Source organism: Amyelois transitella, chromosome 9 (genome assembly GCF_032362555.1).
Source record: "Amyelois transitella isolate CPQ chromosome 9, ilAmyTran1.1, whole genome shotgun sequence".
NCBI lineage: Eukaryota > Metazoa > Arthropoda > Insecta > Lepidoptera > Pyralidae > Amyelois > Amyelois transitella.
The window spans coordinates 2,078,278-2,366,635 of NC_083512.1; the positions used below are offsets into that span (position 1 = coordinate 2,078,278).

At 36.2% G+C, this 288,358-nt stretch overlaps 18 protein-coding genes across 33 annotated transcripts; 6 read left to right on the forward strand and 12 right to left on the reverse strand.

Moving 5' to 3' along the window:
• Positions 1–5,146: 5,146 nt before the first annotated feature.
• Positions 5,147–40,138, forward strand: LOC106130338 (V-type proton ATPase 116 kDa subunit a 1). The gene is made up of 14 exons (XM_013329158.2): positions 5,147–5,268; positions 9,519–9,645; positions 23,562–23,729; positions 24,326–24,649; positions 27,519–27,695; positions 28,698–28,910; positions 29,756–29,906; positions 30,429–30,802; positions 30,988–31,097; positions 31,504–31,631; positions 32,755–32,972; positions 33,302–33,473; positions 34,039–34,204; positions 34,603–40,138. Exons 2-14 carry the CDS (start codon positions 9,529–9,531, stop codon positions 34,736–34,738), a joined length of 2,454 nt encoding a protein of 817 aa, XP_013184612.2. The 5' UTR covers positions 5,147–5,268; positions 9,519–9,528; the 3' UTR covers positions 34,739–40,138.
• Positions 40,139–40,815: 677 nt separating this feature from the next.
• LOC106130347 (katanin p60 ATPase-containing subunit A1) lies at positions 40,816–51,564 on the reverse strand. Of its 2 annotated transcripts, none has more exons than XM_013329169.2 (8): positions 51,404–51,564; positions 46,799–47,022; positions 45,984–46,465; positions 44,380–44,559; positions 43,619–43,761; positions 42,564–42,673; positions 42,154–42,280; positions 40,816–41,612 (listed from the first exon to the last, which is right to left on the reverse strand). In XM_013329169.2, exons 1-8 carry the CDS (start codon positions 51,562–51,564, stop codon positions 41,414–41,416), a joined length of 1,626 nt encoding a protein of 541 aa, XP_013184623.1. In that variant the 3' UTR covers positions 40,816–41,413. The 2 variants fall into 2 exon arrangements, with proteins under 2 accessions (XP_013184623.1, XP_060801821.1); XM_060945838.1 differs by lacking the exon at positions 51,404–51,564 and adding an exon at positions 47,425–47,774.
• Positions 51,565–52,804: 1,240 nt separating this feature from the next.
• On the reverse strand, positions 52,805–59,537 carry LOC106130325 (uncharacterized). The gene is made up of 11 exons (XM_060945907.1): positions 59,415–59,537; positions 58,730–58,882; positions 57,543–57,639; positions 56,643–56,772; positions 56,042–56,132; positions 55,461–55,623; positions 54,827–55,234; positions 54,412–54,528; positions 54,134–54,331; positions 53,702–53,796; positions 52,805–53,177 (listed from the first exon to the last, which is right to left on the reverse strand). The coding sequence occupies exons 1-11, from the start codon at positions 59,535–59,537 to the stop codon at positions 52,908–52,910; spliced, it is 1,845 nt and encodes a 614-aa protein (XP_060801890.1). The 3' UTR covers positions 52,805–52,907.
• Positions 59,538–59,987: 450 nt separating this feature from the next.
• Positions 59,988–69,842, reverse strand: LOC106130375 (sphingosine-1-phosphate lyase). Of its 2 annotated transcripts, none has more exons than XM_013329209.2 (11): positions 69,633–69,842; positions 69,102–69,239; positions 68,354–68,569; positions 67,852–68,060; positions 66,512–66,745; positions 65,576–65,785; positions 64,334–64,454; positions 63,004–63,121; positions 62,122–62,268; positions 61,564–61,684; positions 59,988–61,184 (listed from the first exon to the last, which is right to left on the reverse strand). In XM_013329209.2, exons 2-11 carry the CDS (start codon positions 69,235–69,237, stop codon positions 61,068–61,070), a joined length of 1,629 nt encoding a protein of 542 aa, XP_013184663.2. In that variant the 5' UTR covers positions 69,238–69,239; positions 69,633–69,842; the 3' UTR covers positions 59,988–61,067. The 2 variants fall into 2 exon arrangements, with proteins under 2 accessions (XP_013184663.2, XP_013184662.2); XM_013329208.2 differs by having other exon boundaries at positions 69,504–69,841.
• Positions 69,843–70,381: 539 nt separating this feature from the next.
• LOC106130339 (ras suppressor protein 1) lies at positions 70,382–73,719 on the forward strand. Its single transcript, XM_013329160.2, has 6 exons — positions 70,382–70,572; positions 70,883–71,173; positions 71,522–71,604; positions 72,070–72,184; positions 72,766–72,898; positions 73,117–73,719. The coding sequence occupies exons 1-6, from the start codon at positions 70,422–70,424 to the stop codon at positions 73,202–73,204; spliced, it is 861 nt and encodes a 286-aa protein (XP_013184614.1). The 5' UTR covers positions 70,382–70,421; the 3' UTR covers positions 73,205–73,719.
• A 191-nt stretch (positions 73,720–73,910) lies between these two features.
• Positions 73,911–82,438, reverse strand: LOC106130350 (nuclear envelope integral membrane protein). The gene is made up of 9 exons (XM_060945710.1): positions 81,204–82,438; positions 80,824–80,945; positions 80,443–80,653; positions 79,768–79,937; positions 79,236–79,451; positions 78,095–78,219; positions 77,319–77,480; positions 75,631–75,781; positions 73,911–75,262 (listed from the first exon to the last, which is right to left on the reverse strand). Exons 1-8 carry the CDS (start codon positions 81,280–81,282, stop codon positions 75,634–75,636), a joined length of 1,233 nt encoding a protein of 410 aa, XP_060801693.1. The 5' UTR covers positions 81,283–82,438; the 3' UTR covers positions 73,911–75,262; positions 75,631–75,633.
• A 2,501-nt stretch (positions 82,439–84,939) lies between these two features.
• On the reverse strand, positions 84,940–135,041 carry LOC106130354 (myosin heavy chain 95F). 4 transcript variants are annotated; one of them, XM_060945756.1, is made up of 26 exons: positions 134,785–135,041; positions 114,985–115,177; positions 114,388–114,461; positions 112,066–112,195; positions 111,789–111,953; positions 110,370–110,632; positions 109,426–109,575; positions 108,517–108,773; positions 107,332–107,489; positions 106,587–106,751; positions 105,636–105,753; positions 105,011–105,113; positions 104,060–104,257; positions 96,601–96,825; positions 95,002–95,209; positions 94,425–94,666; positions 94,081–94,193; positions 93,657–93,764; positions 92,843–92,980; positions 92,238–92,330; positions 90,886–90,927; positions 89,031–89,151; positions 88,624–88,741; positions 88,015–88,233; positions 87,240–87,407; positions 84,940–86,758 (listed from the first exon to the last, which is right to left on the reverse strand). In XM_060945756.1, exons 2-25 carry the CDS (start codon positions 115,169–115,171, stop codon positions 87,256–87,258), a joined length of 3,747 nt encoding a protein of 1,248 aa, XP_060801739.1. In that variant the 5' UTR covers positions 115,172–115,177; positions 134,785–135,041; the 3' UTR covers positions 84,940–86,758; positions 87,240–87,255. The 4 variants fall into 4 exon arrangements, with proteins under 4 accessions (XP_060801739.1, XP_060801737.1, XP_060801738.1 ...); XM_060945754.1 differs by having other exon boundaries at positions 87,236–87,407; XM_060945755.1 differs by lacking the exon at positions 134,785–135,041 and adding an exon at positions 121,887–122,010 and having other exon boundaries at positions 87,236–87,407.
• On the reverse strand, positions 99,215–104,040 carry LOC132902064 (piggyBac transposable element-derived protein 4-like). 3 transcript variants are annotated; one of them, XM_060945761.1, is made up of 4 exons: positions 103,712–104,040; positions 102,217–102,351; positions 102,051–102,137; positions 99,215–101,858 (listed from the first exon to the last, which is right to left on the reverse strand). In XM_060945761.1, the coding sequence occupies exon 4, from the start codon at positions 101,242–101,244 to the stop codon at positions 99,658–99,660; it is 1,587 nt and encodes a 528-aa protein (XP_060801744.1). In that variant the 5' UTR covers positions 101,245–101,858; positions 102,051–102,137; positions 102,217–102,351; positions 103,712–104,040; the 3' UTR covers positions 99,215–99,657. The 3 variants fall into 3 exon arrangements, with proteins under 3 accessions (XP_060801744.1, XP_060801743.1, XP_060801745.1); XM_060945760.1 differs by lacking the exon at positions 103,712–104,040 and having other exon boundaries at positions 102,217–102,556; XM_060945762.1 differs by lacking the exon at positions 103,712–104,040 and having other exon boundaries at positions 99,215–102,137; positions 102,217–102,557.
• On the reverse strand, positions 130,522–131,258 carry LOC106130351 (myophilin-like). The gene has a single exon (XM_013329173.2). The coding sequence runs from the start codon at positions 131,241–131,243 to the stop codon at positions 130,566–130,568; it is 678 nt and encodes a 225-aa protein (XP_013184627.2). The 5' UTR covers positions 131,244–131,258; the 3' UTR covers positions 130,522–130,565.
• A 3,164-nt stretch (positions 135,042–138,205) lies between the features above and the next one.
• Positions 138,206–158,586, forward strand: LOC106130366 (uncharacterized). Of its 3 annotated transcripts, XM_060945881.1 has the most exons (26): positions 138,206–138,405; positions 142,920–143,102; positions 143,999–144,139; positions 144,385–144,417; positions 145,764–145,946; positions 146,265–146,408; positions 146,656–146,838; positions 146,930–147,061; positions 147,145–147,459; positions 147,645–147,959; positions 148,045–148,359; positions 148,444–148,632; positions 148,722–148,862; positions 148,971–149,291; positions 149,595–149,777; positions 153,342–153,473; positions 153,545–153,868; positions 154,237–154,425; positions 154,507–154,644; positions 154,904–155,005; positions 155,379–155,708; positions 155,801–155,957; positions 156,035–156,201; positions 156,282–156,608; positions 156,794–156,973; positions 157,069–158,586. In XM_060945881.1, exons 1-26 carry the CDS (start codon positions 138,240–138,242, stop codon positions 157,254–157,256), a joined length of 5,178 nt encoding a protein of 1,725 aa, XP_060801864.1. In that variant the 5' UTR covers positions 138,206–138,239; the 3' UTR covers positions 157,257–158,586. The 3 variants fall into 3 exon arrangements, with proteins under 3 accessions (XP_060801864.1, XP_060801863.1, XP_013184648.2); XM_060945880.1 differs by lacking the exon at positions 154,904–155,005; XM_013329194.2 differs by lacking the exon at positions 154,904–155,005 and having other exon boundaries at positions 155,394–155,708.
• Positions 150,116–151,784, forward strand: LOC132902083 (protein starmaker-like). Its single transcript, XM_060945882.1, has one exon. It carries the CDS (start codon positions 150,311–150,313, stop codon positions 151,502–151,504), a length of 1,194 nt encoding a protein of 397 aa, XP_060801865.1. The 5' UTR covers positions 150,116–150,310; the 3' UTR covers positions 151,505–151,784.
• A 420-nt stretch (positions 158,587–159,006) lies between the features above and the next one.
• On the reverse strand, positions 159,007–162,055 carry LOC106130343 (2-acylglycerol O-acyltransferase 2-A). The gene is made up of 5 exons (XM_013329164.2): positions 161,874–162,055; positions 161,368–161,598; positions 160,673–161,116; positions 160,088–160,287; positions 159,007–159,217 (listed from the first exon to the last, which is right to left on the reverse strand). Exons 1-5 carry the CDS (start codon positions 161,885–161,887, stop codon positions 159,060–159,062), a joined length of 1,047 nt encoding a protein of 348 aa, XP_013184618.2. The 5' UTR covers positions 161,888–162,055; the 3' UTR covers positions 159,007–159,059.
• A 1,861-nt stretch (positions 162,056–163,916) lies between these two features.
• Positions 163,917–171,844, reverse strand: LOC106130371 (2-acylglycerol O-acyltransferase 1). The gene is made up of 6 exons (XM_013329200.2): positions 171,691–171,844; positions 167,523–167,750; positions 166,911–167,179; positions 165,488–165,662; positions 164,941–165,140; positions 163,917–164,434 (listed from the first exon to the last, which is right to left on the reverse strand). The coding sequence occupies exons 1-6, from the start codon at positions 171,735–171,737 to the stop codon at positions 164,277–164,279; spliced, it is 1,077 nt and encodes a 358-aa protein (XP_013184654.2). The 5' UTR covers positions 171,738–171,844; the 3' UTR covers positions 163,917–164,276.
• A 1,035-nt stretch (positions 171,845–172,879) lies between these two features.
• On the reverse strand, positions 172,880–179,087 carry LOC106130345 (uncharacterized). 2 transcript variants are annotated; one of them, XM_013329166.2, is made up of 4 exons: positions 178,974–179,087; positions 174,397–174,628; positions 173,908–174,247; positions 172,880–173,534 (listed from the first exon to the last, which is right to left on the reverse strand). In XM_013329166.2, exons 1-4 carry the CDS (start codon positions 179,085–179,087, stop codon positions 173,381–173,383), a joined length of 840 nt encoding a protein of 279 aa, XP_013184620.2. In that variant the 3' UTR covers positions 172,880–173,380. The 2 variants fall into 2 exon arrangements, with proteins under 2 accessions (XP_013184620.2, XP_060801725.1); XM_060945742.1 differs by lacking the exon at positions 178,974–179,087 and adding an exon at positions 175,222–175,353.
• On the forward strand, positions 175,265–191,932 carry LOC106130328 (set1/Ash2 histone methyltransferase complex subunit ASH2). 3 transcript variants are annotated; one of them, XM_060945739.1, is made up of 10 exons: positions 175,265–175,402; positions 175,491–175,669; positions 176,085–176,232; positions 177,344–177,540; positions 182,110–182,327; positions 183,013–183,190; positions 184,005–184,161; positions 186,232–186,355; positions 186,860–187,114; positions 187,587–191,932. In XM_060945739.1, exons 1-10 carry the CDS (start codon positions 175,314–175,316, stop codon positions 187,689–187,691), a joined length of 1,650 nt encoding a protein of 549 aa, XP_060801722.1. In that variant the 5' UTR covers positions 175,265–175,313; the 3' UTR covers positions 187,692–191,932. The 3 variants fall into 3 exon arrangements, with proteins under 3 accessions (XP_060801722.1, XP_060801723.1, XP_060801724.1); XM_060945740.1 differs by lacking the exons at positions 175,265–175,402; positions 175,491–175,669; positions 176,085–176,232; positions 177,344–177,540 and adding an exon at positions 179,101–179,239 and having other exon boundaries at positions 187,587–191,930; XM_060945741.1 differs by lacking the exons at positions 175,265–175,402; positions 175,491–175,669; positions 176,085–176,232; positions 177,344–177,540 and adding an exon at positions 179,275–179,392 and having other exon boundaries at positions 187,587–191,930.
• Positions 191,933–192,717: 785 nt separating this feature from the next.
• LOC106130365 (bolA-like protein DDB_G0274169) lies at positions 192,718–193,835 on the reverse strand. 2 transcript variants are annotated; one of them, XM_013329191.2, is made up of 3 exons: positions 193,666–193,835; positions 193,389–193,588; positions 192,718–192,966 (listed from the first exon to the last, which is right to left on the reverse strand). In XM_013329191.2, exons 1-3 carry the CDS (start codon positions 193,757–193,759, stop codon positions 192,817–192,819), a joined length of 444 nt encoding a protein of 147 aa, XP_013184645.2. In that variant the 5' UTR covers positions 193,760–193,835; the 3' UTR covers positions 192,718–192,816. The 2 variants fall into 2 exon arrangements, with proteins under 2 accessions (XP_013184645.2, XP_013184646.2); XM_013329192.2 differs by having other exon boundaries at positions 193,389–193,835.
• An 18,760-nt stretch (positions 193,836–212,595) lies between these two features.
• On the reverse strand, positions 212,596–218,554 carry LOC106131843 (uncharacterized). Its single transcript, XM_013331070.2, has one exon. The coding sequence runs from the start codon at positions 218,020–218,022 to the stop codon at positions 212,698–212,700; it is 5,325 nt and encodes a 1,774-aa protein (XP_013186524.1). The 5' UTR covers positions 218,023–218,554; the 3' UTR covers positions 212,596–212,697.
• Positions 218,555–241,454: 22,900 nt separating this feature from the next.
• LOC106129457 (uncharacterized) lies at positions 241,455–246,309 on the forward strand. Of its 3 annotated transcripts, none has more exons than XR_009656998.1 (2): positions 241,455–243,041; positions 243,133–243,256. XR_009656998.1 is itself a non-coding variant. In XM_060945833.1 (2 exons), the coding sequence occupies exons 1-2, from the start codon at positions 241,953–241,955 to the stop codon at positions 245,304–245,306; spliced, it is 2,283 nt and encodes a 760-aa protein (XP_060801816.1). In that variant the 5' UTR covers positions 241,455–241,952; the 3' UTR covers positions 245,307–246,309. The 3 variants fall into 3 exon arrangements, 2 of the variants coding, with proteins under 2 accessions (XP_060801816.1, XP_013183476.2); XM_060945833.1 differs by having other exon boundaries at positions 241,455–242,061; positions 243,133–246,309; XM_013328022.2 differs by having other exon boundaries at positions 241,455–242,061; positions 242,654–243,231.
• The last annotated feature ends 42,049 nt before the right edge of the window (positions 246,310–288,358 follow it).

The window sequence follows — 288,358 nt, forward strand, 5'->3', positions numbered from 1 at the left end:
TCGTGTAAAATTCCTGGCTTACTCCAATCCGGTCAAAAGGTGCACCGTGAGTTCTGTCCCAAAGAGGTAAGATGTAATGTTTACAAACATACATATAATCAGGTCTGTATCCTTGCGGGGTAGACAGAGCTGTCTTGGAAAGCCTGATAGGCCACGTTGAGCTGTTGTTTGGCTTAATGATAAAATTGAGATTCAAATAATGACAGGTTGCTAGCCCATCGCCTAAAACAAGAATCCTAAGTTTATATAAGCCTATCCCTTAGTCTATCTTAATTTTCTTTAAGATGAGTAAATAAAATAGATTCGCTATAAGACTCCCAAAAATATTTTTAGAGGGCCAAATGTATGTATGCACTTATACCTCATTTATATTGGAGATGCGCCAAATAACGTTAATTAAAATACTGAAGCATTATCCAATGAGCTCAATGCCGTGGTATTTGTATTCGTTCGATCGTGGAATGTAGCATTTTAGAAAAGATATCATTGATAGGTGCGATGAACATACATACATATGATCACGTCTTTATCCCTTACGGGGTAGACAGAGCCAACAGTCTTGAAAAGACCGTTCAGCTGTTTGGCTTAATGATAGAATTGAGATTCAAATAGTGACGGGTTGCTAGCCCATCGCCTAAAAGAAGAATCCCAAGTTTATAAGCCTATATATATATGCAAAAGTATGATTGTTTGTATTCTCTTCAGCCGTTATCTACTGGACCAATCTTCATGAAAATTTGCGTTTAATTAAAAGTCTGGATAAGTACATACATTCGAATCCTGATGAATACCAAAGTTCATCGAAACTTTTATTCTTTTGTAGGCGGCGCTAATTAAAATTCGCGCGGGCGAAGCTGCAGGTAAAAGCTAGTGATACATAAATAAAAATTAAGCGAAATAGGATAAGCAGAGTCTAACACCTGAATAGCAACCTACATCCTTCTATTCGTGTAAAGTCACGTACACATAGAATCAATCAGGCCGATAAAACGAATTACCACAGATTACCTCATAGAGCAAGAGCCCGTGAACGCCAGACATACCTTATTTTGTAAAAGCTGAAAGTTTCTGTAAATATGCCTCTAGTACAGGTAGGAACGATCCCCACCTATGGTACTCAGGCGGTGGTTGCTTTGGCAGGTAGCAGGTAATAAAGGTATACTTTTTTCAACCTGAAATTCGTTAATTTGTAAAGCTCAATTTTTTGATATTTTATCCGTAATAATACACAAACTCGCGTTACTCATTGCCAGACACGTACTATGGTTGCAACCCCTTGCCAGACACCCCTAAACTATAATATTTTGTAACTCTACTTACGTCATTTTGTAAAATCTGAATTTAATACATATTTTTCGGGGAATTATACAAATAAAGTTTCTGAAGTAGCCAGACATTTTTGAAGGTTCTATTATCCTGCCAGACGCATTGGAGTGAGCAAAAGATGCAAGAGTGCGGAGTATATGTAGTAACTGGAGCGAGTGGGACAGAGTGGGTATCGTTCAGCGGACGGTTATACACGCATAGTAAACGTTGTAATATTAATTTGTGCTCGTTGTAAAATAAATTTGATCCAGTTTTAATAAAGTGCTATCATGAGTGACTAAAAAGAAGACGGAGTTTGCTTTGTCTGTAAAAAAAAGTAGTGAAGATCTTATAATATTTTACGAGGAGACTTTAAAAAAATATCAGACTATTTTAAAATTATGAAAAATACATAACCTCAAATATAAAGAGATTATTTTATAAAATGAACTTCATATAACTTAAAAATAATATGAATTAATTGTTTCGTTTTTTCACAGTATTAATATTTTGTTATACAGGGTGACATTTAAAACAACTGCATCCTTTTAAACATACACTACACCCATGTTTCTGAGCTGTTTGAGATTTTTATTTAAATTAAACGTCATCATTTTCACATTTAAAAAGCCCTCAAAAACTACGTCACACGCTTTATTAAAGACCAATACTACAAAAATAAATTAAAACTAAACATGTAAATAAATGTCTGAAAAATAAATTATTTTTCTTGTATCAAGATCAAGTAAAATACAGAGTTGTCGAGATCGCTCAGTATCGTTGACCTTTGAATCTTACGCGTCGCTTTTCCCGGGGTGATATGACGTGTTTAGGATCGTGGATTTTGATACTTTTATTTTTTTTCGTACTTTCTGAAATATGAATCGATATTTTTCTTTTAACGTTTTTAAATATCCTATAGATGAGTACACTTAACAGTTAAATTTATGCAGTTGAATTAAAAGTCACCCTGTATAATTCTTAATGAACATTGTTTTCAAAATTTTGTATGTAATGCTTTTATTTAATAATTTTTTTTGATAAATTAGAAAAAGAGACCGCATAATAAACGACAGCTGATGCGCAATGAAACGTCGCAAGAAACCGAACGCTCTGTCCCACTCGCTCCAGTTACTACATATACTCCGCACTCTTGCATCTTTTGCTCACTCCAATGCGTCTGGCAGGATAATAGAACCTTCAAAAATGTCTGGCTAATACAGAAACGTTGTTTGAATAATTCCCCGAAAAATATGTATTAAATTCAGATTTTACAAAATGACGTAAGTAGAGTTACAAAATATTATAGTTTAGGGGTGTCTGGCAAGGGGTTGCAACCATAGTACGTGTCTGGCAATGAGTAACGCGAGTTTGTGTATTATTACGGATAAAATATCAAAAAATTGAGCTTTACAAATTAACGAATTTCAGGTTGAAAAAAGTATACCTTTATTACCTGCTACCTGCCAAAGCAACCACTGCCTGAGTACCATAGGTGGGGATCGTTCCTACCTGTACTAGAGGCATATTTACAGAAACTTTCAGCTTTTACAAAATAAGGTATGTCTGGCGTTCACGGGCTCTTGGGCTATCACAGTTCTTTGTCAATAACAATAAAATTGGGCCAAGTTCGCGTTAAAGATATGAACAAACGGACGGAGATATGCTATAAGTATTAGTTGATATTAGTGACCCGACCTATATAGGACCATCGGCTGGTGTAAGAAGACCCTCTGTCTGCATTGAAACGCAAAGAATCCTTGCTTACTTTAAACTGGTTTAAGTATAACATGCATACATATATACAAACAAGTATTTATCCCTCACGGGGTAGACAGAGCCAACAGTCTCGTAAAAACTGAAAGTCCAGGTTCAGCTGTATGACATGATGGAGTTGAGATTTAAATACTGACAAGTTTCACAAATAATTGAGCTAACGCTAACAATATGGTTTGCTGTCGAATTATTTCAAAAAAGTTTCAAAGTTAACTTTGTGACAAACGAACATACAGATCAAGTATTAGCTGATATTAGTGACCCGACCTATATCGGACCCTCGACTAGTGTAAGAAGACCTTCTACGGTATTCGTGCAGCGTATTTATAAGCGTATTATAATTTTCAAGACAATTGACGATCATTTTGATTTTCCAGTAATTTGTACAACAATTAGTCCTCAACACCTTGGTTTCAGGGAACATGGTGTTACTAGTAAAGTTAATCGTCTTTGTGACACAGGAACACAATGTTACTGACCATAGACAAATGAAAAAAAACTTCTGCGTGTTAACAATATTCTACTTAACAATCGTTTGAAATTATCTGAAATATTGACTTTGTTGGATTTTCCCATAGAATTTCAAACTATGTTTTTATTAAGTTTATATTATAAACTATTAAAAAGTATAAAAAAAATTCTTACATACGATAAGTTAACATTTTTCATTTGTACTTTTTACAGTGTGTAAATACCTGGCCTTAATCAATTCAGGGAGCGAATAAATGTAAAGGTCTTTTTATACTGGACGTAGTATTAGCCACGTGATACCTACGCAGTTACTCGTTCCTGTCTTTCGTTACGTTTAAAGGCATTTCAATGGAGTTCAATGACCTGTGCGTGGCAAACTGGAGTAATAGTGCTGGTCATAGGCTAAATTATTTATGTCCTGTGTGACCACAGACAATCTAGCCAGACCTCAGCTGCTAGACTTCGTGAGTTTTAATGTGATAGCTGGTGCGACAAATGAACCCTGTTTCGAAAATTACTTATTCAGGATTTTTTTTTCTAGCTGTGCCCGCGATTTCGTCCGCGTGGAATAGTTATTTTAGGCGTCATTGAAGCCCTCAAGGATTAATAATTTCCCCCGTTTATTTCCACATTTTCCATTATTTCTTCACTCCTAATAGTTGCAGCGTGATGTTATATAGCCTAAAGCCTTCCTCAATAAATGGTCTATTCAACTCAAAAATAATTTTTCAATTCGATCCAGTAGTTCCTGAGATTAGCGCGTTCAAACAAACAAACAAACTCTTCAGCTTTATAATATTAGTATAGATTTTCAATTGTATTTCTTCTTATTTGTGATTATAAAAGATATTCATAAAAAAAATCGAAAAAGAAATTTCCTCTAAAGCACCACCTAGAGGCAGCGGGCCCTATATGCTGGGAGCATTTCCCCGCTGAATAGCCAGACTTATTCTATGAGAAAAGAAGGCTCTCGGTTTATCGATTAAGACCCACTTTCAAAGAAAAAATCCCCATGGAAATTCCTCCAAAAAACACTTCATATTGAGATAATGATAATATAAGAGACCACAGTCAATGGCTTGATATTGCCAAAGTAGTTTTGATAAGTTAAAATATAAATTTGATTTTTTACTAATTTGTGCCGTGTGGTTCCCGGCACCAATACCAAAAATAATAGGACCACTCCATCTTTTTCCCATGAATGTCGCAAAAGGCGACTAAGGGATAGGCCTATAAAATTGGGATTCTTCTTTAAGCGACGGGCTAGAAATCTGACACTGTATGAATCTCAATTTTATCATTAAGCAAAACTGCTAAACGTGGTCTATCAGTCTTTCAAGACTGCTAGCTCTGTCTACCTCGCGAGGGATATAGACGTGATTATATGTATGTATGTATGTATGTAAATTTTTAATCCGCTACGTCAAACCCAAGGACGCCAAATTATACAGTCAATCAGTCACTCCATTCCATTGTTCAATGCTTACAATAACTCCTGCAGTAATAATAAACTCGCAAGTTATTTTGACAGACAGACAAACATTTTAATATCGTATTAATATAGATACGCGCGATGAATGTATGCAGTAAGCGCGGCGGGCGCGAGTCGAAAGCACGCGTGTGTCCTTAACTTTATAAAATCAGTGATGTAGTGTGAAACGAACTTTATAATTTCGAACGGAAAATTGGAATTCAATTGTGAGTTTAAAAAGACAGGTTTGTATTTTTTTGTTTTTTTTTTTTTAATTGCTTGACTGTTTTGTCTATACTTTATGGAACTTTTAAACTTCATTGATAATATCAAACAACAATCGATAACCGGGCCAAGTGTTTACGTTTCCGAAAATAAAACGGGATTCGTTTCAAAATAAATACGAATTGAGATTAAATAGACATTTAAATATGAAAATTACTGTCGCTTAAAAGCTATTTTAATTACATTTATATATGTTTGTGTGTATTGTGTAAATTCTAGAATTATCGTTTTGATCCTGATCACATTTAACGGTACGTTTAAATAAAATAATACACAATTCCCTCAAAAAAAGATAAAATGCACAATTTTTTTTATTATTTATTTACTTAAAATTTTATCAACTACGTACTTACAACAAATTTAACAAAAAAAAATTATAAATTTATCTATGACGTACAGTTAAGATCAATGGTGATTGAACCAGTTTTGATAAGAAATGCGCTATGGTTCTATTTGGAATGGGTCCAGGTATAAAAATACAATGCCTAGTGCCGTCCCGCTGCAAATCGCCGGGTGATAGTCACGCTGTTAGGTCCAATTCACACTGACTGCGTTTTGAATGCACGAAATCCGCATGCGCCATAGAAATCGAAAAATAATAAGTGATCAAATTAAACGTCTCACCATACTTTAATGAAATATTTGTTAAATTTTTAGCAAAGCTTCGAATTTATTGCAAAAAAAATTGAATTACATACGTTTTTCCTGTAAATGCGTAAGAATATTGGCAATATATAATATATTTTTATATATACATATTATATATTTTTATTATATATATAATTAGATTTTACAATAGAACGAAATCAACTATTTTTTACTTAGATTCAATATTGAACATTGGTCTAGACTGCATTTATTCGACCAAAAACTTTGGCAAATTTTTTATCACATAAGTACCTAATGACTTAAGCGAATACTGAGCTTTGAATCAAATATGTAGCTGTATGTGTATGTCTTCTTCCTGCGCGGTGCAACCCCTTCCGGTGCCGCCTGGATCCCAGCACCAAGAGAAAAAAGAATATGACTACTCCATCTGTCATCATCATCATCTAAGAGATAGGTTTATAAACTGGGGATATAGGCGATTAGCTAGCCTACCTCGATGGCGGAAGATGATACATACATATATTCAGGTCTATATCACTTGCGGGGTAGACAGAGCCAGCAGTCTTGAAATGGCTGTTTGTCTTAATGGTAGAATTGAGATTCAAAAAGTGACAGGTTGCTAGCCCATCGCCTAAAAGAAGAATCTCAAGTTTATAAGCCTACCCCTTAGTCGCCTTTTCTATTGGTGCCGAGAACCACACGGCAGCTATATTTTCAACATAAAATAAAAATATTTCACAATAAATACAATCTCTGACATTTTTACCTTACAAACAAAACCATGGCAACCGTTGCTATGACTTATATGAAGAGGGTTGCCTACATCTGTAAACTTTCTATCCACATCGCGTCCCCGTCTGTATAATTCGAGCCTTATCAGTCGACGGCGGGCTCAAATATTATTGTGATAACAATGATAGCTGGCGGATTGGTTCTGAATAGAAAATTGTGCCGCGTAATCTCAGGAGCATTGAGGATAGAGCAATGACCTCTTGAAACGCAAACTGCACAATTATACATACATATGGTCACGTCTATATCCCTTGCAGGGTAGACAGAGCTAACAGTCTTGAAAAGACTTAATGGCCACGTTTAGCTATTTGACTTAATGATAGAATTGAGATTCAAATAGTGACAGGTTGCTAGCCCATCGCCCAAAAAAAGAATCCCAAGTTTGTAAGCCTATCCCTTAGTCGCCTTTTACGACATCCATGGGAAAGAGATGGAGTGGTCCTATTATTTTTTGTATTGGTGCCGGGAACCACACGGCACACACAATTATATATCGCCCGAATATAAATACATACATAAATCTTAAAAAACTATAACTTAATAACTGACATTTCCTTCCGAAGGTAATCAAAAAATATAGGTAATACGCTTCTTGTACATGCCTTTGTATGTAGGCAAGTGTGTCAGAGAGCCAGGTAAAGTCAATTAAAGGTTATGCCACAAGAAAATCTGGATAAAAGTAGACCATAATCCTGTGACTGGTCGCTTGTCTACCGTGTGCTAATAGACTCCTGTCTTCTATAGGTATTAAAACCTTTGGTATTAACCCCCGACCTAATAAAAGTGTAATCTATACTAATATTATAAATGGCACAACTTGGTAATTCCTATGCATGTACAGCTGTTAGCAAAAAAAATTAATTGACAAGCGAGTACCTAAGGAGTTTCTAAAATTTCTACAATTTATAAGAGGGAGTTTTTAATTTAAAACATTTTTATATGAGCTTGACCGAATTTTATGTTAAATATTTTTTATGCATATTTTTTTTGTTGCTTGTTCTTCATTCCTTTCATGTTTGGTTTGTATTTGTACAAAAAAATTCTATTCTCTTAAAAGAGGTGGTTTTTCATTTTAGGCAAGATTTTTTAATGAGCTTAACCGGATTTTCTGTCGTATATTTTTTATGTATTTCTATTTTTCTTTTTGTCCCTTTTGTTTTTCATTTTTTTCATGTTTGGTTACCTAATATTCAATGTAGATTACAATCTCATCACAATAATAATGTATTAATGTGATACTGGCACTTGAAGACCACTTATAACGCCCATTGACTTTTAAGTAGGTTAAATGATAATAATGTGTTTGATGTACCTAAACTCACGTACTGCTGAACTGAGTGCAATGTCTGGTTATAAAAAAAACGGTAGAATTGAGAACCTCCTTCTTGAAGTCGGTTAAAAATACTAGCTTTTACCAACAGCTCCACTCGCGTGATTATAAAAATAAAGCGGAAAGAATAGAATAGATTTATTCATAACTACTACCGCTTCCAAAGCGCATGTGTAGAAGAAGCGGCGGAACAAACTACACTGCAACAAAGAGAAATGTGACTCCTATTTCACCTCAGGTCCTGAGGCATAGTTGCACAGGGCGTAACAGACATATGAGAGGAAATAGAGATATATTGATTGATGCCGTGTGGTTCCCGGCACCAATACAAAAAAGAATAGGACCACTAAATCACTTTCCCATGGATGTCCTAAAAGGCGACTAAGGGATAGGCTTAACTTATAAACTTGGGATTCTTTTTTAGGCGATGGGCTAGCAACCTATCACTATTTGAAACTCAATTCAATCATTAAGCCAAATAGCTGAACGTGGCCATTCAGTCTTTTCAAGACCATTGGCTCTGTCTAGCCCACAAGGGATATAGACGTGATTATGTATGTATAGCGAGATACGAGTATATTTACGTTCCTATGAAACAGCATCGGTTTGTCAGTCAAATCACGCGCCTGGTTCTGGCAGAGTTCAAAGTCTGCGATAAACACAAAATACATATATGTACAAAAACAAAACATTAAATATACTATTCCCGTTCCAGACTTGATCCAGTTTCAAGCCATTAAATAAATGGTATCTTTAATTGAAATAACGACAATCGTCGTTGGCCTCAATTGCAAAAGATGTCCATATCCTAACTCTAATGAATATGACTTTGAAATGGATGTAAGGATTTTTTTTATGAATAGGAAAAAAAGTACTTTATTTTTGTTATTATGTTGAATGTGTTTGACCTCTGTCCGCTTTATGGGAGATGATATCTTAATACCACACGTCATTTCTGTAATGTTTATGCGCTTTTTTTTTATTATAAGTACTTACTTTTGATAACACTTAAGATTTACATCTAACTATTTTTTAACTACTAGATTACAGCTAAAATGGCTTGGATAAAAGAATTTTACAAAATATAGACTTCTAAAACTTAAAAAAAAGGATGGGATCCTTCTCTTTCCCGTGGATGTCGTAAAAGGCGAGTAAGGGACAGGCTTATAAACTTGGGATTCTTCTTTTAGGCGATGGGCTAGCAACCTGTCACTATTTGAATATCAATTTTATCATTAAGCCAAACAACTGAACGTGGCCTATCAGTCTTTTTAAGACTGTTGGCTCTGTCTACCCCGCAAGGGTTAAAACGTGATTATATGTATGTATCCCTTAGTTGCCTTTTACGACATCCATGGGGTATATATTGAATGGTTCTATTCTAAAGTGCAGAAAACTACACGTCACTTTACAATATTAGTAAGTACCCATAAATAGTTATGGATAAATGGTGTTGCCAATGTTTTAACATTGTTGCAGGTCATCAACCATGGGTGGAATGTTTCGGAGCGAAGAGATGGTGCTGTGCCAGCTGTTCGTGCAGCCTGAAGCTGCTTACGTGTCAATGTATGAGCTCGGGGAAGCCGGTATAGCGCAGTTTAGAGATGTAAGTCTATCGCAGGATACGAAGATTGAATAAATATAAATAAATAAATATATACGGGACAAATTACACAGATTGAGTTAGCCTCGAAGTAAGTTCGAAACTTGTGTTACGAGATACTAACTCAACGATACTATATTTTATAATAAATACGTATATAGATAAACATATCCGCTAGAGGGCGCTAAATACCAAACATCTACAGTGTTACGCTCGTACGAAAAATAAACTTTAAAATTGTTTTGCCGACGCTTTTGTGACAGTACTAAGTTTACCCATATAGCTATACCTGAAACCTGGTGGACAGTGTGTGTAGGTGATCATAGAAACGGAAAACTGATGTAATAAGTGAAATGCAAATAACCTAACCTGTGAGTGACTGATACTGGTGTACTGTTGGGTGGCTCCCGTCGAGCTGACTTTGTGAACAAACATCAATAGTGATTAATTTTCACGCTTACGAAGCTTATGTGAACAGATTATTTGCGCATAATAGCGAATTATCCTTATCTGTTTTTGCAAGTCATATCGACTTTCTTAGAAAGGCCATTCGCACGAACTAGATGGCACCACCAGCTTTGTGCTTTAAGCATCCTACAATTTGATTCTTGCACTCGCACAGCTTCCCAATAATCCGATGCGCTTTCGCTGGGTGGCTCCACGGGTCTCTCACCAATAGATGTCACTACTTTATTGTTTCGTAATTGTAAACAATACTAAGTTCTTATCTAATTGAAAATACAATTATATATAAATATATATATTATTTTGTTGCTTCCTGTTATTTCTTACTATTCAGAATGGACTGTAAAGGCTGCTGCAGAATAATAGACCATAATGACAATCATCTGGCATGTTGCATATGTAAAGGAAAGTTTCATAGTGATTGTCTGAACATAAAAAAAGATCATTTTCTGTCTCTTTCTAATGATTGTCGCGACAGATGGAGCTGTCCTGAGTGCTCAAATGTAACGAGAAGAAAAGGGTCATATCTAAATACCCCAGTGAGACAACACCAAATCCCGTCGTCTGACAATACACTCATGGACGTCTCCTCTGAATTATTTGACCATGAAAAGTCTCCTACGAGTGACAAATTCAGTCAACTATTGGAAACAATTAACCAGTGGCGTACTGATATCAATGCCAACATGTCAGCCATTAGAGTCGAGTTACATACTAGTCTTGGTGAAATTAAAACCGAAATTATGACTCTCAGACAAGACTATATCTCACTTAAAACTACTGTCAACACCATGGATACCGAGTTGAAATCCTTGAAATATTCAGTCCAAGTACAATCTGAAGAGCATAGCAGCCTTGCAAGGCGGGTCGATGAACTATCAAAAACTGCTGACGAGCAGACCTGCCAAGTGGTTTCACAGTTCGAGCATAAGATCGACGCCTTGGAACAACAAGCCAGGCAGTGCAACATCGAAATATGCAACATACCAGAGCGTCGCAACGAGGACTTGATGGGCATCGTCAACGCCATAGGCGACGCTATTAAATCACAGGTCACTCAACGCGATATTGTGTCCGTCCACCGTGTCCCACACGCCCAGCAGGGAGGCAGGCAGCCTAAGAATATTATCGTGAAATTTTTAACACGTTTACAGCGAGATAATTTTCTGAGTAACTTCCGCAGGATTAAGTCGTTGAGTACAGACAAAGTTGGTATACCCGGAACTCCTTCTACAATATTTATCAACGAGCACCTCACTTTGCAAAGGAAGCAGTTATTTCGTAAATGCCGTGAGGCCGCCAGGGAGCATCACTTCAAGTATGTGTGGATTAAAAACGCCACAATACTTATGCGGGAGCGAGACGATAGCCCAGCCCTCGCGGTCCGAGGAGAAGTCGACCTCACTCGGATTTTATCAACAAAAAACGTCTAATCTACACCCAGTTGATGTTACTTTTTTCTCATTCCACCTAGCTTTATTTTATTTTGCATTTTTCTTATTTTTAAACAACTTTTTTTGCAACAGCCTGTTGACACGTCACGCAGTTGCATTTAATTTTTGTGTAGTTTCCTTAGTCGGTTTTTATTACAGATTTTTCCATTCCAACTATTTTTATAGTGCAACAGTATCGATGTGTAATTCGCCTTACTTTTATATCACCTCATTTTATCGCCTACATGGCACAAACTTGGGCGCCTCCCGTATGTTATCTTTACACTTTTATAACTGTACATCAATCATAAGCAATATTTCTATGGACATAGACTATAAATTTAACCTGACGGCACAGCATACGTACTTAATACTTTTAATTATATATGTAGATATTGTTTTACGGTTTGACTATGGATAACTCAGTTAACAAAAAGAATTTGTCTATCTATTATCAAAACTGTGGAGGTTTTCGAACTAAGCTTTATACTTTATATATGAATATTTTATTAAACGCTTACGATATCATAATACTGTCTGAAACTTGGTTAACACCCGATATTGACAGTACCGAATTCATAGACCCACGTTATGCGGTATTCCGATTGGACCGAGATCGTGTTGCTACAGGCAAGCAGGACGGTGGTGGAGTGTTGGTGGCTGTACTTCGGAGCCTTAGACCCACCTTAGCATATTCATCTGACCTAGACCCTTCCCAACTAAGTAGGATAGAACATATCATAGTGGAAATACCTAGTTTAAACAACAAAAATAAACATATGATTAGTGCAGCATATATTCCGCCTCAGACGCCAGCGGATATGTATGAGCTCCACTTTGACAAATTAGAGAATATTCTTACGTCATCGGACGTCGACAGCTATTTTATAGTTGGAGACTACAACATGCCCGAAATCAAATGGATGTCTGCTTCTTTGCCTATTTCTATTAATGGAGCCCCCGTTACTTTTAATCCTGAGGGCGCATCTACCAGGTGTTCCTTACTTGTTAATCTAATGTCAGTTCTCGAAGTCTCACAATACAACGGTTTCCTGAATGGACTTGGCAGGATTCTAGACTTATTTTTGTCTAATATTCCATCGTCACTGCACACTGTCAGCCCTCTACTATCTAGCCAATCTCACCACCCTCCATTTATAGCCTATTTTTCCGTCAGTCATGTAGAGGATACTATGAAAAAACGTCCTAATACCAAATACAATTTTCATAAGGCAGATTATAACCTAATCAACTCTGCTATTAAAAAAACGGACTGGAATGCTTTATTGGACGATCTTCCCTCAGAAATGGCCCTCGAAGTTTTTATGAACACTCTGGATAAACTAATAAAAGAGTATACCCCTTTATCAAATACCAGGTGCACTTCTTATCCCATATGGTTTACTCCCAAGTTGATCAGACTTTGCAAAAAGAAAGAAAAGGCCTGGGTGAAGTGGAAAAAATACAAAAATCAAATTGACTATGAAGTATTCTCTCAATACAGAAAAGAGTTCAAATTATTGTGTGATGAGTGTTATTTAAAATATATCAACTCAGTTGAGGACAATATTACGACTAATGTGAAATACTTTTGGACATATATAGCTAATCGTAAATCTAAATCTAATATACCTCCCAAGATGCATTATAAGGATGTAAAAACAAATGACCCTGAAACTGTATGCAATATGTTCTCAGATTTTTTTCAATCTGTCTTTGAACCCTCTTCACTCAGACCTAATCAACGGCTGGCTCTCAATAACCTGAGCAATGATGATACTCTTATAACTAATATTCGGCTAGGTGAATCTGATATCATGAAAGAACTGCAGTTACTTGATATTTCAAAGGGTCCTGGTCCTGATGGTCTTCCTCCCATTTTGTTCAAAAATACCGCCAAATATATATGCCGACCGCTTTGTATAATTTATAATAAATGTTTGGATGAAGGCGTGTTTCCTGAAATATGGAAACACGCTAACATAACTCCTATCCATAAAAGTGGTCCCAAACACGACTGCGAAAATTACAGACCCATCTCTATATTATGTACGCTGGCGAAATTATTTGAACGACTAGTTCACAACATAATCTATTCCATTCTACATAAAGCCATAATCCAAGAACAGCACGGTTTCGTCAAAAAAAGATCCACTGCATCAAATTTGATTGTTTTTGCCAACTTTTTATTTAAACATATGGATCGCGGTGTACAGGTTGACGTGGGTTACACGGATTTTAAGAAAGCTTTCGACAAAGTCGACCATGAACTGCTCCTAAACAGATTAGCCTTCAATGGAATCCGCGGAAATCTGCTGCGCTGGTTCGAGTCATACATCTCTAATAGATCTCAAAGAGTGGTTATCAATGGATATCAATCCAGAAGTGTCATTATCACTTCAGGAGTCCCTCAGGGATCTATATTGGGTCCTTTGCTATTTATAATTTTTATAAATGACATAGCACAATGTTTTCACCACTCTAAGTTTCTGCTCTATGCTGACGATCTCAAAGTTTACAAGGCAATTAGCAGTATAGATGACTGCATCCTTTTACAACAGGATCTTGATAGACTCTCGGCCTATTGTCATGACAGCAAATTGCAGCTGAGCGTTAGTAAATGTAGCACGATAACTTTTACTAAAAATAAAAATGTAATAAACTTTCATTATAAATTAAATAACACTAACCTAACTAAAGTGTCAGCCGTAAGAGACTTGGGTATTAATTTGGACTCAAAACTTTGCTTGGACACTCACATACAGAACATTGTTAATAATGCTTTTAAAATGTATGGCTTCGTTCTTCGCTCTTCCATTGAATTTAAAAGGACCTCCACATATCTCTACCTGTATAAAACTCTCATTCGCTCTCAACTTGAGTATGCTGTGCCCATTTGGAACCCATATTACAACGAGTATAATGATGCTATCGAAAGAGTACAGAAAAAATTCCTAAAGGCTATGCATTATAGGTTTTCAAACGGTACTTACCTTATCCTATACTACTTAAAAAATATAATATACTCTCACTCAGTAATAGACGTAAGTACCTTGAAGTATCTGCTCTACACAGAATTGTTAACAACCTTTTTGACTGCACTGATATTGTGAATGGATTGTACTACGCTGTGCCCAGGAGTGCTGTGATGAGGGAGACTCGTACTCGTTCCCGTCCCCTGTTTGCAACAAGTTTGTGTCGCACGAACAGTGGACGGAGAGCCCCTCTTCGCCGTATGATGGAAACATACAATGTTGAATTTGTGGACATCGATATTCTTGCATGTAATGTTGCTAAATTTAAAAATCTAATTCTTAAAAAGCTATAATTTAATTTATTTTAAGGCCAAAATTTCGTTATTTAATTAGTAAGTTTTTAAAGTAACTTCCTATTTAGTTTAAAATGTCTTAATGTAGTTAGTAGCCCCGATTTCTAGTGTAACTCTGTGAATAACGTTGTGGGCTACATTATTAGTAACACTTCTTATGTTTAAATTCTTATTTATCTGTATATAATGTAGCTGTTTGTTGTTCCAATAAATAAATAAAATAAAATAAAATAAAACATCCAAGACCCAGGCCAATCAGAGAAAGTTCGTTTCTCATCATGCCCTGGCAGGGATTCGAACCCGGGACCTCCGGTGATACAGACAAGCGCACTACCGCTGCGCCACAGAGGCCGTCAATAAATACCACTAGGTTTAACACCAATAATAAATGCAGTTTGTTACCGCTTCTTCTGCACTGACGCCTTGGAAGCGGCAGTAAACTTAGTTTTAAGTAATTTATTTCACGTCAACCAATGTTGTGAAACCAAAAGATTTGGCAATTATTAAGCTATATGAATTAGGTATCCTATGATAATAAATAAAAATTTTGAATTTGAATTGAAGTATAGCTAAACCATTAAGAGATGTGAGTACATCGCTGGATACAAAGATTGAGGATACAAACAACTAGGTTTCACACCAACGAATTGTCAAAATTACTTAATCACATTAACAGATTGTATCTACCTGAAAGAACTTTTAATACACGGAATCCGGAAGCCTGCAGTCTTGTGAAGGTGAGCCTGAAGCCTTAGTCGCCTTTTACAATATCCATGGGAAAGAGATGGAGTGGTCCTATTCTTTTTCTAATGGTGCCGGGAACCACAAGGCACCAATATTACTTTAATATTCTTATAATACATACATATGGTCACATCTATATCCCTCGCGGGGTAGACAGAGCGAACAGTCTGAAAAGACTTAATGGGCACGTTCAGCTATTTGACTTAATGATAGAATTGAGATTAAAATAGTGACAGGTTGCTAGCCCATCGCCCAAAAAAGAATCCCAAGTTTGTGAGCCTATCCCTTAGTCGCCTTTTACGATATCCGTAGGAACGAGATGGAGTGGACCCATTCTTTTTCTAATAGTGCCGGGAACCACATGGCACAAATATCACTATGATATTATTATAATGACGATTATTTATCACATAATTAAAATACCATTATGGTATTACTACTTTTTACTGAATTATCTAGTTCCTTTATTGCTTGCCGGTTGACTGGAAGAGATCCCTTGGGATAAGTCCGCCATTGCAAGTGATTTGTTTATTTTATAACTATGTACTATTTTATTGTTACTGTGTAAATTTCTATGCAATAAAAATATTACAAACAAACAAACAAACCATTCTTCTGTATAAAACGCCGACTAAAATGACTATTATTTACCATATAAATAATATATCTATCATTCTTCTGTCACCTAAACACTTCATGTAATCGTCAACAATAAATCTAGCTTTAAAATTCAGCCCCTGGTTTATCGACTACCTACCAGTAGCAATCAAGTCTATCTGGTCATTAAAAACTCGTTAAAACCTGCCTTTTTCATGTTCGTTTCGTTAATTCTAAATGAAAGCCTTCAGCAATGGTCATAACTTTAATCATATACCTTACATTATACATTTTTTTTCCATTTATTTCTGGGGCAGTTTGTCTATCTGCCACGATTTGACGGCTTAATAGCTGGACTGATTTTAATGATATTTTGTAAAAATTTACTTTTTTATTCGACGTCAAACATTGGCCCACATTTTCTGGGAGTGACCCCACGAAAAAAAGCTTGTACAATACAATTTAAAAGCATAAATTAACAGAAAATTTTAATGAACATGCATTATTATTAGTCTAGGTAGTCTCTGCCTACCCCTCCGGGAAAGAGGCGTGATTTTATGTCTATGTCTATTATTAGTCGTACATCATCCTGCAGAGATCGAACCCGGACCGTGTGACACTAAGGCAAAATATAACCACTACTTCACAGAGGTCGACATTCTAATTCCTACTAATATCTATTATAAATGCGAAAGTCTGTGAGTATGTCAGGATGTCAGTATGAATGTTTGTTACTCTTTCAAAAACTACTGGACCGATAACGATGAAATTTGGTATGTAGGTAGCTGAAGACCCAGAATAACATATTTACTTTTTATCCCGGAGTTCCTGCGGGATTGATAGAGTTTCCATGCGGACGAAGTCGCGGGCGGCCTCTAGTAAATCATGTAACTAATTTGATGGCAGTTTTAGTGCATCAGTTCTGTTATCAGTAATGGCGTTATCACTAGACAGTATAAACAAATAATTAACTGATCAATACTTGAACATACAATATGATATACTTGTTTTTATAACATTTGATGCCGTGTGGTTCCCGCCACTTCAGAGTACGACCACTCCATCTCTTTCCCATGGATAAGGTAAAAGGTGAATAAGGAAATAGACACAATTATCTACTGTAAGCTTCTGTTGGTCTAGGTATAGGGTATTATAGCGAAGAGAAACATATTTTGTGCCTACTGTTTCCCCTTCCCGTGCCAACCGGGGGAAAGCTTTACACACTTGGGATTCTTCTTTTTTGTGTAAAAATGAGCTTTAAATTAATTGAATTAATAAAGTTATTAAGTTTTAACCTTCCCCTGTAAAACTGGATCTATTGCAGATACGCACCTTTTACGTATGGTAGATTTGCGGATTTGCACTATCCCCGACGATATTTATTCATTTATCTATTACAACCTTATCCCAAAGAAACATAGCTTAAGTACTTATATGTAAATATACCTAGTTTGTGAATTTCAAAGCATATAATCACGTATATCCCTCGCGGGGTAGACAGAGCCAGCAGTCTTGAAAAGTCTGATATGCTACATTCAGCTGTTCGGCTTAAGGATAGAATTGAGATTCAAATAGTGACAGGTTGCTAGCCCATCGCTTTAAAGAAGAATCCCAAGTTGATAAGCCTATACCCTTAGTCGCGTTTTACGACATCCACGGGAACGAGATGGTGTGGTCCAATATTTTTTTTATAAGTGCCGGTAACCAGGTTTTACCAGGATAAAAATGAAATCATTAACAAGTTAGTAACATATATAATTGAGATTAAGTAAGTACTCAGTTAGATTAAGTAAAACAAATATTTTATTTTCTTCTACATCTTACAAACTTCAATTTCTTATTGACACTCCTTGACATTAAACGTCATTTTTTCTTCTAAAATAAAAGTTGCCAGTGCTAGCAATAACTAAAAATAACGAATAACTTAAATAAAAAAAACGTTCACAACCCACATTATATATCTATAAGAGTAATTGCATTGTCATTTTGTATCACCACTAAAAATGATATAATTTATCAAGTTGACTACCGGAGTCCATCAGTTGACTTGCCTCATTGCATAACTGATAAATTAATATTTGTACTGATAAGTTATCGGCGGGGTCAACTTTGTTCAAACTGGTATTGCTCAGGAGTCCAATGAATTATACATAATATCATGTCTTTCTTGTGCCGTGTGGTTCCCGGCAGCAATACAAAAAAGAATAGGACCACTCCATCTCTTTCCCATGGATGTCGTAAAAGGCGACTCAGGGATAGGCTTACAAACTTGGGTTTCTTTTTTAGGCGATGGGCTAGCAACCTGTCAATTTCAATCTCAATTCTATCATTAAGCCAAATGGCTCGTGGCCATTCAGTCTTTTCAAGACTATTGGCTCTGTCTACCCCGCAAGGGATATAGACGTGACCATATGTATGTATGTATGTATAATGTCTTAATTTCTGGACAGAGCTGACGGTCTCAAAAGACTGAAAGTCCACTTTCTTTCTTCTGGTGTTAGTACCGGTTGCATCCTCACCTCTCTGGAGAGGAGATCTGGATGCGCCATTTTCAATCGGGTAAGTCAGGTTTATACAATGCTACTCGGTTCTGACCTCTGCAATATTTGCAGTGTATCATGAAAAACTTAAGTATTAATACATAAAATTAAATAATAGTTAGTCAAGTTTAAGTATTTTTAACCTGAAAATTCAAGCGAATCTTAAACTAACACAGTCCTTAAACTGGCTTACTTAAACGGGCCTTTAACTGAAACTGCATTATTTAAAGTATTTAAAAAAATTGACAATATAGTGTGAAATAATTGTTATTTAAGTAAGTAACTGCCTTAAACTAAAACTACATAATTTAAAGTATTTAAAAAAAACTGAAAATGTAAAGTTAAAGTTACTTTTTACATAAAAAAAATTCCTAAAATGCGAAGCCAGCTAAAAATCTGAAGTATTTAGTAAATAAGCATGTATTACGTTAACCGCATTGCGGCCTCGGGGCAAAGAACTTCTATACAAAGTGCCCGTTGTCTTTACAATTAATATTGTATGAAGAAAACTATGCCACAGAACATAGACTCAGTGTTGCCAGACTAACAACGAAATAGTGTACGAGTTAAAGAAAATATTGATCCAATAATTCTTCTTGTAGGTGATGGGCTAGCAACCTGTCAATATTTCAGTCTCTAGTGACCGTTCAGCTTTTTCATCACTATTAGCTCTGTCTACCCCGCAAGGGATATAGACGTGATTTTATATATGTACGTTTTTGTACTCTATCTCGTTCCAATGTATGTCGTAAAAGCTGACCTAGCGATTATAAACTTGTGATTCTTTTTTTTTGGAGTTTATTCTTTTAAGACTGTTGGCTCTATCTACCCCGCAAGGGATGTAGACGTGATGTACGAATAAAATTCATCCGATGTCAAAAGTAGGTTACTAGTTTCTGGAAATTTTACAGGAGCCAAGTCTCCTACATACAGTTTGCATTTTCAATAAAAAATCTGCCTTTAAAAATAATTTCAATGTTTGTAAACACATATTCAAGGCGAAATGTCAAAATCTCTTTTATTCGGGACAAAGAGAACAAAACCAAATTATTCAAATCATTACCCAGACAGTTCGTGCCAACAAAATATAGGCCGCCCATAGAGTTGCTATAACTTTCCTGGCATTAGAGCGCGCAACGAGCTTAATCAAGCTTTGCTTAAGAAAAAGTCATCGTTTATATATTTTAAATTGTTTCTCTTACTTGTATGTATGTACTTGTATGTATGTATTTTGTTGTTTCCTCGGAAATGATTCTACGAATAACAATTTTACATGTTTCGTATCTTGCAATTAACTTACTCATGAGCCCTATCTCAGCAAAGGCCTGATTGGAAGAAGACGCACACTGATAAAAAAAAACCCAAACCTAATGACAAAATTAATTTGAATCTAATATAAATTATCCTTTAAAGAGTAAATTACTTTTTTTACATTCATTTTTTTAAACAAAGGTAGTAGAAGAGTGGGAAGGCCTAGACGAACGTACCTTGATCACATCGGAAACGTTCTAGCAAAATGTCAGGTCAAGAGTACCCGAAACCGACGAGCTTGCATGAAGATAGTTATGAATGTGGATGAAGAGAAAGAAGTGTGTAAAAATTGTTCGAAGTGGAAAGATGTTCTCTGCCTACCCCTCCGGGAAAGAGGTGTGATTTATGTATGTATGTTATTTATTTAATGCCGAAACAAAAAAAAATATTATGGGATCTCTCTACTTCAGATTTTTTAAGATTTACACGCTCTATAGATGTTACCTTTAAATGTTACTCTAATCTGTATAGGGCGAAGATTTCGCGTGCTATGCATCAAGGAGTGGTGATGTCGTGACCACAGACTATCGATTGTAGGGTCAGCAACGAAAATCACTATCACACAATCAATTTTAAACCCTATGTCAAGGATATAAGGTATTTTCATGCTGATCTCCTTATTAATGCAAGCTTCGTAAGGTCAGACGTTGGGGTGAAAACTAAATGTTAAGGGGTCATGATATCGCATAGCATAGCATATTTATAGAGGTTTACAAGAAAGTAGAAAAAACTGGTCTTACATCGCTACTTAATACTAAAGAACTACTACTTAATACTAAACTACATTAAAATTTTGCCATTAACCTTACTTACCATTAAGTTTTGTTAGTATCCACGCGGTTCCCAAAACTTAGACCAAGATAATTCAATCCATTCTAGATATTTTTATCATTCTATAACGCATAACATTGATTATGAGACTGATAGACAATACTATTAGCATTAAGTCCGCCTATTATACTTTACGAATTGTAAATGTTAAGATACAATACAATAAAGTATAAAAAAAATAAAATTAAAATATATTAGCATAAAATAGACTTTAAAAAAATAACACTCCCCGTTTTAAGCAGTCGTGCAATAAGTTATTCAGGAAAACAATATGCCGAATTGACGTGGGGCGCGCCGGCCAAGCCCCTCAAACAATATCGTTACAATAATATGTATGCAAGCCCAAACACTATATTATTTGATAATAAAAAAAAAAAAAAACATAACTAGCTGCAGCAAAGGCTGTCTATATGATAAAAATTTTACGAGGAAAAAAAGACTATTGTCAATCATACATATTTTCAATGGAAAACTCAGTAATATATAAATTTGAAAAAAAAGAACTACTTTTTGTAATATAGCACTTTAAAAATCGATTTTTAAAAAATGTCTCATTTTCGTGTTAGTTATGTATGGCTCATTTTTTTTAAATAAAAGTATGTAAGGAAGTTTTAAGCAAAACTAAAATACAATAACTTTTATTACATAATTATTCCATCACATGACATGTGTTATACAGTCACATCACTTAATTATTGCATGGGTTTTTATAATTATGTATTTTGACTTACCTACGGCGCAAAAAATGCAATTTAATTTATGAGACGTTTATTATTGGACACGTTCATGTAATAATTATTCAACCATTCTTTCAAACATTTATGTTAGCTTGTTAAGACTTTACTCATACATTACAAAACAAATGAAACTTAATCTTTAATTATTTACGTCACAATAGGATGAAGTCAACACGTTACAATAATAAACTAATTGGATTTTAGTAAGATACTAGCGACTCACTCCGGCTTCGCACGGGTGCAAAATTATAAATTATATTATACATAAAAACCTTCCTCTTGAATCACTCTACCTATTACAAAAAACCGCATCAAAATCCGTTGCGTAATTTTAAAGATTTAAGGATACAGACAAACCATACGAGGGTTGTAAAAGAAATGTTTGTAAAATTAATAGATAGTGTACCATAGATATACCAAAAAAAGAAATCAACAAACTGTATAACAAACAGACAAATAAAATAAGAAAACAAGAAAAAAACCAGCCATTTAACATGTAGACCAAACCTGTTATTTTAACAATCAGCTCCTGGGCGACCGAGCTGAACTCTTCTATTTTTTTTATTATCTTTTTCAAATGTCACCAGAAAGATCACAATTATCGTAGCCCAGCAACCATCTTGTACGGGTTGTTCGGTGGACCAAAAGCAAGGGAGACCAACGCGTTCAGTGCTCTGTGTTAGCGCTATTTATATCACGGAGTCATCTGAACAAATAGCGACAGGATGTGCCCATTGTGGAGTCATGTGAGGCGGGAAGCTGAAAGTGGCGGAACGTATAAAATTTATAGTGGACTAGATTTTTGCTCGCGACTTCACTCGTACTACTACTGCTAATTTTAATTTTGTACCATCGTACTTGTGGTTGTGGTTATAGTTACAGCTATGTTACAGCCTTTATATTATTATTTATAGCTGACATATAAATAGAAACACCCACCTGCTAACGACGTTGATATTTTTTATAGAGAAGGCATATTTTTATAAACAATCATTATTAGAACTTAGATTCCTGTTTGCATTAGACTTTCGCTCGCTACTTTACTCTCGTGGGAATGCAATAAGCGTGCAATCAATGATGACTATTTCCCACCAAAAAAGTCTTACCGTCTCAATATATGTCATTGTCAAACACTCGAGTCTATAAAAAAAAATCTTAGTTAAGTAAAATTGTATATTATAAATTTGTAGAGCACACTGGCCGGTAAGAAAAAATAAATAATTATTTTTTAGAGATGAAAAACGCGTGATCGTCATTTGTTTCTCAAAATATATATATACGCATAGGTATTGTTATCTCCCATGGTTAAACACGCCAATGATAGGTTTACTTTTATTATAATAAGTTTACAAGCTTTTATACGCAGCTTCGCCCACGCACATTAATCGCCACCTACAAAATTATACAAGGTGCTTATTTAAGATATATGTATATGATTCCGACGCCTTCAAAGGTAGAATGTGTGTTAACAGAAACTGTGTGTGTGTTGAATACTTGAGACCTTTGTATATTGTGAACATATTCAAGGAATAAATAAATGATTAAATGATAAAAGGATTTTCGCAAATACTTTGAGAACTATGGTTTTTACTGGAATGAAAGGTATCCTAATATGTCCTTCTCCAGACTCCTATAAATACGCGAATTTTTTTCAGAACATAACGCGTGAAGAAAACAAACAAAAAATACTTACTAATACTAACTTACTTTAGCATTCATAATTATAATAATAAACGAACTTAGGTATAGTTTTTTTTCTACTTAACCAATATATTTCCTGCTTTTGGAAATCGGAGTTATTTCATTATTCATAATTATAATAATAAACCAACTTAGGTACCTATAGTTTTTTTTTCTACTTAACCAATATATTTCCTGCTTTTGGAAATCGGAGTTATTTCATCATTTGACTCCACTCCTCGTTTTCTGACAGTTGAACCCCAACGTGAACGATTTCCAACGTCGCTACGTGACAGAAGTGAGGAGGTGCAGCGAGATGGAGCGCAAACTGAGATGGGTCGCCGGAGAGCTGCCGGAGCCGCCTCCCCCACCCAAGCCGGCGCAGAAGAGTTTGAGTCCTAGAGAAATAAATATGCTAGAGGTATGTTATTTTTTTTACTTTCCTTGAATCTATATCTTGCAATATTAAATAAACTGACTGACTGACGGAAATATCAACGCACTGTTGGCTCTGTCTACCCCGCAAGGGATATAGATATGATAATAAGTATGTATCTAGAAATTAAGTTTTGAACTAGAATTGAATTAGTCTACCGTGAGAATTGATCATACGAGCTACTGCCCAACAATATAGTAGCTCGTACACTGGCCTTAAGACCCATAGATATCAACACATGAAATCTAATCTAAGTGCCAAATACGTAAATATAAATATATATACGGAACAAAATACACAGATTAAGTTAGCCTCGAAGTAAGTTCGAAACCTGTGTTACGAGATACTAACTCAACGATACTATATTTTATATAAATACTTATACAGATAAACATCCAAGACCCAGGCCAATCAGAGAAAGTTCGTTTCTCATCATGCCTTCAGCAGGATTCGAACCCGGGACCCACTGTTTTACAGACAAGCGCACTACCGCTGCGCCACAGAGCTATTACAAAAAGTGGGCGTTATCACGAACACACTAGGTATAATAACATGCACTCAAATGCCACGTCTATTTCTAGGAAAGAATCGATTACATCGAATCTGAAATACAGGACATAAAACGGAACGCACAGAACTTGAAAAAGGATTACTTGTCACTGATAGAACTGAAACTGCTGCTGCAGAAGACGCAGGTTTTCTTTCAAGACAATAACGCGCAGAGGAAGATATCTGCGTCGGTGCAGACTTACAATAACGATGTGTTCGGACACCTTGGGTTCATCGCTGGGGTTGTGACCACGGCGAGGGTGCCGTCCTTCGAGAAGATGCTGTGGAGAATCTCACACGGAAACATTTTCTTTAAGCAGGCACAAATAGCGCAGCCGTTGCTGGATCCTATAACTGTAAGTCAGTTCTAATTTTTTTTGCTCGACTTGGCGAGGACACTGCCGTGCCCTCAGATTTTGCCCAGCAAATAATGCCGCGTTTTTTCCGCCACTTTGGTATAGAACCACTCTATTCCTTTGCCTTAGGTATCGTAAAATGCGACTAAGGAATAGGATGATTAACTTGGGATTCCTCTTGTAGACGATGGACTAGCAACCTGATACTATTTGAATCTCAATTTCATCATTAAACTAGCTGAACGTGGCCTTCCAGCATTTCCAGACTGTTGGCTCTGTCTACCCCGCAAGTGATATAGACGTGATTATATGTATGTATGCAATTAAGTTCACAAACGTGTAAGGTAATGTCTGATGTATCTGATGACGTCACGCCAGGATCTTTTCGTTTTTCCATTCAACTCAGGTCCTTGAAAATATGCTCTTAGTTACTTTTAATGTACAAGCTTAAATCAAAGCCGTTTTCAAGACATCCTTGGTAATACCTAGCCAGTACCTTGCTATTAGCTCTTTCAATATTTTTAGTATGCTTTTTATTAGTTAAGGTTTTTATTCAGACATTAACGGTCGACTTTAAAATTTTTACCACATAGTATTTTATTCGTCCTCGCATGAACAAAGTTGCGCTTTACCTCACGGTTTTGTGAAAAACTAGCTGTGCCCGCGACTTCGTCCGCGTGGAATAGTTATTTTAGTCATCATTGAAGCACTCAAGAATTAATAATATTGCCCGATTTTTTCGCATTCTCCATTATTTCTTCGCTCCTTATAGTTGCAGCGTGATGTTATATAGCCTAAAGCCTTCCTCGATAAATGGTCTATTCAACGCAAAAAGAATTTCAGCTTTATAATATAAGTATAGATATAGATTAAGTAATGGTCGACTTTTAAATTCCGTCCTCGCATGAACAAAGTTGCGTTTTCCCTCACGGTTTTATGAAAAAAATTTTTAATTATTATTCAACCGTTGTAAAAATCCTTTTAATTGTTGCGGTGTCACGCGAACCCGGGGCTAATGACATGGAGTTATTATTGAAGGCATGGGAAGGGACAAGTGGTGTAAGGCCGTTGACCTCACTATTATTGATTTCCTACCCGTTAAGTAGACTGCTTTTTATAGCTATTAGTGCAAAATGCTCGCCAGCTGAGATTTGTCACGAACATGGAATGGGTGTAAAAATTACATGTTAGTTTAGTATAAATTATGTTTAAAGTAGAACTTAACCGTCTCTTATTAACCCTGTTCTTAACAAAAAGCTGTTCTTCTCGTCATTGCATTTTTTTGATGCAATCGCTGGCTTCAGCGACCCGCCCCGGCTTAGCACGGGTAGCGTTTATACTATACATATAAACCTACTACTTGAATCGCTCTATAACAAAGAAAAAACTGCATCAAAATGCGTTAAGTAGTTTTGAAGATCTAAGCGTACATACGGACAGACGCGGGAGGCGACTTTGCTTTATACTATGAAGTGAAGCTTCAGAACACCAAAAACAGCATGCAAGTGACCTCGCATGCCAAAATGTTGTCGTTTCATGATTGGCTGTCTGGCTTCAACCCTTCAACCTATAGAATATGATGTGATTATAATCACATACATACATACATATGGTCACGTCTATATCCCTTGCGGGGTAAACAGAGCCAACAGTCTTGAAAAGACTGAATGGCCACGTTCAGCTATTTGGCTTAACGATAGAAATGAAATTCAACTAGTGACAGGTTGCTAGCCCATCGCCTAAAAAAGAATCCCAAGTTTGTAAGCCTATCCCTTAGTCGCCTTTTACGACATCCATGGGAAAGATATGGAGTGGTCCTATTCTTTTTTGTATTGGTGCCGGGAGCCAGACGGCACATTTATAATTACATATACATCAATGTAGTTTTCATGCACTTATGTTATTGCTGTTCTATTCAAAAAATGGAGTAAAATACCTGACTTGCATCTTATAGAATGCTCAATAGATTTGAGATTAAGATCATAATATATATTACCGTACTGCAAATAAATTCAGAAAAGTCGTGTCTGGTAATTGGTTTATGGTTGCAAACTTTTGATTATAATTAAGAGCCTCGTTAACGGCCGGCCTATTACCATCTAAACGTTAACAGATACCTAGGACTGTTGTCCGTAAATTGATAAATGTCTATCAGTGGTTCAAAACACGCAAGCTCTTGTAAAATATACGTACTATTTCTGAGATTTCCTCATAAAATTTTGCGCTAAATTTAGCTCCTGTAGGATTTTCCAGAAAAAATATTAAGTCCATATTAAATACTTCTTAAGATTGTATCAATTTCTATATCAACTGTCATCAAAATCGCCCAATTAGCGATTGAGTTTGTTCTTTAAAACGAAATCATACAAATCTTTTTACGCACATAAAATCGCCTATCATACGAAGATGCCTTTAAAAAAAATGCCTTCATACTTCTTTCGCTTCATACACATTAATATCTCCCTTAATGTAACCTCGTCTGTTGACGGTACCTGAACCTTATCTCACACCAGGACGTCCCCAATTATGTACAAATCCTTTCTCTTCATAATATTCGTATAGAATGGAATACATACATACATATGGCCACGTCTATATCCCTTGCGGAGTAGACAGAACCAACAGTCTTGAAAAGACTGAATGGCCACGTTCAGCTGTTTGGCTTAATGAAAGAATTGAGATTCAAATAGCGACAGGTTGCTAACCCAACGCCTTAAAAAAGAATCACAAGTTTGTAAGCCTATCCCTTAGTCGCCTTTTACGACATCCATGGGAAAGAGATGGAGTGGTCCTATTATTTTTTTTATTGGTGCCGGGAAGCACACGGCAAATGGAATGGAACTATGGATAAATTTGTTTCTTTGTCCAGGGTCATCAGCTACAAAAGACGGTGTTCGTCGTCTTCTTCCACGGAGAGCAGATCAAGCTTCGCGTGAAGAAGGTGTGCCACGGCTTCCAGGCAACCCTGTACCCCTGCCCGACCTCCTACAAGGAACGCCAGGAGATGTTGGCAGGAGTGGAGACAAGAATCAAAGACTTGGAATTGGTAAATATTTAGATCTTTCTGGAGCTGGGGACATTTTGGAATTGTACTATATTAGAATACTGAAATTTTCTTTTTTTCATCATGTCATAAAATTGAATCTCAATTTCATTATAAAGAAAAACAGCTGAATATGGCCTATCAGTATTTTCAAGACTGTTAGCTCTGTCTACCCCGCAAGGAATATAGACGTGATTATATGTATGTATGTCATAAAATTGATTAACTATCAAGAAAGTTCACTCGGAAAGCAGGCTAAGCATTTCCAGTTTCATACAATTATCTCTATTGACAAAATTTTCTTGCATACTGCAAATACTTAAAGAATTATTCTTCCTCTTTAATTGTATACAATAAGTAACGATAAGTTTATCAGAATATAAGGTTACATGTGCAGAAAATTTCTTTATTGGTCAATTGTTAGACCAATTTTTAATGATAAATGTTCTACCTGGAGCGAACATTGATTACGGATATAATATAATATCTTAACGCCACAATGGAAGCAAATAAAAAATGTAGCTAAACTGAGATATGCAGCCGTAATGGCTGGCTTATTGCATACATACATTTTTATGATTATTCACGTCTGAATCGAAAGTATCGAAAATACTGAAAGGCTAAATTCATCTGCATGGCTAAATGATAGGGAATTGAGATCCAAATATTGACAGGTTGCTAGCCTGCCTAAAAGATAATACCAAGTTCATTAAAATTTCTCTTAATTGACTTTTGCAATCAGCGCGAGACATGAAGTTATTAATTTAATTATTATTAATTATATTGTTTATCTATTGTAGTTTTTATGTATATGTATATTATAATTATTTTATTTTATATTTTGTTTAGGTATAAATATATTTATTTAGTTTAACCCCACATGAAGTTCTCTGTAAGACCCAATGATTTAGGTAGATAATGCTTCTAGCATTAAGTCCGCCAATTGTGCTATACATTTGTAATTTGTGCAATGAAGTTTAAATAAATAAATAAATATTTATCTAGGTACTGGAACAAACAGAACAACACAGGCTGCGAGTCTTGGCTAACATAGCGACATACATCAGCACGTGGATGGTAGCAGTACGACGGGAGAAAGCTATATACCACACGCTGAACATGTTTAGTATGGACATAGTGAAGAAATGCCTCATAGCGGAGTGCTGGGTGCCGAGGGTAGACCTGCCGACCTTACAGAAGGCTTTGAACGATGGTGTTGTAAGTATTTATACATACATACATACAATCACGCCTCTTTCCCGGAGGGGTAGGCAGAGACTACCACTTTCCACTTGCCACGATCTCTGCATACTTCCTTCGCTTCATCCAAATTCATACCTCTCTTCATGCAAGCTCGGCGGTTTCGGGTACTTTTGACCTGACCCTTTACCAGGACGTCCTTAATTTGATCAAGATACGTTCGTCTAGGTCTTCCCACTCCGACCTTTCCCTCCATACTCTCCATAGTATTCATGAAGATTCTTAAATGAAAAAGTACATCAAAAATGGTTGCAATGATCCGGTGTCTGAAGCCAAGCACAATCTTTTGTGCTCTGAAAATAATCTCAAGTCAACAACTGAAGTATAAAGCTTTCAAAATTAATATTGTTGAAAAAACCTGATGTTATTTCAATGATTTAATTTTATAGGGATAGTAGATAAAAGAGTGGAAAATAATCCCCTACAGAATAGAATAGAATAGATTTATTTTCAAAATTGGATACAAGGTATCACTTATCGACGTCACATAACTTAAATCTAATTATAACTACTATCGCTTCCAAAGCGTATGTGTAGAAGAAGCGGCGGAACAAACAACACTGCAGCATTTTCATCGGACGTCAATTTACAAATATAGATCTCTTAAATCTAAATCGTGGACGAATGCACATTGTCTACATTAAATACACATAAATAGAATAGCTTATCAAAATATAAAGCTATGATATGATTATAATTGGACGTAACACGGACTTAGTGATTGTAACTGTTTCAAATATATAAAGATTCTTAATAGATTTTTGTCTAAAGTTTGTTGGCATCTTTGCTCTTTTCCTTGGCAGCAAGCGAGTGGTAGTCCGATCCCGTCTTTCATGCACTGTGTGCCCACCAGAGAGATCCCGCCCACCTTCAACAGAACCAACAAGTTCACCAAGGGCTTCCAGAACCTTATTGATTCCTATGGAATCGCCAGCTATAGAGAAGTTAATCCAGGTAAATTTTACACCTACATATTTTGAGCCTCTTTTTCTTAACTTATTGCATAAAATTCATACCAAAGATAGACATTTATAAAATTAACATTAGAATTACATTTGTCGTTTAAAATTTCAAATGTGATATTTTTAAAAATGGCTATGTTCATAGCTTCTAATTTTATCTGAGCTTGTCATTTGTCTCAACTACGTATGTATGCATACATACATACATATGATCACGTCTTTATCCCTTACGGGGTAGACAGAGCCAACAGTCTTGAAAACACTGATAGGCCACGTTCAGCTGTTTGGCTTAATGATAGAATTGAGATTCAAATAGTGACAGGTTGCTAGCCCATCGCCTGAAAGAAGAATCCCAAGTTTATAAGCCTATCCCTTAGTCGCCTTTTACGACATCCATGGGAACGAGATGGAGTGTTCCTATTCTATTTTTTATTGGTGCCGGGAACCACACGGCACTTTTTTTTTTGTATGTTTATGTATGTTTTATTATAAATATGTTTTCTATTTATTTCAGCTTTGTATACGATCATAACATTCCCATTTCTCTTCGCCGTCATGTTCGGCGACGTCGGCCACGGTCTGATCATGGCGGCGTTCGCTTCCATCCTCGTCATCAAAGAGAAATCTTTGGCCAGAAAGAAAATTGACAACGAAATCTGGAACATTTTCTTTGGAGGCCGCTACATCATCCTGCTCATGGGAATATTCTCAATTTACACTGGACTGATATACAACGACATGTTTTCCAAATCACTGAATTTATTTGGTAGCAGTTGGAGGAATGTGTATGATAATAAGACGTTAATGGAAAATGCTGTGCTTCAACTGGATCCGGTAGATGCGTATTCGCAGACACCATACCCGTTCGGGCTGGATCCTGCTTGGCAGGTATATATATCGTTATTGTCATTGTATTAATCCACAAAAAATAGTTTCGATACATTCACAATAAACATTACATTTTGTAATAACGAACTTAAGTGTGCTATAAAATGTGATACTGAGTTTGTACGTTAAGGTAAAATTAATTAACCTCAAAAAAAATTATTTGATATCAGCATTTTTTCTTCCAGTTCGCCCAAAACAACATAATATTCTTGAACTCGTTCAAGATGAAGCTGTCTATAATATTTGGAGTGCTCCACATGGCCTTCGGGGTGACAATGAGTGTGGTAAACTTCAAGTAATTACTATATTCATAGAAATTAGATCTAGATACGTTTTTTTTACTTTTGACACAGCCGTGTTTTTTTGACGCAAATTCGAGGTTTTCGTGATAAACGTAAGGAAACTGCTGGTAAAAACAATGAGAAATCAAGTAAACATTTGTTCTTCTTCTGGGTACGCCGTGTTATTTTTTTGTAAGAGGTTTATCATATTGATCCTTAACTGATAAAAATACACAAATGATTTCGGATTCCTGATTTCTGAATAAAAATACTTTTTATGAAAATAAAAAATAAAAATTTTCAAAGAATAAGTACAGATTACTTGGCATTACAACTCAGAAACTAAATGAAAACATTGAGTTTGCGTCCAATACAGACACGGTTGATGAAGCTAAGACTAAAGTCGATGTATTCTTACAGCTACTTCAAGAAACCTGAGATGATATTCCTGCAATACATACCACAGGTGCTGTTCCTGTTGTTGCTGTTCTGGTATCTTTGTATACTCATGTTCATGAAGTGGACGATGTATTCGGCAACGTCTACAGGTAAAACATATTTCAGACAGAATTTGACTTTAGCGCTTATATTTTACGCGAATTCTATAATGGTACTAAATAAAGTAAAAACATACAAACATAAATAAATATGATCACGTCTATACACCTAGCGGGGTAGACAGAGCCACCAGTCTCGAAAAGACTGATAGGCTATGTTCAGCTATTTGGCTTTAAGATAGAATTGAGATTCAAATAGTGACGGGTTGCTAGCCCATCTCCTAAAAGAAGAATCCCAAGTTTATAAGCCTACCCCTCAGTCGCCTTTTACGACATCCATGGGAGCCAGATGGAGTAGTCCTATTCTTTTTCTATTGGTGCCGGGAACCGCACGGCACAAGCATTATTTTTTGATATTATTGTATAGAGTTTAATTCCATTTGCAAAATCACCTAGTACCTTTCAAACTAGCTCATACCAATATCAGCATGTATTAATGAAAAGAGGTAGAAGAGGTTTTACAAAACCAATATAGGTATTGTATACGTTTTATTTTTATTAATTATTAAATACTAAAAACTTCAGTTGTACAAAAACAAAAATATTCGTCCATATTTCAATTAACATTAACATCAATTAACATTCATACAAGAAAATTGTCGCTTCGGTCTCCCAAGAGGATCCTATTAACAATATGCACTCAGCCTAGAGGTCGAATGAATTAAAGTCGTTCGCTTCCTTTTGTTTGTTAATTGGCTATTTCGACACGTGTGTTATATGTCATATATTGTTCAAAGCATACTGAATATTTTTGTTTGAAATTATATTAGTATTGAGGTATTGACTCTCATTTTATTAATTTCTTAGAGGACGCGATTTTTTTTTAATTCTGATATGACCCAAAACACAGTCGAGCTGATAAAGACACAGAATAATGAGAAAAAATATGAATATGAATGCATAAAAAGAATGAACAATTTCTCGCTTTGGAAATGCCATTATAGATTTGGAGTAGTGGACTTAACAAAAAAAAACAAATCTGACATGTTATTCCAACACTCGATTTATCCATCAATAGTTTACTATTCAACATAATCTTTGACACATTTAATACAAAAAATCTTCAGACTCAACTCATGTATCATACTGATGATCCAATATTTTTCGCTTTCAGACGTCGCCTATGGCTCGTCCTGCGCCCCGTCAGTGCTCATCATCTTCATCAACATGATGCTGCTGAAGAAGGACCAGGACAACCCCCCGTGTCGCACGTTCATGTACGACGGGCAAGACATACTGCAGAGCACCTTCCTGGCGTTGGCGTACTTGTGTGTACCGGTCATGTTGTTTGGGAAGCCAGTGTATCAGATACTCTCGTCGAGAAAACGAAAGGTTAGTTATTAGAAGGATCTTCAGAAAATTATTAAAAGCACTAACCCTGGTCGCATCCTTATTCGAGAAGACTCTCAATCTCCATCATCCATGTATCCAAGAGTGCAATAGTTAAGTAAAACTTATTAAAACGACTGGCGCTTTAAAAATTCATCTTCACATAAAAACTTGGTGTTTTGATTACACCATTCTCAACCGAAACTCAGCCAAATTAGGCTGTTGACATCATTTTCAACAATGGTAAATGATACCACTATCTAATACACCTATTTATGGGTCTATAAACTGACATTCTTTATGAAATAAATTTATGAAATGCTTGATTTCAGCAATACCAACAAGGCGTAGAAAGCGGTGAAGTGGTAGAAGACAGCGAACATGATGGTGGTATCGGCGAAGTGCTGATAACCCAGGCCATTCACACTATAGAATATGTTCTAGGAACAGTTTCCCACACCGCCTCCTATCTGAGGCTGTGGGCTTTATCACTCGCACATGCACGTGAGTATACTTATGAATCTTCATTAGCTCTCATTGAAAACATCATCAGGATTCATCACGTATCGATTGGAGGTCAATGGAGGTTTAGTTGATTGAGTGAATGAGTTTGATATACTTACTGATGTTGAATGAAAATTATTTGATTGATTGTCACGAAATTTAATTTGTTGTTTCCAGAATAGATGTATTAAATAAGAACATATGTGTTTTTGTGAATGTCGTTATATTGTTTTTAGATGTCAACCATTCTCTGGATGGGTTGATTTTGTACCACAAAAATAAAACAAACATAGCAATGGTTCTAAAAATGGAAAAATCGCAATAGTTCTAAAAATGGTATAGTTTTAAAAATGGAAAACCTAATAGATCTAAAAATGGAAAAGTCCCCATAGTTGTAAAAAAAAGAAACATCCCAATAGAATACACAATAGACTTGAAAGACTGTAGTGGGTGTGTAGTGGGTGGGGTAGTCTTGCCAGTAGAACTATTAGGATTTTCTTCCCAATTAAACTTACTAGGAAAATTGAACTTAATACGCGTATATAATGTCCATTTCAAATTCCAGAACTATCAGCCGTGCTGTGGCAGCGGGTGCTGCGCATGGGCATGGGCGCTCCCTCCCGCGCCCTCTTCCTGTACGTGATCTTCGCCGTGTGGGCGTTCTTCACGCTCGCCATCCTGGTCCTGATGGAGGGGCTGTCGGCCTTCTTACACACCTTGAGGCTGCATTGGTAAGGCTTCATCATTTTCTGTGTCTAATTTATTTGCTTGAATAATCCAAAGCATTTCAGAAAGACAATAGGTACGTTTTGCCTTATATTTTAAAGATTACATTTTAAAACGTTTTTGCAATAAGAATTATGAATCGACTACTCAAATTGTTACTGACGTCTAAGAAAAAAATCTAACAAACATTATTTCAAAAAGAATATAATCTTGCGTGCGTTTTTGCTTTCTTTTTATGTGTTCTAAGCCAAAACATCATCATTTATCTTATCTTATTGATTCTCAACAACCACAGAAGCTCCTTTTTGCGCATCACCAAATTTTAAATTTACTATTTATAATTTAATAAGTAGTCTTAGCACGCTCAATGAAGCATATCTCATTCAACATAAACCTATTTCAGGGTGGAATTCATGAGTAAATTCTACGAAGGTCACGGCTACGGATTCACGCCGTTCTCCTTCTCAGCTATCATGGAGAATGACTTCGACGAGGTCCTCCCTCCCAACGAGGAAGTCAACGGGAGACCACCAGAGTGACCCAACAACCAATGGTACAACTCTAGCAATAATATCCAGTATATTTTTTAAATCGACTATAGAATTAATGGGTGTAAATGAAATTTTGAAGTATAATAACAGTAAACTGGATGAATCTTTTCTCATTAGAAGACTTTAACGGTAGTTATAGATTTTCCAAGGTATTGCTCCGCTTTGAATTATTATCAAGTGATCCATTTAGAGCCAGTTGAGTGATGATTATTTGAAATAGTGGATTGAAATCATAATATAAGCCCTTGTTGCTAATTCTTTTCTATTATGGATTCGCTGACCTTCTGACACTACCAACTTTTCACACAGCAGTATTTCATTCCATTCTACGCAAAAATCAAATTCGCCTTAAGTTATCCTCCGATATACATATGTAGTTTTTAGATCCTTAGAGTCGATTCAATAAAAAACCTAACTTACAACATTGAGAATTGTGGTCCCATGAGCTTGAGAGAGATTGGTCCTTTATTATTAAAGGCATCTATACTTATAATAAATCTGTAGAGAGGTCAATTCTGTACATGGAATATATTTTCAAAACAACTATCAGGGGGTGATTAGTGATCGATACTGATGCGAAAAATGCAATCAGTAAAATTTTTGTCTGTCTGTCTGTCTGTATGTTCTTTATGGAAACAAAAACTACTTGACAGATTTAAACGAAACTTGGTACAGTTATTCTTCATACTCCTGTGCAGGTTATAGTATACTTTTCATTACGCTACAATCACTAGGAGCAGAGCAGTGAAAGGAAATGTTGGGAAAACGGGAGAAGTTACTTGATTTTTTAAGCTTCCGTCGCGTGTGCAGCCTTAATGGTTAAAGATAAAGCGAAACCATGTATAACGGAAATATTCTACATAAAATAATTAAAAAAATATTCCGACAGCATAAGTCTATCTTTTATAGTTGACTCACAATAACACGTGTAATTCCTAATAGCTTAGCAGTTCGGATATTTCTGATTATATTTCTTTACTCTGATGTTTATAATACCAATAACACTCACACTCATTCGTAATTCTTAAAAGTTAATATAAGTATTGTCATATACTTACTCTTAGGTGACAAACTCCATGGTGTAGTCATATTTACTTTTTATGATTGACACCATGGTAACCGTTGCTATGTACTTATTGACATAAAATAATTAAAAATGTGCAACACATTGAAATGTTTTATTTAACAAATTGGCGACGATAATGCCCACAAATAAAGAAAAATATGTTAAAGTACGCTCGTGCCTTCGAGGCACGCTCACAAGAACGATTACATACATAAGTTCGCGTGAAAATTTTTCAAACGAAGAAATCGAATCAAGACTTGAAGAGGATCACTAGCTGACAAATTAATGAAAATCATTTGTCGTCTACGACGAACCCCCAACAGTAACGGACAATCACCATACGAATTAATATTCAACCGGCAAGTAAGAACCCACCTTGATGTTATGCTTTACAAACCGCCACAAAATTCAAACAGAGAAATTCGAGACATTAGAGACCACCCCGAAATCAGACAATTTACTGCTGGTGAAAGAGTACAAGCCCGCAGCTATTCAAACCCTCACATCAGGTGGGAATTTGGAGTGATTGTACGTCGCATTGGCCATTTACATTATGAGATCCAAACTGATGATGGCTTAACATGGATCCGTCACATAGATCAGATTCTGGCAGCACCTTTTGTACCTCGGTCTTAAATCGTCGGGGAGGCGTGTCATATACTTACTCTTAGGTGACAAACTCCATGGTGTAGTCATATTTACTTTTTATGATTGACACCATGGTAACCGTTGCTATGTACTTATTGACATAAAATAATTAAAAATGTGCAACACATTGAAATGTTTTATTTAACAAGTATCTATTCAATAAAAAAAGAATCATCGAAATCGGTATAGAAACACCAAACTTATACATGAAATGAAATACGCTAGCAAGCCATCGCGCGTAAATACTGAATCATGCTATAAGGATTATTTTTGCGTAACGGTTACCGCGCTCGACGCGGCTAACGGCGGCAGGGTAGAAAAGGGGCGCGAGGCGAGCGCAAGCTTCATGACCAAGGCAGCCAGGGGGAGACTTCACGCAGTTCTCTCCTCCAGCCTCCCCCTGAGGATGAAACTCGGGATCTACCAAACGTACGTCAGATCCCGCCTCACGTACGCGGCCCCGGCGTGGTACGCATTCTGCCCAACAGGAGAAGACTTAGAGCCCAAGAGAACCAAAGTCTCAGAGCAGTCGTCGGAGCCCCGCGCTGCGTGAGGAACTCGACGATCCGCAGGGACCTGAAGTGGGAGAACCTAGATATTCGAGAGGGTGGACGCGTCATCACACAGCCACCTGCGCGGCATCGCGCCGCTCCACGCCCGCCCTCCGGGCCGTCGGGTGAAACTCTCCCCTCGCTGCCTTGCGGCAGACGTCGTCGACCAGTGACGACGCCGCCGCCGATGGGATGGGAACTCCCAGTGTATGAAGTCGTGAAGACCCAGGCCGTCACGGCCGCCCCATCGACCTGCCTACAGTCGTAGGCAGCGATGATGCCATTGAAGAGGGCTAAAAGCCCTCACCAATCTACTCCGACTCCCCTAAGGGAGTATGGGAAGACCCGACGACGGCAAGATAGTATTGCACAGGCGTTTCAACTTTATTTTCATTTCTTTTTCTTTTGTAAGTTGTAGGTACATATTTCTGGTTATAAATCAATTACAATATTTTTTTTAGTTTAAATAGACACTTAGATTTATCTATACTAATATTATAAAACAGAAGAGTTTGTTTGAATGTGCTAATATCAAGAACTACTGGTTCGATTTGAAAGATTATTTTTGGGTTGAATAGACCATTTATCGAGGAAGGCTTTAGGCTATACTAGCTGTGCCCGCGACTCCGTTCGCGTGGAATAGTTATTTTGGGCATCATTGCAGCCCTCAAGGGTGAATAATTTTCGCCGTGTTTTTTTCACATTTTCCATTATTTCTTCGCTCCTTACAGTTGCAGCGTGATACGTTATATAGCCTAAAGCCTTCCTCGATAATTGGTCTATTCAACACAAAAAGATTATTTGAATTCGAACCAGCACTTCCTGAGATTAGCGCGTTCAAACAAACAAACTCTTCAGCTTTATAATATGATGAGTATAGATTTTGACTACAGTTTTGTCTATCAGTCTATGTATTGTAATTATTAATAGCTTTTTATATCGATTTAAAAATGACGAAGTTCCATACAAACTTGCATCCCCTATTTCATCCCCTTGGAATAGAATTTCAGGATAAAAAGTAGCCTATATTCTAATCCAGGTTACTAACTATATCTGTGCCGAATTTCGTTCAGATCCGTTCGGAAGATTTTGCGTGATGCGCGTACAAACATGCAGACAGACAAACGAACAGACACAAAAATTCTAAAAAAAATTGTTTTGGCTTCTATTGACCATAAAAAGACCCCTTATATTTTTTTTTTCTTAAATATCTTCAATGTACAGACAAAGTTCAGTTACAGTTTTATTATATGTTTGGATAACGTCTAGCTGCAACTATTAGGAGCGAAGAAATAATGGAAAATGTGAAAAAAATCGGGGAAGGAGCATCCTTGAGGGCTTCAATGATGCCCAAAATAACTATTCCACGCGGACGAAGTCGCAGGCACAGCTAGTCAAATAATAAACGTTAAATTTCGAAGAATACCTAATCAAAAATTAATAAACATTTTTTCTTTCTTTCCATCAATAATCTTGACCACAAGGGCTTTAATTTAGATAAGCGAATATTTTAAAATGCAATATGATTTTGATCAATTATTTAAAATAATAGTAAACAATAATTTTATAACGTGATTGAAATTTGATTTAAGATATTGTTTAATTAGATTTGTGGTAATATCCAAAATGAATATTTAGATATTGTACTTTATATGAAAAAAGACAAAACTTGGTGTTATTTGTATTGTTTATTTGGTGAAATAAACTAAAATATGCCTTTTATAAGTTGATTTAAGGATAGTTTTATTGAAATTGGAAGTTTTTCTTAAATGCATGACAAAATCCTAATAAACTCGATGTGTTATTATGATGGTAGAAGGTTTCAGGAATGTTGGACTTATAACAAAATGTTTAGCAGAATTTCCATTAATTCCTAATTTTATTATAAATCTAGTTACTTATCATGTAAGTATAGTTTATTTTTTGTTGCAATTATTTTTACCAAAGATTATATTTTATCAACTGTTGAAATCTTTAGTGTTTATAAATATTTATGTTATTTTTACGAGATATTTGAATTTACTTTTCATACTGTAATTTATTACCGAATACATAAAACAGTTAATAAAGACTGTACGTACTGCAGAAATCCAAATAATATAAATATATAAATACGGGACAAATTACACAGATTGAGTTGGCCTCGAAGTAAGTTCGAGACTTGTGTTACGAGATACTAACTCAACGATACTATATTTGATAATAAATATTTATAAAAATAATTCATTCATATGCGGGATAGACAGAGCCAGCAGTCTTGAAAGACTGATAGGCTCGTTTAGCTGTTAGGCTTTAATTGAGGTTCAATAGTGACAGGTTGCTGGCCTCTCACCTAAAAGAAAAACGCCAAGTTTATAAGCCTATCTATGTTTTAGTCGCCTTTTAAGACATCCATGGGAAAGAGATGGAGTGGTCCTTTACTTTTTAAATTGGTGCCGGGCACCACACGGCACCAATTTAAAAAATAAAATTTTATAAAGATAATAATATATTCGGATTTCTGTGACCTACATACATTTTTTTCTTCTTATAATTTTGGTCACAGCTTATGCCCTTAACCGTAAAACTTGGTACCCTAAAAATAGACCGAAATTGGATTGTTAAAAAAAATTTTAGTAACCTGATTTTATTTATACATGAATGCCTTATACTGAAAAAGTGCCTGATTATTTTTAAGATTGGAAGTGATAAATAATTCGAAAACAAAAATGGAGTTTTAAGTGTACCTATTTTCATACATAGATTCAAAAGTTTAGTTTGTAAAATCATGATTAAAATTTTGATTTAAATGTAGGTATGTGTAAATCTATTTTTTATCTCACACACGCCTTTTGGACCAAAATTGTGGCCTTGACATACATATCTCCGCCCTACGACTATTTTCTAAGAGTATAATAAGTAAGTTTGTCAAATATATTTATTTTAAAATGTGTTCAGAGTTTTGCTATAAAAATATATACGAGCATTTGTTTTATTATTTCAACTATTTGTACCTTTGTTTAGCCGAATAAGTGTTATTAAGTTTAAAAATATACCTTTAATGTAATCAAATTAAACAGGCTTCATAATTCTTCAGAAAACATAATTAAAAAAAAACAGGTTGACAGTATATTATCACGATACCTTGTTGTTTCTTTATTATATCATGATGTTAGTAATAAAATAATATGTCAAATCTTTGAGCTTTATTAAAATTTGTCTACATTTGATTAAACATTTCACAACACATTAAACTTTTCACTGAAATTCACAAGGAGACAGACAAAATCTTATAAAAAACATGCAATTTCAAATCTTTCCCTGTTAATAAACATTTACACCTGGTACAACCTATTCATAGGTTTACCTACCACCCTACTCTACTCCATTATATTATACATTTAAAATTTAGATTTTAAAGAAAGATTGAACAATCAATACAGAAAAATGACTGATCATTCCTCATCTCACAAAATTTATCATAAGTCTAGTTCTAAAAAGCGTTTAAAAATTTCTAATAATAATAATTTAGTAAGTTTTAATACAATATTTCGTAAAATTGTTTTTGTTTGTAATTTCTTTACAATTGTCTTAATTTAACATACCTCTCGAATTAATCATAGGTTAACTAGCTAAACTACGCTTTACAAATTGAACAAACCAAGAGTCGTTTAATAAATATACCTATGATAAGTTATTTTATCGATATTAATAATGTATCAGTACAAAGTTAAACGCTATATATATGAGAAGCATACACTTGAAATAATTTCCAAAATTTTGATGAATACAATAAATGAATAAATATTATGTACTTTTATATTTCTTAGGTAACGCTAATTCTATAAAACGATACCTTATAGGTATCTTTTATGGCTTTATATAGTTTCTTATCCAAAAGGAGTATTTAATGTTAAAAATACATAAACATGGTCAATCTCACCTTGTCAGTTGCGGATTTAACACAAACAGAGTAAAACTTACGAAACTCAATATATAATATTTAAATACAAAATGTACACCAAAATTTTTGTTTCGTCCTTTCGAAATAGCAACACCATCACCGAATCATATCAAATGCACGGGTACCTAAATATTACTTCAAACACTGTTTATGTAAATCACAGTTGTCTGAAATCGCATAATCCTTTTGCCAAATTGGGGGACCTTTGGAGCAGCAATCTAGTCTTCTAAAGAAAACCAAACTTCTTCAGAACATTCCAGAACGTTTCAAATTTCAAAAATTCTTTCAACTACCCGCCCAATTCGTGCCTAAATTACCTCCTTTTGCTTTTCGAGCGCTTTTTAAAGCTACGTGTGCCAACGCATTTATCAACCATGATCTTCGGCAGTTTCTGGTGTTGCTTATTGGGAGTTTCGCAGCCTCCGCAACAGCGCTCGAAGCGCTTTAGCTCGTCGCTAGGAGCAGCCATGTTTCTGCATCCAATTCGTGTATCGGGCAACATCGGCTGGGGTCACAGTCCTTCTGGTCTTCTCCGCCGCTGCTTCAAGGTCGCTCTTGGTGACTGGTGCCTCCAATTCTGATCGTTTTAGCTTACGGATCTGCTCTGGAGTTTTGCCGGCTATCTTCCGCCGCATCGTCATCATTGATGCGTCTCTGAAACGTTATATGGATATTATAGCCTTTATGAAATAAAATCCCGGCACAGGTTCAAATATTATTTCGGCTAAGTACCCATGGCTATTTTTGAAGTTGTAAACATTAGTTTTATTACTAACCGAAGCTCTTAAGGTGAGGGAAAACATGGTAAGGAAACTTGCACACTCAGAGAACTGGATGTGTAACCATGATCGATCCAATACCCTGCAAAGCTTGTGGAGGTCAGATGGAAGTCATCACTTCGTATAGAAAACCTGACTCGTCCAATCCAGGATCCATGGTCAAAGACATACGTTGAGCTCTTCTCTAGATATGGATGTACTCGTAACCGGGACTAAAGCCAGGAGGAAGAAGATGAAATAATATCCAGGCCATAATTTAGGTAATGTTAAACTTTAAGTATATCAAAACTGATTTCATCAAATCAAAACAGATCTGGCAGTTTCTTTTAGAACAGTGAACACCTACCTACTCGAATAAAACGTTTGCTAGGATTATTTCTCACTCCATCGAACAAAATCTTGTAAGTAAATTTTACCGGCAAAGATTACAGATATCTGAACCGCTGTAGCCGTCCAGTTTGGAAGCCAAATCCACCAGATCCACATCAGTGGCCAATACCACCTCACGAAGACATAGCTTGAGCAGCTTTTCCCGGATTCCCTCTGAACACAAAGATTGTAGATAAATATACTTAAATTAATTTCAACAAAAAATATTAGTTGATTAATGTTAAAGTAGATATAATTATTACTGAGAATATGCGAAGATGATAAAGAAAAATAATTTTATTGCTATTGTGATATAAAATCAGTTTCTGCTAAGCTCAATTCCACCTCATACGTCCCGTCACATCATGATTCACAGATTGACATTAAATAGGAACTGACATAAAACTTTATAAGTTTAACTGTAAATAATTTAATTTCAAAATATTGGTAATACTACCGTCCGGCAAACCAATATAAATCCTCTTCTCGAATCTTCTCCTAAACGCTTCGTCAATGTCCCACGGATGATTAGTCGCCGCTAAGACCATGATGATCTTATCTTGATTACTAGAACCAAAATGCCTTGATATAAATAATATTACTTTTACATAATTCATAATCGCATGCCCAGATAAATAATGGTTTCACAATAAAGACAGACCGTCTATGACCGGTAACTAGTCAGTCACATATTCAATCTAATTAACACTTATTGATTCATATCACGTGCCGTGTGGTTCCCGGCACCAATAGAAAAAGAATAGGACCACTCCATCTCGCTCCCATGGATGTCGTAAAAGGCGACTGAGGGGTAGGCTTATAAACTTGGGATTCTTCTTTTAGGCGATGGACTAGCAACCTGTCACTATTTAAATCTCAATTCTATCTTAAAGCCAAATAGCTGAACGTAGCCTATCAGTCTTCTCGGGACTGTTGGCTCTGTCTACCCCGCAAGGGATATAGACGTGATTATATGTATGTATGTATGATTCATATTAAGATATCAGACACGAGGCTTCGTGTAATTACTTAATTAACTAACTCCTGGTCTGTGATCACAGACGGATCAGAGTTTCTTCTGAGATAGGGACGAAAGCAACCAGAACAAACACGAGTATGATTATTTCCGTAACTGTATTCAAATTCAAAAATTCAAAATTTTTTATTCATAATTATAGGATATTATTATATCGCTTAATAATTGTCGTATGGTTTAACAACTTGGTTGACGTCAAATATATTACTTAAAACTAAGTTTACTGCCGCTTCCAAGGCGTCAGTGCAGAAGAAGCGGTAACATTCATTCATTCATTCATTCATTCATTCATTCATTCACAAACTGCACTGCAGCATTTTCTTTAACAACGTCAACTTCACAATATTAAATTATACTTAGAATATAATATATTCTAAGTATAATTAGAATATAGAATTAGAATTAGAATAAGATATATATAAGAATATAGTATACTTAGAATATAGTATAATATATTCTTCACAACAGATACTCACAAAGCAGCTGCCAGTCCATCCATCTGTATGAGCAGTTCCGCTTTGAACCGCCGCGATGCCTCGTGTTCGGAGTCGGCGCCTCTCATCGCACATAGAGAATCCACTTCGTCGATGAATATCGTGCTTGGGGCGTAGAATGAAGCCTAAAAATTGGACAATTCATATAAATGTTAAGGCCTTTAGAGAGGGATATAAATATTTGAAGATTGCGACTTAACAATAGAGCCTTTCTTGAGCATTGGAAATAACGCGATATTACTTAAAGATAATAATGAAAAATTGATCCATAATGTCTAAGCCCAAACATACTGCAGTCGGTCTGGTAAAAGTATAACCACTGCTCTGATCTCGGTATTTTTCGCTCTTGTAGCAATATAGGGAAATCCCCGTTTTCATTTTATCGAAAGGATCTTACTTTTCACACACCATACCTTATTTTTGTGTCTCAAGTGACATGACCTTGATGTTGTAATTTTTTTTTGTACAGGACAAATTTCAAGTAACACCTATTGAGTAACTAGGTAGTAAATCAACAATACTTTAAAATACATAATTATAAAAATAAACATCAAAGACCTAAGCCAATCAAAAAAAAGCTCGTTTCTCATCATGCCCTTGCCTTAGATTTCAACCCGGGACTTCCGACGTCACAATCAAGTGATCATTGGACATTATGATTAAAACCGCTGCATCACAAAGGACGTCAAATACATGAATCTCAAAATCAAAATAATATCAATGAACAATGCTTCGCAACAAACCATGTCGAACAGTAACCGGACCAGCTTCTCGGAATCTCCCCTGTATTTCGACGTGAGGGTAGCTGAAGAAACGTTGAAGAAAGTCGTTCTACACTCTGTGGCGACGGCCCTGGCTAGCAGCGTCTTCCCTGTGCCCGGGGGACCAGTTAGCAATACGCCTTTCCAGGGTCTTCGAATTCCCTGAAATTAAAAACATACATACATAAAATCACGCCTCTTTCCCGGAGGGGTAGGCAGAGACTACTTCATTCCACTTGCCACGATATCTGCATACTTCCTTCGCTTCATCCACATTCATAACTCTCTTCATGCAAGCTCGGTGGTTTCGGGTACTTTTGACCTGATCACCTGACCCTTTACCAGGACGTCCTTAATTTGATCAAGATACGTTCGTCTAGGTCTTCCCACTCCGACCTTTCCCTCCTTTGAAATTAAATAATAGCAATTATTATACTAGAAATTAGAATATTTGATCGTATTGTCTTATAGATTAAGTGTAAAAAATAAACTACCCCAAATGGAAAACAATGAAACAAGTTGTATCAAAATTAAATATTTTTAGATGATGCTGAGAAGAGATTCAAATAACTAATAATTTCTGCTTTACAAAAACTTGGTCTTTTTATGATTTTCTATTTAACAAATAAAAGTTAATACTATTTACTGTCGGTGTAAGATTGTTATGCTTTTAAAGCCAAAAAGTATTTTTCATAATCGACAGTATGTTTAACAGATATAATCATCTTGGCAATAAATAAACTCTGTACGAAACATATAAGAAAGAAACAACACCTCACACATAGCAATTGTGCGACATTTAATAGCGAAACTTATGCAAATGAACACCTTAATAACAACTCGAAAAAGTGGAATTACAGCATTAAGATTACGAAACGATAGTATCGTCACGCGATTGCCCAATTTAATGTAGGCTAGACCATTCCGTAATTACAAGCAGCGTAGCCTCGCTTGCAGGCTTTGTCTACAAAACTAGCCAGACAATGTTATACGAGTATATCCTGATATAAACTTAGACCTATCCGATACAAAAAGTGTCAGATAAAAAGGGAAAATTCCTTGTTACCTAACACGTTTCGTCGGAGGTTTATCATTATTTGTATGCTAGATTGTAGAAAAGTTGATTGTCAGGATTAGTTACATAATTGCGCTCAAATCTTCAAAATTATATGCAGTTATATTCTAAGTAATCAGCTCGAGTGAAACTGGATTAGAGTGGTGACAATACCATCACGATAAAAAGATGGGGGAAGATATAAGTATGATATTTTTACGTTATATCTCACAACGTTTTCGGCAACGTTTTCACTTCGAACTTACTAACTAAACTAACTTTAAAAAAACCCACGTCCTTTAGAAATTTCGATATTGGAATGTTATTGCGGTTCAACTATTTTACTGTCCGAGGTAACCTTTGACATAGAAATCTTTGTTTGTCAATAACATTGCGACTATAGCCCTGCTGACTTGGAGTATTTGAAAAAACCATTGTTAACGGTCGAATTAATATCACATTGGTTTATTAAAGAAATAAAAGCTTTACTAAACTAAAAATATAACTACAAAAGTGTATCAGCAAATCTTACCTTGAAGTAATCAGGCATTACGAGCGGAAGAACAACTGCCTCCTGCAAAACTGCTTTAGCATCTTCCAATCCCACGACATCCTTCCAGCGAACATCTGGATTCTTCTGCAGAATATCCCTCTCCAGAGTTTCGACGAGATGTAGCTCATATCCAGTGGAATCAAAAACCTTTTCGTTCTTTTCCTCTATGGTCAGATCGATCCCCTCTGTTGGAACATCATTTTTTCTCATTGTAGGTTTAATTGGTACTATATTTCTTGATCTATGTCTGGGCATTCGTTCTACTGATCGACATTTCCTGCCGCTGCCTACTGTTGATGTTGTGGATGATGTCTTTCTGGTGATGATGGATGGAAGAACTGGTTGGATGTCGGGATCCCTACGGCGTAATGTTCCCGCCCATTTCTCTGTAGTTGGATCTGTCTGTTTGGCTTGGTCGAGTGGTGTCTCTTGGAAATTGTTAACGGGAGTTGGTCTAACAACTGTGAAACAGATAAGTACAAATCTCTTTATAATTTATCCCGAAAAAAACATATTTATGTTTTTAAAGGTGATGATTTATCAAAATTTTTAAGATAACTCTTTACTAGAAAATCCACGACAGGCCCGATTCTAAATCAATCTCCTTAATAAAATAAATATAACGAGAAAGCTGTTTTGGACATCTTCGCAGTTTTGAATTTGCAAAATCTACAAACCACTCGATAAGCAAGCAACACAGATTCTTAACAATTGCATTCCGTTAGTTGCAATTCCGATATAAATTTCGTTTTATTGATTGCTCGCAGAATAAGAGCAACTTCTTTTTAAATTACCTTGTGTTGGCGGATGTCTCGTGCCATTTGTCGAATGTGTGTTATTAGGGTTCTTGGCTCTTTCTCTTCTTGCATCGCTCCTCTCAGTTCTCAGACCGTCCCTGGGAGGCTCATTATTGTCTCCATTCCGTCTGGTCGACATCCGAGCGAAACCAAATGGCTGTAAACTCTCCACCATCATCCGGTCCATCATTCTAGCCATTTGGTGGAAGCCAGATGATGGACTGCAAGTAAAATTATGTGAATAAATAATTGGTCAGACAAAATGTCTTTACAATTTTAAGATTATAAATTTTAATAACGATTAGTTCATCTTGTATTTCCATCTGAAAAAGAGGCGACATTTTATGAAGGTATGTATTAATTTACACATAACATAGCCCACAAGTTCATTGTTTGAAATTACTAAAATTATAAAATTTCATTAGATTTATATAGGATTAAAAGTCGGCTACGGAATTTGCTGTTCCTGGTACTACCATTAATGAAGTCATTACAATGAATCTGTTTTATGAAACACCCTATCAATTATCGCTCTAAAAACTTGTGATTCAAGGAACTACACCGATATCTAGTAAAGGTTTACTATTCTTTTCTATTTTTACTTCAGAAGTATCAGAACATACCCGAATGGATCCTGAAAGTACTGCCTCAACCCTCCCACATTGGGGTACAGAAAATCTCCAAATCCAAAATCCATCCTTCTCAAAGCTTCTTTACGAGCATACCTCAGGAACATATGGGTTACTTATAACGACATGGAGTTAGATGATACGGGGCATAATTTCTTAGGGGCTATTGTTGAAAATGTATGTCATTACTTGTGTCGGTGTAAAATTTTGTGATATTTGACAATTTTGTTTTGAATGAGTTGCTATGGCAACTGTTGCGGAAACTGACCGCTTTAGTGCGTAACCCTTGACAAATTTATTGAAACGGTCGTGTAAAAATTATGTGTAGAAATATAGAACTTGTGTTGTTGTTAATAAGAGTGATGTTTTTATTGTTGGGGTTTCGTGTGATGTTGTTAGAGGCCCTTGACTGGTCTACTTTTGGTGAACCTCGTTAATCATTTTCAGGTTTAGAAATGCGTTGGTTTGTTCCTAATCTATCTACATGCTTATTTGGTGCTAGCTGTACTATAATCATTAAGTGGGTTATTAGGTAAAACATTTGGGAAAGCATTTTTGACTTTATACATACTACTATCACGTTTTCACCACGGGGTAGACAGAGCTAACAGTCCCAAAAAATCTGAACTATTTATATAAGTATTAATTATGAAATATTGTAACGTGTGACTTATTATCTCGTTACACAAGTCTCGAACTTACTGCGAGGCTAACTCAATCTGTGTAATCTGTCCCGTATATATTTATTAATTCATCTTGATGTATTGCATACTGAATGGAGGTCAGGTCGTTACCCTCACTGTCTAGTCGTTGCCCCCTGACACACATCCGCCTGTCAAGTTTACCCCCATTGCTTCCAGCGTAAACATTAAGGTCAGCCACCCCGGTGCATTGGTGGCCTGTAGACAGGTTGTATACTTTTGTTGAAAAGAGAGTGAAAAAAAGGTGTTTTTCTTTATACTAAACTAGTGACCCGCCCCTGCTTTGCACGGGTAGCATTTATGATAAACCTTTTTAAAAAAAAAACCAAAGAGGATGTTTTTGTTTATAACAAACTAGAGACCTTAGACCTAGATTTATAATAAACCTTCCTAAAAAACTTTTTTTCCAACATTTCAAACAGGCACAAAATCCGACCATAACTCTCTGAGATTAGCGCATACATACAGACGGAAAAAATGGGGGGACTATATAATAATTATGTAATGATTATAACTCACTAAAGAGTTATTAGTACATGGCCTAAGTAGGAATTGAATCTGAGCCTTTTTGCGCATCACACATTTTAATCGGGCACCTTAACAGTTTGACCGCCGACACACTTTTACTTTGAATCTTAATTCCGTTACCAGATAACAAGATCTTTATAAATTAATTTGACCTTACCCTAAACTGTGTTAAGTGCATCAAACATTATCTACATTCGTGGTAAGGACAGTGTCTCAATAAAATAAATTGATGGGTGGGCGGCACAGTTAGTTTCATTACATCTTATCATCCAATTTGTTCAAGAACATGACTTTAAGAGGTAAGACCTAAATATAGTTTTAATATTTCCAAAAATCACGAGGCAGTTCCATTCACGGGAACATCATCTGATTAAAACTTTAAGAAAGATATAAAAAGCGGTCAATTTTGTTAAATTTTATTTTAGTCACTTCAGAGGAAATTTTATGTCTATAAATGCTAGAAGCCCGTGGATTGCTAGTGAAAGTAAATTGAATTCAAACCGATACTCTTACGGTTAGAACAAACATCGTGAGGAATCCTGCACATCCAAAATATGGGTAAGATGCAATTGGTTACAATGGGTAAGATGAAAGTCACTTCGTGGAAAAAACCTAACAAACCCAATCCAAGATCATGGTCAAAAAGCGCATTATGAGCTCCTCTCCAGAGAAGTGAGGATACAACCGGAACTAAAGCCAGGAGGAACAAGTAATCCATACGTACTCATAACCATTACATAAGCCATTCATTCGTGTTTTTTAATGTAGACAATGTGCATTCGTCCACGATTTAGATTTAAGAGATCCATATTTGTAAATTGACGTCCGGTGAAAATGCTGCAGTGTAGTTTGTTCCACCGCTTCTTCTACACATGCGCTTTGGAAGCGATAGTAGTTATAATTAGATTTAAGTGATGTCAATAAGATAAGATACCTATATAAGATAATGATACCTTGTTTCTAATTTTGAAAATATCTAAATCTATTCTATTCTATTTTTTGTGTTCGTTGAGTTAGGACGCATTTCATCAGTCTAGACATTTCCATTGATCCATTAGTCTGTACTTGTGTCGTGCATACGTCATCTGCCATGAAAAACCCTTGTTGTGATACATAATTTTCTATAACATTCTAAACAAAACTTGAACCTATTGGTTTGGTTAAATTGTAAAAATATTACGGGCGAGATTAATAAACCTTCTGCTAGAATACATACGAAGAAAGTCACATAATTTTAGGGTTACTTTTAATTACTCATGCCTGGGAATTTCTAATGGATCTCGCTTGAATAACGTTTCATTTGAAGTATTAAGAGAAATGCTGATAAACTTTGGATTCTTCTACGGCGATGGGCTAGCAACCTGACACCATTTGAATATCTGTTCCATCAAGCTTATAAGCCATATATGTATATTTTTGCGATTGTTGTGATTGTGCCGTGTAGTTCCTGCCACTAAATAATAGGACCTCCTCTTTCCCATGGTTGTCATAAAAGACGACTAAGGGATAGGCTAATAAACTTGGTATACTTCTTGTACGCGATGGGCTATCAACCTATCACTATTTAAATATCAAAGCTGTTCGTGGCCTTTCGGTCTTTTTAAGACTGTTGGCTCTGTCTACCCCGCAAACGGTGACCTACGTGATAATATGTAGTATGTAGATTGTTGGCTATACCCCGTTGTCTATCCCCTCATGTCTACCTCGTAAAGGAAATACGTGTCTCGAATCGAATTTCAAATCTCGAATCGTGTATGTCAAAATTTGATTATCATGTTTGTCTTGCAATAAAAACTATGTCACGCCCACAAATATAAGAACAATATAATATCCGTGGTCACGCCATATCGTCCTTACCACAAAGGATCCAGACTTGCCAGCACAGAGCAATTCGCTGACCTCGTTGGTACACGCGATCGTGTTCAAGAAAATACTATTTTTTAATTGGCACCCTTTGGTTCCGGGAATGAAGTTTATGCTCGGTTCGTGTTGGGAAATCGATATAAGTCTGTGCGATATTATATCCATACATATTACAATCTAGATTTGACAAGTTTATAAGCCTATCCCTTGGTTGCCTTTTACAACATCTATGGGAACAATATGGAGTGACCTTTTTTTTATTGGTAAGCCACACAGAACTTGCTGGGTTTTTTTAACTTTCTCTCCACATAATATTAATTACTCACAGGTACAACAACTCTTACAGGGCTAAAACACATCATAACAAAAAACGTTCCCTGCTACTGAAGAGTCTATATGAAGCTTCTAATATATCCGTACCTTCATAATGAATTTGCAAGTATGGCCCTCATTTTTTTCCGCATGGGTATTTTTGCGACCCAAGTCTCGTTTATACTTTTCTACTCTTTTGTTTGTTACTTAAAACCAAAATTATTGATGTCAATCCACCACACATTATTGATGTCATCAGATCTCTAGGTTGCCCTTTTTTAAGGAGATAAATAAGTGCCGTGTGGTTCCCGGCACCAATACAAAAAAGAATAGGACCACTCCATCTCTTGCCCATGGATGTCGTATAAGGCGACTAAGGGATATACTTACAAACTTGGGATTATTTTCTAGGCAATGGGCTAGCAACCTGTCACTATTTGAATCTCAATTCTATCATTAAGCCAAATAACTGAACGTAGCCATTCAGTCTTTTCAAAACTGTTGGCTCTGTCTACCCCGCAAGGGATATAGACGTGACCATATGTATGTATGTATGTATAAATAATTACCATCCAAGATCCCAAGCCGAGTGGAAGGCGGGGTGGGCTCCCATCGCGCCGAGTGGCACTCCAAACCCAAACTCTATCTTGACAGCATCGCTAGGCTTCCTCTGCCAGGAACCCTTGGCTTCTTGGGCTTCGGCGGCACCAGAGGTCGCATCGTTCGTCATGATTCACATTAAAATTACACGTTAAAGTTTCTGATTTAAGTTGAAAGTCCATAAATGTCCGATAAACCGACGTTTGAATTTTACTTGTGTTATGATCATTAAGGCGTAAAATGTGTGAATATTTTATTTAAAACTCTGAGAAACAGTTTTTGCTATGAGCTATACTATGATACTACATAAATAGTTCAAAATGTAATTTGAAATTTTAGAAAGAATGTTAAAATGTTAGAAAAGAAACAAAAAATTGTAAACAGAATAATTTCAAAGTTGCGTGCAAAAATTCCCATTAACAAATCAATGTGTCGCGCCGGTCAATTTCTATGTTCACTTCTATAAAACTACCGAGTTAAACTTCCTAAGAATACAAGTTAGGTAACTAAAGATCCAACCGAATTGCAAAATTACTTCAACAAAAATCTCGTAGCAGTAATCTTCGTAGAGGGTCTACGACGCCTAGTATAAGCTACGCGCGCTACGCCCGCCCGTTGCGTGACCGGCGGACCAACTGACGCGTCGCCGGCCGATGACCGGAGCTGACTCATTACCATTTCATTGATGCCCTAAATCTTATACAAACAGGTGTCGGGGTTTCTTTATTAGTAGAATGATAAGGTGGTTATGGTACTTCTAAATTTGGCCGTGTGGTTCCGTCGGAGTGGAATTAGAGAAAGTAATTATAAAACTTTTTTACATTCCTACCAAATGAGTCTTTTGCAAGCCCACAACTTTGCTCTTATATATTTTGTAAACTGATATATGAACATATACTAAATTATTATCCAATACGGGTTAGGTTTACCGATAAACGTTGCGGAGGTCAAATGGGAGTTGCTTCGTGTAAAACCTGACTCACCCAATCTAGGATCCATGATCAGAGGCATACCCCGGGCTCCTCAGAGAGGTGAGGATACAACCGGGACTAAAAGCAGGAGGAAGAAGATTATATTTTTATCCAAAGGAAAAACCAACTCCAATATACTTACAAAATTATGATATAATTGAAACTCACGTAAAGGATATTTCATTTCATAATATTATCATAAATTTACTTATGTACCTTAATGATGAACTCATTCCACAACCTAGATGACTTCATATACCACATACATAAATAACACCCAACACATCACATAACTTTATGAAATGAAATGACGAAAACCGTTCGATTTAAATATGTATAAGACGATGATTACAGTAACCACCTTTGACATAATTTCAATTCCAATAAGTAGACCTAAATTCCTTAATTAACGATTCGTTAACCAACATCTAAAGAATAATAAAAATGCTTCAGACATTTTTAACAATAACATACTTATTTTATTCAACCCAAACCAAAAGACTTACAAACCATAAATAACAATAAACATACAAATAAATACGATAAACCTAACAATTAAAGGAGGTAGAACGATTTTAGCGCCGTTAGTGACTTTACCTAGCAATTCATTTTTGTAGGGTTTCAAATACGGCATGTATTTGAGAATCATGTTCAACATCGGCGCCTTGTCGGCCGTCATGTTTATCTCTTGTAAGATTGGTGAAATATTCCCATACTCCCTTGGTTTGCGGTCCATTGTATCCTTGGATACTTCACGGAGTTCACGCTTTACCTGAAATAATGTCCTGGATATTGAAACAACCGAATGAGAACAACATTAAATGGTATTTATGAGGAGAAACCATTATTCTCTCGGCGTTAGGTCCTGCCTAGGGAGGAGTTCTTGGTCTACTGCGATCCAGAAGGGTTAATAGATCATACAAAAAGACATATAGTCACCTCTATATCCCTTGCGGGGTAAACAGAGACAAGTCTTGAAAAGACTGAAAGGTCACGTTCAGCTGTATAGCTAAACTCACACATACATATAATCACTTCTTTATCCCTTGGGGGATAGATAGAGCAACAGTCTTGAACAGACTGAATGGGCACGTTCAGCTGCACGGCTAAATGATGAAATTGACACTAAGGTCGAGGAAGCAAAACTCCTTTCCCTATAGGTTCAAAGCCTTGATAGAGACCGCTTCATAACGGTCGCGTTGGAATTCTTTGAGGGAACTTTTTGTCCAGCAGTTGACATTCTGGAGATGAGGATAAAAATTACAAGTTCTTACCATAAGACCCCTAAATGCTTACCTTCTCTGCCCCGATCGATGCTGTTGTAATTGTTGAAGTTTCCATATTTTGTTCCATTTGTCTCAAAGCAAGCTCCAGATCTCGAACTACTTCAGCTTAAAACAATTTTTAAATTAATAATTAATATATATTGACAATAAATAATTTGTAATTAAATGTCCTCAACTACAGATAGCTTTAAAGTTTAAACACCCTCGTTCAGCAATACTCAGAAATGATAGGTATGTATATCGTTAAAGTCCATCCTTAAACTTCCGATGTCATTAATAACACAGTGACCATAATAAAATAACAACTGTTTTCAAATCATCCCATAAGAAATTTATTCCATTTCAGACCAATTTTTCCATAGATATCGAATAAAATTAACAGCAACACGAAATTTATGAATAAGTTGGTGGTGCCAGAGCATATTTTCATCGTTTTACTTACGATCTGAGAATAATTCTTCCTCCTTCTGTGTAACATAAGATATATTATAGTTTCGCATAGATTCATCGATTTTTAAACTTGTTTCGTTAATATCTTCTACGTAACCAAACGTCACATTCATTGTTGCAAGCGGATTACTAACTTCCGATGTAATCATAACATTTTCCGTAGTATTATGAGGTGTTATTGGAGAGATCTCTGGAATAATGTCAATCAAAGTTAGCATTTCATTTATATCTTCGTATTTATCCGTTCTTATTGTCGACCATAACACGTACCAGACACAACAACGATATTCTCTGTTGAAATCGATTTACCTTCATTTGTCTCAACATATTGGTAATCTACATAAAATTCATTTTTTTGCTGGGGTATATCAGCGGGAATTGGATAATCTGCAAACATAGGTTTGTTTTATAGTTGTAGTACGAATATAGTCTTATATATAAAATTCTCGTGTCACAATGTTCGTTCCCGTACTCCTCCAAAACGGCTTGACCGATTCTCATGAAATTTTGTGAGCAAATTGAGTAGGTCTGAGAATCGGCCAACATCTATTTTTCATACCCCTTAGTGACGTAAGGGTTGTCCACTTTAACAAATTTTTTTAATAGAAATTACTTTAACATTATTTATATGGCAAAACAACGTTTTCAGGGACAGCTAGTATTATTATATTTGTATGAAACTTACGCTCAGTTGTCTGGACACCACCAACAGCTATTAGGTCATCAGTTTTATATGATTTGTGCCTTCCAATCAATTTTACTTTAGCTTTAGTTTGCACTGGTTTTTGACTACTAGTTTCTTTAATTTGAACCAAATGTTCCTTATCTGGTTCTTTTACGTTGTTGTTAAATTCATTACTTATCATATTAGTATTCAAAAAATATATGTCTCGTTTCTGATTATTATTATATGCTTCAGTTTTTGCCTTATCTTCCAAAGTGGCTATAGCTATTTTAGTCAAATAAACCTCATCCATACTTCCTGGATAGTTTAATTCATCGTTTATTTCTATTTCAAATATTGTATTTAACAAGGTGATTTCTTCTATAGTTGTAATATTATTTAGATCATTAGGAACATCTATGTACGGCTCTGTAATCAAGGCCCATTTTGAAACAAGATTGTATATGTAGCTCAAATTGCTATAACGACTTATCGTGAAATGAATAACGAAAGGCGTCAATCTCATCATTCATCGTCAACCACTGAGGGATATAAACTAATCACCGTACATTAAAATACCACATCTTTTCACTCAAGAGATCAGATAATGAACGGAAATTTACTATTATTACAATTTTAATTAATCTTTACTCACGATAAGCACAAAGACCACGGAACTCCGAATCTGGTAATGATCTTACTGGGCACAACGACGCAGGTTCGTCCAGACTCCAGATGGGTTGACCAGACATGGGTCCCCGGGGAGCGAAGTTGCAGACCAATCTTTCTACAGAGCGCATTCGACCTTTGAGGTGAATCTAGAAAAACAGGTAAGGCATCCTTTTTCGTATTAGAATGTTACATACATACATACATATGGTCACGTCTATAACCCTTGCGGGGTAGACAGAGCCAACAGTCTTGAAAAGACTGAATGACCACGTTCAGTTATTTGCCTTAATGATAGAATTGACGTTCAATAGTGACAGGTTGCGAGCCCATCGCCTAGAAAAGAATTCCAAGTTTGTGCGCCTATCCCTTAGTCGCCTTTTACGACATCCATGGGAAAGAGATGGAGTGGTCCTATTCTTTTTTGTATTGGTGCCGGGAACCACACGCCAGAATGTTCTTTATGAAAACATCTATTGCTCAGATTTCCTGAAATCTGAATGAATAAATACCAGAGACCCATAAAATATTTGTGACCAAAAGCTTATTTAAAATACAATCGCTTACCATAAATCGGCTTCTTCCGCAACCAACCATGTAAGTGTACGACCACACTATCTGAGCAAAATCTCCATAATAATTAACAGTACTCATTGGCCTGAAAAAAGTAGTCAATTTACTTAGAATTGGCATTCCCATTAAAGGTGAACAGCATCTAGAAAAGAAACCCTTAAGAATTCGAGATAAAATTTCCAGAAGTAAGTAGGGACGTACACAAATCCTTTCTGGGAATTTTATCCCGAATTCTTACGGGTTTCTTTTCTAGATGCTGCTGCAGATCTCTGTGTTCTGTGTGTGGAATAATTTGACTAGGTTTTCGCAGTCGGCTGTCTCCCTAGACAGCCGACTGTCTCTGTGCTCTGTGGTAACCTCTGTGTTCTGTAATTCCACAGGGCGAAGTTGAGGTACCTACTCAAAAATTTTTAACCGACTGCTGAGAAGTTTGTATGTGTATTATTGTGTAGGTATATTATTATTTAATTCATTCAAACAATTTTACCAGGAATTAAACCAATTCTTTTACTACGTATTTTAGTATTTCAAGCTAATTAAACAAACACTTTTAAAATGCCTTATATGGACGAACTCGATAGAATTAGAAACTAACGGTTCGTAGTTAGTGACGTTTCCCTTGTAATGAATGCTTTGCATATACCACATGTCGACCATAGACTCCACTCGGAGGCCTGGAGCCTCGCCAACCACAGATGCAACGTTCTGGCCCACGGAGACGGAATCTGAAAAAAAAAAAAGTTAAAGTAAAGTAAGTAAAGTAAACACATTAGCTCTAAAAAAAAATAACTTAATTAAACACATTTAAACTCATTCTGTTTTACATGTTACCTACTTATTAAATGATCATTTTAGTTTTGTACGTATCGTCTTAGAGTTCGTCCCGGTAGCGTCACCTCTAGAAAGAAACCAGGTAGTAGTCTTTGGCGGACACTACTTACTTACAAACATAAAACACGCCTCTTTCCCAGATTGGTAGGCAGAAACTATATCTTTACACCACGATCCCTGCATACTTCTTACATTAAATCGACATTCATAACCAGAGATCGGATATTCGGATGCATATTTACCTAAAGTTGGGGTGTTGGGCTGTACCTCAAAAATTCCCTCAAAAATTAGTGACCCTTTGGTGAAATTTGTTCAGTTTGATGGTCTGAATAACCTCAGAAAGTTTTTGTACTAACTAAGAAATCACGCGGTATAATTCTGGAATCCCGGTAGGTAGGTAATTTTTTAATAAATATGATCATCCAACACTTATGTTTATAAAGGTGTTTATCATACCTAATATACGATAAGTTTCAATATCTTGTTTAATAAAATTTCCGGGATTCAAAATAATTCGAATCCCGAAAGCAAGAAGCCGCCTCCATACTTTCTTAGCCAAAATATTAGTTTAGGTAAATATGCGTCCGATTATCCGATCTCTAATGAACTTGTTCGTGCAGGCACGTCAATCTTAGCCTAGAAAAAAAATAAAAAATAAACTAACATAAGTCCCGACACGCGTCGTGTTCGTCCGGGGTGTTTGGCGGTCGGCACTGGTCAGCCCAGCGCTGGGCTTCGCGGGCCAACTCCTCCACCCAACGCTATAAGGAACCAACAATAAATTTTTAAAACCGAACCGCCTAAAAGAGCTACATACCTACATACATACATATGGTCACGTCTAATATCCCTTGCGGGGTAGACAGAGCCAACAGTCTTGAAAAGACTGAGTGGCCACGTTCAGCTATTTGGCCTAAAAGAGCTTCTAACGCAAAAAAAGAACAAATCTTTAAGGCTTAAATGTATTTAAAAAAGAATAGGATAACTCTTCTCATGTAAAAGTATAAAGCGACTAAGAGTGATAGGATATAAACTTGCCTCTTTTAGGGCGACGGGTTAGCAACCTGTCATTATTTTGAATCTCAACTCTATCATTAAGCCAAACATCTGAAGCCTATCAGTCTTTTCAAGACTATTGGCTCTGTCTGCCCCGGCAAGGGAAATAGACGTTATTATATGTATACATGTAGTATGTGTTTAACGTACTTAATTTTTCTCTCATCATACATCGTATTGCTGTTTAGCTACTGGCTACAAAATGTTTTCAGGAGGAAGAAAGGAGAAGTGGAGTCCTAGAGAATTTACTTACCATTTCTTTTGACTAGGTATTTGTCTGACACCAACCTTCTTTTGATGAGCAGTTCGTATTATCCGTTGGTCGCACCCTACGACATCAGAAACTAAGAACGGATTTTACTGAAAAACATAGTGTCACTGTGACTTACTCAAAAGTAAAGCCGCAGGCGAAAGTTAGTTCGTAATTAAATTATTTATAATAATTAATTAACATAAATAACGTACATAAATAATATTACTACATAAATAGCCAAATAGCTGAACGTGGCCAGTAAGTCTTTTCAAGACTGGTGCCGTGTGGCTCCCGTCACCAATACAAAAAAGAATAGGACCACTCCATATCTTTCCCATGGATGTTGTAAAAGGCGACTAAGGGATAGGCTTACAAACTTGGGATTCTTTTTTAGGCAATGGGCTAGCAACCTGTCACTAGTTGAATTCCAATTCTATCGTTAAGCCAAATAGCTGAACGTGGCCATTCAGTCTTTCCAAGACTGTTGGCTCTGTCTACCCCGCAAGGGATATAGACGTGACCATATGTATGTAATAACGTACCAGTTTAAGCATGTCCCCGGCAGTCGGGTAGTTACGCAGTCTTCCTGTCGCCACGTCGCTCCTTCGGCGGTTCAGACGAGTGAGGATGCGGACCTTCTCTTCTAGGGTCAATGGTGCCTCTACGTAGCCTGAACATGATGGACTGGGCCCTGCCTGTTATCATCAATCTTCGGGTATAATGGGCTTACGTACATTATAATAACATACATATGGTCACGTTTATAACCCTTGCGGGGTAGACAGAGCCAACAGTCTTGAAAAGACTGCATGGCCACGTTCAGCTATTTGGCTTTATGATAGAATTGAGATTCAAATAGTGACAGGTTGCTCCGGCACCAATACAAAAAGAATAGGACCATTCCATCTCTTTCCCATGGATGTCGTAAAACGCGACTAAGGGATAGGCTTACAAACTTGGGATTCTTTTTTAGGCGATGGGCTAGCAATCTGTCACTATTTGAATCCCAATTCTAACATTAAGCCAAATAGCTGAGCGTGGCCTATCAGTTTTTTCAAGATTGTTGGCTCTGTCTACCCCACAAGAGATGTGACCATATGTATGTATGTCCACAGCATAAAGGTATATCTACATTCAAACAATCCACACACATCTTACTCATCTTTGCGTGTTCCTAGTTGCACTCCAAGCTTGCATTTTCAATGGTTACAAAAGGTTGGTACTCACTGGATACTGGCAAAATGTGTGTGCATTAGTGTACCCGCACATTTTAGCTCCGCAGTAGTTGACTGCGCTGACACATCTCTGTACAATCGCGAACAACAGCGCAAGAGCTAATGTCCGGCGCATTGTACCATCAACTATTAATTTTGAACGGCATTTTGAATTTTTGCGCCTCCGCACGCAACTTTTCTGAGCAATTTATGCGTTTTATTATGACAGTGACATTTGAGTATTTCATTCAGAAGACTTCAAAGAGGTCGCATTATCATTGTCCATCACTCATTCTTGGAAGACAAAAGAAGAAAATAATGAAATAACTGTCGGTAATAAACACTATCAGAGTGTAACACTTTATTACTTGAGCTAGGTAACAGTAAGCCACAAAGAAAAGTATACAACCTATGATACATCGTGCAAAACAAAGATGGATTTTATATTCTATGATCCACTGTACATAAAATTAAATACTAATTAAATTTGTGAGACCCATTTTTTTTGTTTTTGCCAGACACTTACCCAACCATTAATAAATTCATATCAATAAGTAAACATACATTTCAAAATCAAAGTCATTAATGCATAAATGTGATTTTATTGTAACAACATTATATAGTTAAATACAAATTGACTTAATCGGTAAAACATATTATACACATTTCACATCTTTATTTGTGATCATGATCAAGATATACAAAAAAAAAACATCTCGTACCAGCTATTATTATACCATTTAGAAATTAGTAAAACAGTCATTAAATATTATTAAATAGTTAATTATTATGTGACCAGAAAAAAATTGTATGGAGTAACCTATAAAATATGTTCGAAACACTTCAATATCCATTTCAATAATATTTTTTTAAGTTTAACAACAGTTTGCGAGTGTTCTTGCTAACTTTTTGAACTTTTTTTGATAAACTACATTTAAAGCCTAAGGATTATTGGCACGCATAACTTTTAGACTAAGATACGTATCTTAAAATAATCTTGTGATTCAAAATCAACATTGAACAATTTGACCAGAAATATGGCATAATTCGCCATATTGCGAAAAATTAAAAAGATAGGGAAAGGGGGATCTTTATAGGACCAGCAGAAGCCAAAAATGTGATTTTAGATATTCAGTCTGTCTGTCTGTACGTTTGTACTCACAAAACGAGAAAACTATTGCTCTGAAATAAAAAATCAACACATCTGAGGAAACCGCGTTCATTTGAATGTGTTAGGTATAGTACTACTTAGAAACTGGTATAAAAAATCCCTTTAAGGGGAGAGAAGCCACTTTTTTTTTGTGAATTTTTACGGCGAGCCATATGACATAAGTATTTGGCATTGCTTTATGAAACAAAGAACTAGCGCCCTCATTAACAAATCTGCTATATTTCTGGTCAAACTTTAACAACAATAAGTATGTACTGTTGGAGACAAAAGTGCATGGATAGAACGCAATTTTATTGACAGACTATTTTTAGATTGTATTTGTTTTTTAAATACCTACTTTTAAATCTGAATCGGAAATCATTAAAACCCATATTAATATTATAAATGCGAAAATCTGCTACGCTAATGAGCGGCCCATCAAAGCAACCACTTTTGACATCGGTCCATATTTAGAATATTTAATGTCAAAATTCCCGCGGGAATAAACCAATAGCTTTATAAATTCTCGTCTCCCGGTTCGGGAAGATAGTACATTGAGTCAATGAAGTGTTTTGTGATGTCCGAGACTAGGCTCCTGTCTGGAATCTCTTGTGCTACCCCGTATATTGCCATCTGAAAAGTAAATCTATTTATTAAGTTTCATCGAATTATATATTTAATTGTTTCTAGAAAAAGACAATACTGAAACAACAATTGTAAATAACTAAACTGGTTTATTTATTTTGTTTCAAAATCAAAGCAAATATTCAGAAACTTGGGAATCAAATTTGTTCAGCTTATTATTGAAACTAACAAAAAAATGAAGTGTTAACGAACTACACTTTCAGTAGCATTTGTCTATTATTTTGATTCTTATATAGTATACCTTCCACTATTTGAATCTCAATTCTATCATTAAGCCATAAACAGCTGAACGTGGCCTATCAGTCTTTTCAAGACTGTTGTCTACCCCGTAGGGGATAAAGACGTGATCATATGTATGTATGTGTACCTTCCCGTGTACAGGCTCCCCCGCGTGCCGGCCGCAGTGCGCAGCGGCCGCCGACACGTCGGACACGAACCTCTCCGCCACGCCCGCCTGCGTGTGCGCATGAGTTATGCAGATGTGGACGCTGGAAACGATCAAAACATGTTGAAATAAGCAAATGTACACTAATATTATAAAACTGAAGAGTTTAGTTTGTTTGAACGCGCTAATCTCAGGAACTACCGGTTCGAATTGAAAAATTCTTTTTGTTTTGAATAGGCCATTTATGGAGGAAGGCTTTAGGCTATATAACATCATGCTGCAACTATAAGGAGCGAAGAAGTAATGGTAAATGTGACAAAAAAACGGAGAAAATTATTCACCCTTGATGACTTTAATGATGCCCAAAATAACTATTTCATGCGGACAGAGTCGCGGGCACAGCTATAACTAATATATTTACAAAATAAAATAGCCAAGTGGATTCAGGAATTTGTGTCATTTCTTTAACAAAACCTACATCCCTCTTCCACCATTTTTAATAAATAAATAAATGTACAACGTAAAATATTACAAACATACCCTGAAGGGAACTGCAAAGCGTTCAAACTCCATCCTTTCTTGTGCAACAAGTCGGCCATTTGGAAAATGTCGAACTTCTTAGAACCAAAAGCTATCACCGACGTAGCAGGTTTTCCGAACACGAAAATTCCATCAATTTTACGTAATCTGTAAAAAAATTAAAGATTAGTAAGTAGGTACATAGACATCAATACACAACAACTCATAAACAACGCTGTGAATTGGAATTCCATCCCCGCATCTCTCTTCCCCGATACAAACATACATACATACATACGGTCACGTCTATATCCCCTGCGGGGTAGACAGAGCCAACAGTCTTGAAAAGACTGAATGGCCACGCTTCAAGTACAAATTCAGGGAAAGGTACAAATATAATAAGAAAATGAAGCACTTTTTTATAATTTGCGTTTGTGTAACTGAAATATAAAATACAGGATATTATCTTTCAGATTTTAATTATATTGTTATTATGTTTTTTTTTTTCCTAATATTTGGTTTGAGAACGTTTGACCTCAATCCGCCTGGTGGTAAGCAAGATGAGTCTTAAGGTGCTCCACGCAAGCTCAAATGGTGCCTATTCAAAATCTGTCTTGAAAATCCCCAGTTGTATGTATCGGCAAAAAAGAATAGGACCACTCCATCTCTTTCCTTTTTTTTAGGCAATGGTCTAGCAACCTGTCACTATTTGAGTCTCAATTCTCGATTGTACATTGAGATATCATGAGTTATGTCAACCAAAAGCGGGGGGAGGCTGGTTATCTGAGATACAAGCATCTGCTTAGTTCTGACACCAGTCTTTCATATTCTTACCTATGTTATGTATTTACTACTTGATATTTGAGAGAAAAAATATATATATATATATATATATCAACTCACTCGTCCTCCACATATCTGGCGGTCCTGACTATCTCGTCAGTCATCCGGACGTATCTGTCTCGGCCCACGAACATCATGGTGGCCCAGCACGCCGCTATCAAGCCGCCGGCGCGGCTGCCTGATGCAACGGAACATTGTTCAGTAAATTTTTACGTTTCCGCGTGGAAATTTCCAGAAATTATAGGTACCTACAGTTCGTAAAATGTAGCTTGATCTCAGTGACAGCAGAATAGGAAGATGATGTACCTTTAGTTATGAATGTGGATGAAGCAAAGGAAGTATGCAATGATCGTGGCAAGTGGAAAGAGGTAGTCTCTGCCTACCCCTCCGGGAAAGAGGCGTGATTTTATGTATGTAGGTATGTAGTATAATGTAGGAGCGAAAAAGATACATACATATTATCACGTCTTTGTCACTTGCGGGGTAGACAAAGCCAACAGTCTTGGAAAGACTGAAAGGCCACGGTCAGCTAAGTAATAGAATTGAGCTCTACCTAAATAGTGACAGTTTGCTAGAACATCGGCTAAAATAGGTATCCCACAACAAGCAAACACACAAATTGCCGTGTGGATCCTGGCACCAAGAGAAAAAAGAATAGGACTACCCATTTCTTTCCCATGGATGTCGTAAAAGGCGACTTAGTGAAAAGCTTACCTCTTGGAATTTTATTTTTAGGCGATAGGCTAGTAACCTGTCACTATATGAATCCCAAATCTATCATAGAGCCAAACAGCTGAACGTGGCCTGTCAGTCTTTTCAAGACTGCCGGTTCCGTCTACCCCACAAGGGATATAGACGTGATTATACATACGTGTGATTATATTGACTAAGTCGGAGTGGGAAGACGAACGTGTCTTGATCAAATTAAGGACGTCCTGGTAAAGGGTCAGGTCAAGAGTACCCGAAACCGCCGAGCTTGCATGAAGAGAGTTATGAATGTGGATGAAGCGAAGGAAGTATCCAGAGATCGTGGCAAGTGGAAAGATGTGGTCTATGCCTACCCCTCCGGGAAAGAGGCGTGATTATAAAAACCACGCCTCTTTCCCGGAGGGGTATGTATGGACTACCCCATTTCTTTGCCATGGATTTCGTTAAAGGCGACTAAGATATAGGCTTATAAACTTGGGATTCTTCTTTTAGGCGATGGGCTAGCAACCTGTCTCTATTTGAATTCCAAATCTATCATAAATCCAAACAGCTAAACGTGACTTTTTCAAGACTGTTGGCTCTGTCTACACCGCAAGGGATATGTACGTATGTATATATGTAGGTATTCTTGATAATCACACTGGTGAACATTCTAGGGTATCGTGGAGAATATTGAACTTACCATTGACTGTGGGTGATCCATAAACGCCGCCTGGCCATTCAGTTGTCACCGTGTATTGGTGATGTCTGTATTCTGGCTTCCTGTACAGTATTACGGATGTACCTTTAGGCGCGTATCCGTACTAGAACAATATAGAACTATTTATTTATACATAGTACTAGAAAATTGCCAACAGATGGCGTATTACGCTTTGAAAGTGGTAGAAAGTTGTGTTTGGCGTCGCGAAACCTTGTATCATATTTTCAATCAACTCATTTGTCAATAGATGGCGTTAATCATAATTTAATAAATGCGTATCCGCGAAAATTAGCCATTAGCCACTCTTGGCAACCTGAAGTCGAACCCAGGCATTTGATGTCCAGCCTGAGTCATAAAAGTAGCCAGGTACCCGCCCTGACAAGCATATACATGTATTAGACCGTCGTACTCGAATACGATGTTTGGCCAATAGATGGCGCTAATTATAATTGTGATGTATCCATAAATAATAAGATTACTCTTGTATTTGTTTATGCACCAGAACATAAGCTGGCAACATTAAAAAAAGGACTCTTCCTTCCTTTTTACCTCTTCCACGTAAGAGTACATCTTTCCACTTTATAAAATTGTTTTATTATATTTATCGGTCACAATAAACGCAGTGCAGTATTTAAAGTTTTATTTTATTGTTTCGGACGGCCCGGGAGCACACCAATAATTTACCTTATGCGTATCAGCAGATATACTAGCGACTCCTGGCAACCTGAAGTTGAACACAGGCACTTGATGACCCGCCTGGGTCACAAAAGCTGCCAGGAAAGAGGCACCGTTGTATTCGATTGCAATGTCTTGTCAATAGATGGCGCTAATTTTAATTACCTTATGCGTATCCGCAGATATACTGGCGACTCCTGAGAACCTGAAGTCGAACACAGGCTTTTCTTGTCTAGCCTGGTTCACAAAAGCGGCCAGGAATCCGCCCAGACAAGCGTCTACATGTAGAAGACTTCTTTTCCGCGAGGACGACCTCAATTTGACCATCATACGTCATTTGTCAATAGATGGCGCTCATTACAATTTACCTTATGCGTATCCGCAGATATACTAGCGACTCCTGGCAACCTGAAGTCGAACACAGGCCCTTTTTGTCCAGCCTGGGTCACAAAAGCAGCCAGGAATCCGCCCAGACAAGCGTATACATGTAGGAGACCGACGTATTCGATTGCGATGTTTTGCCAATAGATGGCGCTATATACAATTTACCTTATGCGTATCCGCAGATATACTAGCGACTCCTGGCAACCTGAAGTCGAACACAGGCACTTGATGACCAGCCTGGGTCATGAAAGCGGCCAGGAATCCGCCCAGACAAGCGTCCACGTGGAGAGGAACGTCGTACTCTATCGCGATGTCTGATAAAGCGGCGATATTGTCCATGGTACCGTAGGGGAAGTTCGGCGCTGAGCCTACTATCTGCGAATGGAAAATAAATATCATTCGAGGTATTATTTGCTATATACTGGGGCTTTTGATCATGGAAATACGCCCGCTAGATTCTCCCTAATAACAACTAAAACAAACCAATTGAGAGAAAATGTTTAGCTAATGTCAAAAGTTCACATTCATTCGTTAAATTTTTTCGTGAAAAAGAAATCGTTCAAATTCTTTCGTGAAAAACGTTCATGATACTTCAAATGGTGATAACTGAAAATCAGCGTTTTTGTACTCTTTCAGTGCATAAATAACGCTGAATTATGACCATTTCGACTTGCTACAGCGCACCTGTGTTAGTTTTAAGAATTTGTTATTGTTATATTTGTTTTGTATTTGTAGCATTGTCGAATAAACGTTTTATCTATCTAATCTCAATTCCATTATGAAGCCATGCAGAAGAATATGGCCGTCAGTCGTTTCAAGACTGTTTGCTCTATTTACCCCGCAAAAGATATAGACGTGACTATATGTATGTAAATACGTAAAAAAAATATGGTATTCATACATACATACATATAATCACGTCTATATCCCTTGCGGGGTAGACAGAGCCAACAGTCTTGAAAAGACTGATAGGCCACGTTCAGCTATGTGGCTTTAAGATAGAATTGAAAGTCAAATAGTGGCAGGTGGCTAGCCCAAGTATTATGGTATTTATAAGTCAATGTAATAAAAAAATTAAAGCCCATAATTTAATTATGTTACCAAACAAGTCCTCCTGCCGACAGCCCTCCTCACAGCATCCACATCCACCTCCAAAGTGTCAGGATCCACTCGTACACTCTTCACAGACAAGCCCAAATATTGGGCGGCCTTATCAAAAGCGCAATGAACTGTCGTGGGTACCACAATCTGCGGGTTGGATATACCTTTGCTGTAAGCGAGGTCACGGAACGCTTTGCACGCCATTATTATGGACTCTGTACCGCCCGTTGTGATCTGGAAGAGGGTGTTCGGGTTATTGTAAGCAAGAACCGTTGTTATGTGAAATAGAATGGCTTATTTGAAGCCAATAAAAGGTACGGTAAGAAGTATACAGAGATCTTGGTAAGTCTCTGTCGACGTCTCCGGGTAAAAATTGTAAGTATCTAAAATGGTGCCGTGTGGTTCATGATACAGCTGAATGTGGCCTTTCTATTTTTTCAAGACTGTTGGCTCTGTCTACCGCAATTTTATGTCTGAGGGATTTTCGAAGTACCTTCTACTTTTATGATATAGGTACCCCATAGGACCGCTTAATTCTATTACATGACAATACATGCTTAATATTTGTTTTAGAAATAATTACTGAAGATTTTTTGCTACAAACACCCCTCAACGAAGTTAACTTATCGATGACGTTACTTCATAACTAAATTTGTGTATGAACAGATTTACAGATATTGTACATAGTTTTATTGTTTATCTATTTTTTTTATTTATCTTATCCAACGCAATCATAAGACTTATCTATAGGTAGTAAAATTTGAAATAAATCAGAGTTTAGAAATTTTAAATAAACTTGGGACATTGTCTTTATGATAAGAATATAACGATTGATCAGTTACTTTATAACGGCTACGCACTTTCGGGGAAAATCAGGGTCAATGAAGTATTTTTGCTCTCTTAATACCCAGGACCTGGGCGACTGAGCGGAGCTTGGTGATTTTTTGTTATTCGATAAAAAAACCACAAAAAATATTATATATTCCCGGATTTGTATTAGTTTAGAGGCCATGTTCCAATTTTCGAAGTTATGTACATTGGTTTGAAAAGTAAACGATGCTATTACGATGAGCACCTAATCCAGGATCCATGGTCAAAGGCATACCCCAGGCCCCTTTCCATAGTGACGAGGATGCAACCGGGACAAAAGCCAGGAGGAATAAGACGCGAGTGGTACCTAAGTATAATTTTTAAATCATAGCCGGCAACACTGCGCGTTGCGAGTCGGGAATAATTGGCTTATTCCAAGTCCCCTAACATCTCACCTCAGCAAAATCCGGGATTTTTATACTCCTCGTCGTGGTCGTCAGATTCAAGAGATGACAACCCAACTAACTCACCGTGCCACAACACTGAGCGTCGCCATGGAACAGATTGACGGCCATCCTGACGACCTCGCTCTCCATCTTGTTGATTCCGGGGAACACGTCCGCGTGTAGTGGATTTGTGTACGCGGTTTGTGAGTACGCTTCACACGCCACCTTCACGATCTCGTCGTTCAAATGGTAGATAGCGCCGGATACGTTGCCGCTCTTCCAGTCGTATGCGCCTGTGATAACATACATGTATTCAATGATATGGTATGGTATGCCGTGTGGTTTCTGGCACTTTAGAATAGAAGTCTATTTCCATGGATGTCGTAAAAGGCGATTAAGAGATAGGCTTTTTCGGGAGCTGTGATTTTTACACTTAAGAGCATTATTATTGTGATGAAGTGAAGGAAGTGTGCAAAGATCGTGGCAAGTGGAAAGAGGTAGTCTCTGCCTACCCTTCCGGAAAAGAGGCGTGATTTTATGTATGTATGTATATTCTTGTAATTATTGCATTGTACAAATTTCTCACCTAAATGGAGATGATCCATAACCTCTTCTCTAATCTGTTCCGCAGTGAGTCCATTTTCTGGTAGTTCCCTCCGTATGTTGACCCCGGCCAGCCGTTTGACCACGTCTTTCTTGAAGCCTTGTTTGATGTCCGTCATTTTCTCCTCAATCTTCCTCCTCACTAATGGCACTTGACGAAGCCATCTGAAGAATTCGCGCCGCATGCGCGTTGTGACACCTAAATTGTTATTAAATAAATATCAATCCATACATTATAAAAAGTAAGCAAGTAAGATGTTGTGTACATTATGGAGTATGCAGAAGAATGGGGCTGAGTATTAACATATTGTAGAGCTATAAACATTCTTCAGTTTGGAAATCTTTCAATCAGCCCTGTTGGCTAGAAGCAGATGTGATGGTGCTAGTCTGAGAATAGTCTGCTACTCCCAGTGGATTAACTAGCTGTACCCCATAGATGATTGCTTTATGTTCAAATCAGTTATATTCAGCATTCCAGAATTACAAGTCACAGCTGTTCTCACGACAAAAGTTTTGGCGAATCGCAAGGTGCAAAGAGTGAGGATTATAGTGGTGGTTTTACAGAATTATAGATGAAAAGTTTGTTGTCTCTTGCAAGAATGTCTTTTTAAGCAATGAAGACTTCTGTGCTTAAAGTTAATATCACCTCTCTATATTGTAAATATGTTCCTGCCATTAATTATTTTAATTATAAAAACATTTGAATAAATTTTTATAGTTCTAAAACTTACTATCTTTGGCATTGTACAGACTATGTGCCCACACGATGGCGAGCACTGACGATGCGGTCATCGTGACAATTTGCCATGGCTCCTTGCCTTCGAACAGCCTGTTGATGGCTTTCAGTGGCTGTGGACGCTCACTCATGACTGTAAAATAAAACAGAAATTGAAGATAAACATAGTTATAGCCTCAATCCTTTATACATTGTATATATACTTATATATTTATATAGAATTTTTAGTTTGAAAGAGTGTATAAAGAACTTATTTGTTTCAGATATTCCTAGTTACATCTTTTCTTTGTTTTAGGATAAGATCAAAAGCAGTAGATTTTCTTTTTAAACTACATATGAATCAAACTTGATAATTATGAATTTTAGCATATAATTATGGCTTTGTAACCTTCCTTACCTGCGGGCAATGTACAGAAATCAACAAACACCTATGAGCAAATCGATCATATGTATGATTAACGAAAAAATTATAATCTATCACTAAATTTTCTTTACTACATAAATATAATTTCAAATTCCAATGTACCTATGATTGTGACTTGTTATTAATGATGATAACACAAAGATAGCCGTAGTTTTACAAGCAATATTAACCAACAATTCTTGAAGATAATAGGGATAATTAATGCAAACAAGAATTAAAACAAACCGAGGCCGAAGGAATATAAAATCAGAACAATAACAATGTCACCATTCGGCTACACATTCGTTGTTACAGAAATTAATCTTTATCACCCCTAAGTAGTTACATTTAAGTCTTTTTCAATGACAATATGTTGTAAATAACTTGTGGTTGTATGTACAGTATACCATCACAGATGATACAATAGTTGTCAATGTCTAGTCTACTTCAAAATAATTATTGTCGCCACAATATGTCAGTTTTGGTCCGGTCCGTCCCTTACCATTCTACTACTACCATCTATCACACGGACAATTTAGCATGGTCTGTCTGTGGTCCAGGGCCCATTCCATTCGACAATGTCCCGCTGGCAGAAAGTTTATTATATAACACAAACTCTTTGCGTGACGGATATGCTTTCGCCTGATTTGTTTGGGACCGTATTTTATCCACACTATCAATTTCATATTACAGTCTCAGCAACAACAAAAAACGAACTCAAACTACAGAATACTTCTATTTGTTAAAAAAAAAATTACTTAAGCGTGCACTTACAATTTTCGATTTTAATTTTTTTATTGGCCATAAAACTTAGAGTGTATAGGAGCCCCTTTACTTTACTACGAACCAAATTTGATGGTCGTTTTGGTCGTGTGTGTTCATTCGGGCGGGCACGAACAACAGCTGTCCGCAATGAGTCATCCGCCTCCAGTTTCCTGTATTCCAAACACAGCGAAAATGTCGAAGGCGAAGAAAGTTATTGAAGAAGCGCGAGAAATAAACAATCCTGAGATAGATTTAGTGGACAAAGGAATCTCTAACCTCGATGAAGTACCTGGATTGTGTAAGTTAACTGTTTCAAACTAGTTTTCGCCATAAAAGGAACGAGTTTCTGTTACCTGTTTGAGTGTACCTACCAACTTTAGTTGCATATGTTTTATTTATATGCAGATTCAAGAGGCAAAACCTATGAGCAAAACTATATCCTGAGAAAAATTAGACATATTGTAGTTTCAATAAATTTGTCCAAAATTGCTGCTAATAATTTAGCTCCGTAATTAATTTTGAAGGCACCCACTTATAGTTCCATCAAAGGTATATTTTTATTTGTTTACCAACACATTACATTCATAAACTAATGTTCTTTTTTTCAGTCAGCCTTGCCAATATAACCAGACTCTCATTGAGTCATAACAAAATTCAGACAGTACCACCTGCTCTTGCTAATTTGATAAACCTGGAAATTCTGAATTTTGCCAACAACCACATTGAGGAACTCCCAGTGAGCCTGTCATCTTTACCTAAACTCAGGATTCTGAATGTCTCTTTGAATAGACTGAATGGGCTTCCAAGAGGATTTGGAGCATTTCCTGTGTTGGAAATTTTGGACTTAACATACAATAATCTCAATGAGAAAAATTTGCCAGGGAACTTCTTTATGATGGGTTTGTTAAATCATTTACCATTTTGCTAGATTTACTCTAAAAAACTGAACAGTTTACTGCGAAAATCACACAATTTTTAACTCTCCAAGGTAATTAAGGAAACATGATTTTGTAAATGAACATGTTAAAATTTTTGAATTCAAATTTTTATCCAATTAATCAAAACTAAATTGTTAGGTCTTTAGATATAAAATTGTTTAAATAGTATTTATATATAACAGTTAAAAGGGCTATATAGACTCTGACTACTGGGTAAGGGATTAATACATGATATTTGTATGTATGTACCTAGATAATTAATTGAGGTGTTGTTCCCATGTTATATAATTTTAAATTTTATACTTTCAGAGAGTCTAAGAGCTTTATACTTGGGGGATAATGACTTTGAGTATCTGCCACCGGACATTGGGAATTTGAAGAACCTGCAAATTGTTAGTAATATTTTGGGTTTACCATTAACAAATATTTTTCCTTGTACTTGTACTGCTTTGTTTGTCAAAAGGATAATTAAAATAATTCTGTGGATTTTTTAACTAAATGTAACAAACCAATTAGTTATTGTAAAGCATAAGGTTACAATCACATTATTATTTCCTTTTTTACCACCCCATCTATTTCCCATGGATGTTGTAAAAAGCGATTAAGGGATAAGCTTATAAACTAAGGATCTTTTTTTTTTGTAAGATGGGCTAGCAAACTGTATGTTTGAGTTTCTATCCTATCATTAAGCCAAACAGCTGAATGTGGTCTATTAGTCTTTTCAGACTGTTGGCTGTTTAACCCCGGTGGGTGACAAGGGATATAAATGTAATTGTATGTACATAATAAAATTGGTAAAGTAAGAAGTAGTTTTAAACAGACAAGGCAATGTTAAAGAAAATGTCTAATTTTTTCAGCTGTCAATGCGTGAGAACGATCTAATCGAAGTCCCGCGTGAGTTGGGGCAGTTGTCTCGTCTCCGGGAGCTTCATCTGCAGGCCAACAGGCTCGTGGTATTGCCTCCTGAAATTGGTTAGTATGACATGTTTTTTTTTTATTATTTAAATTACAGCAGAAATATTGTTTTTCCTTATTTATTCTGTTATTTGAAGGAAACATTTTTTCCTTCACGTAAAGGACAAATTACATCTTTAGAGTTTTTACAGATAATTAAGTATTAAGGAAAAAAGAATGAGGGCAATCCATTATTCTAATTAACTCCTATTCTTCCTTCTGGCTTTAGTCCCAGTTGCATCCTCACCTCTCTGGAGAGGACCTGGGGTATGCCTTTGAATATATTTGAATTATAATTAACAGTTAGATAACTCTAATTAGCGAACCTAAAAAAGTGAGGGGCTCATGTTTTCATTCAAATTTCATTAAAATTCTCTCTCATACCCATGGTTTTGTAAAGTTAAAAATCAACTTGGGGAAAAATTTTTTTGTTTTTTTTTTTTTTAAATTGAAAATTTTTTTTTTGTATGTTTATAAGGATTGTAACGTGATAAAATTTCAAACCATTGGTCTGATTTTTATAAAATTTAAAATGTGTGGAGGATCTGTCAAACTATTATATATTATTCTTTAATAGGTGTTTTTTGTGTTTTTTCCAGGTACGCTAGATTTGGCCAGCAACAAATCGGTGTTGCGCCTAGAAGGCAACTTCTGGATACCGCCGATTGAAGATCAGATCTCCTTGGGGCCTTCCCACGTCCTGGATTATTTGCGATCGGAGACTTACAGAGTGTAAGTTATTAACTTTAAAAGACCCTATCAATACTAATATTATAAAAAGATTTGTTTGTTTTTGAAGCACCAAAAACTACTGAATGGAATATGAAATTTGTCACAGAAATAGAGTATGTACAAGACAAAGGCATCTTTGGTCTTGGGAACCCCCATGAAAGTAAAACCATGATCCAATTTCCAGGTTTCTCACATCCGTTTCACTTGTGTATTTTCAGGTTGTACAGTCGTCACATGTCCGCGAAGCCCCCGCCGCCCGCGCAGACTCTGGACAAGAGCAAGAAAGCTAGTCGCGCGCGGTCATAGACAACGGGAGAATGTGCCATAGACTACGGGAGTGTGTACTGCCATAGACTAACAAGTATTAATAGGTTGGAGCAAAGTGTAGGATTTCGATTGAGTTCTAAGTGTTTTATATGGAACCGAGTAATTTATGTTTTTGGCTGATGGATTCAGTAAGATATTAACACTCTAATAAGTACAACGTTATTTGTATGTAACGTCAAAATATGTCCGACTTGACTCAATGAAATAGATACATATTTGTTATCATGAATGGTACTTGTTACTTGTTTATGATTCTGAGGCAACATTTTAATCTTGAAACAATATAAACTCGGTTATCTAAAATGATTCACTGTGTTACTAGAAGTTCAATCCCACTCATGTTTGTAATAGAGATCTTAATAGAAATAACATTAGTTTTATGTCGTAATAAATAATAATGCATTTTTTATTTGAAAAATATTTAATGACAAACTTGTACGCTATGTACAAAAAAATACAATTTAACAAGTGCACTTATTTACATTATATAATTATTGTAAGTAAACCAAAAACAAATTCATCACTTGAATCATGTAACATTGTGTCTATTCAAGTGAAAAACATTATTATGGTGCTATACACATAAAATAAAATATAAGGAACATTATTATTTTTATATTACACATAATGAAACAAACCAAATTAAATTAGACGTAAGATATTAATTATTTTTTTCTTTTTACAAAATAAATTATTACTAACAAATCATGTTTTTTTTCTTTTACAAATTACATAAATCAGTTCTTTTTATACAAAATGGTCACTTGGTTTAGTACCGCTCGCAATAACTCGATTAAACTACAGTATCGACTCCCTATTTAAATAAAAAAATAAAAAATAACTTGATTCCTAACAGGACTCGCATATGATGTGTTAAGTCTGATCAGCAAATCTTCCTTGCACACTATTCCCATAAGTCGAGTCCATACGGCAAGCACAAGAAAATGCCCTTAACTATTTATAAATATGTATGAAAATCTACAGGTATTAAACGCGCACGTAACGTAAGTTAATTTTATCACGGTCATTGTATCGGATTATTGTAACATGATTCGAGATAAAATAAAGTACGTTACGAGCGAGTCTAATACCTGTAGTATTTATAAATAGTACCTATAACGCAACGCGAAACTGTTAAATCAGTATCTTCTACACTTCTATGGACTAGTTTTTTTAGAGATTCCCTCCTACGTGTTTCCATCTCAGTTACTTTTTCAGACATTATACTTACCTGCCTTTCATTAATTAACACTATATTTTGCCCGCAGCTTCGCACGCGCGAATTTAGCGCCACCTACAAAAGAAACAGGTATTTCGCAAATCCCACAGGAACTAGTTTTTACCGGGATTAAAGTACTCTGTGTCCTTCTCCAGACTCTTAATTATCTCTGTCATCCTGGCGTGTTCCCAGTTGCACCCTATGTACATATATGCAAAATTTGAAGAAGATTAGTTCAGTAGATAACGCGTTAAAACAACAAACTAATTTACTTTTGCATTTGAACATTAATTGGGATAAGTAATGTACAGTTTAACAAACTTAATAATATCCTATTACTTTTGTACTAAGATGCAATGTTGGAACTCCCTCTCATCCTCTCATACTTTGAGGCACTATTTATCACTGAATTCTTTAAATGTCAAATAATGATAAATTTTATTTTCGCGTTTTATTTATTTTAATTTGTGAACATCTGAAGTCGTAATAAGTAACAATTCATTTTATTGTTTTTGCAATTTTTTTTTGTCATAAAATAACTTCTATATGTATGTCAGTTTTGAAATTTATCAAATCTATGTCAAAACTAAAGTTGTAAAGGTGCCACCAAATAAGTCTTAGCCTTTTATAACAAGATTTTTTTAACGATTTCCTTTAAGACTATCATTGAAAAATAATGGTACAAATATCATCAGTATGTTATTAGTATTAATTAATTCTTTGAAACCATGAAACATGAAACAAACATTTATTCTTCATATTCCGAAGAATCATCATCTGAGATTTCCATCACCCGTCTGCAGACCGCAGGGCTGCTCCTGTCAATTGAATTTATTTAAACTTTTTTTATAAAATACAAATGTATAGCACAATAGGCGGACTTAATGTTAGGAGAATTATCTACCAGTCAACCATTGGGTCTGGCTGAGAACTTTAAAGTGAATTATTGTCTATTTCAATTGAATTTAAAGTTGATCACTTTTAAGTTCTTATATTCCAACTAACTCTCAACGCTCCGAGTCTGATGCAGTATTTATGATTCAATCCGTCAAAACTTGAGCAATTTGGAAACTCCGCTGCTATTGGCTTATATCATAGCATACTTCGCCGTGATTGGCCAATGGCGTGTGACGTGAAAGTGTCACATCACAGAACTTCAGGCCCAGTAAAGAAACTATTCACGAACCTATTATAAGTCGTCGTCAGTGGAGTCATCGTCAGAGATTTCGAGCGTCCGCCGGCAGCTCGGCTTCCGGTCGAGAGAGAACGCGTACGACTCGTAGTCGAGCACCTCAGAGTCGCTGAGATGAGAATTGCCCTCCACGAAACTCGCGAATCTGCGGACATTCAGTTGAGGGTTTTAAAGAACAAGAAAGAGACCAGCTTTCCGTCTTTGATCAGACGACATTTTTGTTTGATAAAGTCAGACTAATTTGATAGTCACTAACTATTATTAAAACATCTACAATACATGATTTTCAGTTAAACATTTGACATGAAAAAACAATTTCATATATGACATGTACGTTCGTTAAATAAATATATAAATACATTTATAAATAGTTTCCTTGAATCTAGAATATAATGGTTATACTTAAAATAGTAGCAACTGATTAGTGACAAGTCGTTGTGATAGTAAAATAATGTAAGTATTATGTGCAAAATGACAAAACAGTGCTCATGCGTTGTAATCATGTGGAACAGAAAAAAACAGATATACAAGTCAACCAAGTATGTTAACTACACAACTAAAGAGGGACTGAAAGTGATACATAGAAGGTAAGAACTGAAAGCAAGTCTTGGTGTGTAAAAGTTGAAAATATGAGTGAAATAGTTAAGCAAATAAAACAAAATCACACTAACACTCCTCAACTGAACATCAAAGCAAGAAATGGCAAAGTAAAACGAGTGAAACAGAAGGTAGTTACCTGAATCTTTTTTAGGTAAACTAAATCGGTGTATTGTAAAGATAGGTATAACTTTCGTATAAAGAGAACCGCCTCCGAACGGTATTTTCCTTTTGTGAAGTCGGTTAAATTTCTAAAATCTACTAAGAATAACAAACACTTTCCAGAAAATCGCATCAAAATCGGTCCAGCGTAACGAGAGATACATACGAACAAACATGGCGATTTAAAAATGAGGGACAGTAATAATAAATACTTATTTGAATGATAATATTGATAATAAAAGGTTGTACAGTATAACAATTGTCAAAAGTTACATCAGTGTAGCTGCGTAGAAATCAAATTTTTGTGTGGCGCGAAAATATTTAAACGGTTCAGCCTATCAGAGTTCTCCATTTGAACCCACGATCTGAACTGTCCTATATTATGAGCGAGATAACCAGAGATATTTCGTTTTCCGATTTTAAGATTTATATACTTGTAATAAGGTCGTTATTTTATTGAATTTAAATTCGGTTTTATTCGGCGGTAGGTTGCGCTACTCTGAGCCGTCGAACATTGCCGAGGTGGCTTTTAAAGCAGTGGTACTATACGTGGCTGTAAGACTGTCCAAAGTCTTATTTTGACCATGATCATAGTTTGAGTAACTTAATTTTTTTTTATACGAAGCGACTCCCGTCTGACCTCCGCAACCTTTGTAGGGGGGGTTTTTCCTTTACCTTACCCGCATTGAATCATGATTACATCGTTGACTAAATGTGACTATTTCCTTTAGACTAAGCTTTAAAGCATATATTTACCAGTAACTGATTTTAGTATTTAGCGTTGCAATATAATATTATGGTATTATTATTATATTGGTATTAAACACGCACTACGTAACATACCTTTATTTTATGTCGGACTTTTCGAATCATGTTACAAAAGCGACATTAATTCCTGTATTATTAATAAATAAAATATTTACCTTTTAGAGTCATTCAGCTTGAGCATGATACTCCATTGCGCGCAGTCGGGACTCGAGCAGTACTTCCTCAAATTCTCCAAAGCATGCTTGGTTTCTCGCGCGCCTTGCTCATAATATTCTTCGTTTGTTAGTAAACGCGGTTTTGGAGGGAATTTTCTTCGCCTGGGAACAAATAATTTTTTTATTTTTAACACTACATTTCACTATCGTGGCATGATTTGTGTGACACGCCAACTTCCATAACTGTCATGTCCAAAAAAACGTAGATGCAAAAGTCGATCAAGGGCAACTCTTTTTAACTTTAAATTCTTCTTCTAATATCAAATAAATTCTTTAAATCTTTCTAATATCTTTAAATTATTCTTCTAATATCATCCTAAGTATTTTCACGGCTGTCGGCTCACAGACAGTCACTACCATGGTTACTTATATCAATAACCTGAATGTGCAATTTAACCTAACTGTAAGCTAGGAATTTCCCGGCGGGAAAGGGGACTTTCCCAGAGGGAGGGTAGGCAGAGATGACATCTTTATACTTCTAACGCTTCATCAACATTCATAACTCTCTTCATGCAAGCTCGTCGCTCGCCTAGATTCTAGGCCTTCTCACGCCAACAGTTTCATTCACACTCCCTTTTTATATAGAAAAGAGTCATAGATGAACGCTTAAGTAGCTTTCGAACCTGTTACCTCTCGCTTCCGAAAATTATGTCAAAATCTTAACCGCTCTACCACTGACACTGTTCAATCTAACATTATTTCTTCAATTTACATACCAATATCCTTGTATCCTGTATAGCAGTGACTGGGGGAAGTACTTGACTAATAGAGAGAGGACGATGACAGCGCCCGACGCGTCCTGATAATCGCTGCTGAAGAATATCATTAGGACGCCCACCACCTGTGGAAAATAAAAAGAAATAATCGATTTGACGACCATACTTTTGACCAAGGGTCAGGTCAAAAGTACCCGAAACCGCCGAGCTTGCATGAAGAGAGTTATGAATGTGGATGAAGCGAAGGAAGTATGCAGAGATCGTGGCAAGTGGAAAGAGGTAGTCTCTGCCTACCCCTCCGGGAAAGAGGCGTGATTTTATGTATGTATGTATGTATGTGTGTTGACGACCATTTTGACCATAGAATTAGGAATAACAAAGAATTAGAGATGTACTAGTGATTGTGACGTTTTAACTCCATAAACACCATAACAATAAGAATTCTGAGGAGCGCAGGGACAACTTCAGGTTTGCAACGCCGATAAAGGGAAAAGCTTTAGGATTTTTATTTTAGGCGATGGGCTAATCTGCAACTATATCTAAACCTTTCACATATGTCTTTTGGTTCTGTCTTACCGGAAAGGAATAAAGAAGTGATATGTATTTATATAGATCATTTGATTCGACGGCCTCTGTGACGCAGCGGTAGTAGGTACGCTTGTCTGTTTCACCGGAGCTCCCGGGTTCGAATCCCGGTCTTGGATGTTTATCTATATAAGTATTTATTATAAAATAAAGTATCGTTGAGTTAGTATCTCGTAACACAAGTCTCGAACTTACTTCGAGGCTAACTCAATCTGTGTAATTTGTCCTGTATATATTTATTTATTTATATTTATTTGAATTATAATGGATGAAGTGATTGTGGCAAGTGGAAACATGTAGTCTCTGCCCACCCGTCTCTGCCCACACCTAGTAACGAAGCGTGATTTATGTATGTATGAAATTTAAGAATGCTATAGCCCATCGCCTACACAAAGAATCTCAAGCATATCAGCCTATCTCTTAATCGCCTTTTACAACATCCATGGTAAAGATATGGAGTGACTTTATTCAAAAGCGCCGGGAACCACACGGCAAAGACTATAACAGTTACAGACTCAAAAAAAACTGAAAGATGAGATACCGATTAAAAACTGACCTGCAAGATCCACATGACCATATTCTTGCTCCTGGCATTCCTCGGGGGCCCTATCCTGTAGCACAGCAGGAAGCTCGCCAAGCTGGCAGCCAGGAAGTACCACACCACGTATGTCTGATACGAAGCGAGTAGTGTCCGCGTGTTCTCCCATATTTGTTGGAATATGTACACGCCGACCGTCCACCCCCCAATCAGGATACCGTATGTTAGGGTTTTCTGAAAAATAAATCATTATTTTAAACTTGGAACGCCATGGAAATATTTATGTATGTCGGGTGCATGAAGTCATAATCGTTAATGCCTGTTCTCACATACATTGTAAACATCCTATTAGTATTGAAGGGTGTATAAATTGACTGAGTGTACAACTAACTGTGATGGGCTGATGGGGAAATACCAAACAGACAATAATATTAGCTCAGATTGTGTGATCCATACTTTCATTCTTCAGAGAAAAGCATGTTCTGAACTTTCCCAAGGATGTTCCGAAATCTCGTTTATTATATATTAAAAAGAAAGATTCGATACTCACCTTTCCCGGCAACAGCTTGCTAATATAATACACGAGCACCATAAAAGACGCGAACACACCCACAAACACACCGCACAGGTAGAAAAACACAGGGTTTCCGCACAGAGCTTTCGATGACAGGATCAGTGTGATACCAGCCAACATCAGTATTATCCTCCATATGTCAATTCCTGTGAACATGTAAGAAATTTAAACAACTCTACAGGCAAGACTAAATTTTAAAAAATCACATTACTCTCTTATTTTGGTATTTATAGTAGAAGCCCTGAATAGATTTTGTACTATTGTCTTTCAAATACAGACATTGGTCAGTTACAACTTTACTCAGTATGTTTGAATAAGGACTTTAGATCTAAGTCTATAAAAGTAAAAAAATGTTTTACAATTATTTTGAAGATATTTTATATCAATTTAATTATTATTTATTAATTTTATCAATTTAATTTAATAATTTTATAATTGGAGATATTTGTGTAAACGGGTTACGAAATAGGTCATGAAATGTTAGAAAATTCATAAAAGTTGTGCCTTTGACTTTTATTGTAAGTCAAGTTATGATAAATAATGTTGAGTTTGACTTATCTTGACTCTTTGCCAGGATGTCCTTAATTTGATCAAGATACATTCGTCAAGCTACAGATAAAAGCTAATAATAAAAAAGTTCAAAATTCTCACTTATAACTTGCAACTCAACAGTATGTCTCTGCTTTGTGTTGACCGCCATACATGTGGGCGCAAACAGACTCAATGTGGTGGTCCGAGTCACTCTACTCTGGAAAGGATTGACAGACCAGACGAAGCTGTCTTCTGTGTACTGTTTATACACGTCTTCGGGTGTTGTACCAAAATATTGACGAAAGTCATCATTCTTTATTCTTAAATGGAACTGAAAAGTATGGAGAAATTAATGATTTTTTAGTACAAATAAAGGAATGATAATAATTGAATTGAGTGTTTCTTTTAGTTAAATAGGGTTAGGACCTACCTAAAAAGGAACCCACTTAAAAATATTTATAGAATTGACAAGAATTTCATAGTAAACAATCAGTGGCTTACCTTTACAGTCTGCCAAATGGCAAATAAGTTTTTGTTGGTGCCCGGATAGCAATAAATATCTACAGCTTGTTTTGGCGTTGGTATGTCTCTCTCTATTGTAGTTGTTCCTCCGAGCCAGTGAACTAAAATTTCATTTAACAATTAAACTCAAAGTATATTTCGCATCAAATGAAAAAAAAAATAATGTATTTCAGATAGACCATTTGAAATAATCATAACTCTGTGATATTTAAGCGAAAAAACAAAACAAATCTAAACAATAGTCTGAGAAGCAATCATGTTCCCAACATAGAACGTCAAGAAAATGCGGCTGGTTTGAATTAGGAAAATGTGCCCGGATATACGGGGTTTTATTGTATTAATATTGAATATTTACTTACCATCGTAGGGCAAAGAAATAGCAAATGTAAATAAAGTGGGAAATAATACGAAAGTTATCCAGCGACCACGGCAAGCCATGGCGGGAAAGATCTAGTTTTCTTTGACTTATAAAATCAATTCTTTGTAACGTGAGTCAGAGATTAAAATACAAATGCACATAATATTTAATTAATTGCATTCAAGATTAATTAATTCGCTCTCAAAAATAACACAGGGCAAACAAAACACGCTTTTCTACAAACTCAATTTTTGTCAGTTCTGAGACTGACAGTGACTTATTTCTTATTATTTGACAACGGCATTTAAAAAAAAATCCCGCAGTAATGAAGTCAAAGGTGTGTGGCGCGAATTTATGAGACGGACAGACTAATTTATGCATGAAACCTTTATTAGATGAAACAAGATTTTAAAACTAGCTGTTAAGGCCATTAGCTAGATATGGTATTTACAACTTCCACTTGGTAATAAATAATACTGGGTCTGGTGAATGGCTATGTAGCTATTTAACATAAACATATATTCGCGTCTATATCCCTTGCGGGATAGACAGAGCCAACAATCATCAAAAGACTGATAGGCCATGCTCAGCTCAGATTCAAATAGTGACAGATAGCTTTTTAACTCTTTCAGGCACACTTTCACATAGTTCGAATTATAAATAAAACAGTACATAATATGGTTTAATTATGCTTTATTTAATAGGAAAAATACAAAAAAACATAACATATACTTAAGGCTTTTACGGAATAGAGTGGTTAGTTTACTAACCACTGTGACCATATAAGGAAAATAATAATCAAACATTTTTTACAATGTAATAACCAAATAACGGGTTAATCATTGTTTATGAAAATCTGAAAAACAGGATTTAGTAGTATGGATATAGAGAGGTACCTTACAGGTATTACACTGCCAGATAGTACGTACTGGACTTTTTTTGGTACTGCATTTTGCACACCTTCTTGAAGTACTTCTTTCAGGTTGATGTAAATTGCTTTCCTTGCGTAGTTCTGCTGGAACTGTGGGCTTATGTCGTTTTATCTGCACAGGCAATGGAGACGAAGGCCCAGAGCCACTATGGCGTTTTGACCGTATTGTAGATTTCTTTGCCAGAGCCGGGGCGAGTATACCTTGGTAGATACTTCTACGAAAGTCTTTAGACGACAGTTTTTCGAGATGTGGTAGGTGTTCGTTTTTGAGTTCTTTATACACTAAAAAAGAATTGAACTGCACAATCTAAATAATGAAAAAAAAATACTATGCCACCATTTGTGCGATTTCCTATCAATACTATAACTACCTTTCAATTGGTCAAATTTATCCACGAAATTCATGTTATTATTGTATGTCATCACAGCCTCTGGACAAGATATTTCATTTCTTTCTCCATTACGCTCTTTGCGGGTAACAACACCTTTATTTCTAGGATCTATGTAGTTAGAAAGCATGTAAACAGATCTGTTGTCTTTCCATTTTAGCACTGATACATTTGTGTCACTGACACGGTAATCATGCTGTCCTCGCCTGAGATCTTTATCATCCTTCAGTTGCGGCAGGAACTTCCGATTTGAGTTGACTGTTCCACAAGCCAATATGTTTTGTTTTTGTAGATCAATTTCTAATGGATAACTATTGAAATAATTGTCAAAGAATACTTTATGGTTTTTTGATTCCAAATTTGTGCAAAATTGACGAACTATGTTTCCTCCGAGATCGGTTTGAACGCTGTCACCAGACTTTTCTGTATAGATTTCAAAATCAAGGCAATAACCGGACGCAGCACACATCATCCAAACCTTATAACCACGTTTTATAGGTTTCTTTGGCATATACTGTTTCAAGTAACTCGTTTTTATCGAAATTTCTTTTCATAATATCTAACAGGGGTCGGACCTTGAATAACTTATCGTAATTTGGATCTGTTTTGCTAGGCATTACAGTGTTATCATTCACGTGCATATTATTTAGAAGCCAGCTGAAGAGATTTAGTGGCATGAAGGAAGATATATAAGGATCATGTAAATCAGGAGCAGAAGACCAATAATCTTTGTAACTAGGATACTTTTTTATACCCATCACCAAATTCAAAGCTAGAAACACTTCTATTTCTTCCGATGTAGTAGACTTATAAGGAGTACCCTTTTGCATGACGTATAAGTTTGTTTGAAATGAAATTATTTCAAGTAAATCCTCTGTCCAAAACATGCGGAAGAGTTGGGTAGGCGTGACATGCTCTAATTCAGTAATATGACTTGGTAAGCCGTCATCTCCTGCATACTGACCTGGTGTATCCATTCTAAAACTCTTTTTCCACTTTGGTGCAGGAACTATGGGTTGTGTGGTACAAATATTACTCGTGGACGGCATATTGCTACTAGCATAGGTCGATAAAGGTTGTTCATCTTCTGAGTCGTAGTTTTCATCAGGGTCTGGCTGAGTCCTTGGAGGTAAATCGCCAAGAACCAATGGAGGTGGCTGCTCACAATCCAATTCCTCACCAGAATCCTAGCTGCAGAGACTCTCGTTATCTGAAGGAATACTTTCCAGCAGAAATTCTTCGATATCATTATCAGTAAGAACACGCGGCATTCTAAAAAACAATGATAAAAATGAAACAAAATTACCTTGACGAAAACCTACAATAGTCATAGTGGTTAGTAATAAAACCACCTTTTTTCAAACAACTTGTACAAAAGATTAAAGTCGCTAATGTATATTTTTTCTAAATAATCTAAAACTAACATTCTAAATAACAAATTAATATAATAACTACACTGAAAATACGCAATCTTACCTTTTTACGAAATTTTAAAACAATCCTTTGAGAAAACGGCACTGCACTAATGTTTGAATTGTAATCGACCACCCAACGATCGAAGCGGTGGCGCCAAAGTTGCGTCAATGTTGTAGAGAAAGGTTCAAATATACGAAAAAGTACCGATGTTTCACAGTAAATGACGCAGAAAAAAAGAAAAATGCATTAAAATAGGTGGTTAGTAAACTAACCACCCAACCTCAAAGAGTTAATACATATACATACATTTGTTCACGTCTATATCCCTTGCGGGGTAGACAGAGCCAACAGTCTTGAAAGGACTGAATGGCCACGTTCAGCTACTTGGCTTAATGATAGAATTGAGATTCAAATAGTGACAGGTTGCTAGCCCATCGCCTATAAAAGAATCCCAAGTTTGTAAGCCTATACCTTAGTCGCCTTTTACGACATCCATGGGAAAGAGATGGAGTGGTCCTATTCTTTTTTGTATTGGTGCCGGGAACCACACGGCACCAATACAAAAAAGCTATTTATATATGTAATGTTGTAGTAACAAGTTTATTGATTACCTTTTCTCCATAGCGACAGGACAGCAACCCGTCACTATCTTCACGTTTTTCGTGACCATTTTCACTGTCTACTCGTTATGGGATAAAGGCGATAAATATTTAGACCAAACAAGCAACAAGTCATCACTAATTTCGTCGGAGAGAGTGAGGCCCAGAAAATATTTATTTTTGTTTGCAACAAATACAATCAAAGCTGCTGAATCGATTTTAGACGAAATTTGGCACAGATAAAAAATAGACCTGAATAACTTATGCTATTTTTTTGGAAATTCCTTCAGGAGCGAAGTTCAGCGCCAAAGCTAGTTCGTATGTATAAAACTTTTAGTCCACGAAAGTAAATTTACCGATATATGGAAACGAAGCAGAAACTGCCAAATAAGACACAATAAATAGTTCATCAATATTTTATTTGGTAAAGCAAAGACAAATACCGTAGGTCAAAGTGAAATACTAGACTGCATCAAACAAGGCTTACTTCTACAAATTATTTACAACTGAAAGAGTGTCCCTACTTATCTAAAAGTGTTCTCAAAAAATTGCTAAGTCACTTCATAGCTTACAGGATTGACAAAAGTGAAGTAAGTTTTATCCACTGAACTATAAACAAAATGGAAGCTACTTTATAAGAGTAAAAGCAAGAATCAGAAACTAAAAATTTCCCTGATATTATCCTTTACCATTTTGACACTTCAGTAATCCAGGCTTTTAGATATAAAATTAAATTTATTGCCAAGGATATTACCATGTTATAAGACCTTAAACTATTGCCGTAGGTACAGAGTTCTCAATATTAATTAAAAAAGGTGTTAAGATATACTCTTTGAGTTAGAATGTATTTTAATTTAGTAGGCACATTGAATTAAAATTATTTGTAAATAGCAACCATTAAAGGCACCTCTTTGCATTCATCCTGTATTAGTAAATTTTTATTATTTTTGATTTTTTAATTTAGTGAACAAAAGAGTTCAAATACAAATTATAAAAATAATACACAATGTTTTCAAAAAAGGAATGTTCTATTGGAAATACTGTTAAAAATACTTTAGTTTAAAAAAGAAAAAATAAAACTGCCATAGACCAGTCTTTTTTTTACAGGAATGACAAAATATCCCCTCAAACCTCATAAAATAAATATGAACCTAATTTTACATAAATACCTTTTTAAAAATCACAGTTTTTCAACCAAAAGTACATTCAACTATGCTACATATTTGTATAAAATCAAGTATAATGATGTGTACTTCATATATTATTTTCCAGCACCCTATTTTTATAAATTGTACTTCTTTCTTGACTTGTGTACTTGTTATATATCCAAGAAATAAATAATATAAACGGCCAAAAACGAAAACAAATTAGTTTTTTTTATAAAGGTGAAATAATGACAGCAAAAAATACGTATATCACCTTTAGTTGAAGATGATAAGTTGGAATATTTAATATATTATCTTCTATCTTAATTGCACTATCTCAACATCATACTTATACATTTTTTTCAATATAATGTATAAATAAATATCATTTAATATAAACTCCAGTTCATTGTACTTAGACCATTATTATGTTAAAAATCCTCTGTCAAGACTTATGTGTACAATTTATCTGTAAAAACGATTTAACGTAATAAGCAAATTTTTTTACACGACATCCAAATTCGATCACATAAAAATGAATTTGCCTGCATAAATGATATTGGTTTAATCGATGGTTATTTCATAAAGTATAGTTAAAAATATTTACCATTTCATAACATATTTTTGTATATTTCTCTGCTTCTAATTACCTAGCAGACATTTCTTTATACTTTACAGTGCCCGACGAAAAAGAAATTAATCGAAAATATATTTAAATTCACTGATAGCTTGTTCTAAAATATTTTTATTTATTTTGGTATTTAAAATATGGAGGAGTCAAACAAAATCTCTTTTATCGAGCCAAAAACGAAAGAAATATTTTTTTGTCATTAGATTGTTTTTCTTTTATATATATATAAATTTCTTATTAATTTTGCTATTGCGTTTAGCAACACTAAAATCACTGCTTACTATAAATATTGTAATAATGTCTAGGAACCTTGTGAAGGCACATTAAAAGCACTAATTTTAATTTACTCTCGTGTATAATGGAATCTTCTCATGTCATCATGGCTACTTCAATCTCTTGATTCCTCGCTATTGTCTAATTTCTTGCTAGTCGTTAGGAATGTTATCTGTAAAAATAATGACATGCAATAAAAGTTTTATAAATTTGAAAAGAAGATGCTCACTAGCTAAGTAAAGAAATGTGATAGAAAACGTAGAAACCATCCAGTGAATGTAAAAAAATAAATAAATATAAATAAATATATATGGGACAAATTACACTGATTGAGTTAGCCTCGAAGTAAGTTCGAAACTTGTGTTACGAGATACCAACTCAACGATACTATATTTTATAATAAATAATTATATAGATAAACATTCAAGACCCAGGGCAATCAGAAAAAGTTCTTTTCTCAGGATTCGAACCCGGGACCTCCGGTGTCACAGACAAGCGTACTACCTGCGCCGCGCCACAGAGGCCGACAATAAAAAAAAACTGAATTAAATAGGAAATATTTTGTTTTTGGATTTTATAAGTTCGTTTCATTATCGCGTTCTCATTTCAAATCGAATCGCAGCAATCGAATAATGCCGATTTGACATACCTACTCGTACAGCAGCGGTATTAGCGCGGCCGCGAGTCGGGCGGCGCGTAGTGCCCGCCGCCGTGGCGCGCCCACTCCCGCTCGAACTCGTGCTCGAGGATCTCGGCGCCGCGCTTGCGGGTCAGGCCGGTCTCGTCGAGGCTCAGCTCGCACATTTGCATGTCGTCCACGCCTGAAATAATAATAATAAAAAAAAAAACAAATTATAAGAGATGCAATGTAATTTTTTATTTTTGCTAGGGGTTGATTAATTTGATGGAACAATTAATTTATATGTATACGTTAAAGTCTTACATTTTTTTTGCACAACACAAACCCTTTTAATACATGCCGCCATTTTTATTTTTGGTCACTGTAGCTAGGGTTTGATAGAACAATTAATTTTGATCACCAAATACGTTTACACGTTTACGATAAAGCCTTACAATTCTTTTTTGCTCAACATAAACCCTTATAATGCATGCCGCCGGATGGCTTTAAAATAAATGATTACAAAACTGTTCACCAAATAATGTCTATCGCCATTTTAAGAAAATATTATGACACAACAACAACAAGTGAGAACTTGTCCGCACATTACAATTAACGAGTTGCACCAAAATCCTCTTTTATAAAATCCAACCAGCGCACCGCATAGTCGGCGCCTTTGCCAGCGTCAAAGACGTGACAGTTCTTTGCCAGCGTCAAAGACATAACAGTTTGAACGGTTGGCGTCGCCACTAGTCTTGCTAAGATTTACCGCCAAGCGGCTGTCGAGTCCCCCCTATAAGGAGCCTTACCGGCTTGCAGCAGAACGGGCGTCTTGTCGGGATGCAGCTCCATCTGGCGCGCCACGTACTGGCCGTCAAAGTGCGCGTACCACCAGCCGCGCCGCTCGCCCTCCGCCCCGCTGCCCGCCCCGCTCCCCGCGCCGCTCCCCGCGCGCACGAACGGGATGCGGAAGTAGCGGTGCCGGGCGCCCAGGATGTCGCCCTTCTGCGGCAGCCGGGGGGCTTTGGCTGGAAATGGTGCTTGTTGTCAAATTGGATAATGGTGTTAAAAAAAAGGATACCTAAAGGTGTTTTTGTAAAAAAATAAAGTCCGTGATGAAAGTGCTTCTGATCGAATCAGGTCAATCAATTTGACTCTTCTTTACGATCATTATGATACATTCCCTTCTGATTACACCTGATTATATCACACAATTTCACTGCGTTACTTTTCTGCCAACATTCACTAGCACACATTAGTTATGGGTCTAACCAAAAACTTTGTATTTTTTTTCCTATTATATATATTATGAGTTATTAAGAACTTATAAAGACTATTTGGCTCTGTCTACCCCGCAAGACGAGACTATTACATGTATGTATGTACTTACGAGTAAATAAAAAATATTTTCTACATACCGGCCTCCATGATGGACTGTGGCGCCCTCTCCTGGTCGGCCATGGTGCTCTTGCGCGCGTTCTTGGCTTTCCACGCGTGGTACACCTTCAGCCGGCGGTGGAACTCATGGCGGCACGCCTTGTAAATTATTTATTAATCAAGCATCGGAATGATATTAAGTAAATTATGCCAAATTTAAAAAAGTTGAAGTTAATACATACTAATAGAAAAAATGGAAAAGTAAATTTATTTGTTTGTTCACTTTCACTGCACGCGTGAAAATCAAAATGCGAATTGATATAACGGGTAATCTATTGCAGAAACTATTTCAAACAGACAACTCTTAGTTTTGAATGTAGCTTCAGCCTTTTTTTTACCTTGAAAAACGATGAAAAAATACAAATTGCATAATTAAATCTGAACTCACCTCTAGAAGTTCTATATCACACGATGTGTTTATAGTGTCTCGCAGTTCCGAATACTTCCATTTGGAGAGGTCGTATTTCTGCTTGCCTTGCATCGCTTGCTGCATTCTTACCCTTTCGGACCTAACGCACATTGACAATTAAGATTTGAAGTAGGTTAATGTAAGGACGAATTACACTGAACGTTATTGATACGAATCGGATATTATGGTATGTAGGCATGTAGATTTTTTAAGATTTACATGTATATTTTGAAAAGACATTCTGTGACAGGTTTTTAATGGTCACAAGGGTTCTAAAAATAGCTGAATTCAGCCTTAAATTATTATAAAATTTATGATTCGGTTAGCCAATACTTAAAAGGATGCCAATGAGTTAAAATAATGTCTCATATACATTTTCTTATATAATCCAATGCGACCAATATCGTTTGGTGTAAATCGTCCTTTACAATGTTTGAACATGACCATTAATTTATTTTTATATTACTTATAAAACAATATTCGTGCCATCTGCTTTTTTTTTCGGGGTTATTAAGAAAAATAAATGGTCAATGTCAGTGCTTGCTTAAGATCGAATTAGTAATACACCGCTTTTGTAAAAACTGCAAATCATAAAAAATTTAATCTACATAACAAAGCAGAACCATTAACATATCACTCAATTAAGAGTAAACATTTTATCAAACTATTATTTTCTGAAAGCCTAGTAGTTAACGTGCAAAAAAGTGTAACCATCATACTAACTACATATATCATGCAACCACTATGATAAATGATTATTTACAATATGTTACAAATCTACATTTTTGGTACCATACATATTTAAGTTATTCTTTGTACTTCAAAAGTCTTATCTAAAGTCATTGAACAACAAAAATCAGTGCCATATACATACATATATATATATATATTTTATATTTAATAATTTAAAAAATATATCCATTTTAAGGTAAAACATTCAAGATATATTCGTGCTAGAAATTTCAGAAAATTTGATAAAACATAAAAAAAAACAGAGCATATGAAATAAATAACCACTACTATTAGTATACAATATTAACTACACTTAAACCAAAAACAAATAAAGCGACTAAAACCAAAATATGGCTCCAAATCACATAATCACCTAAATTAATTTAGCTCAAGACAAAGATTCGTGAAGCATTCTTAATCCGTCAAATCGTTAAAATACGTGCATATGTATAGAAGCGTCAACCTGGAATTGTTAGCACAAATTAGTACCGTGTCAGTAGAAGGTCGCTCGCGTTCTACAACAGATTCCATATTTCAATTTAATATATATATTTTTTTAATTTTCATCGGTCTCTCATAAAGAATTTTAGGCCTTCAGTCCCAATAAAATCCCGTGGAAGGAGGAAGTAGAGCTATATGCAATAGCTCATATCACGAAGGGGAGATACCTCATTACTGTCATGGTTTAGGACACTTTGGCAGGTCTTACTCGTAAGACAACAAGAGCATATTTTGTACGCCTGCCTTACTATTAACCAAGGATGTGGTACCATATACCATGAAGTATTTGCAAATATCCACACTTAGCCTCGTACAATCCGGTGGGGTTTTAGTTAGTAGTTATGACAATCCCGCGATACGTATACTCATAAAATTACTCGTAAGACAACAAGATCATATTTTGTACGCCTGCCTTACTATTAACCAACCATGTGGTACCATATAAGTATTTGCAAATACCTACACTTAACCACAATCCGTTGGGGTTTTAGTTAGTACTAATGACACTCCCGTGACACGTATACTCATAAAATTAAAATCTGCTGTAGAACGTGAGTGAGAGGAAGTGGTGTGCGAAAGAGACCGGCGAGTGGGTGGGTACCTGTTCAACTTGTGCTCGCCATTGAGCTGCTCCCCGGCGGAACTGTGCAAACACAAACATTGAGCGTCTCACAGCGACAACGCGACATCTGTCGCACGCCTAACGTACTAACGTTATTAAAAAAAAAAAGAATAACTTCGGTCTTTACCGAACGAAAATCTATCGTTTATATCGTTAATCGTATCGTTTAATGATTGGTAAAAAAAAAAACTTGGCATTTGACAGATAATAAATTCTCAAACCTATAAAACTTTTCTTATATACATACATAAAATCACGCCTTTTTCCCGGAGGGGTAGAAGTATTTATATATATTAACAAAATTTTAATTCAGTACCCAGTAGTTTAATCTCTAATCTAAAATCCTATATTGACCAAACAATATTGATGTGTATTACTATGTATGTAAGGTAGGGGATCCATTGACAAGTGGAGATAGCTGCCATAGACATTAAACATGTTTGTAGTTTACTTCACTTCGTCGTGGTTGCTATTAATATGTTAACTAAGTAGGTATGTTATTGATATTAATGCTCTTTTCAAAAGATGTGGAATATATTCTGAGTAGAAATCAGACTAACAGCTCACCGTTAAACTTTGCCAAAATTTTAAAATTGGTAAAATTCGAAAACAAGATGTGAATGCGACCAGAAAAAAGAATAACGAGTATAAGGAAAGATAGATGGAAAACAAAATAGTTCTATTTAATACTGTGCGCTACTCATAATAACTAGCTATGTCTCGTCGCTCGGTCGTGTCGTGTGTAGACGCCCTTAGATTCGAAGGTCGCACTAAGCTATGTACAGAAGAGTTGCAGGCCATGTGACGTCACAATTGTACAGTGTCAGAATTTTCCTTAGAAGTGTGCGATTTCTTTTAAACTTTAAATGTAAGTGTGTAGGTAAATTGTATCAGACTATATGTTTCACTGACTGGTCTGGGATAAATAAAACTTTGGTATTTCTATTCCGGAGATCTGATGCTGATAAACCATCATAACCAAAAGTTATCAGAATACATGTCAAAAATATTCAATTATTCGTAAAGCAAACGTCACGAAACACATTCTAATTTTAAATCTAAAAGACCGATGAATTATATTTATAAATATTTCCTCGATTGTTAACATCGTAGATAACAGTGAAGCAAGTTTAAAAAAAAAAGTAAAAAATGACACTAGTATCAATTGATGTATTTAAAAAATATATTTTTAGTCTATTTAGTGTTGCCGCTGAGTATTTTGCATTACGAATCACAATTCAAATAAAGAACATTCCCTATTCTGTATAAAAACTTTTTTTTTTCAAAAGAGGGTAGGTAGTGTATAAACAGCCAGTGCATATAAAGCGTACCTTCTCAGTTGAGGCGGTGATCCTTCCACGTGGCCGTTGGTCTCTTTCGCCAGTCTTACCGCCATATCGTGATCTCTACGCTCTTGTTCTAGTCTGAAAATGAATGTTCCATTTGTTTCTGTAGTTCTTGTGCAACGAGGCAATCTTTTTGCTCATTCCGCATCATTGATATTTATATTTGATATTTATAGTCTTTAAAATATTAACTCTGTGACAGATGTCCAAAGCATACATTTTGTGGTCTGAATTTTTCGTACCTACGTCATAGTCATAGTTCGATCCAGAGGTGAAGTTATATTTTAATGACTATAGGATAGTAAATAAAAATATACGGGACAAATCACACAGATTGAGTTAGCCTCGAAGTAAGTTCGAGACTTGTGTTACGAGATACTACGATACTATATTTTACAATAAATACTTATATAGAAAAACATCCAAGACCCAGGCCAATCAGAGAAAGTTCATTTCTCATCATGCCCTGGCCGGGATTCGAACCCGGGACCTCCGGTGTCACAGACAAGCGCACTACCGCTGCGCCACAGAGGCCGTCAATAGTGTGGGGTAAGTTAACCAATAAGCACATAAAGTACACTATATCATACCTCTCCCTGTTCTCCAGGTCGTGCTTGGCGGCCTCCTCCATCTGCAGCTGCAGCTGCTGCGCGGCGAGGCGGTCGCGCTGCTCGAGGCGGGCGCGCTCCGCCTCCTCCGCCTTGCGGCGCGATTCCAACTCCGCCTTCCTGCACACATTCATTCATTCATCATTCAAATAATCACGGCTATATCCCTTGTGGGGTTAATAGAGCCAGCAATCTTGAAATACCACGTTCAGATGTTTGGCTTAATGATAGAATTGAGATTCAGATAGTGACAGGTTGCTAGCCCATCGCCTAAAAGCCCAAGTTTAGAAGCCTTTCCCTATGTCGCCTTTTACGACATTCATGGGAATGAGACGGATTGGTCCTATTCTCTATTATATTGGTGCCAGGAACCACACGGCACACATTGATATTTTTTTTTATTCAATATTGAATTAGACATTTGTCTTCCATCTCACCTGATGGTAAGTGACGATGAAGACGAAGATGTTACATCCATATCCAAGAGATACCCATTTTTTTTTATTTAGGAAGGCGCTAATACTCTTTTTTACAGACTTGTTACGAACTCCTTTAGAGTGTTCTGAACTCCTTTCTAAAGAACAAATAATTATTGTAATTTAAAATAAGAACAAACAATATAAAATGACAGGTTTTTGAGCGAGCATCATCTTTTCTTTGCTTAGCGCAAATATTTTATTATTTTCAGCATATTTCCTATAAGACTACTACCATAATTGGTAAAAAAAATGGCAATGAACAGACATAATTTAACAAATTCGCAGGTAACAGTTAGTAAAGTGATAAACAGACTCACTGTCTGCGATGTTCTTCTTCTTGCTGGAGTTTCTCCAACTCCTTCCTCTTGGCTTCTTCAGCGGCGCGCATCTCCGCTTCGATGCGTTTCAATCTCTCCTGCTCCTCTCTGGAAACAAAACAAATAAACTTTATTAATATTACACATAATATATAATTTAACAATATGAATGCAAATTAAAAGTTCAATAAATATTATTTAAGTTATTTAATATTTAACGTGACTTAGTGAATCTATTTAACTAAATATGTAATAAAACGAGAATATTTCGATTAAATTTATAAATGTTCTCCCAAAAATGCAATCAGAAAAAGCAGGCATAGCCGTACCCTGTGGCATGGTACGGTAGATTTATCGAAGAATTGGTTGATAAATTAAATCCAATTTCTACATAAAAGGAAAAAAGAAACAAAAAGAAAATTACCTGTTCTTCTGATCGATCATAGCCTTTTGCAAAGCGGCCATCTGTATCTCGACATCTTTGGTCAACTTGTTGCACAACTGGTCGATCTCCTTGCGGGAAATCTTCTCGTTTTTCTGTGCAAAAAACAAACAAAATATGAAACAGACTGAACTAGTTCCATTGCTATTGGCGACCTATGTTACACAGTAAGTCCGTAAGTCACTAAGAAGAATCTCAAGTTTATTAGCCTTTCCCTTAATCGCCGTTTACGATAGCCATGACAAACACCACACGGCACGTGTTTATATTTATTTAATTTCCATTCCCGTGAGAATTTCAGGAAATAATACTATATAAGTTCTCACCTTGATAGCAATAACAGCACTGGCAATAGATTTCCTCAAGTTCTCTATATTCTTCTGCGCGCTCTCCTTCTCCTTCTTCAGCTGTGACGTCACCGTCTCCATGTCCTTCAGGTTGTGATGCAGCGCGCTTATTTTCGCTATAGCTTTGTACCTAGGTCTGTGTTGTTTTCGAACTAGGTACCCTCGAATGCTTTTTTGTATAAGAATGAGACATTCCCGACGGTATAGTATCTTGTTCTTTACTGTAAAGAAAGTTAATAATTATGACGATTTTAAACCTGTCAAATAATTATTTATTAATAGATTGAACAGCCATGGTGACGCAAATTTTGCGTATTGTTAGAATACCCGGTAACATTGGCAAAGATACAAGGAACATAATGCATAAAGTTTTTCGTTACATTTATTGGCAACGCATCGAAAAACACTAATAGGAGCGTTGATTTGCAAGCATTTCGGCTACGAACGCAAGTGAGAATATTATCATAATTGTTCGAGGGATCGAGAGAGATAGAAAACAGAATGGAAATGAGAAAAAGGGACAGACAGAGAAATAGTTTACAAATGTTATACTTACACTTGATAATAGACAACACAGCGAATATAGAGCGTCTCCACCTGGACTTGATGAGCCAAGCTAGAACGGCGTCCACAATGCTCTTCAAGTTTTCTGGGTCCGATCGCATGATCGTGTCGAATTCCGAATATTTCCCGGGACGGAAGAATACACGGGTGATGCCGAATTTGTAGTCTTTGTCCGACAGACCCAGGCTGTGGACTATCGCCTGTGGAAGAAAGATATATAGAATAGAATAGATTTATTTTCAAAATTGGATACAGGAGTTTCACTTATTGAGGTCAAATCACTTAAATCTAATTATAACTACTACTACCGCTTCCAAAGCGCATGTGTAGAAGAAGCGGCGGAACAAACTACACTGCAGCATTTTCATCGGACGTCAATTTACAAATATAGATCTCTTAAATCTAAATCGTGGACGAATACACACTGTCTACATTAAAAACCATGAATGAATGAAGAACTAATTATATCAATACGAATATTTCATCAAATAAAAAAAAAAAAAAGATAAAATAAAATATATTTAAAAATAGTAGTGAGTTTAACGATAAGCACATTTAGTACAGATCATTAAATTTAAAGGGGCTTCTTGAAGGAGTTTTAAAATAGCGGCGGTTCCGATTATATTTTAACTGAGTGAGCACTAAAGCGCCCTCTATGATCATACTGCTGGCGTACGTCCATCTAAGGTGGGCCCATAACCATGATTTGTTTGTTTGTAATATCTTTATTGCACAGAAATTTACTCAGTTACAAGAAATAGTAAATAGTTATAAAAGAAATAAGTCACTTGCCATGGCAGACTTTTTGGTTAAGTCAGGTTTAACACGAAGCGACTCTCATCTGACCTCTGCAACCTTTGCAGGGGAACTTAACACGTATTGTATGATGGTTACCGATTCACTGACACTCTAACTAAAGCGCCCTCTTTGTACAACTATATCAACTATTTTATATACTACACAGAATATACATACATACATCTATAAAATCACGCCTCTTTCCCGGAGGGGTAGGCCTCCTTCCACTTGCCACGATCTCTGCATACTTCCTTCGCTTCATCCACATTCATAACTCTCTTCATACAAGCTCGGCGGTTTCGGGTACTTTTGACCTGACCCTTTACCAGGACGTCCTTAATTTTTGATCAAGATACGTTCGTCTAGGTTTTCCCACTCCGACATTTCCCTCCACACTCTCCTTGGAACAAACACAGAATATCTTCGGCTTCAACGCTTGAAATTTGAACGGCATGTTGATGTACTATATCTGATGTAGATCATTGAAGGGAACTCTCAATGGATATTCATGTTCCATTAGTTCTCAAACAGCGGCGGTTCCGCTACATTTTCGCCGAGCAACAAAACACCCTCTATGTAAAACACTATTACTATATCTCACCTCACAGAATATCTTCGGCTCCAACGCCTGCAGTTTCGGCGGCATGTAGTTGTTATACATTTGGTGTAGATCATTAAAAGGTGCCCTTGAAGGGTATCCATGTTCCATTAGTTCCAATACAGCTGCTGTTCCGCTACATTTTCGCTGAGCACCAAAACACCCTCTATATAAAACTCTATTACTATATCTCACCTCGCAGAATATCTTCGGCTCCAACGCCTGCAGTTTCGGCGGCATGTAGTTGTTATACATTTGGTGTAGATCATTAAAAGGTGCCCTTGAAGGGTATCCATGTTCCATAAGTTCCAATACGGCTGCCGTTCCGCTGCATTGTAACTGAGTGAGCACTAGAGCGCCCTCTATAGCGCGGCCAGTCATACGGGAGTTTGGCTTGATGCAGCGGACGAAGTTCGTGCCCTAGAAGTGGAATGGGGGATAATAAATTGAACATTTTGGTTCATCCTGCTTTAGGAGTGAGTGCTAATAATAATACAACTTGTTATGGTTGGGTTTTAAACAAAATTAAATTAACAGAAAAATAAGGATGTATATAATATACAAAGGGATAGGCTTAAAAACTTGGGTTTCTTTTTTTAGGCGATGGGCTAGCAACCTGTCACTATTTGAATCTCAATTCTATCTACCAAATAGCTGAGCGTGGCCTATCAGTCTTTTCAAGACCTTGGCTCTATCTACCCCACAAGGGATATAGACGTGACCATATGTATGTATAAAATGGGAGAGGGACATGACAAATTTTTCAAAACAATAGTAGTAGAATATATAAGATGAATAATTTTACAGAAAGATGGTATGAAAAAGACCAAGGATAAAATATTTTTATCAAATAGAGGATAAAGTACACGTGTCATATACAAACAAATAAAAAAAAAATGAAGTGAAAAGAGATGAACGCTAATGCGCAATGACGCTCCACTACACTCCACAGACAAGAGTTAGCTCTTAACCCTTCAGCTGCGGCGGCTATACGCAAACTGCGCACCTCGTCTGCGGCGTTCAAGCGCCGCGGCGGACGGGCGCGCAGTGTCTTAGATTTTGTTGTATATCTGTATATAATTATTTGGGACCTACCCAAAAATTTATTTTTTTTTAAAGATATATAAATGAAGAATCATATGCAATAAATTTTGATGCGAAAAAACACTTGCGTTTATTATATTTAGGTCACTGAATTCAAAACTTACCGAAAAATTATCCATTGTAAATATTTTACTGATTTTGCAATTTACATCTTTCATATATTCTGTTTTTGTTTACTATTCCACAAAGTCCAATAATTGAGGAATTTAATGGTGCCAAAAAGTTATTATGTCCCAAGTAAAATTCTCTAAAATCGTCTTCACAAATAATCCAGTAAGAATCACGATTTCGCCATTTTGCAACTTCTACAACGCAAACTTTATACTTCTATTACCATGAAAATATTGAAATGTAGATTTATTTGAGGCATTGTAATCGTAAATAATGTATTTGGCTTCACAAAACAACAAGTAAAATGTATCTAAATGTCTTAAAATAGTATATTTCTACTAAAAACTGAAAACTTACCTAGAAAACTATCATTTTTTCAATTGGCTCGTTCATTCACTTACATTTGTCTTTGCTCAACTGTAAGGGCAGTGTGGCAAACACGAAAAATTGTAGTTTCGTTTTTATATCAGACATATATAGCTTGCCTAGAGAAAATGAGCGAAAAACCATAGCCAAAAACTAGAAAAATGTATGTCTGTGTGCGTGACTTGTTTGCCTTGCTTGTCTGCTGATGGCCGTATCTGGACAAAATGGCGGCATGTGGTTAACGCCTAACTGCTGATGGCCGTATCCGTCCACTGTCAATGTTTGTCTAACTGCTTTAGGTCGGATCTGGGCATATCTACAGGATGTTTGTTTTTAGTTGTGCACGTTAGTAATTTGGAAAAGAGTGTCTTGTAAAAATAAAAATAAAATGTTGATTAAAATGTTTCTTTTATTGGAATACAAAAATGTACAATGTTTATTGGTTTCCACTACTCTAAACCTATTCAATTCATAGTACATACTAGTAATTATTTTTACCAATGATTCATAGTACATACTAGGAATTATTTTTACCAATGAAAAAATAAAAATAAAATTACAATTTTGTAAAAATAATTACTGAACTGTTTTTGATAAGTTTTTTTTTTCAATAAATCTATAATGATAAGAACTATGTAATATATAAAGACTTATTGAAAAAAAATACTTTCATCAAAATCGGTTCAGTAATTTTTGAGATAGGGAATAGTGTTGAAGTCGGTTGTTTTGTAAAAAAAAATACTTATTTTTAATGAATTATGAATTCAAATTAAACAAAAAAATTTTGCGTAGGAATCGAAATTTTAGATTCCCATCATTTCACTTTACTGATAACAACAACGTTTTAAAAGGGTGTTATTTAAACAGTCTGCAGAATATTCATATGCAAAAAAGTTTACACAAATTCAGAAGCGCAAGTGAAGAATAGGATAACAGAAGAATAGGCACCAAACTGCACTGCAGCAGTGTCTCTAAATGACGTCAACTTAAATTTTAAACAAAGCATGTTTGGACTCAAAACACGCATGCGTTCGATCGAGCTCAAGCCGACTGTAACCAAACTCAAACGTTTATTCAGAAAATAGGCCTTTGTAGGCACTTTTTTACGTCAAATTACATGTAAAAATTATCGATTTAGATAAATTAAATAGATATGTATTCAAAACTCAAATTTAAAATTATTAATTCTTTCAAAGCTAAAGACTACTAGCGCTTCGTAACCGACCACTGCAAGAGAAGAAACGCCGAAAGAAACTCTTTTCAACAGTATTGGTCGCCTACTCGCCTGAAGGGCTTTGAATTTTTTTTTTTTTTATTTTATTTGTATATTCATTCTATGTATCTTATAACCCGTAGACCAAACCAGTGCAGTCCTAAGAAAGAAGGGATCAAAGAGAAAAAAGTATTTTTAAACAATAATCCTAATATTAATATTTAAAAATAAAATAATGTATACATAAATAGATAAACACCCAAGATCAGAAGTCAATATGAAAAAGATAATTTACCAACTTGACCTGACTGGGGATCGAACCCGAGACCTGGAAGTAGCAGTCTGGTGTGTTGACTACTACATCACACATTTTATATAAATATATAACTAATATAAATAAATAGATAATATTTAATTATATATTTTATATATATGTAACTACAGAAGTAATTTACAAACTATAGATTTTCTAAAGTATGATACTCAAGCCAACATTGGCCAACACAAATATACACCGTGCAATGACTGCACGCGATGTTACATTTTTGCCTGCATCTAACACAACGTCCCCTCTTAAATTTATCTTGTTTTTTGGTTCGCTCCTCGGTCACCTCATTATGAACAGGGAAATGATTAAAATCCCTGTTCAGCCTGCTACAGGTGGGGATGGGGACCTGGCGCGAACGTGAGGAGACGTTTTGTCCGAATTCTAAGCAGAGCTCTTCAGCAAGCTTGAAACGAAATTGGCGGTGAGTCATTTTTTTATGCTGGCCAATGTTAGCACAATATATAATATATGCATTTAAAATAGATATATTTAAAAGACGTCTAAAAACTTTAATATACCATTTGATTCCCCTCTTTCTTTCTAATAAATACATGCTTAGCTTTTGATCTTTGAGATCGACGCCTCCCATGTATTTATTATATTCATGGACCACGACTGGTTTGGAGCAGGGTTGGCCAGCCCTGTGCCCTGGAGCCATATCTGTTTTGTGGTAAGTAGATACAGTGGTGACAAGCTTCACATCTTTCCATGCTATGACGGATACATCACCACAGTGTCTACTTACCACACTACCCCTAGCCATCCTTTTATCCTGCAAATTTTGGATTTCTACGGGCGTGTCTTTTCGGCGACGGTTCAGAGTACCGACTACGTCAGTTTTATGTTTTTTTAGAAATTGGGTCAGAGGAACAGAATTATAAAAATTGTCCATGAACAGGGTATATCCCTTGCCTAAATAGTTCTTGAAAAGCTCAAGGACTATTTTGGCAGTGGATGTAGTAAACCCGTAAACCGTTTCTGCAGTTGTCGTGCCTTTGCCGGCATACAAAATTAAATTTACTACGTATCCAGTTACGGCCTCACAGAGTTCATAACTTTTGATACCGAATCGAGCTGCTTTGGAACGAATGCATTGTTTCCAGCTTAAATGACCCTTCCAAAGCAGCAACGATTCGTCTATCGATACTTCTCTGTGAGGCACGTAAATGGACTGGAATTTTTTATTTAAATAATCTATAATAGGTTTTATTTTAGCTATTTTCTTATCACGCCCCTGTACATGTATGTTGTTGTTATCAGTAAAGTGCAAAAATTTTAAGAGCATTACGTAATGATCCCTTGACATCAGTTTTCGAAACTCCGGCATACCCATCACACCCGTCATCCAATATTCCTCTAACCTACTTCTTACACATATTGACATAAATATCATCACACCTATAAGCCTATATAGTTCGGAAACCGAAGTTTCCACCCAGTCGTTCATGCGAGATTTACTTGGCATGGAGTCTCCGGTTTCAAAGAAACCGGTTATTGTTTCCCAAGCGTAATGATTCGTTTCGTGGACAATAGAATCCATCAGAGGCTGGTCCCAAATTTGAGTAAACAAGCCTAAAGGACTTGTTCCCTCAATTTTAGGACCAGCTTCTTCGTTGAAGTCCTCCCTGACCCCTCTAAATTCGTTAAAATCAGATGACCAAGTCAATGGCTCCTCACTAACTTCATCTTCAATAAAATCGTCATCTGATTCCAACATCTGCTGTAACTGATCGAGAGTCAATTCTTCCTCGGCATCCTCATCACTTCCAGAGTCGATGGCTAATTCTTCAGCCAGCTCAGGATCCAGTATGTCTTCATCCTATTAAAAAAACCAAACCCTAAACCACATGCAAGCATACACACAAACATAACAAAAGCGGGTATTGTTAGAGATGCCAACCACAATATTTTTATAAAAAGGAATAATTAGTGTATCCCAACGATGAACAGGAATAGAGATTCCTGTTCATTTTTATTCAATTAACTTTCAATATATTCATGCCATATTGCCAATTTCGCTGAATTACGTTATTGAGCATACACCAAACACCTTTATATCAATGAAGTTACAATACATTCATACCGCATTGCCAATTTTAGCAGAATTGTGTTATTGAAGCACAAACCAAACACCCTTAGTTACATTACCTTAGTTACTGGATGGACTAGATTTCTATCAGATAGTCCGGTGCACGATGAGAGCGGCAATAAATAAAAATCCCTTTCTCAATGCAAGTAATTTATACTTTCAAAGAGTGTTATGAAAATGAAACTTACAGGTTCTCGGCCAAAAAGATTACGCGGCTGACCTTTCGTACGTTCCTCTGGTACCTAAAAAATAATTATTTTGTAAATAACATTGCATGTTGTGATAATAGGTAATATTTTGTTTCGATAATCCTTACAATAGACATCAATAAGTGAGCAATAAGTTAGTATACATCTCGACATATTATTATCTTGGTAGTTAAAAAAAAGTTGAACATCTACTAAAGTTATCAAAAAAAAGAAAACCATTCTTACAGCAGCTACTTTTTCGCCGCCATGGACCAACTCATCCACGATCTCTATGGCTTCGCCTTCCACAGATAAATTTTGGGGCCGCCAAGGCTGTAATAAAATATACGAAATAATCAGTTTTTGTTTTTAAAGTAAAAGGGAAAGTTAACAAAACTGGAAAATAACATACTCTAATCCTCCCTGATCCAGATGTCTCCAAGACTACATCTCTGCCCCGAATAAGGGATCCCTGAGGAGTTCTAGTCACCTCCAAGCCGACAAACATGCTTCTGGAAGTACTTGGGGTTTGGGGTTCCATTTTAATCTGTCAATAAAATAAAATTATTAGCATGTATTCAAACCAGACATCGATGTCATCAGAAAGTGCTCACGGAGACAAAACTAACGAGCTAAAACACAGCGCGATACGAGTTACCGGAGCGTAGATCCTGTATACCACCTTCCGACTGCATCATCAGACCCTCGATGTCACTTCATCAGAAAGTGCTCACGGAGACAAAACTAACGAGCTAAAACACAGCGCGATACGAGTTACCGGAGCATAGATCCTGTATACTGTATACCACCTTCCGACTGCATCATCAGACCCTCGATGTCACTTCATCAGAAAGTGCTCACGGAGACAAAACTAACGAGCTAAAACACAGCGCGATACGAGTTACCGGAGCGTAGATCCTGTATACTGTATACCACCTTCCGACTGCATCATCAGACCCTCGATGTCACTTCATCAGAAAGTGCTCACTGAGACAAAACTGACGAGCTAAAACACAGCGCGATACGAGTTACCGGAGCGTAGATCCTGTATACCACCTTCCGACTGCATCATCAGACCCTCGATGTCACTTCATCAGAAAGTGCTCACGGAGACAAAACTAACGAGCTAAAACACAGCGCGATACGAGTTACCGGAGCATAGATCCTGTATACCACCTTCCGACTGCATCATCAGACCCTCGATGTCACTTCATCAGAAAGTGCTCACTGAGACAAAACTGACGAGCTAAAACACAGCGCGATACGAGTTACCGGAGCGTAGATCCTGTATACCACCTTCCGACTGCATCATCAGACCCTCGATGTCACTTCATCAGAAAGTGCTCACGGAGACAAAACTAACGAGCTAAAACACAGCGCGATACGAGTTACCGGAGCGTAGATCCTGTATACCATCTCCCAACTATCATGACATCATGTCATCAAAACCAAACGACATTTTGACTAAAACCAATAAAATAAATTTCGTAGATTTAGTTTCAATCAATGAATAAATCACAGAGGCTTTTGAAAGCATGCTGTATATTAGCGTCGCGATACAATACACAGACAGTGTACGACACAAGTAAGATGGCGGACATAGTGCGTATGTGTGCGTGTAACGGATTCTCAGTCTTGAAAAATATAAGATATTTACAAAATCCATGTATTTATTGTAAAAAAGTTAGTGTATTTCAATAGTATAATAAATTTACTATCTAAAACCAATTATATCCATTACAGAGGTATTGGATATAATGCATAAACTAACACGAAAGAAATATGTAACACACTCCATCTACTTTTGAAAAAGCTAAAATCCTTCTTTTTTTACTAAATCTATAAACTTTTACACGTAATTGCTTCGAAAGTAACTATATAATAACGAAATAAAAACATTTACATACCTGTTTGTAATTACAGCCAAAAAAGACGAGTTTTCTCACACGTTCTTCAGTCACTTTGCAACACAACGAAGTCACAATTTGAAATGACTTGGTTAGCTAAATGAACGGATGAAATTCATATTTGACAGTTGTCTATGACGGCTTCATTCGTTAGAAATACATTTCAAATAATAAAACACCTTATTTCTTGTTATTAGATATTATATTTGTGTAAAAACTACGACGAGTGCATTTGGACGGATCCGGAACAAAGCATTCCTAGTACATGCCCGGATACGGCCTAAAGCTTACGAAGGGTTAAATTTAATATGTAAAATAACATAAGTTGAAATTTTATGATCAACTCACATTCTCCTTCAACTTCTCCATCAACAGCGACAATTGAGATTGGAACTTCGCCCCAACAGATATAAAGTTGAGTTTCCCTTTGGCGTTGTTGTTGTCCGACGACTTGAACAGCTGCTGAACGAGGGCCGAGTTCGATTCCTGGACGAGGAACTCCAGTGAGGCGTGGAGGGCGTCGTTGTTCTTCTCTATGAATTGGTTCTGTGGAAAGATGTACGTCAAACTGTACTTGTTGAAATACCACGTATATATAAATAACGACATGGGGTACCAATTTATTATGGAAAAAATTAGATACCTTGTAGCCAATTTTGAAAATAAATCTATTCTATTTTATTTTATAACTCAAATCAAATCATCGTCTAGAGATACATACAAGAAAAGTAAAAATTTAAATTTATTTACAAAACAATATCAGTTAAGACATCGGCAAAACAAGACTTCTTTAGCACTCGAGTAAAGTCACTGGCAAACGCTTGCACATTATAGTATAAATATAATAAATAAATATATATACGGGACACATTACACAGATTGAGTTAGCCTCGAAGTAAGTTCGAGACTTATGTTACGAGATACTAACTCAACGATACTATATTTTATAATAAACTAGCGACCCGCCCCGGCTTCGCACGGGTGCAAAATTCGGAAAAAATTATACATAAAAACCTTCCTCTTGGATCACTCTACCTGTTACAAAAAACCGCATCAAAATCCGTTGCGTTGTTTTAAAGATTTAAGCAAACAGACAAACAGAGTAAAATAGCGACTTTGTTTTATACCATGTATTGATACTTATATAGATAAACATCCAGGACCCAGGTTAATCAGAAAAAAATCTTTTCTCATCATGCCCCGGCCGGGATTCGAACCCGGGACCCCCGGTGTCACCGACAAGCGTCCTCCCGCTGCGCCACAGAGGCCGTCCGTCCTTCCAATGAATATTTGCCTTACAGTGTTATAGCACACGGCGCCGGCGAAGTGCCTCAGCAGAAATCCTTCATCGTCGCGCAGCGTGCGGTGAGCTTTCAGGCGGGACGCGCGGGGGACTTGCAATCTAAAGTATGCAGGTACAAAGTAAGAAATTTATTAAATATTTTTTATATAATAAATTAACACTAATATTAAAACTAAAAAGAACCCTAAATAAAACAGATAGATATATTATCTCATACATTTTAAACTACTTTTGTTAATTATATATAATAAAAAAAAACAATAAAAATATTCAGCATTCGTTTTATTGTAACTTGATCGATGATTTATTTATAAAAAACTTTATTGCACAAAAAAAAAAAGTGAGTCTTAATGCCATTCGGCATTCTCTATCAATCTACCAGCTGTCCAAACACAAAAAAATTTTGATAGCGATAGTAGATACTAAGTTGATAGCGCGATAAAGTGCACACGCATACTGCATTTGCACTATTTGGTTTAATGAGTTAAGGGTCTCAATTCTATCATTAAGCCATACAGCTGAATCAGTCTTTTCAAGAGTATTGCCTCTGTCTACCCCGCAAGGGATATAGACGTGATTTTATGTATGTATGTATATATGAATTGAGAGTTTCAGTCTTACCTCGAGCTGTTCAATTGTTTATGCACGGAGTGTGTAAAATGTCCAAACTCAGGTTTCGGCAGCTTCGACTCCTCGTCCAGTAGGTGGAAAATGCCGTGGTTTTTACTTTCGATCAGATCTAAGGAGAAAACAAAAGTTAGTGATCATTTTGTTGTTTTAAAAACAATTACTTTATGGTTTGTTTCGTTTCCAATTTTGTTAACACATTAATAAACTTGAATCACTTGAAAGTCTAATGATTCAGAGGTTCAGAAGCATAAATTTTTTAAAGTTAATGGAAAATCATGCATCAGACATGAACTTGATAATAAAAAAATCTGTTGGGGCAGACAGAGTCAACAGTCTCGCAAAGACCGACAAGCCAACTTCAGCTGTATGTCTTCATAATGGAATTGAGATTCAAATAGTGACGGGTTGCTAGCCCATTGCCTACAAGAGATAGATAGATAAGCCTATGCTGTAGTCGCCTTTAACGACATCCATGGGATAGAGAGGGAGTGGTCCTATTCTCAAGTGCTGGGTAACCACACGGTCGAAATTGAAAAATAAAACAAAATACTCCGATAAGTAAAGCAACTAAATCACATCAAGTTTTGCATTTCATTACTCCAATGCACAAACAAAATCGATAGTTACGAGCCTAGAACAGCAAATAAAAAAAAAACATACAAACATACATACAGATCACGTCTTTATCCCTTACGGGGTAGACAGAGCCAACAGTCTTGAAATAAAAAAAAAGAAAAGAAAAAAATAAAAACAACTAAACAAAAGAGAGAGAAGAAGAATGAAGAGAGTTATGAATGTGGATGAAGCGAAGGAAATATGCAGAGATCGTGGCAAGTGGAAAGAGGTAGTCTCTGCCTACCCCTCCGGGAAAGAGGCGTGATTTTATGTATGTATGTATGTATGTATGTATGTATGTATGTATGTACTAAACAAACCCCTCACCGATACAGTCCTGGTTGTCCACGAATCTGATCTCGGGCACGTTGAGCCCCTCCCGGCGGTACAGCTCCTGCTCGTTCTTCAGGATCCTCTCGTTGAAGAACTGCTGCAACTTCTCGTTGCAGTAGTTGATGCAGAACTGTTCGAAGCTGTTCATTTGGAAGTATTCTGGAATTAAAATGTCATGTTTTTACTATTTTATGTACATCAATAGTGCCGTGTGGTTGCCGGCGCTATAGAATATAACCGCACCATATCTTTCCCATGGATGTCGTGAAAGGCAACTAAGAGATAGCCCTTAATTGCCTTTCACGACATCCATGGGTTTGAATTGCTTATAAACTTCGGATTCCTCTTGTGGGCAATGGGTTACTAGCAAACTGTCACTATTTGAATCTCAATTCCACCATGAAGCCATCCTTCCTATTTTTCAAGACTGTTACCTCTGTCTACACCGCAAGGAATATAGACATGACTTTATGTATATATGTATTAATGCGTAAACATATCGGTAGAATTATGAAATGATAAACAAGGTATTTTCCTTATCAGATTGCTTAGTTGATATATAGATTTATGGCTGCATGCAGAGAGTTATGAATGTGGATGAAGCGAAAAAAATATTCAGAGATCGTGGCAAGTGGAAAGATATACTTTATCTATAGTCTATATCTCTATAGTCTATGCCTAGACCCCTCCGGGAAAAAAGCATGATTTTTTGTATGTATGTATGTACATATATTCTTACCAAACCCAGCGATATCCAGCACTCCGATATAATACGCGGACGCCTGGAACGGAATGCTTCCGTTGATGCGATGAACGATATAATCGAACAGTTTGCTGTACACCGCTTTGGCGAGTGCGTCGCGGGCGTTCGTAGCTTCGTACGTTTTAAGGGGGACCCTGCAATGGAATAGAATAGATTTATTTTCAAAATTGAACACAAGGTATCACTTAATGACGTCACTATAGCTTAAATCTAATTATAATTAATACCGCTTCCAAAGCGCACGTGTAGAAGAAGCGGCGGAACAAACTACACTGCAGCATTTTCATCGGACGTCAATGCAAATTGTATTGTGATGAATGCAGGATCGTCTGTTAAACTCTGAGGTGCAGAATCAGAGATCCGATTAACACCCGTATCGGACGTTTCTTATAGGGAGTGTCTAATTTTTTATTTTATTTTGTGGTGTGTATAGTATTTATATGTACGTATATCTATTGATTGTATTTGGACGATAAATTAACGATTTATATTTTTGCATTATGTTATACTGTTTCAAAACTTGTGATACTAATTATTCCTTTATTAATAATTATATTAGTGTCCGCCACACTTCAGAATAGTATCACTCCCTCACTTTCTTATGGATGTTGTAAAAGGCGACTAAGGTATAGCGACTAATGAATTTTTCGTTTAGGCGATTGGCTCATTAGTAACCTGTTTAGTATAAAATCTCCATTTCATCATTTAGTTATACATCTGAACGTGGCTTTTCGAAACTGTTGGATCTATTTACCCCATAAGGTGATTATACATAGGTATATTTATGCTTGCATGAAGAGAGTTATGAATGTGGATGAAGCGAAAAAAATATGCAGAGATGTGGCAAGTGGAAAGAGGTAGTCTCTGCCTACCCCTCCGGCAAAGAGGCGTGATTTTATGTATGTATGTATATTTATGTCAAAACGTACATTATAAATAATGACAGACATTGAAAATACTTTAAAAATATTGAGTAATTTTCTGTTTAATAACAATTCACATATTTATATTAAAACGCAGCAAAAAGTGAAAACAATTAAAAAAACCCAAAAAAAAACACTCCACTCTAAGAAACACGTACCTACTCTAACATAACCTAAAACATGCGCACGCGCAGACGACTCATCAAATTACACCGACAAACAGGCGAGCATGACTCACATGATAGCGGTCCCCTTGAGCCCGCCGCGGGAGCTCTGCATGAGCCGCGACACTAGCGCCATGCGCAGCTCGCCGCCGTCCACGCCCAGCAGCGCGGCGGCCGCGCACAGGCTAGCTTCGCAGCCCGGCTTCACGCCGCAGCCGCCGCGCGCCCCACCGTCCTCTTCAAACTCCACATTGCCGAGGTGCAGCACGCCCGCCACCACGGAGTACACGCCCCGCTTCTCCTCCTCGGTGAGACCCACGCGCGATAGAGCCTGAGGGTGTAACGGGAGTTGAATGAAAATCCCTTGTGACTTACTTGACTTAAGGTCCTATGTCCCCTAGCTGGGGCAGAGGGCATCCACAGTGCGTCGCCGTCCCGCTCGGTCTTGAGCTTCGCGTTTCCCAAAATCCCATTTGCGATGTGAAATAATTTTGCGGGAAGTTAAAAGAATGTATTATTCACTTTTTTAACGTGCAACGCGAATAGAAGAGAAGAAAAAGAAGTTTATGTATTAACGCCATCTGTTAGAAAACTGTATAGAAATAGTTGATATGATCAGCCAATAGATGGCGTTAAACGATGTCAACTGGTGTCGATAAAATAACTCAACTAACTAACACATTTTAATCTACCTTTATTACAAATTTCATAAAATTGATAAAGCAGTTTAACTAAGAATTGTCAAAGGCAATCTAAGCAACTGAATACGTAACCATGATCGATCCAATATGGATTTGGTTCCCCTGCAAAGGTTGTGAAGATCGAATGGGAGTCGTTCGTGTAAAAACCTGACTCACCTTATCCAGGGTCCAGGGTCAAAGACATGTCCCGGGTTCCACTCCAGTGTTGAGTAACCGGGACTAAAACCAAGAGGAAGAAGACTTATAAGAAAGTACAAGAATATTATCATCCATCCGACTTACCTGATGCAGTCTCTGAAAGTCTTCAACGTCATCAAGAATTGGGTCCCTTAACCCGCCTTTGGCAGTCTGCTGTTTGGACTTCCGGCTGGCTGAGATCTTCTTCTCCGACGCCGGCGATGTGAAGTATTGTGTGCAACCGTTCTTTAGGTACTGTTAAATAAAATTGAAAATAAATTAATTGTCTTGTTATAGGAAAAAGTTATTCATGAAAATGTAGTAGTAGTATTAAAAAGGAAACATATGCTTCGTGGTTCCCGGCACGAATAGAAAAAGAACAGAACCACTCCATCTCTTTCCCACGGAGTCGTAAAAGGCGACTAAGGGATACGCTAATAAACTTGAGATTCTTCTGACAGGGGATGGGCGAACAACCTGTCACTATTTGAATCTCAATTCTATTACAAAACCAAAAAGCTGAACGTGGCCTGTCGAGTCTTTCAAAACTGCTGGCTCTGTCTACCCCGTAAGGGATATACACGTGACCATAAGTATGTATGTAAAGGAAACAATTTATGTTATACCCAGGGACACATTTTTGTGAATATGCACAACATTCGAACAGGTTGGTTTTTCAGTGATCACCTTCAAATGATAATCTACTATCGCATTTGGTACATCAACGATTATAAAACATACCAATAAAAAAAAAATAAAAAAAATATTGATGATAGATCAGATGAAATGCTGATCTGGTTGTAAAGCAAAAGTAGACTGTTACCATTTACGTTCAAATTGTAAAGTCATTCAAGACAAGTTTTTTTGAAATTGGAATTCTTCCTTTGTATGAGCTAGCAAACCTTTCACTGTCTAAACCGTTCCATCACTAAGCTAGGCATGGCCATTGAATATGAATTAACTCTAAGCCGAAAGAGACAAAAAGTAACAGGTATGGTCGTGCGTATAAACGAAAATTAAGGACGCTTCATACCGATAAAAATACTCACCAAATAATCATCAGGCTTGGTAATCTTCAACGCGGTCCTCAACTCTTGCGGTGCGCCGGCGCACAGCAGATAGAAAACATGGTAATTCCTCTCCTCAGCGCTCTGGGTGCAAATTCTAGACTTTTCCAGGAGGTAATGGGATATGTGCCCGCCAACAACTTGGTATTTGTTGTTGAAATGTACCTCCATGAATTTCCCGAATCGAGAACTGTTGTTGTTGCGCGTTGTCTTAGCGTTGCCGAACGCTTCTAGGATCGGATTGGCTGAAAATAATAATTAACAATTTGTATTTAAACTTCATGTCAATTTTTATGTCTTTTTGAGACTTCAACAGTAAGCAAAAGGATAGTTGTTCGATAAATTCTGTGGTAAATTTTTAAGATTATTCCCCCACAAAAACTACTATAAAAGAATGACATTATTTGAGTACTGTCTACCATTACTACGAGTATGAAAGTTGTTATTTAGAAATTCTTATCGTCACACAAAACTGTCATAGCAATTTGTTTGATTTTTTTCTAAACTTAAAATCGACACGACGTCCTATACTCTATTAGGGCTTCGCCTTTGGACTCCTGCAGCGCTCACCTTGTGAAGTAGCTCGCTGTCATTTAGCGGCTACTTGCTGGATCCCGTGTCTATAGCTAAACCCATATTGTAAAACTAGCCTTAAAGTTTTTAGTTATTCTATGGCCCTTTTAATAATCTCTCATCTCTCTTACATGCGACATAACTAAACGTCACGACATCCGCATAAGTCCTAACTAATTCTATAATGATACCTTACATACAATATATGGCTGATTATTACAAATATACGCCCATAACTCCATCCGCTTAGAACAAAAATCTCGCTTAGTTCCGCTTTTCGCTCCGGCGGGAATTTCAAGTAATCCTCCCTAAGGCTGCGGCTCCACTGAGACGAGCGGAGCGGAGAGGAGAGTTGCGAAGTGACGTAGTAGAAATCGACAGCTCTGCTCCTCAGCTCCGCTCGTCTCCGCCTCAGTGGAGCCGCAGCCTTACACCACATAACTCGTACGAGCCAAATTCTTTGTCCCAGCGGTTTGTTTGAGATGTCATTTAGTCAGTGCCCTAAGCTCTTTTATATATTAAGATAAGTATCCATGCATGCATGCCGTGTGGTTCCCGGCACAATAAGAAAAAAGAATAGGACAACTCTGTCTCTTTCCCAAGGATATTTCCCATTAGTAAAAGGCGACTAAGGGATTGGCTTATAATCTTGGGATTCTTCTTTTGAGGCGATGGGCTAGCAACCTGTCACTAAATGAATCTCGATTCTATCATTAAGCCAAGCAGCTGAACGTGGCCTTTCAGTCTTTTCAAGATTGTTGGCTCTGTCTATCCCCCAAAGACGTGATGATATGTATGACTGTATGTATCCATGCATTCCATACGTACCATCCAAGATCTTCTGTTCAACCGGGCCGGCGCCCTTCGCCCACAAATCGCACAGGTACTTCAAGATGTACTTGGTAGACTCTGTCTTGCCCGCTCCTGACTCGCCCGACACGATTATAGACTGCGACTGTTTGAACGACTTCATGTCGCGAAACGCTTTGTCGGCTGAAATTAAAAATGGTTATATCACATTATTATTATTTGCATCATGGGACAGTTCAGATACTAACTCAATGATAATATATTTTATACTAAATACTTATATTATCTAACTTACCTATGGCAAAAACATGAGGTGGCAGCTCTCCCAACGATTTCCCCTGGTATTTCTTTATAGTGCCAGATGAATACAGATCCTTGATGTCCTCGTAGGGGTTCACGGCGAGCAGAATGTTCGCTACGTATGTCTGTAATTTAAAATAATATTTAAAACTAAGTATCATACGATACTAAATTGATTGGCCTGGGTCTTAGAAGTTTATCTATTTGAGTAATCAATTTATATACGTAAGCAAAAGTTGAATTTATACTGTTTGCTCCGACTACCCCGCAAGGGATATTGACGTGACTATCTATTTATGTTAATATATGTGCTTGTGCCTGTGGTTCTCGGCACCTACTTTTATAAAAAAAAGTAGGACCACTCCATCCATTTCTCATGGATGTCGTAAAAGACGACTAAGGGATAGACTTGGGATTCTTCTTATAGGCGATGGGCTAGCAACCTGTCACTATTTGTCTCTCTGTCTGCCCCGCAAGGGATATAGACGTGACTATATGTATGTATGGAATATATGTAAATTAATAACAAAGTACCGCCGAGCTTGCATGAAGAGAGTTATGAATGTGGATGAAGCGAAGGAAATATGCAGAGATCGTGGCAAGTGGAAAGAGGTAGTCTCTGCCTACCCCTCCGGGAAAGAGGCGTGATTTTATGTATGTATGTAATAACAAAGTATTGTTGTGTTAGTAACACAAAACATTGTGCTTGCCTCAATGACAAGTTTGAGTCCCGGCCAGGTTCAGATGTTAAGCTAATTTTAAGAGTACCTAGATCGGAAACATTCTGTATTTTTCGCACTGTTAACTTAATTATTACTTTTGGGAGGTTTTCCGGTCGTTGTAGAATAGAATAGATTTATTTTCTAAATGTTGTATCCAACAAGGTATCACTTATTGACGTCACATCACTTAAATCTAATTAAAACTACTACTGTATATTCAAAATAATCTGTATTAAATGGCGTCAGAGGTTTCTACAGAAAAAAAAATTATAACGCAATTGATGCTCATCATATTTACATAGGTATACAAATTAACAAATCAATCTTAATCGGACGTAATTTCCATAATCTTTCGAAGGTCACATCTGCGTCAGAATACCAAGTTTCTAATGTATAATTTGGCGTATTATCGCCATGCAACGAGAAGCCGGTCGTGCAGTGATGCGGCGAGGTAACATGCGTCGCTGACCAGCCACGCACGTTTGAGACTAATTTATTAACCCACGACCATAATGAGGGGTTTTGTTAACGAAATGCTAGCAGGATGCGAAAAAACATGAAATCTTAGGTAATTTTTTTTAACATTCTATCCTACTAATATTATAAATGCCAAAGTTTGTAAGTATGTCAGGATGTCAGTATGGATGTTTGTTACTCTTTCACGCAAAAACTACTGAACCGATTACGATGAAATTTGGTATGTAGCTAGCTGAAGTCCCAGAATAACACATAGGCTACTCTTTATCCCAGAGTTCACGCGGGATTGATAGGGTTTCTATGCGGACTAAGTCGCGGGCGGCCTCTAGTTTATCATAAACCCATACAGGCGAACGTGGACTTTCAGTCTTTTGACTCTTAGCTCTGTCTACTCCTCAATGGATATAGACGTGATATGTAGCTCTGCCTTCCCCGCAAGGGATATAGATGTGATATGTATGTATGTACTTCGGCCTTAACTGACTTTATACAAAATTCAAGGGAAAAAAAGCTGCACACATTAATTAATTGCTACCAGGCCAACATGAAAACTTAGAATTGAAAAAATTTCCTAACAATATAGCCGTAACAATCGCAAATATGCGCAATAGCTAATCAATACCTATCGTTATCTTCAGGCGACGGCGAACTGTTTCAAGGTGAGAATAACTTGTGTACACAGAAATCGGAATAATATTAGACGGTAGAAATGCCATATTGTACAATGGAACTACTGGAATGATGTGAGTTTGACGGCGTAATGCATCGCACGATGTTTTCTAAGCTGTTGTGAAGGTGTCAAATGAAACTCAAAATTTATATGTAACTCACAACCGTAATAACCACAAAAGTACGCGTAAAAAGAATAATTCCATTAATATAACAGATATTGGAACCCGTGGAAACTTCAGAAAACATAACGTACACCTAAGAACATAAAAAAATCCTTTATGCCAAATTTTAAATCCCCAGCGGTTTGAGCTGTACGTTGATATGTCAGTCAGCCAATCAATCATTATTCTTTTTTTTTTATATTTAGACTTCTATAGTCTTACATTATTAAAAACTCTATGTTAACATGTATGAAGCAGTGTGATGGTGACTCACACGATACTTACGTAGATTTTGTTTTTCTTGTATCGCGTCAGGATATTGTTGAGAAGCGTGGCCTCGTTTAGGAACATTAGTTCGCCTGAAAGTGAAAACAATGTCATTTTCAGTATTGTTTAAATGGAATTGATAATGTGGAGCGTCGGTGTACATTTGACATGCACACTTATAGTCACTTCTATATCCCTTGCGGGGTAGACAGAGCCTCTTGAAACCTGTCACTAATTGAATCTTCGTTTTATTTTTAAGATTAAACAGCCAAACGTGGTCTGTTGGTTCTGTCTACCCTGTAAGGGATTTGGATGTGATTATATGTTTGCATGTCCTCTCCAGAGGATGTAATCGAGACTTAAGTCTGATATAGCTAACCAATATTAGTTCACGATCAATTAACTCACGAACTCAATTCAATTGATGACACTCCTGCGCTGGTCACCAATTCGGTTCAACTACGAAGAGTTTAGGACGCGAAGATGCAACCGAGGTCAACGACAGGAAAAGGCGATAATGAGTAGCATAAAGCTGCTGTTATATATTGCATATCGAGTACTGTTAGTACACCTGCGCATGATTCGATTCAACTTATATCCAAAGACAACACTTACAGTTATCATCAACATCCTTAGCTGGATCACCAGCGGGGAATATGTCCTCGAAGCTACACACTCTGCGTGGATACTTGTTGTCCAGGGGGAACACGTCTGCCTCCTCCCCCATCAGCTCCTGGAGGCGAGCCAGCACAAACCCCTCGTTGGGGTCGCGCACCCAGACCAGCTGTTTGTCCATTGTCATCGTTCACTGGAACAAGGGAAGCGATTTGTTTGTTTATAACAAACAACAAAATTTTACTTTCTTTTCCACTTAACTCCACCGACAAGAGACAGCTCTTAAATTTAAAAATTTGAAACATAACGTAAATAAGTAAGACTTTATTCCACTTGAAGGAAAAGTTGTAGAACGCATACATAACATACATATAATCACGTCTATATCATTTCCGAGGTAGACAGAGCCAACAACCTTGTAAAGACTGATAGGCCACGTTCAGCTGTTTGGCTTAGTGATAGGATTAAGATTCAAATAGTGACAGGTTAAGAAGAATCCCAAGTTAACAAGTCTATTCCATAGTCGCTTTTAACGACATCCACATGATTTATTTCTTTATTAATGATTGTGATGTTCTCTTACGAAATAAAGAAACAAGTAGGTATTATCAAACAAACGATTAAAATATGCTAGTATTTCACATGCAGGCAAAGAACGAGCGGGACAGATGGCCATGAAATGACGTTCAATCATACGCACCCACACAATCATTGAATACTACATCTAATTTATACTTTAAACACGCGTGCATTGCCATAAAAAAACAATAAATCATAATTAATCACAAAACACGACTCAAACAAAGCGGCGAGGAATTGCACGGATGCATAAAATCAGACCAATATCATAATTAGGTACAGTCATCTGCAAATGACCATGTATACTTTTTTAAGGGCGTCAATGGCCGAACCAGTGAGGTACGGTAAGGATTTAAATGCTGTGCATAAAGGCATAGGTTCAAATCGCATCGGTCATGCACCAATGATTATTTTTTTAAGTTATATCCTTTTATTTTAGTTTGAATACCGATGCTTTAACGGTGATTGAAACATCGTTAGGAAACCTGCACTGCACATTTAAGGCAACTGAATGTGTTACCATGATCCAATACGGGTTTAGATTCCCCTGCAAAGGTTGCCGAGGTCAGATGAGAGATGCATCGTGTAAAAAACCTGACTCACCCAATCCACCAAATCCTAGATCCATGGTTAAGGGCTAACCCCGGGCTCCTCCGGAAAATAGCAGTCCAGGAGGAAGAAGACTTTTTTAAAGCACATGTTATAAAAGTAGTACAGGGACTTGCGTAGGTGATCGTACATTACATAAAATATGTAACACAAACACAGACAACAGTTACGGAGGAATTTAATTAACTCACTCTCGTGCTAAATGTCCATAGTACACTTTCATACAAATTACGTAATGTTAATTATAAAAACAGACGTGTCCGTTGATTCTGTCTCGCTGGACGGCCGGAAACAAAAAACTAACCAGTCATTGTTGGACTTTTAATCTAGAATCTTGACACTGTGAAAATAGAACATAATTTACATAATCGAGTAAAAAAGATTAATGGAAGTTCTAAACAAACCAAATCGGAAAAACATTGTTGAAGTATTTTTTACAGTTTACGATCGATTAAGATTCAAATACAGTGTGAAGATTAACAGTGCACATATAGTACAAGGACGTGTCCCTTATGATGATAATATTGATGAACTTACAGTAGATATTACTGTACAAAAATAGTTGGCATTTCCAATTACAAAAACACAGGAAGAGGCAATTTCGCGCTACAGTAAAGCATAAACGCATTCACGAGACGAAATCGCATAAAAGGTGAAAGTAAAAAATGACACCAAATCTTATGCAAGAGATAAAATGTCACAAAACTATTATCACGTACCGTGACGACTTTGTGCTGGAAAATAAGTGTTTTGTTACACCAGTTCTCGTTACAGTTTAATTGCTCCCAGTTTTAAAGTTGTTGCGAGTTGGCGTTGGCATAATTGTAGTTACCACGACAGATGCCTTATTATAATTATTTTATCATCATCATGCTCTTTGAGATACGGAATGCTTCTTGAGTACACAAAGTTGAAGTTTGTTAAAAAAGAGTTCCCTGCCATATTCTCTTTACAAGGCAACAGTGTAGTGGATTAATGAGCATTAAACATTTAACATGACTATTAACATCAAGCTCCAGCCGGGTTTTATAGTGTCCTGTTATATCATATTTTAGCAGAACCTACCTGATTAAGGATCTGCGTGTAAAGATGAAAACATCAGCCACCTACAAGTATATCAATTTATCAAGTACGTCAAACAGAATAACTTTCAAGAAAATTATTCGAGACCTCCTCCATGAGAAAAACGCAAATCTGAATAAGCACAATGAGACTAGCGTAAATAAACTGCTCTAAATTATTCGACCCAACGAGAGGAAACGAAGGAGAAATGCGAACGAAAGCGTAATTTTGTCCAAATTGCTTGGACCGTATTCATAGCACAAAAAACATTGATTAACCAAATTCAGATTTTAAATGTTTTTTCTTAATATTACTTTTAATTATATTTCAATGACATTACAGTTGTTACCGCCAAAACGACAACGTCAGCTGACTTAAGGCCTAAAACAAAACCAAAGCAAGAACCGTGAATTTTCAACAGATAAATATCACGTCTTTATCCCACAGAAGATAGAGCAAAAGACTGGGAAATGTGATTCAGAGATAGTGACTAATCCATCGCCCAAGAAAAAGAAGAATCCCAAGTTCAAAAAGCCTTTTTCTTGATAGACAGTGAATTAATAATAAATTAGCAATTTTTGAAAACCGTTTTTAAAACAAGCTGTTGATCAAATTCTTAAAGAATTAAATGCAGATCCGAAAGGGTAATGACTTTGTTAATGCATTACTCATTGAGAATGGTCGATTGTCAGTCAATTCCGTTCACGTTCCGCCCTATAAAGAGGCCAAGGACCCGTCTTGAACCAAAGCTTATCTATTACTTGTATTATCATTAGAGATACATTTCGTTTCTTCTAATGATTCGATCTGAAGCCAAGGTATGGCTCATTCTTGATTTGCTGCTGATAAAGCTTTGAATTTGACGGGTTCTTTTTACGATACTTTTGCAATACTTGAATGGCAAGGCGTTGAAAACAATACTTTTCAGTTCCCAACACCGGCCAGTAATCAACAGTATCAGATAGCGTGAGTACGCACATATCAGTGATCGTAATTAGACGTAAAAACTTTGTAAAGACAATGGTTTAATTGCTAGAACAATTGAACCTACTGACAGAGATACTGAAAGACGAATGAATGGCGTTCATGAGACTCGTACAAATTGCGATGGATTCTCTAGGTTTTTGATCAAAGTTATAAATAGGGTTCTAATTGTTTAGAACCAACCAGTGATGAAACGAAGATCCAACTATATCTTGTCGGTGATTCAAAGAGCATCAACATCAAACTAGACTGTGTAAATTCACTGCCTTATCGACCGATATGGTGGGGTCAAACACACACTTAGGAACACCTTTATTCCCAGACATCAATCATAATCTGACTGAATTGGACAACAATGGCATGACTAGACACGAAATTGCTAGTCATTCAGTTAATATTGGTAAAATCGCGACATAAAACAGCTAGAATATAAAGAAAAAGAATTGCTCTCTAGTTGTATGATAAAAATTTCTATTTTTGAAGTACATAGTGAATCTGACCTCAAATCGTGGGTATATTACTGTCGGCTTTTCAGCAAATGGACCGCGCCTCCACTTTCCTACGTCAATGGTTATGAGTGGTGTCCGTCATAGTTCTATAATTAGAAATAGACAATGAAATGCTCTACACGGAAACAAACGGTAAAAAGAGATAATGGCGTGGAAAAAGTGTGTTGTACAATCAGATTTATGAACGCAAGTTATCGTATCGTTTGTATGTATATGCATTATGGCGTCATTGTTTTGCTATAAAAATGGTGATCGTCTAATGGTTTCCCTATTACTTATAATCTTGGTTAAATATTGTAATTAACACGTTCAATAAAATTATAGTAGCTCTTCTTCATTCAGGAAATAATAGGAGTAATAATTAAGAGACAAATAATGAATTTCCTTGAACTGCTAACAATGTCACCCGTAAGTCTACTAAACCAATACAACATTTACTCAGGTGGTCTTACTCGTTTATGACTCAACACGATTGATGTGCTTCTGTGAAGCCTGAATCTTTACTATCATTACCTTCACACAAGATGTTTTTTATTTTTATGAACAAGGGAAGGAAACGAAAGAACTAAAACTAAAGAAAAACGCATAAGGGCACTATTTACTTCTCGATTTAAAAACGTTAAATACGTTGTATTCTATCAACTTTAATTTTTTTAACAACGTATGATCGTAGCAGATCTCTCCGTTACGATTCATGATTGGAACAGGCATTGTTTTACTTCTTTTAATTTATGGCTCGCGAGTTTCACATCTGGGTCAAATCTCAGGTCCGATTTTACGTAAGTAAATCTGATAAATCACAAGACGGAATTACCTTTTTACGCAGAAGCTATAACAAAAAGGTACAAGTTTCAATGAACGATTTACTTGTTACGTAAGAGTTTCTAAACAAAGAAGAACGGGATATTTGAAATGTCGCAAATATCGGCTAGAGTGTGCACGATGCTGTACGTTTGTCTGATAATATACACCTTAAAAAAATATTGTTATGAAGGTTAAATAAGTAAATAACCGTTAGCTTTCTTGATACATAACAAAACACATAAAGAACATAAAGAAAATATGTACTAGGAATTAGGAAAATGGGATAGGACTAATAAATATTAAGCGAAATGGTCATGCTGCAACTTACGACAGAATGTACATAAAAATGTATATAGCGTTTAAAGTTTTATGAATTTAGAATAATAATAGTAAACTATAAAATAATTAGTTTTATTTTGTGGGTTTTTCATAATGTCATTTGGAGATATTATTAGATGTTTTTGTGATAAGGATGTGAAAACAAGCTCGTTAATTAACTGGGAACCCCTAAACATATAATATTCTGTGATTATTACCACGATTATCAACAATATGCAGAAATTCATAACGATTAAGGAAATGAAAACAAAACTGTAAATGAAGAAACTGGACATTCTGGTTTGATCTTGATGTAGCAAAACATCTGCGCGTTACATAATAGCAGAAAAAAAACTGAATTTCAACATTTAGGTATAGCAAAAAGTCAGTTCTTTTCACACCAACATTGCGTACCTATCTGGTCAGATTTATAGAGTAGGTATAAGCATTCTGATGAGACAAAGAGTCGTATTAAATTTTAAGTCTTATGCCCGCAAAATAATGCGTCAAATTGAAAAATCCAATTTTCATTATAAGTTGGGTAGAAGATTATTCTAATTACATTGCCACCTCTCTGTCAAGGAGCCCGGGGTGAGCTATGATACTGGATTGAGTGAATATGTTAGAAAGATCATTTTTCTTATATTTATTTCATTACCAACCTCTCATTTCCCGTTCCCTTGTAGAAGAGTCTTAAGCTTACATTGATTTTTGTTACTCAAGATCAACAATAACATTTTTGTTTATCAAAATGCATTATATGCATTTGTGATGTTCTTATGTTGAGTCCTACAAGTTTACCGATAACAGGTGCAAATTTCAAGTCATCAAAATACCTCTGTCGGAAGCAGGCGACGTGAAATATTATAATGTGAACAAAAATGCGGAACGTCGTTTGATGTGAACGGCGATGTGGCCAGCAGATACGATCTGTTGTGTAAGTTACGTACAAAATGTTATGGTTGCGGAAGAATGTGATGCATGTCTTGTTAAATATATACGCAGTAATAAAGGCATTAACCATTTAAACGGTAATAAAAATAACGAAGTCACTGACACAAACTTGGTGTGCGTTATTCGACATGTAAATGATGGTTTAGTTATTATACACTTAACCAAATTTCGAATTTACGGATCGCAGTCGAAGAATAATATAACATAGTGTCACTAAAATACGTCAAAGATATAAGGAAAGAAAAAAGGAATCATTTAAAAAGTCTTAGAGCCACATAGTGCACTTTAAAAAAAAACAAAAGTTAACAATGAAAAGAAATGAAACATAATTACTGGCAAGGCTTGTAATAAATTCTAGTGATGAGTTAAAATAATAGGTCTGGTAAACAATACCGCAGCTCTCATTGGGGAAACAGACATTATTAGAGTATTATGCTGATGACCATGACACGTCGTACTGCATTGTGAATTGGTCGCAGCCTTGCTGTTGGGATTTGCACATTGTATTTAATATAGACCACAAAACAAAAGTGCTATTCTTGGAAATGTTTTTAATAGCAAACAGCCAGTTTTCAATAGTCTCGACAAAAACCTAATAAAGTTTAGAGTTTACAGTTAGCAGACAGGGGAATGTCTTAAAGCAAGATTAAAACTTCTATCAAGTATTCAAACAAGTATAACTTAAATGACAAACTCTGTTTGATATCTTTGAAGACAGCCCGCAATGACCATGACTCACCCTATTTCGCTAAATTGGTCGACCTCCGGGGTCGGACTGAGAATCGCTCATTCGCTGTGAAAATTGTAGGTACCTCATATAGAGCGGTAAATTGGGGTCTTTATATTGTCACTGTTATGACTATATTCATTTCCGTGAATGCATTTTTATTACATGAGCTAGATTAAACATATCATGAAACACTAAGAAACGATCAAATTTTTATATTTAAGCTTTGAAGCTTTATCTCTGATTAAACTCCAACCTTTCTTGAGAAACATTTGAGAATGGAATACATAAAAATAATGATACATTACAATTACTTACAACAACAAACTCTATACAAAACGTAAATAGGTACTTACTATAAACTCCATTCAAGAATGCAGAGAAGTAAATAAGCCTTATGAATATAATGCGGACAGTGTCGTGGCGGCGTATAATAATTTGACTGATAACAGCAATAAAGCACCAAAAATTCAAAGGCATTTTACGTACGACTCCTTTATCTTATCTAGAGACAATGAAAACTCTAATTGATATAAATTCCGTGACATTACTCACATATTTTGTATTTTTAGAGGATTGGGTTGATACATCAATATTTATAATGAAACTTCACAAAACACAGATCAGGTAGACTGATTTCTTAGAGTAGGTACCAAATCAAAGCTCTGGGTTTGGTTTAACGGAAAGAAGGAGAGTAACCTATTTTCAGCGATATTATTTACATAGATACCTTTTATGTTAACGAGTTGATTCATCAAATTTATTATTTTCTTTCTGTTGATAACAAAGTCTACCATCATAATAGCCCCCTTTAGTTATAACCTTAAATTCTGTATAAACTTTGATAACAGCACCATATAACTTTCAGTTGGACCATATACCGCCATGTTTTGTGATAAAATCTGCGCAAACATTAGAATAGAAGGCGTTGAACGCGATGATTACGCATAACTTGAAGTTGTTGTGGCCGGTGTAGGCGTAACACCTGCTGTACTAGTTCTATATTAAGCCAAAAACAAGGGTCTACCAGGTCTATATACAAATTTAATGGACTTTCATATAAAGCAAGATATAAGCAAACACTTAACTTAAAAGTTACAATTTTGTTACTATGAGTGAAGACAAACCATCATAAAGTAATGGTTAAAAGTAATATTTTCATTTGGTTAGATAAAAGCGAGTATAATAATGCTAATATTATTATATGTATAAATAAAACAAAGTAAGTCAGTCATCTATGTTTCTCAAATCGTATAACTTTCAAATATCAAAGTGCAACTCATGGAATCGATAAAGAGATAGGAGGAGATATATAAAATATGGGATACAGATTGCCGATCGACTAATCAACTAGGCTGACAAACCGCACTTAAATGCAAAATCGATTTACCATGACATTGTGCAAGCACTCAATCAATTAATAAAGACCTACATTACTTTGAAATATTGACGCAATAAACTGAGGTAAATGGTAGCGTTCAGAAACTACATGTATTGTCTTAAAATCAGTAAAAACGCAAAAGTAACATAAAAACTAGATGTAACAATTACAAAACATCGTGTATTCCCGTCACGCGACGGACGTAACGTAACTTGGAGGAAAAAGCAACATTAGTCATTGTACAGAGAGAGATCCCCCAATGCCAAGGCCCACTTGAAAACTGGTTTGGACGAATCTCGGTCATCCATCTCAGTATTTCTGGGCAACGGTTCACTTGCAAGTACAAATAGGGTTGTCATAATTCCGTATTAGGATTAAAATTGTGTAAACGATCATCCTTTTTATAATGAATTTAGATAATTATGTCATCGGTCAGTATGTATTTAATTTTGTTACGTCCGGCAAAGAGTATCCTAAACCGATGAGCTTTCATGAAAACAGTAATGGATCTGGATAAAGTAAAAGTAGTATGCAGGAATCGTAGAAAGACGTTATCTCTTCCTATTCCGGGAAAGTCGTGAATTTTGTTTGTATAATTTGTTATGAGATAACTTCAATAAAAAGCCAAAAGAAACTAAGAGATGCAGGGCATAACACTTTAATGAGTTTACATGAACAAAAGGTTTGAAAGAAAAAGTGTCAGTTTCATTATTGATAAACGGTACGAGGTTATTATGAAACTTATAAAAAGTACGACGTCACGCGATGTGATGGCCTTGAACGTCTACGTCTAGAGTTTTAGATTCTCTGTAAAAAGTTCAGTTTATGTTGCAGACATTGCATGAATTAAGAAATATTTTAGATAAAGTTTCAAGTTTACAAAATACAAATACGCGGCAAAATAAATCAGCTTAACAAGGGCTATTTGAACGAAACTTAATCACGAAATCAAGATGTTGGGATCTATAACAATAGACAACTCAGTTTTTTGTCTCAGATTATTTTGAATGTAGGAACCCTACAGGAGACAGTAATGTTTGCGCACCGCCTACTCGCCATCGGGGTCAATTTGATCAGAGGTTTTGTTGGTTCAACTGTACAAAGAATACAGTGTTATTAATAGTACAAGAGAAGTACTCACTAAGATACAAAGTATTTGACAAAGCAACTTAAATTAGGACGACAGATTCATCATCCTTTTCGCAAAATGTCAACTATAACAAGACATGATTACGATAATAAATATTATATTATACCTTTTTAGGCTTTCGTCCAAATATAACAACACGACCACAAAGTGGTAGATGAAATTGCTTTCGTAAGTGCGAATGTCGTTATTTCTGAGACGTTAGTTGTGTATAAAGTGAGTAGGTGGGTTGTGTAATGAACGGTAATGCTTATAATCAAGGGACTGTTCCGTGTCAAGAAACATAAGATGAATCTATTAGACAATGTAATTTCTATGGAGTATAATATTGCCCATGGGTTGGAAGAACGGTAGCAGTAAGTTGGCGAGTAAGCAAAAAGAATGCACTCGTAACTGCCCAAAATAGAATATATTTAGAATACATACAACGGAAGGAGACATATTCTTTACCAGACGAGGGCGAAGACTATAGTATTTTACAGTGGTAAGTTAAATTTACTTTGATGATCTTTTATTCTGATTATTTGACTTTTTTGTATTATAGGTGCTAATAACGTAACGCCGGATTCAAAACATGATGAATATCATATAGGTACGGATAGATTTTAATATTGACGCAAAAGATTTGACTTCAGAGAACTGGACGGATTAAGTAACATTTGGAGTTCAGGGGTATATTAAAATCGTTAATCTGGCGGTTGAAAATAAAACTATAATGATTTTCTATCCAGAGATATTGAGTGCAGACCTTAATCTGATGGAAAGCAAGTTGACGACTAATCTAGATGTGGACACAAGCTCAAATTATGTTCACTCTTGTCTTGAAAATCTGTAAGTTGTAGGTCTCGGACAACACAGAAGCGAGAAAGGAATTACCCATCTGAGGATATTTCCATTCTTCTAAATTTTTATGTGAATAGCGAATTTGTATGTGATTTGATCAGTGCCACCTAGTGGTAACGCGAGGTTATCTATCTATTAGCATAAAATTTTGTGTCATAATTTTACATGGCATACCTTTGTTTAGCCTAATAATGGTAACGAATAATATTATTTGGCATAACTTTTTAGGCATATTAACCTAACCTAACCTAAACTATATTTATGCCTATTGAAATAGTATGCCAAAAACAATTATACCAAAAAACTATTATGACAAAAAATAATATGCGTAACTCGTTATGCCAAACTAAAATAGGACAAAAAAAAATAGTCGAATGAAAGGGTCCCGTAACGCGATGACACTATTGCAATTTCAAACAAATTCCTGATTACTATCTGATTAGTTACTGATCGAGTAAAACTCGCACTATCCCCTCTGGTCAGTAAAATATGAGCTGCACTTTTGCCATCTAACTATCACTATTTTCTATTCCCAGCACGTGTATCAAAGTACTCCAATATGAAACTGTGCGTCACAGAACAGTCACAGGGGATCTACAATTGATATGGCCATGCGTGCGCCCGCGATGATTTATTCGTTAACCTGCAACCCGCAGTATTAATGGCTGACCTTATAGCTCTGGCAAAACTGCAATTGAGATATGACATGGATAAATGATCATGATATTCTATTGATTATAGTACGCCTTAAACTTAAGCTAGAATAATTTCTACCTATTTTAATTTCGAAAATTTAATTCGACCGAAAATCATTAAGCTTGTCATTGAAAAGCTTCAGAAAATCTTAAGTATACTTAAGTTTATTACTGAAAAAGAGAATGCCATGCTCAACAATGTATCTGCAGAAGTACAGTCCATTATTCCGAAACAAGATGGGCGATCATGAAGAAAAATTGATTGTTTCTTAAAGTTGTGATTCCTTGAATGGACAATAAATTTATTAAAATGTGTTTATATTCAACTTTTTAGCTCGTTTTCGTCGTGGGAAGTACTGTGTATTCATAATCATATAACTATAGTGGAAATGCATGTAATTATATGCAACTGTAGTTACATGAGTGCAAGGTTATGTAAATGCATTGCGTCGCGTTACCTATTAGTTTAAACTGTTTGCTTGTGTAAGAATAATTTTATATTATTTATATTAACTAACTAAAACCTGTTTGGCTTGAGATTCAAATAGTGACAGGTTGCTAGTGCATCGCCCAAAATAAGAATCTCAAGTTTATAACAACTCTTAGTCGTCTTTTACGACATCCATGAGAACGAGATGGAGTGGTCCTATTCTCTTTTTTTTATTGATGCCGCAAACCACACGGCACACCTGAAAGTGGCCTATCAGTCTTTCAAGACTGTTGGCTCTGTCTACCCCGCAAGGGATATAGACATTATTATATGTATGTAGTAACTAAAAACATTAATAAATCTCTACACTTATTTAAAAAATAATCTATGCTAAATATTTTAATTTAGTTGTTGTTACGTTGTACAAGTTGATCCACAGATAGGATAAAGATGAAATAGGAAGGAACTACACACAGACAGCTTTCTCTTTTATTTATGTTATGTCTAGAAGACAGAGCCAACAGTCTTGAAAATACCGTAAAGCCGCGTACATCTGTACGGGTTTGTAATGAGACTATTTAAATTGAGATTTAAATAGTGACAGGCTATTTTACTGATAGCCCATCGCCAAAAACAAGAATCCCAAATATATAAGCCTATCCCTTAGTCGCCTTTTGCGACATCCATGGGAAAGAGAAGGAGTGGTCCTATTCTATTTTTTTATTGGTGCCGCACGGAAAAACATATCATTATTATGAACTGGGAGAAAAATATAACATTATGTGTCAATTAAGTATATCGATTATCATACCTACACAAAAAGTGGAATACATGAAATCGTGCATCATTCGTAATCGTCAAATACTTTTTGTCGATTACAAAAAAAAATGTAGGGTATTAAGAAAATCTCCTTATTTCTGCCAATGCTCTGCATACATGTAAATACTCCATTGAAGTTGGAGAGACGCGCAGTGTGTTGCATTCGAGACTTGCTTTCTAAGACAATTTAGCCATCTGGTTCTCTTCAAGTGTGTATACTGTACGCGTCAAATTATCTCCGAGCGTAGATCAATCGGAAGCTTTCTCTGGTTACAAAGTAATTACTCAGTGGTACGTTTACTGTTTAATGCCTTATCAAATTACGGCTAACTGCTCCTAGTTAGTTTCTAGTAGAGAAATCGTCTGAAAGGAATGTATTATTCCAAATATTGATCACTAGCTGTCTCACTTCGTCCCCGTGGAATAGTTATTCTGGGCATCATTGAAGCTCTCAAGGATTAATAATTTTCCCCGTTTTTTTTTTTCACATTTTCCATTATTTCTTCGCTCCTTATAGTTTCAGCGTGATGTTATATAGCGTAAAGCCTTCCTCGATAAATGGTCTATTCAACCCAAAAATAATTTTCCAATTTACACCAGTAGTTCCTGAGATTAGCGCGTTCAAACAAACAAACAAACTCTTCAGCTTTATAATATAAGCATAGATTATTTTGAAGTTAATCCAACTTCTGTTAATCCAAGTAGAGTGTCACCGAAAATATAAGTAGCAACGAACCACGTGGTTTATAAGTCAGAAAGGAAATTATTAAATACACGCAAAAAAATTAGATACACGCTCAAAACTGATATCGAATGAGAGAGAATTATTTGACACAGCACCAATATCGAAAGTAGACCTCGCATTTTCACATCACGTTGCGGCTACTGTAATGGCATTTTGTAATTGTAACTCTGCAGTGCATAAGAGATTGCTCCGTAACCGTTGTCATACCGTTAGTGCCAGATAATCTTGTCCGATCGAATAACGGTACCGGGCCTTCCGACCAGGCGGAGTGGCGGAGCGTAGCATAGTATTTTAGGGCTGTCCTTAATATATTGACATTTAGTGTAGTATCACTTTACGAGTACAATGAGTGGACATTTTCAAGCCTTCGGCGCAATACATCCGGACATCAACAGCTTCAACAAGCAACTTTGCAAAAGTAACAAAAGCTTATAAGTCGTAATCTCCTTTAATTTAAATACGATTGAAAGTGAGCAAAGTGAATCTGAACTTCCTTTAAATATCATAAAACTAAACATGTACATCGCTTCATAATTGTATGATGATCTGGAAGGATCTAGGATAAATGAAACAAACGTCAATGGTTCGTGCTTCATAACCAAAAATATCTTGGTTTACCGAAAATAGGCCTTCGAACCCGACCCAGTTCGTCGCAGCCCTACATGTCAACAGAAGCCTTGCAATGGCGATCGATATCACATAACGTGGGAATAAAGAAATGCTCTATTACTTAGCGCTGTGCTTCGGCCTTCGTTAGTCTACTTAGTATTTGAAAGATTCCAAATTCTGGGTAGATCAGATAAAGAATCTAAGAATTAACAGCATTTACAAGATGAATATCTTAACTAAGATATATTCTGTGAAATCCACGTATCTATTAATTAGGTTAATTTATTTAATAGATCAAGTTTGATGAGGGAAGATAGTCGTGCCGAACTTAAAGAAATTGTAAGACTTTTCACCCAAAATCGTTAGTGGACTGATGATAAGTACTGAAGAGAAGTAAGTTAAATTCAAAATTACAATTTAGTGTGAAAGCTGTGCTATTGCTTTTAAAGCGATCCAATTCCGATAGATTCAACAGAGAAATTTTAATAATAATCATAGAAATCTTCGATGTCTAAAGAATGACATAAACTGATATAAACTTTCTCAATAATTTGTTTCGCAACAAATCGGCGAAAATATGCCAAATCACGATATTGAAGTGTCAATCTTACAGAAGGAACAAATAACATTGCAACTTTATAAGTTGTTAATATTTCAACTTTCACTATAACTTTTAAAATTGATAGTTTCATCATGATGATTTTCATAATTTTATAGAAAAAGAGGAGCTTTAATAAGGTATATGGTATATTAAGGTATAATGTCTTGATAAATTCTTAAAAAAATAAGGTTGTTAAGTTGTGGTTCTTAAAAAAAGTTAAAGTTAAGCTCGAGCTTAGATCATAATATGGATAGGCAGGTTAACGATCTTAAATCAGTCATCAACCAAGTTCTTTAAATAGAAAAAAGCAGCAATGATATCTAACACCGAATATTGATATTAAAAGAGGTCACAAAGATTGCATGAAGACATCAAGTCACGAGCGTGACAATATCTGAGCACGGGCGATAAGCCGGGGCTGACGTGACTCACCAACAGTCAGTGTGGGTAAGAGTTAAAAATAAATATATTAAGTACGTAGTGAGTCTGAATTTAAGTAAGAAGAGTCAGACAACACAATGAATTGGACAGTTTAAGACGGTTATCAAACAGATGTTCTGTTATGCGATAACTCACGAAGTTAATTTGATATTGAAGCTTGCTTACGTGGGAAACCTGGAAAATAATTTTATAAAGATACAGTATAAACAACAGAGAGAAATTTGATGACTTAAGAAGTTTCTTGGATGTGGCAAATTTATTAACTGAACTGAATATTCTATGCATAATATTTCTTGAACAAGGCTATAAAAATAATGATGACGTTCACTAATAACTTAATCGATGTCCGACACAATGCCTTAAATAGAAATTGTTAATCTTCGGCCACTCAGAAATTTTGCTATAAATACTTATGTTTATTTGAGGATAATTTTAGCTAAAATGTTTGTTCCTGTAAACATTATATATACCGTTTTGGGTGTTTTCAATATTAAAACGATTTCGACCATGACATTATACACCCTTTCCATTATCAACCCTAAGCGTGACCAGAAATAATATCACCAATATTGTTCTGTTCTTTTCGCACCTGCTTTGTTCTGTATTGGGAGTAAGGGCGATAGACATAGGTCGGATATCCGGATATCCTATGGCCGGCGGCGCGTGACGCCTCTTTCCGTTTGTTGACATGACCGTGACGATTTCTATGACGTCATCGGTCACACTGCTAATTAGCTTACACACGTTATACTATTATTTTTAATAGGAAAATTAATATGTTAGTAACAATAAAGATTAACGTGTGAAGTAATTTCGTCATACTTAACTTAAAGTTTCAGTCAATGATGTCAATATTGGTTTCTTGAAGATGCTTTCAGAATTTAGATATACTTTTGGAAATATTTATGGAGAGATGATAGTACCAGGCATTAGAAGCGACTCATTTGATCGATACCTCTTGGCAACATCGGGAATGTTCTATAAGTCTGTATACATAAGCATAAACATCCAACAGCGACTGCTATCCCCACGACATTTTGATAAAGGTGAAAGTCATGCTGAGGTAAATTTGGAACGATTCCGGAAAAACAAAGTATTGTTAGTAAAGCTTTTTTGGTGTGAATTCATAAACATTTTAATTTGGTTATTATTATTATCTTATGTAAAGTTTAACGAGTAAAGTATAACATCATCAAGTAAGCAGTGCTATTTTATTTAATCTTATCTCGGATAAGAGCTAACCAAATAATGATGACCACGCCTAACGAATAAAACCACAATTAAGTACAAAAATACAAACATTTATTCATTAAATATAAAACTATCACATATGGCGAGTGTTGCCGAAAGAAATACCAGATTGTTGGCCCTTATTGGTTCCGTATTGGAGAGATATAACGTTTTGACCCGCCCTCAGCTGTTCCTCGCTGAATTCTCTGACATTCTTATCAGCCTCTTTAGGTCCGATTGAAGGCTTTCCATAGTTGCCCGCTTTTCTGCCTAAAGACTGCAAGCAAGTGACGACTGAATACAAATTCTGCTTTTCCCAAAGGTCGATAGTTTGGAAAGTCTCCTGAGGCGGGACGCCTAACTTCTTAGCGGCTTCTAAGAAAGCATTGATGTTCTCCATACATTTAAAGGCCATAGTAGACTGGTTCACTTTCTTGACTGAACCTTCTTGGATGGCATTCACTAGTTGACATAGAAGTGTTCCATCTTTGAGTACCTGGTATAAGTTGTCGGCGTCGCCCGCCGTGTTTTCTGGCAATCCGGTGAGAGTTTTGATCCACTCAAGAGTTTCATGGGCTATGGCGTCGTTGTACTTGCTGTTGATCCTGGCCTGCGCTTCGGCGTTGATCCCGGCTTTCCCTGCTCTGTATTCGCCCATAATGTTGATAGATGGACTGTCACGTAGCCACTGAGCAAAGCCTCGAGATAGCAGCACCGATAATCTGCTGATATCGAGCGCGACGGAGTATTTTGCTTTATCGATATGCGACATGCGATTATAAATAATTGCGATATAGGGTTTAGTGTCCCAATTGATGTTTTATTACTTCAAACATCAAAGAGATGATGTCATAATTGAGTGCAAGGAAAGTTTCTTTATCAATAGTTACACAGCTAGATATAAATTGCATTAGGTATAGCTTTTTATATGTACTTGCTTCATGCCTTTGTCTTGTAGTGTTTTGTTTTTTTTTTTTATATCTTTGCTGTACATACGAAGGACCATTTCCTAATTATTTGGTGTCAATGATGAAAGATACAACATCTTTATAATGATAACTAAGTAAGTAATTTTGGAGAACCATCAAAATTTAAAAGTTAGAGTCATTAGGTACCTAATAGCATAAACGCCCGATTGTAATTTTTTCATCTATTTTATAATCCTACCTAATACATTTCTCACAAAAAGAAATCAGGATTTCTCAATTAGAGATTAAACAATAATGTCGATAATATAATAAAATAGAATTCTCTGGAAATTATTTACTTAACCAGTCATGTTATCTTATCAAGTCGTATTATGGATCTTATCGCGCGATAGAGTTGTTGCCAAATGGTGAAAAGTAACTGAATAAAAATTTTGCGGCTTGACGCTCGATATATGTATATTATGTTCATCATTTGATGGTTTTTGAAAACACTCAGAGATGGAGGTGACTAGATTCCAAAGTTGGAAAGACTTGGCTACCTACAGCTGTATGACTTTATCATGGAATTGAGATTCGAATGAAAAATGAAATGGAAGGTTGTTAGCCCATCGCCTAAAAGAAAAATCCCAAGTTTTTCGTGTCATATTACGCGGCATTCCTGTCATGTCTGTGACAAAGTGGACAAAATACTAGACGGCCATCTACGTTGGTATAGAACCTCATGCGGAAGCCTGCAGGCTTTCCGAGGAACGCAAATGTCTGGGGAACAAAAATGATACCTACACGCGCACATAATAGCAATCGCAACTAATATTATAAATGCGTGTTGAAAATTAGTTTACTTGTTTGCTTTTTACCTCTTTATGGCTATCTACTAAACCAATCTTCTTGAAATATTGGGTATATAATTAAGAGCTTGCAGGACATTTTAGGACCTTTCATCCCGTCGTATTTGCAAAAAAACTGTATTCTTTTGTATGTGGTGATAAAAGTTCGTCGCTTTAGTAGGTAGCGCTTTATTCGGTGCTTATTATAGGTGATAGTTTCGTCGCTTTTTTGTAGATGGCGTCAAATCATCGCTTTTTGGATATGGCGTTAAGTTCCCTCAGGGTTAACGCTAGATAAACTATGTATATGATTCAGCTTATTGTAATTATTAAAGTACACACCTTTAGATAGGCGCTACCAATACCAAACTGCTGCGTGAACGTCAATAACTGAATCCTAATTCCATAACTAAGCCATCTAGCGGAGCGTGGCAACATGCTCTGTCATAAGGAATAAAGACGTGACGTATCTTTCTGTAATCTCCTTATTTTCGCAGCAGATATGCAATTTTTTATGTTTTATTGTGCACCACACAATACCCTCTAACCGCTCCGGCACAAAGGAGGCCATATCGCATTTACCGTGATAACGTCCGATACGATCTCACAAAGTCTCGTATCGGCAATATCCTTTGATGCAATCAATTATTTAATTTTTAAGTGACTTTGAGTGTTATTCAATTTATAAATTATTTGAGTAAGGCCGCGACTCCACACGTTTTTCGCTTTACGCCTAAAGCGAAAAATCCTGTTCATTTTACTTCCCGCCAGGAATCTGGAGAATCGTCTCTTAGTACACCCGTAGACCACATAAGGAACCTACATGCCAATTTTCATATGCCTAGATGTAGTGGTTTGGGCTGGGTGATGTCATGAAGAAAATGCTGCAGTGCAGTTTGTTACAGCTTCTTCTGCACTGACGCCTTGGAAGCAGCAGTAAACTTAGTTTTAAGTAATTTATTTGATGTCAACCAATGTAGTAAAACCAAAAGATTTGACAATTATTAAGCAATATGAAGTATCCTTTAATAATGAATAACAATTTTAAATTTGTCAGTCAATGTCCTCTTTCATTAATTTTATATAGACAAATCAAAACATGAATATGTTATCCATTGCGGTTCTATGTTTCTCTCTTAAGAGAGATCCAGGATTTAAGCAGGATTATCGCCCAGAGGAAGATAAGCTATAATAACAGTCATTATCCTTCTGTAGTCAATATGGTTGTGTCCTCACCTATCTGCAGAGATAGTATCTGTCGGTGATCAGACCAGCTTCTTTACAAAGCTGCTCCCATGGAACCACCATAAACTTTCAGGGTAACTTAACTCATATTGGCTAAAGGTAACAGCTACTTGAACATGCAGATATCTTCATGATGTTTTCCATGATGAGAGCATTGGTTTGTGATAAAATAAATGTAATATTTGACTAGCCAGCTGATGCCCACAACCTCTTTCTCTTGTTTTATTCAAACAAAAAAGTTTAATTTCTTCTTTTCATCTATTATTTATTTATTCTTTATTGTAATAATTACAATTTGTAAAGTACATTAGATGGACTTAATGCTAATAACATTATCTAACAGTCTACCATTGGGTTTACAGAAAATAAGAGAAACAATATATTAGTTTTGGAGATTAGCGTTAACAATGTTTTTTTTATTTTTACTTTACTACTGCTTCTTTATTGCCTAATTTTGTTTTTATTTACAAATATAATTTATTTTTTACTGTTTTATCACATTGAGTGCTCGATGTTAAGTTTATTCACTTGGTTATTGGACCAGAAGGCTCAGTACCAGAATACTGTCTTCATCTATGTTGATTTGTGGTCATGACCACCATAAACTTTTCTTCTCACAAAGGCACTCCAGGAATGGCCTGCTCTATATACTGTATCAATGTTTTAAATAACATTTCTGTTCTTTACAGATAGCATTATTAGATAAAAACCTTCCTTAGAAAACTCTCTTTTCGACATTTCAAAAGGAACAAAATTCATCCACAAATTTCCATGATTAGCTCATTCACACGGACAGAGAAAATAGAGGCGAGGAGATTATAATATGTAGTGATAGTGATGAAGTGATGATAGTGATACTGATGAAATTACTATTTTTTATGAGTATGTAAAAGTACAAAGATACATTCATAAAAAGGATTCTGCTTATCACTGAGATCTATTTGTGAAAAGAACATGAATTATACATAGGTACCCTATTGTCGGTACACCATAAAGCAAGTACCTACCTAGGAACTGACACAGAATAAAAGAATTCATGAGAAATAAATTATCCGATCTCAAGCTAATATTTGCAGAGCTTTTTATACTATATTTTTCAAAAGTAACTAGGTATTCGAGTAAAAAAACCGGCACCTAATCATTTCAGTATAGGGAAACAAAATACAATGATTTGTCGAAGTTATAATATTTGAATTCCAATAAGAATCTGTTAGGTTTCGCAACTAAAATGACGAGGCATTATTTACCGATAACATCATAGCTAGATCAAACAAAAGTTTCATAGAACAAAGGTAAAAACTTGTCGCCTTACCTGTAACTTCGGATACAAAAAAGTGTGTCACTAAGCACAAAACGAGAACGCCTAATATACAATATCCATCGTAATTTCACAAAACACCACACAAGCACGAGATAAGTTAATAAATTAAGAAAGTTTGTAGCAATCCGCGATAATTATATAAATTCACAACGATGCGAAAACGCAAAACAAGCGTTTTGGTTTTGGCCACTTCGCGATATCAAAGCAACGGCAGCGGCTCCCCACCACGTGACAGTAGTGAATGACAATTGAATTGACACAAGACATGACAATGACGTTGGTGCTTAACGCTGATTGGTGGGCAGCTTAAACTAGTGTTGTTGATACTCTTTATCGACTATGTAGTCGATACCAACAGCTATTATCGACAAGCTTTTGAGTCGCTTCGAATGGGATTGAGCATTCAATTCCTCTGGCAACCACTACGCTCGCTTAAATTTAAAGTGAGTGGTTTTTACAACATCAGAAGTGAACAATTCATTTCAGATTTAATTATAAATACTGCACTGTAACCATACAAATCATGATTTCAAATCAAGAGATCAAGATGTGATTTGGAATTCCTTCCCCGCATCTCTTTTCCCCGATACATACAACTTGGGAATTTTCAAGGCAAGAAATTACCACCAGGCTGATTAAGATCAAACGCACCCAAAGTTTTATATGTATAAAACCACCAGGCAGATTGAGGGCAAACAAACTAAAAATATAAAAAAATATAATAAGTCTAAATTCAGTTAGTGCCTGCAGAGAATTAATGAGCTGGTTCGTTGAACAAAATCGATAGTGATTTTAAAGTTTGGTAGGGCATCACTTCAGCGCGTTCCATTATCGGTAATCTTGTAAATGATTGTCAGACGTTCACGTCGCAACTCCATCAAATTTTTCATTGGGTTTTTTGGCGGAACCCTTACCACATTTTGTTTGTGCTGTAATATTTTTACAAAATATCAGACTGTGAATGATTTTTTTAAGTCTGGATTATTGGTTGCCTCTCAGCTGCTGTGGCGCACATGTGCGCCAACAGTCCGAGACAACTTAAAACTTAATTTTAAGCATAAAATACATATCGTTATGATTTAAAATTAATTTAATTTACATCCCTAATAACTCAGCAACCACAGACAACAGAAATTAATTTGTTACTTTGAAATAAAAATTGTTAAAAATTGTGGTTTTTTATAAGTACCTCAATATCACATGCCTATTAGACCCAAGACAAAGTAATATTTTTTGTGTTAATTGCTTAATTATATAGAGTAAGTAGGTAGTAATAGTTACTATGAGTAGTTTTTTTGGTTTGGAGAGGTCCCACAACATGACGTATTTCTTAAAAAATATTACATAATTCTTACATACCTACTTAGGTAGATACCATAATGTTACCTTTTTAGTGTGGAATATTTTTTTAATTTTTGAACTTAAGTTTTATTTCATAATTTTATAAATACTTATTCATACCTAACTACTCTTGATTAAGTCAAAAACCATCAACATTTAGAAACTTCGAACTTATAACATCCCTCTTTTTCCGTCGGGGGAAAAAAATAGTTTTTAAAATATAAAAGCTTATGTGTTCACGCCACTTAGGAATAGGACAACTCCATATCATTCTCGTAGATGTCGTAAAAGGGCCACCATGGGAAAGAATAGATTTATTTTCAAAATTGGTACAAGATTTCACTTGTTGACGTCACATCACTTAAATCTAATTATAGCTACTACTTATTATAGGTACTACCGCTTCCAAAGCGCATGTTACAATTTACAAATATATTAAGTTTGGATTCTTGTAGACGATGGGCTAGCAACCTAGTTGTCAATATTTAAGTCTCAATTTACATTAGTCCAAACAGCTGAGCGTGGCCTGTCAGTCTTTTCGGGACTGCTGGCTCTGTCTGCCCCGTAAGGGATATAGACGATTCCAATCTCTTTTTCTGTGTTCCCTAAGGTACTTACACATTCAACGTTAGAGTGATACAGGAGTGGGTACAGACGATAAATCACGCCTCTTTCCCGGAGGAGTAGGCAGAGACTACATCTTTCCACTTGCTACGATCCCTCCCTACTTCTTCATCCACATTCAAACTCCCATCATGCAAGCTCGTCAGTTTAGGGTATATACTCTAGACCTGATCTTTGGTCAGCGCGTCTTCGATTTGATCAAGTCAGTATAAATTATGCGAATTATTCCACCTAACCCTAAATGAGGGAAAGCTAACCTTGCTTGGATCATTGTTGTGGGTATAGACGGAAGGTATACAATACATTTATACATATTCATCTCCTACGATATTATCACCGATAAAGAGATGGATTGGTATTTTTAATCCATACGATAGATTTCAATTTCAACCAACGGCTTAACTAAAATATAAGCGTAGCTATATAGTTAGGTAGGTACTTAGTTTTTTTTATGTTCTTGTGTTACGTACATTTAAGTTAATTACATAAATTATTTCATAAAATTTCTAAGAGAATAAGAAAAGAACTGTTGCGATGTAAACAAAACTTCGCAACGGGAAGCATTCAGATTTCTATTCAGGCGAGGTTCTTTATAATGCTACAAAACATCTATGTTACAGAAGAATTTCCACTTTCTGTCATCATCCTGCCAGTGTATTCATACTGGCGATAACCATTGACAAGTCATATTTATGTATAATCTCATGGATTATTGTATATGCAACCCCGAAAAAAACTGACTAAAGTTAAACAAACAAAAAAAATTGGAATACTACCTTTATTTTCTTATCCTTCCTTGAGAAGTCAGGTTTGAATTTGACGATCCAGAACTAAGTCACCTTATTACACTAACTATGACAAACACATAATGAAATAGTTAACTCCAACTTAGTATAACTGTTATAATTGCCAGCTCTTTTTCTTCCTATCAAGATTGACAGCCTCTGTGGCGCAGCGGTAGTACGCTTGTCTGTGACACCGGAGGTCACGGGTTCGAATCCCGGCCAGGGTATGATGAGAAAAGAACTTTTTCTGATTGGCCTGGGTCTTGGATGTTCATCTACATAAGTATTTATTATAAAATATAGTATCGTTGAGTTAGTATCTCGTAACACAAGTCTCGAACTTACTCCGAGGCTAACTCAATCAGTGTTATTTGTCCCATTATATATTTAAAAAAATAAGATTGTAAAAGTATATGAAGGGAAAGGCTAATTAGCTTGGGTCTTGTAGGCGATGAGCTAGCGACCTGTCTCTATCTGGATCTCAAACCCACCGCTGAACGTGGCTTTCAGTCTTTTTTAGATTGTTGGCTCTCTTAATGTTGTAAGTAAAAATACGATTACACACGAAGTTGTTTTCTGTTCCTTAGATATGTTGTGTAGGTAAGGCGGGCGGGCGGTGCGCATGCGCGTCATGTGCCGGTGGGCGGCGCGTGCGCATCGTCGGCGGCGGGCGCTCAGTCCGCGCGCGCTCTCGCCATGGCTCGGTGGCTGAAGGCCCTGGTGGCGCTGCTGCTACTCGCCAGCGCCGCGACCGCGCGTAAGTCGCCCGCCGCCCCCAAAAACGAGCCCCAGATCGAGGAGGTCACCGCCAAACAGTTGGAACGAGTTCTACAAGACAAGGATTTCGTCGCCGTGTACTGGTGTAAGTCCGCCGACCGGCGCGCGTCTCCGGTTAATTTTGCGAGCTTACCGCTGGCCGACCGCCAGGGCTCGGCCCGTGTCGAAACGTCTGCGACGGCGCCCGTCCAAATGGGTTATCGCAGAGTTAATGATCTTCGGACGGGCGAAGCGAAGACCGCTTCGGCGGACTCGAGCATGATATTTTCGAAGCGAGCACTCGGATTTACGAGTTATGCAACCGCGGAGACAATAAAACTTGACCCGGCGCAGTGGCCGCCGCGCGACCTAAAATGGCGCCGAGACTCGCTTTCCTCGGTTCCATCGAAGCTGGCTTCGCCAAGGTCGCAGGCGCCTACGCCCGCGCCTGCTGTGTGCCGCATGTGCCTCTGAAATAGACTGCTATTACGTGGTATCGGCATTCCGACTATTTTCTTTTGTCGCCAACCGTGGCTGCAATCTGGCCATTGCCATGGAAGTGCGATTCGCGAGTGTTGGCTGCTAATGTCATATGTGAGCGATTCGTCAGTTCATTAGTTATCTTGTCGGGGGCGAAGCTATCTATATCCGTTGCCGTTTCTGTTATGCACGTCTCACTCATTCGAAGGATGCAGTGACTCGTCTAGCTAGACACAAAAAGTTCAATAAATCTCTGTCACAGTTGCAAGACTGCGTACCCGCATGACTGCAATTTTCTTTTACCACAATATCCACATCAGATTTTCGATTACAGAAATCCTATCTGCAATATGATTAATGAAGATCAACAACAACATACTTGTAAACAAAATCAGGACACAAACAAAAAACAAACAAACATTGTCCAACCTTTCACTTATTTGAAATTTTTAGTAGGTTGTTACTAATAGTTGAACCTTTGAAATCATACTCAATTATAGAACCATAATTCTACATTTGTAAATTTAACGACATAAAATAAAACGGTTTAGATATTATAATGAAACAACGTTCAAAGTCCTACTTTTCTATAAGTATAAAAACGAAATAGAAGAACAAGGAGAAGCCAAACGCTAAATACCAACATTACATATTCATGATGTATCTTCAAACGTAACTTCATGTACAATAATAGATTTGACTACACCATGCTCTCTGAAATATTCTATTTCATAGGCCTTGATAGAGATACCGTCGTAAAACGTTACAAAAATACACCGTTGCCTAGTATTTGTTAGAAAAGACATAATTACGAAAATGTTCCGTACAAATGTTTTAGTTGGAGGTTTTCCAACGCAATACTGTTATCATTAATTCCTGGATTAATGAAAATTGCGACAATTTCACAAGAAGAATAGATGTTCGCGAGAGACGAGATTAGTGTAGTGTTGACGAGGTGACATGCAAAGCAGCAGTAGGCACTGTTAATGTACCTACAAGCAAAGGTTCTAGGTACTGCTGGTAGTTAATCCTATATAATTCTTAATACCAAGCCACTCTCTTCTGTTGAACGTTACAAGCAGAATGTAGTTTCAGTCCATAAAAAGCAAATATCAAATGTACCTTTTTGTTCTAAAATTTTGAACATGCATACCGACAATGTCTTAAAGATCAACACTTATTCTCATCTTTTAATTATGATAAGAATTTCAAATTTATACAGTACGAGTATATAAAATGCAAATATCTATAAAGTTATTCTACGACTAACTATTTCTGTTTCTATAATCTTTATATGAATTAGAATCATTAAAAATATCTGAAACATACAAATTGAGCCGCTGTTTGCGTAAGTGGTATTTATAAAATAAATTTTATTGCTAATATAAACTGTTATGTGTACGACATCAAATGTACTGCTTCAGATATACATCCTTGTGTATGTTTGCAAATAGCTATCTTGTTCAATGAAAACTTTTATGAACCACGGAAATTGCTTTTTCCACCGTTAATTGCGATGTCAGTAAACTTCTTGTATTTTAACTAGTATAGCAATTAAAATAGAACTTACCTACACCTTCTTGAGGTTCTTTCTACTGCAAGAACAAGGAGCATTTGAACAAATAAAAAACTTCTGCATTTGCTCTTCTGCCTAGATCCTAACTAGATAAGATAGTCTGTAGTCCTGATTTTGTTAATTATTTATTTTTGTCTGAGTCTGGATTTTCCATCGATATTTTTACTAGCAATGTACGAAAGTAGATTACGAGTTTCTTTTTCACATTATACTTACTTACTATCCCTTTCTTGACTGCGTTGAGTTGGGTCGGGATGTGATCTTTATTCGCATCTGTATTTACAAAATTACTACTACTTCTCTACTCTTTACATGGAACCGTACTCGTACCAATAAAAGATCAATAACCCGTATCAATCTTCATGTAGGATTTTACGAAATTTCGAAACATGGTCTATTAAGAGCTTTTACACTTTCATCAGTAAATGAAATAATATTATAGTTACTTACGTCTGTAGTTCTCTTTCTTTTACTTTATTCACACTTAGCACCATCAAAGCTGAATACAAACATTTTGAAAAACCATGATAATACAAGAATTTGGCAAACTTTTTACAAGTCTTTTTTTTTGGGTTAATTGTGTCCTTTCCCAATTTGCCGGAAAACACGGGCTACTACAATTCTGCATTTGTTTGAACTATTTCTGTTCTGCTATTAACTTACTGGAATAAACCCAACGGTGATAAATTTGTCAGAAGTTGACAAGTTATTTTACACAGTGCCACCCACCGAATGCAGTGAAAAGCGTTGCATAACAGTGGTCAAGAAATTTCCAAGTTATGAATGAAATTGGGTCAAAGATATAGTGATGCTTTGAACTGAAAATATTATTGAGTTCTTTGTTAATTTTATCGAACTGCGTTTTGTATTGATATACGATTCTTCTTCTGCAACTTACCAATATTTTTCTTCTTGGTCTGGTTATGCAATTTCTTTTAGCCATCTTTGTCCTTGGGCAGATCTAGGTAGCCTCTAACTCTGAGTACTTCCGTGTCTCACTGTGCTTCATCTAGCTTTCTACTTAAGTTGGGGCCTTCGAGTTTGCCATTTGATTCCATGTAGGAACAGTGTACATCACTTCAACTGTTGTCGTCGTTGCTTTATTTTACTGTTTCCTTTTGTGATCGGTTATATTAAGGGTATGTGGGTTATTAACGCCCTCTACTCCCGCCTATCGACTGGTATTAGAATGTTTTCTATCTTCATTTGGACAAAAGCTGATACTTGACGAATGTCAAGAACTCCAATAGAAATCAAAAGTGCAAATTTATGTCGAAACGCATAACACTTCACGTAAAATGCCGTAAAACTTGTTACTAATTGAACGAATGTTTGGTATAGAAATGAAGTTACTAGTCGGCAATAAATATCAAAATATCGTAAATCATGATTTACTGCAGCTTTACTAGTTTTCCAAGGCTTTTCAAATATTCGCGGCAAAATTTTTTTTTTATCCGAAACCAAATTGTATCGAGGATAAAGCACTACAAACAATTAAAGCATAAAATAGTTATATCTCTTCCAACAGGAAAGTATTAACAGGTTGCTAGCCCATCGCCTAAAAGAATAATTCCAAGTTTATTAGTATTTCCATTGATTAATTTAACATTCATGAAAATCTACCGGGAATCACACGGCACTGCGACGTGTAACATTGTATCTATGACAATTTTGGGAGTCCCTCAAGGGTAAATGTTCGGTCCTTCTTGTATTATATACCGACAAATTAAAATGAATAAATATGTTACATTTTTACTAATTGTAAAAGTCAAGCTTTTGCCTAGATCTGTCGAACATAATACGAATAGTAATTAATAGTAACTCTATTATTTAATGAATTATGTCAATCTGATAAACTATTCTAACTTCATGATAACTACTTATTCAAGAAGTTTGTTCAAAGATTATTTTCAAAGATTATTCAGCTAAGCTCATTTAAAGCTGCACTATCAGGAAGCTGGCTAAAGCCACGGGCTCTTTCCAGACATTATCTTTTATTTTTAGATGTATTACCGATTAAAGGTAAAGCTGTCTAATTATATGGTATACATATTGGCGGTGTAGTGGCTAGTAGCATAGAATTATTTAATAGTAATAGGTCTATACCTAAATTGATTTCATAAATGAGTTTTAATTATTTTCAAGAGGTAGGTACAGGTATAATACCTACTTGAGTCAATTCGACGTCAGCATCACGATAAAGATTTTAATTCTATTTGATTTAACTACCTATTTAAAAATATCCTAGCAAGGAGCTACGTTTTAATAAGTCATTGAATCACTAACTTTGACAAAAACTGTAGTTGGCTGAAAAATCAATGCTAATGATATAATTTTTAATTACAAAAGTTGTTATTCTGAAAAAAAAATTTAGATATTAATTATTTGTAATCACGATTTTTTTTTATCGACATGACCACTGACTTAAAGAAAAAAGCATAAACCAGAAAAATCTTAACAGGGTGATTTTTTATTCGTTAAAGAAATTCTTACAGCATGTTTGGACTATGAAGAATCAATAGCGTCTTGGAGGAAAAATAAAAAATCTCATCTCCGCTTTGCAGATGCAAGGAGTTGCGTCACATGTGACAAGGTACTCGAAGAGTTGGAGAAAATCGACGACGACACCGACACGTTTGGCGTCGACTTCGTGAAGATCAACGACAAGAGGCTCGCTAAACAGTATGGCATCACGAAATTCCCCGCCCTCACGTACTTCCGTGAGAAGGAACCGATTATTTACGAAGGTAATATCATACACACATATAACATTAATATAAAATTTCTTGGAGAGTGTCTAGAAACTCTTTTCACGATCCCTGTTTACCTCTATTTAGATACTATATTACCACAAGCTCGCTGGTACACTAAACCAGATTTGTCCTCTCTTTAGGACGGCTCCGATTTGATCAAGGTGCGTTCGCTAACACCCTCCATCGTTACCATTTATAATCGCCTCTCTTTTGAGGTTTTCGAATAGACTCTCATGAGGTAAAACTAGTTTTGCCTTTTTCGCCTCTGCAACAACTTATGCATATTTTTGAATTATAGCGACTTCGATAAAAAAGAATCTTCTAGATAATTTACGAATTTGGCTCATTTAGAGCCAAATATAATATACTTATCTATTTTATTTTATAAAAGAAAAAAATTCCGTAGTTAAATTAACTACTATTAGTATTTATTAATTAGGGAAACACTTTTTTTTCTAAGTTAGTAAACGCTTCTAATCATTCTTACGAACCTGTCTGACAATAATCGAATGATCTTTTAAATTTAGTTATCGCCTGTTATTAATCGGAAATTCAGAAAAGTAATATTTGTGCTTATCGCTAAAAAATAGTAACTTTTCTTTAATTTTAGGCAAATATACATAATAACACCCTATAGAACTAAAATCTACTGGCACTGTAAAAGAGTTCTTACATGGAATACTTAATTGGCCAAAAAGTATTGGCATTTATTTTAAGTAACAAACACAGTATATGTACCTTACTATATGTTTGATCCATGAACTTCACGCAACATTTTGGCATGATCATGATGCTAAAATAAATTATAATGAAGAACATCTCTTTCAAAAGACCTGATAATAAAATGTGCAAGGAAAGTCTGATTTTAATTGATCTACCTATTATTTTAGGAGATCTCATGGACGAAGAAAGTGTCCTGGATTTCTTGACGAGTTTAGAGTCAATGGACCTTCCTGATCGGATTGAGGAAGTCAACCAGAAGATCCTTTCTAAAATCATCGAGGATACCAACTACGTCGCCGTCCTCTTCTGTGAGTATCAATACACCTTTATGTGTTTTCTCTTCATAGATTTTCTCGGCTATTGTGATAAGTTACGCCAAAATTTCTCAACTAACATCAGCCTTCGGGCGTGTAAATTCTTTTCATATAGAACTGTCAAGTTTATCTTCAACAGGTGTAGAAATGATATCTATTGCCTTTACTTCTCGTAAATAATAAAGGTTGTAGAGCTGTCTGTACATTGTGCTGTTTGTTTGACTGTGTTTTTGACGTAGGTCCTGATCACAAAAGTTGCGGCCCTTCAAACAGTAAGTAAGATTCACAGCTGGCGGCATGCTCCTCTTAATGTCGATTTCGCTATACTCTTCAAGCTTGTAGTATGTAGAATAGATTTTGTTTATTTAATTTAATGTTACACTTGCTCGACCTACCAATGTTAATATCCATATCCCAGTCAAGAATTGATATGGTTATTAACATTGGTAGGTATATCTATTTTAACGCGTATATTCAAATGAACAATCGGTGATGAATTTGGCAAATTAGATATCTGGCACGGATAGGTACAACATATCCGATTAACATGACTCATGTGACATGCATCAATAATGAAAGCAAATATAGGTATATCTTTTATTTCTGAATCATTAAGAAACTTGTCATTACTTATGACAAGCTTAGATTTACTTATTTTTATCTCAGTAATAAGTTAGTCTTAATTTTCACTTTAGCGGTTGAACTTTAGTTAATTGTAGCGAAATCTTCGAGTTTGTCTGTCAGTTAGGGAAAGCCAGAATCAAAAACGCGTTTGCATTATCGGGCCGTGAGCGCGAGCTATTTTGGCCGCGCTATTTACGTCTCGGCAGCAGGCTGGGATTGACGGACTGACCTGTCACGGCTCCTACGTCAACCATACATTCTCAGTCCTAAACGATAGCAAAATGTCTATTCAGAACACCTTTTATAATTACTAAATCATTTAGATTTCCAGAGAAAAGATAAACATCCTGGAGATCATTTTGTGTTCTTATTAAGTTGACCTTGACCTAAATGTCTGGTATAATGGAAGTTTACTGCGCAAAGAACAGCATGATGTCATTAAAATAAAACTTTGTTTAGGCTTCCTTTAGACGTCTTTATGGATAATAAACCTTTGAAATGTTATAACATTCTCATAGATTCCGTAGAATCATAGAATAGAACCCTGTTCAACATAAAAGTGTTTTAGTAAAACCATTGTGATAATATTATAAGCCCCAAAATCAAAGATAATATAAATTGAGGTTCCGAATTGTTTTCGTTTTTAAGTGAACTTCATTATTTAAATGTTTGATATGCAACACGAAGTAGACCCTGCTTTTTAATATAGCTACTAGTATTTGACTTCGCATTGCGAAGAATTTATTGCACACACAAATGAATTTGCTACAAATAAATGATAGGTCACATTCCAACCATAATATGAAAATGCACGACACAGCTTTATTGACACACACAGTTAACTTTTCTTAACTCGAACAAACCACCTAAGCGCTGCATTTGTTTAACTGCACCGCTTCGTTTCTAGAAGCATGATATAAGCACATTAAAACACAAATACAAGACACATGAATTTTAGATCTAGACATTGAAATATTTGATTTAAATTTTGCAGACAAGCCTGAATGTAAAAAGTGCGCAAAGGCCCTCCAAGAGTTGGAAAACATTGACGATGAAGCAGACCAACTTGGGATTGGTTTTGTTAAGATCCACGATGAGGAACTAGCCGAAGAGTATAGTCTTGGAGAACTGCCAAGGCTGGTGTACTACAGGCATCAAATACCTATTATCTATGAAAGTACGTGAGTCATTTTACGGTTACTAACGTCGAATTACGAAAGAACATAACGTGATTGAGTCGTGATCTGTTTGTTATAAACCCTTATATATTAATTATTTTTTTTGAAAAATCCTTAGATTTGAAGTAAATTTACGTAAAGTTTTAATAATGCCACATTTCATTATTCAATATTTCAAGAAATTAATAATTATGTAGTTAAAGACTTTTATACAATTTGTGATTGGCAAATTGCCTCAAAGCAAACTTCGAATAAACTTATAGCAAATGTTTACAGTTATGTCATTAATATTGAATGGGTATCGTAAAACTTTACAGGCGAGTTGAGTAGAGAGGAGGACGTGCTGGAGTGGCTCATTGCCAACAAGTCCACCGGCGACGAGGAGGATGTCATCGAAGACGTCACCGCCAAGACCTTGAACACCCTCATAGGGAATGTCGATAACCTTGTCGTCTTGTTCTGTGAGTTTCTTTTTTTAAGGTTTTATAAATAGGTAGAGGAGCAGCTTACAAAAATTAAGTGTAATTATTTGTTATGATTAATAATTTTAATTCACTATACTTACGCAAAGAAGTTTTCAATTTACTGCTTCTTATTATGACTACAATGTGATCAAAGATACCAAAACCAGATTTCGAATGGAATTAAAAATACTTCAGCATATTTTTCGTTAATAGATTATGTAACATCTAAATGTTTACATTTCAGACGATCACGGTGAAGATGATTCCATGACTGTGCTTGCTGAGCTCGAGAAGATAGACGATGACTGTGATCGTCACGGCATCCAATTCGTCAAGATCGATGATGAGAAAGCCGCTGATGCTTTCGGCATTGACAGCCTACCATCCATCGTCTACTTTGAAAAACAGATCCCTAACGTTTACGACGGTGAGATTATTTCTGCAACACATAAACATCTGGCGATATTTACTTTGTAAAGAGGTTTATTACTTGCCTGATCAACGTGCGCTATTTTCAGGTGATCTTGAAAATGAAGAAGAGATCTTAGAGTGGCTCGTCGCGCAGTTGGAGAAAGATGAAATTGAAGATGTTACCGATGAAATGTTAGACCGTCTGATCAAAGATGGAAAAACTGTTGCTGTTCTTTTTTGTACGTTTTAATTTCCACGATTTATGCCAAATGATGATAATCAATTGATAAATATGCATAATTTAAACTTTTTGTTGTTACAGATGACAATAACGACCGTAAATCACAAAAAGTTTTGAATGAACTGGAGAACATTGATGATGAGTGTGATCAACTAGGCATTGCGTTTGTAAAGATTGATAATGATGAAGAAGCGAAGGAATATGGAATTGAGAAAGTACCAACATTATTATACTTTGAGAAAGGTATTCCTACCTACTACGAAGGTAATTTGGAGGAAGAAGAGAAAGTTCTTGCTTGGCTCAGACATCAGACTGAAAGTGATGAAATCGAAGACATAACTGATGAAATGCTAGATCTCATCATAGAAAAAATGCCATATGTTGCCGTACTGTTCTGTAAGTATTTTTTGACATTTTAAATCTTCCTTAACAATGAAAAATCTGTTTGAAACAATGCCAAGGTTGTTCAAATAACCTCATCACGGCAGAATTTCAATTATTGTAGGGATTGTTATCTAATGTATACTATTATCTCAAGAACTGACATATAAATGAAATACAGTCTTTCGAATATATTTCAGACGACAAGGACCAGAAAAAGAGCCAGAAAATTTTAGCTGAACTGGAAAATATTGACGATGAATGCGATCAGAATGATATTGCTTTTGTCAAAATTGATGATGACAAAGAGGCTAAGGAATATGGTATTGAGTCGATACCAACTATGGTGTTCTTTGAAAAAGGTATTCCTCACATCTATGAAGGAGACTTAATGAAAGAAGACGAATTACTTGGCTGGTTATTGCATCAGAAACGCCATAGTGAAATACCAGAAGTAACTGATGAGATGATGGACAAGCTTATAGAAAATACACCTTACCTAGCTGTTATCTTCTGTAAGTACTTTTTATCATTTACATTTAAATATTTGAAATAATAATTTAAAAAAATAGTTAACCCTTTTATTTATTTGAATTTCAGACGACAAAGAAGATAAACAAGATATTAGAATTCTAAATGAGCTTGAAAACATCGATGATGAATTGGAAAAGGAAGGTATTGTTATTGTGAGAATGGACAACGAAGATGAAGCAAAACAGTTCGGTATTGACCACCTTCCTACTTTAGTCTATTTTGAAGAAAATATCCCAGCTATTTATGAAGGAGATCTTATGAATGAAGACGAAGTACTGGAATGGCTCATAGAACAAAAGAACAGTGCGACAATTGAAGAAGTTACCGATGAAATCTTGACTGATCTTATTGAAGAACATGAATATGTGGTTGTTTATTTTAGTACGTATTTTTTCAATTAAACTGTTTTAAACAAATTTACATGGCTTAAATTTTGCATTTTATATATTTTTTTTTCGATTAAAGGTGGAAAATGCGAAGAAGGTGAAGAATGTGACAACATCTTAGACGAACTTGAGAATATTGACGATGAACTTGATGAAACTGGTATCATCTTTGTCACCACAGAAGATATGTCCCTCGCAAAGAAATATGGAATCAAAACCTTCCCTACTCTTGTTTTCTTTAGAAACAAAGATCCTCTTATTTATAAAGGTATTGTTAACATACATTTTTAAAGCTTTGTTTCTCGAATAATTAAAATAATTTCATAAAACATTTATATTATGTAATGTTTGTTTTAGGTGACATCGAGGATGAAGATGAGGTTCTATCCTGGTTAACAGATGAAGATACTCTTGAAATTCCTGGAAAAATTGAAGAAGTTAACTCCAAGATGTTGGAAAAGATTTTGGAAGAAAATGACCATGTTGTTGTCTTCTTCTGTAAGTATAAACGAACGTTTATTTTAAAAAAATCAATTGTTATTCAGTAATGGGTATTGGGTAAGCACCAAAGTTTTAACTAAAATATTTTTTGTTTTATATTAACAGATAAAGAAGGAGACAAAAAGTCCCAAAAGATATTAAGTGAGCTGGAAAATATTGATGACGAATGTGAAGAGAAGGATATCGATTTTGTCAAAACATCTGATGAAGGCATAGACAAGGAATATGATCTTCCTGATCTACCAGCTTTAGCTTTCTATAGACACAAATTTCGCACTATTTACGAAGGTGATTTAATGTATGAAGAAGCTATATTGAAATGGGTTCTAGATCTTCTTGACACTCAACCAGATGTTATAGAAAATGTAGATAGGAAAACGCTAAAAGATCTAATTGAAGACGTTGAACATCTTGCAGTATTTTTCTGTAAGTATTAAATTATTTATTTATTTATTATTTATTTAGATCTATGACACTTTTAACCTAACGATGCGACAGAGTTTGAATGTCCAGCGGCATAATTCATCGTTAAATATACACAGATATGGGCAACAATAAGTCTGTAACTGCTACACGGAACAAAAAGCAGCTCTTCTGTGTATTTTTTACTCCACAAGTATATGTTTGATTCCACATGGAGACAACTGATTGCAATTTTATATAACTGTATAATTTGTTTAGAGTATTGACTTAATTATAAATAATAATGTCAATAATCATTTGTTACAGATAGCGATGATTGTGACACTTGCGACGATATTCTTGAAGAACTGGAGACCATCGATGACGACACAGATAAACATGGGATTCAATTTGTAAAGTCCAAGGATTCTAAACTGGCCTCCGATATCGGTATTTTCAGCTTTCCAGCATTGGTATATTATGAGACTGGAGTTCCAATCATGTACGACGGTAAGTAACAATGTGCCTGAATTTCTTTATAAAAAAATATAAATTTTGCAGGAACATAATATCTATAAAGAAAAAAAGGAACAAAAAATAATAGTTAAATAAAGATCTATTTGTAAGTGACCTGATACTGTTTTTCAAATTTCAATACACACAATGCATTTTATGAAACCGTCATTCATAATATTTTTTTCTAGCCCTGCACCAATCTATGTGAAGGATGATACTGTACATTTAGTTGTTCATAAAATTATCTAACTCTTTATTACGTTTATAGGTGACTTAAAGAACGAAAATAAGGTTCTCCAGTGGCTTGTAGATCAAAAAAGTAAGAATCCACATCCATTTAAAAAAACTTTCTTTTGAAAAATACATATTATTTTAAGGCCACAGAAAAATGTATTACTTATAAAATTATAGCAATAAATTCTTGTATTACGTGCATGACATCATTCTTGAATCTCTTTATGAAGTTTACTTGTTTACGCCTTATATGCTGGATGTTTGAGCTATGTCATTTTGCATGACAGTTACTAATGCCTGCAGGTGAAGATAGACACCGAAAAGCCACTAAAGCTAATACTAAATCCAAGGCCAGTGCAGATGGTGATAAAAAAGCCTCGGGGTTTCCAAGAACAAAACATGGAGTAGAAAATCATAAGGATGCCGAAAGCAATGAAAGGAAAAATAGGATAACATCAAAAGTAAAAGAAACGAGTGAAGGAAGAACTAGTGCAAATCTACGAAAGATAAAAAGCATAAAAGAAGATGATGATGACGACGATGACGATGACGATGAAGATGATGACGACGACGACGACGACGACGACGATGATGATGATGACGACGATGATGATGACGATGATGACGACGATGACGATGATGACGATGACGATGACGATGATGATGAAGACGACGACGATGACAATGACAATATTATCAAAGGTGAGAAATATAAAACGTCTAAATCTAAAGTGAAACCCAAAAACATTGGCCAAGCTACTTGGAAATCAATTGGAGGTTTAAAAATAAGATACCCGGGAAATAAATTAGGAAGCAATGTTGTAAAATCTAAAAATAACAAAAAAGACATTGACGATGACAATGACGATGAGGACGATGACGACGACGATGACGACGATGACGACGATGACGATGATGACGACGACGATGACGACGATGATGACGATGACGACGATGACGACGATGACGACGATGACGACGATGACGACGATGACGACGATGACGACGACGACGATGACAACGATAAAGACGATGACGACGAAGATGATAATGACGCGTCTTCAAAATTAAAAAAGATATCGAAAAATTCTGCTAGTAGAGCTACTTGGAAAACAGTTGGAGGGTTGAAAATTAGGTATCCTGGTAATAAATTGGGCAAAAAATCAATAAAAAACCGTAAAGATGATGACGAGGAAGACGATGACCAGGACGATGACGAGAATGACGATGATGATGATGAGGACGATGATGATGATGATGACGATAATGACAACAAAGATGATGATGATGATGAAGGCGACAAAAAAGAAAAAAACAAAAGAAGAAAAGCAGGAAACAGGGTGGGTAGTAAAGTTCGTTATAAATCAGATGATGACGACGACAATGATGATGATGACGAAGACGATGATGATGATGACGATGATGACGACGATGATGATATAGGTTTTTTTGGTAGAATAAAGCAAATGTTCACAGGTAATACGTAGCGTTGATCGTCCCTAGAGGTGACCCTGCACGGAGGCACGGATCCAGTACCCAAGTCACACATCTGCATGGTCGAACGGAATCCGCATGGGTCCTTATTCTTAAGCTGTCGCCTGCAGTCATTCGCGAACGCTTTCCAGATTAAACTTTTTCAATCTTATACTTACTAACAATTCATCTAGAATTAATAGCGCATAACAAACAAGCGCATAAATATAAATATGCACAGTTTTAACTAGCAGTTGACTAAAATCATTGTAATTTAATTAATACGGGTATAAACAACAGCTTTTTACTGACTGCAGGCGATCGCTGTTTCTACATTGGATTGGGGGCGAAACCGGCTGTCCCAAAAATGACTTACGAACCATACCAGTGCTGTCCCACTAAAGTTCAAAGTCCAACCAAAGTAGCCAAGGCCACGCCGACAAAAGTAACACCCAAGAAACTAGAAAAGGAGAAAAAGCGACCGGAGCCAGAGAAAGCGAGCAAGGGCAAGAACAAGGCGTTAACCAAGCCCGAAAAGGCGTCCAAAGGAAAAAAAGGTTTATTCGATGAAAATATTTGGTGGTGGTAAATTTTTATCTAGAGTTATTTAGAATCTGCTATAATATTGAAACAGATATTAATGTAAGTCAATGCGGCGTGCACGCGTGGCATCAAGTGGACACGAATGTATAATTTGTCGGTCGTTTACAATCCTTGTTGAATCTGATTTTACCTTTTCTAATAAAATTTAGTTGATCTAACGTTGCATCGAGTTATCACTGCCATTAACAATGCTAGCTTCCACCTCGTGTAATGTCGTGTCCCTTGATCCCTGCAAGCACTTAACAGGGTTGAATGTTGTAACATGTCGCATACGAATTGTATCTGCACAGTCTTCTTTGATCACACTACAAATTAAATTTTTCGGACGTGTAGATACAGTTCACATAAATTCATCCTTTAAAACTATTGTTTTAATTATCAAGAACATGAAAAACTAAATATTGGAATATTTAGTGACATAATAACTACAGATGTACAAATTGTTGAATTCATTGTAAATTCGATTCCAATATTTAGATTTAAGAAGTGAGAACCAACAACTAAAAGGCATTTTTGATTGTATTTTGCCGTGCCATCTTGAAAGACTTATTGTTGTAAGGATTTCATGTTCATATAGAATTCTAGTCTTCACGGAATCTCATTAATTTGTTAATCATTTGACAAATAATTATTTATTATATTTTACTTCCTATTATTTAAACTGTTAATACTTACTTGTCTCGTAAATACGCAATGAATTAGTATAACTTATATTTTTCACATTTTACATAAAAACGCAATGCCAGTTTTTTTAAATCAAATGTTCAGAGAAGAAATTATCAACAATCATTAATTTGAATCACATAATTTCTCCAGTTATTTATCAAAGAAATAAATTAGTCCGGTCGATTTTGGTCATAAATCTCTAAATATAAAAATCTTTTCGGCTAAGGAATATCAGCCAATGATCAGAATGGATTAGACTGATTTTTATAACGACAGTGCTGGCTTTGTGTGACATTATGTCGATATGTAAGTTGTATTGTTTGGCCGAAAATTTGCATGGATGTTAATTTATATTGTAACGTTTAATTGTTGAGTCGGCGCTGGATATTTTGTTAAATAAATACAATTTCTATTATGTTTATACTTATTATTACACGAATGATGTCAGCATGGTATTATCATAGTTGTCCGCGCATGTCATTCTTGGATGCGAACTGGTGAGTTTAAAAATGGATGTGGTTTCTTTTCAAATACTTTTGTACATAGGAATTTCAGCATGAAGTAACTGTGGAAATATTTTAGGAAATCTATTGGATGAGTCTGAAGTTCTGGACTGGATGGTGAAACAAAAGGAAGATGAAAGCATCGAAGAAATAGATAGAGACACGCTGTTCAAGTATATTGAAACGAAAGAATTTTTAGCAGTGGTATTTTGTGAGTATTCATTGAAAAAGTCTGTAAAATTTATATGATAAAAATAATATTAACCAACATTAATGTTTTAGATAAAGATGATGATCCCAGAAGTCCAAGAGTACTACGACATGCAGAGTTGATTGACGATGAAGCAGCAGAATATGGCATAAAGATGGTCAAATGTAGTGATCGCCTAATGGCCAAGAAGTATGGTTTTCGAAATCCGCCAGGCATAACGTATTTCAGAAAAGGAAAATATATTAATTACGATGGCGATATAGACGATGAGGAAGAAATATTGGATTGGTTGACAAATCCGGAAAATATGGAGTTAACAGATCACATAGAAAAAGTAAACAAAAAAATGTTTCAGAAAATAAGGCAGACATCGGATTATGTCGCAGTATTCTTTTGTGAGTTCTTTGTATTTTTGTTTCCATATATTTACAAAAGATGTAGTCATGCTGACATGTAAAATTTGAATTCTCATAGCTTATGTCCTTCTCAAAACCAACAAAAATAGCTACTCGTATTAAGCAAAAACTACGAGTTCCAATAATATAATATAACCTTTCCGCTTAAATACGCACTCATGATTATATATAGATCATAATACGTAAATTTTGCTAAGTATTTGTCGTTGATAAGCCATTATAATGTATTAAGTTATGCAAGTACTTAGTGAATTTAGCTATCTGCTTTTAAATTTTGAATGAAAAATGTCGTATCAGTTTTAATCTTACTCTAACTCCAATTGTATTGCACAAATTACATGTTTTAGACAGTAATGACTGCAAACAGTGCCCTAGAGTGCTAGCTGAGATTGAACATATTGATGATGATGCCGATGGAGCAGGAATAAACTTCGTTAAGATTGATGATCGCCAGATGGCTAAGGATTACGGAGTATTTGCTCTACCAGCAGTACTATTTTTCAAACTTGGATCTAAGGATCCTGTCATTTATGCAGGTAACTTAATTTATGATAAAAATCAATTGATATCAATATGTGATAATGATCAACCTAATAATCATGTAATTATTATTTTAGGCGACTTGTATGACGAACAACAACTACTAAGTTGGCTACTCACTCAGAAAAATCCTTCAGGTGACGTAATAGAAGCTCTTGAAGGCCAAGATTTATTAAATTTGATTGAAGAATCTAATTCTCTGGCCGTCTATTTCTGTAAGTATCTAAGTAAACATGCAATTTACGCTATATTTACTGCACAACATGTACATACTTTGCCATAGGCTGTTTCACAATTGATCTATTGCGTTATGGAAAGATAACCGTTGAATTTACTTAACATTGCAGCAATGTCAAAAATTTTATCACGTCTAGATAAAGAAAAGCAAACCATATACTATTTTAAAAACGATTTAAATTAATCACTTACTAAAAATCACGTTGATTTATTTATGAATGTCTTGCTTTTTATTAGGGAACAAAACGCTATGTGAAATTTGTAATTCAAAAGCCTTGAGAAAGGCGTCGAAAAAGAAAGAAAAAGCACCTGAAGATGAAGAGGGTCAGGAGCAAGAGGGTACTCGCCATACAAATTAAAATCGAATGCTGGCATTTTATCCCTTGTTGAAGACTTTACTTGCCCCCCTTAGTATTTTGTGCACGTAGCATGATGTTCCTTTCCTTAGTATAAGTTTGTAGATGATCTGTAGTTAAATTTTAGTCTTATAAAACTTCGCCAATACCCTGGAAGTAATTTTTTATACGTTATAATTTTACTTAGCCAGTTCTTTTGTTTCCCAGTAGTTTTCCTGTTTTATGATTATGTAGTTTTATTGTAAGTTTTAGACGCACGTTTACAGATTGTACCTTTACACCACCTTCAATGGTGTCAAGTGTTTCATCAAATGAAACGCTCTGACAATATGTCAAAACAGCGTTATTGGTAAAAGATGTGGGCTTTTCAGATGGACCTGATTGTGATCAATGTGCTGGTATCTTAGAAGAACTTGAAAACATTGACGATGACTGCGACAGACATGGAATAAAGTTTGTTAAAACTCAAGACTATTCGATAGCTGAGTCCTTCGGAGTAACTGACTTTCCTGTACTGGTATATTTTGAAGAGGGTATTCCCAACGTATATGAAGGTTCTTTAGCGGAAGAGGAAGAAGTATTACAATGGTTGATTACTCAAAAAACTGAAGATCGCATTGAACTTATAACGAGAGTAATGTTAGAAAAAATGGTAGAAGAAACTCAGTATTTAGCCGTGTATTTCTGTAAGTTGTAATAATTTTTAAATCTTAATTAATGTTATGTGGAAATAGTTTTGTTTCTTGAAAGAATCAACATCTTTTATAATAATTTCCAGATAAGCTAAATTGCCATATTTGTGATCATATACTAGAAGGATTGGAAGGCATCGACGATGAATGCGATGTTTACGGTATACACATGGTGAAAATTCAGGATCCTCAACTCGCAAAACGATATTCCATCAAGACATTCCCTGCCATGGTATACTTTAGGTAAATAAGATAGTTGTTCACTACTACATAACATTCAAACAAAGATCTCATCTTTATAATAATTAAAATTATTTCAGAAATGGTAATCCACTTCTATTTGAGGGAGATCTGCAAAATGAAGAATCTATTCTGGAATGGTTGATTGATGATGATAACCGTGAATTAGCTGATGAAATCGAATCTGTCAACGAGAGAATGTTGGAGCGGTTGCTTTTGGAATCACATTTACTTGTTGTATTTTTCTGTAAGAATTTTTCTTCTTCGGTAATTTTTATTATTATTACTCGTCATGTTGCCGAATTAATAAATTAATTTTTGCTATAGATGATGACGACGACTGTCCGGAGTGTGAGGAAATCTTAGAAGAACTGGAACAAATTGATGGTGAAGTTGATCAGTTCGGAATTGATTTCGTTAAAATAGCAAGTCCAGAAGCGGCAGCGAAGTATAATGTCATCAATATACCTTCGCTCGTTTATTTCCGAAAACAAGTTCCAATGCTTTATGACGGAGATCTACATCAAGTGGACAGAATCCTGCAATGGTTGACTTCTCAGGATGTTTTTGAAATTAAAAATGAAATTGAAGAAGTTAACCGCAAAATGTTGGATAAATTACTGGAAGAAAACGAATTCTTAGCTGTCTATTTTTGTAAGTATAATGTAACTATGTCATGTAAGATTATTTTGTAAAAAAAACTGGTGGCTTTGCTGGCATTTAAATGTGGCCCGGATGTGTGTATGTGTGTGTTTTTTTATAATTAAGCTAACAAATATACCAAAATTTGTATGAAATATGAAAGATATGAAATGATGATGTTTATTTTATCTCTTCAGACGAAAAATCAGTTGAGAGTCGGTTGGTATTGGATAAATTGGAAAATATTGACAGCGAAACGGACAATCTTGATATCACTTTTGTTAAAATGCAAGATCCTCGTTACGCCAGAAAATGGGGTGTCACGAAATTGCCAGCCATCGTCTACTTTAGGAAAAGATTCCCGAGTATATACAGAGGTATGTTGATAATAAACATGGTAATAACTTACTATATAAGTGAAAAGATTAAAAATAACAAACTACCGAACAATGAATAAAACCTCTATTTCCAGGTGATATAATGTCAGAAGAGGAGGTTTTAGAATGGCTTCGAAAAAATAGATTCCGACAACCAGAGCTTAACATCTTCATGTATGCTTTGATAGCCCTATCAATAGCATTCATTATGTACACAGCTTTCTTACTTCAGTGTTTCAAGCCTTCGCCACCTGCGCCAGCGCCGCATCCGAAGCAGGCGTGAGGAATCAACCATATAGACATTTTAAGAATTTAGCTCTTCTATTGTGACTACTTTTCAGTCGTGCGCGGCTGAACTCGATTCGATTTAGATGAGGACGTCACCATCTTTCAGAACATTGCGATCTGTATCAAATGATCATTTGCATATTGATAAAAACTCTAGATCAATTTTACATTAAATACTACGTTCTTGGGATCAAACTGTAGGGATTTTAGAATACAAACGCCTTAAATTTGTACGGGAATCTAAACACTGGATCGTTTCTCGTTTGTCATGGATGGATAATATTGTAAACATTTTTTGCAAGTCTACTTCATCATGTCCACATAGTTCATGAATTTTGTTTCTTTTTATGTTTTTACTAATAATTAAAATATTCGTATAAGTTTTCTATATCTATGGCATTTTAAATTACTGTTATTTTCATTAAGACTGTACTATTTCGTGGGTAGAAAAATCTGTATGGATCTTTAGTGTGCCAGTTTTCCAGTGTATCCTAATTATATTGATTTAAATTAATAGCACCGATTATGTCTTCTTATTATAATGTTACTGATGTCTTTAGCCTTTTAGGTTATGTTGAATCATTGTTGTTAAGTTTGTGTTTGAATTTATCGAGCTCAAAAATAAAGTCACTTTTTCATGAATTAAGTGTAGATTTTTGAAAAAGAAATGATCATAGTTTGTGTGATAGTTTTAAGTCCATCGACTTAGATTATGATAAAGGTTTGTAACAGTACTTTTTGTTATTGTCGAGTCAATTACCTATCTTGCGCGTTCTTCGTGTGATTTCCTTTTATCTGTTACTTTTCATAGATAATATATATTAGACATAATCTTATCAATCATAGCTAATTTCACCTTTGTTACGTTATATCGTGACTTAGTTTTTGAGCTCGCTTGAAGAGTGTCTGTCTAAAGGGCGGGGACCGGACTGACGCCCGCATGTTACTACTGTACTTATTTATATCCCAACGGCTCAGACGGAATGCCTTTACTGCAAGCACATGTGGGTTAATTGCATTCAGAACCCATTTATTATCCGTTTCTTTTAGTAACTTTTCAGCTTTCACGTCCACTTTGTGCATTGTTTTTACATTATTTCTAAACTTAGATATAATAGTGTTTTTTACTTAGATGATAAGGTTTCAAGTACTGTAGTGACATGCCCGATATACTCTGTATCATTCCCGCTCGTGTATATTATTGTGTATAATTATAATGATACCTTCATTAATGAAACGTAAGGAAAGCGAACAGAAATGCTCAAGGATTTGTGCGAACAAGCGCAGACGTGGACACTAAACTTGTATATAAAATGTAAATAATATTAATAAAAATAGTAAAATTTGATTGTTCATTTTATTGACCCTAAAAAATGGAAATGTTTGAAAACAAAGCCCCTTGCCTCTCTTAGAATTCCCTTAAATATAAAATTTTTCAAGTTAGTTATTTAAACGAAATTAAACTTTTTTCCTTCTTGACTTATGAAAGGAATAGAAATACATACATGTATTGTAATACATTACTACAAATATTGTGAAAAAAAAAATATGTACGTAATCTTGACATTTATATCTAGTTTCTTTAAATTTTAGAGATAGTTATCATTATCATAAATATTAACATCTGAGAATAATTTGCAATGCGTAAAAGATAGTGATTGAAATGAATATTAAAAAAAAACGCGATATATAAATAAAATAGCCTTTCAAACATTTGACATCCACGTAAAAATTTAAAATTAAGATTTTAAGATCAAAAATTTTTATTAAAACAAATACATACTTATTTAACACAGCGTTACACTAAATTCAGATTAACATTCTCATGATTTTCTACGTAGTTAACTTTCTCTCTCTCAAACAGTTCAATCATCTTTTCTATGAATAGGGCGTGCACTGCGTCCACTTCTTCAGGAGTTGGGTCCAAGTTCCTTTTCACATCTATTGGGGCACCAACTGGAAATATACCATTCTTTAATCTATACAAATATTATTAATCTAAAGAATTTAGGCTATATAACATCACGCTGCAACTATAAGGAGCAAAGAAATAATGGAAAATGTGGAAAAAACGGGGAAAATTATTCATCCTTGAGTGCTTCAATGATGTCTAATATAACTTTCCATGCGGACGAAGTCACAGGCACAGCTAGTAATTTTATAAAGTGGAAACATTTGTACATAACTATTGCATGTTTGTAAGGTTTTCATGCAAAAACTAAGGGAGCGATTAAAACCTTCAGGAGTACCATGCCCTATTTCTGGAAATTCCCATTTGAAGAAAGCCTTACGCAAAAGCTAGTGGTGATAAATTTAGTTGCCGCCTTGGAATGTTTATCTGCAATTTAACTGCAAAGCCACATTTACCTCTCAGCTCTAATCCATTGGTTATCAGTACATCCGTTTTGTTATTACCTCATAGGCGCAACAATGGTACTGATTGGGAATTACTTATCAAAGCAATTTTAAATTTTCATAAATTTGCATATAAGTACCTATTTAATTAATGCTTAAATTCTAATGGGGTTTTTCTCCATTTCAAAACTATTGTATAATACGTAAAAGTTTGTAACAATGAAGTCTATAGCCCATTTATTTACATACAGGTATTGGTAAAAAGCGTAAAAAAACAACGACAAAATGGCAACAAAAAAAATTAAAACCTTCTATAAAACTAAGTTTTTGATATATATCTTTCCTGCGGTTTATAGCGGAAACCAAGTATTATAAAAAAATTGAATGAAATCAATAATTCGCTAGATAAGTACCTACTTAATATTAAGTAATTAATAGTACTGTTAATATATGAGAGAATGTGATACTCACTAACGACGAAAAGTGGCTTCCTGTAAGGAACTGATCCGTAACTATATTGCAGCATCCCTCTAGCTCTCGGGAACAATGGGTTGATGCCGATGACCTTGTAGACCATGTCCTGACACTTCCTCGCGAAGGTTCCTTCTGGTTTCCTCACCGGCTCGTAAAGGTCCACCTCGCCGAAAGTAATGGTGGGAACGAGGGAGGCTCTGGAATAATTTACTTACTTTATACAAAAGTAGCGTTAGTGATGCTTAACGGTTCCCGTAAAGATCATATGAAAAAAAACACGCACAAGAAGGCACAGGTTCAATTTTTAATGTTGCTTTGTACCAATAATTATTGTTTCTTGTTAGTTACAAAGGGAGGATAGCGTCTGCATGTCCAGTTAGAAACAGTGCATTGATTTGGTCTGTGTAATAATACCATTCCATACTTATATTACGTACTATTTCTAGTGGTTTTATATATCCTGGAAGCATTATCATCAGGTAACAAAAACACGACCATATCTCTTAACCAGAGACATTTCGCTAGTGCCTAAACTTGTAGGAATCTTCTTATAGACTGAAATTTCTAAACATAACGACTTACCCAGTTTTGATAGCACAGCGTACAAATCCTTTTCTTTGTTTCAATATCGTGTTATACTGCCCTGGGTGCGTTAACGCTGCTTCTCTGGCCCCGCCTATGACAACAGCAACCGCATTTCCTTTATACCTCTTAGGATCCAATGAGTAAACTATGCTATCATCAGACGCTATCGTGCCGCCAATAGACAAGGCTATCTCTCTGAAGAAAGGCACGTAGAAGTACAAAGGAAGAGTGGCAAATCCTCTTTTGATTCCAGGGTAGTGTTTGGTAAACTCAAGGGCGTTCGAAGCGAGAACAGGGAAGAGACCCATACAAATGACGCCGTGAGGAATGCAGCCTAGCAAGTAGTTCTTCGAAGGGTCCAATTCAGCTGTCTTGATCATCTTGGTCGGAAAATAGTCGCATTGATATTTCCACCACGTCCAATTTCGGACCCAGTCACATCTGAAAAATATATTTGGCTGAAACAGTGTGCCGATTTATTTATACAATATTTACAAATTAAAATAAATTACCTGTGTAAATTAATCAAGACTTTGTTATTTTCCTACCGACTAACGATTAAGTCGTTAAAATTATCATCCATCTTAAGAATACATTTCAGATTTGGTCCAAAGATTCGACTAGCAAAGACTCCGTCCATATATTTCGGGTATAAAAAGTTAAAATTAAAATGTTAAACTTAAAAAACTCACGGTCGCCCCCCTTTTTGAGCCGTATTGATGTCGAACAACATCCAGACGGAATATGCGATAGCCAAGTACCAGTAGCTGGAATAGAGGAGTTTGATGAAGAAGTAGATGCTAAACATGACCCCGCATGACGTCATGAAGTGGAACCAACAGAAGATGGCTAGGGTTTGAAGCCGTCGTTCCAAAGGTACATCCAATGGAGCCCATTTTATGCCAAGTTTATCTGAAACTGACCTGAGAAAACAATTTCGAATTAACACCAACTTAATTTCTAAGATGCTGCCTTTAAATATTGCACAATGCGATGAGACCTTTGGCGCATGAGTAATTTAAAGGCATTTCGTTCATCAATTTCTTTTATGACAAAATTATTTTAAGCTTTAACCAATAAATGGTTTGGTGTTCCGCAAGGTTCAATTCTGGGTCATCCGTGTTTTATTCACATTTGCACTATGATCTTATTAAAATAAAAAGTGCACACAATAATAAAATAAATAAAAATTACATACCGGAATAAATCCATAATTTGATCGTCTATCCTGAGAATTGCTACATGTAAGATAAAATAACAGTTACATAACACGTCTAAAGACAAGAGATGAAAAAGTCACTATGATATTCAAAGGCAAATATCTAAACAAAGTCCGAAGGTGTAGTTGGTAATGTAAAACAAGTACTTAGAAACAATGAGGCTAAGCAAAGTAAAAAAATATGTTTTTGCATAATATTATTAACTAAATCTATTATAATGTGCCGGTTGTATGTTTGTTGACATTAAAACTCACTGCAGGTGAAAAAGAGCATGTATCTCTAGGCTCAGAGACATTTTTGAAAGCAGTTTTGGAATGGAGTAGATTTATTGTCAAAATTGAATACAAGATATCACTTATTGACGTCTCAATACTTTAATCTTATTATATGTTGTTGTTGTTGTATGTTGTTAGGCAACAGATGTTGCCGCTTCCAAAGTGCATGTGTGGAAGAAGCGGCGGAACAAACTACACTGCAGCATTTTGAACGGACGTCAATTAACAAATACAAATAGATCTCTTTTAACTAAGTAGGTATATTTATTTTATTCATACCAGAAATTAAATATTGAGACTTAGGTAGTTTCGCTTTTATGTACCTACTTCTAAACAATATTTATGGAACCTACGATTTTCACAGTAAAGTACTATTACATGTCTTTTGATTCATTTTCGATGCTATATTTTTTTTCTTTTTGCCGCAGAAACCAATACTAAGACATACTTGTCTATATAATACATACAATACAATACATAATATATAAGTACTATCTGCTGCATAACTTCAACTTATTATTTAAATTTATTTGTTTTCATAGTTTAACTTTTTAGTACTTTTTAGTGGTACTTTAAAATAGAACCACTCCATATCTCTCCCATGGTTGTCGTAAAATGCGAGTAACGGAGAGGCTAATAAACTTGGGATTCTTTTTGTACGCTCGCAACCTGTCACTGTTTGAATGTAAATTCCATAAAAGAGCCCTACAGATTTCTGTCTATCCCGCAAGGGATATAGGCGTGACTTAAAGTATGTATAATACGTATAAGCCAAGGTGTTCGAGGTGCACCTGTTACCATGATCCTGGATTATGTAAGGCAAGGCTTCCACCTAAGAGGAGAGAAGAGAAGCTAGGAGGAATCCATTTCCACTAAAGCTAGGCTGAGAGAAGTGGAAATAACGAAATCTGGTTGGTTTATCAAAATATCTCTCGTCGAGCTTTGGTGGGAACTGGGCGTTAGTCAGGTTTACACACTATGCGACTCCCGCCTCACCTCTGCAACTTCCACAGGAAAAACAAACCTATACCTAGGTACCTATTTGTTAAGAATTACCAGAGATCGGAATAGGTAGATTGATTTTATGTACTTGCATCATGAATTACCATAGAAAGCATAACATGGATAAGCCTCTTTTCCGGGATTCCATTTCAGAACTTACACTTACAGTGAACTAACTACATTGTCCGCGGGTAACATAGGATTACAATTTACGTGTACGAAGTCGGGGGAAAACTGCTACCACTAATATATTCTTCATCCCACTTGTAAAAATACCGGAAAAAATCTTAATAATTTACAAATCCCGCAATCCCGGAGGCATGTCCAATTGTCCATACAATTTACGTGAACGAAGTCGGGGGAAAACTGCTACCACTAATATATTCTTCATCCCACTTGTAAAAATACCGGAAAAAATCTTAATAATTTACAAATCCCGCAATCCTGGAGGCATGTCCATATTAATATATACGTTTCAGTTCATTGACCCCAATTCAATCTACCTATTCCGATCTCTGATTACACATCCAGTTGCCTAAATGTGCTGGTTCAGATTTCTTCAAGTTTTTTTGTCTCCGTGGGAGCATATATGATAGGATATATATGTAGTAACATTTCAGAGAAAAGAAGTTCCAAATATTCGTTCGAATGCCTGCCTTTTGAGCTTTTTTTTCAGATGACAAAGTTCCAGTTAAAAAGAAATTCCATGTTTCGAGTTGCACATGAGTTACAAGAACACACATGTAACCGTACAAAAACCTTTATTACTTATTCATAGTATTTTTCTTTTTTTTTTAAATAAAAATAACAATTTTATAAATTTACTTAATTACTATAAAAACATTTGACTTTTTAATCAGTCTGTTATATATTTTGCCATATACAGGTACTATATGTACACAAGGGTTAATATCACAATAATTGTTTCCAAAAAAAAAAACAGTTTTTTTAAGAATAAATTTGAAATTAAAAAGAGGCAGGCAGTATTCAACCACAACGATTAATGAGAATTGAATGATAATTTTTTCTTCTTAAATCTCATATATTCACTTTCCTTGGAAAATAGAAACCTTAACATTTCTAACTAAAATTAAAAACAATTTACTATGTTATTGTCAAATGCACTTTCTCATGGTTTGGCAAGTACTTAGATTTCTCGGTTTCAAAAAGGTCTATTAGCCTCTTCTTGAATTCTGCGTGGACGGACTCTATTTCTTCATCGGTAGGGTCTAGATTTCTCTGCACTTCCATTGGGGCGCCAACTGAAAAAAGAAACACCAGTTTAATATGAATTCTTTTTTTGCTTCATCCACTTTCATCACTCTTTTCAAGCAAGTTTGTAAGTTTTGGGTGCTTTTACTCAAAGGTACGTTAATCATAACATGAACGTTTTTAAGATAGGGTCAGACAGTACCTACCCTAAACCGAAGAGATTAAGTAAAGAGTGATGAATGTGGATAAAGCAAAAGAAGTATGCAGACATCAAAGGACATAGTATCTAAAACGCAAAACTAGAAAAATACATAAAACATAATACTTATTATTTCTTCAAATCCAAATAGCCTTACATCGAAAGAATCCATCTCAACCTTAAAAAACATCGCTGTCCGTATTTTATTAGCAGTCCCTATCCCATAACAAGACGAAAAGGCAACAATAAAATTGACCACCGCTACATGGTCCTTCGAGCCGGATACGAACCAGCGACCTATGGATGGTCCTGTGCACGCCGCGAGATGAGGTACAAGTATGGAACCTTAAAACTTACCAACAGTAGTGACGGGAGCTCGTAAAGGCACCACTCCAAACGTGTACTGGAACATGCCTCGGCCGATAGGGAACATAGGCGAGATCCCGGTCCAGAGCCGGATCTTCTCCTGGATGGTGCGCAGGTAGCCGTCCTCAGGGTTGTTGAACGGACGGAAGACATCAGTCTCGCCGAATGATACCACTGGCACTAATGGAACTCTGGAATCGATACAAGTCTGCTTTATATTTTGAGACGGCTTCTGTGACGTTGTTGCGCTTGTCTGTGACACGAGAGGCCCCGGGTTCGAATACCGGCAAGGGCATGATGAAAAACGAACATTTTCTAATTAGCTTGGGTTTTGGATGTTTATCTAAGTATATAAGTATTTATTATAAATTATAATATCGTTGAGTTAGTATCTCGTAAAACTAGTTCGAACTTATATCGAGGCTAACTCGATATGGGTTATTTGTCCCGTATATATTTATTTTATTATAGGCGTATGGAACGTAAAGAGACGACTTGTTTTTTTTCTGTAGAAGTTAGTATCTGATAAGACACATACCCAGACTTCATAGCAACTCGTACAAATCCTTTCCGTCTGTTCAGAATGACTTTATATTCTCCAGGGTGAGAATCTAAAGCTTCAGCCGCGCCTCCAACGATCAAGACAGCACAGTGCCCCTTACGATTCCTAGTATCAAGATTGTACATGATACTTTCTTGAGACGACGCGATTCCTGTAAAAGTTATCAAATTACAATTAGGATTATTTTATGAAAATAATACAAATTTTATTAGCGAATTTTCAATTCATAATAATGCATTAGAATTTGCATTTAGCCAAAACCACCGTACGATATAATTAAGAAGGGTATTTACTTTGGGCCTAATTTTTAATACTAATACGTTATCATTTGTCTTACAGAAAAATCAAACGAGAACCTCGAAAGTTTATATTACAATTTGACTACATTGCTTTTAATAAATCGCAATTGTGTTTGACGCCATTTTGAATATTAAGCGTTGGGACCTCGTGCAAACAGTGCAGTGGCGAAATAGGCTATTTGACTGTATTAAAAATATACATTTCTTTTATGTCATCAGTTTTAATATTATTTTTTTGGAGCGATTTGTAATAACGCGAGATAAAAATATTGCATTATTTTAACAAAATCCGTCTCAGAAAATTAGGTTTTTTTATGCAGCTGTCACGTGACTAAAAACGAACGTGATTGGCTATTTCTATTATGACGTCAATTATCCATAAACAGACTGTGGACCGTACCGATCCTTAGTGTTCGCTATTATTTTTCAAGATTTTATAAGTGTTTGATCGCTCAGGATTACTCAGATAACATAGGTATTTAATAATGGAAACCAATTCCGCGAAAGCTGTCAGTCGAAACCTACCAAAAGTGGACGCAATAATGGTTGGCGTCGTCTTTAAAGACAATCCAGATTTCTATGCTGCCGAACTGAGGAATGTGAAAACATCAATGTAAGTATATCTTGGTAACCACTGATCTTAGATCATGATCGGAAACCACTTCTTGCGAATATTCAAATCCATCGGCATAGAAAAAAACAGTTTCGTAGGAGATTTTATTGTTGTATTAGTGCATTGAGGCACTGCACAACATTTATAGGAACTCATTTTAATAATTTTCACACATATGACGGGCACAAGTTAAATAAAACAAGAGAAAATCAAAACTTTTCGAAACGCCAACAAGCTTTGTATGATATTTACACGAAATTTACGTCACTGCATGCCATGCCCGCCATATTGCTAAAAGTCGCGTTTTGGCGGCATATTTGAATATTTCATTTTCTTTTTCGATTTTTTAATAAAATAGCTGTAATAAAGGCAGAAAAGTATTTTTGTAGGGCTCCTTATAAACAAATAAATACCTTAAGATAGTTTTTAGAACTTTGTCAAATAGCCTATTGTAGTGCTAACTGAAGCGTGTTAAACTACAACTTACCTCCCAAAGCGAGTACCAGATCCCTAAAAAACGGCACTAAGAAATGACCTCTCAGAGTTATAAGACTGCTTTTCATTCCTGGGAAGAGTTTGTCAAAACCCAAGGCATTTGTCGCGAAAGCCCCAACAGCCCCACAGCTTATGACTCCATGGGGAAAGACCGCGAAGAGGTAGTTTCTAGAAGGATCTAGATCGGCCGTCTTGACCAGTTTGATGGGGAAGTAGTCGCGGTAGTATCGCCACCAAGCCCAGTTCCTTACCCACTCGATCCTGGAATTTGACAGTATTTGATGTAAATCAAAGCAATTAACAGATGCTGTTACAAAAATAACGTGAGAACATGACCAGGGTACTGAAAATGTATGTGAAATCAACATCTGAACTGGGTTATGTCTATAGGGTCACGGAGGTCACACGGGAGCCTTAAGTTAGCTTTTGCCTGACTTACTTAAGCATTTGAAAATAATCGTAAACAGCAGATGACTTGTTTTCAAGATCGAAGGTCTTAGTTTTCAACAGCATAAAATACTATATCCCTGAGTTATAACCATTATTCCATCTTTCAACGGCAACAAAAAGAAAAAAACTATAACACTTGTATAAAACCACGTACCTTCTCCCACCTTTGTTCGAAATATCGATATCATTCATCATCCATATAGCGTAGAGGACCCCCAGCCACCAGTAGCTGGAATAGACCAGGGCTATCAGGAGGTATATGCAGAAGGCTTCTCCAAACAGTACCAGACATATCCAGCCCGTCGCAGCCAGGGTTTGGAGACGACGACTCATGGGGATGTCCGTTGGCGCCCATTGCACTCCGAGGACGTCTGATATTTTTCTGGAAGTAGACCGAATCGTTTTAGTTAAAGACTTGATAAAAAATTCAATTGTTTCTCGATACTTGAACATATTCTTCCGAATAGGAGCCCGGGGTGCGCCTTATCATTGGCTAAGTCAGGTCGTTACGTGGTAAAGTTCTTTCAATTATCGCCTTTTATTTTTGGCATGCACGACTTGGACAAGAAGTTATTAGCTTTTACCCGTAATTTCGCCCGCGCGAATTTAGCGCCACCTACAATTAATACAGCTTTTTCGTAAATTTCACGGCAACTAATGTTCTTATTGGGATGAAAAGTACCCTATGTCCTTTCCATACTCTTAACTTTATACGCAAAGAAAATAATTTAGTACCTAGTTAGAATTATAACTTGTATCTATTAGGGAATGACAAAGCAGTTTAACTATTTAAGAAGTAATTTTTCTCCTGTTTATTAGATGATATAGGTACTAAAGTCTAGCTGGCGATGAATTGCTTAAGTTAATTCCCTAGTGTCTTAGTTGCTTACAATCGGAACAAGGCTAATAGGTACTTACTTACCTTGTTAAATGAACTGTTATCAGTCACTAACATAAGTAACACCAAGATATATACCGACTTTATCAACTATTTATCATACGGATCCGATATATTTGATAAGTAAATAAATGTATTTGGTAATAGGGGCAAAAGTGAAGGAAATTTTAATTGATCGTTATAAAAGTTTATAAAAACGCTTATATCATTTTAAAAACATGAAGATGATGATGCTCAAATTTAGAGGAGTTAAAACTGCTAAAACGAATGAATGTTTGTCAATGAATGTTTTTGCTATGCGGAAACTATACGTTACGAACGCAAACATTAACACTAGATTGTCGATTTATCTCATTAGCACATATTTTGGGTTTTATTACACAAAAAGGTTTACGTTTAGGTACTTTTAAACAAGATAGTTACTAGCAGTTGCTTGCGACTTCGTAGGTACGTGAGGAAGAGTATAATGTAATAGGTAGATAGGTAGGATACTGTTTGTTTGTTTGTAATATCTTTATTGCATAGAAATTTACATGGTAACAAGAAAGTAGTAGATACATAGTTATAAAAGAAACAAATCACTTGCAATGGCGGACTTATCACATGAAGGGATCTCTTCCAGTCAACCGGCAAATGGATCTGATGATCTAGTTTTTAAAACGAACATAAAAAAAAATTCTTTCAACAAATCATTTAGGTAACTACCTAAGTAACTCCTTACATATGTATAGAGTTTTCCTATAAAACAAACAAGGTTCAAACAAATGTAGTAGTTTTAAGGAGAAAAATATGTTTGCAATATTATTCATTACTTAAATACATATTAGGTACTTACAAATCTTTCTCTTTGTAGATAATAAGTAGGTATAACCTATCTATGGATGTAATGCAAGGATTTCCTTGTGTCAATTAAGTAGGTATACATACTCGTAGTAGCAAGGTTTCAAAGTGGATACGACTCTAATAGGTTTGCTAGATTGAGAATACAATAAAAACTGGTCTGTTATTTCTGAATTCACTCACTCCAAACAAATAAGACGCGTATTTATTATTCGTTATAAATTAAATAAAAATGAAATTTGTCATGTCATAAGAAAAGAATAAGATTTTGTGTAGGTACAACGTACATATCATCACGTCTACATCCCTTGCGGGGTAGACAGAGCCAATAGTCTGTGTGCCGTGTGGTTTCCGGCACCAATACAAAAAGAATAGGATCATTCCATCTCTTTCCTATGGATGTAGTAAAAGGCCACTAAGCTCGTAAACTGTCCGTGTGGTTCCCGGCACCAATAAAAAAAAGAATAGGACCACTCCATCTCGTTCCCATGGATGTTGTAAAAGGCGACTAAGGGATAGGCTTATATAATTACTTGGGATTCTTCTTTTAGGCGATAGGCTAGCAACCTGTCACTATTTGAATCTGAATTCCATTATAAAGCCAAACAGCTGAACGTGGCCTATCAGTCATTTCAAGTCTGTTGGCTCTGTCTACCCCGCAAGGGATATAAACGTGATTATATGTATGTATGTATGTAAGCTCTTAAACTTGGGATTCCTTTTTGCACCTGCACTTATTATTAATAAGTATATTTACTTCTTTATCTAAAGATGGAATGAATAATCCGGTAAGTACAAGGTAAGTAAGCAGTGTCAAAGTGCAAGCTGGGTCAGTCAATTTAATTATTAATGGCAAATGTACAACACGACTTTAAATAGTCACCTTATTATTCTATCAAAATATTTTGCACTCACATATTTGTATGAGATGGAGTCAAAGTGTTTTTTGTTTAATATTATGCCAACTCGAATTTTAATCGCTCTCTAACATCCAGAGGAAATAGATACCTATAGCTGGGGTGGGAGGTAGTGGTAATATTATTATAAATCTTATTATTTTATGCAAGTGAATTAAGTGACCTATTCTTATTTACATACATACATATGGTCACGTCTATATCCCTTGCAGGGTAGACAGATCCAACGGTCTTGAAAAGACTGAATGGCCACGTTCAGCTCAATTATTATTTATATTTATATTATTTTTTTATTTTACAGTTATCGCACCACCCGTACATCCATCTCAGTTTGGTCCAAAGGTTCGACTGGCAGAGAATGCCTTGTGGCATTAAGTCCACCTGTTGTACATTTTACGTGCATAGGTAGTTTCTAAAAGGTACCACAAAAACTTATGACTTATTAGAATGAAAAGAGTTTCCGATTGTTTTTAACTCGTACGTCTTTCTCGCCTCTTCACAAAGTCGGTTCAAGAATAGCGACCCAGATTTTTTAATATGTACCTACTTTCGTCAAAAATTTTTTCCTAATTGACAAACGCGTCCGAGCGAGATACGATAAACAAAACTGACCCCGGAAAGAACCATTTCAAGACGAAATGTTTCCGCTAAGAATAATTACGTAAAAAGGTAAAAAAAAGCGCCAACTGATATGCTGATTGGCTGACAGATAACCTCACGTGTATGCAAACGCCAGTGTTTAGATGAGAGTAATAATTCCCCGTTCAGTAAAAATAATAAGTTTTTTCAGTTCGATTAATTCTTTAATTACTTATTTGAAATTCTATCCCAAGGGGATGAAATAGGGGGTGCAAGTTTGTATGGAATTTCGTCATTTTTGAATCGATATAAAAAGCTATTTATATGGCAAAACAACGTTTGCCGGGACTGCTAGTTTCATCCTTTCAGTCTTTTCGATATTGTTGCCTCTGTTTACCCCGTAAAGGTTAAAGACGTAATATATGAATGCATTTCAAGGTGTGATACACATTCAAATTTAATTCAATTCAAACACTTTTATCCATTATTATGGGACACTTCAATATCACTTAATAATTGTCACATCTCTTGGTTTCACAACATTGGTTGACATCAAATAAATCACTTTAAACTAAGTTAACTGCCGCGTAACAAACTGCACTGCAACATTTTCTTCAACAACGTCATTTTTTCCGTGGATGTCGTGAAAGGCGACTAATTAGATAAGTAATTACAATAATAAATCGTGACGATGTTTCAAACGTAAGATTTCTTAACCTTCAGATAAAACATAAATTGGAAAAAAGGTTACCTTCGTGCAAAAAACAACTTAATTTACACATACGAACTTTTTATTACTTTAAAGCTACGCTATGAAATTTATAATACTAAAGCTATTTACTTACGAAAGCTTACCTAGCTGTTTCAAAACAGATTAAATTAATATCAATAGCAATAACATTAAACCCAATCATAAAAACACGATTGTTAATGTCAATATTTACTTAGCGGTCAACGGATGGCCAATACAACAATATCTTACACCGCTCGTTCAACTCAAAGTTAAAATGATATGGCAAATTGTTTGAACCGAACTAAAACACAGGACTATTTCATTTATAACTGACCTTAAAGTTAAAATAACTCACTTAAAAATAGAAACGGTTGTTTCCAAGATTTTTGATATCTCCTCCATGACACAATTATAACGTGCTACCCTCACTGCAGGAAAATGTGGACTAAATAATCTCTCGACATTGAGTCGGACTTTATTTCCATGATTCACGATAATAATGACACAGTACGGCGACTAGAAGATTAAATGAAACTAATAAACTGGACAGAGCAATTCTCTTGCCTACAATAATTATTTTCCAGATTTTATTTTGCAGTTTTTTCACGGACTTACCTAGTTCATAATTTATTTTATTGTGTTACAACACATGTCACGTATGTATGTCTCTTGTACGTGTAGCGCACTCTGCACTTAAAAAAATACGGGTGTGGTTTAAGAATAGGACCACTACAAATCTTTTCCGTGGATGTCGTGAAAGGCTTAAATCTTGGGTTTTTCTTGTAGACAGTATTCTTGTACAGTATTTTCAAGACTTTTGGCTCTGTCTACCCCGTTATATGTATATGTACGAATACATGAATGAGGAATTTCTTTCGTCGTTTTTTATCTTGTGGACATGTAACGGTCATCATCATCTTCCTTGCCTTTATCATGGTTGCGTCCTCACCTCTCCGAGAGGAGAGGTCCGCCAAGGATAAATATCCTATAATGTGGGTAAGTTATAGGTTTTAAGACAAAACACCTCCCGTAGACTTTCGCAACTTTTCCAGGAGAACCTAACGAATCATGGTTGCTTTAATGTGCAGTAAACCTCACAATGTTTTCCCTCATCATAAAAACATTGGTTAACATTCAAACTAATGCATATAACTCAGAAACAATAAATTGATACCTGGTCATGGTAGATTGAACCTATGCATCTCGTTTGGTAGTTACATGGAGACAGCCATGAAGTAAGTTGACTTTAAATGATTCACGATGATATACACAAATAGTATAGAGAATTCTGACCGTCGGTGGTCGAATCGGTAAGGTGCCAGATTTAAATGCGTAATGCGCAGAAAGGCACAGATTCAAATCCAACTTCGGCCATGTACCAATGACTTTTTTCAAAATTATGAACATTAGTTTGAATACTAACCGATTCTATTACAAATGGTGGAATGAGGTAGTCTCTGTCTACCCCTCCGGGAAAGAGGCGTGATTTTATGTAATGTAATATACTATCAAAAACATATGTACAGATAAAATAACATATTTTATTTGGCACATAACAAGAGTTATAACATTACTAATTACTAAACACATTTTTTAAACTTCTAAATCATACATTAGTGTTAAGGCTGCCCTTTTGTACTTTATGAATGTTTCATGTTCAAATCCCGGGCATGATGAGAAACAAACTTTCTCTGATTGGCCTGGGTCTTGGATGTTTATCTATATAAGTATTAATTTTAAAATATAGTATCATCCAGTTACTATCTTGTAACACAATTCTGTGAATGGATAAATGATAAATTAGTGTTGCCAGTCTGTTGTTTTTACAGTCTAAAAGGATTCTTTCAGACACATTTTTCTAAATTAAAAAGGCCTACTCATACAATAATCCTATTGCATTTATATTCCCAGACAAGTACTAACTGTGTATATAAAGTAGAATAAATGGGTATCTCTCGTTAGGAATGTAACATCACTTACCATCAGGTGAGATGGAAGACAAATGCATGACCCAATATTGAATATTAAAAAAAAATTAAGACAAACTACACATCGCTAGCAATGATTTCTTGGTAATGTTTGATTCTTTGTTCCGTTTCCTTGATTGTTTCTTTGATGTCCTTATGGATTTCGCTGTAAGCTTTAATAGACTGGTTGGTCTCCGTAAAGATGTTTTGTAGAATTTGGAGATGAAGGATTCTGAAAAAAAAAACATGGAAAATTTTTGAATTTGTTACATTTTATATTAGGAATGAGTGAAGGATTTTTAACTACAATATAATTATAACTTTTCTTAAAATCAAACAATAAAAACAAAAGTCTTCCATTATTTTTTAATCTGATTGTCAACTCCAAATCAATTTGTTCCATGCTTGCTACTCTACACCATGTGCTATCAGCAACCTGCTTGCTGGTTGCATTAATATTAAGGTTACTTATGATGCTGGCATAGTAATGGAGAGGACAATTATTTCTGTCACACTGATGCTGAACTGTTAAATTGGTCAGCTAAGTAAATCATTGCAAGTGCTTTGCAATATACTCAGCAGATAAAATTAAATGATTTACTCACTTTGACTTCATGTCCAAAATCTTGGTTTTTAAATTTAGCAGTTCTGTTGAGTTGTCACTGAACTTATTCACTTCCTGAAGCCTGTGTGTCAGCCATTCCATCATCAGGTCTACCTTCTGTGTCTCTTGGTCTTGCAAAGTCCCCAATTTGTCATCCAAGTCTTCTTGCAATTCTTTGATTTGATCTTTATGTGATTTCTTATTGGATACAGAAGACTGTTTGAGACGTTCCAGTTCTGAGGTGAAAGCTGGTATTTTGACTTGTATTTTGTGGATGATAGCTTGGTTCAATTCTGCCTGCTCTTCAAAAGAAAGCTCGGATGAGGTTTGATGCATGAAACCTGAAATTTTACAGGAAACATTTGTGAAATTTTTCTATAGAGGTTTTATTACTATACTGCTGTACACCTTACATGTGGTAAGCAATCCCTATATTTAAAGATAAAAGACTATAATTGTGTTGTAAAAGGAAAAGGACAAAAAAACATACCAAGTAACATTGCTGTACTTTCGTCGGCCGTACTCAGCTTGTGCAAACTGGAATAGTGTGTGAGGTCACAGTCAGCTATGATTCGGTTCACTTTTCCCCTTAAATTATCTGAAAGCTTGCCGTTTTCACAACACAGTTCCTTAATAATTCCCAAAAGAATGTTTTCTTGAGTAGTTTTCACTTCAACGCACAAATCCTCGGTGCTGGTAACACAATCCGTCATGGTCATAAGCTAAAATTACTACGTTTATTAAAAATTAAATTATTTCTCGAAGAAAAACGGAATAAGAAATACAAATTGAGAGAAAATAAATTATTTAAACACTAAGAAAGAAAACGATCGTGTTTTGTATTTTGTATCCATGACAACCGTTAAGATTTGTTGCCAGGTTAAGGTTAGGTAGGTTTTGTTAGGTAGTTTTTGTGGTTTCATCTTCAAGTGATGTTTTTAAATATTTGGGTTTAATTTTTAAGTTTAGTTTTGTCATATATGTAGATGAATTTAAATATTGTCTATTGCAATGATTTAGTGATAATATTTAAGGTATGTGCAGTAAATAGTTGATATTTAATGGGATTTTTTAGGAGGGCAAGATCTTTCGTTATAAACGTTCCCTTCCAAAAAATATACTCTAAGTTGTCAATTTGACAGTGATATATATACTAAATAAAGTTTTGTAAAAGCAAAAAGGAACGTAACAACGCTTCTTAAAAACGGGCTTGCTTGCTTTGCTTGCATTTTTCAGAGTTCAGGTGATAACAAGTGTTTTAATTATTATTATAAAAATTACGATAAGCTATATAAAATGATAAATATGACCGTACTTTAAAAAATAATAGTTGTTTCATCCATATCTCGTCTTCTCAGGTTATGCTGTGAAAGTATACTTTGATGCAAACATTGGCGGTAGATAGCCATGAACATGCAGGAATCTCAGAAATCGGCAGAAAATGCTGAAAAATCTAAACAAAAATCTTCATTAGAATCTCAGGGAAATTGTTACTGGTGAGTAGTAACTTTATGAAGTAAAAAAGGCAATAAATAAAACCTTTATTTTCTCCATTGCTAATCAATGTTTTTGTTTATGTTTAAGCGGGAAAGACCGAAATCTGAATATAGCGGAGTTGCTATGTGCTTCCTGCAACCGATGGTTCCATGAATCTTGTATTGGGTATCAGCTGGGGAAGCTGGTACCATTCATGACCAACTATTTGTTCATTTGTAAAAATTGCTCCCCTACTGGTTTAGAGACTTTCAAGAAGAATCAGGCTCGTGAGTATTCTCAAAAAAATAAAAACAACCCACGTCTGGCCCTAAGTAGCCTCAAATTGAATTTTATTTGTATTGTTTTGTGTAATGCAATTTGATACTAAATACCTTATTTTACTTAGAATATTTTATATTAACTAGGTATAGTGTGATATATATGGTTAACGAATATTTGAAAAAGAGAAGGACAAAATGTATTATTGTGATTGGAGTTATAAATGTGGATGAAGCAAAAGAAGTGTGCAAAGGTTGTGGCAAGTGGAAATATAGTTTCTGCCTACTCCTCCGGGAAAGAGTAATAATTTTATTTACATATTAACTAACTTCAACCCACGTCAAATTTGTTGCTTTTCTTATAGTATATGTACATTATTAAAGCTCTCTACTTACCACTGCTTAAAGTGTTTTTAATTTGCAGCATTTCCGCAAATGTGCCTTACTGCAATTGCTAACCTGCGACAGGAGAGTGCTAAGGAAGGCCGGAACAAGATGCTGTTTAGCAAAGATCGGGATATCATCCCGTATATTGACCAGTACTGGGAGGCCATGACAACCATGCCTAGGAGGTAAATGTGCAATTTGGTTTTTTTTTATTGGATTTGAAAAAGATTAGTTCTACATTCATTCATGTTTTTTAATGTAGACAATGTGCATTCGTCCACGATTTAGATTTAAGACATCTATATTTTTAAATTGATGTCTGATGAAAATGCTGCAGTGTAGTTTGTTCCGCCGCTTCTTCTACGCATGCACTTTAGAAGCTAGATTTTAGTTATGTGACGTCAATAAGCAATACCTTGTATCCAATTTTGAAAATAAATCTATTCTATTCTATTCAGTATAGTATGTATCATGTGACAAAACATAATTGAGTAAATTTAAAATGTTCAAATAAGATTTTCAATATACCAGTAACAGCTTATTGGTCTAGTCTTATTTTTGCATAAAACCTCTTTTATGTATTACAAAAAACAATAAAACTATTTTAAAATAAATTTCGTATAGAGAATGTAAATTGTCATTTCCAAAGTCATTTCAAACTTTACCTGACTGGTGGAATTTTAGCCCAAGTTGGTAAGGTTTTTGTTGTTATTTTTTTTTTCTATTCTATTATTTCAATTGACAAAGCTTGGCTTGTAATAACCTGACTTACTTAATTCTGGATAGTGATCAAAGGCACAACCTGAGCTCCTCTCTAGTGACGAATGGACTTAACTATACTAACTTTACGAATAAGACTGACTTTACAAAGAATAAGAAACTTGGGATTCTTCTAGTAGCCGATGGGCTAGCAACCTATCACTAATTGAATCTCAAGTCCATTATAAAGCCATACAGCTGAACAAAGCCTTTTGGTCTTTTCAAGACTGTTGGCTCTGTTTACCCCACAGGGGATAAAGACGTGATTATACAGGGTGACTTTTAATTCAACTGCATAAATTTAACTGTTAAGTACTCATCTAAAGGATATTTAAAAACGTTAAAAGAAAAATATCGGTTCATATTTCAGAAAGTACGAAAAAAATAAAAATATCAAAATCCACGATCCTAAATAAATAAAAATAGGCTCAAACGGCTCAGAAGCATGGGTATAGTCTATGTTTAAAAGGATGCAGTTTTTTTAAATGTCACCCTGTATGTTATGTTATGTCTTATTAAAGTTTCACTCGTTTTTAGAGTAACCCAATCTTGGTACGCGACCGTCCAGCGGGCGTTGGTCAAAGACATCCAAGTTCTGTTCACGTACGAGGACGACGCGGCGGAAGGCCCTATGTTCGGATTGTACAACACTGAGCTAACTTCTATAAAGCCGAATTACGAAGCGATGATTAAACAGGGCCAGTTGAAGGTCACCGATATGGGTATTGCTACAAGTAAGTCAAGAAGTTTCTATAACTATAATGCGTACCTTTATGAGCCGTGTGGTTCCTGCTATTTTAGAATAGGATGACTCCATCTGATTCATTACTTCGTAGAAACACTTTTATAGCTCTTTCGGGGTAGTCAGAGCCGGCAGTCTTGAAAGACTGATAGGCCATGTTCAGCTGTAAGGCTTAACAATAGAATTGAGATTCAAATAGTGACAGGTTGCTAGCCCACCTCCATCTGATGGATGACTTAAAATGCGGTGATAGGCACATTCATCTAGTGCTGCTTTTACTATGGACCAATATGGGATAGGTTCCGTAGGGACAAATTACACAGATTGAGAGCCTCGAAGTAAGTTCGACACTTGTGTTACGAGATACTAACTCAACGATACTATATTTCATAATAAATACTTATAAAGATAATCATCCAAGACCCAGCCCAATCAGAAAAAGTTCTTTTCTCATCATGCCCTGGCCGGGATTAGAACCCGGGACCTCCGGTGTCACAGACAAGCGTATTACCGCTGCGCCACAGAGGCCGTCAAACGCACTGGCTTAACCGTTTATATATTTTTTTTTATTTTTGTTATCGAAGGGGTAATCCCTTTTGCGGAAGACTTATGCTATTACGGGGGTTGGTCTAGCATCATATGGGAATGAAATTAACGCGAATGTTTTATTTGACCCTTAATAAGAGAGAGAGAGAGTAGAAAATTTCACTTTCTAAATATGTTATTTTAATTATACCTACGTATGTGCCGTATATTATAAAAACGGACGGACAGATAGACAGCGGAGGCTTAGTGATTCATACATACATATGATTACGTCTATATCCCTTGCGAGGTAGACAAAGCTAACAGTCTGGAAAAGGCTGATAGGCCACGTTCAGCTGTTTGGCTTAATGATAGAATTGAAAGTCAAATACTGACAGGTTGCTAGTCCAGCGACTAAAAGAAGAATCCCAAGTTAATAAGCCTATCCATCAGTCGCCTTTTACGACATCCATGGGAAAGAGACTGAGTGATCCTTTTCTTTTTTTATTGGTGCCGGGAACCATACCACACGGCTTAGTAATAGGGTCCCGTTTTTACCTTTAAACCTTAAAAATTACGATAAACATTTTTTCTTTATATTAGTAGTAAGTACTTATACAGTCTTATATTCGTTGTCCATAAACTTATCATAGTGAGATATAGAACTATAACAATAGAGAATAGAACAATAAATATTTTTTTCCGCATAACGAATCTGTAAGCGACCTTTTACGTTCACCTTGTTTTACCACTTAGCTGAATAATATAATTTCCATTAAAATAATTGCGTATTACATAACCACATTACCTCTACACGACCCTCGCATACAACAACAATTTTCCGCGTCCATAATGCACATTTAAACTCGATACAGTTTATCTAAAAAACCTTAAACTTACTGCATAGCTATTGACACATCCGCTCCGCTTGGAGGCGCGCCAGCTTGAAAACTCGACTGTATTGTACATTAGTTCTATAGCCAGACTGTACGTACGTATATACAGCGATATCATTGTTTCATTGTGAGTGTGTTTGTAAACACTCACACCGCGAGCTCCTAATGTGGCATTTATTCTTCAATATGTTTCTTATATGTATAGCCATCAGTCAACTCGATTCCACATATCGATTTTAAATTTAAAATTCATCACCTCGAAAATGTCTGGTAAGAATTTTCTTATTACTTGTTATTGTCACATGCTAAAATATTAAAATTCGGGAGTCCCACGTCTCGCTATCTTATCAGTTGCTTGCACGGAATGTTTGTCAGTCAATTCAGTCATTCGGCACAGTATTGGTTTCGTAATCGTCATGGATTGTAAGTTTTTATTATGTCCAATATCTATGTTGTAGTTCACAATGCTTTGTGGAAGGCTCACTTAATGATTTGCGCTTTTATTTGTAAGACTTAACATTGGATTCTCACGGTGATTAATCTAGATTTCTGTATCATAATAATGTGGTTAAATGTTACGCATATTTTCGTTAGTAAACACACGTGTTCGATGTTCAATGTTGTAGGATATTGTTGTTTAAAAATATGCTGAGTACTAACCTACATTTTTAACTAACATCATCGTCATGATTGTTTTGATAATGAATAATCGTAGGTCGTAGATAACAAGACCTATTTTAGTCACTAAAACTGTATCGGATTTTAGATGGATTTTAATTTATTTATGCTTGCGCGAACACACCCAATGAATTGTCTTAAAGTGTATTAACTAAATTTTACTTAAAAAAAGATCAGTAAAACATTTTTCTTAATAGTATATCAACATCTTGTAATCCAAAAAAAAACTGTTCTGCCTAACATTGTTCTTGGTAATTGCTATTATTTTTTTTTATTAGAGCAAAGCTATTGCATATATTTGAAACGTCAATAAAATCCAATATACCTACTGCCAAACTTCTGAGATTTTATAAAGAGTTTATACTGTAGCTGTAAGCACCGATATGGATTATTTCAAATTCCTTAGCAAGCTTAGACAATCCGTGATACTCCAACAAGTCTTATAGCCACGTTGAAGGAACTGTTAGTTACGTAACTACGCAGTGAGACCGCCTGGCCTACGTGTCCATTAACAAGGGATCCTAACCCAGTTCATAGTACATTCAGTTGACTAAAATGTTCAGGATTTCCACACAATGTTAAATCCACCTTTCACTTATTTAGTTGTCTGAAATGTTCGTTTTTCCTCACGATGCTATCACCGTTAGAGCATAACCTAACACAATCTTAATAAACAAATAATCATCTCTAACAAAGCCTTAAACTTAGTAATGAAGGTAATATAATACGAATCGTGTTTTCCGTACAAGTCTCGCTAATTTCTACGTCGCTTCGACTCGGCTCCGTTACTATCTCATTGTTTTAAGTCGAGGTGACGCAGTTTGAACTCCAGCACTTAGCGCATACACTAATCAATAAAGGTTTTTAAGCTTTAAGTCTTATAAGGTTAGGAGGTCAGTCATACGTCTGGGCTTATTGTATTTATTCCATACATAAATACGCACGCTTCTATTACGGAGGGGTAGGTAGAGACTAGATCTTTGACTTTGCAACTATCCTTGCAAATTTCTTTTCCATCATTAACATTCGTCAATCTTTAAATGCAGTCGTCGGTGTTGTGTGCTCTGGTCTTGTCCTAACCTTTCACAAGAACGTCCTGGGTTTGATGTTCGTCTTATATCTTTTTCTTCCAAAATTCTCATTCACAAACGCATTGTAGTGTTATATAACTTTGTAGTGTAAAAAAATCTAGGTGTCAATGATAACAATCTTGGTAAAATTAGTTGTCATGTTGTGTTACAATTTTGTTTATTAAATGCTGCGTAACATCGAAATCAGCTTAGTCGAATCCATCATGACAAGGTAAATAGGCTGAAAAATTATTATCCATTCGATTTGGCTATTCATTGATCAACAGCAGTATCGATTCCCTCGTGTTCTACTTTTAAGCTTGAACTCGTTTCTAATTGAGTATCGATTATATTAATAGCCTTAATAACTGCGATTACTGGCTGTAAAGACGGCTTGCGGTAGAAAAATATTTTGAAAAATAGCTTAACAGGTACAGTCGGGAGTAGATAGAACTATGGAGATTGTTAATATTATGAACAGATATTTCTGTCTCCGACTATACTAAATTAAGAAACCAACTTCTCCTTTTTGAAGTTGTTTAAATACCTATGAGAAAAAATACCTATGAGAAATTGACAAGCTTTAATTCGAATAATTTAATTACTCGATTATCGATTAAAGAAACGACGATATCTTTACACAAACAGTCGTAACACAGGCTGTACAAATATTCTATTATTGATCTTGGTACATAGTAACGGTAATTTGAATGCAACAACATATTGAATGTATTCGATTCGTCGAATATGCATGAAAAGAGTAATTTATAACAAAGTCTAGACGAACGTGCCTTGATTGAATTAAGAACGCCCTGGCAAAGGGTTTGGCCGAGAGTACCCGAAACCGCCGAGCTTGCATGAAGAGATTTATGAATGTGGATGAAGCGAAAGAAGTATGCACAGATCGTGGCAAGTAGAAAGATGCTGTCTCTGCCTAATAATTATGTAGAGAAACATCCAAGACCCAGGCCAATCGTTTTACGTCATACTCTGGACGGGATTCGAACCCGGGACCTCTGGTGTCACAGACAAGCGCACTACCGCTGCGCAACAGAGGCCGTCAGATATACATGAGACTTGGGATTCTTCTTAAAGGCAATGAAGTAGCACAATGTAACTATTTAAATCTCAATTAGGTACATCATTAAGCTATACATTTGAACGTGGTTTTCCAACCTTATCGAAATTATTAATAATATATGTATACGGGACAAATATTGACTCATCTACCACGAAAGGGTTAAAGACATGATTGATTTTCTAAAATAGAATCGGGTTGCCTCAATGCTGTTGCTGGTTTCCTCACGATGTTTTACCTCAGAGCAAACACGAAATCCTTCAAATCGTTGTGGAGTAAAATAAAAAAAAATATATATTTATACTTCTTTTCAGTACCTCTAGCGGGCAACGTAAAGGGTAGGCAAGGGAAGCGTCGGCCGGCCGTGGGAGGGGCGGCAGACGCTGGGGCGCCTCTAGGGAAGAAGGGCAGGGGGAACGAACTGGGAGCGCTGAAACTACCCTCACATGGCTATCCAACAGAACATCCCTTTAATAAAGACGGGTACAGATACATTCTGGCTGAACCGGACCCACACGCGCCGTTTAGACAAGTAAGCTTTTTTTATGTAAAGTGCTGGATTTGAATCGTGTTTTTGAAATATGTTGTGCCGTGTGGTTCCCGGCACCAATATAAAAAAGAATAGGTGTCACTCCATCTCATTTCCCGTGGATGTCGTAAGAGGCGATTAAGTATAGTAATAGGCTTAGGTATACCCTTGGGATTTTTATTTTAGGCGATGGGCTAGCAACCTGTCACTATTTTAATCTCAATTCTATTATAAAGCCAAACAGCTGAACGTGGCCTGTCAGTCTTTTCGGGACTGTTGGCTCTGTCTACCCCGCAAAGGTCATAGACTGAATGATATAGATGAATGTATGTATGTTTTTGAAATACAGAGGGCTTACATTCCTCCTGTGATCCTCTTCAGGGTAGTTATTCTTTAAGGGAAAACATCCTTATCAGATCACCCTGTTTTTCGTTCGCCTTATCAAAAAGATAATTGCAATCTTTTTTTGTATAATATTGCATAGAATGGGTTAATTATAATACTTACATTTATTAAATACTTACCTATACAAAATTTTTAGCGTCGAATCGAAAAGTTAATTTCGAAAACAAGGGATTTTCAGATGTCAATTTTTTAAAGGTAGCATCATAATTGAGATTTTTGCTCAACAGTTTTGGTCAATTTTTGGTCGGGATTTTTTTAAATTCCATTTTATTTTTCTTTTTAGGAATTTGACGAGAGCAACGAATGGAGCGGCAAGCCTATACCCGGCTGGCTGTACCGCTCTCTGTGTCCGGGCGGTGTGTTACTGGCTTTACACGACCGCGCGCCGCAGCTCAAAATAGCTGAGGATCGCCTCGCTGTCACTGGAGAGAAGGGTTATTGCATGGTGCGGGCTACACATGGTGAGTTTGAGTTTCACTTGGTTTGATTCTATGGAATGGGCTTGTTGAATCGTATAATGTATAATGAATTTCATATATTTGATAAATATTTTCTATTCTATTAAGCATAGAAAATCGAAATATATCAATTTTAATAATTAAAAGCGCGAAATTAACCTAGGAACCATACATACTTACATATGGTCACGTCTGTATCCCTTGCGGGGTAGACAGAGCCAACAGGCTTGAATAGACTGAATGGCCACGTTCAGCTATTTGGCTTAATGATAGAATTGAGATTCAAATAGTGACAGGTTGCTAGCCTATCTAGGAACCCTTTTTTAAAATTTATTCGAAACGTCAAAACGCCGTCGTCCATGATGTGACGTCACTCTTCTAGTACGCATTATATAATATGATGCGACGCGGTGTGGTTAGATCATTTTTCTATCCACAATCTATCTCACATACTTTGTTCACATTTTTCAATGTTACACGCAAATTCAACGTGAAAGTGTATTTCAACTTTCAGCAGATTGATTGACAATTTTTTCAGATTCTTCAAATTAATTTCAATTTTCGAGCAGATTCGATAAACGAATTATTATTTTCGACTAACTTCGGTAATAACGTATCTTGATCAAATTAAGGACGTCCTGGTAAAGGGTCAGGTCAAAAGTACCCGAAACCGCCGAGCTTGCTTGAAGAGAGTTATGTATGTGGATGAAGCGAAGGAAATATGCAGAGATCGTGGCAAGTGGAGAGAGGTCGTGATTTTATGTATGTATGTATTAACTTTGGTTGTTTAGAGATTTTTTTGAACAACAATTTGCAGGCGTGTCCCGCGGCACGTGGTACTGGGAGGCCAGCGTGGAGGAGGTGCCCGAGGGCGCGGCGGCGCGCCTGGGCTGGGGGCGGCGCTACACCAACCTGCAGGCGCCGCTCGGCTACGACAAGTTCGGGTACTCGTGGCGCAGCCGCAAGGGCACCAGGTACGATTCCGAGAGGTTCTGTGCCTACATATTTATACATACATACATACATATGATCACGTCTATATCCCTTGCGGGGTAGACAGAGCCAACAGTCTTGAAAAGACTGAATGGCCACGTTCAGCTATTTGGCTTAATGATAGAACCGAGATTCAAATAGTGACAGGTTGCTAGCCCATCGCCTAAAAGAGGAATCCTAAGTTTATAAGCCTATCCCTTAGTCGCCTTTTACGACATCCATGGGAAAGAGATGGAGTGGTCCTATTCTTTTTTGTAATAGTGCCGGGAACCACACGGCTACCTACATATTTATATTTTACATAACATAACATATGTATAATCATAACAGAGACGTCATCAGATACTGAAAGGTCAAGTTCAGCTGTTTGGCTTGATGATAGAATTGAGTAACAAACGTACTTGAAACCGCCGAGCTTGCATGAAGAGAGTTGTGAATGTGGATGAAGCGAAGGAAGTATGCAGAGATCGTGGCAAGTGGAAAGAGATAGTCTCTGCCTACCCCTCCGGGAAAGAGGCGTAATTTTATGTATGAAAGTATGTAGAGAATTGAGATTCAAATAGTGGCAGGTTGCTAGCCCATCGCCTAAAAGAGGAATCCCAACTATATAAGCCTATCCCTTAGTCGCATTTTACGACATCCATATGAAAGAGATGGAGTGGTCCTATCAGTCCATGTGACTGTTGGTTATGTCTACTCCGCAAGGAATAAAGACGTGACTATATGTATAGGTGTTTATATATTAATTTTATTAACACGTTGAACGCCAGACGGCACACCGGTGGGCCCACTGACATAATCCGTTCGGGCCGTAGTGAAATTGCGTTTTCCGTAATTTTTGGCCATTTCGTTTTATTGCACCAAACGATTACAAATACGTTATTTCGTAATGTAGGCTATTTATTTTCTTGAATTATTACCAAAAAAGTGGAAATATTGAACTAGGCACACCGGTGACCCCCGCGGCCCGAACGGCAGGAATTTCGTAAATCCTTCTCCGCTGGCCACGGGGTCACGCAGCGGCCCACCCCACCCAACTTGTCAACAGTGTTATAAAGCGAAGTCAGCAATCATTGGTGCTAAAATGGCTAAAAATAGAAGAAAGTGGTAACCTACTGCTCTACCTGCCCTAATAAACCATCCATATGTTTGGAATGTTTTAATGAAGTTCACTCAAAGTCATGAATAAGTAAGAACTTAAAAGAAAGTCAAATCACAAACATGAATGATGTGTTTGTTGATAATTTTTTAGCATTTTTTTTTTTAATTCATAATGTCCCTTTGCTGGGAAAAGATCTCCTTATAGGATATAATATTGAAAGGTTTTTTGTGTGTTTTGATAATTTTTTAGCATTTCTTGAACTAGTAATGTCCCATTGCTGGGTAAATATCTCTCATGTTTCGTATTTTCTCTACAAGATGTTATAATTGCATTTAAGTTAAAAATATCGTGTGTTTTGTATTAACGCCTGTTTAAGTTGGTTTTGATTTTGTTTTTATTAGGTACATTTTATTTTATAGTTAAAAGTGAAGCTACAAACTGAAAAGTACCATATTGTTGCTCAATTTATCATTAGGATACCTACAAGCAAAATTCCTGTTTTCAGTTTTTTTTTTTGCGTTTTTTTGGTATATTTCTAATAAAACATTTAACCTAATAATTGGTTTTTGCATTTTAATATTACCTTTCTAATGATAAGTATCTAAATTAATAATTATTTTACTTTAAATATACTTTTGATATGGCAGTTCAGTACAGCCCTAATAATTTGACAAAAATTGGAAAAAAATCTAAGTGTTTACCCGTACAAAAGAACCAAGCCGAATCTTATATTCTACAGGGCCAAGCGGCCCACCTTAGTAACGTTATTGCATAGTATCTTTGCGTTTCGGCCAATAAATTGCGTTTGAAGTGAAGCTCTCCGATGGCACACCGGTGACCACCAAAGCCTGAACGGAACGACACCCTTTGGCTCACCGGTAACCCCCGTGGCCTAAACGGAACAACATGCTTTTTCCTTCGGCGTTCAACGTGTTAAATTTGATTCCAGATTCCACGAGTCCCGCGGGAAGCACTACAGCGCCGGTTACGGCGAGGGAGACACTCTCGGGTTCCTCATCATTTTGCCTGACAGCTCGTCCACTAAGTACACGCCCAATACTTATAAGGATCGTGTAAGTATTGCACTGAAAGTAACATTACGATACATACATATAGTCACGTCTATATCCCTTGCGGGGTGACAGAGTCAGTAGTCCTGAAAGGCTGAGACATTTAGTTGTATGGCTTCTTGAGATTCCAACTGACAAGTTGCTAGCCCATCGCCTACTAGAGGAATCCAAAGTTCATAAGCCTATCCCTTAGTCGCCTTTAACGACATCAAAATTCCCCTAGGGTTGATTTTAAGTACGGAGCAAGCCATAAATAACTTATCAGAGCATGTAGTAAATATAAAAATTAACCAAGGGATTAAAAAGTAATCATTGGAAATTACCCTTAGAGAGAAATAGTAGACCTTAAACGGGCCATTAAAGCAACTAATTTTATGGATTTTAAAAGACAAAAAAAACTATTGCGTCATTTATGTGATTTTGTAAGTCTATTATACGTCTTGAATTTTCATAAGTCTCTGAAAATATCTGTTAAAAAAAATTAATTTTTCATTTCCTCTTCCACAGCCCCTAGTCAAATTCAAAAGCCACTTGTATTACGAAGACAAGGACAACATACAAGAATCTCTCAACAATCTCAAACCACTGCCCGGGAGCAGGATTTACTTTTTCAAGAACGGAGAGTGTCAGGGGGAGGCCTTCACTGACATATATCAGGGATGTTATTACCCCTCCGTATCGTTGCACAAGAACATAACTGTCAGTGTCAATTTTGGACCCAACTTCAAGCATCCGCCTTCGAGCGAGTTCAAATATAGACCCGTGAGTTTTAGTACATTTAGTATAGTAATCACGTCTATATCCCATGCGGGGTAGACAGAGCGAACAGTCTTGAAAAGGCCTGATAGGCCACGTTTGCCTGTTTGGCTTAATGATAGAATTTAGATTCATATAGTGACAGGTTGATAGCCCGTCGCATAAAAGAAGAATACCAAGTTTCCTAACCTATCCCTTAGTCGCCTTTAACGACATCAATGGGAAAGAGATGGAGTGGTTGGTGCCAGGAACCACGCGGCACATTTTATAGTTTTTACTGATGTTTCCGCATATACGAGTAGGTGACGATCGAATCGAAATAGGCGATATAAATAAAAATATAAGCTATTTAAACTTGCCAACTCGGAATAGAACAAAAAATATAATAGATTCCTCTTATGCCATTTATGATTTCAGTCTGTCAAGAAGATTGATTGTATTGTGGACAACACACTGATTATTATTTTTTTAACCACAGATGTCAGAAAAGGCAGAGGAAGCGATATGCGAACAAACAATGGCCGACCTGCTGTACCTTACAGAGAACGAAGGGAAACTACGTCTGGACAACTTTAACCTCTGATACAACTAACACCGTTAGGCGGTGTATAAACGTGCGATTGGACTCTGTATGAGTGATATTGTGTGCTGTTCTCTTGTTATTTTATTGGTGTATAAAGTTATACATTGTGTTACCTTTATTATTTTGTGAACTATAAACGTGTCGTGTGGAATAATGAAAAAATATTCACTGTGATTCGTAATGCAGTCATTACATAAAAATATGTCCATTCCCTGTAGCATGGCACGCGCGATGCCGTCTTTATCGCTCGCTTTCGCTGTCTCGCTTTTTATTATGACGTGAACGGGCCAGCGCTAGTTTTTCGTGCGTTGAAAATGGCGTCACGCGTGTCTTACTATGATGGATGGACGCTATATATATGAATAATGCTGCTATGGTTGAACCATCTATTGTGAATTGGTCGTCTTTATCAGAAATACCTTAACTTCAATGAAGAATGTTTGCTGTAAGCTCACAGCTATATGTTTATGAATGGCTAGACTAGAACTTAAGAAACAAATAACCAGACTTTAAATGTATGTGGAAATAATCAGGCCATGAGTGTCTAGCAAAATACCTAACCATTTACTAAGCATTTGTGCGGTACGTATATACAGGGTGTCTGGTAAATGCATATTGAAAGAGTCAGTATCTGAAAAATGGGGTTAAAGTGTACCTTATTATCCCATAAAAACAAGGAGTGTGGGTATCCACGGCAGGTGGCACGAATTACCAGACACTCTGCTTATATTTTTATCCACACCATGTACTTCCAGGCATTTAAGAATACGACCACTCCATCTTTCCATGGATGTCGTGAAAAGCGGCTAAGGGAAATGTTACTAAACTTGGGATTGTTCTTTTAGGCGATGGGCTAGCAACCTGTATACATATTAATACTCATTCAACATTTACAAAACAGGAAAATGGCATTGTGTTAGTGAAAGTGATTGTGCTTGTTATATTTAGATGTAAGTTCATAGAGAAGTATTAAATTTACAAATTAGCTCATTGGCTAAATGAAAACGTAACTCTTATAATGACAAGAATTAGATCGTGTTTACACGAACATCATACAGTGTAAGCATCAAAATGTTTAAAATATATTTCTCAACCCAGTATTATTATAATACTGTCTTATCATGAAAAAGTTTATAACTTTTCAAATGACTGTTTACAAATAGTATATAATAATTATAACTTATGTATTTACGCTACGTCTCCACGTGGAAAATATTCCACCAGCTATTAACCCTTTGACCGCCGTGGACACCTTTAGGCGTCCAGCGGAAACTGTCTTGAGACGCCGACGACTTCTTAAGTAGCCGAGATTCGTATCACATTCAAACAAAAAAAAACTTTACTTTAATACTAATCTTATTGAAATAATATCGATAGGTAGCTTGATTATTCGTCAAACTTTGGTTTAACCGAGGCGGAATGAAGAAAAAATATAAAAACACCCATTTAAAGCTTAATTTACAATTACCTAAAATTTAATGAAAATACACTATCAAGTAGCGCCAACGACACCTTTAAGTGTCGCGTAGTGATGGGAAATTGTAGTTTTTTTACAAGTACCTACATTTAATGTTCCTTATGTTATTGTAGTGGGTATTCATTGAAGCATGTTTCTATTGCTCTCAGTTATATGAGATCTGAACTAGTCGTAGTACTGTCATTGCCTAAATATGGAAGAAGAGAGGCCATCTTCGCCGTCGATATTATTCGGATTCTCAAGTCGTAAAAGAAAGTATAGAGAAACAGAAAATTCTAATAATAAGCAGACACAAACAGAATACACTATTACAGACACTATGGTGTACAGAAAAACTACAAAAGAAGGAAATATTTCTTATTCTACTCGTCATTTGCCCGATGTTAATTTCGACGATAGAAGACCGTCCGATAAAAGGAATGAAGACTTTGCAAGGTTGGTGGCTTTTGAATTAGAGCGTTTGCCGGAAAACAAACGTTCAAATGCATATCCGCAAATTTTAAATCTTATAAGATTGTTGAGAGGGGACCCTGATTTGGACCAAGTCATAGAATTTGTACCAATCCAAAGTGAAAGTGAAGGAGAAGAAACGGAAGAAGAACAATCAATACCACTCAATATAGCTCTGTAATAATTGTTAATCGTCGGTAATAAATAAATATTAATGTTGTTGAAGTTTCGTATACAAGAGTGTTTATATTAATTAATATTATTATATATAATAATAAATAATAATATATTAATTTCCTAAACCTCTAAATATTTAGCATCATAAATAATTATTAAGTAACGAAATTATTCATCTTTTTCGTAAAATCTCAATATTATAATTATATACCTTCATTTTATCGATAAAAATTACGGACGTTTCTAGATAATTTTACAATTAACGTCCCCTATACGCCACGGACACCTTTAGGCGCCCGCTTGTGACGTCAGAAGCGAAAGCAATTTATCGACTAGTGCTTGCAAGATGTGGGTAGAAAAATAAATAAAATATATCGAAATACCCGTGAATCATTTGTTGGTTTATATTCATATTGTATGTAGCATTTCCTGTGGATAAAATTAACTTTACGATGGAAAATGACGATCTTATTGCAATTCTGGAAGGAGTGGAGAATGTCGAACAATTTATTGCTATTTCTGATGAAGATTCAGATCTATCAGATTTTGAGGTAAGTTTCAGTAATTACTTACACTCGTATTCATAAAACTTGTCAAATGTTTAATAAGCCTTCTTTAGCTAAAGTATGTTTTGTCCTTACCTCACATTTAAAAATTTTACGTTGAAAGAAAGTGACAAAACGTACTTTAGTTAAAATAGGCTTATTAAACGTTTGATAATTTTATTGAATAAGGAGGTTATAAATTAATAGCTACATATATGACTATTACTTTTTTCATTATACCTACTTAATGTAGAAGTGTTTTTTAGGACCCGACTACTGAGGAAAGTCAAAACATTTCTGCTGGAGAATATAGTTTTCAATGGTCGTCCGAAGCCTTCGAAATTAAAAACGAGCCGTTTGATGATTTTTTTAGCGGTATTTCGCCGTCAATGATTTCGTCGGTCTCATCAGAATTGGATATTTTTTTACATTATTGCAATGAAGCTTATGTAGAAAAAATTGTTGAATTTACTAATAGTTACCAGCAATATGTTGTTAGACATATTGATATAAAACTTCATTCAAGATTAAAAAATTGGTATCCTGTAACAGTTCCTGAAATGTATACATTTTTCGCTGTGTGTATGCTAATGACAAGAAACAGCCGGAATACGATTGAAGAACACTGGTCTACTAACCCATACTTGCATTCCGGCATATATGGTAGTCTTATGTCGAGAAACCGGTTTTGTACAATTTTAGGCATGTTGCATTTCTGCCAACCAGGCCCTAGGACTGAGGAAGAAACTATATTGTCAAAAATTATTTACCCAGTAAATCATGCTCGTCAGACATTTAAGAATAGTTTTATACCATACGAAAAAATTTGCATTGACGAAAGTATTGTACCATTTAAAGGGCGACTTCTTATTAAACAGTATCTTCAAAAAAAAAAGAAATCGTTTTGGTATCAAGCTCTTCGTTTTATGTGATGTGTTGTCGGGAATAATTTTGGATTTTATTGTATACTGCGGCAAAGACACGGAATTAACACATTTTGATAATTTAGGCGCAAGTGGCTCAGTAGTTGCAACACTTCTAGAAGAATACTACGGTGTTAATAGGAAATTTACCGCTATCATAATTTTATCGTGCTCGTGGACAACACTATCGATTTAATAAATTATCTCCGAAAAGATACACCACTGACGCCACGGACGACTAAAGGAGTCGCCTAGTGATGTGAAAAATCGATGTCATTGAAATCATTTAAAAGGTTTTTTTTATGTGTTTATATATTTGAATTGCATTATTTTTGGTTAAAATCAAGTAATATGTATTGTTTGATGTTTATGTGTGGTAACGGGAAAAATTAAACAAGGAATAAATAAGGTTCGTTTTTTTTTTAATATTTTTTCGATAACTATTTACCCAACCCTATCCTCAAAGTGCCGCCGTTTTCGCAAAAAGTACCCGTGGCGTCGGTGACACGTTTGTCGGTTTTGCTTATGGCGGTCAATGGGTTAACAATAAGTATTATGAAATGGAAAATGTATAATATGGCGATAAATGATACGTATGTGTGTGTAAATGTTAGGTGAAAAGCTGTATTATCATGTTTTGTATTAATTAAAAATTGTTTATGTAATGAAATAACAGAATTTTATTGTCCATTATTTCCTTCAATTGATTAATGATTTACATGAAGTCTCGCCTATTGGTGGATAGGCATATCTATACTAATATTATAAAGCTGAAGAGTTTGAACGCACTAATCTCAGGAACTACTGGTTCAAATTGAAAAATTCTTTTTGCGTCTAATAGACCATTTATCGAGGAAGGCTTTAGGCTATATAATATCACGCTGCAACTATAAGGAGCGCAGAAAGAATGGAAAATGTAATAAACGGGGAACATTATTCATCCTTGAGGGCTTCAATCATGCCCATAATAACTGTTTCACGCGGACGAAGTCGCGGACACAGCTAGTACATAATATAAAGAGTGCACTTGAGGATCATCAGTTTGGTTTGTATACAGTTTTAAATTCCAGCCATGTTGATTTCAGATTGGCAGGGCCTGTTATATCCATTCTCCCTCCTGGCTATAGTTCCGGTTGCATCTTTACCACTCTGGAGAGGAGCCCAGGGTAAGCACTTGACCATGGATCTTAGATTGGGTGAGTCAGGTTTTTATATGAAGCAACTCCCATCTGACTTCCGCAATCTTTGCAGGGGAACCAAACCATATTGGATCCATTGTTACAAAACCAGTTGCTTGAATGTGCAGGTTTCCACATTATGTTTTTCCTCATCGTAAGAGCATCGGTTAGTATTAAAACTAATGAATGCAACTTTAAAAATAGTCATTGGTATATGGCAGAGGTAGGATTGGCATAGGTAGGTACTGTTCAATGTCTTTAGGTAACTATTTATTCTAGATACAAAATATTATTTATTGAAATATAATTTTAGGTACACATTAAATAAATTATAACTTTAATTCCATATGTTTTTTTTTATAACCTGCTATAAGTTTATTTTCCGAAACCTCCTCTACAATTAGGACTGCTCTCCACAATCTTATCACTAATTTCCCACTGCTGAGGTGTCTTAGCTATTATGGAGAGGGCATGGACTCCAGTCTGAAGCTCTTCTTTTAGCACATCATTTACCAAACGATGTCTCTGAAATAAAATGAAAATATTAACTGCAAGTTATAAAAGATAGGTGGTGTTAATTAGGGGTAAACATAAACTTTAAAAAATTGTATAACAAATGAATATATTTTGCAAAAGAATGATGTTAAGAAAAAAAAAAACAATACCTAATGATTTTGTCATTTAAGTCATTGTAAATAAAAAAGAAATCTAAAGAATTAGTAGAAAATGTTGCAAATTACTAGTTATTATTTACTTCGATTATAACTTATAATCTATTTCGTATATATTTATTTATTAATCACGTTTTTTCCCTTACGGGGTAGACAGCACTGACAGTCTCACAAACAGTGAAACGCCACAACTACCTGTATGACTTAAAGATGAAATTGAGACTCATATAGCGACAGATTGCTAGTCTAACGCCTAAAAGAATCCCAAGTTCTTACCTTTATTAGAGGTAAGCCGTCAAATTTATCCGATACGACAACAACTTTGAAATGTGTTTCTGCTCCTTTCGGTACATTGTGCATGTAAGATTCATTTATAACATCTACATAAGTTGCCGTTAATTGAGACTGTAGTTTGTCCCTTATTGTGCCTTCAACAGGACCAGGAGCGTTGCTCATGCTTCTTAAAGTTGAATATCCTGTTTATTTAGTGAAAATGCGCGTGAGATTTCTGTTAATGAAATAAGTAGAGAATTCAATGTTTACAAACATTCACCTGTCCGAAGTATTTGATTCATGGAGCTATTGTAGCGAATTATTTGTTTAATCATTAAACTTTTGTAAACAGACACTATTGGTGTTAAAACCATTGATTGATTGTTTCTTATTTGTGAAATTTTCAATTTCTTTTCTTTGATGTTGTGACAGCTGATGGATGGAAAGCTGCTGAAATCTGACAAAGACAGTGACAGCTTAGTTTTTTCTTTGAGGTATGCATGAGGTAGGTACGGGACTAGGAAAGTCCGTAATTTCTAAGGTATGTACACATATTGGGTAAATTATGAAAAAAGTGCCCACTTATGTTTAGGTCTCTTGACACTTCGGTTCACAGTGTGGTACCTATAGTAGTGGTTTACGTTTACTTTTTACTACTAAACGGACGGAACGGATTTCAATGTATGTAAGATTTGCTTTAATAACATGCTTGGTTGATGCCGTGTGGTTCCCGGCACCAATACAAAAAAGAATAGGACCACTCCATCTCTTTCCCATGGATGTCGTAAAAGGTGATTAGGGATAGGCTTACAAACTTGGGATTCTTTTTTTAATTTCATGTTTGTAACGGGATAACTATATATATCCTTTATGGGGTAGATAGATCCAACAGTCTATTAACTATTTGGCTTAATGATACAATTGAGATCCAAATAGTGACAGGTTGCTAACCCATCGCTTAACACTCTCGAACAACTACGGCTATAGCCTGACTGGATTCCCTATATAAACACAACGCCGTACTGTCACGTGTATGACACTCCGGTGTTTGCGTTTAGGTATGTTTTGAGTATTTTTTTTAATACTTAAATTTGACGGTAGCGAAAGTTGAGTAGATCACAGATTGCCAGTAAATCTTGGCCTATACGATGATTCCATAGGCATGGCTCGGTTATCACCGTAGCTCCGTATATACCATCTTTTTTAGAGACGGCATATGCCGTACTGTCAATTTTCGAATTTTAGCGAGTACTGCTATAACAGTTCCGCGCCGCAAAGTGTTAAGTCCTAATAACAACATTATAACGGGTCGATCATTCTTGCCAATCCAGTGAATTACATTAGTTATCAATACATTTCCGTGAAATACAATAATACTGATCTCATGCTTTTATACGATTTGACGGATTGATTCTCCGTCGGCTATTTGAGTTGGCAGTTATGCGGGTGTTGTATGGGTATCAAATAAATACTGCCGTTCTCTTCACAGAGTTAGTTTTATGGAGAGGACATTAGAAATTGGTTTAAATATATTAATTACGGTTGTCGAACAGTTATGGTACTCGCTAATAAGTATGGTAAAATAGTAATCCTGTACCGCAACCAAGTGCGACCAATGCAGCAGGCAAAAGCTAGTTATATTAATAGTCAAGGTGCAAAAGTATACCGACACCTGACTCAAAACACGTTTTTTACGAAACTTTTGTAACTACGAGTAGTGATTGTCACTTCCATTATCCAAATCTCGTGGGTTTTCTTTCATTTCGCCCGCTTTTGTGCCTTCAGCTGTGAGTGTATCAGTACTAGTCTGAATGATCGATGTTTTGTTTTCGTTCCTGTTAACTTTTTAATTCTACGGAGACCGATAAATTTTTAGCGATCCTATTTTTAAAGCCTTTATGATGATGAATTTTGAGACATTTAAGTCTGTTCTCTCGCATGCATTCCTTAGCTTTCGCGTTTCAAAGATAGACCCACTTATAGAAGTGCGACTGTCGATTGACATACACAACCCAAAGACCCTTAAGTAAGTATGTAAGTAGAACGCTAGATCATTATACCTAGCCTGGTATAGGCTCATTGTTCTTGATTCAGGTATATCTGTTTTCTAATTTGCGTATCCGCTTAGATTTGGAGTAATTCCATCGTAGCAGAAGCGATGGTTCGGCTTGAACGACAGCAAAGGGAATATCTTCCGCCAGGCGAGGTGTTATGCTTGGGGAACCGTGTCTCTGACGATGTAGTGTCTTTTTTTTTGGTTTCTCTGTGAACATTGCCCTTCAGGCAAACTATGTACACATAGTTTTTAGGGCATTAACTATTACAGCGGGACAGTTTTAGGCGAGGGCTTGACGCTCCTCCAACAGCCTTGTTGTTGTGTCGGAGGTTATAGGTATATATGCTCCAATCCGTGAAATCTTTGCATGCGCGATTTAGAATTCTGGTTGTTTTTGACTGATAGCGTCACTTGTTTGTTTGTTTGAAACTTGTGGCGTAGAGATGATGTAAAGTGATATTTACAAGTGAAACTGACATTTTCAGGTTATCAAAACACGCCCTGAATCTTCGTTGACACGCGTAGCAACTCGGAAGACGATTCCATTGATAAAAGCCAGCTCGCCACACGACAGACGTGCAAAGAGTGTGTGGTTTCAATATCCGTAGTTGTCATAGCTCGGACGAGCATCGATGATTTATTCCCTTTGGACTTGAAGAAGGTATTGAAAGTGAAGAACTCATCTAAACAAGAAGCGGAAGTGAAAAATTACCTTGCTTTTCTTTGTCAATCCTTTTTATCTCTTTTTAACCGACTTGAAAAAAGAAGAAGGTTTTCAATCTGACCGCTTTTTTTCGGAAAATATACACACATTATATTTACTTACAAAGTTAGCAGTAACTACGCCTCTTCTCCAAAGTGGTAGATAGAGAGAATAGATAATTCATGAATCTTTTCATGCATCAGTACGACATTGATTTGATCAAGTTACGTTCGACTTAACCTTTTTCTGTCATAAGTAAATCCTTTCTGAATTTGTACCTTCCATTTAGTAACTTGATTTCCATGACCTAAAATACTAATAAAAAATAAGAATTATTATGCGCCGTGTGGTTTCCGACTTCTTTGATTAGAATAAATCTTTCCCATAGATGTCGTAAAAGACTACTAAAAGTTAGGCTTACAAACATGGGATTCCTTCAGTCTTTTATAAGACTGTTTGCTGTTTATCCGCAACGGATATACACGGGATTATATGTATGTACGTATTTAAGAATTATTGTTGAAAAAAGTTACGGAGACAAGAGGAAAAATCTGGAAATGGTGTGACATCGAATAGTGGGGCATGGAAATGGGGTTCTCTGCTTACAATTTATAGGCACCGGGATTTTGAGTGACTTTTCTGTGGCAATAGAGCACTCTGTGACGACCAGTTAAGTTTCAGAGAGTCCATCTTATAGGTATATAAAATTCTCGTGTCACAATGTTTGATTCCGTACTCCTCCGAAACTGCTTGACCGATTCTCATGAAATTTTGTGAGCATATTGAGTAGGTCTTAGAATCGGACAACATCTATTTTTACTACCCCTTAGTGATAAGGGTTGTCCACCCTTAACATTTTTTTAAACTAGAATTGACTTAAAAATTATTTATATGGCAAAACAACGTTTGCCGGGACAGCTAGTTACATATTAACGTCTTTATCCCTTACGAGGCAAACAGAGCCGAGAATGACGCTCAACCGAGATAGTTGAAACCACACGAGTAATATAGTAATTTCAAATCATGTGTAACTTGGTGACTCGTTGGTAAGTAAATGAGGCTCTTCGGGTCGGCTTGTTCAGAGCTGGAAGACTACAAGCACTTCGCGTCAAGTAACTTTCTGAATAAATAAATATAAATATATACGGGACAAATTACACAGATTGAGTCAGCCTCGTAGTAAGTTCGACACTTGTGTTACGAGATACTAACTCAACGATACTATAGATATATTATAATAAATACTTATATAGATAAACATCCAAGACCCAGGCTAATCAGAGAAAGTTCGTTTCTCATCATGCCCTGGCCGGGATTCGAACCCGGGACCTCCGGTTTCACAGACAAGCGCACTGCCGCTGCGCCACAGAGGTCGTCTGAAATTTGTACAATACAGTCCCTATTCAGAAGTCTTGATGTAGGTGTATAATGCCCAGGTAAAGTAAAATAGGTTTGGCATGCATTCGGAAATCGAACCCCGTTCGCTTGTTAGGCAAGAGAATAAGATAACTCGAAATACTCGAATCACCATTAATTGTAAAAAAGCAATATCAATCTTTTTCCTAAACATGAAAGCAAACAGCTGTTCGTGCTATTGTGCTTTTAACGGGCAGTATCGCGCTTGCCATCTTTGCTTCGCCTCGATACAGAGTAGAAAGATACGCAGAGTCAAAGGCGTTTATGACAAGATGCCGCTACAAGCAAATTAAAGGAAATTGACTAGACAACTTTTTGTGAGTAAAAATTATCAATGTCAAATCAGACTCAAACATATACAAAATATTGTCTATGAAGTTTAAAATAAATTATACGAGCTTACCGGAAAATTTATAATGTTCTATGAAAGACTCAATTAAAAATTTACTGAGTTAAAATTAGTACTTAAGTAAGATGTTGCGCAGAATTTTTTGAACAAATTTATGGAGACTGCGATAAAATTTAATTTAAAATGAAAAGTTACTTCATATTTTGCCCCAAAATTTAGCTCGTTATAGCTATTACATACATACATACATACATAAAATCACGCCTCTTTCCCGGAGGGGTAGGCAGAGACTACCTCTTTCCACTTGCCACGATCTCTGCATACTTCTTTCGCTTCGTCCACATTCATAACTCTCTTCATACAAGCTCGGCGGTTTCGGGTACTTTTGACCTGACCCTTTACCAGGACGTCCTTAATTTGATCAAGATACGTTCGTCTAGGTCTTCCCACTCCGACCCTTCCCTCCACACTCTCCTTGTATATCTGCTTAGTCAACCTGCTTTCATTCATCCTCTCCACATGACCGAACCATCTTAACATACCCTTTTCTATTCCTGTAACTACATCTTCTTTCACATCACAACATTCCCTTATCACGCTGTTCCTTATCCTGTCACTCAATTTCACACCCATCATACTCCTTAACGCTCTCATTTCCACTGCATTTATTCTGCTTTCATGCTTCTTTTGCCATACCCAACTTTCACTCCCATACATTAATGTCGGGACCAACACGCCCCTGTGCACAGCCAGTCGAGCCTTTTTGGATAGTTTCTGACTGCTCATAAAGGCATGCAAAGCTCCATTCACCATGTTCCCCGCGTTCACTCTCCTTTCAATATCACTATCATACTTGCCATCTGATGTAAACTTTGATCCTAGATATACAAACTCTTTCACTTGCTCCACTCTTTCTCCTCCAATCAAAATATTACATGCTGTCATTTCTTTCTCCATTTCAAAAACCAGTGTTTTAGTTTTACTTACGTTCACTTTCATTCCTTTCTCTTTTAAAGCTTCATGCATACAGTTTACCATCTCCTGTAACTCCTCCGCTGATGACGCCAGTATAACCTGATCGTCGGCATAGAGCAGACATTTGACGAGTAACTCATTCATCCTTAATCCACTTTTAGACTCTTTCAAATCTGTCAAGCAGCTATCCATAAATAGGTTGAACAGCCACGGTGACGCAACACATCCTTGCCTAACGCCTTTCTCAATCTTAAACCACTCAGTGTGCGCTCCGTTTATCCTGACACAAGCACTCGAATCCTCATATAAGGATTTCAGTGCTCGTATTAAGAGACTGCTCACCCCATGCATAGAAAGTGCTGACCACAATTCATTCCTCTCAACTCTGTCATAGGCCTTTTCCAGATCTACGAATGTGCAATAGACTTTTTGACTCTTGGCCAAAAACTTTTCGGCTATGCACCGCAAGGAAAAGACCTGATCAGTACATCCCATTCCCTTTCGAAATCCCGCTTGAGCATCCCATATTTTGTCATCAGTTTCATTCCTGACTCTATTAATCAATACCTTAGCATACAATTTGCCGACGACGCTAAGCAGGCTTATACCACGATAATTTTTGCAGTCCAGCTGTGACCCTTTTCCTTTGTAAAGTGGCACGATAACAGCCTTACACCAATCTTTTGGTACTCGGCCGCTTCTCCAACACAAATTGAAAAGGCAGTACAACTGACTAGCTACTACGCCTTTTCCTGCTTTAAGCATCTCGACCGACACTCTATCACACCCAGCAGCCTTTCCCGCTTTCATACTCTTAAGTGCTTCCACAATTTCGAACATTTCAATTTCGCCTTCTATAGCTATTAGGTATATAATATATAAACTATTTTTAACGTAGGGTAGACAGAGTAAAATAATTTTTTTTTTAAGATTTCTCACATAACGTTGGTAGCGTCTCTATATAGTCATTGGGATTTATGTAAGAAATATCATACTTTTTTTTCATTTGCAACTTGAAAAAAGGAAGAAGTCTCTGCGTTTACCTACTCTTCCAATGCAGCAAAAGTAATGTTTATGCGCTAACATTACGTTAACAATAAAGCTACAAAGTATTTTAGATAAGCAATCCAAGTGTAAAAACAAATGTGTTAATGAAGAGTTTTTCATTCTTGTAAAGTGTAAATCACATAGATACGTTGTTTTTTCCTTTCAAAGTTTTTGTATTCGTCAAAATGGTGTATGTATATAGAAAATGTACGGAATGTACCAACAAAAATAACTTGAAATGTTTTTTTTTTTAAAAAGCATAAGTATATGTATAAGTCTGAGATTTTTTGTTCTACTAAACACAATTTGACGCTATATTTACTCTGTTAATCTGACCCATTGATCTGGCTTAACTTCAACCCGGCATCAAAATGTTTGATGTACTACATTACATACATATGATCACGTATTTATCCTTTACGGGGTAAACAGAGCCTGAGAACAGTCTTGAAATGCCTAAGGACCACGTTCAGCTGTATATGACTTAATGATAGAATTGAGATTCAAATAGTGACAGGTTGCTAGCCCATCGCCTAAAAGAAGAATACCAAATTTATTACCCTATCCCATTTAAAAATGACTACTAATGTATTACATTATCAGTAATTTTCCCTTCATTCGCTCATGATTGCACTGTACCAGCTGTCACATACTTTTATCCCAGATCGTACTTTCCCGAGTATTAGGAAACAAAAGGCCTTCAAACTGACGTCACACAGAGTGCCTTTTAAGAACAGTAAATAACACAACGAAACTACTAGGTGTTAAAAGCATTGCTCCGTTTTTCGAACTACGAGGTGAAGTGGCTCTCACGCGATTGACGCTCTTTAAGTATACGTGGAATGGAATGTATTTATATTCTATATCTTATATCTTATAAATTGTTCTTTCTTTCTCGTGTTTTCTTTTTTTTTTAATTTTTTTTTATGTTACGGAGTCAATTCGCAAAAACGCAACTGATTATGCGTAGGTACCTACCATAAATAATGTATATACTTATATTACGTATCTGGGTGATATTCGTAATGTAGTTTTAATAAAACGTTACAAAATTTATGCAGCTGCTTTTGAACGAGTGTCATTCCATACATCTTGGAGTATAAAAAAAAAGGGACGAAAATTTAAAAAAAAAATATAATTGATAATAATACCTCTACGTCTACGTCTTTGTATATGTTATGGAGGTTTATTTATTTATTCTTTATTGTAACAATTGCAATTTGTAAAGTAAAATAGGCGGACTTAATTCGACTAAATTTCGACATTGGGTTTTGCAGAGAACCTTTGGGTGGTAGTAAAAAAATTATAATAAATATACTTAACTATACCAAACATATACCTAAATACTGAGATCTAGTATATTTATATATAAGAGACAAGACAAGAATTTGAATAAAAACCTGGTTGCAAGGGTCTCTTATAGGAATGTAGAATTCTTTCATGAGTGGAACTTAAAAATTGTAATTCGTATCAAAGATAATTCGGAGCGAGGGGATTATGGAGATATTATAAAGTTTCTAAAGTTACTGAAATAGTTTTTTGTCTATGTTAATATTTTGGGATCTCTTCTAAAGTCTGAGTTTACGTCCCGAAGTTCCCATGGCAGTAAAACCAAATGTGAAAGCTACTATAATTACACCACTGTTTAGTATTGTTAATTTGCGGTTAACAGCCACGTCTAAGCCGTGACCACTGGTCAGGTAGTGGTCAGACGGAATCACAGGGCAGAGGCACACACCGCAATGTGTAATCCAAATTGTAGCCGATTAGTCTCGTTTTACATACAGACATACTATTTAGTTACAATTAGCTGGTAGATTGGACTGCTTAATTTCTTTTTGTAGGCGTCGTAGAAGGTGACTAAGGTATTTATTGAAGACTCAATCAGTCAGTCAATATCCTCTTTTATACATTGCGTTACGGTGTTCTCGTATTTTGTTATTACTTGTTATTGTAAATCCCGAAAAGCATAATGAAAATATCGTCCTCTGGCGTAAGTCCCGGTTTCTTGGGAAGGGACTCGAGGTCCGCCTTTTAGCAGGATCTTACAAAGTTATGGCTTTACATGAGGCGGCTCTAGTCTGTGTTGAATCAAGGTAAACCTGAAACTGAAACTTCGACAAACGTTTCTCTGCCGGATGAGCCGCCGACGGGAATCTAACTCAGCTTGGATCATAATATAATAACACACCCAGTTACCTCAATGTGTAAGTTTTTGAGTGAATAAGTAAAGGAAAATAATGTTGATTAAATATTGAAGAGATCCCACTTAAGGATTGATGTTGTGCTTCGTAATTGACTAATAAAGCATTTAATACATACATACATATATATGGTCACGTCTATATCCCTTGCGGGGTAGACAGAGCCAACAGTCTTGAAAAGACTGAATGGCCACGTTCAGCTATTTTGAATTGAGATTCAAATAGTGACAGGTTGCTAGCCAATCGCCTAAAAGTGGAAACCCAAGTTTATAAGCATATCCCTTAGTCGCCTTTTACGACATCCATGGGAAAGAGATGGAGTGGTTCTATTCTTTTTTGTATTGGTGCCGGGAATCACACGGCACTTACTTACTTTATACTAAAATTCATACTTTTATAATTTTTACGATACATTTTAGTGTCATATCTGTATTGTAAACAAGTTGGAACAATCACAGAGCTACTTTAAACATTGAAATGGCCTCATTTGGCAACTGCACGTTATGTGCAGAATTCGGGCTGCGCATAATCGCTCGGACCGCTTACATATTGCTTTTATGGGTGTCTGACATCGTGTTGGATGTTATATATTTTTTAATACCACCGATATTATTTTGTAGTATTATGTTTTCAAGGAATCTAGATAAGTACAAACATACAATTATTCAAGTGTACATCCCTCGGGGTAACAGACTCGAAAAGCCCATTTGAAGAGAATTGATCGCTCTTTACGACATCCATGGAAAACATAATATGCTTTGTATAAAGGGAATTTTTGCATGTAGTTTGTTTTTGATATAATTGAGATTAAAACGCGAAACAGCTGAATGTGGCCTTTCAGTCTTTTCAAGACTGTTGACTCTGTCTACCCCGTCAGGGATATAGACGGGATGATATGTATGTGTATGTAGTTTCTTTTTCTACTAGAACAGATCTTTGGGGTAATTCCGCTGGGTCGGATTTATTTGCCACTGTTGTACCTGATGCTTATTGTTATTCCTCCTGGGTTAAATCCCTGGTACATCCTTAACTCACTGGGGAGAAGACATTGGTCCACCTGCGACTATGTATCATAGTTCAAAAGCAACATGCATGATACATCTCTGTATAATTTACGTTATATACACAATCGCAAAAAATATGAAAAAATACTTCAAAAATGTTGCATAAGTAATAGCTGGATGCTGGGACTTAGCCAGTGACGTTTTACTTATTTTTAAATAACGTTAATAATCCGCAGTGTAGACGCATATCTCAAGCTCTAGTGATGTGAAATCAATGTAACATAATTATCGACATTTGATTGATAAGACTTTGTGAAATAGAGTATTACGTTTGTATTTTTGCGTCAAAGTCAAACTAGGAACAACATTTCTGAGCGATAAAAAAATAACGTAGATTGAAACATTTAAAGTTATCTCACAACTTAATGCCGCAGAAATATTGAGATTGGGTTACAAAAGATCTAATCAGTATAAAGAGTTGCTTACAAACAAAATGTAGTTCAAGCTTAAGAAAAGCTAAACAAACAAATAAAGATTCAACATACAATATTTTGTCTATCAAGTTTATAAAATGACAGCATTAATTAACGCACTTCACATTTTGACCAACTGAATGACACTTTTTAATCCAATAAATCATCGCGATAAATTTAAATAACGAAACATGATATTCTGTGTTTACTTTTCCGTTCCAATAATTTAAAATTAATCCATTTGAAAGTGCAATCGGCAATTCATTTGAATTCGATTTAAATAAATCCCGTCACTAGATACGAGTACATTCATAGCAAGCAATGCAAAATACGTGATTATACGAATCCCTAGGACATCAGAGTAGCCCGGAGTACATCTCAACAACAGCTACTGCAATGCAAATTGCCAGAATAATACGAAAATTGAAATATTTCCCATCACTACAACAACGAAACTCGACCCTAAATTCTTACTGTCAAAGTTCCATATCGTGAAATTAGCAAATCTAGCCAGTATATTATTTGATGAGTGTTGAATAAATTTGCAAGTGGTTTACACGTTATGGAAAAGGTATGCTTTTAACGGCGGTTCCTTGTTTTAAATTAGTAACGCGGATCTGAAACGGAGACCGTATTTATTTGGAGGCTTCCCTCCTTTGTCATTAGAGTATTATGTTTTAATTAAGACATTATAATGCTCGCCAACAGATACGAAAATGGATGTTGTAATAGCTTTTGTCGTTAATTTAAATTAAGAGGTTAAATTAAATATTTAGCTTTAATTATATATAACAATACACTTTGTTTGGTGGAAGACGACGTAGCCTGTGGTATTGTGGGCATGTGATCTCAGAATTGACGAGGTATATTAAAGGAAAATAAATGAAAATGCATAAGTATACCGCAAATACTCACTCATGTATATTTTTGGATCTTTGTCATTTAGTAAAATACATAACATACATACATTTAACGAACCTTCTGAATAATCCAATAAAAGTCAATTAGCGGCAATCGGTTAAAATTCCAAATTAATCTTTTATCGAAATGACAATAAATTTAGATATCGATATTATATATTTCTTTTCGGGATGAAAGATACCCTACTATGTCCTCAGTAATCCTATGTGTGAACGAAATGTTTTTCAGCTATATGTAGTTACGGCTGTATGTAGATTAATGTAAAGAAGTGACAAAACATAAATACACTTTCACATTCATAATATTAAGTATGAATCTATGTAGACCATCTCTCTGGTAATTTTGATAATCTAACGCAAATAAATCAGTAGTGAAATAACATATCTCATTTGATAGAATCCGTGGTATTATAAAATCCCAAGGCTGAGTTGGACATCGGGACGTTAACTCCCGGGGGGTGAAACGAAATGAATAAAGGTTTCAGGACGGGCACTTGGCGTGCTCGAGACGTGTCGCGGGCCCCTGGGTCCGGGGCCGCGGCGCAATTTCACGGTACGGCACGCCGCACTTTTAGCCGGCTACCTACGGGTTCTGCGACTCACTTCTATAGATTGTGAGATACTGGAAGATTCTTAGAAAAAATATATTCTAAACGATAAACTATTTTGATAATTCTCATATTCAGTTGACTATCTCTCCACCATCCCATGCTTCTACCAATCTTTTTGATTCAAAATTGGCATTTAGTGTTAGATTATTAGCTTCACAAAACTGCAGGTGCTTCTACTTTTACTTAGTTTTTCTTACTTCCTGTGTATGATAAAATGTTATAAACAATAGTAAAATTAATAGTAAATTAATAAAACATCACATACTAATAACACCAAAATCTATGTCACATAAGAAACGTAAATTAGGAATAGACCTGATAGTGTGCGAATCAACAGATCATCTAAGTATACAAGAATACTGCTAATAACTCGTTTTCAGTGTTGAATGGTTTTGTATTACGTTTTCTAATCCATCGATTCTGAAAACACCAGAACTGGGTACATCCAAAATTATGATCTCGATTACAATTCAGTTGCACTACCGCAATAATTTTTATATGTTTTTATATATCTATTAGTATTCTTTTATGAAATCGATTGACGAAGATCAGATTTATTTTTGCAACTTCCAACATGCTTTGAAATCAATCTGCTACATATAATAAAATATAAAGATCGCATTATCGAAATCGCAGCCAACATCGAAAGATAATGTAGCAAAGACTATATTAACATATTCTGCTAACCTCCCTTCCAGTGTCACTTTATCTCAGGTGATCTTATTCTGAGTTTTCTATCGATTTACGCCTCGTAAAGTGCACAAGAATGTTAGCAAAGAGTAAAACAACTACATTATGCTCCTTCGCGTGCAGATAAAGGCTTTTTATCCAGTGTATTGTTTGTAGAAGCAGTGGTATGTGATGTCACAACCATATGTTATGATTTCTATTATTTTTCTAAAAGTAATAGGTTATATATTTATTACTAGTTGACGTCCACAACTCCGTTTGCGTGTTATTGTAAATACAAAGGTTAAGGTTATTAAATTTACTTAAATTTCGGTACATATTACAGAGTAGCTGGTACCTTTGGCTTCTACATCACATGATCCAGATCATCCATTTTTTTTTCGCCAAAAGAAAATGCTCATCAAGTTGAACAACTTTTGTCAAGACGTTCGTATTTCCACAAACACGCAAGCGGAGTTGCCAGCGACAACTAGTCCAAAATAATAAAACAAATGAATATATAATACCAAACAAATGAATTAATTTAAATATAAAGTACTGTGTATTATAATGAGCAAATATCGGTATTCCATTATTCCAAGTAGTTATTCAAATTAATAGGATAGTTTATATTCATAGATTAAATAAGCTGAGAGAGAAATAGATGTGTATATCCCTAGCCACTATATATTTTGTTTATCCGCTTTAGTTAAATGTTTATTTGAAATTAATTATCTAAACAAATGTAAGTATTTTCCATAAGGTACCAAGTTTTCAACTCTTAAACCGATATGGAATAAATTAAACAGTATAGTCTGTGTTTCCCTTACTATATAGCCAAATTATTTAAAAGCCACACATAAAGTTCACTGCTTGTTTTGTATGATATTGGAACTTTGAATTTCGTCTTTTGTGCAACTGCGTATATTAAAAAAAACTATGATCCAATATCATTTAGAGTCACCTGTATGGATCTCAAACTTGAGTCGCTTCGTGTAAAAACCTAACCATATTCAAAGGCGCAACCCGCAAGAAGGAAGAGTTTAAAACAATAAAAAATGGAAAAAAATAACTAATTTTTATTCAAACCGCGTTCCTAAAACAAGTTATGAAGTAGGCTAAAATTGTTGAAATATTTCTATTTCCGTGTTGAGATTTTGGATTAAAATCTTTTTTCAGTCTCGCGCGCTTTCACAAGCAATAATCAAGTACCCTTTCGTTTCGCTATTCTGCCGTTTCCACGTCAATTCTTGTTTTCTCCGATGTAATTCGTCTTCATTTTGTCAGTTGGAGGGCACCTACCTATCCCCTTCAGCCCCATCGAGGCGTAATTGGATTGTTTTCAAGAGAATTGTGTCTATTGTTACGTCCAACATTGTATCATAACTTACACTTGGTATCTTTAAACCACTCTCCGGAATTAAAAATTAAGACGCGCAGTGCATATTTATAACAATTACTTGACTATTAGAGATCTTATTAATTAAATAATTTTTACATAATAATTTGACTATTAAAGATCTATATAATTGAATATTTATAAATAATACAGGTAATTATAATTTAGAAGAAGAATACAGGTAATAAACGCGCACGTAACGTAGGTACCTTTATTTTATCTCGGACGTTTATAATTAATGTTTATATTAATATTATAAATTGGGATGATAAGAAGCAATTGATTGCGTTACTAAATATAAAGTTCTTAATAGTCATGATTAAGCTAGTACAAATTTACATTTGGGATTTGAAGTTACAGTCGCTAAAAAGATGCTTGGTTTGACGCTTGCAAAAAAACAGCACATAGGCAAGCAATCAATTGGGGTTATTTCCTGAATGTTTAATTTCAACATCTGTAACATGTATGTATGTATGTAACATTTGCATGGAATAATAAATAATATATGCAAAGATTTATTCTAATACGGGCAAAAACATTTTGAAGGGAGACCTTTTAAAAAAAAAAGTATGTTTTTAATAACAAATACGGCTCAGTCTTATCTTTTTTAATTCGAATTCGCCCCTTGACGTCCATATCGGAGGAAATGTAACATCGGATCCCTTTGTAAAGATGAGATATAATCTTGGGAATATTCCTAGTAGCTTCTAATTAACATCCTTGTAATAGAAATAGGCATTTTCTGGTTTCGATAAGCCGCTAAAGTTATTATATATAGAAGATACTCGTAATTAATTAACTGCTTCTTTGCCATTTTATCGTAATACGATTAGAAAATTACTCAATATCGTAAATTCAAATTTAATAATCAACTCTTTGATGTTATAATAATGTTGGTTACCTAAAAGACCCATATTTATACTTGCAATTCGGGTAAAGCTAATGTCTCTAATCTTTGTAGTTTTTTATTAACTTCGTTTATTCATTATTAGTTCATTTATGCATCATTTAAATTAAGACAGTATTTATTGTTCAAAATTTTTTTTAGAATAGTGGTGTTTAAAAAATTAAAGATTTATTAATGCAATTGATAAAAATATTGTGTAAGTAAATTGTAATTTATCAAGAAATTATGTTTGTTTACGAAAATTACTTAATTTGCATGTCACAGCTGTATTGAGTCTGCTTTGCACTCAAAAATGATACAGTCATCATAAAAATAATTGTGCCACTTATAGCTCTGTTTTAATTACTCAAAATTTTAATGATAAATGACGATGCGCGTCAGTCGCATGTTGCAGTGAATATTTTAAATGGCCATTGGTGCAAATGGCCGGCTCCAGCATGTAAACGCACCTACTGCTCTGGTAATTATTTAAAACGTCCAATTTAATCAATATGCATGATACATCGGGTTTAACGAGAATTTATTGTGTGGTCGTCACGATAATTACTGTTTTATTGTGAAAGAGAAAAATAAATTGTTACTATTTACTCTTAATGTAACATCAATGTCAGGCCAAGAGTACTGGAATAACTAGTTCTACATTCATTCATGTTTTTTAATGTAGACAATGTGCATTCGTCCATGATTTAGATTTAAGAGATCTATAATTGTATATTGACGTCCGATGAAAATGCTGCAGTGTAGTTTGTTCCGCCGCTTCTTCTACACATGCCCTTTCGGAGCGGTAGTAGTTATAAATAGATTTAATTGATGTGACGTCAATAAGTGATACCTTGTATCCAATTTTGAAAATAAATCTATTCTATTCTATTCCACTGAACTCAACCAACGAGCTTGTATGAAATGAAGCGAAACAAGTATGCAGGGATTGTGGCCATTGGATAGATGTAGTATCTGCCTACACCTCCTGGTTCCCCATATTTATTTGTCTTTTTTGGTAACTGTCTGTGATCATGTTTAAGGAGTAGAAGAATAGATGATTCTACAGAACGACTGCCACATGCTACCGATATTATGTTACCCTGTAGAAAAAAAGTCGCTGTTTCGCATTTTATTATGACGTGGAACGGGACAGCGATAGATTTTCGCGCTACAAAACCGGCGTCGCGCGTGCATTGTTGCGGGGGCTGCACATTCAATCAATTGTCTGAAATGTCTCAATTCCCATCGTTATAAAAAATAATAATACGGTGCTGTACCTATGTATCTATAGCCGAAAAAAAAACATTTATTGCGGTAGCAACAATGTAACCTACGTGACTTACCAGCCAATAATATTCTTGCAAGTAGAACACGTAGTACATACTCAGAGAGGTCACCCCACTTCTCACAATTTACCTTAGTATATAAGCTGTTGATTAACCGTGTGGTTCCCGGCACCAATACAAAAAAGAATAGGACCATCCCATCTCTTTCCCATGGATGTCGTAAAAGGCGACTAAGGGAAATGCTTAAAAACTTGGGATTCTTTTTTAGGCGATGGGCTAGCAACCTGTCACTATTTGAATCTCAATTCTATCATTAAGCCAAATAGCTGAACGTGGCCATTCAGTCTTTTCAAGACTGTTGGCTCTGTCTACCCCTCAAGGGATATAGACGTGACCATATGTATGTATGATTATTCTTAATAATTCATGTATAAAATAATTCCCATATTATTAACCGGACTTTGTGGTTAAATTTACCTTTTTTCGTACGCACTCTGAAATTTATAATCTGTACGCTTGTATGACTATATTTCTTTTTTTTTTTAATACACCAAGTGCTACCTAGCACGTCGAGCCTCCAATTTGCGCTGGGGCATTGCAAACACGAGTTTTCACTGATTGTGACTGTTTGACCGGCGGTACAGTCGGTGACAAAAGCGATTCGGCAAACGACTTTTTAGTTCGCCAACGATGTGGCTTAACTTTGTTTGCTATTGGATTCGATCATTTTACATTCAGAATGGGAATAGGAGGTAGCTATTTCGCAAATTTTGTACGAGTGATCAATGAAAGTTCATATTTTTTCCCTTTGTCCGAAAATAGATGGAGATAAACTAATAAATAAAGGATAAGCTACTTTTCATTCGGGATTAAAAAAAATAAGATGGAAAAAAATATTGAACAATATAAAATGTATGGGAAAACAGGAAATCTCGTAAGCTAATTAAAAGAAGTTGTTTTAAATCCACAAACAATAATAACCATCCATATCTTTCCCATGTCGTAAAAGGCGACTAAGGGATATGCTTATAAACTTGGGATACCTCTTGTAGGCGATGGGCTAGCAACCTGACATACAGCTGTACCTTTCAGTCGTTTCAAGACTATTAGCTCTGTCTTCCCCGCAAGCGATATAGACGTGACTGTATGTACGTATGCATCGGTATTTATTACCTTATTCTCGTTTAAAAATAATTATTTAGTAGTAGTGCTAGCAAACAGTGACTTTATTGGAATCTCAATTCCATCTGTAAGCCATCCATCTAAATTCAGGTTTTTCCTGACTTGTAACTATTGTGCGATTGCGATTATTATTATTTTTTATTTCGCTATAGTTCTAACTTCAATTTCAAAGTATACATACATATATTGACTTTCGATAGTCTCGCCATGTAGAAGAGTAACAATTTTGTTAGAACATACTTTTGACGGCCACTGTACATGCTAACGAGCCGATTGCCATCCGACAATATGTGAGCACTCATTAATGAACGGACAAAAATTTTGGAATAAGCATCAGGTTCAGGCTATTTCTGCATTTTAGGACTTTTGGAGACATTGGACTTATATAAAATGCCTTTTTCCCGGAGGGGTAGGCAGAGACTACATCTTTCCACTTGCCACGATCTCTGACTACTTTCTTCGCTTCATCGACATTCATAACTCTCTTCATGCACGCTCGGCGGTTTCGGGTACTCTTGACCTGACCCTTTGCCAGGACGTCCTTAATTTGATCAAGATACGTTCGTCTAGGCCTTCCCACTTCACCCATCGGACTTTCAAGGTTAAAATGCAACAGATAGGATTAGTTAATGAACTATCACGTTTTTCTCTCTTACGGGGTAGACGAGTCGACTCGAGAGCCATAAGACTAGATGGCCACATTTATATGGATGGACTTATGATTTAAAAGTTAGGAAATAGTGACAGCTTGAAACCCTAAAGAATTACAAGTTTATACAATCTGCTAGGAAGACTAGACTTTTACTAAGACCAAATAGAAGGTAGCATAAAGCGTTGCATATGATACTATAAATAATTGATTAATAAATAATTGATAGCAAGAATAGAAAAATATTTATTTCATTTATTTATCTTAAGAATTTGATAAGCGTAACTGTAATCTAAATATATAAAAGAAGAAAGTGAATGACTGACTGATATATCAACGCATAGCCCCACACAGAAGGCTCGTTATATAGTTTAGGGGTGCACTAAGAAAGGATTTCCCGAAATTACCGCGGGATCATGAAATATGGTGATTTTTCGGTTCATATGCGCGGAGCCGCAGGAGTCTTCTAGTTTATTTATAAAAAAAAAAAACAAAACAGGGTCGAGAAAAATCCATGCGTCTGACGTTGATCCATACATATATATAGTCACGTCTATATCCCTTACGGGGTAGACAGAGCCAATAGTCCCGAAAAGACTGAATGGCCACGTTCAGCTGCTTGGCTTAATGATGTAATTGAGATCCAAATAGTGACAGGTTGCTAGCCCATCGCCTAAAAAAAAGGATCGCAATTTTATAAGCCTATCCCTGAGTCGCCTTTTACGACATCCGTGGGAAAGAGATGGAGTGGTCTTATTCTTTTTTGTATTGGTGCCGGGACCCACACGGCACGTTGATGCACTTGCAACAAATATAATGGATATCTACATGAACTCACACTCGTCAAACAACTTGTTAGAACTCAGTCAATAACAAAACGCAATCAGTCAACAAAACGAACACGAAGCGAGCCAATCAAGCAACCAATAAATAACAAAATCTTCTGAATAGTATGAAATGAATTCCTTTCGTAGACAGCGCTCCGCTAATTCCCAGGGGTTAAGTTATGGGCCGCGACCATAGATGTATTAACTATAGATTCACAATCCGACACCGTTCGTTCGAAAAAGGAATCTACATCCCATACATAAAATAAAATAGTTACTGGCCGATGTCTGTACTTGAGAGATATAAGAAAAAATGTATTTGGCAAAAATAGGTTTGTGTTGGCGCTTGGGTCTTGAAATGAATGATTCCTTTGGTTCAAATGCCTGTGTAATTCCGTTTATTTCTTTTGATGACAATATTTTTGCGAAATGAGGTTATGGCGAGCACAAGATCTAGCGTGATTTTTGTGAATTAAGGAAACGGATATAAATGCAATAGACAACCGCCGCGTTGTCGTTCAGAAACTAATTTTACAAAGTTAAACATTGTCTATGAAATGGTGTAAAAATATTAAATTAATATTCTTTATTTATGTATATATGCTCCAACATGCCCCCGGCCTTGGAAGCTCGTGCTTTCAATGTGTTCTCTGCTACTCGAGCAAAGGACATATCTTGCTGTACGATCGTTTGACAATGCCCGTCGAAGTCCGTATGTCTGCCACTCTTGCAACGCCATCCTTTCCTGGGAAGATGTCGATGATTCGTCCAAGATGCCACTTCAAAGGCGGCAAATTATCATCCTTGATAACGACGAGCATTCCGGGCTTCAACGGAGTATCATCCTTTGTTCTCTTGGTCCTTGCTTGTAGTTCAGAAACATATTCTTTAGCCCATCTGGACCAGAAATGCTGGCGAATCTGTTCCACACGTTGATAGCGAGTAAGACGATTCGTCGAAATTTCAGTCACGTCTTCACAAGCAGGCGCAGTAAGTGGACGGCCAAGCAAAAAGTGAGCTGGGCTCAAAGGAGTGAAGTCTTGCGGATCTGTGGACATAGGACTAAGGGGACGGGAATTCAAAACGGCTTCAATCTGAACCAAAACCGTGCTAAACTCCTCAAAGGTTAAGTGTGCATTTCCTACGACACGTCGTAAATGATACTTACAGGATTTCACTCCAGCCTCCCACAAACCACCAAAATTAGGAGAATATGGAGGAAGAAAAGTAAACTTGATATTTTGACTTATTGCGTAATCTATTATCTCCGATGAGCAATTATTTATAAACTTTTTAAATTCATTCATAAGCCCAACAAAATTTCTACCGTTGTCGGAGAATATTTCTAAAGGTTTGCCACGTCTGGATATAAATCTTTTTAATGCAAGTAAATACCCTTCAGTGGACAAGTCACTGACTAGCTCCAAGTGAATGGCACGAGTCACGAAACAAATAAAAATACAAATATAACATTTTGTAGTCCTCGAACCTTTACCCCTACGATTTAGCATGAGCATTGGCCCGGCGTAATCGACACCACAACGCATAAAAGGAAAAGTAGCGTCCAAACGTTCCATTGGTAAATTCCCCATTAAAGGAGTTGGAGTTTTTCCCCTTAACCGCTTGCAAACAATACAATTATGTACCACTTTCCTAGCAAGATTCCTACCACTAATAGGCCACCAGGTCTCTCGCAAATTGTATAAAAGCGCTTGTGGAGCTGCATGTAACAAACGGGTGTGCTCATACCGAAATAGCAAAGTAGCAAAAGGATGGCTACCAGATATGAGTATTGGATGTTTTTTATCCAACGAGAAAATTTGTGAATTGGAAATACGACCACCTACACGTATTAATTTATTGTGATCAATAAATAAACTTAGCTTTGCTAAATTGTGTTTATGTCCTAAACAATTATTTTTAGTAAGCGACATGTATTCAACTGGAAAAGATTCCAATTGAGACAGCCTAGCTAAAGTTATATCAGACTCTCTCAATTCATCGACACATAGGACGCCTGATCGCGGGTTATTAGTATTGCGTGAATTATAAATAAACCGATTTACGTATGCGACAGCGCGTCTCATGCGATTAAATTGAGAAAATCTATAGAAGGGAAACAAGGAAGACTCGGAAACTTTATCAGGCACAGCAGAAAGCGTCACGCCCGATTTTAACTCTGGTAACTCATCAGGCAAACCATTTATAAATGAAGGCACCAGATCGCATCTAAAATCGGGCTGGCGAAGATAGGCCGGGCCTTCCCACCATAACGTAGAAGTTGAGAGATCTTCTAGCGACATACCGCGGGACACTAAATCAGCTGGATTATTTTTTCCACTTACATGACGCCAAGGAAGTTCCCTCGTCAACTCATGTATTTCTGATGTCCTATTTTGTACAAAAGTTTTTTGTAAGTTAGGTGGCATGTGTAACCAGCCTAGTACAATTGTTGAGTCAGTCCAAAACATAATATTTTTAAATTGTAAATGAAGTGCCTTATTCACTTTGTCGTATAGCCTTGCACCTAATAAAGCTCCGCATAATTCTAGCCGCGGAATACTAACGGGCTTCAAAGGAGCAACCTTGCTTTTTGAGCACAACAGTCTCACCAATGAATTATTGTCACTGCTGACTGAGCGTACGTAAATACAAGCGCCGTACGCTACTTGCGATGCATCGGTAAAAATGTGTAACTCCGAATGTGTAGCAGTAGTGTTAATAACATGACGAGGCACACGAATGGTGTTAAGTTCCGATAGGGCGTTCGCAAACTTAGTCCATGTAAGTAGAACATCGCTTGGCACCACATCGTCCCAACCTAATTGCAATAACCAAAGTCGCTGTAATAATATTTTCACTATTATTATAATTGGACTAACTAAACCAAGGGGGTCAAAAATTTGAGATATGTGTGATAAAATACTACGTTTTGTTATCTTGTTAGTGTCACTCTTAAATTGCGTATTAAAATAAAATTCATCACTAGTGTTGTACCATCCTAAACCCAAAGTCTTGCACTGAACAGTATCACCTAATGTTAACTCCTTACCTGCGCTGAACGGACCTGATGACTGATCACATTGAAAGTTAAATGTCCATTTTCTCAATGGAAAACAACCGGACTGTAAACACTTTGAAGTCTTGTTACAAAATGATAATAATTCATGTTTATCATCCCAACCTGTGATCATATCATCAACGTAAAAGTCCTCAGAGATGATTCTCTTTACATCAGGGTCAGTACACTCAAGTGCCAGCTGTTTGAGGCATCTAACAGCAAGATAGGGTGACGCTGCCATGCCGTAGGTCACGGTGTTGAGCTGGTACATACTTAAAGGCTCAGAAGGATTATCCCGCCAGACAATCAGTTGCATGTCGCGTTGTGACTCATGTAATAGGCACTGCCTGTACATTTTTTGTATGTCTGCACACGCAGTAAACCTATATCGTCTAAACCGCAATAAAATATCAAATAGTTCACTTTGTAGTGGCGGCCCGACAAGCTGAATGTCATTTAAGGATACTCCATTACTAGTAGCAGCACTTCCGTCAAAGACTACTCTCAATCGGGTTGAAGAGCTATGCTCCCGATATACACCATGGTGTGGTAAAAAATAATGTGGTGTTCCATATGAACTTACCTTTTTCATATGACCCAAATCAAGGTATTCATGTATGAAATCAGTGTATAATTTTTTATAAGTAATATTACGTTCGAGGCGTCTTTCTAAAACTAAAAAACGAATTTTAGCCTGAGTGTACGACTCGCCAAGGCTAGCTGGTGACTTCTGAAGCGGCAGATGTACGCAGAACCTTCCATCACTTGTGCGCGTTGTAGTGTTAATAAAATGTTCTTCGCAAGCACGCTCGTCGTCCGTGTGTGTGAGACTAGCCTTAGGCAGTTCCTCTAGTTCCCAAAACTGCCGTAATTGTGTTTCAATAGCGTGCGAAAAATTACATTGGAAAGACCTATCAATATTGTGCGTATTACTGTGTATAGGCCCTGAAATTATCCAACCTAATTTTGTGTTTTGTAAAACTGGGCCATTTGGTAACCTTATTTTACCTTCGCATAATAAATCCCAAAATATTTCTGCGCCAATCAAAATGTCAATATTGTGGGACTCGTAAAATAATGGATCGGCTAGCTGTATATGTTCAGGGATGAATAGTTCGTTTTGATCATATGCAACCGCCGGCAATGTACATGAAATGTAAGGCAACACAAAACATTTTAAACTCGTAGAATAGGCACCGGTGCGCGATCTTATTTTAACATCACAGATCTGTGTTGAGTTTGTAACCGAGTTACCTATTCCTCGTATTTCACAAGTGGACTGTATTAAAGTAACATTAAGTTTTGTACATAAATCCTTAGACAAAAAACAAAGTTGACTTCCTGAATCGAGAAGACAGCGTGCAATATGATAATTATTGTGATTATCCGCTATTTCAATCATAGCAGTCGATAATAAAACAGAATTTATACTTTTAACTGATTGATTATTGAACGTATAGCGAGTGTTATCTATGTGCGGCTTGTTTACCTGTGCCGTGCTAGACCGATGCATGGGGACGTCGACCGCGGGGACCGCGGGGGTCGCGGGCGCGGTCGGTACATCTCTCGGCTCACGATTATTGCAATTTGAATGAAGCGTCATTACTTGAGCGTCATTAGACGTGTCACTATGAATTAGCGTATTATGTTTTCTATTACATTTTCGACACGGACCAAACTTACATGTTTCTAACGTATGTCCAGAGCGTAAACAGTTCTCACACAACTTGTTGGTAGCTATAAAGTGTAGTTTAGTGTCTATATTAGCATCCAAAAACTTTGGACAGGAATACAGTGCATGATCATTGTAACACATTAAACATGGCTTCTTATAGGTAGTGCGACTTTGTTGTGACTTGGTGGAGACATTGCATTGAGCCTTATGTGTAGTTTGTTTTTTGGAATCAAGATTAATCTTACTATGAGAGGCTTGCAATGTTTCCAACATCTCAGCACGGTCCCTGAGAAAGGTGAGTAGATCATCCACCTTTAGTGATGATTTAGTTTCATTGTGTTTACGAATAGTACACTTATATTGCTCCCACTCGCGTTCAGTAGTTTCATCTAATTTAGAAGTGACTATGAATATGACCAGTGTATCCCAGTGCTCAGTGGGTTCACCAAGCATTTTTAAAGCTCTTAAATTCTTAAGTATTGTATCAATTAGGCGCCTGAGCATGTGGTACGACTCCTTAGTTAATTTCTGAATGGTAAATAAGGCCTTAACATGGTTGTGTATTAACATACTGCTATTATTGTATCTATTGAGAAGTAATTCCCATGCTATAGTATAATTGCTGGCTGAGAACTCCACAGAATCTATAACCAACTCCGCACTGCCCTTTAATGAGGATTTTAGGTAATGAAATTTTTGAATATCGCTAATTTCATTAGAATTATGAACTAAAGACATAAATGTATCTCGAAACTCGAGCCAATGCTCATATGAACCATCGAATGTAGGCATAGATATGACAGGTAATTTAATTGATTTTATTTTACTATGACACACACTGGAGCCATCAGAGACTTCGGCTCGGTTAAGTAAGTATTCAGCTCGTGACAAGGCACTATAATAGCTATCCTCAAATAAATCTCGTTGATTTAATTGGCAATCTAAATCAGAGTCTATCACTATCTTCTCAATCATTGTTTGAATATTATTAAATTCAGTAAGTAAGCTGGCTGCGCCTTGCATACGCAGTTTTAAATCAATGCATTTTTGACTATTTAATTGATCTCGAGTTATGCTATTAATAAAGGTTGTTAGTCTTGTGAGGCGACCTTTGATTATGCCTCTGCCTTTTACTAAATCAGTCAACTTCTCACTATCTTTGTCACAGAAGGCGGTAGGGGGCCTACTGTACGGAGACCTATCGCGAGATTTAGGCTTAGCTTCATCATTAACTAGGCTCATTTTGGTTGTTTGTGAAAGGACTTACGGTTTGTGAATATTCCTGTTCGTACTGTGGCGTCAGCCGATGCTAGCAACGGCACAAAGCTGACTATAGCGATGCACAAGAACTGAAATATGAACAAAGCACGGTATTAGCACAGATTGAACTCACAGGGACGAGGTTAGGAAGGATGGCTGGCCGTACCGAATGTATGCAGCAGTTCCTCCGACGTCTTAACCTCGCTGGTTCTATGTCTTCATGCGGCGACGAAGGTCCACCACGTATGTTGGCGCTTGGGTCTTGAAATGAATGATTCCTTTGGTTCAAATGCCTGTGTAATTCCGTTTATTTCTTTTGATGACAATATTTTTGCGAAATGAGGTTATGGCGAGCACAAGATCTAGCGTGATTTTTGTGAATTAAGGAAACGGATATAAATGCAATAGACAACCGCCGCGTTGTCGTTCAGAAACTAATTTTACAAAGTTAAACATTGTCTATGAAATGGTGTAAAAATATTAAATTAATATTCTTTATTTATGTATATATGCTCCAACAGTTTGTTTGTTTGTTACCTCTTCACAGTTAAATCACTGAACCGATCTCCATGAAATTTTGTACATATATAGTGTGGAGTATTGAGAAGTACATAGGTGCATACCTTTCATCCCAGTAAAAAGCTAAAGTTCCTATGGGATTTGCGAAAAACCTGTATTCTTTTGGAGGTGGCGCTAAATTCGCGCGAGCGAAATTGAATGATAGTGCTCTTATTACAATAAATCCCATAATCCTTAGCTATAAAACTCTAAATTATAAGCATTCTGTGTTTTATTGCAATTTAATGTATAAATTCATAATAGATAAAGATTCATAATTCATTAAGAGTACCCGAAACCGCCCAGCATGCACAAAGAGAGTTATAAATGTGGATGAAGCGTATCTGCCGACTCCTCCGGGAAAAAGGCGTGATTTTTGTATGTATTAAGATTAATTTTTACGAGGACGTCGTTTCTGTTTGATTTTGCTCTCATCAGTGAATCTAGTATGTAGTTGCTCGAGGGCCGCGGTAGAAGGGATTCAATAAAGAATTGAAATGTATTTTCCTGGAATTGTGTTGCGTGTTGGGACTGTGTGATTGCAAGGTGTATTGGTTGTTTCGTTACCTATTGCAAACTATTTTAATATTATTACTTTTATAATATAATATATTTGAAGTAACTGAAAGTTATCGCGATGGGAAAAGAAGAATTTTTTTTTTCAGAAAAAAAAAATAAGTTTGTATTCAGACATTTTAACTCCACTTGCCATAATCGTTGCATTCTTCTTTCGCGTGATATATATTTATATGTAACATAATATTTAGGTGACATGTCACATTTATAGAAGGCAGAGCCAACAGTCTGGTAAAGACTGAAAGACCCCGTCCAGTTGTACGGCTACATGATGGAATAGTCGCTTTCTACGACAATCATGGGAAATATATGGACTGGTTCTATTCTTAATTCTAAAACCACGCGGCCATTTAAGACAAAATTGTTAAAAAACATATATAGAGACACAGTTAAAAAGCTTAATAAAAGTTTAAAATACTCGCAATAAACTGTCGAAGCTTCCACAAAAGCTCTACACGTGTACTGGAATTTATAAGACAAACAGATTGCCTATTAAGTTCCAGAAAATAAATTCCTCCAAAGCTTTCAAAAATATTTTTATTATTTGGCTGCATGCAACAGTGTTTTTTATTTATGTCGTGGGTGTTCGTGGTAATTCCTTATGACACTTCAGAAATAATATACATATAAGTAAAATTAAATAATATAAATATATATACGGGACAGATTACACATCGCTAACAATGGTCAAGACCCAGCCTCAACAGAAAAATGCCATTGTGTATATTTATTTGATCGAGGATTGAAATATTCATAGACAACGTTGTCACTGCGCCTAAGAGGCTACTAAATACTACATTTGTATAGGGTTAAATCGTTGAAATTAAAAATTGAATCAATGGTTTATAACAAAGAGATGTCAAAAAAGAGTGGGCGTGGACCGGGCAGTGTAGCTAGCCTTTATCAGCCAAGGTATAAACTAAGAACATATAACCGTATGGTGTCCTACGTTAAGAAGGTTTATTATAAGACGGCCTCTGTGGCGCAGCGGTAGTACGCTTATCTGTGACACCGGTGGTCTCGGGTTCGAATTCCGACAAGGGCAAAATGTATATAATCTAGGTTGCTTTTTTAAATACTTGTTTTTATGATCAAAAGGAGGAGATTACTCAATTAGACCGCTTAAACCTATTTTGTTACTTTAAGTTGCAAACTCCATATGTTTCTTGCTTATGGGCAGCCCTGGAAAAGCCCGCTCGCCAATTGTTTTACCTCAACGAGTCTTTTGTGGGCACTTCGCAAACAAAAGTGTGTGCCCGTCCACAGTTGCGTCGCCAAATTAATTTATAACAACCGCAATGGCAATATTTATGTGCGGCAACACTGATGTTTAGAAACTGGATGTATTTGCTAACCTTGTTGATTTTTATTTCCGTGATTAAGTTTAGTTTTTCATGTTGTTGAAACATGTCGTCTCTGCCAGACCATAGTGTAAGACGCAAGCCAAAAAATAATGTTGATGTTTTTTGTAATTTTTCTTTTTTGGTTAAGATTGATTAGTTTTTAAGCCTGTCAGAGCATAAAACCTCTGCTAGATCTTGCTAGAAGGTACAAGATACAAAATACGAGTTAAACGTCACTTAATATAATCTCAGTTCTATTATTAAGTTATATAGCTAACGTGGATTTTCTAGGGACTAGAATGACCTTTTGGGTAATCTGCCCAGTGGGTTCGTTTTCACGTGATTATATGTATGTAAGTAAGATAATACATATGATTTAATAATTGTAAGACTAGAATACCCGTAAGAAGCTTTTCTCTTATAAAATTCACAACTCAGGTAAAATAAGGTACAAATAAGATGTCCACTATCGATCGCAAATTTATGAATTTCAGTTTACTCCGTAAAGGATAAACACGTTAGGATATCATATTTACCTCCCTAAAACCTTCATCCTGGTTTTTAAGAAGCGTATGATCAAACGTGCCCTTATAAATATTTAATACTTATAAAGGAAAAAGGAGAAATCTTATTTGAGCTTCCGAAATCCGTCTTCAGTATAATAAATGTTTGTCGCCACCTTCTGACTCGGTGAGTACAAAAATGGTAGTTTTTGTTGCTTCCAGGCGACGCGAGACGTGAAATATGACTAGCGAGGAAATAAACTACTGTAAAGGTTAGTTTTGTGTTTGTTTGTTGGCAACTCAGACTTACAATGGCATGGCTGTACTTAGTAAATTAAGGTTAACATATATAAATTTAAGCCTCTTTTCCAAAAAGGTAGGTAAAGATTAGACGTGAATAATTATGAATATGTTCTTACGCGAATAACATTACGAATTTATAGGCTTACCTACAGATAATGATAAAATATTCACAGGAATAGTTTTAAACGACAATCAGGGTAAATGGATGCTTATATAAAAACGACTTACTGAAACTTTTCATTAGTTACATAACACGTCTATGAAATAGCCAAACAAATTCTACATTGCAACATTACATTACAAGGAATAATACGATTAAAATAAGCGTATAAGAAACCATTTAAATTGTGTGCTGTTTAAGTCTTTGTCAATTTACATGATTCATTACCTAATAATTATAGAAATTAATTTAAAACTGTCAAGGCCAAAGATGTGTTTTTCTCAATTTCCAAGCAAGTAGTTAATCCAGTAGACTAGTTAACTTTTTTTAAGGAGATAATCTTCATTTTATTAAAATATCTTAACAATTTTCTTAAAATTTGTATTAAGAACTTAAAAACAAAGTCCAATACATTGATTTTGCGAATATCCCAGCGCAGACTGCAGACAAAGAAGAGTAGCTATCCATAAATAGCGAATTAGTATACGGCGGGAGTAGTATCTGTATTTTTAAAGTAGCCTATGAATATTCATTGGATCTATTTGAAATTACGCTTTGTAAAATACGTTGAGAGGACGGTGTAAGTTTTAATATCCGAATCCATATCCGAATCCGTATCTGAATCCATATCCGAATCCATATCCAAATCAATATCCGAATCCATATCCGAATCCATAGCCGAATCTATATCCGAATCCATAGCCGAATCCATATCCGAATCCATAGCCGAATCTATATCCGAATCCATAGCCAAATCCAGATCCGAATCCATAGCCGAATCCATATCCGAATCCATAGCCGAATCTTCTTCCTCATTCTTCTTCAGTTCTTCTCGCTCCAGCTTCAGACTATACTCAATGTTGCTTAACATGTGTAAGCGCTTCAAACGGTCACGCCATTAAATAATAACGGTCAAAATATTAGTATCGTTGAGTTAGTATGTCGTGACACAAGTCTTAAATTTATTTCGAGGCTAATTCAATCTATGTAATCCCGTGTCCCGTAAAAAAATGGGTTATTGGGTTGATATCTTTATACGAATACACATATGAGGTATTCGAATCTTAATTGGGGACATCATAAATCGTTAACAAAATTTAAGGTAAATTAAATTCACTTACCTACCCTCGGCAATTGTATAAGGTAGGTACTATGGTTTCAGCGAAATTACTTTCATTATAAATTGAGCTGCACAAGGGAGTCCTTATAAAGTCCTATAAAAGATGCCTTAACCCCGGAACGATAAAGAGAGTATTTTGCATACGAAGTTCGTTAAGTTTAATTACGAACCCGGTGGACATACTCATACCTTGGTTGTAAAGGTTTCCTTTAAAACTTTTGTCGAATTTTGGATTTTCAGATAAAGTAGTTTTGTAATGGTAAAAAACATTTTGAAATCGGTTCAGTAGTTTTTGAGTTTATTCATTACAAACATAGAAATCTTTTTATTCTGTGAAGCTTAGTGTAACTGAATGATAGGTAATTACACCGAAAACTATTTGGTTTGGGAAGCTGAAATTTTACACGAACGAGAAATAAGTTTTATTTTTCGTTATAGGTACGTGTGCGGCGTTGCAGAAAAAATTCAGTACAACATTAGTGTTCAGAGCAAAATTATTTTGTACAACGAAATGTTTTTGTAATTCCTTTCTTTAACCATAAATTTGAGCTCTTTTCGCCTCTTGACGAGAAACTTGCAAAATGTGGCATGTCTTCAAAGTTTCAGGAGTAGACATAAACGTAGTCTTAGTTTGTCAAGTCTTGTAAAATATAAGAACTCGAGATGACGGTGTTCAAGTTCAGGCAGTGTCTGATATATATGACAGAAGTAGACTCTCAGCAGATCTTGGCAATTATTGTTCACATTGTAAGAGTGTGCGTTAAAGTCATTAAATTAGGTCGTTTGTTTAATTATTTATTGTAAAAATTTTGAATAATTTCTCCTTATAAATTTATTTTGAAGATGAAAAAAAGAAAATTTACCTTTGCATACTTTACTATTTGTTATAGTTTAAATACTTTACTTTTCCTTGAGAACAATTAATATACTCACATACATCACAAAAGTAACAAATGTGAACTTATTTTTCTAAAATCATTGTTTCAATTCTTTTAATGCATTGAACGAATTTAGCTGAAAATTTAAATGCGATCGATAGTATAAACAGGGTTATTATATAAAAAATCTTGTGTTCCAAATTTTTTTATTGGTACATTATACCAACTTATTTTTAATCATTGTATATTTTGTAACTGGCTCGCGCAATGGGAAATTAACCCCGCCAACGTCCCTAGCTCGCAGATTTTCTTAATTACCCCTACTTTGTTTTAGCTTTTTGCTACTGGACTGTTACCCCGCATTACGGGGTAGTCAGGTGTGAAGTAACTGTTGCAGCGGTTGGCTGCAGCTACACTATGGGAGAAAACTCTTGAGTTATTGTTTGAAGGATTTTGCTTGGAAAATTGTAGCGATCTTTTTTTATGGTGAGCTGGGGGAACGAAAGAAAATCTGATAGATTCTTAGTATAGATAGATTTTTCTAGTAATGAGCTATTCTCATAGCCCTGTGGCTAGTTACAGAAATTACGAGATAGACGATGTATGGATGGATTACGCAAGCAAAACTCCCTTGCCTTGTAATTTATTTATTTCTACCCTCTAATATAGTGAAAAAATAAATAAATTACAAGGTTTTGCTACCGAAGTGACACAAAATATCTCTTGTAGAAATTCACCCATATTCATATTACGATGAACAAAAAACAGCTAAGTGCGAGTCGTATTCGCGCATGAAAATTTTCGTTCCATTCGGGGTTTAATAACAAGAGCATGTAAATTCTACAGAAATAGACAAATTTAAGCGATCGGTAAAGAGAAAGTATTGAAAACGTACAAGGTTGATACAATTGTACTTAATAATTAATTTTAAAAACATTTCACTTCATTTCAAAGTATAAATTTTGTTGTCAGTAAAATTTATACAATATTTTACGTGTAAAAAACGAAACACATGCGAGTAACGCAATATTGTTTTCACTATCAGATAGAAGTAACGTGTTTTCGTTTATATTTTTTTTGGGTGTTTTTTGTCAGTGCGCGACCAAAGTGGATTAACAACCACCTACAGGGTTGGAGGGTTCGTTTTGCTTAAAAAATGCATATGGTATTCGGGCAATTCGGGGAAGCGCCATTTAAAATAGTTTTTTTTTTTCTTTTTTTTTGGTTGTTGTTGCCAGTCGCCGTACCGGTGAGTAATTGGATGCGTTGATGTACAGTTTTAGTATTATCCCAATTTTTTTTTTTAATTTAATGACTAAATACCAGTCATGCCGTATAGTTTCCGGCATTTAAGAATAGAACAAACTCTTCCACCATACATACATACATACATAAAATCACGCCTCTTTCCACTTGCCACGATCTCTGCATACTTCCTTCGCTTCATCCACATTCATAACTCACTTCATGCAAGCTCGGCGGTTTCGGGTACTTTTGACCTGACCCTTTACCAGGACCTTTGACTCTACCATCAATTCGCAGTATAGCCTGTTTATATGTATTAAGTGACTTAATAGAATAAAATTAAGTTAATTATAAGTTATATAATATGTTACCACACTTCCCGCACCGCACAACTTATTCTTGTGACTCATTTGCATTTATTGAATGTAAGTTCATAGAAAATGACTTATATACTTCATACTTAAATACTTATATACTTAGTGCGTACGTGTAAACGATCGAGCACTAAAATTTATGTTAAAATTAACTAATTTAATTCGTTTCTTAACACGTGTAAACAGGTTATAAGCCAATGTTATATCTCTGCTCAAACAGGAGCTAAATAATTAATGAAGATCAATTATAAACTTCATATTTAATTACTTATACACTTAGTGCACGTGTAAACGATCAATCACTTAAATTTAAGTTCAAGCCCTGATTTACTTTGTCACTAAACACGTGTAAACAGGCTATAAGCCAAAGTTATATCTCTGTACAAACAAGAGAAATATAATTAATAAAGTTTCAGCCATCGAAGTTCAATGCAGTTCTAGAAATATGGTTGTATTCTAGAAGTTCAGAGAATCATAGACACAGAATATTTGCGAGTGAGCTCTATTGAAGTATTAAAACTTTGTGGTGCCCTACAAACTTAATGGAACATACAGAATGGGTCTTACTAGCAGTACATACGGAACATAATTTTACATTTGATACATATATATATATATATATATATATATATATATATATATATATATATATATATATATATATATATATATATATATCAAATGTAAAATTATGTTATATATACGTTTGTTTGTAATATTTTTATTGCAAAGAAATTTACACAGTAACAAGAAAATAGTAAGAAGAAACAAATCACTTGCAATGGCGGTATTACGTACAACGTTGTTTTTAGTCGCATGTAAAAAGGTGGTTTTCAGTTTGACTTTTATGTATGTATGTTTGCGATTATCTCGCATTTCGCTGAATGGATTTTAATGCGGTAAAGGTGCGGGAAAGTGTTTGTTACACTTAGGAGAAGGTTTTAGAAATTTAATCGACTTTAAAAAGAAGGATATCGATTGAAGACGGTTCCATTTTTACAAAAGTTATTACATTTAATAGACACATAATGCCAATACTTTTGTTCTGATAGCTAGCGATGGTTTTAAGGGGTGATAGCCTTAGAGCTATCAAGAATCCCTCCATTGAATTTTGTGGATATCATATTAGGCGACTAAAGAACAAAAGCAGTAAGTTTTGGGGCACGTAAGGCGACAAGCAGACAGCCGATTGGATCATTCATTTGGAGATAGGTCTATATGTATGTGACTTAGGTTTTGGAGCCAACAAACAGTTCTACTAGAAGTGTTTATATACATGGTCCATGACCTTTAGACATTATGAAGAATGCTGCAGTGCAGTTTGTCACCGCTCCTTCTTCGCTTTGGAAGCGGCAATAAATTTAGTTTTAAGTAGTAATCTAGATGACGTCAACCAATGTTCTGAAACTAAAAGATATGATATTAAGTGATATAGAACTCTCTCCCATTAAAATGAATAAAAGTTTTTTTTTAATTTTGAATCGATTTTTTTTAAATTTGGATACAAGTTACCGCGACGTAATTAAAGAATGTTTTTTCTGACGTGTAAATGCGGGATTTGATCCCGTATATTCGTTTGTTTTCCGAGACACCGGAGCAAGTTGTAATATCCGCCCGGGGCCGAATCTAGCTAAACAAAACAGCCCGAGGTACCTACGACAAAACAGTGGCAGCTGACACTTCTATACTTTATACTGCTGCTAGCCCCCGCAGCTTCGCTCGCGCTAATTTAGCGCCACCTACAAAAGAATACCAATTTTTTTTGCAAATCCCAAGGGATCTGTTTGTTTTCCTTCCACCCAAAGGTTGACTGGAAGAGATTGCTTTAGCGATAAGTCGGCCTTTGTACCATCTATATCTGCTTTGTGTTGTTTTGTATGTTTTACTCTTATGGTGCAATAAAGAGTTTTATCTATCTATCTTATCTATCTATCTATAGTTTTTGCCGGGTTATGAAGAGTACCTTATGTCCTTCTACACGTTTGTATTAGTGCCGTGTGGTTCCAAACAAGAATAGGACCACTCGATCCCTTTCCTATGGATGTCGTAAAAGGCGACTAAGAGATTGGCTTATAAATTTGGGATTCTTCTTTAGGCGATGGGAAAGCAACTATTCGAATTTTAATTCTATAATTTTGCCAAACAGCTGAGCGTGACATAATACTTATTTTTTTCATATTAAAAAGAAAAATATGCATCCACGAACAGAATAAGAAATGTATAAATCTCTCCCATGAAAGTATAGAATCAATAAAAATTCTCACGGGAATACACCAAATCGCTCGGGGAGGCGAGTTTTTAATAAAACTGTCAGCATCTGGAAAGTTCGTTTGACGTAAATCCATTTATTTCATGGAGCCTGCTACATGATACATCAAACGAAGGTCGGAGGCCGCCGGAATTAAATTGACCTCCAAAACGAAGCCTCGAAAAGCCGCGGCGAAAGTATCAATTTCAGCAAAAATATTTTATTTAAGCTTTCATTAACCTGTTTTAAATCGAAAATTTAAATTCATAATTTGAAAATAAAAAGTTATAACGGGTTTCTAATTATTATTTTTTTACAAAAAATTAATTATGCCCTGTGGTTCCCGGCACTTTAGAATTTGACCAATTCAATACATTCCATGGATATAGTAAAATGTGACTAAAGCTAATAAACTTGGGATTTTTCATACTCGTATAGTCGATGGGCTAGCAACTTGTGACTATTTGAATCTCAATTTCATCTTTAATCCATACAGCTGAACGCGGCCTTTCAATCTTTTCACGACTGTTGGCTCAGTCTACCTCGTAAGGGATAAAGACGTGACTATATTATCAATTTAATTGTAAGATATTTGTGTGTCTGAAAATACCTGAAAAAGCAATCGGAAATATCTGAAAGTGTACAGTACAAAATGTGAACCCGTTACCCCTTATGCAAATGATGGTATACCTAATCTTTTGATCCGACGTCGGGATTTATTCAAATCAAACTGATGTTATGTGTTATGACAGCTTCTTGTTGACCTTCTGCGCATCGAATAATAACATCCTGTTTGTTTATGGGAAAGTTTGCGTTTGATAATGTTATTAGTTAGTTTGGGTTCGATTCCGGTCAGGTGATAGGAAATAATATTTTAGTAATATTTTGATATTGGATTTCTTCACTAAGTTTGCATTTGACTAAAAATATAGAAAATAGTACGAGTTGTCCTACATCGTTGTATACTCGTTCACATCCCCATTATTAATGAAGATAATAGATTTGTATTTGATAATATGTTTGTAACGCATACACTCAAAAACGACTGGACCGATTTTTACGAAATTTGGCACAGATATAGAATAGGCCGTCGGGACTGAAAAGAAAGGAAATAACTTTTTTGTTAAAAAGTTTTTTTTTGTTGTTTTTGCCCTGCGTAAAAGCTGGTAATAAGAAACTTCTTAAGGATGTGTGTGTGTTTCTGGTCCGCTTTTACGTAACAAAATTGCAAATATAATTAAAAAAAAAAACTTCTAACAAGACAAAAAATCCTGGCTGATTTTAACATGAAATGGCGAAAAAAAACAAAAAATAAAATATCATCGAACATCGAACGAATTCAAATCCGCCAGCAAACTTAATATTCCGAATACACGGCGCTCGTAGACGACGAGCAAAGCCGCAATATCCGCCGCGACCAAGACATTGCTCCCAGCTATCCCGAACTCAGATGTACAATACATTTATTGAATACATATTAAACTGTTTTATCAAAAGTTAGGTAAACCAATGGCCTTGCTCGAAAAGAGTCATGAATGAGAATGAAAAACAAAAACCTTATAGAAAATTGAATAGGACCAATCTATCTCTGTCCCATGGATGTCGTAAGAGGCAACTAAAGGATAAGCTTGTAAACTTGGGATTCTTCTTTAAGGCAATTGGTTGTGGACGACCTGCCACTAATTGAATTTCAATTCTATCAACAGCTGAACATGGCCTATTAGTCTCTCGAAGACCATATACGTGATTATATGTATGTATGTGTAAATAAAAATAAATGAATTTCAAGTGAAAATATGTCGACAGATATTAAACTTTGTAACCAATAAAACCGCCGGTCTCCTAAATTACTTATAATTAACCATTGAAACCGTCAGTATGCTAAATTACTTATAATTATTTAACAAAATTAAACATTAACTATAATATAAAACAATAACACCCGAAATAAACATACAGATTATGCTCTAACGTGAAATAATGTTGCCATAATAGACGCAAACGAAGATTTATGCGCAAACTCTTGGCCCCCATAAAAATATCTGGCAGTATTATAAATAGCCCCAAATCGCGCTGTTTCCGGGGGCGGGCGCTAACAGGGTTTTGATATTTTTAGGGGTGATACCTACTTGTGACATCACGATAAATAGGAAGCCTAGTGTGTCAAATGTTACCTGTAAGTCTTGCCACTAATGCGCTGTCTAGTAGTCTATAATACATACATATAGTCACGTATATATCCCTTGCCGGGTAGACAGAGCCAACAGTTGAAAAGACTGAAAGGCCACGTTCAGTTGTATGATGGAATTGAGATTCAAATAGTGACAGGTTGCCAGCTCATCGCCTACAAGAGGAATCCCAAGTTTATAAGCCTATCCCTTGGTCGTCTTGTCGACATCCACAGATAAAGTATGTAGTGTATTGTAAAGTGGTCAAATTCCCTACAATACGAGTAGATAAAGATATAAGTGTGTGTGTTGTATGACAAAATGACAGTTTAATTCGTTCAGAAGACGTGGAAGATGATATCGTCATATACCCTTATTCACTTAGCTTATCCCTTACCTACGCCTCCGGAAGAAGAGCTTGATTAATTTGAAGTATGTATTATTTAGACGGCCTCTGTGGCGCAGCGGTAGTACGCTTGTCTGTGACACCGGAAGTCCCGGGTTTGAATCCCGGCCAGGGCATGATGAGAAAATAACTTTTTCTGATTGGCCTGTGTCTTGGATGTTTATCTATATAAGTATGTATTATAAAATATAGTATCGTTGAGTTAGTATCTCGTAAGCGTAACACAAGTCTCGAACTTACTTCGAGGCTAACTCAATATGTGTAATATGTCCTGTATATACATATTTATATTTATTACATTTTAGAATGAAGAGGAGAGTTTTTTCATTCTACCTTCTTTCTGCAAAATCTGAAATGTTAATTTACCCCATCCTAAGACGTAAATTTAAAATCAACTGCTTTATTTGTTATTCTTGAAGTTAATATGAAAGGGTAACAATATCCCCGTGAGAATGGCCGGCCTGATTTAACGGGTTCGATTTATGTTCAGGGGGCACGCGAGGTGCACTACCTCTCGCGTCGAGTGCAAGAGACCGACTGAGAGCGGAACTGTTTTTAAATTAAAAAAAAAATATTTTTTTTCTGCTGCATCAATACTTCTCTTCATGAAATATTGAAAAATAAACTATATTTTATTTTATCTATTCCGTTAACCTTAGTTAAAAAAAGAAAATAAATACTCGACTTCTTTCTTTCTTTTCTATACTAAGGCTTCCACCGGACTTTCGATGCTTCTGCCAATGTCATGGTTTGATGAGACGCGAAGTAATGAAAAATACTAAACTTATTTTAAGTATTATATATATAAATATATATATACATATATGTCGTGAATAAAGCCGCTGAGTGAGAGATGGTTTCTAAAAAAAAATCAACTCGCTTATAACTTGCGGCGTCATTACAAACTTAATTGAATTTAGCGATATACGCGCTCGGTTCCGGATTTGGGATATGTTTCAAAACAAAAGGGTGTGTGATATATTGCCGAGTTTTGATAGCGCCGAGTTCACAAGTCAGCGGAATGGATAAGAGAAGATTTTTTAATTTTACTGTTTTTGCATTCATAAACGTTTTCAATTTTTCTAAAGACTAGTATACAAATTATATAAATGAGCAATTCGTATGCTGGCAATGATTCTAACCGTCGACAGTAAGATTTTTAGAGAACACCGTGAATATTTGCTCTTTCATAGAATTCTTTTAATATAAATTTAATAAGAGTAAAAACAACGTTAACAAGATATTTTCGCTCACTTTGACACTGAAGAAGTTTGCGTTCCTAGCAGACACGAGGCTGGAATAAAATAAAACCAAGCGAATTTCCAAGCTCAAGATAGCACGGCGCACATAAAACACAAAAACGCATAAATTCTAACATTTACGCTGTGAATTTCGTTACATTAATATTATCTTGCAAATTGTTGTCACTGAAATTTCAAAATAAGAATGCATCTTATTTTGACGTTGTTTTTTTTAGCACATGAAAGGATATTTAGTTCTTCGTTAGACTATACCTACATATTTGAGCAAGATTTAGAATATATTAAAATGTTTATTGCTTCTATATAAAACTAGCCAATAAATAACTATCAGTGCAACAAACAAAACCGTATCAGCTAAATATTTAACAATATCAAGTGCGATTTCCCACGTGGCCGAAAAACGAATTTAACTTTAACATATAGGCGATGGCCACGAAACTTATCGGTGTTGCCATAATAGAAAAAGTGGGGTAAAGTCGGCCAACAACGCGGGAATTCAGTTTTCTGAATCATTAGTCACATGAGTATGACTTCACTTTATACACACGGTGCGGGAGATTAAACTATTTACTTGATATATTTATTTTCCTTCTTTGGTGTGAGTTTAATTAGGCCTTGTATTGTTGTTTCAAAATAAATTATGTTCTTCATCATGGATTCTAACGGATATGTCTATTTCATAGTGAGGGAGGTACGATAAGATTTATGCCTCGTCAATATTACTGACTGTTTATCCAGGTATAGATGGATATATAGAATACCCTTTATCTATACTTATAATAAATCTGTAGAGAGGTCAATTCTGTACATGGAATATATTTTCAAATAACTATCAGGGGGTGATAAGTGATCGATACTGATGCCAAATATGCAATCAGTAAAATTTTTGTCTGTCTGTCTGTCTGTATGTTCTTTATAGAAACAAAAACTACTTGACGGATTTTAACGAAACTTGGTACAGTTATTCTTCATACTCCTGAGCAGGTTATAGTATACTTTTCATTACGCTACAATCACTAGGAGCAGAGCAGTGAAAGGAAATAGTGGGAAAACGGGAGAAATTACTTGATTTTTTAAGCTTCCGTCGCGTGTGCACCCTTAATGGTTAAAGATACAGCGAAACCATGTACTACGGAAATATTCTACATAAAATTATTAAAAAAATATCCCAAGACAGCATAAGTCTATCTTCTATGGTTGACTCACAATAACACGTGTAATTCCTAATAGCTTAGCAGTTCGGAGATTTCTGATTATGTTTCTTTTACTCTGATGTTTATAATACCAATAACACTCACACTCATTCGTTATTCTTAAAAATTTATATAAGTTCCTATTCAATAAAAAAAGAATCATCGAAATCGGTATAGAAACACCAAACTTATACATGTGTGGCGACATCTCTTAGCCACTCGCCGCAACATCAAATCACACAACAACTGTCAATCATTGCGAAGAAATTGACGCGCTCAAACAATAGCAGCGAAGAATCTAAGACGCGATTTCAAAGATTTCACGGATTGGAGCTATATATACAACCTCCGACACGACATCGTCGGAGCCGCGGTTCCCCAGACATAACACCTAGCCTGGCGGAAGATCTTCCCTTTGGTGGCGGTCGAGCCGAATCATCGCTCCCGCTACATTGGTGACCCCGACGTGATGGGAAGCAACCTTCTTCTTCATCAACTCCAATCCTTACCATCATCACTCTGCAAGCAGTCTCACAGCAAGCCAGCAACTGGGTATCGCAGCAGGTCCATCGCAGCCGACTCACCGAGCTTCCTGGTCCTGTCTCCACCCGCACTCTCATCGACTTCAGCGACCGACGCATCTACCGCAGCCCACGCCTGGATCTCTTCGACGGCCGCTCTTCTCTCCAGCGTGGCAGCTCTGCACGATATCTACCGGCGCCAACAAGTCGACTTCGCTCTCTACTGTCTCGACTCACCGCAGACTACGAGCAACGCAACGGCTCATTCCTGACACACTAGGACTTCGAGTAACTTCCGACTCACTGGAAGACAACTGGCACTTGCAAGCTACTGAAGCACAGATTGCATAGCAAGATCAAGACTTCAGACCTCCGGTCTTGGGGGGGGGAGTACTGTGGCGACATCTCTACGCCACTCGCCGCAACATCAAATCACACAACAACTGTCAATCATCGCAAATTGACGCGCTCAACCAATAGCAGCGAAGAATCTAAGACGCGATTTCAAAGATTTCACGGATTGGAGCTATATATACAACCTCCGACACGACATCGTCGGAGCCGCGGTTCCCCAGGCATAACACCTAGCTTGGCGGAAGATCTTCCCTTTGGTGGCGGTCGAGCCGAATCATCGCTCCCGCTACACATTAAATAACCCTAACAAACCATCGCGCGTAAATACTGAATTATGCTATAAGGATTATTTTTGCATAACGGTTGCCGCGCTCGACGCGGCTAGCGGCGGCAGGTTATAAAAGGGGCAGGAGGTGAGCGCAAGCTTCATGACCAAGGCAGCCAGGGGGAGACTTCACGCAGTTCTCTCCTCCAGCCTCCCCCTGAGGACGAAGCTCGGGATCTACCAAACGTACGTCATATCCTGCCTCACGTACGCGGCCCCAGCGTGGTACGCATTCAGCTCTGAGACCAACAGAAGAAGACTCAGAGCCCAAGAGAACCAAAGTCTCAGAGGAGTCGTCGGAGCCCCGCGCTACGTGAGGAACTCGACGATCCTCAGGGACCTGAAGTTGGAGACCTAGATATTCGAGAGGGCGGACGCGTCATCACACAGCCACCTGCGCGGCATCGCGCCGCTCCACGCCCGCCCTCCGGGCCGTCGGGTGAAACTCTCCCCTCGCTGCCTTGCAGCAGAAGTCGTCGACCAGTGAAGACGCCGCCGCCGATGGGAACTCCCAGTGTATGAAGACGTGAAGACCCAGGCCGTCACGGCCGCCCCATCGACATGCCTACAGGCGTAGGCAGCGATGATGCCATTGACTACTCCGACTCCCCTAAGGGAGTATGGGAAGACCCGAAGACGGTAAGATAGTATTGCACAGGCGTTTCAACTTTATTTTCATTTATTTTTCTTTTGTAAGTTGTAGGTACATATTTTTGTTATTAGAATATATTTTTTAGTTTACATAGGCACTTAGATTTATCTATACTAATATTATAAAACTGAAGAGTTTGTTTGTTTGTTTGAATTTGTTTGCTAATCTCAAGAACTACTGGTTCAATTTGAAAGATTATTGAAACTATTAGGAGCGAAGAAATAATGGAAAATGTGAAAAAAATCGGGGAAGGAGCATCCTTGAGGGCTTCAATGATGCCCAAAATAACTATTCCACGCGAACGAAGTCGCAGGCACAGCTAGTTTTACATAAAATTATATTATGTACAAAAGACCGTATATCATTATTTAATTTAATAAACAAAAACATTTCCTAAGAGAGAATATGGTCTATGTGATATTAAAACCACAGAAACAGGTTAAAGTATGTTATTGAAACTCAGGGTTTCACTATGAAGTTCTTTTTCATGGTTTTGCGTCCCACAAAGCCAAGTTAAAGTATGTTATTGAAACTCAGGGTTTCACTATGAAGTTCTATTTCATGGTTTTGCGTCCCACAAAGCCAAGTTATGAGGATGAGCATGAGAAAACAACCTTTATTTTCATACTAGCTGTGCCCGCGACTTCGTCCGCATGGAATAGTTATATTGGGCATCATTGAAGCCCTCAAGGATGAATTATTTATCCTGTTTTTTTTTTTCACATTTTCCATTATTTCTTCGCTCCTTATAGTTGCAGCGTGATGTGTTAGAGATAAAGACGTAAGAAAGATCAAAAGTAGTGCCGAGTGGTTCCCGGCACCAATAGAAAAAAGAACAGGACCACTCCATGTCTCTCCCATGGGTGTCGTAAAAGGCGACTAAGGGGTAGGTTTATAAACTTGGGATTCTTCTTTTAGGCAATTTGGCTAGCAACCTGTCACTATTTGAATCTCAATTCTATTTAAAAGCCAAATAGCTGAACGTGGCCTATCAGTTTTTGCAAGGTTGTTGGCTCTGTCTACCCCGCAAGGTATATTGTTATTAGATATTATTATATACTTTAAACACACTAGCAGCTCATTAAGCTGATGCGTGTGAATTTTGATGCTTGGAGATTTTTAAAGTTTGTCTTTGTTTTTTTTTTATAGACGTGATTATATGTATGTAGATATTAATGTAATATCAAAAGACAAATAAACAACCGTGTGTCTCACACATGGTAGGTGAGGACAGCACTCTCGCGCCGTCTCAAAACTAATGCGAGTTGACACTTGGTAGACTCTCCGCGCCCCGAGCGCCATTACTCACAGGACTTGCTTATAAAATTTTATTCAGCTGAAATGTTTGCCGCCTTGTCTAGTTTCTGTGTTATGAGAGGAATGTGAATTTGTTGTAGGCGAGTTTAGTTAAAAGAGGTTCGATTTTGGGTTTTTCAGATTCATGCCAATGGGAATGGGAAGAGAAAACATAGTGTGTACCAGCTGCTTGTCTTCCGATTCAGATTGTAAAAGTCGATTACGGGAAAGGCTATTAAACTTTGGATTTTTCTTTGAGGCAATGGGTTAGCAACCTGTCACTATTTGAATTTCAATAGCTGAACTTTTCAGTCTATGAGATTTAACTCTGTCTATACCGTAAGGGATAAAGACGTGATACATGTAGAGCGCGGTTGTTAAATTAAATAGGTAGATAAATGTTGAATAAATGTTAAATAGATAAAAAGTTCTTAAATTAAATAGATGAATTATTAAAAAGATTAATGTAGGTACATATTGCATCAAAAAATATGCAAGGCGACAGAAATTTACTAAAAATATGGTGGTCTAAATATCCTTTTTTCAAAGCGTCTGATGTACTGAACGCAATATGAACTAATCCGTCCGCCTATTGTACTTTACAAATTGTAATTGTTACAATAAAGAATAAATAAATAAATAATGGTATGGAAAAACCAATGACATATAAAGATAGGTAATAAATACAGTTAATAAAAATTATATGTAGCCGGCGCTGTAGCGGTGCAAGCAGGACCTGTCGCGGAGAATAAAATGAGAGAGAAGAGAATCTATACTAATATTATAATGCTGAAGAGTTTGTTTGTTTGAACGTGCTAATCTCAGGAACTACTGGTTCGAATTAAAAAATTCTTTTTGTGTCGAATAGACCATTTATCGAGGAAGGTTTTAGGCTATTTATCATCACGCTGCAACTATAAGGAGCGAAGAAATAATGGAAAATGTGATGAAAACGGGGAAAATTCATTCTTGATCATTGAAGCCCGAAATAACTAATCCACGCGGACGAAGTCGCGGGCACAGGTAGTGCTATGACAAAGTAAACATTGTGTGGACTTTTGCAGATGACTGTATATTCCTTTGTTCAAATCCTTACATTCATATTAAGATTTTTAAATCGTCCTTCGCCTTCTAGAAAATCTAGCTTAATGTTGATTAAGCTAGATTTTCTTCGGCCTTCCTTCCCTTCTACCAAAGCCTTACAAAAGCGGCAGATTCCATGGCTAGTTACCCAGATGTTACCCAGATCCATGCTCCTATAAGAAGTGATCGTGCCGACATATATGGCTCTTTGTGTTATGTTTTATAGCCGACATACTATTCAACACAAAAAGATTTTTTAATTCGAACCAGTAGTTCCTGATATTAGCGCGTTCAAACAAACTCTTCAGCTTTATAAGATTACATATATTTATATTATATATATATATATATATATATATATATCGTGAGAGAGGACAAACAAAAATATAAATATTATGAATATTGTATTAATGAAACCACTTGTTATCGATATCTTATTATTATAAATTATAACAGTGGAGCGGCAATAAACGCTGTTATTGACAAGCCTCAAACACAAGTAGTGACGGCTATAAATTTAAGCGCCCATTAAATTGTTTATAACCGCGATCAAGGTTACGCGATAGGGTTGTGACATCGTAAACGGTTAACAACTAACGGTTAACCGCCCGTTAACTAGTCGTCGACTTTATTGCCGGAAGTTGACCTTATGTTAACGCGCGATGTTGTTTGTTAGTGGGAGTCGAAGAGAGATAAGCCAATTCAGATTTATGTGGACCATCCTTGTTTTATGTGGATTCTTGTGGGAGATAGCGTGTAAGTCTTTGTACTGTACATACATACATATGATCACGTCTATATCCCTAGCGAGGTAGACAGAGTCAACAGCCTTAAAAAGACTGGATGGCCACGCTCAGCTATTTGGCTTAATGATAGAATTGAGATTCAAATAGTGACAGGTTGCTAGCCCATCGCCTATAAAAGGATCCCAAGTTTGTAAGCCTATACCTTAGTCGCCTTTTACGACATCCATGGGAAAGAGATGGAATGGTCCTATTCGTTTTTGTATTGGTGCCGGGAACCACACGGTACTACTACTTTGTACTGTACTACTGTTTTATGTCAGTAATGACTCCTTTAGTGAACAATAAAGCATTTACTTACTTACTTAGATAGGTATTCTTCTTTTTAGCGGGAACCCATAAGTCATATTGTTTGCGCTGTATTTTTTTTTTCAAAATGTGTGTTTGATGGACTAATACTAAGTAACTTTAAAAGTGTGGATTATTGGTTATTAAGTGTTCGTGGGCACGTTTGAGTGGACAGTGTAACAATACTGGATTTAATGATTTTTGTAGTTGTACAAAAAAGGATTGATATTTACATACTTACTTACACACATACATAAAATCACGCCTTTTTCCAGGAGGGGTAGGCAGAGACTATATCTTTCCACTTGCCACGATCTCTGCAAACTTCCTTCGCTTCATCCACATTCATAACTCATCTTCTAGCAAGCTCGGCGGTTTCGGGTACTCTTGACCTGACCCTTTACAAACATTATAGTCACGTCTATATCCCTCATGAGGTAAACGAAGCCAACAGTCTTGCAACTGAAAGGCCGCGTTCAGCTGTAAGGCTTTATGACGGAATTGAGATTCAAATAATGACAGGTTTTGAGCCCATCGCCTACAAGAGGACTCCGAAGTTTATAAGTTAGTTACTCGCCTTTTACGACATCCATGGGAAAGACACGGAGTGGTACTATTCTTAAGTGTCTGAAACCACACGGCATTTAAGCAATGTTTTTAAGAATAACTTCAAAACTAAGATTTTACGTCGCTTTGTTTACAGTTTCACAGTAAAATTTCTAAAAATCATAATTAAATCTTATTATTTTGTATCCATTAAAATAATAATTTAATAAATTAAGTTCGGCGCATAAAAGTCACATACAAAAGCAAGTGTTATATACTTATTCTAAGGAGTGAAATTCTATCACATACAAAAGCAAGTGTTATATACTTATTCTAAGGTGTGAAGTACTATCACATACAAAAGCAAGGGAAATATATTTTAAGGAGTGAAAAGTGACTACGGAGTTTCTTTTTACACTCATGGCTTTAGAAGAAATTGTCGTTATAATGCATTTCACACATCCTGTCGATAGTCCCATACGATCCTGTTATTATGGTGACCCATGTCAAAACCACTTAGCCTTCACTTGAATATGTATCAAAATATGTTTCTTTTGAAAATGTCGACCCTTCGAAGTATTGCATTTAGGTATACTTGAAAGTCATTTTTAATGTAAGTTATATTACGTATTGTTAATAACATACATATAGTCACGTCTATATCCTTTGCGGTGTAGACAGAGCGAACAGTCCTGAAAAGACTGATAGGCCACGTTCAGCTTTTTGGCTTGATGATAGAATTGAGATTTAAATAGGGACAGGTTGCTGGCCGTTTGCCTAAAAGAGGAATCCCAAGTTTATAAGCCTATTCCTTAGTCGCATTTTACGACATCCAGATCATGAGATGGAGTTATCCTATTCTTTTTTATTGTGCCGGGAACCACACGGCATCTTACAATTAAGTAATCTTGAGATTTGGAGTAAGATCATAATTTATTGATTAATGTTAAACTAACGCTGTCCCGTTTCACGTCATAATAAAAAACGAAATAGCAATAGTTTTTCACGCGATTAAAACGGCATACAAACAACGGGGCAGATCACATAAACCAGTAACTACAAAACAATATAGCACGCAATTAACTTATACGTCACACGAATACATGATTTCCCCAGTGAATAGAAACTCTTAGGTTGTATTATAAGAACATGTAGAAAAAAAAATAAGTAAAAATCCCCAAGTAACCACTATCTTCTTTCCGTTTCAAGTTAAAAAGACAAAGGCTTATTTTACACAACATTTACTATGTAAAACCAATACGAGAATTACACTAACACAAATAAAAGCTGTTTATTCTAATTGAGTCGTATCCATAGTCAATGTCCATAAAACCGATGGCGCGAAGCCTCTGTGCAGAGAAGAGATAAATGTGGAGACCAAGCTTTATACAGTTTCACTGAAAAAATTAATAAATTGTGAGTGTAAATCTCGATTTAAAGAGTATGCCGCACTCTGTATGTAAATAAAATGATTGCAGATTACGTACTAAGCTGATCGAGTTATATGGTTTGTTGTATTGTCGCCTGTATTCAGTTACACTAAGTCAATTCTTAACTTAAGCAATAACTATTCAAACATTTTCTTATATAAAAATAACTGGAGTTCTTCAATGTATTTAATAATATTTCAGTAGTTAGGACGTTCTACCGAAATCTCATTTAATCTTATGTTAGAAATAGTTCTGAAAGCACTTCTATTTTTTTTTTATACTTATAAACCTATTATACAAATCCACCGCTTCGTTCATATACTATGAGAACCCTTTTTGAAGCATAGTCTCTGCAAACAATTTCCTGTACATCGAAGCCTCAGTTAGCAGTAGAATTCTAAAGGAGAGCTGAGCCTTAAAGAAAGCATTGACATGAATACTGAATCTCAGCTTACCTAGCGCTAGATTCCAGTCGACTGAACAACCTGAATGCATGTCGGTTTTGAATTTTGGATTATCATATTGAATGTTTGACTGGATTTATACTAATCTTGAAGAAATTCGAACTCTTTTTTTATAAATGATTCTTAGAACAAGTGTTTTTTTCTCGAAGTAAAAAGTTTTAACCCTTATACTACATACATATAATCACGTCTATATCCCTTGCGTGGTAGACAGAGTCAGCAGCCAGGTCTAGAAAAAACTGATAGGACACATTGAGCTATTTGGCTTAATGTTAGAATTGAGATCCAAATAGTGACAGATTGATAGCCCGTCGCCTTAAAGAAGAATCCCAAGTTTATAAGCCTATCCCTTAGTCGCCTTTTACAACATCCATGAGAACGAGATGGAGTGGTCCTATTTTTTTATCGGTGCCGGGAACCACACGGCATTGGTATGAACTTGGTATGATGGTAAAGAACTTGGTTTGATTGGCTAAGGTCTTTTATGTTTAACTATTAAAGTGTGTGTTTTGTCTCGTCGTGTCTATATATTTAGTAGTTTTGGTAGTTGACTGTCTTGATTTAAATCAGTTGGCTAATTTTTATACTGTACGGTCAAGTTTCTTCAATTTATCCATGTTTGCATAATGAACTTGAGGAATAATCGTTGTACAAGAGTATATTATTTCAAGCAAAAATAAACGTACGACTTAAGCGACTAAGGGATAGACTTATATACTTTGGGATTCCTCTTTTAGGCGATGGGCCAGCAACCTGTCACTACGTGGATCTCAATTCTATCATTGAGCCGAGCAGCTGAGCGGCGCCTTTCAGTCTTTTGATGATTGTTGGCCCTTTCTACCCCGCAGGAATATAGAAGTGATTAAATATTATGTTATAAATATACAAATAAAACGTTCATTCTTAGCCTCTAATCTAATTTTTAAGTCAGATAACCTCTTTTTTAAGTCAGAAATATACAGTCGGATTTGGAATCTCCTTTTTAAAAAATAAGTTAATAACACAATAGTTAAATTATGGTCAAGTCAAAAGCTAGCTAAATTGCCTTTCTGCTTACCTTAATGCCACAACTGTACGGCCACATACTGTGAAAGTTTTATAAGAGCGGTCAACCGCATACATACATACACACATACATATATAACGTACCTTTTGAATACGAACGTTGGCTGGCCGCAATAGGAAAAATAGTTTTATCTGGCTACCGTTTGCAAAGGGACAGAAAACCTATGCTTTTTCTGAAACTACTTTGAAATGCCGAGAGCTGAGTAAATAAATAGTTTACTTGGTAAGGTTTTCTTAGTGTAAATATATGTGACTGTGTCTAGTAAAAGGGACCACTTTGACGATTCTAGTTTCCGAGTTATATGCATTTTTACAAAATTTGCCGAAAATATGTAAAATGGATTTTTGTTACTAATCGGTTATTAATACCTTAAATATCATTTTGTGTAAAATAATACCTGTATAATTACAATATTTCAATATCCTAATAGGTCACGAAGTTTAGTACCAAGGGTACCACTTTAAGGTAATATTTTACAGGCGAAATATTTTGATTTATTTCGATCGCTGTTATGCAGGGAAGTGAAATAATAAGTTGAGGGTAGGATAAGGGGGGCGGGGGGCGAAGATTGGGCGGTAAGCGTGGCGCGGCGCGCGCGTCGCTCACTCAGTTAGCTGGCCGGCGCGTACTCGTACGCACATGTTAGTTGAGCATTGCCACGCGCCGTAAAACATCGTGATTTTTATCTATGCGAGCTGCGAATATACATTGTGTTTAAGTACCAAGTTTATAACGTCACATTTCATCATGGAAGACGATACTCAAATTTTGTTTACTGAATATGATGGCGATCAGCAGCAAACACTACAAACAACAGCTTCACATTCAGCACAGACATCGACGACGAAACCAAAAGGTAAGTTAAATCATTTCATTTCATAAAAATAGGTGATTATACCAAGGCAGGTATACCAAGAGACAGTAATAATAATACTCCATCTGTTTAGGTAGGTATTTAACATACTTTAAACAAAAAATTATCACAATCAATACATAGTAGGTATAAATTGGAGTCGCCCTCCACGTCTGTCTGTCTCTCTGTGTCATTATAGTAAAATATTAGCGTCGCAATGGTTTATGCGCGGTGAACTTAAATGCGCAGAGTAAAATACTTATTAGTTTTTTACGTTGCTGACAAACTGAACGGTAATAAGTTTATCTATTTATTATTTAATAGCCCGATATTTCGATGATATAATCGTTTATAGGTACTGTTTTAGGCATATTAAACACGTTGTTAAGTAGGTAGGGTATATAGATTTATTTTTGGTGCGCCTATTCAAAACCTACTCGAGCGGCTCGCGCGCTTTGAAGGTCACGTGGTGGCACTAGCGGCGTCGTTGTCAAAGCTTTTATGATTTGGCGCGGGAGTGCCAGTGTAGGAAAACTCCTTCCAGCGTGCTTAGCAATCCTATTTTAAGTAAAAAATAGTTTTTTTTTTGTTACAGCACAACATAAAGGCACTCAAACACGGGAAACTGAAATAAGGTTTTCCAGTACGTGCTCAAAAAATGAGATTGTTTATTCCACTCGGGACTTACCCCAAATAAATAACTATCCCGGTCAGTGCATTTCAGATCCTCGAAACGAAGATGTAGCCAGAATAATTTTATATGAGTTGGAGCGTTTGCCTGAAAAACACCGCATTAGTGCTTTTGCCATAATTTTCAATGATATAAAAAAAATTCACGATGAAGTGTCTTCTCAGCCTGTTGTTACTGATAGCAATACTCGTGTAAACGCTGAAGAGGCAAGGAAACGTGACTTACAACAAAGAGTTTTAAGAAACATGGCGAGAGTGTTTGGCGATGAGGAGTTAAAGTAACTTTTGTGTAGGTATGTCACGTCTCACGCTCAAGTAATAGTTACTTAATAAATTTTGTAGTCTCATATCAATAGTGTTTCACCAATTTTTTTTTTGTTATAGATGGAGCTTCTCATGGAAAATTGGAGTGTGATTACGGTCAATGCACAGACATAGATTTAAGAAATTTTGAACAGGAGTATTTAAAATTCATAAAAAAAAATTCTGATGAAGAAAATCATGAGCCTCCTATCGATGATAGATGCGAAATAACTGGCGTTGAATTAGTTGTACCAGAAGACCCATCTCGTAATTTTTTTTCTGATACTGACGATTTTCTCAACCAATTGGAAAACCATGAAGAACAACGGATATTTATCGACGGTTGCGGCTGTGCTATGTCATGCCAAGAAAAATTTCCCCGTGAAGCTGTGCTACAGTCCAGATTAGAATCACAGGAAATGAATACCAAATGCGACCTAGGCCATAATCATTTAAATTTGTTTACTATGGGTGCTCTTAATGCTCTAACTCGTCAAGGGTCCAATACTCTTAAAACAAACAAAAACAAAACAAAGGTAAGGAAAGCAGCTCATACAACTTTTTTTTTTCAAGGCATAGCTGTTTGTAAGAACTTTTTTCAGTTTGTTTATGCATTAGGGGAAAAAAGATACAAAAATATTAAGAGCAAAGTACTTAAAGGAAATTTAGCAACAGTGTCCTCTCCTCATAATTTCACGTTGATAAGAACCAATAATGCCCAGCAAACAATTGATGCTGTATTATTCAAAAAATCTTTCTCAGAACAAAATTCATTAGTCTTGCCAGGCCGCGTTCCAAGTTTTCATAATCCTGACTTACATATTTTACCCAGTTCAATGAATAAACGATACGTGTATGATAAGTACCAAGAAGCGAGCAAATTGTCCGAAAGAGATGCTGTGAGTTTAAGAACTTGGTACAGATTATGGCAAACCTATGCTCCAAATATTGTCATTCAAAAGCCTCGAACGGACCTGTGTACAAAATGCCAAGAAAATATTACAGCTTTAGGTAAAATGCAAGGCTTAGATGAAAATGAAAAGCGCGGATTGATTGAAAAATCGTCCCAACATTTAGATTTAGTTCAAACTGAACGTGCCTATTACAAACAATTGATTGACACGTCAGCAGATGTATTCGGAAACCGGAAACTAGGGCAAAACCAGCCATGCTCATCGCCAGGAAAAATGCATTACTCGTTTGATTTTGCGCAACAGGTACATTTGCCTCATAGCTCACAGCAAGTTGGACCTCTTTACTTTTTGGCGGGATATAAAATCGGTTTGTTTGGCATAGCCGCGGAGCCACTAAAACAATTTGTGTTATATATCATCCCAGAAGCTTGCAATACTGGAAAAGGTTCGAATACCGTAATCTCACTCCTAGACCACTTTTTCAATAATTTTGGGCTGGGTGAAACAGACGTCATTTGTCATGCTGATAATTGTAGCGGTCAAAATAAAAATAACTTCATGATGCAGTACGCATTATGGCGTACACTAACGGGGAAACATAAATCATTTCAACTTTCTTTTTTGCCCGTTGGACATACCAAATTCGCGCCGGATTTATACTTCGGACTATTTAAAAAAAAGTTCCGTCTTTCCAATTCAAACACAGCCAGAGATGTGTTGGAGTGCGCCGTTTCAGCTTGCCATAATTCAGACACAGTTACGGCAGTTCTTGTCGGTAATGAAACTGGTGATATAATGAATGTGCATTCATACAATTGGGCCGATTTCTTTAAAAAGAAATCTCCGCAAAGCGTGACACAGCTGCTCTCTTACAACCATTTCAAAGCGTCTATTGATGATCCTGGAGTCCTGCATTGCACCAAAAAGTTTGATGATCAAGATGTTAAAAACGTCGCAGTTTTTAATTCCACTTGTGATTTCACACAAAATGCTAGTCCGACTGTAATACCTCCTACAAGGCTATCGTTTGAGCGACAACAGTATTTGTTCCAAAAAATTCGTGTCTATGTTTCCCCTGAGGCTCAAAATGTCTTGTGTCCAGAACCTATAAAAATCGTTGCAATAAGTGCTATAGAAGATCCGTTACTTGACGTCGAAATGCCGCTCATAGATACTGAATCAGCCACCCCGTCGACGTCGGCGCTCACAGTAGTGGAAAGCCAAAAACGAAAAACACCCAAATGCGGCTACTGTGGTGAAATGGGCCACAGAAATCAAAAAAGGAGTAATGTATATTTTTGTAAAAAAAGAGAACTTGATGAGCGCCTTGAATCCAGTTAACTGTATTTACCAAGTAAAAAAATGTGATTTATTTTGATTATAGTAAGTACTTTAATTTGACAAGTTGTTGTGTGTGATTTTTTTATTTTTGTAAACAAGTAAAGTTTAGTGACAAAGTGGTACCTGACTTAGTATATTAATTATTTTTTCCTTAGAAATGTATAAAATGTAGAAGAAACTTACTTTAATGTTGAAAAATATTTACTTTACTATTTAACATAGTGACAACACGTTATATTTTATTATAAAAACATGTTAAATAGTAGTTATTTTACTTGTGACACTAAACTTTACTAAGCCCCCCAAGTGGTACCCTAATTATTCTTCCATAGTAAAATGATCGTCAAACCACTAAACTTAAAACACGATAATTTCTCTAAATATTGCATTAAGTATCGTTAATTATGTTTGGATCTCTGTGCTAAAGTATATTTTGGCTAATTTTGTGATATAACTTAAAAAATATATATTATTTAGTTGATTTTTGTTTATGAGACTGATTAGAACTGATTTATAGAAATGTTAGTATTTTCGATTAAAAACATAGAAAATACTGGTCTTTTTTTATTTTTTCCCTTCTATTATTGCCTAAAATATATTACCATAATTAATAATTCATTGTTTAAAAGGTATTTTCTTAAGATTATGAGTAATTAAGATACTTGATTTTTTTCCTACTCCTGCAAGTTCTTCCTTGACTACCTTCCAAATCATTATAGTTATTGAGACCATTGATGCCTGAATTTAATCTTTGATAATACTAGATTAGCTTGATACCAATCATTCCATAACTTCCTAGTAGAAGTGTATTTTTCACGAGCATAAACTTTAAAATCAATTTTCTCGACTCGTACATTTTGCCTACTGCATGTTTAAAAATGTATAAAAAAATAATTATTGCACCTAGGAAAACGATTCTTTTTTTACTGAATAGCTAATTTTACCTAGTTTTAGGAGATATTAATAACTCCATACCGGTAAAGTGGTCCCTTTTCCCAGACACAGTCACATATAGCACTTTAATACTGTACTACCTACTATTCAGGGTTCAATCTCACAGGGATTTCGTATTAAAATGTATTCTGGTATACTATATACATACATAAAGACACGCTACTTCCCCGGAGGGGTAGGCAGAGACTAGTTTTTGTTTTTTATGATCTCTGCATACTTCTTTCGCTTTACATTTTCAAAATATTTTTTTAAAAACTGACTATGGTTTGAAATTCCGCAGAAAGCTTCTTAATTTATTTGATTGTTCTTAGTTTGGTGCCGTGTGGTTCCCGGCACCAAATTTAAAACTTGGGATTCTACTTAAAAGCGATGGGCTAGGCCGAGCAGCTGAGCGTGGCCTGTCAGTCGTTCCAACTCTGCTGGCTTTGTCTACCCCGCAAGGGATTAAGACGTGAATTTATATAGTCATATAGGTAAATATATAATATTTATATAAATACATATATAGATGGATGGAAGAATAATTGTAAAACCCAACTAAAACAAATGAAACCAAATTTTGTTTGGTTTCGTTTCTCTAAACCTTAGTTTACTGCTCGATGGTCGATAAACACTTCTCCGCTCCGCTTCATCACGGCCTACATTCAGAAGAAAACGATAAATATTAAAGCTCACCTCGAACGGTTTATCTCAGTGGGAGTCGGGAACCGTGAAAAACGGATAAATGGGAAATCCACACAAATCCTACGCGCTCGAAGTTTGCGCGATACATCCTTATGTACCAGGATTATATTCTGTGCGGTTGTTATCCCGAGGTGATACGTAGTTTTGTAATGACGGTTTTGCGAGATAAAACAGCAGCAGTGTGAGATAGATAACCATTTTATTAAGAACTTTCTTTTGGAAATGGAATGTTAACAAATAAACAAGTTGGTGTTGTGTGGTTCCCGGCACCAATAGAAAAAAAGAATATGACCACTCCATCTCTTTCCGGTGGAGGTCGTAAAAGGCGACTAAGGGATGGGCTTATAAACTTGGGATTCTTCTTTTAGGCGACGGGGTAGCAACCTTATATGAATCTCAATTCTATCAGTAAGCCAAACAGCTGAATGTGGCCTATCAGAATTTACAAGACTGTTGGCACTGTCTGCCCCGCAAGTTCATATCCACGGGGTTCTGTCCCGAAAAAGACTTGTGGGAGCGCGTGGAGTAGGAATATCAAATCACTAGCTGTGCCCGCGACTTCGTCCGCGTGGAATAGTTATTTTGGGCATCATTGAAGCCGTCAAGGACGAATAATTTTCCCCGTTTTTTTTACATTTTCCAATATTTCTTCACTCCTTAAAGTTGCAGCGTGATGTTATATAACTTAAAGCCTTCCTCGATAAATGGTCTATTCAACACAAGACAATACAAACAAACTCTTCATCTTTATAGGTAATATTAGTATAGATGTCTTGAAGGACTGTATCCGTAAGAGCATCACATTCGAACACATCGAGAGCATTCACAGGTTTACGTAAAATTAATTAAAAATGGTCTCTGACACATTGCCGCCTAAGATCCCAAAACCTACGAAGCCCTAATGAAACATTCAAAAGTTATATTTTTCGAAGGTCAAAAATTCGAGAAATTTTTGTGTTACAACATTGTACGCCTTTGACCATGGATCCTGGATTGGGTAAGTCAGGTTTCCTCACGAAATTTTACTCTCATCGTAACAGCGTCGGTTAGTATTCAAACTAATGTACGCACAGTACTTTTAAAATAGACATTGTTACGTGGCCGAGATGGGATTTGAACCTGTGCCTTTCTGCGCATCACGCATTTTAACCTTACCGATACGACCACCACGCTCTTTTTAAAAGATGTTGTGACCATGATTAATACCTTTATTTAAGTAGGTCCTTTAAAAAAACGTACTTTAGTCGTCTTTCAAAAAAGCTAATATTTTTCACGGCAAAATGACGCGAGTATATTCACTGTTGAAATTGGAGCCAGCATTCGTGCGCTATGAAAATAATGATGCTGACTCGCTGTTTTTTGGACAAATCGGCCCCTTTATGTTGTATACAAAAGGTTCTTAAATATCAGCGTCGGAGCTAATTCTTCAAAGTTATATTTTCAGGGTTATAGATAGTGAAGGAAGGTTTTCCGTACCGCATATAACATTCATTGACTGCCTTAAAATCTGAGTTTGTAGAATTTGCTAGAGGGCATTGTGTTATTTCACTTTCTTGTTTGTCTGATGCTCCCCCGTCCCCGCCTCCCGGACTAATTAGTTACAGATAGAAACCGAGCTGTTTTTCTTAAACTTCTAATCATAGGCGATGAAATATAGGTGGGTACCTATATAATTTATTTGCTACAGATTTTGGACAATGTGTTGTGTTGTTCCCGGCAATAATTAAAAAAAAAACTAAGGAACACTCCATCTGTTTCCCATGGATGTCGTAAAAGGTGATAAGGGTTAGGCTTTAAAACTTGGGATTCTACTTTAAGGCGATGGACTAGCAACCTGTCACTATCTGAATCTCAGTTCTATCATTAAGCCAAATAGCTAAACAGTCAGTCTTTTGTAGACTTTTAGTACTGTCTACTCCGCAAGGGATATAGACGTGATTATAATATATGTTTATGTTATGTTATAATGCCATATTTGCCCGGTATATAAGACGTCACGACTCACGACATATTAGTATATTACATTGCGTTATAATATACTGATTTGTAAAGTACCAAACGACACATACATTATCCAACACTTGTATTGATTTAAGTGCTGTTGACTGTACCAGTCTGCAATATCAAAGTTCAACTTCGAGAGATTATCGAAGTTGAAAATGGCAATACCGTGTTGGTGTCCCCACCACTCGGGGATTACCGGCTCGTGTTCAAATCTGATTGGCGAGAGAAGAAATCAACTTAGTCTGATTGGTAATCGATTTGTTGAGATAAACTCTGTACTCCTATAGATAGACGTTATTCTATTTTTAAAATTGTCAATAGAAAAAATGTTGCCCTCTGTATTTAGCAATTAGGTACCATGAATTAAATATTTTTAGTGATAAATTATTAAATGTTGCCCTCTGTATTTAGCAATTAGGTACCATTAATTAAATATCTTTAGTGATTAATTACTAATTATTAATGCATATAAACGGGAATAAACGAGAATAATCTGACGTGCCTTCCGGGTTTCACCGACCGTGGTCACAGGATGACATCGAAAAAACGGTAGAAATCCCGATTTCATATAAAAATGGTGCAACGCGAAATTTTCTATTATAGTAGGTATTGGCGGAGCGTCCTCCATTCATGTTCATCTTTTCTCTGTATTTTTATTTTATTTGTTGGTATTCATCTTCCTGTATTTCCATTAATATTTCCTTGTACTATTATTATCAAAAAATTGCAGTGTCGGATTAAAAGTATTATTTAATAATTATTGTTGATAGAAAATTCTAATACACATATCCAAATCAACTTACAAAAAACAAAATAAATTTAGAAAAATTTGTCAAAATATAAATGATAAAGTCATTCGCTAAAGTAGGACTAATTACTGAAAACAGTTGATTATCAAAATTCTATTATAAACAAGTGAATAAAACACATAAGTATTATTTTTTAAACATCGGAGACAGGCTCGCCCAAACATAAAAGCAACCGAAACGCGATATCTGTAAATAAACTCGCTAATTTTGTATAATTACGTTAAAAATTAATTAAGCCTGCGTACACAACACTAATGAGAATAATAAATTTTCTTTGTGACAGTACCCGTCTGTATATTTAATAACCACACTTTTGTTTTTGTATGCGTGAAACAAAGAGTTAATTTTCTTCCCTATATGTTCGTCTTACATAATTTATGAGTAGGGCGACCATGATTTTATGATGCGGACGGAGCGTAATTCGGATTTTATGATGCCACTCATACGCTGGCACTCCGCCAATCACTAAATTAATGTTAGGCGGGATAAGAATTTGAGTTGTGTGGATATTGTTCGCGTTACGTAGTAAACTACGATTAACCCAGTATTTTGAGTAAGTGGACGCAGGAGTGTTCCGCATTTTAGTAGCAATGCAGAGTTCAATACATACATAGAATCACGTCATTATCTCCAACGGGGTAGACAGGGTCTCACAAGAGACCCATAAAGAGAGAATTCAGCTGTCGGCTTAAAGATTGAATTGAACAGAGTAAAATAAATTTTGAAAACAAGCTTAGAGAAAAAGCAATCTAAATAACCATGATTTTTTTCCTGAAAGTACTAAAAACTAGACATTTTGATATAAAAAAAAACAATAAGCAAAAATTAATGTTGAGATGCACTAATTTTTTTTTTACAATTTACACTTATCTGTTAAATGGTACATGGTAACAATTGTCTGTATTTTTTAAAGTAAATTAAAGAGAAAATACGCCAAACTAAGTCTATTTTTACACGAGAGCAAAACTTAGATGGCTGGTTTCGTTTTAATTTTTCTACGAATACTTATTTATGGTCATCCTACTGAAAGGTAACGTATTTGTTACGTCACTTGCCCTTATTCTTGAGAGTAGATGCAGAAAGTCCTATAAATAGAATGTAAGTGAATTATACGAGCTTTGAAAGGAATTTCTTTTTGACTTTTATTTTTTTTAAACATAATTCTATCTGACAGTTTACGAAATACGAAAAAAGAACCGAATTTTTTTCTGTATTGTGACAAGATATTTTTTATTCTTATCCCTGTTGTGCTCATTTCGAGGACCAAAATAAATTCGGTTAATTTATTTTGGTCCTGCTAACATTCTCATTTGGGCCGTGTGGTGCTGGCAGAGTAGAATAGCACCACCCTATATCTTGAGAGGTGGACAGCATAGGCCAGAATCAATAGATACTGCGGTCATTAACCCGCCTGCCCAGCGTGGTGACTATTAGTAACACCCTCCTATTTCTGGGGAGGTCTTAGTCCAGCAGTTGACTTTTATAGGCTGTTAAGGTAGGTATGGTAACATTCTTAGTTAAACTTTAAAGGTCAGTTCTTGCAATACATAATCCAATTAATCTTGACCAATAAATCGTTGGGGATGCATTACTTCGATTACATTTTAGGACCAATACACCTTCCTAATAATTATCCACGTCCCAATTCAGAAACGCTACTTTGCTATTAATTCTCTCATAGGTTTCAATCACTATTTCGTAAAATTGGCCCTATTTATCTTTCGAAGGTTTCAATAAACCCAAAATGATCCCAAATCTTCCCACCGTCAAGTTAACCTGTCCCAGTCAGAACGCACATTGTCCTCAAAATTACAGGCTAGCATTAATCTAATGCCGGTCAAAGGATAGATTGGTTGACGCCGCCATTCATCGGCGGCATACGCCGTGAGGGCTGCAGAGTTAAGTTTTACGAGACTGCCTTTACGAATTTCGTAAGTCATGAATTCGATTCTCAATTTCGAAAATAATTATTTTAAGAAATTTCACTTTGAGAACTTATACCTTTAATTTCGACAAGACACACCTTTATAGAATTAGATCGGCGTCGTTTCGTTTTTTTCAAATCGTTTTTTTTAAATTTACGAGATAACTGTTGGGGGTAGAGTTCAGTGAATCATCCTCCGTTCATCTAAACTCTCTATTGCACATAGAAAAGAATATAACAAAATACAAAACAGTCGTTGGATTAAGAAGAATATCATTATGCACAATTGCGGACTGAGTTATTGGGATTTCCTCCAGTTATGTACATTAGATTGAATACCAACCGATGCTCTTTCGGCGAGGGAATCGTGAGGAAACCTGCACATTCAGGCAACTGGATGTGTAATCATCATGTTGCGGCGGTCAGATGGGAGTCGCTTCATCTAAAAACTTGACTTGCCCAATCCATCTTCAATGGCATACCACGGGCTCCTCTCCAGAGTGATGAGGATGCAACCGGGACTTAAGCCAGGAGAAAGAATAAAATTAGTTTGAATATAAAGAATGGATTATTGAAAATGACACATACACATACACCGAATATTAATGAAACGTTCCCAAATACTAAAACAAACAGCTTTCCAAAACAATACTAATTATTTCACCCCAAATTAGTTCCATTTGTCATTCAATAACTAACCACTAATCATTTTACTGCATGCAATCATAAATTCATCATTTGCGTATTAGTTGAAATAACGGATATGGGTGTTAAAATACTACATATATACATATCTTCACGTCTTGTTGAATGACCGAAAGGCCACGTTCAGCTTTTTTGATAGGAATGAGATTCAAATAGTAATTTTTAACGTAGTTTATAATCTCAATTCTCTTATTCAGCCAAACAGCTAATCGTGGCCTTTCGGTCTTTTTAAGATTTTTGGCTCTGTCTACCCCGCAAGGGATATAGACGTGATTATATGTATGTATGTATGGATAGAGGAACAAACAAACGAAAAGCAATATGTCTCCGCTGCGTGCCAGACTGTGATGTTTTTGTTGTAATGAATTTTCAAGCCGAGTAATGATTAGTCACGCCACTTGCAACTTAGTTTATTCTCGGAAAATTGTACAAATGTTTCAGTTACAGAATGTATTACTTAGTTTTCATTAATTGAGTTGATGCAAATAGGACTTTGCAGTCATCATTATCATTGGTCCTGAATCTAATTCGTAGCTTTTTGTGGGTAGTTCGAAATTCATTGCTTTTTGTAGGTGACGCTTTTGCAGCGTTTTGCAGATGGCGCTGGCTGTTTCCGCGCGGGAGAAGCTAGTAAGTAACTAATAATAAAATTATATTATTAACATTTAATCATGCACTATAGGGTGCATGCAATTTGTCCGCGTAATATTAGAATAACTAAATTTTCGTTACTGGTGATATTTTACGAAAACTTTCTAAGTGAGCGAAAACTAGTATTTTGTAATTTGAAGACCTGTAAGACTTGATTTTGCATGAGCGATACTAAAAGTGTACGTCCATTCAAACACTGATTGTATATACGATTTTATTATAAATAAAATGCATGCATTCATTTTCAGACTTAATACCATATATATGTTATGTCAGAACCTAGATACCGACATCACAGTGTAGACCACTCGAATGCCCGCACAAAAACTGCAGCCATTTGTTTGAAAATGGCGCTAACTCGATGTTTTTACTGCAATGAATTCGCCGTGTGTGATGCCGAGATTAATTGTGCTTCCAACGGCCAGTGACGATTTTGCATTTACATTTTAGTTAAACAAGAAAAAAAAAAACAACCTATATAAAACTAGATTGGCGCTTTTTCTTAAATTTAAGAGATAACTTTTTAGAGTTTTGTGGAGCGTCTTCCATTCATCTCTTTTCTCAAAAACAAACCATCGAAAAATTACAGTTTATCTCAAGTGCCGTGTGGTTCTTGACACCATTAAATTAAAAAGATTAGAACCACTCCGTCTCGTTCTTATGGATGTCGTAAAAGGCGACTGGGGGATATTCTTGTAAACTTGGGATTATTCTTTTAGGCTAGAAACCTGTCACTATTTAAATCTCAATTCTAACTTTCAGCCAAACAGCTGAACGTCGCCTATTAGTCCTTTCAAGGCTGTTGGCTTTGTCTACCCCGCAAGGGATATAGACGTGATTATATGTATGTGTATCTGTCTTTTTTAATTAACAAACGTGTTATTTCACGAAAATTAATTCAATACCCGTGAAAAGGTAACAAATACATACATACATAAAATCACGCCACTTTCCCGGAGGGGTAGGCGGAGACTATATCTTTCCACTTGCCGCGATCTCTGCATACTTCCTTCGCTTCATCCAAATACTCTTAAAAGGTACAAACAAATATATAAACTCACTTTCGCATTCACAATATGAGTTGGGATTTATAGCGCAAATCCGCTAACAAGCACGTGTATTTTCCAAGATAATTTGTCATTATTCCATTTTCATTTGTTTGCGATAACATAAAAGGTTGTTGTCAAGAGCTCAAGCCATAGGCGGGAAAAGTACTATGAATAGCAGATTTCTGTGGGATTTGTAGCTATTTATCTTTACTAATATTATAAACTAGCTATGCCCGCGACTTCATCCATCATTAAGCCAAATAGCTGAATGCGGCCATTCAGTCTTTTCAAGACTGCTGGCTCTGTCTTCCCCGCAAGGGATATAGACGTGACCATATGTATGTATGTGTATGTATAGGTTGCGTTACATTCGTCGCTTTTTGTAAATAGCGCAAAATTCCCGCGGTCGAAGCTAATTATAAAAGTCATAAGTATATATAAAAAGAAAAAAGTGAAGTACCGTGTGGTTCCCGACACCAATACAAAAAAGAATAGGACCACTCTAACTCTTTCCCATGGATGTCGTAAAAGCGACTAAGGGATAGGCTTAGAAACTTTGGATTCTTTTTTAGGCGATGGGCTAGCAACCTGTCACTATTCGAATCTCAATTCTATCATTAAGTCAAATGAACTGAACGCGGCCATTCAGTCTTTCAGCTCTGTCTACTTCGCAAGGGTTATAGACGTGACCATATGTATGTATGTATAAAAAGAAACCATCGATGCTCGTTCTCAGTATATCATCAAAAGCAGCAATGGTTGCCGCGTAATGGATGTTGCACATCTGGCTGAGTGATGACACAGCAAGCCGCGGCGCCGCCGTATCGTTGCAAAGTTGGCCATTTTGTACATTTATTTATAGACTTCTTCTATATAAGTGCAATTTATTTTTTTACTGGCTATTGCCTGACATAATATAATCACGTCTTTATCCCTAACGGGGTAGACAGAGCCAACAGTTTCGGCTGTATGGCTTATAGACGGAATTGAGATTAGAATAGGTTGCTTATTGCTTTAAAGAAGAATATCAAGTTTTAGCTTTTCCCTCAGTCGCCTTTTACGACATTCATTATTTAGCTATAGAGTCGTCCTATTCTTAAGAACATAGACCTACATCGCACTTTAAAATAAGACTTTTCCTATCTATACTAATATTATAAAGCTGAAGAGTTTGTTTGTTTGAACGCGCTAATCTCAGGAACTACTAGTTCGAATTGAAAAAATATTTTTGTGTTGAATAGACCATTTATCCAGGAATGCTTTAGGCTATAACATCACGCTGCAACTATAAGGAGCGAGAAAATAATGGAAAATTATTCATCCTTGAGGGTTTTAATGATGTGATGATGACGAAGTCGCGGGCACAGCTAGTCAAATCATACATTGATATATGATCTAGATGTTACATGGCAATGTTAAAATGAATGCAGTAAACAGCGATGCATTTAGCGCCGCGAGGTGCCGTGTCATCACTCAGGCGAGAGTTCCACATCCATTACGTGACCGCTGCGCTGTTGCCTTCAAATACATACATATAATAACATCTATATCCCTTGCGAGGTAGACAGAGCCAACAGTCTTAAAAAGACTGATAGGCCACGTTCAGTTATTTGGCTTTAAGATAGAATTGAGATTCAGTGACAGGTTGCTAGCCCGTCGCCTAAAAGTAGAATCCCAAGATTATAAGCCTACCCCTCAGTCGCCTTTTACGACATCCATGGGAAAGAGATGGTGTGGTCCTATTCTTTTTTGTGTTGGTGCCGGGAACCACACGGCACCAAATATCACAATTTCGTATTATTTCTCATTGAAAATCTATAATTAACTAGGGTACGGCCAGCGGCACTGCTCGCATGAAGCGAAATTTGTCGTTAATTTCAAGTTTTTGTTCAATAAAGTTTTAAATAAATCTGTCAGTCAGTGAGCTCTTTTTAAATTTTGGATAACTTTCGAGAAGTTTGTTTGAGAAATATATATATATATATATAGCTTACACACGGTACAACTATCACAATTTTGAATTATAATGCCGTGTGGTTCCCGGCACCAATAAGGAAAAAAGAATAGGACCACCCCTTCTCTATCCCACGGATTCCGTAAAAGGCGATTAAGGGATAGGCTTATAAACTTGGAATTCTTTTTATAGGCGATGGGCTAGCAACCTGTCACAATTTGAATCTCAATTCTATCATCAAGCCAAACAGCTGAACATGGCCTATAACTTTAGATAAGTTTTGAGAAGTTATATATATAGTTATATATATTTATATATAAATGGAGTAAATATAAAATGGCGATGTAACGTAACGCCGCGAGGCGCCGTGTCATCACTCAGACGAACGTTCCACATCCATTAACTGACCACTGCAATGTTGGCTTACACACGGCACGGAAATTCTACAACTTTATTTCCATACACACGTTCATACGTGTACATATACTGGAAAAGTCTTATGACAAAGTGGGTCTATGCTCTTAAGAATAGGACCACTCTATAGCTTAATCATGGATGCCATAAAAGGCGACTGAGGGAAAAGCTAATACTTGAGATTCTTCTTTTAGGCAATAAGCAATAAGCAACCTATTCGAATCTCAATTCCGTTTTTATGCCATACGCCCGAGACTGTTGGCTCTGTCTACTCCATAAGGGATAAAGACGTGATTATATTATGTATTAATTTAAATCCGCAGGCAAAAGCCAGTAAAAAATAAATACTCTTACGGTGAGCGAAAACATCGTGAAAACCTGCACATTCAGACAACTGGATGTGTAACCATGGATCCAATACAGGTTAGGTTTACCTGCAAAGGTTGCGGAGGTCAGATTGGAGTCGCTTCGTGTGAAAACCTGACTCACCCAATCTAGGATCCATGGACAAAGGCATACCCCGGGCAAGGCATGGAAACATTAACTTTAACTAGAGGCCGCCCGTGACTTTGTCCGCGTAGAATCATTCCCGCGGGGACTCCGAGATATAAAGCCTATATATATTACTCTGGGTCTTCAGCTACCTACATACCAAATTTCATAGTAATCGGTTCAGTGGTTTTTGCGTGAAAGAGTAACAAACATCCATACTGACATCCTGACATATTTACAATCTTTCGCATTTATAATATTAGTAGGACAATAAAACATTTCTTGTTAAATAACGTTACATAACAATATTAAGAGATAACGTTATTAATTACAAAACTGGGAAAAATAGCACTCAAGTTCCGAACATTCTATTTTGACATGGCGCAATTAATTTCTATAGTTGATTGAGTGAGTCACTTAATAGCCTTTCACAAACCGGTGTAAATGTTGCTAAGACCCTCCAAATTAATGATCTCACAATGAAGAATTAACTGCGCATTTACTAGGGATGGGTGGAACGTTGTTTTGGAAACGGATTTAATCGAAATTAGTATCCAAAATAAATATTTAGAAAAAAATCTTCTTTCTCCTGGCCACTATTACATCCTATAGGATAGGCTTATAAACTCGGGATCTAGGACCACTCCTTCTCTTTCCCACGGATGTCGTAAAAGGCGGCTAAGGGATAGGCTATAACTTGGAATCCCTCTTGTAGGCGATGTGCTATCAACCTGTCAATATTTGAATCTCAATTCCATCATGAAGCCATACAGCTGAACGTGGCCTATCAGTCTTTTCAGGACTGTTGGCTCTGTCTACCCTGCATGGGATATAGACGTGACTTTATATATCTACATCCTGACCGGAACCAAAATCATGTGGAAGACAATACTCATTAAAAAAATAAAAAGTGGCCCCTCAATACTTAAAGACTTCAAAAGTTGAACAATGTTCACTTAAATACCCATTTAAAAAAAAATGTACACAAAAATGAGATCGAGTTTTTTTGTTAACATAAATTCCAGCAACACGATAATGGTACATCCCTATTATTTACAAAGGAGGAAAGACAACGTAATATTGAAGGATTCATTTCTTATTAAATCTTACGTCGTTCACATAAATCTGATATCAGATTACTTAATCGTTTCAAACGATACGTAAGGGAATTTAATATTATTACGGGATTCATCTAATTTATTGTGAATTGATATAAGCTTTATTGGTTTTGTTTGATTTTTGAGAATTAAAGTACATTTGTTAAGCGTTTATAAACAATTAACTTTTGCAAACCTTGACATAGGGTTTTAATTAAATTTTAAATACTGAACCGATTTCGATCAACGTCAAACAAACATACATACATACATGGTCACGTCTATATCCCTTGCGGGGTAGACAGAGCCAACAGTCTTGAAAAGACTGAATGGTTACGTTTAGCTATTTGTCTTAATGATAGAATTGAGATTCAAATAGTGACAGGTTGCTTGCCCATCGCCTAAAAAAAGAATCCCAAGTTAAGTAAGCCTATCCCTTAGTCGCATTTTACGACATCCATGGGAAAGAGATGGAATGGTCCTATTCTTTTTTGTATTGGTGCCGGGAACCACACGGCACAACAAACAAACAAAACGGTCAAACAAACCGTATCAACAAATATAGCTACAGATAAAATACAATGTTGCAGAAAATAATGTTAAATTTATAAAAAAACATACGAGATGAATATTACTTAAAATTCTCTTCCCTTCCAATTCCTAGTTGGGTAACGCCTTAACATTAGATTATTGGAAAGTAAATGACTCTTTATATTATTGGAAAGGATTTTATAAAATTAAATATCTTTATTAGTATTGGATTCATGGAAAATATTATGAAGGCAACAAGTTTGTATTCAGTGATTTTCCTAGAATTTTCTTTTGAGCTCAGATTTGAGAGGTTGACTAGTTGGTCTTTGAAGATTTTGCTCGTTCATATAGTAATCCGACTGACTTCTTTGTTTGACTGACCTTTGTTAGCTTAAATAATCATCTGACTAGTTTAGGCCCGCGCCTTTTCCTGCACAAAACAAAAAATGCCATTAATTCGATTTTTTTTTTAATCCGAAAGTTACCAGGAATATAAGTAGAAAACTTAAGCTTTGTACACCAAGTAGTTTCAGCTTTACATTGTCTTTCAATTAACGGCCTCTGTGGCGCAGCAGTAGTACCTACGCTTGTCTGTGACTCCGGAGGTCCCGGGTTCGAATCCGGCCAGGGCATGATGAGAAAAGAACTTTTTCTGATTGACCTGGGTCTTGGATAGGTTTATCTATATAAGTATTTATTATAAAATATAGTATCGTTGAGTTAGTATTTCGTAACACAAGTCTCGAACTTACTTCGAGGCTAACTCAATCTGTGCAATGCGTCGGATATATTTATTTATTTATTAATTATTTTATTTAATTAGTTACTCAGGCAGTCACGCAATATAAATATTTATTTTTTTCTTCTCTTCCTCCTGGCTTAAGTCCCGGTTGCATCTTCACCACACTAAGGAGCCCGGTGTATGGATCCTGGATTGTGTGAGTTAGGTTTTTACACGAAATGACTCTCAACTAAACTTTTTTTTTGTATCGAAGAGAAAATCGTTTTACGGACGTCCCTCTGGGTCTTCGCCCTGGAGAGTGTGGGACTCCTTCGCAGCCTTTGCCCAGGAACCTGACACGTATTGGGTTAATCATGGTTACACATCCAGTTATCCAGTTAAATACCTGACTTATTATAAGACCGTTTATCAGTTGCCTACGATTCTCTGATCAACTACTTTGGATAAATAACACATATGTAGATACAACTTTATAGGAAGCTAAATAAAGGGGAAAAAGTATTTTCACTTTTGCGCATAAGCACTTTCATATTTTTTTGCAAAACACACAAAAACCTTATAACGCATGCCAACGTGTCCCAAAACAAATAAAACTGAAGATAAGGTCCAATATTATTCCAAAATGAAAGTTTCCCTTGTTCAAACATAGTTAAAGGGTGACCTAAGAAAACATGACGGCAATAACTTCATACTGGGTTCATTTCCATTTGACCAAAGGAGGGATAAGCTGCCCCCGAAGCACGCCGCCGTTTTTATACAGCAAAAAACTAACCCTGTCTCGATTCACGCCATAATAAAAAGCGAAACGGCGATAGATTAGATATCTCAATTCCATTATCAAGCCATAGTGCTTAAAGTTGCAGTCTTTGCGGGACTTTCTGTTCTGTTCTATCTGCTCCGTAAGGGATAAAAACCTGAATTTATGTATGTATGTATTTTCTTATTCACAAAAAAAATCCTGCAAAATGCCGGCGGTCGAACGATTAAGGAAAAAAGAGATTTCTATTGAAATAAGTAGCACTTTTGTATTCAATGCAATTACAGTATTAAATGCTCTTTTTTATAATTTTGTGCACATAAATAAATAAGTAAAATAGAAGTTATACTAACTGTGCGTGCATTGTATAGGTTCAGTTATAACTCATTCGCTGAGTTAAATACATTACCTTGTTTTTTGTGAACCAATACTCGGTAACATAACATCGTGAGTAAAATCTTCACATTTAGGAAACTCGAATGTAGCCATTTCAATGTTAGATAGGTTCTCTTACATAGGTCTTTGTCATGGCGAATGAAGTCATGGGTAAGAGCAAGTTTAAATCAAAATGAAAATATACATGTGTCAAAGTAAATTACTATTTTAATAACTAGTTATTTAAACAAAATTCAATCATTAATATTAATAAAATTTGTAGAAACTGTTTCAAAATGAAATTGAATTAAACATTCGGAAACCGCGTGATTGCATTAAATGTTTTAGTTCACAATAGCTCTTAACAAACATATTGGAAGCTCAGAATTTATTTGGGAAATTATATTTATTGTTTTCGTGTAAATTGTAACCAACAAAGAAGTGTTCCAGTGTAATAATCGAATTATTAAATTAATGTATTAAAATGATAATTAAAATCATACATGCAATTGAATTAATATTAAACTAGTAGGCCCGATTTCGCACGGGTTGCAAATTTATACATATTATACCTTTCTCTTGAATCACTCTATCTAAGTATTAAAAAAACTGTATCAAAATCCGTTATGTACTTTTAAAAATCTCAGCATACATACAGACATAGAGACAGACGAGGGGAAGCAACCTTGCTTTATACTGTGCAGTATATTGAACTAGCTTTTGCCCGAAGCTCTGTCCGCGCAAATTTAGCGCCACCTACACTAGAAAATAGGTTACATTTGTGGCGTTTTAGTAAAACGTCGCAAGTAAGAGAAATGAGAGATAATTAAAATCGATAAAAAAAAGCTTCATTCGGACTAGTTTTAAAAGTTAAGAGAAGTCGTGGGTTTAGCTATAGATACGAGATCCAGCAAGTAGCCGCTAGAGGATAGCGAGCTTAACTTGGTGAACGCTGGTAATCCAAATTGAAGACCCGGGGCGCGTGCGCACGATTTTATACGGCTCCCGTGCTGTGAAGAGCGGCGTCGGGGAAACCCCAAGTGGCACGAAGTCGCACATTCATGATTAATACCGAGCTTTTAATCATAAATTTGAAAGTCGAATCGATTTTTAAACTCTCGACTTCTAACCGTAAACTCTTGAGTTCTAATAAGGTTTCATTAATAGAAGCATATTCGTAATAATTTTTGTTGCCATAAATTGCAGACCACGAAACATCTTTAGAATTCGTGACTAAAATAAAATTTTTAATTAAGGAAAATAAATTAATTAAATTATTATTTACAAGTCTTCGAGAACATGCTTCACAGCCCTACCTTCAGATATTGCTATAGAATTTCCAAATATAATCTCCAATAGGGTTGCCTTGTACAGTTTTGTAACATTGACGGCCTCTATGGCGCAGCGGTAGTACGCTTGTCTGTGACACCGGAGGTTCGAATCCCGGCCAGGGCATTGTATCTCGTAATACAAGTTAGAACTTATTTCGAGGCTTACTCGATCTGTGTAATATGTCCCGTATATATCTATTTATATTTAAATCCCATTGGACAATAATTACAGCAATAACTTACATAAAATGACACTTTTTTTAAAGGGGTAGGCGAAAATTAGTCTCATTTGTTATCCGGAACAAGTATTATTCACGAACTAACAAAATCAAATAAATATATATCTCTTGGATAGTCATATAACATCTTAGTCTTCATCGTCACATACCATCAGGTGAGATGGAATACAAATGCCTAATCCAACATTGAATATAAACACAACTTCAATACATACATGTCTTAATTATGCTTTAAGGAAAAACATTCGTTTTTACCACTGCCGTGTAGTTTTCGACACTTAATTTTTGCAAGCAAAATGAAAAAAATAATTAAAAGGTTAGTAGAGAAATAGTTAGTTGTGGGGAATTCCGGATTTATATAGTGGCAACCCTTTACTAAGTGCAAGGAAACAAGTCAACGAACAAGCCGATTATTGCCAGGAATACACACGGCAGTGCTATATTCCAATAGTTACCAGGTTAACTTCCCTTGGGAATTTCGGGAATCATTCAGCATAATATATTCTCCGTAGGTAATATTATTTCATATGTTTGTGCACTTAATTAAAATTGTTGCCAAAACCTATCCATACATGTAATAAAACTAACTAAACTTTGTTTGTACATTGAAGATATTTAAGATAAAAAAATTATAAGGGGTCTTTTTAGGGTCAATAGAAGCCAAAACCATTTTTTTTTAGAATTTTTGTATGTCTGTCTGTCCGTCTGTCTGTCTGTCCGTCTGTCTGTCTGTATGTTTGTACGCGCATCACGCAAAATCTACCGAACGGATCTGAACGAAATTCGGCACAGATATAGTTAGTAACCTGGATTAGAATATAGGCTACTTTTAATCCTGAAATTCTATCCCATGGGGATGAAATAGGGGGTGCAAGTTTGTATGGAACTTCGTAATTTTTTTGTTCGAATTAAAAAAATTCTTTTGCGTTGAATAGACATTTATCGAGGACGGCTGTAGGCTATATAACATCACGCTGCAACTGTAAGGAGCAAAGAAATAATGGAAAATGTGATAATAACGGGGAAAATTATTCATCCTTGAGGGCTTTAATGATGCCCAAAATACCTGTTCCACGCGGACGAAGTTGCGGGCACAGCTAGTTTTCAATAAATACCTACGCATTATTAAGTCTATAAGAATTTGCTAGATCGAAAATTATGGGGAAATTAAAAGAAACTTTCCAACACTGTTAGCTCTGTTTACGCCGTGAGGGATATAGACGTGATATTTGTCTCTTTCTTATTCCCAGTTGGACCCTATCTGCGGTTAGGTTCCGTGGCCTGGGGTCCTGGGTTCCTTCTTTCTCTTTCCATTTATTCCAGTTTACCGTGTATTCAGTTCTTAGACCAATTACTAAAGAGTCGTAATTCATACATTCATATAATCACGTCTTTATCCCTCACAAGATAGATAGAGTCAACATTTTCGCAAAAACTGAAAAGCCACGTTCAACTGTATAATGGATAGTATTGAGATCCAAATAAAACTGGTTGCTAGCCCATCGCCTTAAAGAAACCCAAGTTTATCAGCCTATTCTTTAGTCGCCTTTTAAGACATCCATGGTAAAGATATGGAGTGGTACACGGTACACGTGATACACATTTTTAAGTAAATATATATTTAAGGCGGTGGGCTAGCAACCTGTCACTATTTGAATCTCAATTACATCATTAAGCCAAACAGTCGACCGTGGTCTTATCAAGATTCTTGGCTCTGTCTACCCCGTGAAGGATATAGACGTATACATATATATGCATATATATGCTTTTCTTTGTTCTCTGTAAAAATAGTAAATGTTACAAAGACAAATTGTCAAAGTCACGAAGCAATGTATGAAAAGTCACAACATTCACAATTTCCCTAAAATATTGGAGCTGTTACATAACAGATGTTGCGCTACGATGAGATTTGATATTGTAAAAAATGCTTTTCAATTTAAATTGTTATGAGTATGCTATCTATGACAAGTAATTTTTTTTTATACGGGACAAATTTAACAGATTGAGTTAGCCTCAAAGTAAGTTCGAGATTTGTGTTACGAGATACTATATTTTATAAACTATACTTAACGGTACTACATTTTATAAGTAATACTTATATAGATAAACATCCAAGACTCAGGCCAATCAGAAAAAGCTCTTTTCTCATCATGCCCTGACCGGAATTAGAACCCAGTCTTCCGGTGTCTCAGACAAGCGTACTACCACTGCGTCACAGAGGCCGTCAGACTTACTTACATGCATATATATAACCGCGTTTATCTATATCACCTGCGGGTAAAACAGAGTCAACAGTCTTAAAAAAGCTGTTAGGTAAATTAAGATTCTACTATTGACGTGCTAGCCCATCTCCTATAAGAAGAATCCCAAGTTTATTAGCCTTTCCCTTAGCCGCATTTTACGACATCCGTTGAAAAGATATGGAGTGGTCCTTTTCTAAGTTGCCGGGAACCACACGGCACCAAAGTTATATTTACATACATATGGTCACGTCCATATCTCATGCGGGGTAGACAGAGCCAACAGTCTTGAAAAGACTGAATGGCCACATTCAGCTATTTGGCTTAATGATAGAATTGAGATTAAAATAGCGACAGGTTGCTACCCCATCGCCTAAAAAAGAATCCCAACTTTGTAAGCACATCCCTTAGTCGCCTCTTACGACATCCACGGGAAAGAGATGGAGTGGTCCTATTCTTTTTTGCATTGGTGGCTGGAACCACACGGCACAAGTATATATTATATTTAATAACTCACTATTCCCAAATCCCAATAACAAAGTCGAGTGGTAGCAAGAAAAATAACCAAACAAAGCCGGGTAAAGGAACGTAATTAAACGGCATCCCTCGGGAAATCGTGGACGGTCACCGCCGCGGCCGCGGAAAATGTGATTTCTTTGAGTATTTATGTTTTTAGAGTGCTGTAGTGAAATAACAACACCAATATTATTGCCGTGTGGTTCCCGGCACCAATAGAAAAAAGAATAGGATCGTCTGTCCGTCTCCCGTCCGTCTCTTTCACGTGGATGTCGTAAAAGGCGACTAAGGGATATGCTTATAAACTTGGGATGCTTCTCTTAGCCGATGGGCTAGCCATCTGTCGTTATTTGAATCTCAATTCTATCATTAAGCCAAACAGCTGAACGTGGCCTTTTAATCTTTTCAAGACGGTTGGCTCTGTCTACCCCGCAAGGGATATAGACGTGACTATATGTATGTCTTTGTGGGTACTTATATTATAAATGCAAAAGTGCATAAGTTTGTTTGTTTTTTAGTTCTTACCACTATTCCGGTATCTGTACCGATTTTGGTAAACTTGGTACAAATATAGAATTACTCGCTGTCCCGGGAAACGTTGTTTTGCCATACATAATTTTTAAGGAATTTCTATTTAAAAAAAATATTAAATGTGGACAACCCTTATCACTAAGCGGTATGAAAAATAGATGTTGGTTGATTCTCAGACCTACTCAACATGCTCACATAATTTTATGAGAATCGGTTAAGCCATTTCGAAGGAGTACGGGAACGAACATTGTGACATGAGAATTTTATATATAAGATAGTATTTACTTTCCCAGACTCTTAATTATATATGCGCAAAATTTCAAGAAGATTAGTTCAAAATGAGAAAAGACTACAAACAAACAAACTTTCGCATTTATAATATTAGTTGAGATTTTTTAGTTAGACTGATTGACTAATTGATCAGTCTTTACAAGACTGTTGGCTCTGTCTACCCCGCAAGGGATATAGACGTGATTATATGTATGTATGTTGTTAGTTAGACTTGGAGATTAATAATTTCTTAAGCTAATAATTAAGTATTTTAGCGAAGCATTTCGTTCTTTTTAATCCGGCCATATTTTTATCTCTTATCATAAGCTCATCTTATGATTTTATTAGTATAAATTACACGTAAATACATACACAAAACTGTGCCTCTTTCAGAGTAGGCAAAGACTACTTTCCATTTGCCACAATTTCTGCATACTTCTTTCGCTTATTCACATTCATAACTCACTTCATGCAAGCACGGCGGTTTCGAGTATTATATAAATAAATTATATTTAAGTGCAATTACGGAATCCTATTAAAATCTGACCAACGCGCTTGACCATTTCTGGATATTGTTTCAAAGGATACGGTTTTCAAGAAAAGTGATATTACTTTGGGACTTGGAGACGTAAATAATAATTGATAAGGGTTATTTTTCGTGACCTCACAAAGGCAAAAACTTATTTTATTCATCACAAAGTGAACATGATAGACAATTTTTCTTGTCGACGTCAACGGGTTAACATTTTTCGTTGACGTTAAAGGGTTAACGTGGTTTATTTTAAGCATCCAAAAATTTACTTCTGTTATGAGTATTATCATAATTTTTATGCGTTTTCTTTCTATAATTTACTAGCTTCACCCGTAACTTTGCCCCTGCGAATTTAGTGCAATCTACAAAGTATCCCATATTCTCAAAAAAATCTACGGGAGCTATAGTTTTGTGGCAACAGCTCTTACGTCACATACCATTTATAAATCATAGCGAAGAAATAAGCGCTAAGCCAATAGCAGCGAAGAATCTAAATCGCGATTACAATGATTTCACGAATTGGAGCATAAATACAACCTCCGACTCAACATCGTCAGAGCCGCGGTTCCCCAGGCATAACACGTGGCGGAAGATCTTCCCTCAGGTGGCGGTCGAATCATCGCTCCCGCTACAGTTTTTACCGGGATAAAAGGTACCTTATGTCCCTTTCTTTCTAGACTCTTATCATATCTTGACCAATGTGAAAAATAAAATATAAATAAATCTAAATACTCTAGATAATAACTACTACGGCCACTATGCCGTGAAGTTCCCGGCATCAGTAGAAAAAAAAGTGTAGAAAAACTCAGTTTCTTTCCCATGGATGTCGTAAAAGGCGACCAAGGGATATGCTTGTAAACTGAAAATTCTATTTTTAGGCGATGTGCTAGCAACCTGTCACTATCTGAATCTCAATATTATAATTAAAGCTAAACAGCTGAACGTGTCCTATCAGTGTTGCAAGACAGTTGGCTCTGTCTACCCCGCACGGGATATAGACGTGATAATATGTATGTATGTATGCACTACTACACACATTTCCTCTCAAAGGCGGTACTAAAACTTAGATCAACTTAACGGCCCATAACCTAATACTAAAGGTGTATTTGGCTGTAAACACCTATTATAGACTATGCCTAACCAATATGTTGCTAAGATATGTAGCCCCATAAATCAATGACAGTGGGCTCCCGTAGGAATGCTCATAAAGACAGCATCTGTCATCAGTCAAGTGAACACAACACATATATTGTTGTGCAGTCGGGTAATCTGACATATGTATGTATGTGTTACGGTACAGTGCTTGCGGTAATGAAATATAAGAATACCTTTGATCTGCTTGCATCTGAGCGCCAGTGGTCGTATTGGTAAGGTGCCCGGATAAAATGCACGATGCTCGTAAAGGTACAGGTTCGAGTCCCACCTCGGTCTATTGTGACTATTTTCGATGTACATTAGTTTGAATACTAACCGATGTCCTTACGCCGAGGGATATCATCATGAGAAAACCAATCCGAATGTTTATGAACCATTTTGATTATTTTTATCTTTTATCATAGATACATACATACATACAATCACGTCTATAACCCTCGCGGGGTAGTCAGAGCCAACAATCTTTAAAAGATCTTAGGATTAATGATTGAATTGAGATTCAAAGAGTGACAGGTTCATAGTATATTATATCTTTTTGATATCCATGGGATAGAGATGGAGTGGTCCTATTCTTTTTTCTATTCGTGCCGATAACCACACGGTACTAATAGAAAAAAAATATTTTAAATTATTGACTATATTGTTGGTTTTAGATCTTATAAAGTTACGCGTGTTCATGATTAACCATGTACTTAAATATGAAACGCGATTTACTACACACCCTGTATAAGATGGCAATGGTTCAATTTTCACAAAGCTATCATTCGATACAAGGTCGCGGCTCATATAACTCTCACGGCCTATTAATCCGTAACTTGATTACAGGGCTTCATCAAGCGACGATTCAGAATAACCAATGTAATAATAGACTCAGAGCCCAGACTGCTGTATGGTTTTCGGCAGATAAATAATCTCTCTATATTCTTTTCAATCGTTAGTGTCTCAGAAGTAGTGTAGTAGTAGTGAAGAAGAAAAATAGACAAAATCACTGAAAACCGATACATTAATAATTTCTGGACAAGATCTTGACGTCGTACAAAGAATTAACTAAAAACATTACCTGGGTGATCAAAGCGGAATAAACCTTCATTTGTAGTGCCGTGTGGTTCCCGGCACCAATACAAAAAAGAAGACGATGTGAAACATGCCGATGATGTGAAACATGTCGAAACGATGTCGTAAAAGGCGACTGAGGGATACGCTTACAAACTTGGGATTCTCTTTTTAGGCGATGGGCTAGCAACCTGTCACTATTTGAATCTCAATCCTATCATTAAGCCAAATAGCTGAACGTGGCCATTCAGTCTTTTAAAGACTATTGGCTCTGTCTACCCCGCAAGGGATATAGACACAATACAATTATTTTTATCTCTCATTCTATCTTTACTTTGAACCTACGATTCATGTGATATATTCCAAAAATGTAAATGAGCCGGCCATTCCAATTAGCTGATACACGAATTCATTGATATTCATTGCGTGTATTACATCGAACTGCGGTCATCCCGCATCCTATGCGTCGGGATGGTGTACGAATAAACAATATTTGTGATCGGAATCATCTCACGGTGATTTCGTCTGATTTTGAAATAGGCCATTGGGTTTGTAGATGTCAATGGATTAATTAAATCACGCATGACAAATTTTGCATTCTTTTTACAACATCTAATCGTGCGTTTTGTCCGAGGGATAGGCAGAGACGACTTTTTTATGCTTGCTTATGCCTGAATACTTCTTTTAATATGATGGAAACCGACGAGCTTGCATGATGAGAGTTATGTATGTGGATAAAGCGAAAGAAGTATGCAAGTAGAAAGATATGATCTTTGCCTATCCCTTCGAGAATGAGGATTTATGTATGCATTATTGATGGAATTGTGATTCAGATAGTCAGGTTAAAAGCAGAAAAAGCAGGAAAAAGCTTTTCCCTAAGGAGAACCTATAAAAAGAGGAACTGAAATATCTAAATTACAGTTATCATAATTACTCAGGAACACAAAGTGTAGTCTCATTAATATAACTCGTAAGAGTATTTATTTTATACTTACCCAAGTAGCTACAACCAACATTAAAACATCTGGTACTACACGTATTTAGTAAATAGGTAGATAAAATAACTTTTATTGCACATACATTATAACAAAACCTAACATCTCCTCAACTTATGCTAAGGTGATGTACAAAAGGCGGCCTTACCGTATTATGAAATCTGTCCCTGGCAATAACAAGTACATTTCATAAAGAGAGAACTTGAAGAAAATTAGTTATGTACTGTATCCTTTGCGGGGTACACAGAGTCAACAGTATCGAAAAGACTAAAAGGCCACGTTCAGCTGTATGGCTTAATGATGAAACTGAGATTTTTAATAGTGACAGTTTGCTAGCCCATCGTCTACAAGGGGAATTCAAAGTTAAACCTATCCCTTAGTAGCCTTAAACAACATCCATACGAAAGAGTGGTTGTATTAAAAAAATATTTATGGATTATGCAGTTATTGGCGAGGGAAATGGATGTTTTTTTTAGCCCTAAACAACATCCATACGAAAGAGTAGTTCTATTAAAAAATATGGATTAAGCCGTTATTTGCGAGGGAAAAGGATTTTTTTTTTAAAGAAACTTTTAATTTATTCCGTACGTAGTAACAGGGACTGCCGTCGCTAGGCCGTACCAAACGATGTTTTTGTTAATTTGCCTATGATTATTTTGATTGTGGTTCATTATCCAACCGAAATCATAACTTCAAAAAATATTTATATTCGATTGTTAGATACATAGAAATTTAATGATTGGATTGAAGCGCTATTAATTTTTTTTTATTGGATTTGTAGGCAACCTTTTAGGTATACGCCATAGCAACGGTTGCCATGATGTTGTTTGTTAGAGTAGATATATGTAAAAAAATAAGTTTTATTGTCAAAGATTATAGTAATAAGTAGATATTAGTAATAAGTAAGATTATAGTAGTAAATAGTAATTTTAAACTGATTATTTCTCTCCTCTTTTCTCCTTCTATCTTCTGTAGGAATAACTAACATTGTAACTATACTTCCTACAGATTATCTGAAATTACCTGACTTGTCTATTTAGGATTGGATAATCCAGGGGTTCCGATCATAGGCGGACCCTGGGCTCCTCTCCATATAGAACGTAATAGGGATAAACGCATGGAGTATTAAATGAGGAGTTCAATCTGATGGACCTGTCACTTCACTACGACCGCCAATTTAAAAAATAAATGTTATTTAAAAGTAGTTAAGAGGTTGCATTCACTTCTTACTGTACTTATAATGCACACGAACACGTCTTTATACCCTATGGGATAGACGGAACCAATAGTCTCGAAAAGACTTAAAGGCCACGTTCGCAGCACATATCGCAAAACCCTTTTCTCTAGTGTCTATAGGCCCAGCTATTTAGGCGTTGTCCGTCAATTACTCCACGCCACTCAGTAACGGATTTTTTTTTGTACGAGTATATATTTTCATACATACATACATATGGTCACGTCTATATCCCTTGCGGGGTAGACAGAGACAACAGTCTTGAAAAGACTGAATAGCCACGTTCAGCTATTTGGCTTAATGATAGAATTGAGATTCAAATAGTGACAGGTTGCTAGCCCATCGCCTAAAAGAGGAATCCTAAGTTTATAAACCTATCCCTTAGTCGCCTTTTACGACATCCATGGGAAAGAGATGGAGTGGTCCTATTCTTTTTTGTAATGGTGCCGGGAACCACACCTTTAGTATCCATAGGCCCAGCTATTTAGGCATTGTCCGTCAATTACTCCACGCCACTCAGTAACGGATTTTTTATACATTCATTTCGATTAAAATATAATAATTAAAGAAATGGCACATCTAGCGAATTCATAATATAAATGTCATTGTTACCTGACATAAATAAAATTGACGAGTCACGCAGGACGCACGAACGCTATCAAACAATTATTGTCTATTATTTGGATGACACGCAAGCGCTGATTTAATAGGGCCAAATAAATTGAAGGTTACTGTTAACTTAGGCTTTAGTATTGTGGGATTTCCTGTGTGCACTGAGTTTTAATCCAAATCGCAATCTGATAAATGTTGAAATTTATATCTTTGTTTTAAGATTCTACTAAATTAATAAAAATATGAAGTTGTTTCCGCGTCGTGTTTTTTTATAAATAAATAAATATTAAAATTGAGTTCTCGAAGCCTCGAAGTAAGTTTGACACTTATTAACTTACTTGATACTAACTCAACGATACTATATTTTTAAATAAATACTTATATAGATAAACATCCAAGACCCAGGCCAGTAATCTCGCAGCTTTGGTCGTCAATTTTGTAAGAAATTCGTGCAAATAAGACTAACTTAGCTTTACACGCCTCTCAAAACTGTACATATAATTTTGTCTACAGTAAAACAAACATCACAGTACCGACCCACTCTTGACTGATGTCCAAAGGGCACAGTATCAGTTGCGTACACATCGGCATCCGAAACAGATGGGGGTCGAACCCGGGCCCAAACTTTTACTAAACTATTAACTTTTGCTCCGAAGGGTGCGTTTTATCATTTTGAAACGGGCCTACACTTTTGCATACACATCCGGTCAAGAAAAAATATGCCTTGTTTTGTTTAAAATTCGACCTAAAATTACTATTTAGGCCAGGTTGATAATTTAATAAAAAATTGATCAAATTAAGGACGTCTTGTTAAAGGGTCAAGTCAAGAGTATCCGAAACCGCGGAGTTTGTATAGAGTTATGAAAGTGGATGAAGCGAAGGAAGTGTGCAGAAATCGTGACAAGTGGAAAGAGGTAGTCTCTGCCTACCCCCCCGGGAAAGAGGCGTGATTTTTTGTATGTATGTTAATTAAAAAATAGGTATATTTTTTTAGTAAAGGATCATTTAGCTGATCCACTTTTGGCCTTCAAGTCTCCAGGCCCCGGTCACATCCTTAACTCTCTAGAATAGAAAGAAACCTGGGGTACATTTTTATTCCTGGATTGGTTTAGTCAGGTCTCTACACTATTTGAATCTCAATTCTATCATTAAGCCTAGCAGCTGAACGTAGCCTTTCAGTCTTTTTGATGACTGTTGGTTTTGTCTTCCCCGCAGAGGATATGGATGTTTTATATGTAATGTATGTTATGTTAGGTTTAATAAAAAGCCGCTTCCGTCTGACCGTCGCAATCTTTACAGCCTACCACGCATTTTGCATCAAGATACACAGTCATTTTTCAGATGTGTAGGTCTCCTCTCGATATTTTCCCTCTCCGTAAGAGCTTCGGTTGGCACTCAAACTTATTCAGAAAGGAGTTTGGATGCTGTGCCATCAGGTTGCTAACCCATCGCCTAAAATAAGAATCCCAAGTTAATAAGCCCATCCCTTAGTCGCCTCTTACGACATCCATGGGAAATGAGATTGAGCGGTCCTATTCTTTTTTCTATCAGCGCCAGTAACCACACAGCAATTTACTCGTAATACTAACTCTTTTTGTTTTAACTAGCATGTCTCAGAACACTAGCTTCTCCACAGTTTAATAAAAAAAAAAAAAAATAAGTTTCATAAACTAAAAGTTGCATCAGTAGTTATAATAATAAAATTTGTGGCCAAGATTTTCCGGGACAAGACGTAAAAAGCGGAGTTTTCCGCTCTGCCGTGTCGAAAGAGTGAACACTTTGCATTGCTCATATGCTACAATGCACAATAAACTTATTTTTTAGGGATGAAGCATAGCTACTTTTTGTTATTTAAGTATATTTATTATTTGTTGCCGTGTGGTTCCCGGCATCAATACAAAAAAGAATAGGAACACTCCATCTCTTTCCCATGGATGTCGTAAAAGGCGACTAAGGGATAGGCTTATAAACTTGGGATTCTTCTTTTAGGCGATGGGCTAGCAACCTGTCACTATTTGAATCTCAATTCTATCATTACGCCAAATAGCTGAGCGTGGCCATTCAGTCTTTTCAAGACTGTTGGCTCTGTCCACCCCGCAAGGAATATTTACGTGACAATATGTATGTATGTAGATCTATTAAAAATAAAAAAAATATTTTTTGTTTAAAGTATGTAAAAAATTTTTCTGACAAGCCACCAAGTATATGTATGTATGTATGTATAAAAATAAACCTGTTTACCCCTAGCGAACAAAGCAACAACATAGGTAACTCCTTAATGTTTGTGTAGCTAATTCAATTACATCAATATTTGCACGTGTCTGTACACGAAGCGCCGCTTATAGCCGGTATAACAAGCGTCTATGCACGGCAGCACGTTAAATATACTTATTGTCTGTTTTAAATGATTATTGAAGCTATTAAAAAGTGCCGTGTGGTTCCCGGCACCAATACAAAAAAGAATAGGACCACTCCATCGCTTTCTCATGGATGTCGTAAAAGCCGACTAAGGGGTAGGCTTATAAACTTGGGATTCTTCTTTTAGGCGATGGGCTAGCAACCTGTCACTATTTGAATCTCAATCCTATCTTAAAGCCAAATAGCTGAACGTGGCCTATCAGTCTTTACAAGACTGTTGGCTCTGTCTACCCCGTAAGGGATATAGACGTGATTATATGTATGTATGTATGCATCAATATTTGCCTGTGTCCGTAGACGAAGCGCCGCTTATAGCCAGTATAACAAGCGTCTATGCACGGCAGCACGTTAAATATACTTATTGTCTGTTTTAAATGATTATTGAAGGTATTTTAAAGTGCCGTGTGTTTCCCGGCACCAATAGAATAGGACCACTCCATCGCTTTCCCATGGATGTCGTAAAAGGCGACTAAGGGATAGGCTTACAAACTTGGGATTCTTTTTTAGTCGATTGGTTAGCAACCTGTCACTATTTGAATCTCAATCCTAAGCTTAACTTGGACTTTTAGTTATTTCGTGGCTGTTGGCATTAAGTCAAATAGCTGAACGTGGCCTGGCTCTGTCTACCCCGCAAGGGACATAGACGTGACCATATGTATGTATTTTAAAACGTGTTGTATTTTTTGTCTGGGATTAACTTTTTTAGGCGATGGGCTAGCAACGTGTCACTATTTAAATCTCAATCCTAAGCTTAACTTGGACTTTTAGTTATTTCGAGGCTGTTGGCTCTGTCTACCCCGTAAGGCATAAAGACATAATTATGTGTATTTTAACGATTCTCATTTGTAGCCGTTTATGGTAAAATCTACTTAGTTAATAGCACTATTTACGAAATGATACCTCTTAGTACTCGTTCCTACCTCTTACGAGTACCATTCGTTTGTGTAAGTAGATGTAGGGAAAAATAGGTAACAGAATAAACAAATTGAAATATTAACATTTTTGTTGCATAAAATTTACTTTGGGAGTATTTCAATCAGTGTCATTTGTCCGGTATAAATTTGCATGGTTTTAAAATTATTACACGGGACAAATTACACAGATTGAGTTAGCCGCGTAGTAAGTTGGAAACTTGTGTTACGAAATACTAATTCAACGAAACCATATTTAATAATATATAGACCTAAGTTAATCAGAGAAAGTTGGCTTCTCATCATGCTATGAGGAATAAATAATTATAATTATGATTATGGCCGGGATTCGAACCCGGGACTTCCGGTGTCACAGACAAGCGCACTACCGCTGCGTCACTGATGCCATCAAACATTGAAAGTGATGATAAATAGATAATATGCTTACCAAAAATAAATATGGAGATATTGAAAGAAATTTATAGGAACTAACTATGACTCTCGATTAAGATGTCGTAGCTGCGCTACGAATTCGTAGCAGTGCTACAGGATGCTACGATATAACACATATTATGATGCTACGATGTCTTTAATTTTTTTTTCGCGAGCAAATGGTTGTTTTAACAAAGATACATTTAACATAAAAAAAGGAATGTTTCTGTTCATCTTTTTTGTAATATTTATAGTTTATCTTCTAAAATTTCTTGAATTATATTCGCGAAAACATAGTTACAATATCAATATCACGTGACTATTCCCTTTATAGTCGGCAGAGCTTAGCCTTATAAGTATTTTTATCTTAGGATTTATGGAAAATTTTAATGCGCCAATAAATTTGTTAATAAATATAAGCTTTCTTTAATTTCACAAACTTATTCATTTTCACTCAAATAAGCCTGTAGGCGTGTTATAGGTTCCACAAGGCGGATTTATAAAATTAATGACCATTTGCGAGATGGCATACAAACATGGTAACATTAATCAAGCAAAATCAACACGTTGGTGTTGCCATAAATAAGCGGTGACGGTGTTGCTATGTGCCGGTAAATTTGATTGGATACTTTCACTTCGCGCGTTTAATTACTTAATTTAAACGAGTTAAAATTTTGTTACACGTATAATATTTTTTTTTTATTTAATTACCTAAATTAAAATTTGAAACGAATCTATTTGGCTACATTATGACCAAATTATAATCTAGGTTTATTAATTTCGGTGTTTCATTAAAGTAATGCGCGTCAATTTCAGCTTTTAGTCACAAAAAAGGGTTGTACCATTTCCGTGTAGGTCGTAGACGCCAATCAAATAATTACAATTATATTTTTTTTGCGATTTCAATTATTTATTAAACTTAGGATTATATTTTTTTTGCGATGAGATACCATCCAATTATTATTTGAATCTCAATCCCATCATTAAGCTATACAGCTGAACATGGCCTTTCAATTTATTCAAGACTGTTGGCTCCGTTTACCCCATACCAGATAAAGACGTAAATCTATGTAAATATGTATTTTTAATGTTACCCGCTACTTTATCAAGAATAAAGGAAAGTCAATAAGAAATTACTATTATTTTTGTTACTATATTCGACCGACCAATTTACTTAAGTAATTTTAACGAAATTCGGCACAGAGTCTAGTCCTTCTAGATTTACACAGGCAACTTTTATTCCTGGAATTTCCCACGGGAGTCCCGAGCGAAAGCTTTAATAAGTCGAATAAACATGTTATTGCGAACACAATCCGAACAATTTACTCGTAGAATTAAAGCGTCATGTGTGTAACTCGACGCGTTAAACGTAGCGGTAAATAATCGCAATCTGCTTAAAAAAACAACCTCCCGGCGCAACGGCCCAAATTTACTATTATTGCCACTTTAAGGCCTTTCTCACACCATACGGACCGTGCGCGCGATGGGACCAAAACCAATTTCTTCCAACCCCCGTGGCACGCGCGACGCCATTTCTATGCGATAAACTATAGCTGTTTCGCTTCTCATTGAGAGGTGAATCGGGAAAGCGGTATTTCGCGCGATAAAAACGCCATCGCGCGTGTAATGCTAAGCCAGCTGAACCTTGAAACAATATCGGTACTTACTATAGAATCAATTTGTGCCGTGTGGTTGCCGAAACTTTAAAATAGGAGCACTCCATCTCGTTCCCGTGGATGTTGTAAAAGAAGACTTAAGGAAAAGGCGTATTTATCTTGTGCAGCTTATACAATGACTCAATATTTTGCATGCGTAATACTGGAATGAGACGGGAGTCATTATGTGAAAATAATGACTTATCCGATCCCAGATCATGATCTGATTCACCATGGTGAAAGATGACTGTAGATTCAAGCACAATAAAGCATGATTTCTAATGGTACCTATATACACTTTTTCGCGAAACCTCAAATATAACGGAAACCAAATTCTGCTCAGTATTTTTTGTCAACAAATATACCAATATTATATAGACACTGGACGTAACACGTTACGACCACGTCACGGGCACGGCCCTAATGTGTAGAACAGACCTTAAATGTCGCCGAAAGTGCTTCACAGAGGACAGAGGTTCGTTTACAACATTTTATGCAGCTCAATTGTATGCGGGTCGCAATTAACGAAGGACATTTTTGTAAATATATTTTTCGCATTCACTTTTTTTGTTCATTTCCATAAATCACTAGCAGAGAGTCGTATCGTGTAGTTTCCGGTACCAGTCTTTACAAGACTATTGGCTCTGCCGACCCCGTTAGGGCAAACAAAACGTGATTATAAAAATGTTCGAAGACTACAGACATATATAGCCTCGCTCTAATACAAACATATAATCACGTTCATATTCCTTGCGGAGTAGACAGATCCAACAATCTTAAAAAGACTGATAGGCCACGTTTAGCCGTTTGGCTTAATGATAGAATTGAGATTCAAATAGTGACAGGCTGCTCGTCTGTCGCCTAAAAGAAGAATCCCAAGTTTATAAGCCTATCCCTTAGTCTTCTTATACGACATCCATGGGAATGAGATGGAGTGGTCCTATTCTTTCTTTTCTAATGGTGCCGGGAACCACACGGCCTCGCTCTAATCTCGCGTAAAAACCGTTAATCAGACAATAAACGAGCTCCAGTTGCCAGCACAAATAATCTTATAAAAATAAAATAGCCTTACGCAGGCTTCCCTGGATTATTTATTACAGTAATTCTATATCAGGTTTGCTTTGTCGCGTCTTGTAGCAGATCCCGGGGGATTATAACGGGGGTCGCGTTTTATTTTGAAAAATTACACTCGTGTCGGGAGTAAATGTTCTTATAGATAGTGGTAATATTGCGACAATTTGTTATTAGGACGTAGAGGTGAAAGTGAGGATGGAACCTTTTGTTTTTATTTATATTTCGAAACAAATTTAAATAAAACCTTCGTTATTCATGTGCCGTGTGGTTCCTGGCACCAATACAAAAAAGAATAGTACCACTCCATCTCTTTTCCATGGATGTCGTAAAAGGCGACTAAGGGATAGGCTTGCAAACTTAAGATTATTTTTTTAGGCGATGGGCTAGCAACCTGTCACTATTTGATTCTTAACTCTATCATTTAGCCAAATAGCTGAACGTGGCCTTGATGAGGACAACTAGTCCTGATTTATAATTTTTGACGAAATAAAACTCTGGACTCGATAAAAAGATGTGTCCGCACTGTAAGTCAGATCACTTGTTAAGTAGTTGTTCACAATTCCTTGCGCTTAGTGTAGACGCCCGTTACAAGATAATGCCTAACTTTAAAGTTTGTTATAATTGTTTTCGTGTTGGTCATTTCGCCAATCGTTGTAAAAGGCCGGGTTGCAAATTGTGTAAACGCCGTCACAATATATTGTTGCATTTGACGGATAATAAGCATGTTTCAAATTCTTGCAATAATAATGATAATAAAAATACATCACGAGATAGCTCATTTGTTTCCATGCCTTCGTTACCGCCCGCTGACGCTGGGACAAGCACTGATGCGAGTGCAAATAATTTAACTTTGTCTGCGGATCTCAGTTCGTCTTGTGGTGATAACAGTGAACACCGCGGTGGTGTTTTGTTGTCTACCGCTCTCATCAAGTTATGTGATCAGAACGATCGTGAGCACATAGTGCGGGCCCTGCTTGATAGTGGTAGTACTTCATCATTTATGACAGAACGCTTATGTACTCGGCTCAATTTGAATACTAGTCATGTTAATGGTTCAGTCTATGGCATAAATAACGTGAGTTCGCACGTAGGCAAAATTTGTCAGGTAAAGATGACGTCTTTATACAACTCTTATACTGCAAAGTTAAGTTGTTTTATTTTGCCATCATTAATGGGTGTTATGCCTTGTCGTGAAATCGACATTTTAGACTTGAATATTCCAGATAACATATTTTTAGCGGACCCCACATTTAATAAGCCGTCAGAAGTAGATATATTAATAGGTGCTGATCTCTTCTGGGACTTGGTCGGGTCACAGAGAATTAGACTAGGTGTAGGTAAGCCGGTACTGTGTGACACGTTACTAGGCTGGATAGTTTCCGGTCCTGTTACTTATAATCAAGGCAAGCGTAGGTCAAATGATATTTCTTGTAATTTTACTCAGACAGATTCCCCTTTTAATGATGATTTTAATAAAATTCACAATGATTTGGTAAAGTTTTGGAATCTGGAAGAGATAAACCCTCCATCCTCTCATTATTCACCTGAAGAAAGGTTATGTGAGGAACATTTTTTGAAAAATACGACACGTTTAGAAGATGGTCAGTTTTGTGTTCGTATTCCTATGAAGCAAAGTCCTTCCATGTTAGGAGACTCATTCCAAAGGGCATCTAAATGTTTTTTATTCTCTAGAACGTAGACTGAAATCAAAGCCTGACTATGGCAATATGTATCGAGATTTCATGTCTTAATATAAAGAGTTAGGTCATATGACTGAAAAAACTAATATTGATAATAGTAAGGGATATTAGTGTTCTAAAATCTTTAGACTTATGGTGGAGCGGTCCCAGCTTTCTAAAGCAACATAGTTCACATTGGCCTTCTCCATGTAAATCATTGGAGTTAAACGATCTGCCTGAAACTCGACCTTCTGTTTCTTTGAGCGCTACTATTCGTAATGATAGTCTGAGTTACACTCTTATAGATTTTAGTAGATTTTCAAATTATTTAAGGCTTATCCGCACTGTAGGTACTGTTTTAAAATTTATTAAATTGTGTAGAAAAAAGCCTACAGCTAGTAAATTTCTGTCACAAGACGATTTGCAGGGTGCACTAAATGTTGTCATTATCCAAAGTCAAAAGGAATCATTTCCTGAGTATGAAATGCTTTCTGGTAATCGTAAATTGCCAAATAAATTATTAAATTTAATGTATTTCTTGATGATAATAAAATAATGCGTGTTGGAGGACGCTTAGTTAATTCCTTGTTTTGTTTTGAGAAAAAGCACCCTATTATTTTACAGTCCACTCATAAATTTACAAAATTACTTTTTGAATTTGAACATATAAGGTTAATGCATGCAGGCCCACAATTGATGTTGGCTTCTATTAGAGATTCGTACTGGCCTATAGGCGGACGAAATTTAGCGAGGAGTTGTTATCGTAAGTGTGTACGTTGCTGTCGCATATCAGGTAGAACAGTTAGTCCTATAATGGGCAATTTACCACAGCAGCGTCTCCTTCCAGGCGGTTATCCCTTTCAGTGCACTGGTGTGGACTATGCTGGTCCCATCATGGCTGCTAGTCGGCAAGGTCGCGGATGTAAGCTGATAAAAGTGTACATTGCAATTTTTGTGTGTTTCACCACCAAGGCTATCCATTTGGAGCTGGTAAGTGACTTAACGAGTAATAAGTATTTACTAGCTATATTTCGATTTATTTCGCGACGGGGAAAGCCCGATGATATTTATTCCGATAACGGTACCTCATTCGTAGGGGCCTGCAATGAACTTTCGAAGTTTCTTAAAACTAATTGTGATTCCTTGAGCGAACAATTAGCTAATGATGGTATCAAATTCCATTTTATCCCTGCGTATAGCCCTCATTACGGCGGTCTTTGGGAAGCGGGTGTTAAGTCAACAAAGTTCCACCTTAGGCGAGTGTTGGGAAATTGTAACCTTACGTTTGAAGAACTTAACACCACGTTAGTCCAGATTGAGGCAATATTAAATTCACGTCCACTGACGCCTCTGTCTTCCGATCCAGCAGATTGCACCCCATTGACTCCAGGACATTTTTTCATAGGCCGGCCTCTTACTTCACTTCCACGGCATGATATCAAGGACCATTCCACTGCTTCATTATCACGTTTCCAACGAATAGAGCAGCTACGCCAGCATTTTTGGGCTCGTTGGAGTAAGGAGTTCGTGTCTGAGTTGCAGCACAGAACCAAGTGGCAAAAGGGCAACGATACACTGAAGCTGGGTGCATTGGTCGTCGTAAAGGAAGATCATCTACCTCCTCTCAAATGGCGATTGGGAAGAGTCATTGCCGTCCATCCTGGATCAGATGGAATTGTTCGGGTGGCAGACATCACCACATCTGTTGGAGTCATACGAAGAGCTTTCAATAGGATTTGCCCTCTACCCGTCGACGCAGAGTTTGGTTGAAAGAGAGGCTTTCAACGCCCGGGGGCATGTTTGCGCCAATTAATTATCTGTGCGCAATTTCCATTGTAAAAAAAAAAGAAGAAAAATCTTCCCGCCTTTTTTGAACGTTTTTCCGAATACACATCTTTTTATCGAGTCCAGAGTTTTATTTCGTCAAAAATTATAAATCAGGACTAGTTGTCCTCATCATGACTTTGCAGTATAAGAGTTGTATAAAGACGTCATCTTTACCTGACAAATTTTGCCTACGTGCGAACTCACGTTATTTATGCCATAGACTGAACCATTAACATGACTAGTATTCAAATTGAGCCGAGTACATAAGCGTTCTGTCATAAATGATGAAGTACTACCACTATCAAGCAGGGCCCGCACTATGTGCTCACGATCGTTCTGATCACATAACTTGATGAGAGCGGTAGACAACAAAACACCACCGCGGTGTTCACTGTTATCACCACAAGACGAACTGAGATCCGCAGACAAAGTTAAATTATTTGCACTCGCATCAGTGCTTGTCCCAGCGTCAGCGGGCGGTAACGAAGGCATGGAAACAAATGAGCTATCTCGTGATGTATTTTTATTATCATTATTATTGCAAGAATTTGAAACATGCTTATTATCCGTCAAATGCAACAATATATTGTGACGGCGTTTACACAATTTGCAACCCGGCCTTTTACAACGATTGGCGAAATGACCAACACGAAAACAATTATAACAAACTTTAAAGTTAGGCATTATCTTGTAACGGGCGTCTACACTAAGCGCAAGGAATTGTGAACAACTACTTAACAAGTGATCTGACTTACAGTGCGGACACAACTTATTATTTAAATTATTATTGTTGGGATTTGCAACAAGCATAGATTGTATCCTACCTGTACTATGCTTAGAGGGAGAAGCATTATTGCGAGCTCGCGCTAACTCTAAGGTTTCCAACAAATCAGAGCGCGTGCGAATGAATTGTAGGAATGTACTAAATGTTATTATTATATCTTTATCTATGCGACCCTTATGATCCTCCCACTCACGCAATGTTTGCTGAGGTAATTTACAAGTCACTATATATATTAATAAAGTGTCCCAGTGTTTCACAGGCTCACCTAGTGACTCCAATGCACGTAGATTTTTATTAAGTTGATCAATTAAATCTTTTAACACAAAAGATGACTCTTTCACTATAGTGTTTAAATTAAATAAGGAGGATAAATGATTCTGCACCAATAATCTTTTGTTGTCAAAACGATCACATATCAATTTCCAAGCTATGTCGTAATTTCCGGCTGAAAACTCAACGGCATGAATTACAACAGCAGCAGATCCCTCCAAGGACGCTCGCAAGTAATGGAATTTATTAATTTGGTCAATTTCGTCGTTACAATGAATAAGGCTGATAAAAGTGTCACGGAACTCCAACCAATTGCTATAGGTCCCGTTGAACTTTGGGAGCTGTATGGTGGGCAACCTAACAGGCTTACGTTGACCAATACGGGTAATTTTATCACTACTTACCGACTCTTTATCATTATTGTACTTACATAGTAAGTCCTGTGCCCTAGACAGTGAGTTGTAATACAAAGATTCGAACTCAGCTCGTTCGGTTAATCGAAAATTGATATCGTCAGCTAAACATTCTAAACGTAACTGTACCTCATTGTAAAGTTCATACATACTTTCGATCTTCCCCATCCGTAATTGCAATTCCCTGACCGTACAACTGTCTAACTGTTCATCAGATTCTGGCAACCCATCCAGGTAATTGATGAATAGCGTCAAACGTCCCTTAAAACTACCACGTTTCTTAACAAGTTCCTTTTCTTCAGACATATTGGGAAACGGATGTGGTCAACCTGAAATGTTTACAATGTAAATATAAACAACCGATGTTTAAAGTAAAGATACAGTTATGCCTACCAATTTAATGCGTTCATTATCTAACAATAATTTGTCGACAATTAAATTAACAAAATGCATCAATTGAAAAAGAATGTGTCGATAAATTAAAATAAAACAAACTTTACTGTCTATTAAATTATAACAAGGGCCTAAGTGATTTTCGTTGCAAAATTAAACTATCAAGTTAACTAATTAATTTGCATTGAAAATAAGTACATCACCATAAATAAAATAGGCTCATTAATCCGAAATAACCAATTACAATCATACACGACGGCAACCAAAATTGACCTACTAGGTTCCTATGATACACCTGCGATGATAACTTAGTAACAATAAATTGACCTATGCACCTTTATTTTACGTGAATAATAAAAGAATTTGCTAAAATAATAAATAATATATCCAAATAATGAAACAACAATGCTTCCTATACCTATTTAATTAAGTATAATTTGGATATAATTAAAGCAAATATTACGTAAAACACAATGGATAAAGATGCTAGGTATTAACAAACATAAAGTGTTATAAATAGTACTAACCTTATAAAATCCTTAAGTAACACTTAACATTACCTGTTCGAGTGTTGGGTTAGTTATTTAAATATAATATTACTACTTAACACCATATAAAATGTACTCCGTCATCTGCAGAATTTTCCTTTAGGTAGTAATGCCGCCTCGAGTCCGGTGATATTAATAATCGTCAAATTTACTAAAATTATTCATATTAACGCTGATCCACATTAATTATTCATCCGGCTTCGGTTTTGGACCATGATGAGGACAACTAGTCCTGATTTATAATTTTTGACGAAATAAAACTCTGGACTCGATAAAAAGATGTGTATTCGGAAAAACGTTCAAAAAAGGCGGGAAGATTTTTCTTCTTTTTTTTTTACAATGGAAATTGCGCACAGATAATTAATTGGCGCAAACAGGCCTATAAGTCTTTTTAAGACTGTTGGCTCTGTCTAACCCGCAAGGGATGTAGACGCGATTATATGTATGTATGCAAATTTAAATAAAACCTTCGTTATTCATTTGGCGTTGGTGTATTCTGCGTTTTTTTATCTCTTGGCATTGCTGGTCATATTTTTACAAGAAGGGATGTTTGTTTGACCTCCCGATTCTTGCAGAAAAAGATTCCCCAGCAAGATTAGGGATATGTACTTATTAAATGAGAAAGACGAATGAAAATTTAAAGTATTTAATACACACGTTGTATAGTAAAAAGGCATTCTAGTCTGAACAAGTCTAATGCGATTGAACAGGCATTCACTGGCCCGAGTTGGAGTTAGCCTCAGGCGCTGTTCTACTTGTATTTAATTACTTACCTCGAAAGCGGCTGCAATTTATTGAGGTTTCATTGTGTGCAAGGTATGAGTATGAAAGCTGAGAGAAACGGCAAATACTAAGCTGGAGGAAATAATATATCGGAGTTATATAGAATAGAGAGTACCGTGTGGTTCCCGGCACCAATATAAAAAAGAATAGAACCACTCCATCTCTTTCCCATGGATGTCGTAAAAGGCGAAGGGTTGGTGTATTACATAGATTTATATCAAGTGAAATGGTCCCAATATACGACGTACAGCGGCAAGATAGGATTGGATAAAAAGTGTTTTTAAATGTTGCAGTTTAATTTGACCAATTGAACTCCACTAGACGAAATCTCACGCCTAAATTTGGTGTAATAGTATTGGATGTACAAAACAAACAATTCATTTCTAAAACTGCATGCACCAAAACATAATTTAAATGCATAACAATCCCCGCGATTTGTCGTTTGCCGCGCCTTATCGCCGGCGACGAAACTTCGCGAAATAAATCTACATACCTAACTCAGGCCAAGTAAAGAAGTACAGACTGAGTGGCAGTATGTGTATTGAAACTAAAAACACAAAATTATAGTTTTTATTTTGTCAATGATACTTTTTAGTTTATAAATAACGCGATTGTAAATGAGACTGTTGGAGTGGGAAGGCTAAGACGATGGTACGATGATCAAATCGGAGACGTTCTAGCAAAAGGTCAGGTCAATAGTACTTGAAACCGACTAGCTTACATGAAGAGAGTTATGAATGTGGATGAAGCGAAAACTTCTTTCGCTTGTAGGGATCTTGGCAAGTGAAAAGACGTGGTCTCATGCTACTCCTGCGGGAAAGAGGTATGTATGTATGTATACACATCGTTTTGAAACCTGAACTAAGATCAAACAGTGCGGTTAATATGTATTTTTAAAGAGGATGCTAGTAATCCTCTTTAAAAAATAAGCATGATTTTTATTTGTAATAAAATTGGTTACCTACGTAAAATAGGTACATATTATCAACTTATAGGAAAAATGTTCTAAATAATATTATTAAGTAAAACTGTGTGTAAACTTGTTCTTGTTTTTTCACCTCACGTTGTATGGAATTGCCATGAGGAAATTCTAATCGGTTATAGAATTGACTGATAGATCACGTTCAGCCGTATATCCTAATGATAGAATTGAAACTCAAACAATGTAAGAGATGGAATGGTTCTATTGTTTTTTCTATTGTTGACGGTAAACACACGGCAATTCATAATTATCAAAATCTTGAAAGTATAAAAACATCGCCATAATAATTAAGGCCAGTAGTTTATGCAGTAAGTATTTATTAATATAAATAGTTAAAACCTGCTCCAAACGTATTGGTAAATGTATATCTCCGCACTTTATTCATAACGGTGCGTCTAACTTTTTTTTGTCGCTGTTTTATTTCAAAAGATATTCGCTCCGATTCACACTGACTTCTCAAATCTTAATCTTGGACTTAAGTTTGTTTGAAATTTCGGGGAAATGTTCTGTCAAAAATTATATTGTTTGCATCGTGATGTGACTCATTATCATTATAGAATGTATGTATATATACATATATATACGTGTTAATTATATTTGAGAGCGTCAGGGAACGCGTGATTAATGTATTGGACTTGCAAATGAGAGTAACCTGGTTCGAATACCGCTGCGAATAATTATACAAATCTCCGGTTAAGATAAACAGAAGATTCGACAGTTTGTTACGGTTAAGTGGCAGATCATTATAATACTAGCCAATTATTTAATTTCTTTGTTTTTATTTCATAAAGAACGTTAGATAATGCTTTAAGCATAAACAACCGTTGCACAAAAGTTATAAATAAATCATGCTCGCTATGTACTGTAACTAAATTAACTATTAAAAGAGCAGAACAGTTTCAATTTCGTCCAATAAATTCTGTAGTCTCGGAGGCAATAACAAACAATATCTTTTCCAATACGCCGCCTTCAATAGGTTTTCGTAAGCTAAACTCAATAGGGGTGTAGTGCATTGGCCCTTGACCCGTATATTATATTTATGTACCATTTTTGGAACAAGTACAAGTATCACGTCTATATCTATTACAAATAGACAGAAGTCACCAAACTCGAAAGAAGTCTCGAAGGTCACGTTCGGCTGGTTTTACTTTAGAAATAGATTTATTTTCAAAACTGGAAACAAGGTAATGTAGTACCTTGACATGACTTATATACATATAGTCACGTCTATATCCTTCGCGGGGTAGACAGAGTCAACAGTCTCGAAAAGATTGTAAGACCACGTTCAGCTGTATGGCTTCATGATGGAATTTAGATGCAAATAGTGACAGGTTGCTAGCCGTGTGGTTCCCGGCATCAATACAAAAAGAATAGGACCACTCCATCTCTTTCCCATGGATGTCGTAAAAGGCGACTAAGGGATATGCTTACAAACTTGGGATTCTTTTGAGGCGATGGGCTAGCAACCTGTCACTATTTGAATCTCAATTCTATCATTAAGCCAAATAGCTGAACGTGGCCATTCAGTCTTTTCAAGACTATTGGCTCTGTCTACCCCGCAAGGGATATAGACGTGACCATATGTATGTTGCTAGCCCACCGTTAAGAGAAATCCTAACTATTCCTTTACCATAAGCATCAAAACTTGAAACTAGAATTCATGACCAAAGCACGACAGCCGCTGTATACGGAAGGCTTGCACACGAATATATTTTCCTATTCAGTACGTTACGTACCCACGTAATATTTCCGACCGATCAGAACGAAGGCTCCAATCCCAATCATATGGGGGTATCGGATCTAACGAGCTGGTATTGTGTTACGGGAATTATTCCAGTAGAATTTTGTATTTTGATGCTTGTTAGGAATTGTTTAAGAGAAACGGATTACGATGTAAAGGATTTTTGGGTTAGTTAACATACATAAAATCACGTCTCTTTCCTGGAGAGGTAGGCAGAGACTACATCTTTCTACTTGCCACGATCTCCGCATACTTCCTTCGCTCCATCCACATTCATAACTCTCTTCATACAAGCTCGGCGGCTTCGGGTACTCTTGACCTGACCCTTTGCCAGGACGTTAATTTGATCAAGATACGTTCGTCTAGGCCTTCCCACTCTGACCTTTCGCTCCACACTCTCCTTGTATATCTGCTTAGTCAACCTGCTTTCATGCATCCTCTCCACAATGACGAAACCATCTTGACATACCATTAGTACCATTGGGTTAATATAGTAGTGGTAAACCTCATCACTCTGGAGAGAAGCCCAGGATATTCCGTTGACCATGGATCCTGGATTGGGTGAGGCAGATTTATAACACAAAACGACTCCCATCTGACCTCTACAGATAATCCTGACTCATATTGGATCGATCATGTTTACACAGTGCAGGTTTCCTCACGATGTTTTCCCTCACCTTAAGAGCATCGGTTAGTATTCAAACTAATGAACAGCATCAGCACAATTATTAATGTTGTCGTAAAATACAACCTAAGTATCGAAATAATTAACATTAATTTCTACTTAGCGGCGATGTAAGACAGGGCAAAAAGTTTGCGTGAAAACCAAGGAAACAGTTACGATTTGATTAAGCGATCTAAGATTGTACCAACTGTATTTTGCTTTTATCAAAACGAGCAAATAAGTTACATCTCATTTTGTGATAAGCATCTACACGAAAAAACGTGGTCTGATCACGCAAGCGAAATGTACAGGGCGGCTTGTGAATAGTAGGAAAAAATGTTTGGAGAGTGTACAAAAAATTTCGAACTTAATTACAAACGGTGTAAGGTTATGATTCGGTTAAACGTTTTCGAAGATGATATCAATCCTATGATCGATAGTATGATGAAAGAATTTACTTTGGGATTTTTATGGATATTTTTGTCTTAATTATAATACTGTATTTGGCGAGGTAGAAAATAATACACTGTTTGAATTTGAAAATTCGTTACTTAAGCGTGTAGTTTTCAGCTTAGTGGAATATAAGCACTTTATTTTAACTTTTCCAGCTCTACTAAAGAATGTGTCG

Coding starts and splice junctions, on each gene's coding strand:
- LOC106130338 (XM_013329158.2), top strand. CDS start 9,529: ATGGGTGGAATGTTTCGGAGCGAAGAGATGGTGCTGTGCCAGCTGTTC. Junction 23,730..24,325: donor GAGAAATAAATATGCTAGAG/GTATGTTATTTT, acceptor GTCTATTTCTAG/GAAAGAATCGATTACATCGA. Junction 33,474..34,038: donor TTTATCACTCGCACATGCAC/GTGAGTATACTT, acceptor TTCAAATTCCAG/AACTATCAGCCGTGCTGTGG.
- LOC106130347 (XM_013329169.2), bottom strand. CDS start 51,564: ATGACGAACGATGCGACCTCTGGTGCCGCCGAAGCCCAAGAAGCCAAG. Junction 46,466..46,798: donor GAGACATCCGCCAACACAAG/GTAATTTAAAAA, acceptor TCTGTTTCACAG/TTGTTAGACCAACTCCCGTT. Junction 44,560..45,983: donor TAATGCCTGATTACTTCAAG/GTAAGATTTGCT, acceptor TTTTAATTTCAG/GGAATTCGAAGACCCTGGAA.
- LOC106130325 (XM_060945907.1), bottom strand. CDS start 59,537: ATGCGCCGGACATTAGCTCTTGCGCTGTTGTTCGCGATTGTACAGAGA. Junction 55,235..55,460: donor CCGTGGTCTTTGTGCTTATC/GTGAGTAAAGAT, acceptor CCTTGATTACAG/AGCCGTACATAGATGTTCCT. Junction 54,332..54,411: donor GAATATCGTTGTTGTGTCTG/GTACGTGTTATG, acceptor ACATTATTCCAG/AGATCTCTCCAATAACACCT.
- LOC106130375 (XM_013329209.2), bottom strand. CDS start 69,237: ATGAGTGAGCGTCCACAGCCACTGAAAGCCATCAACAGGCTGTTCGAA. Junction 65,786..66,511: donor TCGGCAGGAGGACTTGTTTG/GTAACATAATTA, acceptor TTCCATTCGCAG/ATAGTAGGCTCAGCGCCGAA. Junction 61,685..62,121: donor GCTTTGCAGTTCCCTTCAGG/GTATGTTTGTAA, acceptor GATCGTTTCCAG/CGTCCACATCTGCATAACTC.
- LOC106130339 (XM_013329160.2), top strand. CDS start 70,422: ATGAGTCATCCGCCTCCAGTTTCCTGTATTCCAAACACAGCGAAAATG. Junction 71,605..72,069: donor ATTTGAAGAACCTGCAAATT/GTTAGTAATATT, acceptor TAATTTTTTCAG/CTGTCAATGCGTGAGAACGA. Junction 72,899..73,116: donor CGATCGGAGACTTACAGAGT/GTAAGTTATTAA, acceptor GTGTATTTTCAG/GTTGTACAGTCGTCACATGT.
- LOC106130350 (XM_060945710.1), bottom strand. CDS start 81,282: ATGGCTTGCCGTGGTCGCTGGATAACTTTCGTATTATTTCCCACTTTA. Junction 79,938..80,442: donor TGTTGAGTTGCAAGTTATAA/GTGAGAATTTTG, acceptor ACATGTTCACAG/GAATTGACATATGGAGGATA. Junction 75,782..77,318: donor AAGCTGAATGACTCTAAAAG/GTAAATATTTTA, acceptor GAATGTCCGCAG/ATTCGCGAGTTTCGTGGAGG.
- LOC132902064 (XM_060945761.1), bottom strand. CDS start 101,244: ATGTTGGAATCAGATGACGATTTTATTGAAGATGAAGTTAGTGAGGAG.
- LOC106130354 (XM_060945756.1), bottom strand. CDS start 115,171: ATGACAATGGACAAACAGCTGGTCTGGGTGCGCGACCCCAACGAGGGG. Junction 90,928..92,237: donor TCACCGCCTCAACTGAGAAG/GTACGCTTTATA, acceptor GTGTTTGCACAG/TTCCGCCGGGGAGCAGCTCA. Junction 88,234..88,623: donor ACAGTCCATCATGGAGGCCG/GTATGTAGAAAA, acceptor CACCATTTCCAG/CCAAAGCCCCCCGGCTGCCG.
- LOC106130351 (XM_013329173.2), bottom strand. CDS start 131,243: ATGTCGCATATCGATAAAGCAAAATACTCCGTCGCGCTCGATATCAGC.
- LOC106130366 (XM_060945881.1), top strand. CDS start 138,240: ATGGCTCGGTGGCTGAAGGCCCTGGTGGCGCTGCTGCTACTCGCCAGC. Junction 154,645..154,903: donor TTCTCTGGCCGTCTATTTCT/GTAAGTATCTAA, acceptor GCTTTTTATTAG/GGAACAAAACGCTATGTGAA. Junction 156,974..157,068: donor ATTCCCGAGTATATACAGAG/GTATGTTGATAA, acceptor CTCTATTTCCAG/GTGATATAATGTCAGAAGAG.
- LOC132902083 (XM_060945882.1), top strand. CDS start 150,311: ATGCCTGCAGGTGAAGATAGACACCGAAAAGCCACTAAAGCTAATACT.
- LOC106130343 (XM_013329164.2), bottom strand. Junction 161,117..161,367: donor GCTCAAAAAGGGGGGCGACC/GTGAGTTTTTTA, acceptor TATATTTTTCAG/ATGTGACTGGGTCCGAAATT. Junction 160,288..160,672: donor CGCTGTGCTATCAAAACTGG/GTAAGTCGTTAT, acceptor AAATTATTCCAG/AGCCTCCCTCGTTCCCACCA.
- LOC106130371 (XM_013329200.2), bottom strand. CDS start 171,737: ATGGAGGAGATATCAAAAATCTTGGAAACAACCGTTTCTATTTTTAA. Junction 167,180..167,522: donor TCGAACAAAGGTGGGAGAAG/GTACGTGGTTTT, acceptor GTCAAATTCCAG/GATCGAGTGGGTAAGGAACT. Junction 165,141..165,487: donor CGAGTTGCTATGAAGTCTGG/GTATGTGTCTTA, acceptor TATCGATTCCAG/AGTTCCATTAGTGCCAGTGG.
- LOC106130328 (XM_060945739.1), top strand. CDS start 175,314: ATGAACATGCAGGAATCTCAGAAATCGGCAGAAAATGCTGAAAAATCT. Junction 175,670..176,084: donor TTTCAAGAAGAATCAGGCTC/GTGAGTATTCTC, acceptor TTTAATTTGCAG/CATTTCCGCAAATGTGCCTT. Junction 183,191..184,004: donor CATGGTGCGGGCTACACATG/GTGAGTTTGAGT, acceptor AACAATTTGCAG/GCGTGTCCCGCGGCACGTGG.
- LOC106130345 (XM_013329166.2), bottom strand. CDS start 179,087: ATGATATCGCTGTATATACGTACGTACAGTCTGGCTATAGAACTAATG. Junction 174,248..174,396: donor AAGTACAGCAATGTTACTTG/GTATGTTTTTTT, acceptor GTAAAATTTCAG/GTTTCATGCATCAAACCTCA. Junction 173,535..173,907: donor ATTTTGGACATGAAGTCAAA/GTGAGTAAATCA, acceptor TTTTTTTTTCAG/AATCCTTCATCTCCAAATTC.
- LOC106130365 (XM_013329191.2), bottom strand. CDS start 193,759: ATGGTTTTAACACCAATAGTGTCTGTTTACAAAAGTTTAATGATTAAA. Junction 193,589..193,665: donor GAATCAAATACTTCGGACAG/GTGAATGTTTGT, acceptor CTAAATAAACAG/GATATTCAACTTTAAGAAGC. Junction 192,967..193,388: donor ACGGCTTACCTCTAATAAAG/GTAAGAACTTGG, acceptor ATTTTATTTCAG/AGACATCGTTTGGTAAATGA.
- LOC106131843 (XM_013331070.2), bottom strand. CDS start 218,022: ATGAGCCTAGTTAATGATGAAGCTAAGCCTAAATCTCGCGATAGGTCT.
- LOC106129457 (XM_060945833.1), top strand. CDS start 241,953: ATGGAAGACGATACTCAAATTTTGTTTACTGAATATGATGGCGATCAG. Junction 242,062..243,132: donor ATCGACGACGAAACCAAAAG/GTAAGTTAAATC, acceptor TTTTTGTTATAG/ATGGAGCTTCTCATGGAAAA.